This window comes from Mirounga angustirostris, unplaced genomic scaffold (genome assembly GCF_029215605.1).
Source record: "Mirounga angustirostris isolate CCGP_5_RB_7025 unplaced genomic scaffold, mMirAng1.0.hap1 SCAF_5, whole genome shotgun sequence".
Taxonomy (NCBI): domain Eukaryota; kingdom Metazoa; phylum Chordata; class Mammalia; order Carnivora; family Phocidae; genus Mirounga; species Mirounga angustirostris.
Genome location: NW_026991713.1, coordinates 60,329,087 through 60,553,854, shown reverse-complemented (window position 1 = coordinate 60,553,854; position 224,768 = coordinate 60,329,087). Strand labels below are relative to the sequence as shown.

The 224,768-nt window shown below is 50.9% G+C and overlaps 13 protein-coding genes across 36 annotated transcripts; 8 read left to right on the top strand and 5 right to left on the bottom strand.

The window, feature by feature from the left end:
* Positions 1–9,603: 9,603 nt before the first annotated feature.
* Positions 9,604–13,570, top strand: IGFBP6 (insulin like growth factor binding protein 6). The gene is made up of 4 exons (XM_045873370.3): positions 9,604–10,034; positions 12,246–12,385; positions 12,572–12,691; positions 13,224–13,570. Exons 1-4 carry the CDS (start codon positions 9,704–9,706, stop codon positions 13,344–13,346), a joined length of 714 nt encoding a protein of 237 aa, XP_045729326.1. The 5' UTR covers positions 9,604–9,703; the 3' UTR covers positions 13,347–13,570.
* Positions 13,571–13,710: 140 nt separating this feature from the next.
* On the top strand, positions 13,711–24,341 carry SOAT2 (sterol O-acyltransferase 2). The gene is made up of 15 exons (XM_045873369.2): positions 13,711–14,838; positions 15,289–15,344; positions 15,839–15,975; positions 16,318–16,377; positions 16,697–16,804; positions 18,491–18,767; positions 19,184–19,253; positions 19,854–19,938; positions 20,053–20,098; positions 20,308–20,437; positions 21,610–21,707; positions 22,115–22,213; positions 22,933–23,068; positions 23,551–23,696; positions 23,884–24,341. The coding sequence occupies exons 1-15, from the start codon at positions 14,763–14,765 to the stop codon at positions 23,932–23,934; spliced, it is 1,575 nt and encodes a 524-aa protein (XP_045729325.1). The 5' UTR covers positions 13,711–14,762; the 3' UTR covers positions 23,935–24,341.
* Positions 24,342–42,208: 17,867 nt separating this feature from the next.
* Positions 42,209–69,760, bottom strand: CSAD (cysteine sulfinic acid decarboxylase). 9 transcript variants are annotated; one of them, XM_054507042.2, is made up of 16 exons: positions 69,373–69,513; positions 54,527–54,715; positions 52,909–53,045; positions 52,521–52,647; positions 52,334–52,424; positions 51,874–51,980; positions 51,326–51,441; positions 50,754–50,833; positions 50,384–50,438; positions 45,606–45,722; positions 45,465–45,529; positions 45,086–45,167; positions 44,470–44,669; positions 44,223–44,274; positions 44,008–44,097; positions 42,209–42,896 (listed from the first exon to the last, which is right to left on the bottom strand). In XM_054507042.2, exons 3-16 carry the CDS (start codon positions 53,032–53,034, stop codon positions 42,723–42,725), a joined length of 1,482 nt encoding a protein of 493 aa, XP_054363017.2. In that variant the 5' UTR covers positions 53,035–53,045; positions 54,527–54,715; positions 69,373–69,513; the 3' UTR covers positions 42,209–42,722. The 9 variants fall into 9 exon arrangements, with proteins under 9 accessions (XP_054363017.2, XP_054363018.2, XP_064447270.1 ...); XM_054507043.2 differs by having other exon boundaries at positions 54,527–54,648; positions 69,373–69,501; XM_064591200.1 differs by lacking the exons at positions 54,527–54,715; positions 69,373–69,513 and adding an exon at positions 69,518–69,760.
* Positions 68,979–76,996, top strand: ZNF740 (zinc finger protein 740). 5 transcript variants are annotated; one of them, XM_045873367.3, is made up of 8 exons: positions 68,979–69,118; positions 69,984–70,291; positions 70,627–70,681; positions 72,677–72,826; positions 73,380–73,469; positions 73,928–74,051; positions 74,335–74,453; positions 75,640–76,996. In XM_045873367.3, the coding sequence occupies exons 4-8, from the start codon at positions 72,743–72,745 to the stop codon at positions 75,727–75,729; spliced, it is 507 nt and encodes a 168-aa protein (XP_045729323.1). In that variant the 5' UTR covers positions 68,979–69,118; positions 69,984–70,291; positions 70,627–70,681; positions 72,677–72,742; the 3' UTR covers positions 75,730–76,996. The 5 variants fall into 5 exon arrangements, with proteins under 5 accessions (XP_045729323.1, XP_045729321.1, XP_054363022.1 ...); XM_045873365.3 differs by lacking the exon at positions 70,627–70,681; XM_054507047.2 differs by lacking the exons at positions 68,979–69,118; positions 69,984–70,291 and adding an exon at positions 70,298–70,491.
* Positions 76,997–78,261: 1,265 nt separating this feature from the next.
* ITGB7 (integrin subunit beta 7) lies at positions 78,262–93,439 on the bottom strand. Of its 5 annotated transcripts, none has more exons than XM_064591195.1 (15): positions 93,360–93,439; positions 88,695–88,742; positions 87,947–88,150; positions 86,021–86,222; positions 85,767–85,937; positions 84,793–85,034; positions 84,301–84,459; positions 83,888–83,983; positions 83,632–83,721; positions 82,450–82,596; positions 81,757–81,950; positions 80,697–81,383; positions 80,350–80,558; positions 79,884–80,041; positions 78,262–79,631 (listed from the first exon to the last, which is right to left on the bottom strand). In XM_064591195.1, the coding sequence occupies exons 3-15, from the start codon at positions 88,145–88,147 to the stop codon at positions 79,551–79,553; spliced, it is 2,637 nt and encodes an 878-aa protein (XP_064447265.1). In that variant the 5' UTR covers positions 88,148–88,150; positions 88,695–88,742; positions 93,360–93,439; the 3' UTR covers positions 78,262–79,550. The 5 variants fall into 5 exon arrangements, with proteins under 5 accessions (XP_064447265.1, XP_064447266.1, XP_064447267.1 ...); XM_064591196.1 differs by having other exon boundaries at positions 88,666–88,742; positions 93,360–93,420; XM_064591197.1 differs by lacking the exons at positions 88,695–88,742; positions 93,360–93,439 and having other exon boundaries at positions 80,697–80,916; positions 81,160–81,383.
* Positions 93,440–95,595: 2,156 nt separating this feature from the next.
* Positions 95,596–116,234, bottom strand: RARG (retinoic acid receptor gamma). Of its 5 annotated transcripts, XM_045873352.3 has the most exons (10): positions 115,977–116,234; positions 115,155–115,221; positions 111,424–111,755; positions 100,449–100,597; positions 100,094–100,235; positions 99,245–99,405; positions 98,879–99,055; positions 98,287–98,491; positions 97,679–97,837; positions 95,596–96,910 (listed from the first exon to the last, which is right to left on the bottom strand). In XM_045873352.3, the coding sequence occupies exons 3-10, from the start codon at positions 111,605–111,607 to the stop codon at positions 96,711–96,713; spliced, it is 1,377 nt and encodes a 458-aa protein (XP_045729308.1). In that variant the 5' UTR covers positions 111,608–111,755; positions 115,155–115,221; positions 115,977–116,234; the 3' UTR covers positions 95,596–96,710. The 5 variants fall into 5 exon arrangements, with proteins under 5 accessions (XP_045729308.1, XP_064447262.1, XP_045729309.1 ...); XM_064591192.1 differs by lacking the exon at positions 115,155–115,221; XM_064591193.1 differs by lacking the exon at positions 111,424–111,755 and having other exon boundaries at positions 95,598–96,910; positions 115,977–116,231.
* Positions 116,235–124,090: 7,856 nt separating this feature from the next.
* On the top strand, positions 124,091–127,635 carry LOC123838808 (sperm mitochondrial-associated cysteine-rich protein). Its single transcript, XM_064591194.1, has one exon. It carries the CDS (start codon positions 124,942–124,944, stop codon positions 125,437–125,439), a length of 498 nt encoding a protein of 165 aa, XP_064447264.1. The 5' UTR covers positions 124,091–124,941; the 3' UTR covers positions 125,440–127,635.
* Positions 127,636–132,186: 4,551 nt separating this feature from the next.
* On the top strand, positions 132,187–134,535 carry MFSD5 (major facilitator superfamily domain containing 5). Its single transcript, XM_045873351.3, has 2 exons — positions 132,187–132,327; positions 132,924–134,535. Exon 2 carries the CDS (start codon positions 132,942–132,944, stop codon positions 134,292–134,294), a length of 1,353 nt encoding a protein of 450 aa, XP_045729307.1. The 5' UTR covers positions 132,187–132,327; positions 132,924–132,941; the 3' UTR covers positions 134,295–134,535.
* On the top strand, positions 132,192–162,026 carry ESPL1 (extra spindle pole bodies like 1, separase). 3 transcript variants are annotated; one of them, XM_045873349.3, is made up of 31 exons: positions 132,192–132,327; positions 140,645–140,737; positions 140,905–141,963; positions 142,252–142,356; positions 142,522–142,642; positions 145,086–145,222; positions 146,133–146,326; positions 146,608–146,847; positions 147,070–147,214; positions 147,320–147,458; positions 147,662–147,801; positions 149,594–149,728; positions 151,530–151,649; positions 152,157–152,328; positions 152,742–152,870; positions 153,000–153,156; positions 153,684–153,793; positions 154,768–155,753; positions 156,191–156,527; positions 156,723–156,872; positions 157,492–157,705; positions 157,806–157,996; positions 158,737–158,864; positions 158,995–159,117; positions 159,843–159,998; positions 160,075–160,245; positions 160,371–160,475; positions 160,641–160,756; positions 160,926–161,009; positions 161,178–161,342; positions 161,601–162,004. In XM_045873349.3, the coding sequence occupies exons 2-31, from the start codon at positions 140,657–140,659 to the stop codon at positions 161,800–161,802; spliced, it is 6,312 nt and encodes a 2,103-aa protein (XP_045729305.1). In that variant the 5' UTR covers positions 132,192–132,327; positions 140,645–140,656; the 3' UTR covers positions 161,803–162,004. The 3 variants fall into 3 exon arrangements, with proteins under 3 accessions (XP_045729305.1, XP_064447260.1, XP_045729306.1); XM_045873350.3 differs by lacking the exon at positions 132,192–132,327 and adding an exon at positions 139,727–140,139; XM_064591190.1 differs by lacking the exons at positions 132,192–132,327; positions 157,492–157,705; positions 157,806–157,996 and adding an exon at positions 139,726–140,139 and having other exon boundaries at positions 161,601–162,026.
* A 679-nt stretch (positions 162,027–162,705) lies between these two features.
* PFDN5 (prefoldin subunit 5) lies at positions 162,706–166,159 on the top strand. The gene is made up of 6 exons (XM_045873348.3): positions 162,706–162,863; positions 163,078–163,180; positions 163,473–163,504; positions 164,463–164,537; positions 164,654–164,759; positions 165,953–166,159. The coding sequence occupies exons 1-6, from the start codon at positions 162,792–162,794 to the stop codon at positions 166,027–166,029; spliced, it is 465 nt and encodes a 154-aa protein (XP_045729304.1). The 5' UTR covers positions 162,706–162,791; the 3' UTR covers positions 166,030–166,159.
* Positions 166,160–166,220: 61 nt separating this feature from the next.
* Positions 166,221–175,829, top strand: MYG1 (MYG1 exonuclease). Of its 2 annotated transcripts, XM_045873346.3 has the most exons (9): positions 166,221–166,661; positions 166,801–166,913; positions 169,944–170,103; positions 172,214–172,366; positions 172,505–172,627; positions 172,741–172,922; positions 173,080–173,131; positions 173,529–173,586; positions 175,692–175,829. In XM_045873346.3, exons 1-9 carry the CDS (start codon positions 166,221–166,223, stop codon positions 175,745–175,747), a joined length of 1,338 nt encoding a protein of 445 aa, XP_045729302.2. In that variant the 3' UTR covers positions 175,748–175,829. The 2 variants fall into 2 exon arrangements, with proteins under 2 accessions (XP_045729302.2, XP_045729301.2); XM_045873345.3 differs by lacking the exons at positions 173,529–173,586; positions 175,692–175,829 and having other exon boundaries at positions 173,080–173,304.
* Positions 173,571–187,189, bottom strand: AAAS (aladin WD repeat nucleoporin). Its single transcript, XM_045873342.3, has 16 exons — positions 186,924–187,189; positions 186,119–186,246; positions 182,306–182,361; positions 181,900–181,991; positions 181,656–181,702; positions 181,314–181,412; positions 180,852–180,995; positions 175,778–175,898; positions 175,317–175,441; positions 175,059–175,119; positions 174,828–174,918; positions 174,530–174,623; positions 174,380–174,447; positions 174,159–174,240; positions 173,957–174,041; positions 173,571–173,824 (listed from the first exon to the last, which is right to left on the bottom strand). The coding sequence occupies exons 1-16, from the start codon at positions 187,044–187,046 to the stop codon at positions 173,600–173,602; spliced, it is 1,641 nt and encodes a 546-aa protein (XP_045729298.1). The 5' UTR covers positions 187,047–187,189; the 3' UTR covers positions 173,571–173,599.
* SP7 (Sp7 transcription factor) lies at positions 186,118–199,640 on the bottom strand. Its single transcript, XM_064591191.1, has 4 exons — positions 199,390–199,640; positions 198,871–198,898; positions 191,037–194,139; positions 186,118–186,246 (listed from the first exon to the last, which is right to left on the bottom strand). The coding sequence occupies exons 2-3, from the start codon at positions 198,889–198,891 to the stop codon at positions 192,865–192,867; spliced, it is 1,296 nt and encodes a 431-aa protein (XP_064447261.1). The 5' UTR covers positions 198,892–198,898; positions 199,390–199,640; the 3' UTR covers positions 186,118–186,246; positions 191,037–192,864.
* Between the last annotated feature and the right edge of the window lie 25,128 nt (positions 199,641–224,768).

Here is a 224,768-nt window from a genome sequence, read left to right as displayed (position 1 = left end):
TGTAAAGTAGGTATTGCAACCTGCATTTTGCAGAGGGGAAATAGAGAATGTGGCCCCTATCCTAAAGCATTCATAAGCCAGTTAGAAGAAAGTAAGATATGGTATATGAAAAGCTGCTAGAGGGGCGCCTGGGTGGCTCAGTCGTTAAGCGTCTGCCTTCGGCTCAGGTCATGATCCCAGAGTCCTGGGATCGAGCCCCAAGTTGGGCTCCCTGCTCAGTGGGAGGCCTGCTTCTCCCTCTCCCACTCCCCCTGCTTATGTTCCCTCTCGCTGTGTCTCTCTCTGTCAAATAAATAAATAAAAGCTTAAAAAAAAAAAAAAGAAAAGAAAAGCTGCTAGAAATACAAGATAAACTATAAGGGATGTTAAGAGGAGACCCAAGATGAATAGCCACATGATTGGTAAAGACAGGTGCTGCTTCCACCGCATAGAAGTCTTCCCCTCGCGGCGCCTGGGTGGCTCAGTCGTTAAGTGTCTGCCTTCGGGTCAGGTCATGATCCCAGGGTCCTGGGATCGAGCCCCGCATCGGGCTCTCTGCTCGGCGGGGAGCCTGCTTCTCCCTCTCCCACTCTGCCTGCTTGTGTTCCCTCTCTCACTGTCTCTCTCTGTCAAATAAATAAATAAAATCTTAAAAAAAAAAAAAAGAAGTCTTCCCCTCAGTCCTTCCCTGTGAAATTTCTACTCCTTCAAGAATCAACGAAGCATCACCTCCCTGTGAAGCCTTCTCTGATTCTCCTAGGCAAACTTGGGTTCTTCTCCCTCTGTGTCACTTAGTCCTTGGTCCCTCCTATCCTTACATAGTGTCATTGTTGATATGCTTTTCTGTTTTCCCCAGAGAATGTGAACTTCTTGGGATCAGGCTGAACAGACTTAACTTCATCCAGAGCTTGATAATAAAAATTAGAGAAGACGGGAAAAGTTAGGAATGTGATTATGAATAAAAGCTCAGAAGTATGGGGCTCCTGGGTGGCTCAGTCTGTTATGCATCTGCCTTCGGCTCAGGTCATGATCCCAGGATCCTGGGATGGAATCTGGAGTCGGGCTCCCCACTCAGCCGGGAGCCTGCTTCTTCTGCGTGCCACTTCCTCTGCTTGTGCGCTCTCTCCCTCTCTCTCTCTCTCTTACTCTCTGTCAAATAAATAAATAAAATCTTAAAGAGCATATTTGGTCAAGGGGTGGGTGGTTCTTGTAAGGTAATAATAGGGGTTATAGAACAAGTGGATTAAGAACCAAGGATTTGGACTTGATCCTGGAGTTATTAGGGAGTCATTGAAGGTTTCTGAGCAGAGGAATTATATGCTCTATTTTCATTTCAGAAAGAATAGTCTGGGTACAGAGTAGGTAATGTCTGAAAACGGGGCATTCCAAAGGAAAATATTGGTATGGTCCAGGTGAAAGACAATGAGAACCCCAAACCATCAGGTTGCCCATAGAAATGGAAACACTTTAAGACCTGGTTGGGGAAGGGGGTGGTACCTGGGTGGCTCAATCCGTTAAGCATCTGACTCTTGATCTCAGCTCAGGTCTTGATCTCAGGGTCATGAGTTCAAGCCCCACTTTAGGCTCCATGCTGGACATGGAGCCTACTTAAAAAAAAAAGGGGGGGGGGAGGTTGCGGAAAAAAGACCAGATGGGAGAACCAACAGGAATAGGTAATTTCAGAAGAAAAAAGAGTGGAAGACAACTGGGAAATTGGGAAAGTGATGAGACTACTGGCAAAATAGGAAAGCTGAGGAATGGTTTGTGGGAGGAAGAATATTTATGGTCTTAGATGTGCTGGGCTTGAAACAGAGGCAGGTGGAAAATTCTATTAGGATCCTAGGTAATGTCTTCTGGTTTATTTCCCATATTCTTTCTTCTGATGCCTAATGTTCTGATAGCCATGTTGACCATGGCAACATATTAAAGGCTCAGAATTTAACCACAGATGCTCTGTGGAATGGCCCTTTTCCCAGTCCAAGTAATCATGTTTAAAGAGGACTTTTGGAGATGGATTTGCCCAGGAGATGGTTCTAAGCAAAGACCTCCAGCAACACTGTTGAAGATAAGTAGGAGGCTGGTAACAATGAGGCAGGTCACAGAGGGCTCAAGTGTGATCTGAGTTCAAACCCCTGTTCCATCACTTCTCTCTTTGAAGACTCAGTGTTTTCCTAAAGGAAGAACAATGGGAGTAATATCACCCACCTTATAAACTTACAGTAAGCATTAAATGTAAAGTGTTAGCACAGTTCTCAGCATATAGAAAGTATTAGATAACATAACTATTAGCATTATTATTATTAATTATTATCATTGTCATTGTCGGCAGTTCACATGGCCATCCTCTGTAGACTGTGATCTCCTTGGAAGCAGGGGCCATCTTACTTATTTCTGTATCCTCAGCTCAGGGCATGGGACATACAAAATTTTTATTTGTTTGTTTAGAAACTGAGATTAGGGACGCCTGGGTGGCTCAGTCAGTTAAGCGTCTATTTGCCAAAACCAAGAAACCAACATTGGTATATCACTATTAACTAAATTCCAGATTTTATTTGGATTTTTTAAAAATATTTTACTTTTGGGTGCCTGGGTGGCTCAGTTGGTTAAGCGACTGCCTTCGGCTCAGGTCATGATCCGGGAGTCCTGGGATCGGGTCCCGCATTGGACTCCCTGCTCAGCAGGGAGTCTGCTTCTCCCTCTGGTCCTCCCCCCTCTCATGCTCTCTCTCTCTGTCTCATTCTCTCTCTCAAATAAATAAATAAGATCTTTTAAAAAAATTTATTTTTGGGGTACCTGGGTGGCTCAGTCGTTAAGCGTCTGCCTTCGGCTCAGGTCATGATCCCGGGATCCTGGGATTGAGCCCCATGTTGGGCCCCCTGCTCTGCGGGAAGCCTGCTTCTCCCTCTCCCACTCCCCCTGCTTGTGTTCCCTCTCTCACTGTCTCTCTCTCTGTCAAATAAATAAATAAAATCTTTAAAAATATATATTTTATTTTTAAGTAATCTCTACACTCAACGTGGGGCTTGAACTCATGACCCCAAGATCAAGAGTTGCATGCTCTACAAACTGAGCCAGCCAGCCCCCCCTCCCCACCTTTTTAAAAAGCTTATTTGGATTTGATCATTTTTCCACTGATGTCCTCTTTCTGTTCTGAAATTCAATCCAGGGTACCACACTGCTTTCATTGTCATCTCTCCCCTGTCTCCCCTGGTCTGAGGCAGTTTCTCAGTCTTTGTTTTTCATAACCTTGACAGTCTTGAGGAAAACAGGCCAGGTATCCAGTAAAATGTCCCACAACCTGGATTTGTCTGATGTTTTTCTTATGGTTGGATTGGGTTATGGATTTGTGGAAAGAAATTCATAGAGGTGAAGTGCTTCCCGTGTCATCATATCAGGGGGCACATGAATACCCTCTTGACATCTCTGGTGAGGTTAACTTTGATCACATGGTTAGTGTTTGCCAGATATCTTCCCTACGAAGTCACTATTTTTCCTTCCTGTACTTTATTCTTTTTTTCCCCCCTCTCCCCCTTCTCCTGGAAAAACTACATCCTGGGGGCGCCTGGGTGGCTCAGTCATTAAGCATCTGCCTTTGGCTCAGGTCATGATCCCAAGGTCCTGGGATCGAGCCCCGCATCGGGCTCCCTGCTTGGCGGGAAGCCTCCTTCCCCCTCTCCTACTCCCCCTGCTTGTGTTCCCTCTCTCGTTTTGTCTCTCTCTGTGAAATAAATAAATAAAATCTTAAAAAAGAAAAACTGCATCCTGTACTCTATTCTTTAGAAGCATGGTCACCAATTCTAGCCCAAGGCAGGAGAAGTATTAAGCTCTGTCTTCTGGAGGGCAGAGTATCTACATACATTGGAAGTCTCCTGGAAGGAAAATTTGTCTCCTCATCCTTATTTATTTACTTATCTATCTATCTATCTATCTATCTATCTATCTATCTATCTATTTATTCATTCAACCACTCATTTATATCAGTGTTATGGACTGAATTGTGAATTAAAGAAGAGATGTTGAAGTCCTAAGCCCCGGTAATTCAGAGTGTGATCTTTGGAAATAAGGCCTTTGCAGATTTAACCAAGTTAAGATCATTAGGGCAGATGCCAATCCAGTATGACTGGTATTTTTATAAAAAGGGGAAATTTGGACAGATACACACAGAGGGAAGCCAACGTGAAGATGGCCATGTGATTACAGAAGCAGAGATTAGCCTGATGCATCTGCAAGCCAAGGGATGCCAAGGATTGATGGTTACCACGAGAAGCTAGGAAAAGGCAAGAAAGCGTTCTACCCAGAGTCTCAGAAAGAGCATGGCCCTGTTAGCACTTTGATTTTGTACTTCTAGCCTCCAGAACTGTGAAACCATAAATTTCTGTTGTTTTGAACCACCCAATCTATGGTACTTTGTTACAACAGCCTTAGCAAATGAATACAATCAGTATGCACTTATATATTTATTTTCTACCTTATTTAATCCAAAACTATATTATTTCTTTGTTGCACAAAATTTTTTCAGCTTCAACCTTTTAGAGTCCTTTCAGTTTGGTTCTTATGTCTCTTTGATATGCTCTCATCCTTTTGTGTTTTTTGAGCACTTCCTTACTTCCTGGTACTACAAAGTGTTCTAGCTCATCTTGTATTTCCTGTACCAGGCCTAGAATCAGCTATTTCTGGAAGGAGTTTTGCTTCCTTTTGCTGGAGAATGGTACTTAGAAACCAAGATCTGGGACACCTGGGTGGCTCAGTCGGTTAAGCGACTGCCTTTGGCTCAGGTCATGATCCTGGAGTCCCAGGACCGAGTCCCGCATCGGGCTCCCTGCTCGGCGGGGGGTCTGCTTCTCCCTTTGATCCTTCCCCCTCTCATGCTCTCTCTCTCTATCTCATTCTCTCTCTCAAATAAATAAATAAATAAATGAAATGAGGGGCGCCTGGGTGGCTCAGTCGGTTAGGTGACTGCCTTCAGCTCAGGTCATGATCCTGGAGTCCCGGGATCGAGTCCCGCATCGGGCTCCCTGCTCGGCAGGGAGTCTGCTTCTCCCTCTGACCCTCCTCCCTCTCCTGCTCTCTGTCTCTCATTCTCTCTCTCTCAAATAAATAAATAAAATCTTTAAAAAAAAAAAAGAAACCAAGATCTGGGTGCTCCCCACGCTCACTGCTATTGAGGTGCCATCGCTTCTAGGCCCTCTCAGATACTACGAATGCTAACCCATGTATATACACATATCTAGAGTTGCTTCCGTATTGCCCATCTGTATGGAGATTATGCTAAACCTGAGTTCATACTGAGATCTCTGATTCCTAACCAAGCACCACAGGATACATTCTAGCCTCTCCCCCTTACTTATCTGTGACTTCTCCCACCAACAATGAGCAACCTGGCTCCCAATATCCATGATTTACTTGTTCAACCCCAGTATACATGTAAAGCAGTTTCAAAAATTTGTAACCTATAAGCCCATGAGAAAATTTATCAACTAGAGCACAGTGTTTTTATGTAGATTATGCTGTGCCTTTTATCTTTAGCCTTATACTTTCCAGTCAAAACACTGTTGTGGTTTTTGTTTTAGATTTTATTTATTTACTTGAGAGAGCGCACAAGAGCGAGCGAGAGAGAGAGCACAGAGGGAGCAGAGGAGGGAGAAGCAGACTCTCCACTGAGCGGAGAGCCCTACATGGGGCTTTATCCCAGGACTCCAGGATCATGACCTGAGCCGAAGGCAGACGCTCAACTGACTGAGCCACCCAGGCACCCCCAAAACACTGTTTTCCAAAGTTGCTTAGGTCAACACCTTTTTGACCCTCACCCCCTTCAGTGTGTTTATGTCATAGATCTATAATACAGTTAGATTCATTTGCAACAGTCTACATTCTATCCCGAAATACTGTAGCATACTTGTTTTTTTAAGTGCTTGTCAAGTGTGTGTTGGATGGACAGATATAAATTCTAAGCTCTCCGAGAGCACAATTTCTCCCTATTTATGTCCACATAACCTATTTACATCCACATAAATAGATGCTCTATGAATCTATTGAATATACTTTAATTCATTTAAATGAAAGAAACAAATCTCGGACCCCCAGTTGCTGCTCCTTGTCCACTAATGATTCCCAGTTCCCGAACTGTCTGGCTGATTCCAGCCCAGTCTAGAAAAATGCCCTGCTGTCTTCCCATCTCTTCTCCCAAACTCTAGTATAAAGTCGTATTCTCCAGAAAGCCCTCTTTAATTTATTCTGGGGCCAGGTTTCCTTCTCCTCTTGCACCCTGACCACACTATGGGCCTCTTAGACTCTTTGACCTTTATTCTAAGAGCAAGGGGGAAAAGAGGAAAAAAGAGAGGAGGGCTGAAGAGGTGGGAGAGCCAGAACACCTCTTGGGGTGGGCTGGACTAGCGCAGAAGTTCAGGAGCGATGGTGGAGCCTCCAGAAGAGGTACAGTGTGACCCCATTGACCTCTCAGTGCCCTTTGCTCACACCAAAACCACCAACCTTTACTTGTATCAATTCCAAACTCCTTATATGGGAGCTGGGGGCCCAGAGATGAAGACGGTGTGGGGCCCCTGTTCTCAAAGTACTCGCTATCTAACCCATCATCTAACCAGAAAAGTAAGACACAGGAAAAGATAAACAAAAATTTAAGACAGCGACACAACAGTGTGGATGAATTCAAAGGAAGGCAGAGAGCTGGCCCAGTAGCCGAGGAACAGGTGATGGAATGTGATGTGTATTGAGGGGAAATGAGGGTTCTATCTCTGTGAGTTGAGAGCTTGGAGTCCAGAGGAAGAAATCGCCTCTGAGCCCCAGTTAGGCCACACATCCACTTCCCCTAACCTCTGTTCAGACCCAGAGATGGGAGACCGACAGGGGGTTTTGGGGAAGGTGATCCAACCAGCTGGCTGAACCAGCCTATGCTTTCAGGTTCACTGTCCACAGGGCCATGGATGGTAGATGGGAGCACAGGACTTATGCAGGTGGGAGGGAGGGGACATGGCACACCACCGGAGGCGTTTTGAGGAGGAGTCTCATGAGCAGGACTGTGTGCAGCAGGACCAACTGGAAGGCTGTGTGGGAGACAGACTGCAGGGACCGAAGGCCGGAGGCCAGCTGAGCTTATCACAACAGTTCTCATCCAGCCCACACCAGACTTGGGCCATGTCCTGATGTGGTCACTGATCCACAACCCCCGGTCTTTCTGTCTGTGAAATGGGCCACCACTTGTCTTTCCTCAGACTCAAAGCTCAAAGTCTCTAGGCAAGCCCTTTCCTTTACCCCTTGTTTTCAAAAGGAAGTCAGCACCTGGGGTGTCAGGGATTTGGACAGACAGGCTGTGTGTGTGAGAGACACAGAGCATAAGGGATCCAGAGAAGAGAGCGTCCTGTGCAAGAGAAGGAGGAGGCCCAGCAGAGTTTACTTCTGGAAAAGCCTGTTTTCACAGCCCTGGCAAAGCTTTCAGCTAACTCTTCATTCACAAGGAGGCCAGAGTCCCAAAGGTCTGCACCTTGGCCCGCACTCCATCCTGAGTACTCAGCATGTGCTGCAGTTCCCACTCTTTCCGGTGCTCTGGTAAAGGGCATCCCAAAGGGAGGAAAAGCCGAGTCCAAGAGTCTCAGTCTGCAAGGAAGAGACTGGTTAAACTCCAACACCCACACAGTGCAGCTCTGGACATCCACGCTGGAGGGGTGGGGGAAAGGTCAGTGTGGTGCCGGTGTGGTGGGGGTCCTGGACTGGGCGGCCCAGCTCATGCTGCAGGGAGGGAGAAGCTGGGCAGGTGGGAGCAGTAACCAGGGCAAATCTGTTGTAGGGGTGGTGGTGGTGTGGGAGGGGTACGGGGAGTTTGAGAAGGGAGGACTGAGAAGGAGTGGTGGATGGGAGAGGCGACCCAAATACCGGGCTTTCCTGTAATATAACCTACAACGGAGAAGCATGAACATTTACAAAGCCGCACTGGGATCCTGCAGGGAGCACGTCCATCTCTTCCTCATCCCCAACTTCCCTCGGCCTTCCTGTTTGATGCAGGAGCAACAAGCTGGAGCCCATGCACAGTGATAAGGGTTTGGGGACAGGACAGAGCTCTCCACCCTGGGGTCAGAGCTTGGAGCAGGAGGTCACAGAGTCTCCGCAGAGTGGAGGAGAGCTGCCCCCTCCCAGTCCCCCAACTCCCTTCCTCCCAGCCTGTCCAATCTGCCTCAGTGGGTCGCAAGACACTGCTCCCCAAATTCATGTTCGAGGGTCCCAGGGTAGCCAGGGCAGGGGGTGGAGCGGTGCTGGGAGTGAAGTTCTTTTTTTGTATTTACCTAAAAGTTCAGGAAGCCCTTGCTGACATTAGTGCTTGGGGGCCCAGAATTTAAACTTAGTCATTGCCCAGAGCCCTTGTTTTAGGAAAGAATGAGATGGCTCTTGTTGCGTAATCCTGAGCAGGGCCAGTGTGAGCTGCCAAGAGGAGCGGTCCTTCTTCCTGCCTCTTGCCTCTAGGAAGGCAGGCTCAGCTAGGAGGGCTGGGGATGGGTGGGGCACTGCCCTGGAGAGGGGAGGTGGGCGGTTGGGGGGGGGTGGTAGACAGACCAGTGCAGTGAAGGCTGCCCAGCTGGCAGAAATACCCAGACCCGTCCCAGTCCCAGTCTACCACCCTCTGGACAAAGCAAAACCCGATGAATCCAGACAACCCAATGGGTGATACCAGGAGTGAAGGGGCAGATTCTAAGACAGGAAAGGAATGGAGGCTAACCTGGATGAAGGACAGAAGGTGGGGGGGGAGGGTGGGGGGGGCGGTGGGGGGGGGTGTCTGTTCTCTGTCCACTGTTGCCAAGAGCACCCAGAGTATGGGTTCATCTAACTTTTGCCCCACCCCCCTCCACCTCCATAATTTCAACGGGCCAGTCCCTCACCACTACCCTGTCCCTACCTGCCAGGTGTTCAGCTATTCTCACCCTTGCACACAGGGGCCGTCTGGGATACTCCGGTGGCCCCACCACAATCCTAGGGGTAAAGCCTATACATTCAAGGTTCGCCTTCCCACCCTCTCCCCACCTCTCCCCCTGCTCCCCTCAACCCCTTCTTCCACCTTCACCCAGTCAGGCCCCCTGACCCCCGTTTTCCCACAGTAACATCTCAAAGCTTGCTCTTCCTCTCCTCTCCCTTGGGCTACTTTCTCCCATCAGCAGTGGGTTTTCCCAAATCCCCATTATCCAGCATCCCGGGCCTTTTCTCTTTCCCTTTGCATACATCTCTCTTGTGACTCCCACACCCCATCCCTCCCCCCTCCCTTTCAGACAGCAGGCCCCTCACTCCCCACGAGAGTCCCTGCGCCCCTTCATCCCCACACATACACATGGACGGGATTCCAGGTTTTTCGCTTCATCCCAACTCCCGTCCTCTCCTTCTTCCACCCCTCCCCACCCTCTAGTGCCTCCAGCCAGCTGTCCAGCTCCCAAATTCCAGCCGAGAGTCCCGGGAACAAAGCAAGAAAAATCAGAGTCATTTGGGAAGTAAACAGAAACTGGGAAGGGAGGGGGGAGAGAAAAGTGGGGAGGACCCAGGTGGGGGGGGGCCTCTCCAGTCCCACCCAGTTTAGGGAATGCCCCTGCCTTCTCCCCCACCCCCCTTCACCTGGCTCTTAAAGGGCCCGGCCCCCGACCGGCGGCTACTTAAGGCAGAGGGGCGGCGGCGGGCAGCAGCTGCGCTAAGACTGCTCTGGGAGGAGTGGACGGGACGAAAAATCCTGACCATGACCCCCTACGGGCTGCTGCGGCCCCTGCTGCTGCTAACCCTGCTGCTCGCTGCCCGCTCAGGAGCCGCCTTGGCACGGTGCCCAGGCTGCGGGCAGGGGGTGCAGGCGGGTTGTCCAGGGGCTTGCGTGGAGGAGGAGGATGGGGGGCCGCCGACCGAGGCCTGCACGGAAGCTGGGGGCTGCCTCAGGAGGGAGGGGCAGCAGTGCGGGGTCTACACCCCCAACTGCCTCCCAGGACTGCAGTGCCACCCGCCCGAGGAAGACGAGGCGCCTTTGCGGGCGCTGCTGCTGGGCCGCGGCCGCTGCCGCCGGGCGCGGGGGCCCCCGGGTGAGTCCGCGCCCCGCCCCTGCCCCGCCCACGCGAGTCCCGCACAGCAGCGGGCGGGGTCCTGGAGAGCAGGGTCCCGCAGAGCCGGGCGCCCGCAGCCCTGCAAGCCTCTGGGTTCTGTCAGTGATGCTTCTTTTTCCTAACCCGGGGGGGGGGGGGCACGTTTGGAGGGTGAAGGGGCAAGGGCGGGAAGCAGCTAGAAGGTTGGGGTGCGGCTACAGGCCCTGGGGACAGCGCAGGGAAATGTCTGAGCTCTTAACCCATTTATTTTCTCTTGAAGGGAAAGGTGAGCATGGAGGGGTTTAGGGCCATGCCACAGCATCCCAGGTCCTTTCCTCCAACCCCCGGAGCTGGGGAAAGGACCCAGATGTTGTTCCCAGTTTCCACTGGGAGAAGGAGGGAAGGGAACCCGGACTCTCAAATCCTGCACACACTGAGAAATAGCCCCCCTTCTCCCCTTAATATCAGGGTGTCCAAAGCACCTGAACATGGGGTCTAAAACAGAAAACTCCCCAAACCCAGAATTGTTTCAGACTAGACTAGAGTCAGAGGGCAGGCTCTAGGGGCCTCAAGAGAAGGGGATAGAGGTGGGAAAAGAAGGAATCTGCCAAATCAGGGTTATGATTTAAAGCTGCTCAGAACCCTCCACCCACCTACCCCACCCTACCCCAGGGAGGAAAATAGAAGACTGAGTCATTGGGTGGGTGGGACAGAAGTGAGTCAGAATCCAAAAGATGGGGGGCAGCAAGGACATAAGGAGGGCAGGAAATGAAAGCAGTCCCCCCCCCACCCCGCCCCGCCCCGCCCCGGGCATCTGAGCTCCTGGTTTCTTCCATGGGAAGGGATGGGAAGTTAACTTGGAGTTTCTTTCAGTCCAAATGCCTGGGTCCGGGCTGCTAGGGGTCCTCATAGAAAGGGTTGTCTAGGTGGGTCAGAGGAGGTAGTGGGAGCATGGTTGTGGTAGGGTGCTAAATGGAGGGAATGAGGGGCATGTTCTGAGAAGGGTGGAGGAAGAAGGATCAGAGTCAGGATGGCAGAGGGAATGGCTCTTGGGTTGTGGGTAGTAGGCAGGTGGGAGAAACTGTTTAGGCTTGAGGACTGGGGACTTGAGCAGAGCTTGTCTTTGGGCATGAAAAGGAACAGATGATCCCTTTGGGGCCATAATATCTAATTTTACAGCTGGGGCAAATTCCAAGCAGTGCATACTCCCCTCCCTGCATTTTCCTTACCCTGACGTCCTGGTCCTGATTTATTTCCTCAGCCCCTCCCATCCTGAGCTTTCCCCAGGCCCCCTAGACACCATGTATGACACTTTCTCCAGAGCCAAGAACAGCCTGCAGGTTAGAAGCCCCTCATTCCCTGCATCTTTGCAACCTGCCCTCTGCCTGTCCCCGTAAAGGGCCGAATCATACTGTTCCTGGGACCACTGGGGTTGAGCTGGGCTGAACTATCGGAGACCAGAAGGGAAAAGCCCCCACTGCAGTGCCCCAGAAGTAACTATGTCTAAAGCCTGGGAGGGATGGGCTGAGTCGCAGCAGGGTCACACCGGGGACACACATTCCACTTGGGTCCCTGCTAACCCCGTCTCACATCCCTTGTTCTTCTGCCTCATCTCCCTGGCTTGGTGCACCCCCTTCTGGCATCTGGGGGAACAGCCAGGTCTTTTCACCCCCAAGCCCAAGGCCTCCCTATATATTTTTATTTGTCCTGGATGTTTCCTTTCTTTTTTTTTTTTTTTTTAAGATTTTATTTATTTATTTGACAGAGAGAGAGATAGCGAGAGCAGGAACACAAGCAGGGGGAGTGGGAGAGCGAGAAGCAGGCTTCCCGCCGAGCAGGGAGCCCGACGCAGGACTCGATCCCAGGACCCTGGGATCATGACCTGAGCCGAAGGCAGACACTTAACAACTGAGCCACCCAGGCGCCCCTGGATGTTTCCTTTCCAAAATGCTTCTGCCTTATAAGACTTAAGACTAGTCTGGAGATATTGTCAGGAAAGGTAATATCATTCTTTGTCAGAGAGAGAAACTGAGGCCAGAAGAAGGTACAGGAGGAAACAAGTTCTAACCATCCTCATTTCCACTACTTGGAAAGCTCTTCTCTTCCTCCCACTTCAGGGAGTCAGGTTGAGCAAGGCTCTCTTCCATTTGGTTCTGGTCTTTGACTTCTGATTTCTGGACTCTTCCTCCCCCATTCTTCTTGTGGCTGTAGGAGAGAATCCTAAGGAGAGCAAACCCCAAGCAGGAACCACTCGTCCACAGGACGTGAACCGCAGAGACCAACAGAGGAATCCAGGGGCCTCTACCACTCTGGGCCGACCCAATCCTGGGGGTGTCCAAGACACGGAGATGGTGCGTTCACGACTGGCAGAGAGCAGGAGGGGTGGGGAGCCCTGGACACTCCCATCTGAGGCCGTCCCCTTGGGCTTGGAGTGGTCTCCCACGTGCGCGTCCTGGGAGCCTGGCTGGGGGCACTGGGGGCTGGACAGTGGAGCTAGGCTGGGACGGTTCTGAGCTGCCTGCTCCCCCTTCTCCCAGGGCCCGTGCCGCAAACATCTGGACTCAGTGCTACAGCAACTACAGACCGAGGTGTATCGGGGGGCTCACACCCTCTATGTGCCTAATTGTGACTATCGGGGCTTCTACCGGAAGCGGCAGGTGAGGCCCCTCCTCTCCTCTCTTCCCCTTGGTCCTACCAGGGATGGGGTGAGCTTACAGAGGGCATAAAGAAGACACTGCCCCTGCCTTTAAGACCCCCCCACTTTAGAGCCCACACAAACCCAGAGAAGAGCCACATGCTGTAGTAGAGGAGTCAGACGGCCTAACCCAGGAACGCCTAACTCTGGGGCTTCCATCTGGGAGGTGGCTCACGGGTCACCAGGGGCTGTGAACACACAGGTGGCTGAGCCCTCCCCCCCCAGAGTCTGAGAATTTGCATTTCTAACGCAGTCCCTAGGGCTGCTGCCGTGGCTGGTTTGGGAACCACGCTTTGAGAACCATGGTTCAGGCCTGGAAGAACAGGCCCAGTTTAGTGGGTGGAGAAGAGAGGAGCAAGAGAAGGGAGCCCAGGGAGCCTCCGCGTCCTGAGAGCTCTCAGATGTTCCTGCATACTCAGACTCAGCCCCCTCGGGCCCTCAGGTCCCTCCTGCCCTCAGGGCAGCCCCTCTGATCCCTGTGCCTCTCTCCCTAGTGCCGCTCCTCCCAGGGGCAGCGCCGAGGTCCCTGCTGGTGTGTGGATCGGATGGGCCAGCCCCTGCCGGGGTCCCCCGATGGCGATGGAAGCTCTTCCTGCCCCACTGGGAGCAGTGGCTAAGCCTGGGGTCGGTGGGGGGGGGGGGCGCTGCTGGGCCACTGGAAGGAGCCTGGGGCTGTCATCTTGGGTCATTTGTTGAGTGGTGAGTAACTCAGGAGCCCTGAGCCCCACACTCCACCTTCAGGCGCTACCCCACTGTCCCCCTCGCCCCCTGGGACCCCACACATGGAGAGATTGTTAGTGTGGGCTTGGGATGTGAATAAAGCTGTGTTGGGGGTCTCTGACCTACGTCTCTGTGTCTCTAACTCTCACATTTATGGAGCCCTTCTCTCTCCCACCTTCTGTCTCCCACCTTCTGCCCCCCGCTCCCCCCCTGCAGCTCTCCTTTCCTGCACTGGGAATGCGGGAGACAGCCACTGGTAGAGGTTTCCAGCCCTCGAGCCTCACCCCACTACCCACCAGGGAGTGGGAGCAGGGGAGACGTGGGGGTCAAGGCCTTTGTCTCAGTTTGTGACCTTGTTTCTAACACTAATATTTGGACACAATGGGACAGGGGAGAGGAAGGATTAATAGTTAATCCCCAGGAGGAACCAATAAAGAGGAACTCTCAAATCACTTACCTTTCTGTTACATCCTACTAAAAAGGGAAGGAAAGGCCAGACCCTGGAGTATGTGCTTCTCTGTGGCCTACCTCATTTTGTGCTTACGATAACCTTGTGAGGTAGGGACTTTTGCCCCTCTTTTCCAGAGGAGGAAACTGTGGTTTAAAACATTTGGGTCACTTGCCTGAAGTTACACAGCTGGCTAATGAGGATTTAAATCTTGTTCTTCCAGCCGTGACAATGCCTGGCGTCCCCTAGGCCCGGAATAAGGGTTTGTTTAGCCTCCTTTCTGCCCACACGCTAACCCCAGCAGGTGTCAGGCAGAGCTGCGGCCCAGGGGCCCTGGCACCCAGCACTTCCTGGAGGGGCCACAGCACGGCCTTTGTCACAGACACCAACCCCATCAGAACACGACTCACATGCACACGACACACCTTATCGCATGGTCTAAGGGAGCTGAGTGCGCTGGTACCCGAAGATCCTTCAGGCTGCTGGGAAGGAGATGGCCAGGGGAGTTGTGCTAGGCAATAAGCCTCAGAGAAGCAAAGTCCTCCTCCCCACGACACACAGGGGTGCAGAGCCACTGTTCCTGTGGGAGGGGTGGCTCACTCAGCCGGACATCTGGGTGGTGGGTTGGGCCGTTGAGGGGGTGACAACCATCCCGGGGACAGCCAGCAGAGCCAGGCCTGTAGCTGAGAAGTGTTAGCCTCTGGACCAGATGACCTATTGTGCTCCTGGAGGTTCCCTCCTCCTGAGAGGACTTTAGTCTTTGGACCTGTCTAATGAGCTGAGTGAGATAAGAGCTGGGCAGGCGGCAAGGAGGGAAGGGAGGGAGCACTCCACAGCTGCCTGCTGCCCAGTCAGGACTCACACCATGGAGCCAAAGGCGGCCCGACTGCGGAGGGGAGAAGGGCCGAGAGGAGAGCAAGAAGAGCGACCCTCGGGAGAAGGTGAACCACCCTCTGGGGGCGCAGAGAGCTCAGCACGGGCTGGAGGTGGAGACGTGTTGTTGAGAGGGGGCTCCTGTTGTTTTGGGAAGTGAGGGAAGGTGGCCGCCACCTCTGCCCCTCACTGCCCAGCCGGCAGAGGGAAGTGGAAAGATATTCAGAGCTGGGGCCTTGCCCTATCTTGTGGACTCTTTCACCCCCGAGGGTGAATGGAGTAGCTTCCCGTTTCCCAGGCAATGTCATCAGGCTCCCGGTGGCCACTTCACCCCCTGAAAAAGTAACTTCCCCTTCTGATCGCCCCACCGTAATACCAGATACTGCACTGGCTGGGGGCGGGGAGGCTGCTGAGCTGACAGAAAGCACTTCCTGGACAGAGGATGCTTCTGGGTCTGTCCCAGGCCGCAGAACCTTAACTCCTCCCCCTTGGGTGTGCCCTTTGACCCCGCCTCCTAGGAAACACCAAGAAGGACGGAGACGTGGACTTGGTGCAATGGACCCGACATATGGAGGTGAGGGAGGTCAGAGGTCAAGATGGACAGGTCTTGGAGTGGAGGGCTGTAGGGACGAGGACATTGTAAAGACAATTTGTTCTTGGGCTCAAACCCCTCAGATCAGGTGAGAGCTAAGGGTGAAGATGGAGGGGTTTGAAATACAGGTCAGCAGGGCAGGGGCCAAAAGTCAGCCAGTGAACAGTCTTCTGTTGCTGGGACTAAAGGTCAGGAGAGGGAAGGCTGGGGAGAAGGAGAAGAGAGTAGGGTCAGAGATGACAAGGTGGTCGACATCCAGACCCTGGCCCTGCAAGTGGCTTTCCTTGGTCCTCACTGCTGCCCTGGGAAGCCAGAGAGAAATAAACTTGGGGGGAACCCCTGGGCCAGAGCCGTGCCTGATCCTGGCACCTAGCGATGGGCCCGACACACAGAGAAAGAAGCTCAGCAAATACATGGTGAATGAGAGGATGGCTGTCCGGATGGAGACAGCGGGCCTGACCTGCTTTGTCCTGTAGGCTGTGAAGACACAGCTTCTGGAACAAGCTCAGGGACCGCTGAGGGAGCTGCTGGATCGGGCCATGTGGGAGGCCGTACAATCCTACCCACCACAAGGTGGACCTGTGCCCTCCATTCCTCCAGATTCCTCGAGCAAGTGAGCGTCTGAGGAGCAGGGGGCTGGGCTCCTGTCGCAGGCTCCTCTACTGTGAGGGTTATGAGCCCTAAATATCATCTCATGCATCCTTTGCCGGTGTGGGCATGACCCCGACTTCAACCTTCTCTCTTTTCCCCTTATCGCCTCTGACCCTGACCTCCACCTCTGGGCCTTGTTCTGCCCTGGTCCTGACCTTCCACCTGGTCCTGCCCTCGGGCCCTCACCCTGACCTTCCTCTACTACTGCCCTTGGCTCCCAAGTATTCACCTTCTGCAAGGCTCTGCTCTCTGCCCAGTGCCTTCTTCCTTTGGGTCCTGACCCAGAACAACTGTCTTCATTCAGGGCCCGGGAGTCATCCCTGGGGAAACGGAAAATTTTCATCATCCGAAAGTCCCTGCTTGAGTAAGTCCACATCAAGGACAGGGGATGGGAGGAAAAGAAAGAGCTTTGGCTGGGGGGGTTCAGGACCCCTCATTTCTAATCCTTGGGTTCTAGGTGTTTGGAGGGAAGACTTGGAGAGGGTTTCTAAAGCTCATCTTCCCCATTTGCCCTGGGCATGATCGTGGAAGAAAGGCCACCAAGATAAGTCCCAGCCATGTCCCAGCCCTTAGCTGCAAGTTCCCAATCGCTAGTTCTCACCCCACATGTGTATCATGCCTGAGCTGGTCCCCATGAATTTGAGGACCCTCCCACACTGACCTTCGGGCCCCTGTCCCTGCAGCGAGCTGATGGAGGTGCAGCATTTCCGCACCATCTACCACATGTTCATCGCCGGCCTGTGTGTCTTCATCATCAGCACCCTGGCCATCGACTTCATTGATGAGGGCAGGTAGGCCCCCCTCCAGCCTGGGATAGGCACACAGATCAGACCCCCTAGGTCCCCAGTGTTCCATTTGCCATTGCACAGCTCCCCCCCAACTTTGATCCTTTGATTATTGGACACACATCACCATTGCTTCCAACAACCTTGCCACCTAAAACACACTCTTAGACTTCTTCTTTCCACAGCCTTGGATGGCCCTTGGTCTGACCTCCCAGGTCAGCCACTCTGGGGACACTCTCTCCTCCGCTCAAATACTCCTCAGTAGGAACCCTGCCCTGAGGCAGATACACGTGAGCACACAGGCACGCTTCACACCGCACCATTCGCTCACACTCCCTCCCAAGTCAGCACTGCTCAATCCAAGCAACCTCCATTGAGCACCTCCCAAGTACCCACCTTGGGGGCCAGAGATGAGGGCCAGGCCCCATCCCTGTCTGTGAGGCACTCCCAGTCTTGTGGGGAACCCAGACAAGCCCACAGGCATCCGCCCAGAGCACCCCTGACTCTGGAGATGAGTCTCAGAGGGCTATAGATCTTGCGGGGGGCGGGTCTGTATTTGCACCGCCCCTACCTCACCCTAAGTACGGCTTAGGAAGCAGTAAAAAGAGGACAAGGATCTGTGGGTTCAGCAACAGTATTTCCTTCTGGTAAAATTGTTGTTAATTATATGAGTAGTAGAAGGATCAAATGTCAGTAAAAAGTTCAAATACACGTAAAAGTGACAGTTCCTCCTGACCACTCCGCCAACCCCAGACCTCTATCAGAGGTAACAGTTTTAACAGTTTTGAGAGTTTCCCTCCAGAGCATGTTCCATGCGTTCGCATCCACATGTATATAAGAACAAAGAAAGTATCTGGGCGCCTGGGTGGCTCAGTTGGTTAGACGACTGCCTTCGGCTCAGGTCGTGATCCCAGGGTCCTGGGATCGAGCCCCGCATCGAGCTCCCTGCTCGGCGGGAAGCCTGCTTCTCCCTCTCCCACTCCCCCTGCTTGTGTTCCCTCTCACGCTGTGTCTCTCTCTGTCAAATGAATAAATAGAATCTTTAAAAAAAAAAAAAAAAGAACAAAGAAAGTATCTGTTGTGAGGCTTTACATAAATAAGATACTTACTGTACTTATTGTTCTGGTTTTACTCCTTGACAACTTCTCCTCCTATCTAAGAGATTTTTTCCATGTCAGCCCACTGTTCTTAACGACTGCAGTCGGGACATGCCAGCTTTTGGTCCTTTCCTCATGGACATTTAGGTGGTTTCCCATCTTTCCCCGTTACAAACCATACACTCTAAACATAAGCAAATAAAACAGCCCGTGACCTGCTTTCCACTAACTCCATGTACAGCTACAGCTACTCCAAAAGAACACAACGAACGGAAATCAAGGCTAAACTCTGAATACCTCATATTTTAATACCCGTGGCATACAAAGTTCTGAGCCCTCCTGCAACATCATAAGATTCAGAGGGCTCTAAAGGTCATCTGTAGGCAAACCCACCCCATGATTGAGTCTTTTCGGGCAACACCCTGTGCTAGAAGTTCGGGACAACAGAGGTGCCATCTTGAAAACCTTCAGCTATGGGGCCCTAGTAACCTTCACAAAATACCTCAGTTTATCTTCCAAGAGCTCTGACTGCCGAGGGAGCGGACAAGGATGGGCCACACATTTGTCTCCTTTGTTTCTCCCTCTCCACTCCAAGGCTGATGCTGGAGTTTGACCTACTGATCTTCAGCTTTGGACAGCTGCCCTTGGCGCTGATGACCTGGGTCCCCATGTTCCTGTCCACTCTGCTGGTGCCCTACCAGGCCCTGCGGCTGTGGGCGTGGCCCCGGGCTGGAGGGGCCTGGATGCTGGGGGTGGCCCTAGGCTGCGTGCTGCTGGTCGCCCACACCGCCGTCGTCTGCGTCCTCCCGGTCCACGTGGCCCTGAAGTATCAGCTCCCGCCCGCGTCGCGCAGTGTCCTAGTCTTCGAGCAGGTGATGGGCGAGACGAGGTGGGGGCGGGGCTCCTCTGGGGGAGGGCACTTGTACAACAGTATTGGTAGGGGCGGAGCTAGTTCCTAGGGGCGGAGTCCGGCGCCAAGGATTTGAGCGCACCAGCCGGCTCCAAGGAAATTTGCTGCTATGCAAATGTAATCGGACTTTGCAAGGAGTCACCGGGGTTGGCTGGCTGGAGGCCCCGCCCTGGCCTTTCCTGTACCCCTTTACCCTTGACTCATCCCAGCAGCTGCTTGTTAGGCTATAAGACAACCCGACAAAAAGATAAAGTATGGGCTTTGACCGTACACATTTTGCAATCTGCCTGCCTCTCTTCCGTAAAAGAGCGCACAGAGATGTTAAGTGATTTGCTCAAAGCCACACAGCAACTTAACCTCCTTTCCATTCCATCTCAGGTCAGGCTCCTGATGAAGAGCTACTCCTTCTTGAGAGAGGCTGTGCCTGGAACCCTTTGTGCCAGAGTAGGTGAGGCCTTGGGTCGGCCCTGCTGTGAACTTGGGCCTTTTGGCTATTTTGAGTGAAGTCAGCAGTTGCAGGATGCTTATAAAATCTGTGGCTTCCTGAGCCTGTGTTGCCCCCAGGGCAGAACTCTGGCCTCCAACTGGACTCTGTGGGCCTTAGTCATTAGGCATTCTCAGGTCCCACCTCTGAGATATGGCATCTCTGTTACCCAGGACTTCTGGTACTTTCCAATTTCCAGGCCTAGCCTGGAAAGACCCAGGGTATGAGAGCCTTATATTGGGAAGGCAGAACAGAAGGAGAGAGAGAATGTGTGGTGGAACTTGTGAGTGCCAAATGAAACGCTGACTAAGCAGGTCCTGTCCCAGAAAGTAGGGTGCCTGGAACGGAAGCAAAAGAAGGGTGTCAAAGAGCAGCTTCAGCTCCTTAGTAGTCTCACTTCCCCACCACACCTCCAGACCCAGTATCCAGCCCCTCACCCATCCCCCGAACCCCTGTCCTAGCCAGCCCTCCACCCACCAGTCCCAGCCCTTCCCCAGCGTCCACCCCTCCCCCGCCCTCTCTCCCATCCCCCTTCACTGATGGAGCCCTCTCCCTCCTCCCCAGGTGAGGGCACGCAGGCCCCCAGTTTCTCCAGCTACCTCTACTTCCTCTTCTGCCCCACGCTAATCTACAGGAAGACTTACCCCAGGTAAGACCCTGCACCTCTTTCTCAAATGCCCAGGCCCATCAGGGACCCTGCCATTTTATTTTCCTTTCTATTATTCCCATTATTTCCTTTCTATTATCCCCATTGCTGCTGCAGGACACCCAACGTCAGGTGGAATTATGTGGCCAAGAACTTTGCCCAGGTCAGAAGATGGGGTAGAAGGGCGGACTCGTGGTGGCCAAGGGGGCATTTCTGGGAGTGAGGTGGGGGAGGCCTGGGGAGGAGGTCAGAGGGTGGTGCTAAGGTAAGAGGAGGCAGGGGCTGGGCCAGAATCCAATTCCAGAGCCAGGGGGCAGCTGCTCGTGACCCCTCTCAAAGTGATGTGTCCCCCACCCCTCCCGCACCCCCCAGGCCCTGGGCTGCGTGCTGTATGCCTGTTTCATCCTGAGCCGCCTCTGCGTCCCTGTCTTTGCCAACATGAGCCGGGAGCCCTTCAGTAGCCGGGCTCTGGTGCTCTCTATCATGCATGCCACGTTGCCAGGTATGCCCACCGAAGGTAGGGCTGGAGGGGGCTGCACCCGGGGGAAGGTTGCCTAGTAGGGGACTCCTGCCTCCCCTCACTCTTTCCCTTCAGTCAGGTTCAACACCTCCTGCTCCGGAACCTCTCCCACATGCGGCCCCTCCCATCATTGCTCACTTCGGATGACCACTCCACTCTCTCTTTCCACATTGGCCTCCTCACCTGTCTCCTTACCCCTTCAATCTTTCCTCTCCTGCCTGCCCCTGACACTGCTGCCCAGACGAACGTCCCTGCTCCAGGCTAATCATTCCCCATCCTGCTTCAAAAACTCCAGTGACGGGCGCCTGGGTGGCTCAGTCGTTAAGCATCTGCCTTTGGCTCAGGTCATGATCCCAGGGTCCTGGGATCGAGCCCCACATTGGGCTGCCTGCTCGGCGAGAGGCCTCCTTCTCCCTCTCCCACCCCCCTGCTTGTGTTCCTGCTCTCGCAGTGGCTCTCTCTGTGTCAAGTAAATAAATAAAATCTTTAAAACAAAAAACAAAAAAACTCCAGAGACTCTGCATTGCTGGCCTCTCCAGATACGATTTGACCCCTTGGACTGGCATTCAAGGTCCCTTCCCAGGCAGCCCCTCCCATCTTCTCATCCTGCCACAAGCTCCGCCTGTCCCTTGAAAGACATGGCACTTTCATGCCTCCGGGCCTTTGCTTATACTGGTCCCTCAGCTTGGACTGCCCTTTCCCCATTTTCCAGCCGTGAAATCCTGTCCCTTTTTGGAGGCCTATGACTGAGATGCCTCCTCCTCTAGGAAGCCTTTCAGTTTTAGCCATCAATCACCATGACTCACCCCTTGCTCTGCACTCCCAAGCACATCAATGGCCATCATGCTGAGCTCCCAGCACATTTGACCTTGATGTGTGGTTGGACATGTCTCTGTCCCTCTCTCTGCTTCTGTCTGTCTCTCTCTTCTCTGTGAACTCCTGACGGTCAGGAGCTTTGAGATTCATCTGTGCATCCCCAACATCTGGCATGGGGTTCATGAGCAGATGGATGGGTTAATGAATGCATGAGTTAGTGAGTGACTAGTAAATGGTTGGTAGGAGTTGGGGCCCTAGTTGCTGATGAGGGCCCCTCAGAGCTTCCCAGGGGATCCAGGTGGGCCAGTCTGACCTGCAACCCTTGTCCCCACTCCCAGGCATCTTCATGCTGCTGCTCATCTTCTTTGCCTTCCTCCACTGCTGGCTCAACGCCTTCGCAGAGATGCTCCGATTTGGAGACAGAATGTTCTACCGGGTGGGGCTTGGACCTGGTCACTTGGGAGCTGGATGCAGGGAGGGCTGGGGAGTGATCTGGGGAGGATGGTGGCTCCATGGGGTGTCCCCTCCTCTGTACTGTCAGTCTCCCACATGAGAAACGTGCTCCACTGGGTGCCGTTCTAATGCCACCCCTCCACCTCCTGACTAGCCAGGGCTACCTGCTTTCGTGGGCATGGTACTTTGGAATCATCTTCTCCTGAGAGGGGGCGAAGGAGGGAGGGCAGAGCGCCAGGTCCTGAAGAGGCAGCTGGGAGAGTGCCTGCTGTCTTTCTTCGGCCAGGGGCCAGCCCCCTGTGGACCACTGGGCCAGGGTGCAGGAAGCAGGGAGGAGCAGCTGGGAGATGCTCATCTCCTTCCCCCAACCCTGACCCCACTCTTTCCCAGGACTGGTGGAACTCGACGTCCTTCTCCAACTACTACCGCACTTGGAACGTGGTGGTCCACGACTGGCTGTACAGTTACGTCTATCAAGATGGGCTGTGGGTACGGGCTTGGCAGACCCCCTCAGCTCCCACAGTTAATGGAGCCTCTCCAGGACATTCTCCTTCCCTCCGTCTGCACCATCCACCTTTTCCAGACCTAGGGGCCCCCTCGACTTCCATCTACCCCCTTCTACCCAACCCATTGGGCAGAAAATCCTCCTTAGGATCTAAGTTCCTTCCTTCCTTATCCTTTTTTTTTTTTAAGATTTTATTTATTTATTTATTTGAGAGAGAATGAGAGCACATGAGAGGGGGGAGGGTCAGAGGGAGAAGCAGACTCCCTGCCAAGCAGGGAGCCCAATGCGGGACTCGATCCCGGGACTCCAGGATCATGACCTGAGCCGAAGGCAGTCGCTTAACCAACTGAGCCACCCAGGTGCCCCCTTCCTTCCTTATCCTTAACTCCACCCCGCCACAGAGCATTTCTCCCCTCCTTAGCCTTCTAAGGAGTATGCATATAGCAACTCTCAGTTACCAAGACTTTTCACATACATAACCTGCACAGTAACCCTGAGAAGTAAGTATTATTATATCCCCTTTTAAAGATTGCATGTAAGAGCTAATAAAATGCTCTTAAATAAGATGTATCAGCCCTTCAGACCCCAAATCCCATATTCTTTCCATTGTATCATACACTCTCCTGGCTTCCTTAAGGAGGGGGCTCTTCGTGGAGGAGTCTTGGAGAGACTCATTCCACCCTCCTCCCCCCACCCTTGCCAGCTCCTTGGTGGCCGGGCCCGAGGGGCCGCCATGCTGGGTGTGTTCCTGGTTTCTGCTGTGGTCCATGAGTACATCTTCTGCTTTGTCCTGGGATTCTTCTACCCTGTCATGCTGATACTCTTCTTTGTAATTGGAGGTGAGCTGGGCCTCCGTGTGCCACGGGAGGGGGAGCCATCCAGAGGGAGGAGGCCTGGAGTCCTGCTCCTGGAGACTCCAGACTGACAGGGGAGGCCACACACCCTTCTGGGGGGAGGCATGAAAGTTGGGGTGGGAAGGAACTTGGGAACAGGGAGGGAGGAAGCAGGGGGCTTCTTGGGGGATCTAGAAGATTTCTGGCTGGAGAGGAGCATCTGAGCAGGGCACACATAGAGGGAGACAAAAGGGAGAAGTGGCATGAGGCTGGAAGGTTTAGTATAAGATCCAGGATATTGATGTATAAACTGAGGAATCCTGCTTTCACATGAGCCCCTTGAGACCTCTACGGTTGCTGGAGTTGGGTTCAAGATCTTGCCCAATGGTGCCTTCCTGTTCCATCTCTCCCCAGTGCCGTGGGATGGGAGGGCAGCCAGGGAGACGAGGTATCTGGAATTGGAGTAACAACCTTTCCTCCTGCATCAGGGCTGATGAACTTCATGATGCATGACCGGCACACAGGCCCAGCCTGGAATGTGCTAATGTGGACCATGCTCTTTCTGGGCCAAGGCATCCAGGTCAGCCTGTACTGCCAGGAATGGTATGCCCGGCGACACTGCCCCCTACCCCAGGTAAGGGACCGTGACCCTCACTCAGCTCCCCGTCCAGAAGGACACACCTCCCCTCCCCAACAGCCAGTCCTCTTTTGTCAGGGGGCCAGGTCAGGGGCCAGGGCCTGGTTTGGGGGCTTCCATGTCTTGGATGTGTAGGGTGGGCACAGGAGGGAACTCATGCACAGTTCACCTCTCTCTGGCACAGACAACCTTCTGGGAGCTGGTGACACCTCGATCTTGGTCCTGCCACACCTAGAGATTAGAGCACCCTCACTGCCCAGATGATACCACCAAGTTCTTCTCTGCCTGCAAAGCTCGGGACCAGGGTGCCTCTCCCTGCACTCCCAGATCTAGCTCCAAGTCAAGGGGGCCTGGCAGGCATGACCCCACCAGGGAACTCCAGGGACTGCGATCTATGGACCTGGAGGGCAGCTGAGCACAGACTCAGAATGGTGGTGGCTCTTGAGCCGCCAACCCCCTAGATTGGGCACAGAGCCCCCTCCTACCTCATGACTGTCCAGACTTGGGAAGACTTGAAGGATCTCATAGATCTGGTAATGCAGGGTGACCTAGAGAAGCTGAGGCTGCCAAGGTCTGAGAAGGGTTTGGCTCGCTCTTTGTACTGCTTCCAATACAATAATAAACTGTGTCTCTTTTTATTCATTCATTTGTTTATTCCTTCATTCATTGTGTGTTGAATGCCCACTTTTGACAGGCAGGCCTAAAGATCTGTGTCCTCAGAGGCGAGACTGTGTGGTGGGAGGGGCTGAGGGCCTTGGATGACATCCATTGCCTTTTTGATGCCGTCCCCTCCCCGAAACCCAACCTCACCTTCCCTTCCACCTCTATTCCTTCTTCAGCTCACATTTCCACACCCCTTAATCCTTCTGCTCCCAGCAACCCCTGGCACATTTGGGGAGGGCCCACAGCAGGCCTCCTCTCCCTCCACAGACCCAGGAGAGGAAATGCTTGTACAGACCTGAAGCAATTATCTTAACTTCCTGAGCCTCAGTTTCCACTGCTATAAAGTGGACCTTAAAATGAAGAGTGTCCTGATTGTACAGGTTCAGAAGGTCAAAATATTCGTGTTCAGCCCCATTCCAGAAACCAGACTGTGTGTCACTCTAAGGAGAGGATTGTTTCTGTCCTCCTTACACAGGTCCCCACCTCACCTGGTGCTGGGAAGACATCTAGATCAGTAAACTTTTAGGGAACTTAGCCCCGGGGGACAGAGGACCAAACAAACCAGCGTCCCTAAGAAAGGGATAGGTGCTTCTTTTTTTTATAAGAATCTTTTTAAAAATTATTTTGTTTATTTATTTTTGAGAGAGAGAGCGCGTGCACAACAGGGGGAGGGGCAGAGGGAGAAGCAGGCTCCCTGTTGAGCTGGGACGATGCAGGACTCAATCCCAGGACCCTGGGATCACGACCTGAGCCAAAGGCAGACGCTCAACCAACTGAGCAATCCAAGCACCCAGTAATTTTTTTTTTTACCTGTTAACAGTATGTATGGATATCTTTTTTTTTTTTTAAAGATTTTATTTATTTATTTGAGAGAGAGAGACTGAGAGAGAGAGAGCATGAGATGGGGGAGGGTTGGGAGGGTCAGAGGGAGAAGCAGACTCCCTGCCGAGCAGGGAGCCCGATGCGGGACTCCATCCAGGGACTCCAGGATCATGACCTGAGCCGAAGGCAGTCGCTTAACCAACTGAGCCACCCAGGCGCCCAATGTATGGATATCTTTTCATGTCAATAGTATAGATCTATTTCATCACTTTTAATTACTGCATGGTATTACATTGCATGTATATACTAGAATTTATTTAACTAATTACATACATTTCAATGGTTTCCAGTATTTTGTTCTTATAAACAATTCTATGATGAACTTCCTCGTGTATATATACACATCTTTGTGCATTTTCCTGTAGGAATTTTCTAGAAGCAGAATTACTGGAACATTGGGAGGTGTTACTCTAAATTTTGTATACATCGCCAAACTTCCCTCTGGAAGGTTTAAGTGAATTTAAATTGTATGATATCGCCCATTTCCCAACCCCCTTGCCCATACGGGGTTTTGTCAACTTATTTATTTTTGCCAATCTGATAAGCAGAAAATTATGTCTATTGTCTTCATTTTGCATTATGATCACTGCTTTAAAACTTGAATATATTTTCCTATATGTACCAACAATTTTTGTTTGTTTATTTTTAAGACCAGTTTTAGGTTCACAGCAAAAATGATCAAAGATACAGAGATTCTCCACATACCTCCTGCCCCCACACATGCATAGCCTCTCCCATTCTCAGCATCCCCCGCCAGAGTGGTATAATTGTTACAATTGATGAACCTACACTGACACATCGTTATCAGCCACAGTCAGTAGTTTAGTATTCCCTCTTGGTGTTGTACATTCTATGGATTTGGACAAACTTATTATTTTTGTTTTTCTAGTTTTTTCTAGCTTTATTAAGATATTATTAAAATATGTAGTTTAAGGCATACCATATGATGAGTTGATATATGTATATGTTGCAAAATAATTACCACAAAAAGTTGGTGAATACCTCCATCCTCTAACAGAATTATGTGTGTGTGTGTGTGTTGATAACATTTAAGATTTTCTCTCTTAATTTTCAAATATATAACACAGTATTAAGCATAGTCACATGCTGTACATTAGACCCCTAGAACACATTCCTCTTGTAGCTGGGAGTTTTTTGTTTTGTTTTTTTTTAAAGATTTTATTTATTTGAGAGAGAGACTGAGAGACAGAGTGAGAGGGAGGAGGATCAGAGGGGGAAGCAGACTCCCTGCCGAGCAGGGAGCCCGATGCGGGACTCGATCCCAGGACTCCAGGATCATGACCTGAGCCGAAGGCAGTCACTTAACCAACTGAGCCACCCAGGCGCCCCTTGTAGCTGGGAGTTTATACCCCTCGACCAACATCTTCCCATTTCCCTCCCCCTCAGCCCCTGGCAATCACCAATCTACTCTCTACTTCTATGATTTGGCTTTTTTAGATTCCATATGTAAGTGAAAACATTCAGTATCTTTCTCTATCTGATTAATTTCATTTATCATAAAGCCCTCAATGGATTTGGACAAATTTGTAATGACATGTATCCACCATTATAGAAGTTCTTTACCTAAAAATATTCTCAAATATATTGACATCTATTAAAGGAGTCTATATTAGATCCACTGATCAGTACCATAATGTTTAGTTACAGTCGCTTTAGAGGATGTTCGATAACTGGTTATGGTGAATCCCCCTTTGCTAATTTTCTTTTTCATATTTTTTCTTTGCTATTCTTGGGCATATGTTCTTCATATGAAGTTTAAGAGCCTTGATCCTTTTTTTATTTTTTAATAGCTGTTGGCCTCTTCCTTGTGGCCTTGAGAGAATAAAAGAGCAGGTGATCGCTGATGTTTATATCAACAAGCTTAAAGAGTTTGGATAACTTAGACCTCAGGATTGATGCTTGTCATGTAACAAGGGTGCATATTGATTATTTGCAAGATCATAGAGATAACTGTGATCATTCCTTTAGAAAATGGACTTGACAGGGGTGCCTGAATGGTGCAGTCAGTTAAGCATCTGACTCTTGGTTTCAGCTCATGTCATGATCTAAGGGTTGTGGGATCCAGCCCCGAGTTGGGCTCTGCGCTCAGCCGGGGGTCTGCTTTGGATTCTCTCTCTCCCTTTCCTTTTACCCCTCCCACTCGTGCTCTCTCTCTCTCCCTCCCTAAAATAAATAAATAAATCTCAAAAAACAAGAAAATGGACCTGACAATATAAGTTTATATATAACCTAGTTATTGAATAATAAATTTCATAGTTTTATTGATATATAATTGAAATATAAAAACTGCACATATTTAAAGTGTATATTTTGATAAGATTTGAATAGATATACACATGTAAAACCATCACCACAATCAATATAATGAATATATCAATCACCTCTAAAAGTTTCCTCATGTCCATTCCTAATCTCTCCCCTGTGTCCGTCCCCACCCCCATCCAACCATCCGCAGGCCATCACTGATCTACTTTTTGTCATGTTAGATTAGTTTGAGTTTCTAGAATTTTACACAAGCAGAATATATGGTATGTATTCTTTTCTCTCCAATTTCTTTCATTCAGCATAGTTACTTTTAGATTAATTCATGTTATTACATTTATTGCTTTTTATTACTGAGGAGTAGTCTGTTGTAACACAATTAGTTTATCTATTTACCTGTCCAGGAACAAATGTGTTGTTTTCAAATGAAGCCATTACAATGAAGCTGCTGGAACACTTAAGTAAAAGTCTGTGTGAATATGGGCTTTCATTTGGGGGGGGTAAATACCTAGGAGTAGAATGTCTGAATCACATGGTAGGTGTATCTAACTTTTCAAGGTGGTTGCACCATTATACATTCCTACCAGTGGTTTATGAAAGTTCCAGTTGTTCCTCATCCTTGTCAACACTTGGTATGGTCAGTCTTTTGCATTTTAGCCATAGTAGTATCTCACTTTGGTTTTCCTTTCTGTTTCTATAATGACTAATGAGGCTAAGTGTCTTTTCATGTGCTTATTTATCACCAGTATATATTCTTTGGCAAAGTGTCTGTTCAAACCTTTTGCTCCTTTTTAAATTGGGTGTTGGGTTTTTATTACTGCATTTTGAGAGTTCTTTATGTGTTCTGGATACAAGTCCTTTAACAGATAGGTGATTGATCTACGAATATTTTCTCCCAGTCTGTGGCTTGTCCTTTTTGTATCCTTAACAGTTTCTTTCACAGAGCAGAAGATTTTAATTTTAATTAAATCCAATTGATCAGGTTTTTTTTTTTTTCCTTTTCATAGTTTCAGTGTGGTATCTAAAAAATCTTCCTAACTTGAGGTCACAAAGATGTTCTTCTATGTTTTATTCTAGAAGTTTTATAGATTTTTGTTTTATATTCAGCTATGTGATTTATTTTGAGCTAAGTTTTGTATATAATGTGAAGTATATGTTAAGTTTCATTTGTGTGTGTGTATCCAACTGTTCTTGTACCATTTGTTGAAAAGGCTACCTTTTCTCCACTGAATTGTCTTTGCAACTGTAGACCTATTTCTGAACTTTCTTTCTGCTCCACTGATTTTTTGTTTTGGTCTTTCTTTATACCAACACCATACTGTCTTGATTACAGCAACTTTATAATAAGTCTTGAAACATGTAGTTTCAGTCTTCCAACCTTATTCTTTTTCAAAGTTGTTTTCGCTATTTGAGTTCTTTTGAACTGCCATATAAATTTCAGAACCAGCTTGTGAATTTCAAAAAAAAAAAAAAGAGAGAGAGAGAGAAGTCCGCTGGGATTTTGATTGGGGATTGCACCTTGAATCTGTACATCGATTTGTATTGAACTGACATCTTAAAATGGAGTCTTGGCACCCGTTAGCCTGTAAGTCTCTCCCCTTATTTAGGTCTTCTCTAGTTTATCACAGCAACATTTCATAGTTTTAAGCACGCAGAATTTGCACATCTTTTGTCAGATTTGTCTCTCAGTATTTCATGTTTTAATGCTATTGTTTTCTTAATTTCAATTTCTGATTGTTCATTGCTAACACTTTGAAATCAACTGATTTTTGTATATGCGAATCAACTGATTTTGTCTTCTTTTGAATTACTTATGATTCCCAAAATGGAATGAATGGCACATTTGGTTTCACTGTGTTATGTGTTGTATCTTACATTGTATGGTATGTGCTTTCATCACCCCAGAGCAAGTTGCTGCTATTCTCCATTTCCCCTACTCCCTTGTTGTTTTGGAAGTTCAATACACTCTTCCAATCCCTTGATAGTTACCTACCTTCCTTCCTATTGGATTATTGATAATCCAATACCTACTTCTTTACCATCATTTTTTTAAAAACCAATTATGGGGCGCCTCGGTGGCTCAGTTGGTTAAGCATCTGCTTTCAGCTCAGGTCTTGATCTCGGGGTCCTGGGATCGAGCCCTGTATTGAGCCCCGCATCGAGTCCCTCATTGGGCTCCCTGCTCGGTGGGGAGTCTGCTTCTCCCTCTGCTGCTCCCCCTGCTCCTGCTCTCCCTCTGTCTCTCAAATAAATAAAAACTTAAAAAAAAATAAATATACCAGGCGCCTGGGTGGCTCAGTTGGTTAGGCGACTGCCGTTGGCTCAGGTCATGATCCTGGAGTTCCGGGATCGAGTCCCGCATCGGGCTCCCTGCTCTGCGGGGAGTCTGCTTCTCCCTCTGACCCTGCCCCCCTCATGCTCTCTCTCTCTCATTCTCCTTCTCTCAAATAAATAAATAAAATCTTTTAAAAAAAAAAATATACCAATTATTTCTTCCATTAAGATGTTTTATTTTACTGCCACTTCTACCCCGGTAAGAGAGACCTTCAGAATACTTTGACTGATCTCTCCTACTCTGCGTCCCATCCCTGGGTGTGGCTGAGAGAGCACAGTACTTAGGGTCCTAAATATAATTAAGTGTCTGTCCAGCTCCATGAGCATTTAACAGCTTGATATTTGGCCAAGTGTCCCGCTCACTGCAGGTTTTTCCTCCCCCTTGTCTTCCTCTACCTTGACTTCTCTATTCCCTAGCCGAGTTTTCTCTTGAGTATTTTCCTCAGGTAAGATAGGAGCTTGAGATACTCTTTATAGCTCTAAATACCTTTCTTTTGCTCTGACAGGTGAAAGCTTTCCCAGCTGGGGATGAGGTCCCTGGGCAGCTGGTCCCTTTCTCTCACTGTCCCCACGTTTAGCTGCCAGTGCCGCAGATGAAGAGTCCTAGGTCAATTTGGTGCTTTTCCCTTTGTACAGAACTTGCTCTTTCTGTCTAGAAACTTGAAAATGTTTTTCTTTAATCTTGAAATTCAGAGTTTCATGCTGAGATGTCTGCCTTTTCTTTTCTTTCCTTTTTTTGTGTCTTCCTGTGCCCTTTCAGTTGGCAAGCTGAGATCTTTCTTTCAAGTCACTGAAGTATTCTTCTATTTTTAAATTATTACCTCTCTTCCATCTATGCCTTTTCGTTCTTTTGGAACTAATACATTTAAATGTTAGGACTACTGGATCTATTCTCCAAGTCTCATATTTGCCTCATTGTTTCCATCTCTTTGTATTCTTTGCTCCATGCTTTGAAATATGTTTTCCACTTGTTCTTCCAAGCCACTAATTTCAGTCTCAGCAGCGACCAGACTTTTCTCTTTCGATGCATATACTAATTTGTTGTTGTTGTTGTTGAAAAAACGTTTCTTTAGTTCCAGGAAGTATTTTTTGGTACACCACTTGAATCTCTTTAAGTGCTCCTAATATTTTCTTAAGTTGTCTTATAACTCTTCAGTGGTTCCTGTTGCTGTCTGGTATGCAGGAAAAACAGCTATAATGACCTCATCCCTGTAAAGCCAGGGTCATCTGAGTCATGTTCTTTCAGGATCCCCCATGGTCCTGACCTCTGCTCAGGGGCTCTCCAAAGCTGGTCTCCAAACTCCTACATGGTGAGAATAAGGAAGCTCCTCACCAGGTCTCCTCATTAGGCCTTGCCCTTACTAACTCCAAGTTCAAGCCCTCACTTGCACACCCAGCCCCTGGCTCCAGCAGCACTATGGTTAAGGAGAGGCAAGTGTTGGGAGTGGAAATTCCCTTAGAACAGTGACTGTCAAACTTGAGCACGCACTAGAATCACCTCCAGGGCTTGCTAGGAGCAGTTGAGCCCCACCCCGGGAGTTTCTGATTCATTACCTCTAGGGCGTGGCCTGAGAATTCCCAAGAAACGCTGATGCTGCTGGTCTAGCAACCACTGCATTAGTTGTTCTTCTTCTTCCTCAAAATTACAGCTTTTTTACAGTAAGGAAATTAATCCAATGTCAGGGAGGTATTATCTCCTCATTTTACCTTGGGTTCTTCAACTTATTCATAGTCTTGAGGCTCCATCCAGGCCTCCTCGTCCACCAAAGCCCTCTCAGGTGCTTCACCGCCCTGACCCCTGGTCTGAGAAGCAGGCAGTGGCCGAAGGCCAAACGTGCCCAGAGCAGAACACCTTCGGGCTGAACCAAAGTGGAGTAGAGGTGGGTCAGACCAGAAGGCCTCTCCTTTGCACAGGCTCAGGACCCTTCGTGGTACCTTGTTTTCCCCTGGTACCCAGAGGGTGGCAGCGGGGCCCCACCAGCTCTCCCTCCAGGACGTCAGTGGGGACGTAGCACCTGGAGTGGGGGTCTGCAGGTGAGGCAGGGAGGACTCTGGGCCATTGTCCCACCCAGCACGGCTCTCCTCCTGGGCTAGGAACCACCTTGTCTTCCTGTCTGGGGTCTCTTCGCTGCTGCCCCTCAAACTCTGTGCCCATCCTCTGCCTCAGACACCTTCCCTTCACCCCTTTGATTTGTCTGGTCTTTTCTCCAAATCTCCTTGCTTGTCCTGGGATCCCCATATAACACCCACTCCCCTCTTCTGTGGTCCCCTTCCTAATCTGTGCTGGCCCAGTGGTCTGCAGCCCTCATAACATCTCATACCCCACTAGTTGGGGTTTCTCCCTCCCATATTAGTCCCCCCCCTGCGCTGCTGTTTGGAGGACCCCCCCTATAACACACACTCCACACTTCTGAAGCACAGAACTCAAACGGGCATTTCAGCAATGTCCAATGATCCTATTCATCTGGAGGACTCCCTTCCCACTCTCCAAAAGAACAACTTCCTTTCTTTTTTTAAGATTTTATTTATTTGTTTGTCAGAAAGAGAGAGAGAGTGCGCGCACACACACAAGCAGGGGGAGGGACAAGCAGAGGGAGAAGCAGGCTCCTTGCTCCCCCAATGAGGGACTCAACCCCAGCGCCCTGGGATCGTGATCTGAGCTGAAAGGAGACACTTAACAGACAGAGCCACCCACATGTCCCGAAAAACTTCATTTCTTCTCTCTTTTCCCACCATCCATCTCCAACTCTATAGATCCACCCAAAACACACACTCTAGATTTCCCCCACTCCAAGTCCATCCCACTAGCTGCAGGCATAGGCCTTCCTCGCATCATGGGCAATTCTCTCCTGTCTCACCACCTCAAACACTACCAAACACAAACAATCCTTTTATGAGTTCCAGGCACCACCCCCTCCTTTCTCCTCTCTACCAGATGTTCCCATTAGCACGAGTCCCATCTCTAACTTTCCCCTCTCCACCCCACATTCTCATCAAGCTGTCCCACTTCTCAGCTTCCTGTCGTAGCCAAACTCCTGGAAAAAGTGTCCACTCACTGTGGCTGTTTTGTCACCTCCTTTCACTTTTGTGTTAATCATGTGTCTACAAAGGTGTCTCTTCATAGTTTAGTATGGGTTACCAGTGCCCATGCCTTCCTGTCGTCTTCTTTTTCACCTAGGGATCCACTCTAGTACATGACAGATCTATATGTATTCTTGAAAAATACAGTGTTGGACTTTACCTTTTTAATTTATATCATGTAATTTATGCTATAATTCTCATTCTATTTTATTCATCACTGTTTTAAGATATGTAAATGATGCAACATTTAAATATGTAAATTTATGCTGATACCTGTGTAGCACACACTTTTTTTTTTTTTTTAAGATTTATTTATTTTAGGGGCACCTGGGTGGCTCAGTTGGTTAGGTGTTTGCCTTTGGCTAGGGTCATGATCCCAGGGTCCTGGGATCCAGTCCCGCATCGGGCTCCCTGCTCAGTGGGAAGCCTGCTTCTCCTTCTCCCTCCGCCCCTCCCGCCCACTCATCTCTTTCTCTCTCTCAAATAAATGAATAAATAAAATCTTTTTTAAAAAAATATTTATTTTAGAGAGATAGAGAGAGCACACACCCGTGTGTGAGTGGGGGGAGGGGCAGAGGGAGAGAATCTTCAAGCAGACTCCCCACTGAGTGCGGAGCCCCTCATAGGGCTAGACCTGGGACTTGATCCCACAACTCTGAAATCATGACCTGAGCAGAAATCAAGAGTCAGATGCTTAACTGACCGAGCCACCCAGGTGCCCCCACATTTTTTCTTTTTTAAAGTTGTTTTTGGGGGGGCCTGGGTGGCTCAGTCAGTTAAGCGTCTGCCTTCGGCTCAGGTTGTGATCCCAGGGTCCTGGAATTGAGCCCTGCATCAGGCTCCCTGTTCAGCACGGAGCCTCCTCCCTCTCCTTCCACCCCTCCCCTATTTGTGCTTGCTCTCTCTTGAGCGTGCTCTCTCTCTCAAGTGGATTAATAAAATCTTTTAAAAAAAATAAAGTTGGTTTTGGCTATCCCAGATCACTTGCATTTCCACATGCATTTTAGAATCAACTGTAATTTCTACAAAAACCATGCTGGGATTTCTATTGAGATTACCCTGAATCTATAAATAAGTTTGGGAAGAATTAACGTCTCAGCAATACTAGGCTTTTCAGCAATAAACATTGTATATCTCTCCATTTAAGTCTTATTTAATTTCTCTTACCAATGTTTTTTAGTTTTCAGTGTATGGGATTTGCACATCTTTCATCAGAGTTGTCCTTACATAATTCTCTTCTTTTTTGATGATACTGTAAATGATATTGTCTTTTAATTTCCACTTCCAATAGTTTGTTACTGGTGTACAGAAATAAAATTAATTTTTGTATATTGATCTTGTATCTTGCAACCTTGCTAAACTAGTTCTAGTAGCATTTTCGTAGGCTCATTAGAATTTGCTACATAGATGATCATTTCACCTGCAAATAAAAACAATTTTACTTTTTCCTTTCTAATTTTTAGGTCTTTTTTTCCTTGCCTTATTACCTAGCTAGAACTTCAAGTACAGTGTTAAACAGAAGGAGTGAGTATGGACCTCTCTGTCTTGTTCCTGATCTTAGAAGGACAGATGTATACATACATAGTTTATCAGCTTTATTCAAAGATATATACTTCAGGATTATTCAAATATAATTCATATACCGTTCCATTCACCCACTTAAAGGGTACAAGTCAATGGTCTTAATATGTTCACAGATTTGTGTAACCATTACCACAATTCATTTTAGTACATTTTCATCACTGCCCCCCAAAACCTTGTACCCATTAGAAATCACTTTCCATTCCCCTCTAAACCTCCTGCTTTGGGCAGCCACAAATCTACTTTCTAATCTGGATATTTCAAATAAATGGAAACATACCCTATATGGTCTTCTGAGATTGGCTTCTTTTTTTTAGCATACAGTTTTCAAAGTTAAACCATTTTGTAGCATATAGCAGTTCATCATCCGTTTGTGTGGTCAAAGAACATTCCATTGTATGGATATCCCACATTCTATTTACTCATTCATCAGTTGATGAATATGATGGTTCATTTTATGTTCCAATCTGACTAGGCTAAGGGATACCCAGATAGGGGGTAGAACATTATTTCTGGGTGTGTCTGTGAGAGTGTTCTAGAAGAGATTAGCATTTGATTTGGTAGGCTGAGTAGAGAGATCCTCTCTCAGCAATGTGGGCAGGCATCAACCAATCTTTTAAGGGCCCAAATGGAACAGAAAGGCAAAGGAAGGGCAAATTCCCTTCTTGAGCTGGAATATGTCTTTTCCTGTCCTCAGACATCAGAGCTCCTGGTTCTTGGGCCTTTGACCTCTTGCTAGGAGTTATACCAGCGGCTCCCTGGTTCTCAGGCCTTTGGACTCAGAATGAGTTATACCAGGGCTTCCCTGGCCCTCCAGCTTGCAGATGGCAACCTTCATAACCAGGTGAACCAATTACTATAATAAAGCTCCTCTTATATATATCCATATATGCCCTCTTGGTTCTGTTTCTCTGGAGAACCCTGATCAATACAATGAACATTCGGATTGTTTCCGCTTTAGCGCTATTATGAATAATGCTGCCATGAACATTTGCACACATGTTTTTGTGCGGATGTATGTTTTCATTTCTCTTAGGTATATACCTGGGAATGGAATTCCTGGGTCATATGATGACTCTATATTTAACCTTTGAGGAACTGCCAGACTGTTTTCCAAAGTGGCTGCACAAGTTTACAGTTCCACCAGCAGTGTATGAGGGTTCCAATTTCTTTACATCCTTACCAACATGTGCTATTTCTCTTTTTTTTGTTATAACTATCTTAGTGGGTATGAAGTGGTATCTCATTGTGGTTTTGATTTGCATTTCCCTGATGACTAATGATGTTGGGCATCTTGTCATGTGCTTTTTGGCCATATGTATATCTTCTCTGGGGAAATGTCTACTCAGATCCCTTGTCCATTTTTGATTTGGATAATTTGTCTTTTATTATTAAGTTGTAAGAGGGCTTCAACTATTCCAGATATAAGTCCTTTATCAGATATATAATTTGCAAATATCTTCTTCCATTCTACACATTGTCTTTGCACATTCTTGATGGTGTCCTTTGAAGCACAAGTTTTAAGTTTTTTTTTAAGTTTTAATGTATTTATTTGACAGAGGGAGACACAGCGAGAGAAGGAACACAAGCAAGGGGAGTGGGAGAGGGAGAAGCAGGCTTCCTGCTGAGCAGGGAGCCCGATGCGGGGCTCGATCCCAGGACCCCGGGATCGTGACCTGAGCCGAAGGCAGACGCTTAACGACTGAGCCACCCAGGTGCCCCACAAGTTTTAAATTTTGATGAGGTCCAATTAATCTGTTTTTTCTTTGGTTGCTTGTGCTTTTGGTGTCATATGTAAGAAGACTTAGCCTAACCCAAGCTCACTAAGATATATTCCTCTATTTTCTTCCAAGAGCTTTCTAGTTTTTAGCTCTTAGGTTTAGTTCTATAATTCATATGAGTTAATTTTTGTGTATGATGTGATAAAGGGGTTCAACTTCATTCTTTTGCATATGGATATCCAGTTGTCCCAACACCATTTGTTGAAAAGACTATTCTTTTCCCAAAAATCAATTGGTTGTAAATGTGAGGGCTTATTTCTGGATTCTCAATCTATTTCTTTGGTCTGCATGTCTATATTGTAGACCACATTATGTTGATTACTACAGTTTTGTAGTAAGCAAAGCTTCCATTTTCCTCAGGACATGTTACTCTTTCAGCATCAGTGTGTGACAGGATGCACTGAATATTGCCAATCTGGAAAATTCACTTGGATAAAGTGAAGAGCAGAAATCAAGTAAGAAAAACAATTATGAAACTCAGCAATACCAAAGCTGGTTCTTTGAGAAGATCAATAAACAAGAAACCTCTAACTAAACTGAACAGAAAAAAAAAGAGAGAAGACACAAGTCATCAGTATCAGGAATGAGAGACAGGTAACAATACTACAGATTCTACAGATATTAAAGAGGTAATAAGGAAACAAGTTTATATCAATAAATCCTGAAACTTAGAGGAAAATAAACCATTTTTTTGAAAGGCAAAAATTACCAAACCTTACTCAAGAAGAAACAGCCCTCAACAGCCCTCATCTGTTAAAGAAATTGAATATGTAGTTTAAAATCTTCCCCCAAAGAAATCCCAGTATCAGTACCTGGTATATATAACCCTCCAGTCTATCTTCCTTGGCAGAAGGGAACAGCAGCAAAATACCTCCAGTTGACATTAAAAACACTTAAACCTCTCATCCAACTTTAAAATGTATGTGGTTATAAGAAAAAAAAACTAAAAATCACATGCTACAAACTAAGGAAATGTGCAAGCTAATTATGTTGGCACCAGAGAATTTGCTAAAAATGAACTTCAGGAATTTTTCAAAACTAGGTCATCAGACTACTGGATTCTTCTAACATGTGGAAACTGGATCTCAAGAAGTGACAAAATAGTCTAGAAAAGAAAGCACAGAATTGTTGTGTTTGGGGGGATAAAGTTGAAGAGATGGTGTCTTGTACAAACAAATGGTATTCCTCTTTAGAATAAACTACATCTTCTGCTTAAGAGACACTTTTGTGACTTTGTAAGAACCTTAGCTTTGCCCAGCCTCAGCTGCCTTATTTGTAAAATACAGGTTAAAAAATCTGCCTAAAGGCTAAGGTCGTATCAAGTGAGTACTTGGCAGGCCTTTCGACTCCATGACCTATTATTCTAGGAAACTTATAATGCCAACACTAAACCAGGGGTTGAGAGAATGTTGCCTTCTTTATACAAAGCCCGACCTTCAAGGTACTTCATTTAACATTTAAAAACCTCGGGGTGCCTGGGTGGCTCAGTCGTTGGGCGTCTGCCTTCGGCTCAGGTCATGATCCCGGGGTCCTGGGATCGAGCCCCGCATCGGGCTCCCTGCTCTGCGGGAGGCCTGTTTCTCCTTCTCCCACTCCCCCTGCTTGTGTTCCCTCTCTCGCTGTGTCTCTCTTTGTCAAATAAATAAAATCTTTAAAAAAAAAAAAATTTAAAAACCTCTCTTAAAAAAAAGAGAAGAATCAAGCACCCCAACTCACTACCTCACCCCCCACCTACCATCCTGGGTTATTAATCCATTTTCTCTACTGCCCCTGTGATATCTCCCAGGAGAACATCACTTCCCCCCTTTAAAGCTCTGGCCCTTTGTTTCCCTTAGCACAATTAAGATGGATTGGGAGATCCAAAAGGATGTTAGTTTAAAATTCAGAAGTCCATAAATCTATCCAGTAGCTATGAACATACCTGGTGCCTAGATCATGGTTTCTTTTTTTTTTTTTTTTAAGATTTTTACTTATTTATTTATTTATTTGAGAGAGAGAGAGAGAATGAGTGTGCGTGTGGGGGTGGGGAGGAGCAGAGGGAGAGGGATAAGCAGACTCTGTACTGAGCACATAGCACTTGATCCCACAACCCTGAGATCATGACCTGAGCCAAAATCAAGAGTCGGACGCTTAACTGACTGAACCACCCAGGCGCCCCAAGATGGCAGTCTCTAAATGCCATTCTCCACAAAAAGGAATCAGGTTTCCTTGAAGACATGGCTGATTCCAAGTGGAGCAGAGGAAGCATAAGATAAGCCTGGAACATTTTTGTTGTGCCAGGAACAGAGGCAGTGCTAAGAGAAAAAAAAAGTCAGGGTGAAAGGACCCGGGAGCCAGATTAAAGGGGTTTCTTATGGTCAAAAATGGTACAATTTGAGTATTAAAATAAGGATAGAAATGGATTATAACTTACTGGATAAAACAAAGGCCCATATTGATAGTAAATAGATGAATGAATGAGGAGAAAGGAGGGTTCTCCTTTGCAGTTAAATGCCAAATGATAAAAGTGGAGGGATTGATAGAGTTAGAAAATCACCATTTTGCAACCTTTATGGTGAAAGTTGGTTTGGGCAAGGATCACGCACGAGGGGATACTAAGTCTAGGCGGGGAATAAAGCGGAGCAGGATATATGTGTATTCTCAGAATGTCTCCTCATAGATTGTTTATTAGTTGCAAAGGGGAAAATAGTAACTATACTGTGGGGAAACCAGACAACCCCTTGATCAATTTTGACCTTGATCAAATTACATCACCAATAAGAAGCAGATGGACATTGTGGACCTTGGGGTTGACTTCCCTGAAAAGAACACACATGATTTACATCATATTCCAGCTCAGAATGCAGAACCTGAATCCAGTCAAGAGGAAACATCAGGAAAAACAAATAGATGAACATTCTATAGAGTGACTGGCCCGTATTCTTTAAAAATGTTAATGTCCTTAATGACAAAGAAGGCTGAAGAACTATTTCAGTTAAGTTTAGTTTACTTTAGTTTAAGGAAACAGAAATATGACAACAAAATGTGATACATGATCCTGGCCTGGGATCTCATATGAGAGGGAAAATGCCATAATGGGCACTATTGGGAAAACTGACAATTTTGGAATAACGGACTTTAAAGTATAGTGTCAATTTTAAACTTCCTGAATTTGATAATTGTGCCATGGTTATATTTAAGATAACATTCTTCTTATGTTGGCTAATTGAATTTAAATTAAAAAAATATTCTTCTTCTTAGGAAATATGCACGAGAGTATGAGAGATAAAGGGGCATATTGTATGAAACCAACTCTCAAACGGTTCAGAAAAAAACATGTTATAGTACATATATAAAAGAATAATAAAGAAAATTTGTCAAAGTGTGAAAAATTGACAAATTTAGGTAAAGAGTATATGGAAGTTCTCTGTAACTATTATATTATTATTATTTTGAAATAAGGAAAATATTTTTAAGGTACATAAACAGAAGAGAACTAGCCAAATGAGGACCTAAGGTGCATAAGAAAAATTCCAAGTGTTTAGGCAAATTCTGACCTTCCTGTAGCTTGCTCCCTTTCATCTACTTTCCTAAAAAGGCTCTTACCATCAACCTCAAGAGCTGCCATATCATAGGTGCCCCACCCAGCTTTTAGCTCCTCAGCCCATGGCCTGCCTGTGATGGTACCATTTTCCTTCCCCAGTCCTGTGGAATCTGGCCACTTGAATACACTGACCGCTCTAAACCAAAAACCAAAACCAAAACAAAACAAAACCTGTTCCAACACTGCAACCTACCCAGGTAGGTATTCCCAATATCCTCGTTTCCTGTTTGATGAAAACATGATTTCCCCAGGTCAAGGGCAAGATGGGTATCCGGACCTACGCATGGCTTCACCCTTCCTGCAAGCAGTAGATCCAGAGCATACAGATCATAAAACGGCCCTAACACTCACACACCTATGAATTATGTATGTGTGACAACAGAAGCAGGCTACGTCTGTGGTTAAGAGCCAGAGGAAGATGGCTGAAATTTGGCTTTGACTCCACCGAGTTATGTGACTGAGAGCCAGTCAACTACTACCTAGAGCTCATTAACAATTCACTCAACATTATCCAGCCAGTAAGTACCACATTCCATTTTAGGAAGCAGTGATACAAAATCTCTGCTCCCAGAACTTACATTCTAGTTGGGTGAGACAGAAAAAAAATTAAGTAAATATATTGATAGATGATAGATAGATAGATAGATAGATAGATAGATAGATAGATGATAAGAGACTGAAATATAGACTATGCCAGATACTTACACGTGCCATGGAGAAAAACAGGGCAGACAATAGAATAGCAAGGGCAAGAACCAAAGGTGAAAATGTAATTTTAGGGGCACCTGGGTGGCTCAGTCGTTAAGCGTCTGCCTTCGGCTCAGGTCGTGGTCCCAGGGTCCTGGGATCGAGCCCCACATTGGGCTCCCTGCTCTGCGGGAAGCCTGCTTCTCCCTCTCCCACTCCCCCTGCTTGTGTTCCCTCTCTCGCTGTGTCTCTCTCTGTCAAATAAATAAATAAAATCTTTAAAAAAAAAAAAAAAAAGAAGTACTACACGCACCTGGGCAACCTCTTCCACACCAACAAGCCTGTGTGCGAGGAGACGCCATTATTCCCACCAAGAAACTCTGCAACAAGAGAACAGCCTGTCACACGTCAGATGGAGCGGATTCAGAGAGGCCCAGTGAGAGGGGTTTCCACCAAGCTGCAGGAGGAGGAGAGAAAGGAGGGAGAATTCCATTCCTGAGGTCTCAGCCTGGGGGCAGGAGATCATGGAAGTGGATCCTGACACTAAGGAAATGTTGAAGGTCTTGGACTTTGGCAGTTTGCCCAAACTGCAGGTCACTCAGCCTAGAGTTGGGATGAATTTCAAAACACCTTGTGGAGCCATTTGAATCTTTCTGCTGTAATATCATCAATAAACCTTGGACAACAACAACAACAACAAAAAACAAAGCAAATAACTTGTGTAGCTAATTGCCTCTTTCCCAAAAATGACTGAAAAGCAACACCAGCCCAAGATGTAAGTGTAAAATGGATGTTTGGTTGCTGGGCTTTTTTTTTTTTTTTTTTTAAGGTTTTATTTATTTATTTGAAAGAGAGAGAGAGAACGAACTGGGTGAGGGGCAGAGGGAGAAGCTGAGCTCCATCTCGGGACTCCGGGATCATGACCTAAGCCAAAGGCAGACGCTTAACCAAGTGAGCCACCCAGGCGCCCCTTCTTTTTTTTTAAACTTGGTTTCTATTGTTTAAATTACAGAAGGAAAATCTGTTTTTTTAAATTTATATATGTATGTATATAAGTAAGTAAGAAATCTCTACACCCAACATGGGGCTAGAACTCACAACCCCAAGATCAAGAGTCATATGCTCTACTACTGAGGCAGGCAGGCACCCCTACAGAAGGCAAATTCCTCCTTGTGTGTGAGGATTTTTCAAGAGGGATAAGTGGACAAGGCTCTGGTCTCAACATATAATCAGTACCCATTTTGTTTTCAATGTCACTAAAGTACAGTTAATTGAGAACTACTCCACTTTTGGTCTTTCCTCTCCTGCTATAGATTTCTTAAGAAAAAAATTTCTTATTTTTAGCCTCTCTTACACCTCCCTTTTTAAAAAAATTGTTTTTTAAAGATTTTATTTATTTATTTGACAGAGAGAGACACAGCGAGAGAGGGAACACAAGCAGGGGGAGTGGGAGAGGGAGAAGCAGGCTTCCCACCAAGCAGGGAGCCCGATGCGGGGCTCGATCCCAGGACCCTGGGATCATGACCCGAGCCGAAGGCAGACGCTTAACAACTGAACCACCCAGGCGCCCCTTTAAAAAAAAATTTCACATTCTCTATTATTTGATAAAAGGTAAACTTCAAAACATTCCGAAATAATATAGTTGAAGGTTTAACTTTATTATTTCCCCATTATAAAAGTAATGCATATTAATTATGTAATAAAAGGGAAGAGCACAAAATGTATAAAAAATTAATTTTAAATTGCCTATAATCCCATCCCAGGGAAAATTATTAATATTTGACATATTTCATTTTATCAGTCTTCTATGTATGAACACCACTCAGATATTACTATATACAAAGTCTTGTATCCAGCTTTTTCAATATAGCATTATATTAAAATTATCTTTTCTCATAGCAATAAAAATCTTGTTTGTAAACATAATTCTAATGGCAGAGTACCATTCCATCATCTGGATATACTGTAGTTTATTTAAATATTCTCCTAGTAGCAAATATTTAATTAGAGAGTTAGTGGATCAAGGCACAGAAAGGTTGTTAAGTCAGTCTGTTCTTGAAAACACAGGAAGGGAATGCACAGAGACGGGGCGGCGGGGGGGCGGGGGGGGGTGGTCAGGGCCAGCAGCAAGGAGGAGGAGGAGGAGGCTCAGAGGTCCCGGCCTAGCCTTTCCAGCTCGTTGAGAAGGAAGTCCATATCAGCCCGGGTCAGCGCAGGGTTGGCCACAACCATGCGGAAAAAGTTGCCCCGGGTCCCATGGGGCTGGTAGCTGATCATCATGGAGCCCTCCTTCACCATGCGCTCCTTGAGTACTGGGGCCACCTGTGGAAGGGTTGGAGAGAACTTCCAGCTGCAGCCTCAGTGCACGCTCCCCTAGGTGCACTTCCCTCTCGCTCAGGTACCTTTCTGAGGGAGCACTCATCGCTCAGCTCCTGACCCTGGCCCCAGGTCACCTTTCCCACTACATCCTGCCTGCTTGGCCTTCTCCAGCTTCTTCTTCTTTTTTTTTTTTTTTAAGATTTTATTTATTTATTTGACAGAGACAGAGATAGCGAGAGCAGGAACACAAGCAGGGGGAATGGGAGAGGGAGAAGCAGGCTCCCCACTGAGCAGGAAGCCCGATGTGGGACTCGATCCCAGGACCCTGGGATCATGACCTGAGCCGAAGGCAGACGCTTAACGACTGAGCCACTCAGGCGCCCCCTTCTCCAGCTTCTGCATTATTTCCTATCTTACCTATATCTCCAAGTTGTCACACGGGCCATTTTCTGCCAAATCCTGACTGTTCCCTGACTCCCAGCACTGCTCTACTCTAACATCTAGCCTTTGTCATCCTTAACACCTTCTTCTCCCCTCTCTGAATTCCTGGAATATCTGTGATCTGTACCCTGTAATCTAACATGTAATTTACAAGATTGTCTTGAACATATTGGTTTCAGATAGGTAACTCTAGTTTTCTAAATAACCCCTTAAGGGCAAGAACATTCTTGTCCTTTCAGATCATCTGCAGCACCTAGCACCAATCTATCCTTAGGGACAGGACGTATCTCCTTGCCTCTAGAAGGCATGTCTGGACCGGCCTTATACAGTTATTCTGCCCCCAGCATCAGGGAATAAGGCTTCATACGGCTGTCCTGGGCCCGAGCTCCCAGCAGAACTCCCATGGACTACGTACTACACACTGGTGACTTCTCCTGTAACATCCCTCTCTGTCTTCTTTTCATTTTCCAGAAACATACCTTATTTCCTATTCCCACCCCCACAGAAATGAGGACCAGTTGGGGTTGTCTTCCAGTTCACAGCCCCACCTCAGGAGCAAGACTAGCAAAGGGACCTGCCATGCCACTCACAGCCAGCAGGGGGCAGAAACACACCAGAAGCATCACAGTTCCCTAAAGTGGGCTATAACCAGAGACCAGAAGAGAGAGCCTACCTTAGCCAGCCTTTCACTATAATCCGGGCTCTCCTGCTTCCCCCGCAGGCTGGGGGGCACAAACCAGAAACACACATTGACAAACTCCGGCTGGGAGGAATGAGGGAGGAGAAGGGGTGAGCTGTGGAAGGGGGATGATCCTCCCTTACTGCCCCTCTTCCCCCATCAGGGCTTTGCTGTGTGGGATAGCCTGGGGTGGGGAGGAGGATGCATACCTCCATAACCAACTCAAATCCTTCTCGCTTCTTCAATTCCTCCACCAGGTACCTGCGAACACAGAGAGAGAGAGAGAAAGAAATCACACATGGAGGAGGAAAAGCAGAGACACAGAAGCAGAAGAGACGCAGAGAATGAACCCAGAAACCCCAAGAACAAGAAAAATGGGAGGAGCAGAGCAGTGGGTGGGGGCAGGACGGACCAGACGGAACGCCAGGGGAGAGGTAGGAGCGCCCCCACTCCTACCAGGCAAGGGCAAAGGCCTGGTCGATGCGCCGCTCCAGCCCTTGCCCGCCCTGTGCCTTCCACATGAGCCACAGCTTCAGACAGTCCACGCGGCGGCCACACTGCACCACCTTATCTCCAGTGTCCAGAGCCACGTCATAGAACTTGTCTTGCTGGAAGAGGTAGCTGGCCTGGGACCCGTGGCAGCGCCTAAGCAGGTTCTGTTGGTTGGGGTGGGGGGGAGTGTGGGGAAGACTGTCAGACCCCCCACACACACACCGAGGCCTCCTCCAGAGCTGCACACGGGGATTTCTTAGCTCAGACCACCCATTCTTTCCCTGCCACTAGGCCCCTTTCTCTGGGTTTTCTCCCAATACCCAGAATTCTTCCCAGATTCAGCCTAGGATCCCTTCAATTACAACTGCAAGCTGGAAACCTCTTCCTTTGCTTGAAGACAGGCCACAGTGGGGGGGGGGGGGGGGGCAGTACAGGGGATGAGGCTGGTCACGGATACTGGGCTTCAGACGGGATGGTGAGGAGGACATAATAAGGCCAGGACCCTCTCGAAGGTGGGCCAGAGAAAAAAACAGAGATCCAGGGTGGGAGGTGGAGTGAGGAGAGGGCAGGGCCGACCCACCGAGGTATCCCGGAGAAGAAGAGCTGAGCACTGCAGGCCTGCTGTCAGAAGCTTGTGAGGATTCCAGGCCACCGAGTCAGCCCTGCAGGGGTAGGGGTCGGGGGGGCAGAGCAAAGCTGGATCAACTGGCTGCTCCTCAACCAGAGCCCCCCTCCTTTACCATATCTTCAGTGAAGGGGCTTGAGTCTCACCCCGGCCCAGCAGTCAGGAAGAATTCCCACGTCTGATGTCTGACTTCCCAGCCCCAGTCCACCATCTCTCCAGCGCCCCTCCCACCAACCTCCTTCCCTCCTTCTCATCGGAAGAGCCCTAGTCCAGGACTATTCTCTGGGTCAAGGAATTGAAGGGTGGGATTCAGGAAGTAGGTGGCCGTATGCACCTCTGGATCCCATCCAGGAGATGTCTATGTGTCTGTGACAACAGGACGCTCCCACCCCAGGCGGCCTGTGGAGCAAAAGGAATAACGTGGGCCTTGGCCTTGGCTGAGCCCACCCCCCCCTCAGGCCCAAGGCTCACTCACATCCACATGCAGCCACAGCCCGAGACGCTGGCACACGTCAGCAATCGCGTTCAAGGGGTCAAAGGCCCCCAGCACGGTTGTGCCAGACGTCGCACTGACCAGGAACGGCACGGCACCCTGTGGCAACAACGCAGGAGGAGACAGAGACTGTGAAGGGATCTAAAAAGCCACCCAGGTTCTAGGGCCGAGGCGTCTCTAACTCTTACTGCAGGCCTGGCCTGGGCCCTTTCAACCTTACAACATGCTACCGTCCCCCTTAGTTCGCAGGTGAGGACACTCAGATTCAGAGGTGTTAAGAAATTCACCCCCAAGCTGAAGCTCCGGAGATGGAATTCAATCCTAGGTCTGTCTGCTGGTCTATTTCCAAAGCTCACACACTTCCAAAAACTTTTAGTGTCTTGAAGATCAAAATGCTATTTAAAAAATTCTAATGGTACAAAAGTTCATGAAGAACTTGAATTTTTATCTTTAAAAACGACCACAAGGAAAAGCCCAGGCCCATATGGCTTTGCTGATGAATTCTATAATAATTTAAAAAAGAACTGATACCAGTTCTTCGCAAATATTCTAAAAAACAGAAGAGGAACACTTCTGAACTCATCCTATGAGGCAAGTATTACCCTGATACCAAAACTAGATGAAACATCACAAGAAAACCTCAGACAATATCTCTTTGAACATAGATATAAAAATCTACAAAACACTAGCAAACCAAAATCAGCAACATATAAAAAAATTGTGTTATGACAAAATAATTTGTCCCAGGAGCACAAGCTCAGTTTAGCATCCAAAAATCAATTAATGTAATACACTCTTTTTTTTTTTAAAGATTTTTTAAATTTATTTGACAGAAAGAGAGACAGTGAGAGAGGAACACAAGCAGGGGGAGTGGGAGAGGGAGAAGCAGGCTTCCCGCCGACCAGGGAGCCTGATGCAGGGCTCAATCCCAAGACCCCAGGATCATGACCTGAGCCGAAGGCAGACGCTTAACGACTGAGCCACCCAGGTGCCCCAATGTAATACACTCTTATCAACAGAATAAAGGGGAAAAAAACACATCTCAATAGACACAGAAAAACATTTGACAAAATCCAACACTCCTTCTTGATGAAAATACTCAACAAACTAAGAGTTGAAGGGAACATTCTCAACCTAATAAAGGGCAACTACAAAAAACCCACAGCTAATATCGTACTCAAAGCTGAAAGACTGAAGGCCTTCCCCCTAAGATCAGGAACATGACAAGGATGCCCACTCTCCCCACTTCTATTCAACATTATACTAAAGTTCTAGCAGGGCAATTAGGTAAGAAAATAAAATAAGGGGCATCCAGATTGGAAAGGAAAAAAGCAGAAGCCCCACATTGGGTGTAGAGATTACTTAAAAATCATAAACAAACAGGGGCGCCTGGGTGGCTCAGTCGTTAAGTGTCTGCCTTCGGCTCAGGTCATGGTCCCAGGGTCCCGGGATCAAGCCCCACAATCGGGCTCCCTGCTCGGCCTAGAGCCTGCTTCTCCCTCTCCCACTCCCCCTGCTTCTGTTTCCTCTTTCGCTGAGTCTCTCTCTGTCAAATAAATAAATAAAATCTTTTAAAAAAATAAAAATTAAAACAATCATAAACAAACAAATAAATAAATACAGAGGACCTGAATGGACATTTTTTCAAAGAAGACATACAGATGACCAACAGACACATGAAAAGATGCTCAACATGACTCATCATCAGGGAAATGCAAATCAAAACCACAATGAGATATTACCTCACACCTGTCAGAATGGCTAGAATTGAAAAGACAAGAAACAAGTGTCGGCAACAATGTGGAGAAAAGGGAGCCCCTGTGCCGTTGGTAGGAATGTAAACTGGTGCAGACACTGTTCCTCAAAAACTTAAAAATAGAATTACCGTATGATCCATAATTCCACTACTGAGTATTTACCCAAAGAAAATGAGAACACTAATTTGAAAAGATATATGTACCCCTATGTTTATTGCAGCATTATTTACAGTAGTCAAGATATGAAAGCAACCTAAGTGCCCATCAATAGATGAATAAAGAAGATGTAGTATACATATGTGTGTGTGTGTGTGTGAGCGTGCATGGAATATTACTCAGCCATAAAAAGAATGAGATCTTGCCATTTGCAACAACATGGATGCACCTAGAGAGTATAATACTAAGTGAAATAAGTCAGACAGAGAAAGACAAAAACCATATCATTTCACTTATATGTGGAATCTAAAAAACAAAACAAATGCACAGAGAAGGAAAGAAACAGACTCAAACACAAAAAACAAGCTGGTGGTTGCAGAGGGGAGGTTGGGGGAGACGGGTGAAATAGATAGAGTGGATTAGGAGGTACAACCTTTCAGTTATAAAATAAACAAGTCATGGGGATGAAAACACAGCATAGGGAGTCTAGTCAATAATACTGTAATAATGCATGGTGACAGATAATGAGTACACTTATCGTGGTGAGCACTGAGTACTGTATAAACAGAACTGTTGAATCAATAGGTGGTACACCTGAAACTAACTTCACACTTTATATTAATCATACTTCAATTGAAACAAACAAACAGACTAGGAAAAAAAGAAATAACAAGTGTTGGTGAGAATGTGGAGAAACTGGAACCCTCATCTGCTGCTGGTAGGGCTGGAAACTGGTACAGCCACTTTGAAAAAACAGGCTGGCAGCTCCTCAAAAGTTAAATACAGAATTACCAGATGAGTCAGCAATTCTGTCCCCAGGTATATAACCAAGAGAAATGAAAAACATACGTTCACACACACTTGTACACAAATGGTCAGAGGGGCGTTACTCAGAATTGCTAAAAAGTGGAAACCCAAATGTCCATCAACTGATGAGCAGATAAATGAAATGTGGTAGATCCAAAACAATGGAATATTATCCAGCAATGAAAGGAATGAAGTGCTGAGAGACTCTACAAGGACGAACCTCGAAGACAGTATGCTAAGTAAAAGAAGTTCATCACAAAAGACCATGCATGGTGTAAGTCCATTTATATGAAAAATCTACAATAGGCAGATCCATCGAGACACAAACTCGCTGAGTGTTGCCTAGTAGGAGGTTTGGGGAAAATTGGGGATTGATGGCTAAAGGGTGTGTGGTTTCTTTTTGGGGGTGATGAAAATGTTCTTTTTTTTTTTTTTAAAGATTTTATTTATTTATTTGACAGAGAGAGACACAGTGAGAGAGGGAACACAAGCAGGGGGAGTGGGAGAGGGAGAAGCAGGCTTCCCGCAGAGCAGGGAGCCCGATATGGGGCTCGATCCCATGACCCTGGGATCATGACCTGAGCCAAAGGCAGATGCTGAACGACTGAGCCACCCAGGCACCCCAAAATGTTCTAATATTTATTGTAGCGATGGTTACATAACTCTGTTAAAAACAACTGAATTAGGGGCACCTGGGTGGCTCAGTTGGTTAAGCGACTGCCTTCGGCTCGGGTCATGATCCTGGAGTCCCGGGATCGAGTCCCGCATCGGGCTCCCTGCTAGGCGGGGAGTCTGCTTCTCCCTCTGACCCTCCCCCCTCTCATGTGCTTTCTCTCTCTCATTCTCTCTCTCTCAAATAAATAAATAAAATCTTTAAAAAAAAAAAAACAACAACTGAATTGGACACTATAAGTGGGTGAATTGTACGGCATGTGAACGATATCTCAATACAGCAATTACCAAAAAAAAAAAAAAAAAAAGGATTTATTTGTACAATAAAAGTGGTACTCCACTATTCTAGTTGCTGCTCACACTGCTACTCAGAGGTAACATCAATATATCAATAAGTATACATTATTCTAAATAACCATAGGTTCTGGGGCGCCTGGGTGGCTCATATCTGCCTTCGGCTCAGGTCATGATCCCAGGGTCCTGGGATCGAGCCCGCATAGGGCTCCCTGCTCAGTGGGGAGCCTGCTTCTCCCTCTCCCTCTGCCCCTCCCAACCCCTGTGCACGCTCTCTCTCTCTCTCTCAAATAAATAAAATCTTTTTAAAAATTTTTAAAAAGTAAAAATAAATAACCATAGGTTCAAAGTGTTTATTCTGTACTGTAACATGCTATATATACTTTATATAGGTTTACTTAAATATATAGTGCAGGTATTTTCATGTTGGTATACATATACCCACCTTATTCTTTTAAATGGCTATGCAGTACTCCAATAATAACAATAAAAACAATAATGGGCAGTAGTATTTATATAGTCCTTCACTGTTCCAAGTGCATTTATACTAACTCATGTAATGTTTGCAAAAACCCTATGTGATAAGTTCTATATTATGCTCAGTGACTCAGGCTTGCTCCTGACTCTTGGGGTCTGGTCCTGCCCATGGGTCTCGGCAAAGTCCCCAAGAGCAGCATAGAGTGTCCTCATTCCTCAGGCTTCCCACTGATTACTTCAGCCCACAGGGGAGATGGGCACAGAGGTCAAGAAGAGGGATTGAGGGCGCCTGGGTGGCTCAGTCGTTAAGCGTCTGCCTTCGGCTTGGGTCATGATCCCAGGGTCCTGGGATCGAGCCCCACATCCGGCTCCCTGCTCTGCGGGAAGCCTGCTTCTCCCTCTCCCACTCCCCCTGCTTGTGTTTCCTGCTCTCGCTGTGTCTCTCTGTGTCAAATAAATAAATAAAATCTTTAAAAAAAAAAAAAAAGAAGAAGAAGAGGGATTGAGCAGCACCTTGAGTGGGGAGAGCCCAGGGAAGCCTCCAAGAAAAGACCAAGGGGTTCTGCTCCACTGTCTCAGCGCCCCTCACTCACTCACCTCAGCCTCGGCCAGACTGATCTGCCTCTCCAGATCCTCAGGAACCATTTTCCCTCTGGAAAAGAAAACTGATTGGGTAAAGAAGTAATTGGTTTTCTCAGCTAGGAGGCAGAACTGTTGAGAGCAGGGTAATGTGGGGTTAGCTACACAGAGGCCATAATGTTGATTTTTTCCTAAGAGGGGTAAGCGGACCTCAGGGGACAGGGCGAGAGACTCCAGCAGGCATTGACAGACAGAAGGGGCAACTGTGTAGGAACAGAGAGGGGAGAAAAGCCCACTTGGGGCATGGGCCTGAGGCCAGAGCTTCTAACAGCAGGAGGGCGTGCTGTGCCAGGCTGGGTCTGAGCCATGTGAACAGAAGGACCTTTACCTCTCATCTGTCTTGACTACTCGGACACTGTTGGTGCCAAGTCCCAGAAAAGCAGCTCCCTTCTTGATGGAGTAATGACACTATGGAGAAAGGCAGAGGGCAGATTAGGCTAGAGGCAAGAGGGCAGGGAGGATAGGGAGGAGAGAGACACTGGTAAATGTGTGAACTGCAACAGATAAGACTCTGAAGACCGAGGCTTCTCGAATGTTCGAATGTTCGTGTGCCTCCAAATCACTAGGATGTCTGGTTCAAATGCAGATTCATATTCAGCGTGTCTGGGGTGGGGCCTGCGAGTCTGCATTTCTGACAAGCTCCCAGGTAATACTGCTGCTACTAGTCCACAGACCACACTCTGAGTAGAAAGGGTGTGGACTATGTCTGTGGCACTCATTGTCCCTTTGCTACCTCCACTCAGAAGGCAAGGTGAACAGGAGCGTTTACTCGGCCCCTTGACTAGAAGGAAGCACTTCTGCCTGGAGGCAGGCTGGCCCTGCAGATGGGTCTGGGCAGGCAGACTCAGCTGGCTGGACATTAGCATCAGGAGCCCAGGGTAGGTCTATGCCTCTTCCCACCTCCTTTGATGTGAAGAGTGCCAGGGGTGGGAGCGCCCGGAGGCCCCTCTGCTTGCAATCCGGGTAGCGCTGATAGCGGGCCAGGTTCATGGCATACATGTTGGAGATGGAGCCACCTGTCGCAGGGAAGGTGGTAAGAGGGAGGAGCCGTGGGTCAAAACTGGAGCTTGCTCCCCCTGACCTCTCCACCCAGGAGAGCTGATCAAAGAAGCATGAGTGATAGGCTCCCAGGGATCTCCGAAGGGCCTGCTGATAACCCCAAACAGCCCCAGGATTCGCAGATCCCCCGGACTACTCCCCTCCATATCCTGGGCTGACCCAGGACAGGGCCTCCCCTCCCCAGAGCAGGCACTGGAGTGCTGATCCCAGGGACTGTTTGGCAAACATGAGGATACAGGGGACTGGGCAGCTTCTCTCAGGTTTGGCCCCAGCCCAGCTGGAGAGGAAACAAAGAGGAATCCCTCCCTGCCAGCATAGAGCAAGAAAATCGTGGGGGAGGAGGAACCCTCAAAAAGACCAAAGAGAGCCCCCCCCTCCTTCTCACATACCAGGGCAGAAGACCCCATCCCCAGAGCTCCAGCCCACCAGGGCCCGGAGTTTCTTCAACACCTCTTCTTCCATGAGCACAAACACGGGGGCGATTTCATAAGTGTACCTGCCAGGAGAGGGGGGGGATGAGAAGGGAAAAGAGGAAGGAAGGCTAGCCAGGTCCGACTCTCAGAGGAGTAGGGAAAGGAGGTGGGGACAATGAGGAAGGAAAGGTCCAAAGGGAGGAATGACCTGGTGACCAAGAGCCAGGGAAGCAAGAATGAGGAAGAACTGGGGGTCAGGAGGCATGAGAAAGCTGGGAGAAAGGGAGCCCAAAGGGTACAAGGAGAAAGATTGCCAGCAGAGATGCCAGGAAACGGGGGGGGGGTGCAAAACCATTCTCCTCCCTACCCCTGGGGTATGTCTCCAGCAAATCCAAGCCTTTGTGAGGTGGGGGTAAGGGGCCTCGGGTTGACTCACTGGCTGGTGTTGAGGCTCTCAGTGACAATGCGCCCTGCCAGAGCATGGGGATCCAACCCTGAGAAGAGCTGGTTGAAGAAGTGCGGGTGACCTGGAGAAGGCGGGGGGGGCAGGGAGCTCAGAGTGCAGCTGCGGACAGACAAACGGACAACTCCAGACCTTCCTCCCGCCACAGCCCAGGACCCACAGGTCTTCACACTATAGCGGATCACCTCCCGGCACCGTGCCAGGATCTGCTCCGACGCCTCGCCCTGGCTGCGCAGCTCCAGGTCCAGCAGCTGCTTCAGCTCCTCAGGCTCCTTCCACTCGCAGACCTGGCGGGAGAAGCAGGAGGTTCTGGGGGCCCATGGACACCCCCATTGATTGGCTTCCCAAACCACCTCTCAGCTTGCACATAAAACGAGTTAGGAATATTTCCAAAGCAACTCATGAACAAGGGTAAATATACACAGTATGACCCAGCATATAATCCCTGATGCATTCAGCAAGACTGATGAATTCTGGGCTGAAGCCTTGTGGGAGGAGGAAAGTTCTGAGCCAGGAATGATGGGCAGGAGGAGAGGGAAAGGACCCACCTTCTCGGAGGCACTGGTCCCTTTCCGAATGACCTCATCCACAACAATCCCAAACACATCCCGGAGCAAGGCTTCTGCAGCCATGGGGTCCCCATCAAGGGAGAAGAGTGGTTTAGAGTCAGCCATCAGGATAAAATCTGTGAGCAAAGCAGGAGTTACTCCCTAGTCAGCCCAGTGCATCCCACCTGGACCTAACCAGCAAGAACCGCAACCGCAGAGCAGGCCTCCGGCCCCTGTCCTGCAGCTGAGTCCCAGCCTTCACTGTACAGACAAGGGCAAGCAAGCGCCCAGGGAGAACGTCAGCAGCAACAGGTGGGGAAGAAAAAGGCAGTGAGTGCTGAGCAGGTGGAAACTTGCGGTCACTGCCTGCCTCAGGCAAAAACGACAGGCTTACCTTTCCACTCAGGTCTCTGTTCAGGTGCGCTGGAGGCAGGGCACGCGACTAGCTTTTGAGAGTGTTAGGACCAGGACAGCGGAGGGGGTGAGGTACAGGCAGCACTCACGTGACCATGAGATCACTCTCATGACCCTTGCCCTGAAGAGAACTTAGAGATTTGGGATAGGGACAACCGGTTGAGATAAGTCCCTGAATAATCATTAGCTGACACGAAGAAGGGGGAAATGCAATGAAAGGCAGAAGCATTAACACCAGGGTTGAGCGAGCAGCCAGGAAGAATCACTGTGAAGTGGAGAGCTGGAGAGGGGACTTAGTGGAGAATGTTTGGCAGGAACCTGCTGCCCCTGACCCTGAAGACAGAAGGGGAGGGAGCCTGAGATAGGTGGAGGTGAAATGCTTTATCTCTTTGCACCCCCACCCCCAAAGAACCAGCCTGATTTCTAAAGCCCTCTCCTAGAGCAGGAAGGAAAGGGGGTATGTTGAGGAAGGATTTTGTTAAACAAGTGTAATCCTGGGCTTTGCAGCCTGAGAGTGCTCAATACACAGAAAGCGGTTGTCTGAAGTGAGCACCAACTGTGTTCATGACAGGGTGCTCGGGACTGAGAAAGTCTCCCTGTCTGCTGGGAGGGCACAGATGCACGTGCAGCAGTCCCAGCCTGGGCTAGGCTGGACGCTGACCCCACGTGCTACTGAGGAAGAGAGATGGATGGAGGATGGCAGCTGAAGGCTGGGGAAGATCTGCAGCGGGGCTGGAGCTGAATCTTGAAAGAAGGCAGGAGAAATGAGATTAGCAAAAGGGAGAAAGAGAACATTTGGGGGTAGGGTGATGCCATGAGCTGACATGGGGAAGAAGTATGGCTTGAGGGAAGGTCAATGAAGGGCACCTGGCTGGCTGGAGGGAGGTCTGCAAGGATGATACTGGAGCAAAGGCGGGGTGGGCAGAGTTGTATCAGATTATGGGGAGCCCTGAGCCCCAGCCAGGCCCAGGGATCTAGATTTTATCCTGCAGAAAACAGGAACTCATTGGGGCACCTGGGTGGCTCCATCAGTTAAGTGTCTGCCTTCAGCTCAGGTCATGATCTCGGGGTCCTGGGATTGAGCCCCATGTGGGGCTTCCTGCTCAGCGGGGAGTCTGCTTCTACCCCTCCCCCTCCCACTCATGCTCAAGCTCTCTCTCCCTCTCTCAAATAAATAAAATCTAAAAAGAAAATAGGAACTCACTGAAAGACGAAAGACTTGGTGGCAAGGAATAATGTGATGAAACTGATGCTCAGACCAGTATACAGCACAGGATGTAGAATTCACAGGGTGTTGCTGTAAACCAGGCAAGAAGCGATCCACATCTGAATAAGGGTGGTGTGGGTAGGAAAGGACAGAGGAATGAGGAGGTCGGCCCAAAGCTCTGATGAGCTGTTAGAACAGAAAGCAGATTTGAGAATCAGGGTACAGCTGAAGCCTTGTGACGGGCTCCATTCCCCATGGGAGAAAATGTTCGGAGAGATGGCCAGGAGGAGGGGAAAACACTAAGGCCTAGGAACCCCCCAAATGAGTGGGCGAGAGGGTCAAGGGACTATGAAGAAGAAACTTCCTCAAAGTGGGTTGCTCTGATTTAATCCACTGTCAGCAGCCACTGGACCCCATACTAGTTGAAAACACAGGTTCAAGGAACCCTAGCGGTCCAACCCTTAAACTTTTCCTCAGTAGATTGGGTTTGGGGGACAGAGGGAGCTGGCCCAAACCCTGAGAATGAAAGAGCCAATCCTTTATCCGTGTCACTTTAGCTCCCCTGACAGGTGGCAGCAGGGGGGCGTTTGGGTGGAGAGGCTTGAGGGGGAGAAGCAAAGAAAGATAGGTACCAACGAAGCACTTACCACATGCCACACTCTGTATTTAATATGTATTATTATCACCTTTACAATTGTTCAGGTAAGTTTATTGCCCACATTTAAACTGAGATTCCAGAGATGCCATGTATGTAACTGGTTCAGATCACACAGCCAGCACCTGGCCATGCCGGGTCTGAACCCAGGCGTGGTGGGCTCTGAAGCCCCTGCCCCTAACCATCATGCTTGATTGCCTCTCTCGAGGTTCTCAGGCCCTGAGTTTGCTGTCCTGCAAAGACCACTGGGCCAGGAGTGAGGACACCTCAGGGCCTCCGTTTCTATAGAATAAGTTTTCAAGAGAGACCCTCCAAGGCATCTGCTGGCGTTCACAGGAACTCAGGCCAGGAGATATGACAAGCAGGCCAAGGGAGAATTTTCTGAGTAGGGGGCTAGAAAACAGGTTCCAAGAGGTTTGTAAGGAGGGAACAACTGGTTAACAAAGGGAGTCTCCTAGCAGGAGGAACGCTTTTCCCCAAGCTCCAAAGAATGGGTCTCTAGGGGAGACTCCATCCTCCCCTCCCAGGACCTTCTTTATCCTTTCCACCTCAGTCACAGCTCAGAAATGAAATCTGGAGGACTCTGAACACTCCCGGTTTCTTCCAGGGATAAACAAAGAAGTGAGACATTATCATCCTTGTTCCATATACAGAATCCTGCCCTGGGTACCTGAGAGAGGGAAGAGCCCCTGCCTGCAAAGAGTTTTTCTTTTCCTTTTTTTTTAATTTATTTATTTGAGAGAGAGAGAGCTCGCATGCGCGAGCGTGGGAATGGAAGGAGGGGCAGAGGGGGAAAGAGAGAATCTTCAAGCAGACTCCCCACTGAGCGCAGAGCCTGACTCAGGGCTTGACTCAGGGATCAATCCCACAACCCATGAGACCATGACCTGAGCCGAAACCAAGAGTTGATGCTCAACCAACTGAACCACCCCAAGAGTTTTTTTTTTCCTTTTATTTATTTAAAAATTTTTAAAAGATTTTATTTATTTGACACAGAGAGAGAGAGTGCAAGCAGAAGGAGCAGCAGGCAGAGGGAGAAGTAGGCTCCCTGTTGAGCAAGGAGCCCGATGTAGGGCTCGATCCCAGGACCCTGGGATCATGACCTGAGCCGAAGGCAGACACTTAACCGACTGAGCCACCCAGGCACCCAGAGTTTGTTTGTTTTTTTTTTTTTTTAAAGAAGAATGATGTTAACCTGCAAAATAGAATGATAAAGCAAAGAAACCTGAATGGAGTTAGGAACAGGGCTTCAGCCCCAGGCTGAGAAGATGCTGGTAGGACCAAGTAGGGTTTGTTAAAAAATTCACGTTTCTTCAGACTTCATGGGATCTCTAGTCCATCAACTCCTCTAACCATCAACTCCCTCATATCTTTCTTTCCTTCGCTTATGCAACCTAGATTGTATGTTTTGTTGTTTCAACCACTCTTTGTGCAAAATCCTCAACTCCTCGGCCCTTTGGTCCTTCCACCAAACCCACCTGGGGAAACTCCAATCCAACTGGCCAATCCTTCTCTTACCAAATCCACCAGGACTGCTGGATTCTGCTAGTAAAAGCCACTCAACCATTCAAATTGATATTGCTATACATTCATGGTCTCTGTGCTCATTCCAATTAAACACAGCAGATTAAACACCTACATTTACCACTATTCCTTCCTGAAACCCAACTAAAATTACATCAGTGGAATTTTAAATTCAGAAGAATAGGGGCGCCTGGGTGGCTCAGTTGTTAAGCATCTGCCTTCGGCTTGGGTCGTGATCTCAGGGTCCTGGGATCAAGCCCCACATCGGGCTCCCTGCTCTGCCGGGAGCCTGCTTCTCCCGCTCCCGCTCCCTCTGCTTGTGTTCCCTCTCTCTGTGTCAAATAAATAAATAAAATCTTTAAAAAAAATAAAAATAAAAAATAAATTCAGAAGAATAAAGCAAATGAGGAGAGATGAGAGATGTCAATAATCGCAGAAGATAGAAAGCAGATGAGAAGTGGTAACTGGTTTAGCACATGGCAGAAAGCCAAAACCAGTATGTCCTTGTAAGGCTATGCCAATGGGAAACAAGCTGGTTCTTGGGGCAGAAGCCCAGAAAGGCTCAGGAATTGGAAACATTAGCCATCTTGGAAGGCAGGAAGGATTTGTAGAAGTGTGTATAAGGAACAATTAGACCCTCACTCTCCTCCCCCTATCTATTCAGTCAGGCAACAACCCTCCTTTCCCCCTGCTTCCAAAGAAGCAAGAGATCTGTTTTCTAGAGCAACTGAAACAGGTAGGGTGGGACTTAGGGAGGCCAGGACTTAGAGACTTGAGGCACAGCAGGTGAGCATGAGGCACTGCCCCAAATACAGGAGGATTAGGAGGAAGTTACTATCAAATCAACTTCTTTCTCCTAACCAGCATTCAGAACCAGTGGCCAGGGGTAAACCCTCCAGGGCCAGCAGACTAGAGGATTCCTCTCCGGAGAAATTGACCCTCGATAGCCCTGGAGAAAAGACCTCCTGATGCTCTTATTTCAGTCCTCACCTGATCTCCTGGTCAGTGGTGCCCACAAGTCAATATGGCCTATCCATGCACTTCGGCCTTCCAATATGCCTTCATGCCTTCCTCTTCAATGTGAGCAACCAACTAGCCAGAGATTACCAGACACTACAGGAAAGCCCCTAACCTGAACCACAGAGGTAAAAACAGGCAAACTGAAAAAAGGCATTTGGTTGAAGAAAAGAAATGCAGGGAGAAGAAAGCCTCAAAATTTCCAGAAGATATTGCATTCATTAAAAAATAGGTCGCCCTCAAAAAGGAATACTCAGAGAACAGCAAGAAACTCTAGGATTTTAAAAATATGACAACTGAAATGAAAAATTAGAAATAAAACGATGCCAAGAAAATCACACAGAAAGATAAAAATATAAAGAGATGGACAAAGAAAAGAATTTTAGATCAATCCAAAAGGCCCAATAGTCAAGTAATAGAAATTTCAGAAAAGGAAGGAAAAAAGGGGAAAGAAATCAAAGAAAGCTTTATAGAACAGAAGGATAGATTAAAAGGATCCACTGAATGACCAATACAAAGATAGATTATAATATTGTCTTAGAACAGTGGAGGATCCAAAGACTTCCAAAGATAAAACAAAACAAATAAACCAAAACTGGGTCATAGACAAAAGACAGAGAATCAGACCAAATCGAACACCTCCAACACAGGAGAGAGGTGAAAGGAATCCAAAGGGCTGTAATGAAGGTAGTAACAATATTCAGAGGATAACAGCACTCAACTTTTTGTTATCTGCCTTCTGGACCGCCCCCTTCTCTTCCTCCCTTCCCTCTTTCAATTATTTGTTCAGTATCTAGTATTTGCCAAGCACTTTGGTGGCCACTAGAGATACAATGGAGAGCAAAAGACATAGACCCTGGGGTGCCTGGCTGGCTCAGTCAGCAAGTTCAAGTCCCATGTTGGGCACAGTGCTTACTTAATAAAATAAAAATTAAAAAAAAAAAAAAAAAAGAGGAAGAAAAGGCGATAGCCCTGTCCTCATGAAGCTCACAGTCTAAGCAAACTCACCGGTGAGCCAACTCTCAGGCACAGAGGTGGTTTTGTTTGGTTTGCATAGTATGTTGTTGTTTTTAAGTAATCTCTATGCCCAACATGGGGCTCAAACTCATGATCAAGAGTCACGTGCTCTATCAACTGAGCCAGCCAGGCACCCCTGTTTTAAAGCTTTAAAAATAATTGTCGGAGCGCCTGGGTGGCTCAGTCATTGGGCGTCTGCCTTCGGCTCAGGTCATGATCCCAGGGTCCTGGGATCGAGCCCTGCATCGGGCTCCATGCTCCGCGGGAAGCCTGCTTCTCCCTCTCCCACTCCCCCTGCTTGTGGTCCCTCTCTCGCTGTGTCTCTCTCTGTCAAATAAATAAATAAAATCGTTTTTAAAATAAATAAATAAATAAAAAATAAAAATAATTGTCAATACTGAAACTTCCAGCTTCTTAGGAAAAAAAAAACAAAAAACAGAAGGCCTAGCAACAGTAGGCCTAAATTACTAATTAGCAACAATTGCCTGTAGTTGCCCCTTTATTATTATTGTAGTTTTGCATTCGTTATGCTTTCTTTCCAATTTTTTTGTTCTTTTTTTTTAAAGATTTTATTTATTTATTTGACAGAGAGATAGTGAGAGTAGGAACACAAGCATGGGGAGTGGGAGAGGGAGAAGCAGGCTTCCCGCCGAGCAGGGAGAGCCCGATGCAGGGCTCAATCCCAGGACCCCAGGATCATGACGTGAGCTGAAGGCAGACGCTTAACGACTGAGCCACCCAGCCGCCCCATCCAATTTTTTTATTCTTGAGTAAGCAATACATTCAGGTAGCTCAAAAATCAAAATATATAAAAATATTAATGGTGAAAGTCCAATTCCCACCCCATTCCATGTGCCCCATTCCCACCTCCACCCCCACAGGTAACTTTTTTTTTTTTAAGATTTTATTTATTTATTCGAGAGAGAGAGAATGAGAGACAGAGAGCACAAGAGGGAAGAAGGCAGAGGGAGAAGCAGACCCCCTGCTGAGCAGGGAGCCCGATGTGGGACTCGATCCCGGGACTCCAGGATCATGACCTGAGCCGAAGGCAGTCGCTTAACCAACTGAGCCACCCAGGCGCCCCACAGGTAACCATTTTTAATAGTTTTTCAGAGTTTTTAATGCAAATACTAACAAATGTGGATATGTATTCTTATTTTCTCTTTTCACACAAATGATAGCATATAATCACTGATTTGAACCTTGCTTTCTTTCAGTTAATATATAGGTGATCCTTTATCAGTACATATAGAATTTCTATATTCTTTTTTTTAATCAAACAGCTTTATTGAGATGTAATTTACATACCATAAAACATAACCCTTTAAATTGTACATTTTCAGTGGTTTTTTGGATAGTAACAGAATTGCACAACAATCATCAGTAATTTCAGGACATTTTCATCACCCCCAAAAGAAACTCATTAGTGGTCACTCCTCATTCGCCATTTCCCATCCTTCCAGCCACCACTACCCTATTTTCTGCCCCTATAGATTTGCCTATTCTGGACATTTCATATCAACAGAAACATAGAATATATGATCTTCTTTTGAATATATGGCTTCTTTTACTGAACATAATGTTTTCAAGGTTCATCCATGTTGTAGCATATATCAGCACTTCATTCCCTTTTATAGCCAAATAATATTCCATAATATGGATACACTGCATTCTATTTAACCATTCACCAACCAATGGACATTTGGGTTCTGTCTATGTTTTGGCTACTGTGAACAGCGCTGCTATGAACATTAATGTACAAGTTTTTGTGTGGGTACATGTTTTTAAGTCTCCTGGGTACATATCTGATAGTGGAATCGCTGGGTCATACAGTAACTCTGTGTTTCAATTTTGAGGAACAGCCAAACTGTTTTCCAAAGTGCCAGTACCATTTTATATTCCCATCAGTAACGTATGAGCGTTCTAATTTCTCCACATCCTTGCCAGATTTATTATTATCTTTTTTATTACAGCCACCTGCATTTGTAATTTTGAGAAGGACTGCCAATATCCAGAGATTGTACCAGCATATGGAAGTGCTTGTGTTCTTAGACTCAGTAGCAGAGTATGCTGTCGAACTTCTGAATCTTTTTAGTTTGAGGACTCAGAAATGGTATCTTAGTATGGTTTTATTTTGGTAGAACACCTGCATCAGTCAGTTTTGCTGTGGTAACTAATGGTTTCAAAATCCCACTGGCTTGCAACAACAGAAGTTTATCTCTCTTTCCTGGTTTACACTGGTGGTGTGGTTGGCTACAGCTCTGATTCATGTGCCTTTATTCCAAGACCCAGGCTGAAGGAATAGCCCCTATCTGAGACACAATGTTCTCCTGGCAGGAGGAAAGGAGTAAAAGGCAGAGAAAACCATGCAACGACTCTTAAAACCTCTGCTTGTATCTGGCACAGGGCACATCTGCTCATACCCTGTTGACCATGGCAAACCCCAGGGCAGTGGGGTGAGGATGTATATTCCTCCCACAGGCAGGCGCTGGAAACATTAATGGCAATGGGTGAAGATGTAAACTCTCATCACAAGGTCATTGGACATAAGCCCTTAAAAGTTTGCATTCTGGGGGCGCCTGAGAGTCTCAGTTGGTTAAGCATCTGCCTTTGGCTCAGGTCATGATCCCAGGGTCCGGGGATCGAGCCCCGCATTGGGCTCCCTGCTTGGTGGGGAGTCTGTTTCTCCCTCTCCCTGCCGCTGCCCCTGCCCTTGTTCTCTCTCTCTGTGTCTCTCTCTGTCAAATAAATGAAATCTTTTAAAAAAATGTTTTTGCATTCTGTTTCGCCTCAGTCCACACCAGCCCACCTCACTCATTTGCATTACCTGCCTGGCCCCGTAGCTATCTGAGTTGGAACCACTGGCCTAACCACTGTCCTTTTCCCTCAGGGATTTCCTCCTGATTATCCCCTCATTTCTTCAACTCTCCTTCCTACTACCTCTTTCTCACAGCATTTTAAATTGTTTAAACCTCTCACATGTTCCCACTCTAGCCACCTCCTCATCACCACCAACCTTCTTTTTTTTTTTTTTTTTTTATTTATTCATGAGAGAGAGAGAGAGAGAGGCAGAGGGAGAAGCAGGCTCCCAAGGAGCAGGGAGCCCGATGCGGGACTCGATCCCAGGACCCTGGGATCATGACCTGAGCCGAAGGCAGACGCCCAACCATCTGAGCCACCCAGGTGCCCCACCACCAACCTTCTTAAAAGAGTCATCTCCACTCCATCTTTGCTTTCCCTCCTCTCACACTTTCCTCAGCCCACCAAGTCACCAAGAACTTCCAAATCCCATGGACACACATCACCTTTATCCTAGAAACATTTTATTTCCCTGGCTTCCATTGGATTACCACCAGCCCTTTCTTAGTTCCCTTTGCATTTTCACCTTCCTCTGGCCCTCCCTGAAATGCTAGAGTCCCTCGGGCCTTATCCCAGTGCATCTTTTATCTGTTGTATTCTGCACCACTCCCTGGGCAACTGATCTGTTCCTAGGGCTACCTGCCGGTAGTTCCTCCATTCCAAACCTCTCTCCTGAGTCCAGGTCCGTGAAGCCACCTTCCTAATTTAGAAGACTCATGGGCACTTCATACTCAGTAGGTCCAAAATTAAACTCAATATCAGCCCTCTCAAATCTGCTCTTCTTCTTAGGTTCCCTGGTTTGATGAATGCCATCATCTACTGTTTACTCAAACTTAGATTCTGACTGATTTCTTGCCTCCTCATCCTTGACTGATTTTTTTTTCCTTTTCATTTAATCTTCAAATATCGTTACATCTTTCTCTCTCTCTCTCATTCAAAAACATCAGCACAACAGCAAAACCGGAATAAAGCTTCACTTTTTTCCCCTTAGGGCTCTGTTGTAAAATTCTTTTCCTTAAAAACACTTTAAGAGGCACCTGGGTGGCTCAGTCATTAAGCATCTGCCTTCGGCTCGGGTCATGATCCCAGGGTCCTGGGATCGAGTCCTGCATCGGGCTCCTTGCTCAGCGGGAAGCCTGCTTCTCCCTCTCCCACTCCCCCTGCTTGTGTTCCCTCTCTAGCTGTCTCTCTCTCTGTCAAATAAATAAATAAAATCTTAAAAAAAAAAAAAACACTTTAAAGGGAAAAATGGTAACTTTATAGTGAAGAAACCTGGGGGACACCACCTTACCCAAGTGATCAAGGCAACATCACCAATAATGGGACAGACTGACATATGGCCCTCCTAATGTGAGGCATTGAGAAGCACGCAACATCACTCCTGTCACATTTCTGCCAAAAATGCATAACCCAAATTTAATTGTGAGGAAACAGATATATCTAAATTGAGGGTCATTCTACAAAACAACTAAACTGTTACTTTTCAAAAATGTAAATGTCATAAAACTCAAAGAAAGACTGAAGAACTATTCCAGAAACAGAGACATCACAATCAAAAGGAATGTGTGAACTTAAATCAGCTCCTGGATGAGGGAAAAAAAAAAAAAACTGCTATGAAGAACATTATTGGAACAACTGGTGGAAGCTGACTATGCACGGCATCATAAATATTAGTATTCTATCAGAGTTAAATTTCCTTAATTTGGTCATTGCATTGTGGTTATGTAAGAGAATGTTCTTATTCTGAGAAAACATACTGAAACATTTAGCAGAAAAGGAGTATGATATCTGCAACTTTCTCTCAGTTCAGAAAAAGACAACACTGTATGTATTTACAGGCATTTTTAGAAGAATAACAGCTTTATTGAGATATGATTCACATACCATAAAGTTCACCCTTTTAGAATGTACAATTCAGTGGGGTTTTTTTAGGATACTCACAAAGTTGTGCATCGTTCACACTATTTAATTCCAGAACATTTTCATCACCCCAAAGAGATACCTATTAGCAGTTGCTACCCATGCATTTTTTAAAAGACTGAAAAAGATGGAAAAAGCTTTCACAGTATTATTTATGGTTATTCCTGGCTGTCGAAATTATAAATTATTTTCATTTTCTTATTTATACACCTATACTTTTATAATTTTATATGATAACTTCATATTACTCATATAATTAAAGGTTATTTTTAACCAACAAGAAAAACTAAGGAGGTTAAGGAGCAATAAGAACTCCAAAATATACAAATCTCCAAGGCTCAAGAATGGCCCTAGTACATCACGTGGTTTCCCAACTCTTCAATCCACTATCATCAAAAAGATCTCACTGGTGACAAAGGTAGCCATATACTGCTCTTCCTATTATGCTGCCCCAATGGCTCTCAGAGAGAGGTACGGGTTCAGCTAGTTCAGCAAACACTGACTCAGTATCTATCCCTGGCACTGGCACTACCCGGGGGGGCGGGGGGGAGGATGTCTGCCCTGTGCGCTCCAGCTAACAGGCCAGTAGGGACGTGGGCAGACGCACTTGCCACAAAAGAGTGGAATGCTCACAAGGAAAGGCAGGGCTGGTTAATTCTGCTCAGTTGGCTCAGGGCAGCCTTCAAAGAGACAACATTCAGGACTTAAGCGATAGAGAGCTGGTACAGGAAAAGACTCATCCGTAATCATTACAGTACTATTTGAATAACTGATAGGGTGGGCCTGAGGGAAGGGCTGTGCCAAAGAAGTTAGGGAAGGTCACACAGGAGGAGGCCTGCCTGTAGACAAAAACGATCAGGGCAGTCGCTTTTTTTTTTTTTTTTTTTAAGATTTTATTTATTTGACAGAGAGAGACACAGCGAGAAAGGGAACACAAGCAGGGGGAGTGGGAGAGGGAGAAGCAGGCTTCCTGCCAAGCAGGGAGCCCGATGTGGGACTCGATCCCAGGACGCTGGGATCATGACTTGAGCCGAAGGCAGACACTTAATGACTGAGCCACCCAGGCGCCCCAAGGCAGTTGCTTCTTTAAAGCACTTTTGGCCAGGCTTATTGTTAGAAAATGACAACACTGACCTCCGTACTATCTACATGGTCACAAATCCCACAGACTCAATACCCACATCCATAAAGGCACCAATTCTCCTTATGTGTACAGTGTTTTCTCCCCTTTCTGATTGTAAATTCCTGCGGGTTAAAATCTTATCTTTAAGGAAAGCACTAAATACAAAAGAGGTACTCAAAAAAATGTTAGTTTTCATCCTCCCCACTCTCCTCTCCCTTCCCCCAAGGTCTTGCACAAAGGCACTCAATGAACATCTGGGTGAATCAACCAACTATTTCCAGGACTGAAAAATAATGCTGCATTCCACTTACATTTGATTGCATAGACCAAAAATCTGTATTAATGATATCTTAGAAGACTTGCAAAGGGTTTTTTCTTTCTCAAAACCTTCTCATCTATGACCTCATTTGATCCTCACATTGTGCTGGAAATTAGCCTGAAAGGTATTTATTTATTCACCCTGGTTTTCAAGATGAGGACTCTCAGTCCAGTTAATTTGTCCAAGATTACACAGGTGACATGAGAACAAGCCTAGATCTCTGATTTTCTGAATTCTAGGCTAGTTCCTCTCCCACTACGCTATTGGTTACTTTTAAGTCTGGCATTTCTCACTACCTCTCACCATACACAAAAATAAACTGCAGCTAAGATAAAGACATAACCAGAAAATATACAACTATAAGAATGTCAAAAGGAACTACAGGGGGGCGCCTGGGTGCTCAGTCCTTAAGCATCTGCCTTTGGCTCAGGTCATGATCCCAAGGTCCTGGGATCGAGCCCCATATCAGGTTCCCCGCTCAGCCGGGAGTCTGCTTCTCCCTCTCCCACTCCCCCTGTTTGTATTCCCTCTCTCCCTGTCTCTCTGTCAAATAAATAAATAAAATCTTAAAAAAAAAAAAAAAAGGAACTACAGGGAAATATTTTTATAATCTTGAGGTAGCGTCACAAAAACCCAAAAGCCACAGGCAGACTTGACTACGTAAAACTTTTAAAATTCTGTGTAAAGAAAGACACCATTAAAGTGGTTAAAAATAACTCATGGCTTTACCCCACCCCTTATTATTTTACCCACTCTGTGTTTTCCACAGTGATTTTTGCTCTCCTTGCAATTATTCTTTTCCGTAAAAATTTTATTTTATTCTAAATTTTTAAAGATTATTTATTTATTTATTTGAGAGAGAGCACATGCGGGGAGGAAGAGCGGAGGGAGAAGCAGACTCCCCGGTGAGCAAGGAACCTGACCAGACCAACCATGGGACTCGATCCAAGGACCCTGGGATCATGACCTAAGCCAAAGGCAGACGCTTAACTCACTGAGCCACACAAGCACCCTTTTCCATGAAAATTTTAAAATCAGGTTAAATTCCATGCAAAGTCCCGTTTTAATTAGAACTTACCTTAATCGATAGCAAAAACTTATGTCTCTACAAAATTAAGTCTTTCTATTCATGAACTTGCTAAAACTCCCCATTTAACCAAGACCTTTTTGTCTTTCACTAAAATAGTCTGATTTTCTTAATATATGACTTGCAGTTTCCTGTCAAATTTATTTCAAGAAGTATAATATTCTTATTGTGAGATTATTTATTTCATCACATTTTTACGGTTGGTGGTTCTTATATTTTATGTATACAATTTTTGTTTGTTAATCTCCCATCTGGCCATACTGCTGAACTCACTAGTTTTAGGATTTTGTCAGTCAATTCTCTTTCTTGATGAATGTATCATATGAAAATAGTGAGACTTTTCAATGGCCAGGAGCTCCAGTACAATGTTAGCTTTGATGGTAAACATTCCTGTCTTATTCCTATTTTTTTTAAGATTTTATTTATTTATTTGGCACAGAGAGAGAGATAGTGAGAGAGAGAGAGAGAGAGAGAGAGCACAAGCAGGGGGAGCAGCAGGGAAGCAGAGGGAGAGGGAGAAGCAGGCTCTCTGCTGAGCAAGGAGCCCGATGCAGGGCTCAATCCCAGGACCCTGAGATCATGACCTGAGCCAAAGGCAGACGCTTAACAGCCTGAGCCACCCAGGCACCCCTTATTCCTATTTTTGATAGGAATATTTCAAATAATTTCCTGTAAAGCATAAATTGCCCCCCCAAAAAAGGCTGTAAGATAAACGAAAAGCTAAGAGAAAGTACTTTAAATGCATATGACAAATAAAAAGTTAATATAACTTAGAGAAGACGCAACAGAAGTTGCTCAACTCTACTACCGGTGACATGCAAATTTAAACAATGAAATTACTATTTTTCGTCTATCAAATTGGCAACTGCACTAAAAATTCATAGTATCCAGTATCGCTATGTTATAGGAAATGGGGACATTGACACATGGTTCTGAGTGAGCATGTAAATTGTTACAAACTGAAATTCAATTTCACAGAATTGATTAAAATTTAAAATGCACAGGGGCGCCTGGGTGGCTCAGTCCATTGAAAGTTGGCCTTCACTCAGGTCAATTTCCCAGGGTCCTGGGATCAAGCCCCACATTGGGCTCCCTGCTCAGCTGGGAGCCTGCTTCTCCCTCTCCCTCTGCCACTCCCCCTGCTTGTGCTCTCTCTCTCTCAAATAAATAGAGAAAATCTTTTTAAAAAAAATTTTAGGGTGGCACCTGGGTGGCTCAGATGGTTAAGCGTCTGCCTTCGGCTCAGGTCGTGATCCCAGGGTCCTGGGGTCGAGCCCCTCATCGGGCTCCCTGCTAGGCGGGGAGCCTGCTTCTCTCCCTCTGCCTCTGCCTCTCTCTCTGACTTTCACAATAAATAAATTTTTAAAAAAATTAAAAAAAAAATTTTAGGGGCACCTCTCTCGCTGTGTCTCTGTCAAATAAATAAAATCTTAAAAAAATTTTTTTAATGCACATATTCTATCTATAAATAATCTATAAATGCAAAAGGATGACTAGAGGAAGATGTTCCTTATGGCATTGTTTATTTAAAAAAATAATGGAACTAACCTAAATGTTCATCAGGATGAGTCTAGACAAATCAAAGTACAAATATAAGTTAGAATATTATGTAACAATTGTTAAAATGTTAAAGAACTTAGATATCTACAATGTAACACTAGTGTCCAGCACTGTAGTTGCTCAATAAATATACTCTGGATGAAAAAAAAAATTGTATGAACATAGAAAAAAGTCTGGAAGTATATTTGCCAAACTGATAAAAGTGACTATCTTCAGGAGCATTGGATAGTAGAAAAAGGAAACTTAACACTTTCGCCTTTTATTCTTATGTATGTGCGGACTTGTCAAGATAAGTATGAGATAATTTTTTTTTAATTAAAGACTTATTTCTAATAACGTTTCTCTATTTTTATCTCAATTTTATCATGAGTCTAAGAGCACAAAGATTTGCTGTCAATGGCTCAAAACATAAAGTGCTCAGGGAAATGAAACCCGTGTACAAAGAGTAGTTGGGAATCCCTCTTTTCCATAAATAAGTATTTTTTTCTTTTGGCATCTCAATCCTCTTAAACTCACAACCTGACAGCACCTACAGCAGAAGCTGAGACATAAATGGACTGACATTTCCTTCCATTAAGAACACTTGGCATAATCCATCTTTAGCGGAACCTCTCCCTAATAGCTCAGATTGGGAGATTCTAAAGAAAAGTTCAAGTTTCCATTTTTTAACGCTGGACCCGGGGGCCACCCTACATCGCTAATGAAACTAGTCTTCTGCCGAGGGGAGTCCTATGGCTTTTTCCAGGCGAGAAGGCCAATGTCAGACGCTGGAAAGTCTGGAATGAAGGGGTAAGCGCTACAAGTTAACCAGACCGGCCTCGGGACGCGCCCGGATTGAGTGTACACGGAAGAAGCGTTTCAAGAAAGTTAACTCTTCTCCCAGCTGACTGGGCGGCCCCAGAATCTGCAGAGCTGGGCCTGATAGAAAACTTTCAGATAAAGAGGACCTCGGCTGAGTTACGTGAAAAGGCTGGGTACGAACTATTCAGGCTCTACTTGGGGCTGCAGGCTCAGATGCGACAGGGAGAACGTCCGCGAAGGGAGACTGATGGCGTTTTTTCAAGGAGCCTCAACCAGCCCACCTAGCAAAACCTAGCACCCAGCGCACGTCACTTCAGGGTCTTCGTTCCTGCCCTCAGCCAAGATGGCCGCCGGGGCGCGCCTGTACCACGGCGCACGCGTCGTACCGCCGGTCCGCCCCCTTCCCGTCCTTCCGCGCGCCGGCACCGCCCACTCACCAGCTGCACCCCCTCCCAGCGTCCTCAGCCTCACCCCCTTTCTGGCTGCTCTCGCCGGTCCAGGCTCCGAGCCCGGAAGTGGATATTGCTGCTCGGCTGAGAGGACGAGGGGAGGGGGAAGTGCTTCCGGGGAAACGGGCCCCGGGTTGGTGTTTGTAAACTTGCCTCGGTCCCGGCCGGGCAGCGGCGGCCACGGGGTTGGCACGGTGTGCTGGGGCCTGGAGGAGGCGCCGCGCGGTGGGGGAGACAGCGGGAGGCCGCGCCTGGCAGGTAGGAGCACGCCTCAGGGAACGCAGCGTCCTCCGGGCAGGCGGCAGCGCCTCAGCTGCTCGCAGGCCGTGGGGCGCCGCGCGGGAAGGGGGAGGGGAAGGGAGGAGGGGCGCGTGGCGAAGGGAGGGCGCTCGCCGGGGAGGGGAAGGGGCCGCGCGCGCGCGCGCGCACCGCCCCCCGCCCGCCAGTCCGGCCGCGTTATTAGTCGGGCGGAGGGGGGCTTGCTTGGCGGGGACGCGGGCGCGAGCACGCACCTCGCGCGCTCCTCGGTGCTCTCCTCCGGCTCCGTGCGGCGGGGCGCTGCGGCTGGCTGGCTGGCTGGCTGGCTGGCGGAGGAGGGAGGGAACGCGGAGCGCCGGCCTCCGCCTGCCCGCCTTCCTCCGCAGCGAGTTTCCGTACCTTCGGGCGGACTCGGAGAACGCGCACGTGTGGGCCGGCCCAGCGCACACTGCCAGTCCGGTTGCTGACTTGCTACTCAGGCGTCCAGCGATAGCCTCTGAGCTTTTCTCCACCCCAGTTCTGGCCTCCTTAATAGAGTGCTAGCTTCGCGGCCCGGCCCACTCGGCACAAAAGCCCGGGAGGGCCTCCGCCCCCTTCTTCTATTCGTAAGATGGCAAATCCGAGCAGTTGGCCTGTTGCAGTTATTCCATGAGAGGCCCCAGTTACTTTTACTCCCGTTGGCAGCTCCTCTTTGCCCTGGAGACCAGTTTCTTCTGACCTAGAAAGAAAACTCTGCTTAACTAATGCCCTCTTCCTGAGGTTCACAGAGAGCGCCCACCAAAAAAAAAAAAAAGTTCAGCCTACTGCAGGTCGAATGGCCTGAGAATGTTGCACCTAACAGCCCCATCTCCTTTCCTGGTTTCAGGTTTCTGAAACAGATCGTGAACTTCAACGAGAGGATTCGGTTGGAAAACGAACACCAGCAGACTTTTTCTTCAGATCATAGGCCAGGCAGAGTCCAGGGATTCTTGGAACATCTATCTTCCCTTTGGAGGACACTAAGATCTATTTGAAGACAAAGGCAGTTCAATATGGCAGCAGGACGGAAGGGACACAAAGGAGTTGTTACAGTGATTTGGTGACAGTTCTTCAAACAACAGTGTCTTAGGAAAGGTGGATCAAGAAACTCCTGAACTTTTGGGTTGCATTAAGTGAGAAATCAGCATGGCTCAGGTAAAAAGCTATAGAATCCTCCTCCTTCAAGATCACTGGGAAACGTGTTTGCAGTTTCACTCTTGAATGCTGCCTTAGTCAACATATTGACCAACCCAGTGAGCCAAGCTCTGTATTAAGCACCAGGGGGAGATCTAGAGGAAGGAAAGGAGACAGGCCACAGCCCCTGCCTTCAGGGAGCTTCCAGTCAAATGAAGGAGGTAGGCTATTCTGCATCACAGGCACTGATGGGACATTTGTGAAACAATTACTCAGTTTACACTTGGTACGTTAAGTGCTGAGGGGCATGAGGGAATGAACAGTCTGGTGAATGCTTCATTTTTTTTTTTCAACAGGAATTAATTGAGCTCCTGTTTCATGCAAGGCATTATGCTGGGGATACAAAGATGAGTAAGATTGTCCCCATCCCCAGCAAGCTTCCAGGATAGTTGGGTTGGGGTGGGGGGAAATGGAGAGACAGTCTATTATTTACCTTTATATTCACAATACCTTGCATAGTGGTTGATTAGCAGCAGAGACTCAATGAATCCGTTGATTGAAGGAACATGCAATAATAGAGGTATGTACACTGCAGAGGAGAGAGAAGGGTACCTCTGGATGGAAGAAAGCAGGTGAAGCTTGAAGAATGCATAGGATTTTGCTAGACAAACAAGCAGAACAGGACATTCAGACAAGGAGAAGAACTGCATGGGCAGAGGCTTAGAGGCATGGGAGAATGTGATGAGGTTAGGAGTACTGCAGACAGTTTGCTAGTTAAGGAGGAAGGGGCTTAAATGGGTTAGGGGGATAGGGTATGTAGTGATAGAGGGAAAAGTTTAGGGTGAGGGAGTTGTTTCCTGGAGAAGTTAAGAGTATAACCCAAGGGCCTTTTATGCCTTGCTAAGGAATTAGACTTTATTCTGAACGAATGGGAACTCTCTGAAGAATGTTAAGCAGCAGAGTGACATCAGATCAGTGTATTTAGAAGGTAATTGTCATTGTGAGGGGAGAGGATGGAATGGAGAGACAGGATGATCTGTTAGGTTGCTGTAAGTGTGGATAGCAAAGCCATGTGCGGGCATCCCCAGAGCTTCTCCCAGCTTTCTTGCAGGGACCCTCCTGTACCAGTCTCACCAGGATGGCAGCCTGATTAGAGTTTAATTGGCTTTCTTCCAGCTGCATGCATGGCTTCCTTCTTTCCTTGCAGATTAGGAGCCCTCGGTTTCTTCTTCCTTTGTTTGCAACCCACTTCACGGCATCATGTTCACTCTTGTTCTGAGAAACTGCCTCTCACTAATCACTAACTTTGTACTGGGCACTGCTAGGCATTTGTATCTTAGTTTTATTCTCATCAACCCTGTGAGAGTAGATACTCTCATAAACGTTTTGCATTTAAGGAAACTGAGGCCTGAAGAGGTGGAGTAATTTGCCCAAGATTATACAGTACAAACAGCAGAGCTAAGCTTTCCACCTCTAGACCTTTCTGTCCAAAGTCCTTGAAGGAGAAAGAAAAGAAGGAGTCCCAGGATATACTAAAAGGAATTTCTTTTTTTAAGAGAGTATTTTTAAAAGGAATTTTTTTAGTAAATCACTTGTGGAAGTTTGCTGATCAACTATTTCTTTAAAGTGTTTCTTCAAAAAAAAAAAAGTTTTTTCAGTAAGAAAAGTATATTTTCTAGTGCTGGCTAAACAAAGTCAGTTTGAAGAATGTAGCCATGAAAAGAGGACATTTTTTTAATCATTCCTTGTTTAAGTAATTTTTTTAAACTATGCATAGAGTAGAGAATATGTGAAATATATGGATTTGCACACAAATAAATGGCCTTGGAGGTCAAGAGAAAGTGATACTCAACCCTAAAATCCTTCCAAGTGACTTAATTTTTATATCTGTTAAAATTGCAACACCTAGGGAATTTAAAATCTAAAGGGAGAAATAACTTAGTTTTGCTGATAAACATGCTTTTGGGACCTGATAGAATATATATTTGGCACCAGTGATGTCTGCCAATCATAAGTGGCCTCTGAACCTGCTGGTGAGAGAGGAAGGAGGAAATTCTGCTAGAAATCTCCCATTTCAGTGCTCAGCAGGGCAGACCCTCCTGCCCATTCACGAGGCCAAGTACCTGGTAACAGGTCCTAGCACATTGCTAATGACAAAAGTGTCAATAATACTTGGTTATTCACTTGATTTGTATTTAAATGCTGATGTATAACAAGTAACTTGTTCCTGGTGAGGTGAGTTAGGGAGGACTCTTGAAGGAAGCAGAGTTTTGCAGTAGAGAGGGACACTCCCTAGAGAAGCAGTTTGTTTGTGGCTGGGTGTGAAAGGTAGTTCTCTAGAAGATGGCAGCCTGTTTTTGCCCTGCCCTGCCAGGTGACCTGACACCTCATCTCCTTTCAACTTAGGCAAGTCTCCTGGCTTGTGAAGGCCTAGCAGGTGTGAGTTTGGTTCCCACTGCAGCCAGCAAGAAGATGATGCTGAGCCAGATTGCCAGCAAGCAGGCCGAGAATGGAGAGCGGGCAGGTAGCCCTGATGTGCTGAGGTGCTCAAGTCAGGTACAGCGTTTGAGTCCGTTGTGGCACCTGGGGGTCGGGTGGCCCAAGCTCTCTGCCAGGAGATGCCAAGCTTTGATTCCTCAGTGCTTCTGTTTAGGGAAGTGGGGAAAAGGGATCCAGCTGGGGAATGAATGAATGTGGGTATTTTAGAGAGCTAAGGAAGGACTTTACCTATAACCCCTTAACACCATAGTACTTGGAGAGGAAATGGATGAGTACCTTCTCTAAACCTTTGGGGCAGGTGGTTACTGTCATTTAGAAGTTGTCTGCAGGGGGCGCCTGGGTGGCTCAGTTGGTTAAGCGACTGCCTTCGGCTCAGGTCATGATCCTGGAGTCCCGGGATCGAGTCCCGCATCGGGCTCCCTGCTCGGCGGGGAGTCTGCTTCTCCCGCTGACCCTCCCCCCTCTCATGCTCTCTCTATCTCATTCTCTCTCAAATAAATGAATAAAATCTTTAAAAAAAAAAAAAAAAAGAAGTCTGCAGCACAGCATTTGGTTTCCTGTCTTGTGTGGGGAAATAGACTGTGAGTTTAGCTTTGATTTATTTTTAAAGGGCCACCGAAAAGACAGCGATAAGTCCCGGAGTCGCAAAGATGATGACAGCTTGGCTGAGGCCTCTCATTCAAAGAAGACTGTTAAAAAGGCAGGTAATGGGGTAATCCCCAAACTGGTACCGTTTGGTAATGGGGTAATTCCTTTTCTTTCGTCTGTGGCTCAACCTGGAGTTTTCCCTAGATGTTTTGGTCACTCATAGCCAATGAGTGTGTCACTCTTATTTCCTCCATAGGCCACTTTGGTCTTTGATCTCTGCCCTCTCCAGAACATCCTTGGTAAAGGAAGGAGGGCCAGGGAAGCATGGGATCCTGTGGCAAAGGGGCAGGCAGACCTCAGGTCACATTCAGAGGTGTTGGGTTTGATGGGGCAGACAGTTTACCCATGCCCACCTCCTTCCTCAGAGGGTCTCTTAACTCTAGGGAATGGGGGAGATGACAACATCAGAAAGATTACTTTGTCCAGCAACTGGAAATTGACCCAGAGTAGAATGGGGACAAAAAGGTGGCTGAGGGATAGCCTTATGACATGCCTGATTGTTGCCCCTAGGTGGTGGTGGTGGAACAAAATGGTTCTTTTCAAGTAAAGATTCCCAAAAATTTTATTTGTGAACACTGCTTTGGAGCCTTTAGGAGCAGTTACCACCTCAAGAGGCACATCCTTATTCATACTGGTAAGTCTCTTGCTCATATTCAGTAGTCTGTAGTTGTGTGTGTGTAGCTCTTATTGGGTTTGTTTTAGGGGCCGAGTATCAGAAATAGAGGAAGAAGATAAGTGAATTAGCTAGAAAGATTTTGTGGCTCTGTATCTAGTGTCAGAGACCGACAGCTTTGGGGACCTTTCCTCATTAGGTGTCCGTACATTGCTAAAAATTAAAAATTTCTGGGAAAATACCTGGAATGAAGTCCCTACCTTGTGTACCTCCTGATACTAACTTCTCTCTCCACTTGGGCCAGGTGAGAAGCCATTTGAGTGTGATATATGTGATATGCGCTTCATCCAGAAGTACCACCTGGAGCGTCACAAGCGTGTGCACAGTGGCGAAAAGCCCTACCAGTGTGAACGGTGTCATCAGGTAAGCTCACGTGTCACCCGTCTACCCCACACAACAAACTTTTCCTTCACCAAGAACCAGGGCCAGCCCCATCCCCTTCCCAACAAGGGGCCACATCGAATTCCTGGCCATGGTAGAGTTAGTGCCTCGGGGTGAGGTGTTGCTCTCTGGCCTTATGCAGCTGTTTATGGGAGGGGCCATGAGAATAATTGTAGTAACAGTAGCATTTCTTGTGTACTTATTCTGTGCCAGGCACTGTGAGAGCATATTTAACATAGATTATCTTTTTAATTCTCATGTTAATTCCGTAAAGAGCTGTGTTGTCGTCATTTCACATTTGGGGAAATTGAGATTCAAAGAGGTTAAGTGTCCTAAGGACACAGCAGATGGAGGGCAGAGGCAGGATTCAGTCTAACTCAGAGCTGGTGCACCTGGAAGAAGAAAGACAATCTCTGCCCGGGGGGTCAGTGTCTGACTTGATGAGAATGTAAGAGCTAGACCAAAACAAGACGAGAACAAAAGACGAGAAATGATAACAACTAACATTTCCTGGATGCTTTGTTCCACCCGCTTACACTGAATCTCAAAACACTAGAATGAACGCTCCATGAGGCAGAGATTTTGCCCCTCTGGTTCTCCACTCTATCCTCAGCCCCAAGAACTGTACCTGCCTTGAGACAGACACTCAATAAATATTGGATGAATGACACAGCCCTTCTGTGAGTAGGTACTTTTAGCCCCGTTACAGATGAGTGTACAGATTGAGTGCTGTCAGATACCGTGTCCAAGGTTGCACAGCCACTGAGTGCTAGAGCCAGGACTCCCGACTTCAGAGCCTGCGCTCTTTTTTTTTTTTTCTTAAAGATTTTATTTATTTATTTGACACAGAGAGAGACACAGCGAGAGAGGGAACACAAGCAGGGGGAGTGGGAGAGGGAGAAGCAGGCTTCCCGCGGAGCAGGGAGCCCGATGCGGGGCTCGATCCCAGGACCCTGGGATCATGACCTGAGCCGAAGGCAGACGCTTAACGACTGAGCCACCCAGGCGCCCTGGAGCCTGCGCTCTTAACCACTGTGTGCTCCTGCCATCTGTGCACTTGCTGAGGGCATGTGGAACGGGATGTGTGCCTCCTGTGTGGGGAAGGCAGAGCTAGCCAACAGGTAGCTGAGGTTCTCCTCTCAACACTTAATCCTTCCTTTCTTCTCAGTGTTTCTCTCGGACAGATCGATTACTCAGACACAAACGGATGTGCCAAGGGTGCCAGTCCAAGACTTCCGACGGGCAGTTTTCTCTATAGGCGCAAGGGGCCCTGGGTGGTGGGAGTGATCAGAAGAATTTACCGAAGAGCGCACCCCCTCTGGTCTGATGGTCCCACCACCACCCCGTCTGTACCTGTCCCCCTCCTGGAGGAGTGGACCCAGGAGACCAGAAGAGTGCATCAGGGGACAGCGGCCTCAGAGCCTCAGCTCTGTAAATAATCTGAGACTATGAGTATCTCGGGGAAGTTCCTACAGCATTCCTGGGTAGGGAAGCTAGTCCCTGGACCCTTGGCTGAGGTTATAGGTGGGGACTGAAGGTACAGGACCAAGACTGGTGTGGCTCCCACAACCTTGGACTCCAGCTGGCAGCTGAAATGGAAAGGATTGGGGAGAGGGATTTGTTTGTTTGTTCTGTTCTTGTTTTTGTTTATTCAAAAGCAATTTTAGCAGCTACACTGTGGATACAGGTAATATGGAGGCATAGAGCCCTGGTTAAAGCAGGGACAATGGCTGGCCCAGCCCTCCCCAGAATTGAGTTTTTAGTTGCAGTTGATCCTCAGTGTTCCACAGCCCTGCACCTCACCTTCTGTTTGAAGGAGAGGAGGATCAGGGATGGCAACTGAGTTTACCTTGGTCTCCTTATACACTGTAGGGACAGAAGGAAGAATGGCGGGAGGAGCAGACAAGGGCTGGGTACAACTAGAGTGGGCAGGTACCTCTTCCTTCCTCCAGGGAAGAGCGAGAGCTGTGCCCACGGCTGTTGCAACGGCCCAGGCCACCCTGGTACCTGATGGGGTCAGCTCAAGTGCCTTGTGGAGGGAACTTGGGTGAGAGCGGCCCACGGAGCCCTTCCATGCCCTCTTTGGGCACTCCATCTTGGAGATAGCATGTGGCTACCTCGCTGCCGTTGACTCCTGAGCCAGACAGAGGTTTTGAGCAGGTAGTCATGGATACCAAAGGGGGTTCTCTCTCCTTGTGCCCTCTTAGGAACAACCCGAGACTAGTCCCAAGTTGAGCAACAACTGTTCAAGAAACAAAGGAGTTTGGTGTCCCCTGACATGACTGTTGAGCAGTGTGAGCTGCTCTCCCTGCCCAAGTCCTATCACTGTATTCAGGTAGGAGATAGGGGTGTGGCCTTTGGTCCCAAAGAATAAGATCTTCGCTTCCTTCTTAATGGCCATCCCTACCCAACAAAGAATTGGGGGGAGGGGGTGCTGCAGAGAAAGGACTGAGGAAGAAACCTATTGTAGGTTTTATTCTTAATCGTACTCTTTGCTCCTCTCTGCCCCAACACCACCACCCTATCCACCCCCAAAAAAGTGATCAGGGGTGTGTGTGTGTGCGTGTGTGTGCGTGTGTGTGTGTGTGTGCGTGCACACGCTTGAGTGTGTTCATTGAAATGTGTGCTTGTGTTTGTATGCTTGGAGATGGCACATTATTGAGCCAAACCCTTCTCTGGCCCTCAACTCAGGGGAGGATGAGCATGAAACAGCCCCCACCACCACCACCACCAAATCTGAGGGTGCTTGAGGTCCCAGCTGAGGAACTTGATTTAGGGGAGTGAAGGGCTTTGTTTTGGAGAGGTTTTTGGGGGGTTGATTCAGCAGGCTGGTTAGGGTGTTTAACTCAAGTCAAAGCTTGTAAACATGAATTTTCTAATGTGAAATAAAAAATCCTCTGCCTGCTGTGGAAGGTTCTGGGGTTTGGCCCCCACTGTGGCCTGCCCTGACCTGTAGAGGGGAGTAATCATGGAATAATCATGGAGGCTTGGTGAACCTGACCACGCTGTCAGTGGGGATCTAAGATGGCAGCTCCAGGCAGTGTAACTTCATTTCCTAGATGTAGGAACAGCAGCAGAAAGCTCCTGGCTGTCAGGTGTGCGGGAGGGGGGTGGGGGGCTCTGTACCTCTGAAATGTGAGGATTTCGGGGAAAGAAAGGTATGGCACCCTTCAGACTTGCTCCGATGGCTCCTGAGGTCCTTTGGCAGAGACACTGGGCAGTGTTTGCTGCCTGTGCTCCTATAGTTTTATGCTGGCACCTGCATTTGCTATGGTCCAGGGCCTAGACCTCAGTCCCTGAAGCTGCCCTGTGGTCCCTGCAAGCCGGGTATCTTCCCGTGTGTGAGCGAGCCCCTTGCCTGTTAGAGACCTCTGCTGGGGCTGGAATTTATCATTTACTTCTGGGAATATATTCCTGGAAGGAAGCTACATTTAGAAAACCTCTCCCACGAGCACTTTTGAAAATAGGAGGCTTCATTCCCTGCCACTTGCAGCTAATCTGTTTAGGATCGGAGTGTGTGTGGCGAGAATCCCCTGAGTGACCTATGCCCCTACGTGTGCGGATGTGTGCTTAGGTCACAGTGTGCCGTGGCCCCCCACAGCCTCAGCCTCCTGCCGGGGTGGGAGGGAGAGGGAATTTGTGAGCAGATGTGGAAAGAGCCATACTGGAAGCACCCCTGCCAAGGATTGGGTGTGGAGGCAACTCAGGAGCAGGTAGGTGCTTAGTTCAGTTGTCCAGGTGCTGAGGTTCTGGGGCCAAGGATGTGTGAGGAGAGAGGAGCAAAGAGGTGAAAGGAGTGATTCAGCCTCCCAGAGGGCCCAGAAGCCCCACTTATGCCCTAGGGAAACCACAGACGAAGAGCGCTGCAGAGGCTTCTGGGCCCAACGCCCCAGCCCTCCTCAGCTGGTGGGGTCTAGCACTGGACAGATGCCTCAGGTGCATTTGGAGTGAAGGGAAAGGGAGCTAGGGCAGGCTCTCAGAGACCAGGACGTGGAATTTGGGGACCTGGGAAAGAGCACCAGTTCTGGGGGGGCCCTTGTACGGGGCCCTACCAGCCCTGCCCTTCCCTGCACCCCAATTCTTCTCCGTCCGCCCCCCCAACAGCCTCTTTCATCACATAGCTACTGATTGTGCCCTATGGCTTGACATTGGAGGGTTAAATGAGATGTGGGGGGTCCCGCCACAACTTCTAACCCTCTCCCCAGACGCTCTTTGCCTCTGCTGCAGTCCTGGGGCTTTTATCTTAATCCCTTCCAACTCTTCCTCTCTGCCCTCTCCCTCCCTCTCTCTCTTTCTTTTTTTTTAATATACTTATTTTGCTATGGGGGGAGGGGAATATCAAATGAACAAGATCACTTTTAAATGGTAGTTTTTATAAGATGTTATAAACTTGTATCTTTTTACCATTAAAGTGCAGTGTATGTTCCTTCGTGATATATTTAGGATATTTAAATAAAAAGAAAATGGGGCTTTTCTACATACTATCTCTTTTTTTGGGAAAGCTGCTTCTTTGGGGCCAAAGCGGTTTTCCGTTTTCCCCCCAAATATAACCACCCCAAACGTCCAGCATCCTGGAAACCACCGTTTAAAACTCCCCTCCACAGAAGAGCAACAAGTGGAAGTAAAAACAGGATATCACTTCCGAATAAGAAAAACAAAACACGCACGCCAGAACAGAATGAGGTTAGGGTACCAGCGTGTGGCTCTGCAGCCCTTCTGCATCAGCAGAGCCTGGGGATTGAACAGCCCACCCCCAGCGGCCGCTTCCTGCGTGTCCTGCACGTCGGGTTAGAGCCAGCCTCCCACCCTCAGGTGCTGGGGGGAGGACCGAGGCCCAGGCTGCACAGGCTGCTCTGGCCGTGGGTAAAGCAAGATGACCGCTATGCTCTGAGGTAAGAGTCTTTATTGTATACGGGGGCGCAGGGGCTGACCGCCACTCGTGAGGTAGGGAAGCGAGGCTGCGGGGGTAGGCAGCCCTCGGGTGTCAGAATGAAGTAGGTGGTGACCATTCCTCAGTAGTCCCCTACCAGGCTGCTGAGAAGAAAGAAGAGCCCTGGGAGGAGTGTTCCTCCCCCCGCTTCAGAGAAGGGGACTCCTTGCCTCCTGAAAGTGGGGGTTGACCGTGGTCGTGATGGCACTTCTGTAGAGAGGATTGCTGTCCTGGGGGGCGAGGTTGGAAACGATGAGGAAAAGTCCCAGGTCTTCTTTACCTAACCCTGAGGCCAACCTCGAGCTTGAGCAGCGCCCCAAGAGCTGATGGACGTTAGCAGGGGGTGGGGCAGAGGAGGCACAGACAGAGGTGAGGGGGATAGCCTAGGTGGAAGGAGTCAGGGCTGAGGGTGGGATGGGAAGCAGAGCGCAAAGAGGTCCTACCCAGGGAGAGCCCAGTAGGGTACAAGGCAGTCTCCCCACCTGCTTCCAGTTGAGCTGCTGCCGCTCCTTCTCAAAGCGCCTGTATTCTCGGCGATCGTAGATTTCCACAGAAAGCCGGTAAGCCAGGACTATCCCCAGGCCCACTGCCACGATGCCCCCCATGCAGCCCAGCACAATGGCCTGGGTGTGATCTACTCCTACGGACAAGAAACAACACAGCGGGGCATGCGGATTGGTGGACAGTTGCCCACAGTGTGTCCAGCCTCCCCGTCCCTGCCTGTCATTGAAAACAAAGGGAACCCGGCAGTGGCCAAGGTTATCCTCAGTGGCCAAGTCTCCTCTAAGTCTCCCATCGCCTCCACTTTTGCCTGGACTCACTGCTCTACTTCAGCCCCTAGCCTGGCTTCCCATTCTCTCCACCTCCCCAGCCCCAGAGTTCTGAGGCCCTACCCGTCAAACTTCCAGGGCTCCCTTCGGCATGTCCACGGCATCCCTGCCCACTTACTCTCTTGGGGTCTCACTCTCAGCACGACCTTGTCTTCGGCTTCCTCCTCCACCAGGAAGAAGAACAGCTGGTTGTCCAGGGTCCTCTCTTTGCACCAGCCATCATCCAGAATAGGGGCCAAAGTCAGAGTCACGTTGGCAGAGGCACAAGCCCTGCTGCAGTTGAGGGCCAGGGGACCAGTCCCAAAGGCCCCACACTCCGCACAGTCCCTGTCCGGTGGACACCAAGAGGTTACCAGCTGGGCAGCTGTCACCCACGCTACCCGGCAGGAAGGAGTGGGCCGGTGGGAGTGGCTCAGCAAGCCCCGCTGCGCCCCTGCTCCCAGGCTGCCGGGCCCGAGGCCTCACCTGTATCTCTCGCAGGACGTCTCACAGCCTGGGCACTGCTCACAGAGGGCGCCGAAGTGGCCGTCCGAGCACTGGCAGCGGTTGCACTGGCAGCGTCCGTGCCCACTGCAGAGATTGCCGTCGGGACTGATACAGCGGTCCGTGTCCCCACTGCACTCGCACGCTCTGCCCGTGTGGTTGGCGTAACAGTGACACAATCCACATCGGCAGCGGCCAAAGCCTGGGGCAGAGCCACGCACGGGCTGACACCCGTACTCTTCACACACTGGCATCACGTGCCACCACGGGCTGCCTGGAGCTGGTCTGCTCCTGTGCATCCAGCTCCCTCCCAAGTGGGCCAGGCACCTGCAACTCCTACCCCAGAATCCTCGATACCTGCCCTTAGGGCCATGAAGTTCCCAGAGCCTAAATACCCATGGGAGCCACTCTGCGCCCCCACCCTTCTCCCAAAGTCTGCAGGTACCTCCGCAGAGGACGCCCTCGTGGCGCTCACAGCTAGCGTCGTCACACTCGCACAGACGCCCGGAGCTCTGTCCACTGCAGCTGCAGCGTCCACAGTGACACCGTCCCTTCCCGCTGCACAAGGGCCCCGTCCCGTTGGGGGCCCGGCACCCAGATTCCAGATCCGGGGAGGACAGCTCAGCCTCAGAGCATTCACAGAGTCGACCCAGGCGGCCGGGGGCACAGCTGGGAGGGGAAGGCGGAGGCCGAGTCAGGCAGAGCCAGGCAACGGGAAGGTGGGTCAGAGGGTTTGACCATCCCTTGACCTATCTTTCCCAGGATCCTCTAAACCTAAGCTCTCAAAAGAGTTGAAGAGAGATGAGTGGCTGGAGGGATGCTGGTGTATGGTTGAGCGCCAAGAAGAAGAGTGGAGGGGGTTCTGGTGGAGGGGAGGGTCTTGGCATATCTGGGAAGCTTCAGATGAAAATCGGGGTGGAGTCTTGGGATGGCTGGAAAAAGATGTCTAGAGACGCCAGTGGGAGGATAGAAGGGAGAAGAAGAACATCGGGCTCAGTCATGTGTGGGGAGCCACATGGGTGAAAGGAAGCTGGAGCCTCACCTGCATACCCCGCATTGTAGGAGCCCCTGGCCATCACTGCAGTGGGGAGCCTGGGGCTGGGTGTCCCCGCAGTTACAATCACACAGCGTGTGCAACTCCACAATCAGCTCTTCTGAGAAGCCAAGGGCTCGCAGCTTCAGAAGATGGGGCTCTGAGAAGCAGCGGGTAGCTTGGAGAGTAACCAAAAAATTCACCTGAGGACAATGTGGGCAGAAATCAGACTTAAGGTCCTGTGTCCACACACACACACTCACACACACACACACACACACACCAAAAAAAATTCACCTGAGGACAATGTGGGCAGAAATCAGACTTAAGGTCCTGTGTCCACACACACACACTCACACACACACCAAAAAAATTCACCTGAGGACAATGTGGGCAGAAATCAGACTTAAGGTCCTGTGTCCACACACACACACACACCCCAAAACACACACACACCCCAAACCTATTGATCCTCCAGAACCTATTCCTTAAGAAATTAAGGGATAGGATCATGCTAACACCCATCTCTTAGACACCCACTGGAGGAAGACACTCATTAAACCCTTTTAGAAAGGATGGATGGAGAACTACCCCATGCTTTTGCATTGTTCTCTGTGTCTGCCCCCCATCTTTTCCTGCCTGCTTCAATTTCCCTCCCCCACCCCCACTTCCTTCCTTCTGCCTATCTCGGCTGGCTCTCACCGTCTGGTTGGTTCGGACGTGGTTGCACTGGCCCCGGTCCCCAGCCTCACTCTCCCTCTTCTCAGGATCCCCACACTGAGATTCATATGAGATGTGGACCCCCGGAGGGAGTGGAGAGTGTTCGAGGGTCACCGTGGATGACAGGCTCTGTGGAAGGGAGACAGTGAGTAACCACGTGAAGGCAGGACTCCAACCCCACCTCGTGCCCTCTCCAGCCATTTCAAATTCCGCCATAACCTTGCCCTCGGCCCACCGTGGGGCCCCTTGCAACGTGCAGCGGCTGCTTCTCAAACCCCAAATCAGGATATATAATCTGTGCACGTAAAGGGCTCAAGGGCAGAGTCTTTCAATTGAATTTGCCCTGGGAAATTGGATACTGTCTCAGATTTTTCTCACCGTGGCTTTAGGATGTGATCCCTGTCATAAGAAGTCTACGGCATGGCTACAGAGCTAAGCCCAAGAAACACTTAAGGATCTTTATGGTTCCTTCTACCTGTAAAATTCTGTGGTTCCTGTGAAGAATGTCTCTGAATTATTTGTAAGCTCAGTGAAAGTAGGCTCCAGATGTTTCTTTATGTATGGATCGACTGGGGCATGAATGCCAGCCCTTCTGTCTATTATCTATTTTCAGCCTCCTGTGTCTATATCCCCATCTATAAAATGGGGATGCTAATCGTTAGCAAACAGGGGTTTAGTGGGGTAAATGAGATGGCAAACAGCACGTGCACTTAGGACAGTGCTTGGCACGAAATACCAACTCAATGAATGTTCCTTTCCTTCCTTGCCCAGAGCAGGGCTCCGTGCTCTGCGCAAGCCAGACACCAGATTTACAAATGTCAGACTGGGGGTGCCTGGGTGGCTCAGATGGTTAAGCGTCTGCCTTCAGCTCAGGTCATGATCCCAGGGTCCTGGGATTGAGCCCCGCATCTCTCCCACTCCCACTCCCCCTGCTTGTGCTCCCTCTCTCACTTTGTCTCTGTCAAATAAATAAATAAAATCTTAAAAAAAAAAAAAAGTCAGACTGGGTGAGTGAACGATGAATGACAGCCATAGGCAAACTGTAGGTAGGAGCTGTGGAGAGCTACACCAAACAGTGATCAGTCTGTCTTAGTTCTGCCACCTCCCCTGAGGGCCCCTTTCCGGTGCCCGCCCTCGCCATGCTGCCCAGTCCCAGCCCCTCACATTATAAGCGTCCATGATGAGCTGCACCACGTTGCTGGAATCCTCGCTCAACTCCCCCACTGCAGACTTAGGAATCAGCTTACTCAGCTCCTGGGTTATGAGGAGTCGAGAGAAATGGTGGGTCACAGTTAGAGGGAAGTGGGCTTCTGGGGGGTCTGGAAGGAGGGCGAGGGCGTACAGGAAGTTAGAGAATGGGTCTTTGAGGGAGTTGAGAAAGGCTCGTGGCGGGAAGGTCTGGCATTCAGCCAGTTCTCACCTGGTAGACAGGCAGCGTGGCACTGGTGACAGCAAAAATGGGCTGGATGTTTGCCGCAGACAGGGCCTGGGCTACCTGACCCACAGAGGGGTAGTCCTGGGCAGGGGAGCGGGGACAAGGTGAGCACCGCCGCTCTCCCCCACAACATCCAAGGTGCCCTCCGCCCAGGAAATCCGGGAACCAGGGTTCTACCAGCTAGAGGAACCCCGGAGGCTCAGCAAGGAGGAGGGAGGGGCTCGGAGTGGGGTGACACAGGTTTCTGTCTGAGCAGTGGGGGGACATGGAGAAGAGGAGCTGCTGGGGGAGAGAGCAGGGCGGACACTGGTAAGGAGAAGGAGGTAGGGGTGGGGGTCCTGGGCGTAGAGGAAGGGGGAGCTCAGCTAGGGAGGGGTGGGGCAAGGCTGGGGACTCACAAACTCTGGGCTGCGACTATAGAGGCCATTGCTGTCCAAGTGGCAGTGCCCGTCGCTGGGCATGAAAATGCCACCCAACTTCCCATCCCCAGCCGTGTGGAATGTGTCATCTGAAGTGAACACCAGCAGCCGGGACACATTTCTCCAGCCAATCCGCTCCTGGGGTTGGGGGTTGGACGTAGGCTGTGCCCCTGGGCTCCACGAGCCACGGATTTGCCAGCCTCATTCTGAGTCAGTTTGAGTATTCCCCTGTCTCCAGTATCCCCCCAAACAGGGTTGCTGCTAGCAGAGGCCTTCTTATGAATTAGAAAGCCATGCCTCTTCCTCAACATATTGGACTCCAATCCACCAGGTAATTGTTTAAAATGAATATGCAAACTACAGGAACTATGGTACAAAGGGCACCCCTAGAATTGGGCACTGCACGACCCTAGGGGGCAGTCTTGGCCCCAAACAGTGCCTCAGACTCAGATGCCCTCCCCGCCTCCTCACCTGGCAGAGTGCAGCCTGCAGAATGGCATCGAAGCCACCTTCGGGGGAGTCCAGGTTGCCAGACACGTTCTGGCGCCCCACCTCCCGCTCGAAGGCCTCCGCATCCCCGGTCAGGGACAGCACATGGTGAAAGCTGAAGGGGGGCTGGCAGCGCTCCAGCCGGGTGGGGCAGGGGTGGCGAAGTTTAGAGGGCACCGTGCTCACGAAGGGCAGCACCGTTTTGTCCACGAAGGAGCCAAAGCCTGGGAGGGGGGCATCATGAGGGCTGTGCCAGAAGTCACTGGCCGGCAGCCGGGTGGAAGGGCCGCTGCTGAGGACTCAGAAGGCAGAGGTCCATGGGAAGCAGTGGGGCGCGGTCAGGGGGACTGTCACAGAGGAGTAGAGAAGATAAGGAGAGCCAGTGCTCCTGGCGCGCAGGGACCGAGTACCTGGCCGGGGCAAAGGGGTTGGATCCCTGGCTCAGGGCAGTGGGGGCAGGAGGGGATCAAGCGGAGGACACAGTGGAGGTCAGGCAGGGTCTCCGGAGGAAGAAGGAGAGGGTGTAGGGTGTAGCGGGAGGCAAAGGAGGGCATCTTGAGCCAGGGAGATGCGAGCGCAGAACGCGCAGCCAGGGACAGTGGCCTTTAGCCCTTGTCCGAGAGACCCAGACAGGGCTGAGACGCAGGCGTCAGGGCAGTATCTGGGTTGGTAGATCCAGGGTGCACTGTCTGACCCCTGGGAGCTGTCTGAACCCCGTCTGGCCAGACTCTGGGACTCAGTCATGTCCCTCCTGTAGAATGAGTGCTCCTACTGGACAGTCTCCTAAATCCCCTCCAGCGCCGTCCTGGAAGAGGACCGTCTTGGGGAAGAGACGCCGACACGTGTGGCCTGGGCAGGTCTGTTAAAAACTGGGAGAGGGCGGGTAGGGCCCCGGGCTTCTGCAGGGGGGAGGCCGAGGGCCGGCGGGGCGCGGGGCGGGGCGGCGCGGCGCTCACCGATGCGCACCGAGTGCGTGACCTCCTGCAGCCGCAGCAGCAGGGCGTGCCCGAGCTGGCGCACGCGCTCCAGGTCGTCCTTCATGGAGTAGCTCAGGTCCATGAGGTAGTACAGGTCGACCGGGTAGCCCTCGGCCCGCAGGAAGCTCACGCGGAGCCGCTGCGGCTCCCCTGCGGGGCGGGCGGGCGGGCGTCAGCCCGGCCCCCCCACCCCCCGCCGCCCCCCCCACCCCCGCCCCGCCGGGGGGACTCACCGGGCCGCAGCGTGACCCGGAGCCGCTGCGGCGCCAGCTGCGTGGCCCCCTCGCCGCGGGTGCCCGGGCCCAGCGGCTGGTCCTGCAGCACCTCCAGCCGGCCGCGGGGCTCCTCCAGCTCCCCCGGGGGGCAGCCGCGGGCCAGCAGCTCCTGTCGCCGGCCGCAGCGCCGCTCCTCGGCCAGCCCCGACGCGGTGAAGTTCTGAGCCCAAGGGGAGGCGCGTCGGGACTCTGGTCCCCCAGGGAACCCCCCCCCCAGCCCCTGCGATCCAGGCCGCTCCCAACCACCCCCCCACAGGTCCCTGAGCCCCGCGGATGCCCTCCCCTCCCCGGCCCCCCCACAGCCCCCTCCAACCTGGTCCTGTCCTTCTGGTCAGAGCCCACTTCCTCTAGCACCCCACCTCCCCGCTGCTTATCTAGATAACCCCCTTGCCCTAGCCATCTACCTTCTCCTCCCCCCACCCTCACCCCCACCCCAGGGCCACAGACTTCCTGTTGAGATCTCAGGGACCTCACTACCACAAGAAAAGGAGGAGCCTGGCCTCCTAGTCCAACCTCTCCTGCATGCCCAGGCCAGAACGGGAAAGCGGGTCAGGCTAAGTAAGACCCAGGCTAAGTTCCCCGGGAAGGGGAAGGACAGGGACAGAAGGACGGGACAGAAGAGGAGACTCTCCCCCACACATCCCACCCCAGTGTGTCTGGTACCTCTGGGACTGGCTGGAAAGTGGCCCAGGAAGGAAATGGTTACAATGGCTTCTCAGCTGGCCCAGGTGCCTGCCTTAGGCCCAGAGATTGAAGGAGGCAGACACATATCTGCCTGTCTGCCTGGCACCTCCCTGCTCTCTGCCTGGTGCTGACTCGGAATCTCCTCTTCCGGTCCTCCCAGATTCACAACATGCCTTTCTCCTGGGCTGGCTCAGCCTCCGCTCAGCTTCTGTGGCTCTGCCTTCTAGCGAGGTTGCCCTCATCTCTGATCTAACTCTCCGTCTTCCTGTGGGAGAGACAGTTCTGCCCCCACCCCCAGCTCAGGTACCCACCATGCTCTGCCACTCCATGAGCCCTGTCTCTTTAAGGCACAAACAAAGAACCGCCTTGTTTGACCAGCCAGGGAAACACCCACTCCCCAGCATCCTCCTTGGCCACTTAGGTAGATCAAACCTGTCCTCCAAAGCCTACACACTTCTACCTCCTTCCCTTCTACTGTCCCAGCCACAGGAAGCTACATACCTTAGGAACGTTATGCACACGCATGCCCAACACAGACTCAGAAACCCAGTCACACACTTTCTGCTAGGGACTAGCCCTCAATGTGATGATGGCATGTGGAGATGGAGCCTCTGGGAAGAACTTAGGGTTAGCTGAGATCATGAAGGGAGAGCCCTCACGATGGGATTAATGCCCTTATAAGAGGAGGCACCAGAGCTTGTCTACAGCCCGACTGCAGGCCAGGACGAGGGCTCTCACGAGGAACCAAATGGGCTGGCACCTTGATCTTGGATTCCTAGCCTCCAGAACTGTGAGAAATGAATTCCTGTTGCTTAAGCCAAGCAGTCTGTGGTATGTTGTTATGCCGCCCAAGCTGACAAATACACTTTCTCGCATGTATACAAGTGCCGCAGCTCCTTCTACCTCTGCACAAGCGGGAGTTCCAGCGAGGACATAACTTCTCCAAATTTATGGTCACATGTCTTCTCCAAAGATACACAAATACACAGATACGTAAGCATACACACACAGGAACCTGGCAAGCATGTGTATGCACACACACACACAATCACACACAGGAGTCCTGTGTGCGCACATTCAGTCGCACACGGAACTGCAGAGTGCGCCCAGAAAACCACACATTTGCCCCCACAATCACACACGTAGCTCCGTTCTGCACGTACACATACGCAGGTTCAAAGGCCACAGGCTCATCTTTACCAGTTGCTTGCACCATGCACAACTTGGGTGTGAGAGGATGCATTCCTGGCAGGAGGAGGCAGGCTGGCAGGACCCCTGCAGGGATGGCTCGGGATCCCTCCATTCTGTGGCCTTCTTGGGGGATGAGATCTTGGCATCCAATTCACTCTCCCCTCTGCTCAGGACCAACAGGAAAACAAGGACCATGGACAAAGCCACCATGGCCTGCAATAGGATATAAAAGGGGACACGTGGGTCCTTAGGGAGGACCTCCAAGCTCTCAGTCCTCTAAACTTAGCCTGTGGTTGTCACTCTCAAAACTCTACCTCAGGGGAGCCTGCCTGGCTTAGTCGGTAAAGCATGCAACTCTTGATCTCAGGGTGATGAGTTTAAGCCCCACCTTGGGTGTAGAGCTTACTTAAGAAAACAAAACAAAACAAAAAAAAGCTTTACCCCAATTCTTTTTTTTTTTTTACCCCAATTCTTTATCTCCCCTGATAGTCTCCCTGTGGATTCAGCGGTTTCTTTAAAGTGTCAGGAAGAGGCAGCTACCACACCTGGGTAGGAGCCTCAGAGAAGCTCCGTCCCGCCTGTGTGCAGATTTTACTAGGCCAAGGTGGGCAAAATGGCCTAACAAGAGTCTGGAGGCTAGGCCCAGAAGCACTAAGGTCTACACCCACCCAGGTCTATTGACCAAGATTCAAAGCCACAGTGGAAACAGAACTGAACAGGAAACAGACCAGGTTCTGGTCCTGCTTCAGTGACTCACTGGCTGTATGGCAGGTCAGACTTTTTCTCTGGGCCTTAGTTTCCACATCTGTAAAGAGAGAGAGTTAAATAAATAATCTGACAGCCCTTGCAGCTTTCATAATCTTGGATTCTAAATGAAAGAACAGGGGCGCCTGGGTGGCTCAGTAGGTTGAGCGTCTGTCTTGGGCTCAGGTCATGATCTCAGAGTCCTGGAACTGAGCCCCATGTCAGGCTCCCTGCTCAACGGGGAGTCTGCTTCTCCCTCTCCCTCTGCCTCCTCCTCACTGCTCATGCTCTGTCTCTGTCTCTGTCTCTCTCTCTTTCAAATAAAGAAATGAAATCTTAAAAAAAAAAAGAGAGAGAAAAGAAAACATTAAAAAAATAAACAAATGAAGAGGATCAAGGGTTCTAAATTTAAGGGAGGAAAGTCAGGGAATAGGAATGAGAGGAAGGAAGGCTGAAGCTGATGAAGGAGTGTGTGAAAGAGGCAGGGAAGGTAGCTGACATGGTAGCAAAAGGAATAAAGATTAGACCATAAGAAAACTTTCTAAAGGTCTGGGATAATGGAGGAAGGCAAGCCACGGTTGGTAAAATTTTCTCTTTCTTGTACTTTGCAAATACAGATTGAAGAAAGAGCCTGAAGGCAGGGTAATTCCTGGAATGACCTCTAGGGAGAACTAGGCAAATGTCTGATTGTTAAAAACTTATTAATTAACAGTTTGAGTAAGCAAGCCATAACCAGGCTTCAAAAATCAAAAAGTTAAGGGAACTCCTGGATGGTGCAGTCGGTTAAGTGTCTGACTCTTGGTTTTCGGCTTGGGTCCTGATATCAGGGTCGTGAGATCAAGCTCCAAGTCCCTCCAGTTCTGTGCTCAGCACAGCGTCTGCTTGACACCCTCTCTCCCTCTGCCCCTCTCCCCTGCATGCGCATGTGCTCTCTCTCAAATAAATAAATAAATCTTTTTTAAAAATCAAAAAGTTAAATTGCAATGGCCTCTTTTTACAGAGATGGAAAAGCTGATCCTATACTTCCTATGGAATTGCATAGGACCCTGAACAGCCAAAACAATCTTGAAAAAGAATGAAGTTGGAGAACTCTCACTTCTCACTTGCAAAACTTACTAGAAAGTTACAGTAATCAAGACAATGGGGTACTGGCATAAGGGTTGGTATATAGATCGATGAAATAAAATCGAGAGTCCAGAAATAAATCCATCCATTTATGGCCGACTGATTTTCAACAAAGGTGCCAAACTATTCAATGGGGAGAGAACAGTCTTCAACAAATGGTGCGGAATGACTGGCTATCCACATGTGAAGGAAGGAAGCTGGACTCCTACCTCACAACATATACAAAAATTAACTGAAAATGGATCAAAGACCTAAATGTAAGTCCTTGAACTCTAAGTTCTTTGAAGAAAATGGAAGGGTACGGGGCGCCTGGGTGGCTCAGTCGTTAAGCGTCTGCCTTCGGCTCAGGTCATGATCCCAGGGTCCTGGGATCAAGCCCCCATCGGGCTCCCTGCTCCGCGGGAAGCCTGCTTCTCCCTCTCCCGCTCCCCCTGCTTGTGTTCCCTCTCTCGCTGTGTCTCTCTCTCTCAAATAAATAAATAAAAATCTTAAAAAAAAAAAAAAGAAAAGAAAATGGAAGGGTAAATCTTTGTGGCCTTGGACTTGACAATGGATTCTTAACGATGACATCAAAAACACAAGCAACAACAACAAAAAATAGGTCAATTGGACTTCGTAAAAATATAAATATATAAATACAAAACTTCTGTGCATCAAAAAGCACTATGGAGAGAATGAAAATACAGGCTATAGAAAGGGGGGAAATATTTGCAAATCATATATCTCGTAAGTATCCAGAATATATAAAGAACTCTTACAACAAAAAGGCAAACCACCCCATTTTTAAACGGCAAAGGACTTACGTAGACATTTCTTTGAAGAAGATAGACAGATGGCCAACAAGCACAGAAAAAGATGCACAACACCATTAGTCATCAGGGAAATACCACAGTGAGATACCACTTCACACCCAGTAAATGGCTATAATAAAATTTTTTTTAAATAGAAAAAGAGGATGTGGAGAATATGGAACCATCATACATTGCTGGTGGGAATGTAAAATGGTGCAACACAGTTTGATAAATCCTCAGTAAGTTAATTAAAACAAAAATTTGTGCATGAACGTTCATAGCAGTACCATTCACAATAGCCTCAAGGTAGAAACATATCCGCTGATGAAAGGATGAACAAAATGTGCTATAACCACACAATGGAATATTATTTGGCCATAGAAAGGGACGAAGTCCTGACACATGCTCTGATTCAATGAATCTTGCAAACGCAATGCTAAGGGGCGCCTGGGTGGCTCAGTCGTTAAGCGTCTGCCTTTGGCTCAGGTCATGATCCCGGGGGTCCTGGGGTTGAGCCCCGCATCGGGCTCCCTGCTCGGCGGGAAGCCTGCTTCTCCCTCTCCCACTCCCCCTGCTTGTGCTCTCTTTCTCGCTGTGTCTCTCTCTGTGTCAAATAAATAAATAAAATCTTAAAAAAAAAAAAAAAAACGCAATGCTAAGTGAACAAAACCAGTCACAAAAGACCACACATTGTATGACTCCGTTCATGTGAACTCTTCTGACTAGACAAATTCACAGAAACAGAAAATAGATGGTGGTTGCCAGGGGTTGAGGAAGAGGGGAGAATGAGGAATAACTGCTTGTTGGGCAGTTTCCTTTTGGAGTGAAGAAAAACTTCTAGAACTAGATAGTGGTGATGGTTGTACAACATTGTAAAAGTACTTAATGCCACTGAAATGCACACTTAAAAATGGCTAAAATGATAAATTTTAGGGGCACCTGGGTGGCTCAGTCGGTTAGGCATCTGCCTTTGGCTCGGGTTGTGGTCCCAGGGTCCTGGGATCCTGCCCCACTTCGGGCTCCCTGCTCAGCGGGGAGCCTGCTTCTCCCTCTGCCTGCTGCACCCTCTGCTTGTGCTCTCCCTCGATCTCTCTGGCAAATAAATAAATAACATATTTTTTTTAAAGTCCCTGGAAGAGGATTTGTGGGGTCACTAAATAGGTATCATTTGTAATGTTGGCGCATATTACTGACATAACCTCTTTAGCAAATGTATCGGTTTATATTCCCACCAGTGGTGTGTGTATGAGAAAGGCCAACTAAATCCTTGGCCTGACGCATCTGCATCCTCCCCCGCCTGGGTCTAGATTCAGACTGGTGCTCTCTCTGTACAGCATGGGGAAGGGGTGGGGTGCCAAGCTGTTGACCTCAGCTGTTCTGCTCCCCACTCCCCACCACTTGGGCCCTCAGGTGCAGTGTGTATATATATATATATATGTATGTATGTATGTATATGTCTCTGAGCCCCCTCCTGTGCGAGGCCGGCCCAGGGCTCAGCCTCTGTAACCTCAACCCTGCTTGCTCAGCAGGCCTGTGGTCGAGGAGGCAGGTGATGCTGCAGCACAAAGTCCCGTTTTGACTCATCTGTCAAGGTGGGGCCCCCAGGATTGGACAGAACCAGAGACCTCAAACCCACTCATCTCCCCTAAAAGGAGCCCCTGGGATTCCCTGCACAGGACTTCCCAACCCCCTTCTCCCAGTTTTCCCTCTTCTTGCTAACTTGGGGGTACACGACCTGCTACTTGTTTCTGTTAATGTCTCTCTCCCCCTCCCCCCCAGCTATTCAAAACTTTGGTGACATCTTTCTGCTGCTTTTCTCTTCTCCACTTCTTTACAGGTCTTTGTTTTACTTCCTTTTCCCTCTTATCCTAGCCATAGAGCAGCAGAGTTGTCTACTTCATCCCCCTCTTTTTACAAATGGAAACCTGAATCCCAGAGTGATAAGTGACTTGCCCACAGTCACACAGCGAATAGGGATTAAGACAGGTGAGGCTCGGTTTGTTTGCCACTTTCCTCCCCTCCAACCCCAGCACCATCATCATCAAAAGTTATGCCTTCCCCCAACCAGCTTCAGTGGGCTCCACCTGATCCCCTTTCTCTTCCCTTGCAGGGCTCTTCTTCTGTCTTCCCTTCTTTCCCTCTGTAATTGTCCCATTTTCCTGGACTCGATTCTGCCTCCAATACACACCCTAACATCCCCCTTCAGCACCTGAGAAACAGCATTTTCCCAACCCATCCAGATCTCCCAAATCAAGTGGAATCCTCTGCTGCCCATTCGGTGGCACGAGGAGGGAAGAGAACTGAGCCACTGGGCCACGGTCTTCCAGGGCTGTGGTATCCACAGCCAAGGTGCCACTGGCAGAGCTGAGCTGAGCACCGGGCACTGGGAGCAGGGCTATAGCAGCTGGGGACTCAGACTGGGAGAGCCCCACCTTGACATAATCCTTGGCACATGGCGGGCACTCAAATGATGTGATCAATCATACACCCCCTACCTTCTTTGCCTCCCTCCAGCCCCACTTTTGGGAAACCCATGCAGGAGAGATGGGTAGGGGTTGGGGGGGGCAGAGCTTGAGAAACTGGAGGAGGGAACTGGGAAGAGGATCTTAGGAATGCAGAAAGGAGTTCAGAGCCTTTCCCCAGTCTCAGCCGGATCCTGGGTGTCTTCAGGTCAGAGCCTGGAACCCTCTTCCCTGGGGGGGGGCTTGGGGGGGTTGGGCGGGTAAGGAGAGGAGGCAGAGGGCTGGTGCCCTGGTACTCACGGGCATGTGAAGAGCAGCCCTTCCTCTAGCAGCCGTTGTTGCCTTTGTGTACTGATCTGGGAGGCTGCAGAGGAGGAAGTGACACGCCCTGGGGTGGGGTGGAGGAGATTTCGGGGTGGTGGGGTAACTGACCTAGGAGAAGGTGGAGCCCCTAGGGGTGGAACTGAGCCGAGGGGGGTGATGATACAGGGATCTGGAAGGAAGCAAGGAAGCTTGTCTGACTACTGAGCACCTATTACATGCTGGGCGTACCACAATATTATAATTAACCCCTGACATAGTCACAGGTTAATATCCCCCCAGCCCCCAAATTTTACAGATGCAGAGGCTAAGAGGAAAGGTAGATGTTGCGACTCAGAGGTAAGAAATGAAAATCTTTGCCCAAGACCACATAGCTAGCAACTGGCTGGTGTGGGGTTTCCATCCTGGGCTGCCCACTTCCTAAATTGATGTGGCCGCTCCACTTCTTCATACAAGAACATGACAGGAAAGGCAGACATATGGAGGCAGTAAGTACTGGGAAGGGGGGATGTTAGGGACTATGGGCACTAATTTTGAAAACCCAGTGCCCACTCTATCATGCTGGCCGCTGAACTCCATAGGCTCTGGGGCCAAGCTGCCCGAGCTCCAGTCCTGGCTCTCTCATGACAGCAGTGGGAACTTAAGTAGTTACTTAGCCTTCCTGTGGCCTCATCTCACCGGTCCCGTGCAACTGAGGATTGCTGCGAGAATTAAATGAGATAATTCACATCAATGGCTTCCAAGAGACCCCGGGACAACCTAAGGGCTTGATAATAGGCTCCGTGGATGAGAAGGAGCTTGGTGAGAAGTGGAGAGGCTGAGAAATTCAAGGTCTGGACAGCTGGGAAGTTGGAGACAGACACAGGGCCAGGCTCAGAGAATGAGACTTGGGGGGGGGGCCCACTGTGCCAAGAAGGTGGCGGTGGAGGCTGGGAAAGGCGCAGAGGAGGCGAATGGGAGAAGCCGAGGGTAGGGGCATGGCCGCTGGAGCCGGGGCAAGGATGAAGCCTGGGACGGAGAAGGGGGTGTGAATACCCGCTCCCAGCCCACACCTGACCACAGGGAGCTTTGAGAAGGAGCTGGACTGGAGATCTGTGTTCACAGGTCTGCGGCAGGGACTGACATGTCACCACACCTAGACAAGTGTCTATCTCTATGGGTGTGCAGTGAGCAGCAGGTGGATGGTAGGAGTGCAGCTGCTGGGAGGAGCGCCTGGGGCAGGGGGGCTCCTTCCCCGGGGGGGGGGGGGCTTCTTCAGGTGGCCTCAGCCTACCGGACCTTGGACCTCGTACCCTTCCCCCCACAAGCAGGGGTTACCATGGAGATGACCCCTCCTTCCCCACAGGCTCTGTGGTTTCCTCCACAGCTTCTTTCACTTTCTTCTTCTGCTTTTCCTCACTCTTCTCTCCTCCCTGACTCCCACATCCCCAACCTCTCTCGCATATGCACAAGTCATCCGTGAAGAAAGCCAGGCATAAGGTAGGCAGGGCGCTGGTCCAGCAAGGAAGGTGGGCCACGGTGTGTGTGTTTTGGGGGGACCGTGGAGGGGGAGTCACAGAGGGTGAGGGGAAGAGCACAGGGCACCGTGGTAGAGGCCACAAGCAGTGGGCTGAGGGTGGGGGTGTTGCAGAGGTAAGGCATGTAGGGGCAAGGAGAGATATTAGGACAGAAGGTTAACAGTGGGGTCATGAGGTGAAGTGGGGTCAGAAGGGGCAGAGGGAGTGATTTCTAAGGTGATAGTGGGGTCACAGAGTGGGGGAGCTCATGAAGTAAAGAGAGGGTTGGTGTAAAACAGAAACACTGTAACTTAGATGCAGACTGTGGTTCTTTTCTTCTGGGGCCAGAGACCCTCATGAGAGCCAGTGCAGCTTCAATGAAGGCCCTCCCCAGAGACGGGCAGATATGCACATATTCATAACCGGGGCTGTGGGGACAGCTTAAAGATGTCTGGGCCCATTCACACCTTCCCAGAGGTCTACAGGGTCCAATCTAAGAACCCACACCTGGTGGCGGTGGGAGGCCCAGACACCCAAGGTAGGCCCCCTGTGGGCTCCCTTTCTCCCACCCTCCCACCACCCCCATCCAGGCGCATCTCATCCAATTCCCTTGGTTTCCCCAAGAAAGCTGCAAAATCCAGTAGATTAGGAGCTCACCTTCCTCATCCAGCCCCTCTCCAGGTCGGCTGGTCATTTCCCCTACCACCTCCCAGAGGGAGCCACATGCCATGAGTTTCCATCACTTTATTTTGCAAAAATAGAAAACTCAGCAATATGCGACACAGCGGGGTGGAGGGGAGATGTAAACAGAGGGGAGGGGACAGCACCCTGACCCCCCAGAAAAAAAGGGGAGCCAAGTGGGAATCTTATTTGGCAGCTAAATACAAACTGGGGATTGGAGGAAGAAGGGAGGGGTCACAGGGGCCCTGGGCTCCCCCTCCCAAGACCCCTGGAGGAAGGGGTCAAGTCCAGGGTGTAAACAAAAGCTAATAAATAAATAGAGGTTTCCTCTGGGTCAGGGAAGGATCAGCTAAGCAGCGCCCACCCCCCCTTCCCTGGGCCAAGCTGCTCTGGAGATCAAGGTAGGGGGAAGGCACTAGGGGGAGACGGATCCCCTGGTCCCTCTGTAGTGTAGGAGGGTCCCTGCCCCGGTGGCTGAGATGGGAGGCAGGGGAAGCCCAAGGCACGTGATGGGACCAGGGGAGGGGCTTGTAACGGAGGGCACAAGGTCAACTCTGGGCCCAAGCAAAGAGGTGCCGAATGGACCTGCATCTGTCCCTTTCACCCTCTGGCACCCACAGAAATGCAGGGCCCAGCCTGCCCCAACCTGACCTGGCACAAGGCCGGGGGACGGAGGGCAGCATGCACCCGGCAGGTGCGTTACGCAGCATGAGGCACCAAGGGCAGGGGCAAGAGGGTGGGCTCAGCCCTCCCCCCCATGCCCCCTTCTTGGTCTCTAGTGTTCCTGTTTGCTCCCAGAGGCCTAAGCACCTGGAAGAGGAAGGGGCTGAGGAGCTGGCAGGGTCTTCCTCCTGCCCTGGGGAGCCTGGGTCCCTGGTGTCTGAGGGGCAGTGCTGAGATTTGAGTCCAAACTGAGGCTCACCCCTCTGCCCTCTCTCCTGGTGGGAACAGGGCAGGCCCCCGAGACCGGAGAGGGAGCCAGTTAGAGCAGGAAGGGGATGAACACAGAGGCACCCCTGGAAACTTTGGCAAAAACAAGGAGCTCATTGGAAGGGGTGGAGAGAGGGCAGAGCAGGTCCTCCCCCAGTAACTGGCAGTGTCTGGGAGATGGTCAGTCTGCTGCCTGGAGCCCCAACCCCCACAGCAGGGGAAGTCAGGGGCCCTGGTCAGGCTGGGGGCTGCAGCCCCCTTTGCTCTGGCCCCGGGGAACCTCATCCTCGCTAGAAGCCTTGGGGTGGGGACCAGGCTGCGAGGAGTCGTCCTCAAACATTTCGGGGTTCTCCAGCATCTCTCGGATTAGGGGAGGCATCGGGCCTGGAATCTCCATCTTCAGGGTAATGGCCCTTTCTGCTCCTGCAACAGAGGGACAAAGAGGTTCAGGGGAGCAGAGGCCCACGCCCCCTGAGGCCACCTCCCTAACCTTTCCCTCCGGGGGCTCCCGGCACAAGCCCGCCACCTCTCTGTCCCAGCTCACCCTCTCCCTACTCCAGGGCTCCTGGGGGCCACTCCTCTGCCTGCAGCTCCTACCTGCCTTCTCTGCCGAGTCTGCTGCCCACTCATCCCATGCTTCAGGCTCAAAGATCACACCCAGCCCAACTGTCAGTCCCATTCTCCAAGCACTCCACTTTCCCAGGTCCACAGCTAGCCAACTGTGCCTAGGCCATTTCTTACCAAGCTTTATAATAATAGCTAATACTTATTGAACCCCTATCTGCCATGCATCCTTCTGAATCATCACCATCCAACAGAATCTTCTGTGATGATGGAACTATCTGCTTCGCCCAGTACGGTCCTCACTAGCTCCTGGGCACTTGAAATGGGGCTACAGCCACTGAGGAATTGGCATTTTTAATTCAGAGCAGTTCTAAGCCTGCTCTGTTAACTCGCTTAATCCTCACAATTACTGATAGGGTAAGTCTAAGGATAGCCCGGCTTTCAAACAGGAAAACAAGGTACAGTAAGTAAAGGAATTTGCCCGAAGTCTCCCCACCAGCCTGCAGCTGAGCTAGGATTCCAATGTAGACCGCCTGATTCTCTGTTCTGGTCTCTGCTTGTCTGCCCGCCTGACCCGAGACACCAGCAGGTCCAGGAGGAGACAGGAGAGGTTCCCTCATGACTGACCCTTGGTGCTGATGCCCCGGAGGTCGGTGATCTTCATGAGCATCCTTGGGAACATGTAGGGCTGGCTGGGCCGCCGCCGGCGGGCATAGAGCCTCAGGGCCTCCAGCAGTGGCTCCTGCAGCTTGTCTACTTTCTCGGGTTCCTCCAGGTCCATGCGGTCTACAGGAATAAGCACAGCGCAGTGAGAGAGGAAGAGATGGGAGAGACAGTGACAGGTGGCCCATCCCCAACTGGCCCTGCCCTACGGCCTCCCAGGCCCCCCCACTCTGTCCCATCAGCCCTTTGCCTATTGTTCCTGAGCCTACCCAGACCACCTGCCCTGCTCTGAGCCCCGTACCTTCTCCCCTCTGGTAAATCATTCTTGCCCACAACCCCTATCTCAGCACCAGTTATCTGGGATCTCCTCAGCTCTCTCTCTGGCTCTGCTCTCCTTTCTGTCCTGTGCCCCAGGGCTGCTGGGGAGCCTGTACTGGACCTGAGAAGTCTGTGCATGGGGCAGGTGCAACAGTGCCCCAGGGGAGGGACCAAGGTCTCCTGCCTGGTCAGACAGCAGGTATGGGGTGCGGTGGGACAGGAGTCCGAGTAAACACCAGGGGGCGCCCCCGCACCTCCGCAGATGAGGCAGATGGCACTGAGCAGGCCTGTCTCTGTGTCATCCATCTCCAGGGGCAGGAGCTGCCCAGCAAAGGCAAAGACGAGGTCTGTGAGGGGCCCAAAGCCGGCGTTGTGCATCTGGGTCCGGTTCAGGGTCAGCCCATCGGAGAAGGTCATGGTGTCCTGCTCTGGGGTGTACCTTGTACAGATCCGCAGCATCTGGAGGTGGGCAAGGGGATGGCTTAGTGCTGTGTCTGGGGAGGAGCCCATCTCAGGTGGGGAGAAGAGGCGATGAGGTGCACACGGAACAGGAGGGGGTTAGATGCAGAAGGAGGGCAACCTGCAGCAGGCAGGGGGAGGGAGGCAGAGGTGAAGAATCTAACGCTGGGGAGGGAAGAGAGGTCAGAAGGAGGCAGGGCGTCCAGAAGTGTAGGATCGGGTCTTGGGGCAGGGGTAAGACCAAAAAAGCTTGGGTTTAGAGGAGATCTGGGGAGTCCCAGATTGGAGAGGGGTGGGGAAGATATTGAGATCTTTGTGTGGACCAACTCCTTGGCCTCACGTGAGGGTCAGACTGTGGGGAGAGACAGGCCACCGAGCTTAACTCACCAGGATGTCCAGGCAGGCGGCCTTGAGCAGAGTGATCTGGTCAGCAATGCTGAGCCCTGTAAAGCCAGGCAGCCGCTTGGCAAACTCCACGATCTTGATGATGCACTTGGTGGCCAGCTCACTGAACTTGTCCCAGAGCCCCAGATCCAGCTGCACCCGGTGGTCTGCACTGGAGTTCTACAGGGAGGGCAGGTGGGAATGCAAGCTAAGGCCCGCCCTGGGGGCTGTCTTCTTTTGGCCAAAACCCCAAGCTCTCCCCTCTGCATTCTGTTGCCCTTCCTTGTCCTCAGCACCAGACCGTGACCTCAATACAACCCTGACCTAGTCCCCAAAGCAAATGGTCCCCTGCCCTCACTGGAGACTCACCGTGGTATATTTGCCCAGCTGGCAGAGTGAGGGGAAGGTCTCCTGATGAGCTTTGCTGACCTTGGTGATGAGCTCTTCTAACTGAGGGCTCAGCTCATAGCTGTCAAGCGACCCCTCTTCCTTCACCTCTTTCTTCTTCTTATTCCGGTCATTCCGCACGGCTTGGGGTGAAGGCACACGGAGAGGATCAGGACCCTCAGAACCTCCCTCTGGGTATCTATCCCCTCTCACCCCAATTATCATGTACTCAGTCCTTATCATGAACATCTGTTCCCTGGGACCCTAATCGCTGCCTCAGTTTCCCTAGCTCCTACACTAGCTCCCATTACCAGGCTGGCTCTCTCCAGCCCCACCCAGGGCCTGCAGCCCCTGCTCCCTCTCCAAGCCATTCGGCTCCATCCTGCCCTTCCTGTCACCCTGCAGGAGCTGAAGGGGGGGAGCAGGATATGCAGGCAGCAGGATATCCACTTATAGCCTTGGCAGCACAATGGTGCAGGGGAGGGGGGGCACCCCAGATCCACCTCAGGCTCAGTCTTGGGAGCAGGGGAGAGGACTGGCAAGCACCCCCCCAACTACTTCCCCATGAAACAGGGCAAAGTGAGCCAGTAACCCCCATTCACTCACTCAGAGGGAGGATTAAGTTCTTCGAGGAGAAAATGGCAAGGGGTGGGCCCTCCTGGGTGAACGGGCACTAATCAAATAGGACTGGCCAGGGAGGAGGCAGCACCCCAGGGCAGGCCAGGTCTCAGAGGTCAAGGAAGCGGCGGCAGGGCAGCGAGTGGGAAGAGGGTAGCAATGACAGCGTAGGGCAGGAGGGCTCCTGCTCAGGCCAGGGCCAGGGGCCCATACCTTCTTTGGACATGCCCACTTCAAAGCACTTCTGTAGCCGGCAGTACTGACAGCGATTCCGGGTCACCTTGTTGATGATACAGTTTTTGTCACGGTGACACGTGTACACCATGTTCTTCTGGATGCTGCGGCGGAAGAAGCCCTGGAGTTGGGGGTGGGGGTGGGCAGTGAAGCAGGATGCTGGGAGTACCAGCCTCTCGCGGGCCTTGCGGGGGGGCCCCAGGCCCGAGCCAGTCTCTGAGCCAAGTCTGTGCAAAGCAGCCCCGCCCGCTCCACAGCCAGAGCCCTAACACACGGTGTCTGCCCCTCTGGTCTGGAGCCGGACTCAGCACACCCACCCCCACCACTCACACACCTTGCAGCCTTCACAGGAGCTGACCCCATAGTGGTAGCCAGAGGACTTGTCATTGCACACGAAGCACGGCTTGTAGACCCGAGGCGGTGGAGGGGGCGAGGGCGAGCTGGGCACCATCTCCTCTGAGCTAGTGCTCTGCGTCTCCACCGCTGGGGGGAAAGCAGTGACATGAGGGTCGGGGAGCAGGGCCCCTCAGATCTCCAGGCACCCTCACTATACACGCACACCCCATTCCCACTTCTCCCTCCAGCTCAGCGGTGACACCACCATCCTCGCCACAGTGACTTAAAGTCCCAAGGACCATGTACAGCCCCAGAGCACACACTTCCAGAAAACCACTCTGAGTGCACCTCCTGCAGTCTGGCCATCTCCCTGCACCATGGTGTCAGCCCGAGCCCTCGTGACACTGCTCAGTTCCCCAAATTCCAGGCCAAGGCCATCCTGCAAGTTAACTTCCCTGGGCCTCAGTTTCCCCAGCTATAAAGTGGGCAGGTGGAGGGGTAATGGGCTGTGGCTCTGCACTCTTTAGTCCCGGTCTGTCACGTCAGTCCACCGCGTCAGGTAGTCTACCTCCCACCATCCTCCCCCTCCCGAGGCAAGAGATCTGGGGCCCAGGAGGCAAGTGCCCACCACCTGTGGCTAGCGCCTGGCGAAATGACCTGCTGGGGTACTCAGTAGGTCAAAGAGGACCTCATTTTCTCTCAAGTAGTCCAGGGTGGATAATCCTCCCACTTTCCCCTCTCATACCGACCCCCCCCACACCCGCCACCGGCAAATAACTGCCCGTTTCTGTTTCCCCAGAAACCACTGAGGCAGTGGAGCAAATGGGACACAGGTATCAAGAAAACAGGTTAGAAGATACGCAGTAGCCTTATTTTACACCTGAAGGAACTGAGGCCAAGAGAGGGAAGTAGCCAACCCAGTGCCACACTACCAGTTGATGGTGGAGCCAAGACTGCAGGTCCTCTGACTAGATCTACGTGGCCTGGCAGGGACTCAAGAGAAGTTGGGGAAGGAGAGACTGAGGTATTTGCTCAGATTCTCAGGTCCCAAAGCGGTTGGGGGTGTAGCAAAGCAGGAAAAGTCAGGTGACAGTAGGTAAACAGGGCTCATGGGGGATGGGAGCTATCTCTGGACCCTCTCTGAGCCTGTGTCTTCACTCCTCAACTTCCCGCACAAATACCCAATCGCAGCTCAAAGGGGTCTCAGCCCAGGCCACACAGAGTGCGTGTGGCCAGGAGGACACCCTCTGTTCAGGAGGCTACTCAATAGACCTTTTTTGATTTTGCGGGGTTTTGGGGTCTGTAGTTGATCTTCAGAGGCTGGAAAAATCTATAAACTATTCAACCTGTAGGACCTGTTGCCCAAACCTAAAGGGCCCAAGTTAATGCAAGAAAACACTGAGACCCTCGTCCCACGCACCCACCTCATGAGCACCTTCTGGCTTCTAACCCGCCGCAGCCCACCTGGTCAAAAGTCTGCCCCATGCCGCCAGCAGGGCAGAAGGAAAGCCCAGGATGCTGGGGTTCCGGGCTAGCTCCACCCACCCCACAGGAGGGAAGCCCTCCCCACCCCCCAACACACAGACACCATTAGCATAAGAATCCTGCTGGAGTGAGATTCCCCAATGGAAAAGGACAGAGAAGAGGGGAGGAAAGAAGGTGCCTCGCGTCTATTCAGGACCGGGGGCGGGAGCCTCCAGGAGGGGCTGGTGCTGAGAGATGTGGGGCGGGCTGGAATGCCTTTCAGGACCCCTCCTGGTGTCCTAGGAGGGCACAAGTGCGGCCCAGAGGCCAGTGCGTGGAGTGGTACTCACTCGGGTGCTGATGCCCTCCCTGCCCGCAGAACGCTGCCTCATTTCCTCTCTTGCGAAAGGGCCTGGGTGCGGTCAGACCGGCATGGGGCAGTGCCAGGCAATTACAGGACTGGGGGCCGCAGGGAGACAGGCCTGGGGACAGCTTTTCCTGTCACCCCTTCTGGGCACCCCTCTGGCACAAGCCTGCCCCCTGAACCCTAGAGTGCAGCCCAACGGCTCTGGACAATCTGGGGGCGAAGGGCACAAGAAGGCTAATTGGCTCAAGGCTGCTCAGATTCCCTTCTCAGCCCTGAGCCGAGACACCAGCATCGGGATACTGCTCCCAGGCTAGGCAGGGGCCCCTGCTGGGGAGGAGGGGGGTGGGCTCTAGGTTTTTCTCCTTTTAAAGCCCAAATTGCTGAAATTGAGGAAATTCCTGGCCAGGCTGAGCGGAGCTTCAAACAAACTCTTTATAACCGGCTGTAAACGCTCCCAGCTGCGAGGCACAGGGCCGAGAAGCCCAGACTCACAATCTGACACACACTTCTTTGGAGACACTCTCACAGCGACACCACGCAGGGCACAAAAGCGGACATACTACCAATGGGCCCCTATACCCCAACCGGCCCCGGGGCACCGAAGAACACACAGGCGGGCCTGAAAGCATACCCGCTCCAGCCACACGGCAGAGGTGGACTTACGAGTCATGAAGCTGCCACACAACATCCAGCTTCACATTTGCAAGAGAGCAGCTCAGCGACCACACACCCCGGCCTGCCAGCGCAGCACCAGAACACCCGCAAACACCCACAAACACACCATGTGGCCCTCTCCTAAAGGGACCTCTTTCCTTCCCCGATGTAGACACAGGTCTAAACTACTTTCTCTCTGAAAGTGTGCGGAGCAGGCCTGAAGCCCACCAAGACCCTAGAGGCCAAAATTATTGGTCCAAACTGAAATGCAAAAAACATACTGCCAGCCAAGTCCCTGAGACTGCCAAGCCCCCCAAAAAAGGACCCAGCCCCCACAAAAACTCCTCCTGGGAAAGTCTCCACCTCAGCACCCCTCCCAACATACCCCGATGCCCCTTCCTATTGGGCAGTGAAAGGAAGGTTAAGAATTCCCCAGGATTTGGTACAAAGTAATAACAGTTCCATGCTTTCTCCACTCTATAAATGCCACACTTTTAATTCTTGCCCCACTCCACCCCAAAGTACGGTCTCCTGTTTGCCACCTCCCTCCTCCCATCTGAGCGGCATTGCCCTGGAACCAAGAGACCGCCCCCCCCCAAAAAAAAAGAAGAGAAAAAGAAAAAAGAAAAACTAAAAAAGGAAAAAGAACAGTAAAGAAAAAAGAAAAAGCCGAACTCTCGTAAACAGCGCTGCCGAGTGCCAAGGAGCGAGGCGCGTTGGCGGGGGCTCGGTGACCCCTCGCGCGCACTCCCCCAGCGCCCTGGGCCCCGCCCGCCGCCCGCCCCTTCCCAGCTGCCCCCAAGGCCCTCGCCCGGGCGTCCGCACCGGGCTACCAGCGCGCTCCCAGCCCCGGGTAAATTCGGGGGGTGTTCGAGGCTCCCCTCCCGGCTCCTCCCCACACCCCACCCCACCCCACCCCCGCCAGGCACTTCGGCCCAGGCTTCAAAGCCGCTTCTCATCTGGACTTCATTTTTACTGCCTCTCAGTCCCCAGCTTTTTATTACCGCTCTGGAAAGGGGTTCCAGGGCCCCAGGCCTGGCATCTCCCATTTCACAGAGAGGGGAAGATGGGTATTTGGGGACCCAGTAGTCCTACTCTCCCCGCCGCTGCCTCCTCCAGGCCACCCCCCACCATAAACAGACTTGGCTGTAAACTTTTCGCTTCCTACTGAAGTTGTGTGTGTCGGAGCCATAGGAAAAAGTCATCTCTCTGCATACAACCCTGTACACATTTCCAAACGTTGCTTTTTAAGATGGGGGAGGGGCGCCAGAGCCCAGCCTTCTCCCTGTTGTGTGCACAAGCCCGTCCACCCCGCACGAAGAACACACAGGATGCACGCTCGAACACCGCACTTTCCAAAACCGCCCCCGCAGCCACGCTGGGGCACACGCCTTCCCGGCCTCACGCCACAAACATCCCCACACAAGGGCCGTGCGGACCTGCCAACTGTCCGAGGGCGACGCGGCGTGGAGAGACCCCCTACACTCACAGCCACACCGCCTACGTAAGGCGCTGCACCCTCCAGGGATTCACACGCTCTGCAAATATTTTTTACGCTCCCAACTCCCCACATGGACTCTATAAACGCCACCCACGGTCCTGGGTGCCATATCCCTCCGGGGCCACGGACCTGCGGGCACAAGCTACCAGTAACACCTCGGTCTCTCCCTATCCCCAGAAATTCTGGAGTGGCATCAACCGCAGCTCCTAGCTAAACACGCACCATAAAAACCACACACACTCCAAACACTACGGCACACACCCAAAGGAGTCGCTGAGGTCCCCACGTTTAAAGGGCCAGTACCTCTCTTTCCTACACACAGCCGCCCCTCACATAGAGAGGGTGAGAATCTCCGCTTGCACCCCAGTTCCACCTTTTACACACGGAAAGGGTGAGCCGCTGCCTCTCCTGCGCCCCGCACCCCACCCCTGAGCTCTGGTACCTACATTGCAGACTGGCGGGTTGAGGCCAGGCAAAAGACTCAAATCCGGCGAAACAGGAGCTGCCCGTGGCTCTGCGCAGCAAGCCGGCCCCGGGCCCGGACGCCCCGTACAGCCGTCGCGGACCCGGGGCAAACGCTTCCATGCAGTCGTACATCGCGACCCGGCTTGGAGGGAAGCTGGGTGCTAGGAACACCAAGGACCCGCAGCCGATTCCCCCTCCTCCCCCGGCGGCGCCCCGCTCCTGGAGGGGGGGAGGGGGAGGGCTAGCATAGGGCGCCAGGCTGCATGGGGGGTAAGGGGTGGGCGGGGAAGAGGGGGATCCCCAGCAGGGGAAAGGGACTGGGCGGGGCGCAAAGCCGGGGCTGCCGCATCGGCCGCGGTCCGGCTCACTCTGGGCGCCTCGGCGGCTAACACTGGGGAGACCTTTTGTAAAAGCGAAGCCCGGAGGGGTGGGGGGTGGGGCTTGGAGAGCGAAGGGGGCCGGGCACTAAGACGAGCAGAGCTGGGAGTGGAGCGCACACTTACACACACTCGCACCCGGCGCGCGCGCTTGCTTAGACACATATCCGTGCATGCATTTATCTAGGCAGGCACCACGTATTTGCAAATATGCAATCGTGCGCATTCATATATCTGCACGCACATAAAATGATAGATGCACAAACGCCTGTGCAAGCACATCTAGCTCGGGAGAATGCTGTTAGGCATTCTGTCTCCACAGCCCCGAGGCTTTGCACGCATTTGCACTTCGGCGCGTGCCCCGGTCGGGAATGGGGGAAGGAGTGGAGGAACCAAGCACACGCATTTCCTTTTGAGTTTCCCCCCTCCCCTCGCCAACACTCTTTGCACACAAGTCGATACAGGCAGGGGTGTCAAGGAAGACGGGGGAGAGGGGAACATGGAGGTTCCCTGCGCGCGGCAGTTCTCGGGAGCTCGGGGACCTGCACTACCTCCACCCCCTCATTCCCAGGCCTGGCTCCTCCCTCTCCCTCCGCGCGCGCGCTTCGGGGCCGAACCATACATTCCTACGGCTCGGCGCGCGCGGCCTCCTCCTTCCTTCCCGTTCTCCCCACCCCCGGTCGAAGGGCCGGAGCGCGCTCCCGCCGTGAACTCTTCGGGAACCCCCCTCGGGGCGGGTGGCCGGGCGCGCTCACCTCCTCCTGACCCGGCCCCGCCCCACCCCGCCCAGGCCGTCGCCAGCGCCGCCGCGGAGTCCCCCGCCCCCTCCTGCGCAGCCGGGAGTCCACCCCTCCCAGCCCGAGCTGTCCTCCCTTCGCCGCGTCCCGGGCTGCCTCCCTCCAAGTTCCCTTAGCCCCGTCGCGCGACTGACGCTCCCCAGCCGCTCCACTGCCCCTCTCGATGCCCCTTCCTCAAGCCTGACTTCACTTTCAGAGCACAAAACTCCCACCCCAAACTGTCCCTACGGTGCCAACCGCGCCTCCGATGAAGTTGCCCTGCTGAGTGCCAGCTCCCCTCCCCCAGACTTTCTACCGTGCCAGTTGCCCCAAAGTGCCAAGGGCCCCTCTCGGCTGTAACTGCGGGTCCGGTCGTCAACTGTTCTCAGAGCCATGACATATCCCCCCCCATTGGCAATAACGCCCTTCTCCCCTTCCGTGCCACACTGAGTGCCCTTCAGATCTCCGAGGGCCGCCTCGCTGTCCCCTCGGTAGCCCCTTCCGGGCACTGAGCGCCCTCGCCCGGCGGAGAAGGGGGTGAGGGGGGCGGGGGTTTGGCCACGTCAAGAGTTTGCCCTCGCCGCCCGGCCGAATCGGGGACCCTGGCCCCAGGACAGCGCCAGCGGCGGCGACTCCCGGAAACCGCCCCCTCCCCCGCGCCCCGCCCGCCGCCCGCCCGCCCGGCCGCCCGGCGGGCAGGCCCAGCCGGCTCTGTCAGCGCCGCTCACACGGGGAGCGCCGGGGGAGCGGGAGCGGCGCCCGGCCGGCCCCTTCCCCCGCCTGGCGGCTGTGGCTGGGCCAGGGCGGGGCGCGCTTTTCTAAGAATCTGTTGTACCGGGTGGGGGGCGCACTGGGGGTGCTGCAGGAGTGGGGCGCCAGTTTGGAAGAATAAAGAGCAGGAAGGGGTGCCAGAGTAGGCAGGGAAAGGAAGGCGGGCGCGGAGGAGGGGCCGGGGTGGTGGCCGGGGACGCGGGGGGCGGCGGGGGGCAGGGCTGGGAAGGAGGGCCAGACTTGTGGAAGCGGGGGGGGGGGGGGTAAGGATGGGGGTGCGGGCGCGGGGTGGCAGGGCTGACTGGGGGGCTTGAAGTAGGGATGAAGTGGGAAGGCCGTGTTCTTTCCAAACCAGGGTGAGCTCCCGGCTCTTGCCCCCAACCTCAAATACCCCATTTCTGAATCCAGCCCCCCACACAAAAAAACGGAGGGGGATGATAGATTTCTGAATCAGAATCTGGGCAGTGGTAGAAAAAATCAATTAAGTATAAAATGGGAAGTACCCCCAAAACCAGGGGGAAAAGAGCCCTGATTAGTCAATTCCAGGCTGTCAGTCCGCCCCCCTCCCCCCCCCCCCCCCCCCGCCCTTCCTCCTCCGAAATCTGAAAGGTCCCAATTAAGTCAGGCCTGCCTGGTTGGTAATTAGAACCAGAAGTGGCCAGGCCACAGGGAGGGGGGTTGGGAGTGGGGCACAGGAGGGGGATGGAGGGCTCCAGGAAGTCATGAGTCCTCAACAGCCCCCCTTTCTCTTCACCAGATGCACCCCACTCCTCATCACCCCATCTGTGTGTGCTTCCCAGGCATTGCAGGGAGAGGGGGGCTTATAAGGGACAAGGCATTAGAGTGCCAGGCCCACCCTTCCCGTCAACCCCAATCCCCCCCCCCATTCTAGACAGTCTTAGCACAGCCTTGAAGAGAAGGTAAGAGGATGGGGGAATCTAGTGCCCCCTCTTATCCCCAAAGTCCCCCCAGCCCTTACTGCAGCAATTAGACCCATTAGCCTTCTAGCATTTCATGGGAACCAGATGTTCTCCACCAGCCTGGTGGGAGTATGACGGGGGGCTGCTGCCTGACTCACCCCCCTCCCCATCTATGATCCCCACCACCACCACGGTTCACCCCTCCCAGCTAGAGTCCCACAAAGGCAAGACCCCAGAGGCAGAGAAGTGCACCCCTCCCCCACTAACAAGGTCATTAGCACTCAGAGTCTTGCATGGTCACCCCTCAGAGCCTCTACCACCCTGGCAAGGATGAGTTTGGCCAACAAGGGACTGTGGAGGAAGGAACAGCTAACTCCTATGCACCCCTCCTTTCCCCCCCCCCTCCTGCCACCTTCTGGATGGGGCTGGAGAATAAGTGGCTCTGAATTCCTGCTAAATTCTCCTTTTCTTCCAAAACCTTCCCTCAAAAAGGTGAAGAGGGGGCATTTCAAAGCAAGAAGCCACACCCCGAGGCTAAGTCCTAACTTAGGAGTCCCACCTGAAGGGCGATGGGGAGGGGTCTCTGAAGGAGGGGGCAGCAGGAAAGAGAAGGGAGGTGTGAATGAGGGATGGGGCCCAAAGCTGGGGTGTAAGGAAGGAGCTGGGCAGGATGGGGGCTGGGACCGGGTAGGGGGCCAGGAGAGGGGGGTGCAGCCTGGGCCCCAGCGGCGGCGGCTTGCCCAGCTCCCCCCGCCGGAGAGGTTTCCTGTTGCAATCAAAGCCCCGTTTGTGTAGGCCTGGAGCTGGAGCCCGAGCCTGAGCTGCGGAGACCGGGGAGGGGAGGGGAAGGAGGCAGTCGGCTGGGGTTTTTTCCTGGACGAGGCCTCCCTGCTGCCTGCTCGCCACCCTTACCCGCCTGCTCTCCCAGCAGCTGGGTTCTCTCTGGGTCTTTGCCTTTTGGCCTGTGTAGTTCTCTGTCACCTCGCTTAGGTCTCTGAGTCTGTCTTTTTCAGTTTCTTTTAAGTAGAACTCTTTTTCTTCCTGTGCCAGCTTGCCCTCAGTTTCTCCATGTGACTTAGTGAGGTGCAGCCTGGGCTCCTTGCCCCAGGGACACAGTCACCAGGTTCAGAGGATAAACAGGGCTAGGTCAACACCGCAGACATCTCCTCAAGAGGGGAAAGAAGGCAAGGCTTCCCTTCCCTCCCATCCAACTCTGTTCCCTGTAGTCTTGACAAAGCAAAAAGAACACACCAGTGTTCATAAACACAGAGAGACACAGACCCCAGGGTTTTATGCACATGTGTGAGCACACACACACACACACCCTCTGCTCTCCCATGCACACAGGCCTGTGCTTGCCTCCACAGCACATGCCCTCCTCCCCTCCCCCTCCCTTCCTCCACCACACGGTTCTAAGATGCCTGCCTTACCCACTCAGGCCCCTGGAGAACCCCAAGAGGTGGAGCAAGATTTCCCTTCTCAACGTGGATGTCTCCAAGGCGCTAGGGACCCAGCAGTAGGATCCAGGAGGCAGCCTCAGGGAGAAGTTCCAGACTCCTTCATGGACCACCCTCCCTCCCAGAGACTAAGAGAAAGAGGGTGTAGAGAGAGACACAGACTCAAGGTGAGTGTGGCTTTGGCATCAGACTTAGGCCTCCAATCCCTCTCCATTGGGTGGCCCCAGGCAAAAAGGGACAACAGGGCAGAGAAATGAGAGACTATCAGACTCCAGGATCCCTTCCTCTCCCCTCTGCCTCCCTCTCATTTACCACTGTGTGCTACATGCCCCACTCCCATGCAGGCTGTCTGGACCCAAACCTTCCCCTCCTCCCCACCCCACCAGCACCTCTCTGCCCAGGCCTGTCCCCCCTGCCCCCCCCCCCAGCCAGCCACACCCTCCCCAGCTACCTGCCCTGGCTCTGGCTCCTCCCTTGGATTTCCCCTTTCAGTCCCCCCTCCCCACCCCACCCCCACCCCACTGCAGGATAGAGCCCAGTGTGACCCCTTCCCCTACCTTGACCTTACTTTGATCCCTGACCTTGATCTCAGTGTGTCCAGGACACAGGAGAACTTCCCTGGGGACTTGGCCACTGGCTCTCAGCATTCCCCCACCATCACTCTTTTTCTCCTCTCCCTCCTTACTCATAGAACCTGGGAAAACTAAGTCCCAAGGGACTGAGTTGTATGGTTCTCTGCAAGAAGTACATTCACGGAGAAGGGTGGTTTCTTCCTCCCTCCTCAGGCCCTGGGACAGATTCATGGGGTATAAATGAGGTAGGGGAAGCCCAGCTGAGGTTTCCAAAAAGGGGGGCTTTGTGCTCTCTTGTTCACCTGCATGCCACACAAATATCCCCTGTTGGTCTAAGACAGGCCACCAGCAGGTCTCACCAAACACCAGACACACCGTCAGCAGCCCTATTAAATATCGCCTCCTCACACTGACTCTTCGTTGCACACTCTGGAATTTTGCATATAAGCAGAGAGTCTCAAGGACATGCTGTACATACGCAACTGCATATGGTCTACATGCACGTGCACACGCGCGCGCACACACACACGTGCACGCCTTCTCCAGATGAGCACACTCTTTCCACTAGAGCTGCCAGCCCATCTAGTCACCCCTTCACACATACACACAACCCTCCGGGTGCCCCTCCTAAAGGCAGGGCCCCTCTTCTCCTACCTCTCTCTCCCTGAGCTTATGGAGCTATAAAGGATGTCTTAATCTTTCTTTTTTTCCCCCTCTCTGTCTCTATGCCTCTGGTTTTCTGCCCTTCTCTGTGCCTCTCCTTCCATCACCTCCCCTTCTTTCCAGGAGAGGATTCGCTACACCTGCTCACACGCTGCCCCTTTACCCCACAGAACCTAGCAGCCCAGCGCTCCAGCTCCTGGGCACCCACGCCTGTAATGGCTTGGTCAAGAAGACCAACTACGAAGTGGGAGGAAAGAGGATCCAGAGGGAAGAGGCGAGGCCGTCAGCACTCAAAGGCTCAACCCAAAGAGGGCAGGCCTGAGGGACAAGTAGGGATCTGCACAGCCTGTGGGCACCATGCCAGACCCAGAGGGAGGGGAGGAGACCAGAACCCACATGGCTGGAGGAGAGGATGCTTCTGGAACACCCCCTCACCTCCCCGGATTACTTAGGGTGCAAGAGCCACCTTCTTTGTAGCTGTCTCCACCCTCCCCAGCACTGACAGGAGCGTTCCCTGACCCCACACGTCTTTGGGCCCCTGGCACTATTTCATTTCCTTTCTGTGCTGCCTGCCTCTGACTCACCAATTTCACCTCTCGATCACAGTCAGCTGATCGGCCTTGCGGACCCCTCTACTCCCCAGGCTGCTTCCCCCGTACCCACCACTGCATATAGGCAAAAGCCTCAGACTTCACCAGACTCACCCTTGGCTGCCCATACAAAGTGTTCTCCCCTGCCAGTTGACTCAGGAGGCAACTGTGGACCCCAACATCCCAGGCATTTGGGGCAGGAGCGTCGTCATTGCAAACAATGCCATTTGCTCCACGTCCAAACCCCCTCCTACAACCCCTGCCCCCTACTCTGTTAGATCCAACCCCCAACCCTGCCCGCCTTGCTAACTAGGGTGCCAATTTTCTCTAACACCCACCCTCAAAATTTCCTCCTGCTTCCCCCTGCCCTCATCCCCCAAGGTCCCTGAGACTCACACAGAGAGGCCATCTCCTTGGGAAGGTCAGGCTGGCCCAGGCCCCGGAAGCTAGGACTCAGCATCTCGAAAGGTGGAGACCCCCTGAGAGCCCCTGGGAAGGCAAAGGGGAAGCCAGCCCCTGGGTAGCCAGATCCAGGCCCCAGGGCACCAGCTGCAAAGAGTCGTTCCTTATTGGTGGCCATGGCAGCTGCGGTGAGGGAGGCTGAATTCCCTGGGGTCTGCAGTGGGCGGGGGAGGTCTTCAGCCACAGCCCCCGCCCATGCCCACTGCCCCAGCCTGGGAGGCTCCGTGCCCGCCCTTCCTGGCCTGCCCACTGGGTCTCCAAGAGTCCTAGGGAGAAAGAGAGGAAAGGGAGGGATAAGAGAAGGATCACCCGAAGGTTCCAAGCCCCGTGGCCCTCTCTCACTTGGAGCCTTTTCCCTCCACGCTTCTAAGGTTTGTACTGCCCTGACTCAGGACCCTCTACCACAGGTAGGAAGCAGGGCAGGAGCTTACGCGGGTTGAGGGAAAAAAATTCTCCAGGGAAGGGTAAACTAGTTCAGGTCTTAGGACTCCTGGCAGAGAGGACCCCTAAGCTGAGAAGGGACCATTAAGCACAAGTACACTAACCACTTGATTTAACCTTCACATCAATCCTGTGAAGTAGGAATTATGATTCCCATTTCACAGAGGAGGAACCTGAAGTTGAGTGACTGGCTTAAGATCATGGTGGAGCCAGGATTCAAACTCTTGGGCTGTAAGTTCAAGCTTACTTAACTTAAAAAAAAAAAAAAAAAAAAGACTATTTAAACTCTCTACCACTCTGGGGAAAGCAAACATATCTCTGTTGTAACTTTGGGGCCCTACATCTCTCTGGAAAGGAGTTGTGGTCCAGTGATTAGGAACACTGACTGTGAAGCTGGGCTACCTGAATCCATCCCCACCACTCACTAGCTGGACCTTGGGTGTGTTACTTAATCTCCCTTTGCTGAATTTAGTTTCCTCATTTGTCAGTTAGGAATAATAGGGCCTAAAAAAAAAAAAAAAAAGGAATAATAGGGCCTACTTCATAAGGCTGTTGTAAGGATTAAATGGCTTCACATATGTAAAGTGTTTAGAATAATTTAGGCACATATTAAATGCTATGTGTGTCTCATGTTATTTCTCTTTGTACCTTCTCTTCCTCCATACCTCTCTTGTAATTAGCATTGCCTTCAGTCTCTACCTTCCTCAATACTCCCTCTTCCAGTTCCCCCTCCCAGTTCTATCTCTGTCTCCAATTATCCCTCACTCCCAAACCTGTCTTGCATACTCTCCTTCAAATCCACAGATGTTGATGGAAGCCCCACTGTGTGCCAGGTATGATTCCAGGGAGCAGCTCCTCTCCTTGTCCTCACCTTACTTTACTTCCCCATCTCCTTTTCTCTGTCTTCTCTGAGCCCCCTGCTTCCAGGAGGCCCTCTCTACAACCTCCCCTCCCTCAAGTGTAGCCTGCCCCAGGATGTTTAACCTGAGCCCAGGAAGGGAGAGAGGAAGGAGGGAGAGAGGAAATGGGAATCCTGGGGCTGGGCAGGTAGTTTCTTTCCTGATGCTCTGACAAGGGAAAGTTTGACTTTCCCAGGAGCCCCAGAACCGCCCACTCTAGGGAAGTTAGGGGGGAGGAGAGTCACCCCAGCCTGGGTACCTCCTCTACCAGCCAGAACCATAATGGACTGAGGTGCAGAGGACAGAGAAGGACTGAGAGTGAAACACATATAGACTATGGGGTGGGCAGGTCCAGAGGTAGGTGATAGGCATTTCTGCATCTCTTTTCATCAGTCTTTGCTTCTAGGACCAGTATCTCTCCATCTTTGTACCTCTGCTTTCCTTCCTTCTTTCCTTCATTCCTTCGTTCGTTCGTTCGTTCCTTCCTTCCTTCCCTTCTTTCTTTTCTATCTCTCATCTACCTTGGCCTTCAAACTCCTGAGGGTAAACTGTCATGGAAGTTACAGAAACTCAGACCCCAGCACCACCACCCTCCACTCAGCCCTGATGCATGACAACCCTTGCTCTTCAGGAGCCATCACCCATATCCCCAGTACCCTCAGACTCCTCAGCCCAATGTCTCCCCAGGCCTAAAAGGCTGAGCCCCAAGCCCCCAGGGTCCTTCTCCTTTTTCTTCCCCTATTCCCTCAAGTCCTCATCCCTGGTTAAGCCCAGGTGGAGCCAGGAGTCCGGGCCCCAGAGGCCCCTGGGCCATAGCTCAACAGGCTGGGCCACATTCCAGGTGGATTAACCCCTCCGATGCCAAGGGTGAGAAGCTACTAGAGGCCCCCCCATCTTCTTCAGACTGCCTTCAACTGGGCCCCAGGCTCCAGCTCCAGCACTCACTGTCTTTGCTTCTCACTTACAGATGGGAAACAGAGACCTGAGTGTGGGGCAGGAGGACTTCCGGTGTCCCAGAGAGGGATGCTCAGACTCCTGGTCCTTACTGAGGAATGAAGCTATAATGAGTGAAGGGCAGCCCAGCTCTCCTTGGGCTTCCTCCTATTTTGCCTCAGAGAAGGGACCTGAGAGTTGAATGTAGAGGGGAAGGCGACAGAGAGTCACCCATTTCTGAGCCCTGGTTCCTCTGCCCTGGCTGGGAAGAGAAGGGGAGGGTCTTAGATCCAGGGTGGAGGAAGGGACCAAGGGATTGAAGACAGTGGTACAGAGAGTAAAAGGAAATCCTGCACTAGGGACCCAGATGCCTTGGTTCTTTGGGGAACCTGTGGAAGGAAGAGAACCCTTCTCTCCTCCCAAGATGCCACCTCAGATGGAGGTGGGGCTGACTAGGAGAAAGGGGCCCTTACAAAGCTGCTTCTCTTAGGGCTGAGGTAGAGTTGAGGGAGGGCATGGATGAAGGGGGCTGCCGGATGGGGGGGGCCACGTCTCCCTGCTGCCCTGCCCGCTCTAGAGCACGGAACAAAGCTGCTCTTGTCGGCTGCTCTCCACCCGCTGCCCCCCTCCCCTCTGTATAAACACGACCACCTTTTTCCATGACCCCATCCCCAGCCTGGGCGGAGAACCCAGGCATCCTCTGCTCTAGCCTGGGCCCCAGCCTGCTCCCCAGGAGGCAGCGGTGGCCTGGGTTTCCCTGGCCTTGTGCCACCCTTGGGGGAGTCCAGACCCTTAAGTCTCCACCTCTCATCCCCAAGTGCCCTCCCTCCACCCCACTGGCCCCAGGGAGGGGCAGTGCCCAGGAGGCAGGCAGGCAGGCAGGCAATGCCAGTGGAATGTGTGTGGGCAATGGAGGGCACGGGCAGGGTGGGGCAGAGGGGGGAACTGGAGGTGCCAGTTAGGTGGCTTTCTGAGCCAGGGGTGGGGGTGTGCCGGGGTGGGGGTGTGTGCCCTGTACTGCCTACCAGGCTTTAAGCTACAGTGTGCATGCGCGTGTGTATGTGTGCATGTGTGTGGGGTGTGCGTGCATGTGTGTGTGTGTGTGTCTATGTCTATTTGGGACACCCAAGCTCCAGGCACCCTGCACGTACTGCCTCCTGCCCCCCACCCCCTTCCTCTCTCTTCTTGACTCAAGGATATGGGACACTGCCTTTGGTCCTCAACCCACACTCAGCATCTGAGGAGTGATAGTCAGGGCAGGAGCCTCAGACCTGAGGTCTGGGATTGCACCTACCCTGGACATGGGCCCTGAAGGGGCACAGTCATTTCAGCTTCTCAGCCTACAGACCCCTCCTCAGGCTCCCCTGTCCCCCCAACCATGCATACTCTTACCCTCTGGCCACCTGCAGAGATTCCCTCCTACATACTGGGGCAGGTTGAGGGGACTGGGCTGTAACTCCTGAAGACAGAGAGGCATGTTAGTGTGGCTCCTAGACTAGGACTCCTGGGTCCCTGCCCCAGTCTTCCTGCTCTTCCTTTGTTCCCTTCGGGCTCCCCTCATGAATACTCCTGAGGAGCCCCCATCCTTGGCTGGAGGGAGCCAAGACTCACACCCTGCTTGGGGGTAAGTGAGAGGGAATACAGAACTGCAGTTTAAGGGACCTTCACAGACCACTCTCCTATCCACTTGTCTCTGCAAACTCCAGGACCCGGATGGCTGGGAGCACTTGCCTCTGGATGTCTCTTGCCCTTTTGATGTCCAAGCCGGGCCATTCCACTGGGGAAGGAGGAACTTGGACCAGTTTGGACCAGAAGTTCACCCCTCAGACTCCCCTGGGGAAGCCAGATGGAGGGCTAGCGGAGGTCCTTCCACACAGGAGGGAACCCTGTCTTCCCTCACACTCCAAAGCACAAAAGTAGGCTAGAAACCCCCTGGCTGAAGACTCTTCCCCAAGTGCTCTCCCCACTATTCACCGAAATGAAGCCTTGCTGAAGCCCAGCCTAGCCCCAGCCTGTCTAAATCTTCCCCATTCCCTCCCGCATCGGGGCTGACCCCCAAGTCCGGCAGGAAGCCCCTCCAGCCCTGCGGACCACGCGAGCAGCCGCGGCACGGACTGAGCGGCGTCCCTCCGCCGCGCCGCCGCCCCCAGCCCACCTCGGCCGGGACCCAGGCGTCCGCGGGCGGCGGCGAGCCTGCTTCCCCGCCTGACTCACCTGGAGGGGAGGGAGGGGGAAGGGAAGCCGCGGAGCCCCGAGGTCCCGGCGTCGGGCGGTCGCGGGGATGCGGCGTCGCAGTGTCAGGGGCTCGCGGCAATGGGGGGCTCTGGGGGGGGGGCACGGGCTCTAGGCTGGGACTGTCCCGGGGCCTCTCTGAGCCCGCCCGCCCACGTGACCGCCCCAAAATATCCGACACATTTTCTCCCAAACCGCACACTGACTCTGCAGGCGGGGACACGGAAAATATTTTCTTTCTTTTTCTTCCCTCCCCACCCCCCCACCTCCCTCCCAGCCCGGCTCCCTCCTCCCCCTCCCGCCCTCGCTCCTCCCTCCCCTGCCTCCTGCCCCTGCCCGGCTCCCTCCTCGGTGCCCAGGGGCTGGGGGGCGGGGGTGGGGGGGTGGGGGGAGGGCGGGGCGGGGCGGCCCAGGACGCCTGGGTCTCTGCCCCTCCCATTTGCTGGGCTTCCGTGGCTCCATCCCCAGGAGGCCGGGCAAGGCTGGCAGAAGAGGTCAGTGTCCTGGGCCCATGATGCCACCCTTTCTCTCCGGCACTTCTCCCCTTCCTGCCATTTAGGGGGACTGCTTGGATTCTCTGGCCAGGCTGTGTGGTTCAGTGAAGCCAGTCTCTGCTACCTCCTCAGGGGAGGCAATGGGAGCTGTATCTTCATCATCCCAGGGGTGGAGTGATGGCGCTGGGGTAGGAAGCAAAGGCCACTGTCTTTACCCTTTGCTTAGCCTTCACCTGCAGGTCAAGGTAGTCTCTACTTCCCCTAGCCTATCCCAGGTGGTCTTTTGGTGCCAGGAGCAAACTGGTTTAATTAGTGGGATTTGGGGGGTGCTGAGGCCCAGGGGCTGGAAGACCTCCTCCTCTCACCCTGCCTTTTTTTTTTTTTTAAGATTTTATTTATTTATTTATTTGACAGAGAGAGACACAGTGAGAGAGGGAACACAAGCAGGGGGAGTGGGAGAGGGAGAAGCAGGCTTCTCGCCCAGCAGGAGCCCGATGTGGGGCTCGATGTGGGGCTTGATCACAGGACCCTGGGATCATGACCTGAGCTGAAGGCGGACGCTTAACGACTAAGCCACCCAGGCGCCCCTCACCCTGCCTTGAATAAACTCGGGATTTAGGGAGGCTGGGTCCCTGGCTGCCAATGTTGTCCCCACCTTTGGGCTTGGATCTGGAGGGGGAGAGACTGGTGAGGGCAGAAGGAACTGTAGCTGGGAGTGGGAGGAGCCTTGGGCTGGGTGTGAGGGAGAAAGCCCAAGCAGAGGGTGTGTGTCTGCCTTAACCAGAGCCTGCTTGCCTGGTAGATGCACCACGAATGTTGTTGACTGTGTGTGTGTGTGTGTGTGTGTGTACGCGCACATGTGCGCGCATGCCCAGGGTCAGTGTCAGTGTCTGATGGGGACACTCTCTGACTTCAACATGACCACAAAGACTCTCAGCCCAAGAGTGGGAACCCAGAGGTTTGTCCCCATTCTACTAAAGACAGAGTGAGAGAAAAGAAGGGGTCTGAAGTCCAGGCTCTGTGCATGGACCCCAGACACTCCCACAGAGATGAAGGGTGGGAGTGAGAAAGGAGAGAAGGGGAGCAGTAATAGGGGCTGAACTGGGCTGGAGAGATGCACCCAAAGGACCTTCCCCCAGCAACAATCCCAGGGTGACCAGCACTGGGGCCTTGGGCTCCTGATCACATCATCACATTTTCTGTGCAGAAATTACTCTGCTCTGTCCTCACTGCCACCCTAGGGGGCCAGGTGTCCTCCCTCCTAGGAAAGGGCTCTTTTGGTAGCCAGAGTCAGGTGATGGAAAGGGGGAAAGAAGGGGCATGCTGTGACTATCTCAGGAGAACAGGAGACGTCAATGGGGGTGCAGACAAGGCCCTCCCTTTCACTCCAGGGGTGGAAAGAGCTGGGAATAGGTACTCCAGGGTCCTGTCCCCAGGTGGCCTGGCTGCTGTTGACTTTGCTTGGTTACCCTGGGAGCAGCACTCAGCAGGGTGGGAGGGGCAAGTGTCAGGGAGTTGGACCCAAGCATCCAGTCTGGGGTGGGATGGCGTCTGGCCCATGTGGCAGGGATCCTGCCAGGAGGCTGCAAAGTTAACCCCTCCTGCCCTGATGCTGGGGGCTGGCGGAAGAAGGGCGGGCCCAACTGTGGTTTGTGAATGTGGCTCTAATTCCCCCTCCCCATCCCAGCACATCTGTACTTCGTTTACAGTGAATGAGTCTCCTGTCCTCATGACCATCCGAGGGCACCACTCCCTCCCTGGCCCTTGGCCGGGCATCCTGACACAGAACCAGGCACCACCCCCGTGACACTTTTCCTGCTGGGAATCTCCTCTCTCAACTCTTCCCCCCCCCCTCCTTCTTAAAGGGGCTCAGAGGCTGTTCCCCGAGGCCAAGAGCTAGGGTTCTAGGACTGTGTAGCTCGGGTAGCAGATGGGGGCAGGGAAGCTAACAGGGGAGGCGGGGGGCATGGGGACCAAACACTTGTGGTAGCCTGGGAAGAGTCAGCAGGTCTAAAATTCCATCTGTCTCTGCCCTTCTCTTTGTTTTGGTTTGTCTGTCTGTCTGCCTCTGTCTTTGTCTCTGGTGGGTGTTTGTCCATCCATCCGTCTTTGGTAACTGTGGTTCCTCCCTTCTGGTGGCCTGCTCCGTCCCCAGCCAAGGACAGCAGCCAGGGGGCGATGCCCAGGAAGACCCGCCCTGTGCCGGGCGTCCCCTGGGGATTGCCGCGCCTCCGCCCCCGCCCCTCCCTGGGACCCAATGACGGGGGTCTGTTTGGAAGTCAAAACAAAAAACAAGCAGACTGGGGATCAGGGAAGTGGAGCATTGTGAGGGGTTCGGATTCTTCTTCTCTCCCTCTTGCAATGGAACCGGTGTTCCATGCAGGGATTCCAGGAGGAGACTTGGGAAGAGGGCCTCCTATTCTGGAAGCTGGTTGGAGAACTCTTCTGTCATCCTTAGTTCTAGCCTTTACTCTGTGCTTGTTTCACCGGGTCACCCTGGCAACTTGGAGAAATGATTTCTTGGGGGCCGTAGGACCAGGCTTCCTTTGCTTCCCTCATCACAAAGACCAAAAGGAGAGATGGTGACAACAGAACATCTGACCCACCTGCCCTGACTGTGCTTCTTTGCCCCACCCCTCATTGTCACCCTGCCCTCTCTCCAGGAACATGAGGACATGGACTGGGTAATTACCCCGTGCCCACTCTGGAGCTGGGGAGGACATCCTATGCCTTGCTCAGAGGTGGCTGGCAGATGTCTGTGGGAGGTGGGGGAGCTGCGTTACAGCCCCCAAGGACATCATTAAGGCACGGAAGTGCCATCGGAGCTTGGAGGCCAGGGCACCCAGGGAGAGTGTGATGAAAACATGTTTTGTACAACACGTGTCTTCTCTTTTCCCCTCCTCCCCTCCTTTCCCACCTCCTCCCCCTAGGCCTGCCCCATGCCAAGGCCGGTGCCAGCCCTGCCCTGGGTGCTTGCTCAATTCCACCCCTTTGACCAGGCCTCTTCTCCCACTTGCCAGTTTGTTGGCTTTCCTGGTGAATGAATTTGTGTGTGGAAGGCCCCTTACTGGCCTCAGTGCCACCCAGATCCCCACATAGAATAAGGCCTTGATTTTGGAACGCAGGATTTGAGGACTACCCTAAACAATTCTAGGGGTCTCTTCCCTGAATGTGCGCCCTTCATTAATTCAACAGATCTCCTCTAAGTATCCACTGTGTACCACACACTGTACTAGACCCTGGGAATACCGCCTCAGGCTCATAATCTGCTGGAGAAGTCAGATGTTTACTGGATAATCCACACAATTGCAAGTGATAACTGGTGTGCAGAGGCATAAGGTACAATGAGAGTGGAAATGGAGGGATGTCCCCCCAGCCCAGGAGATCAGGAAAGGCTTCCGGGAAAAGCTGAGGAGGAGAGTAGAGAGAAAGGAAGGCAACAAAAGAATATGGGCAATGGGCCTGGAACAGGGTCCTGGCTCCCAGCCACCCTGCTCCCCCCAGAAAGAAGAGGGTCCCTCCATTCCTGTTCCCCACGTGGATTTTGATATGCTACAAGGGAGAGATGATAAGCACCTCCTAAAGGCCAAAGCGGGGGTCCCGGGACACCTGGTGACCCCGCCCTGGAGTGATTCCCCCCCCACTCCTTCATTTCCTCCTCCGGAAAGGGAAATAGAGGCACAGATAGGGAAGAGGAAACCACAGGCTTAGGCCTCAGATTATACACAGAAAACAAGGCCCCACATTGTTGGCAAATCCCCCGGAGTGAGGGATTCCTGTGTTTGCCTAGCTGGAGCCTCACCAGAGAGAAAAGCCTTCTCCTCCAAGCTGTTCTGCCATGCGCCCTTCCCCTTCCCTGATCCAGCCCTGACCTGGCCCACTCCCTGGAACTGGGAGCAGGGCTAGTTGCCTGGAGTATGTGTGAGGTGAGAGCTCCAGGTGTCTGCCAGTCATCACGTGGGCGGGTGTAGCAGTGCTTTGTACAGAACCTCAATCCAGGGGTTAGAGGGTTATCTCTCCTCTGTCCACTGGGGGGCTTCCAGTTCCTCTTGCCTAGACACCAAGGTGCCAAGTCTTTCTTTCTGAGGAAAAGGAATGGAAGGCCCTTTGGAGGAGGGAACAGGCTTCTTTGTGGCCCTGCGGCCTCTGGAGCTGGCAAAGAGGTCTTGGGACCAATGGGGTTAAATTCCAGCCCTGCTCTGACCCACTTTCCTCCCTGTGCCCACATCCCCTGGAGCCAGGGTGTTGGGTGGGGCTGGCCTGGCATCCCTGCACCCACACCTGGGACTTCCCCGAGATGGAAACTCCCAGAGCCCTGGTGTCCTATCTCCCCTGCCAACTCCCACTGACTTCCTGGGATCAGTTCAGCTTCAGTTGGATCTCCCTGTCTGCCAGCTCTCTACCAGACTACAGATTCACCTTAGCTTCAGGGGCCTCCCCCAAAGATGTTGTCCCACTTTCTGGGGCCATCTTTGGTATCTGGTTGCTCCAACTAGTAGATTCCTTTGAAGAAAAGATGTGGGGCTGGGGCCAGGGGGATTGGGAAGCTATCCTTTGTTGAGCCCCTACTGTGTTCCAGGCATTATGCTAGGCATTCACCTTAATCCACACAGCAGTCCAGAGAGTTAGCAGTTATCATCCCCATTTCACGGAAGAGGGAGCTAAGAATCAGAAGTTAAGCAACTTGCCCAAATCACATAGCTAGGAAGTGGCAGAGCTAAGGTGGGAACCCAGGTCTTGGTGATCCTGAGCGCTCTTCACCACCAAAGGCTTCCTCCTCTTCCTCAACTGCCCCTCTCTCCATGGGATGAGAGATTTGGGAAATTCAATGCAATCTAATTCAGCAAACATTTATTACCTGCCTCATGCCAGGCATGGATAGGTGCCAAAAAAACAAGGAAGGCCGCTGTCCTTGAGATCTGGTGGGAAAGATAGGTATATGGACTAGGAAGTATCTAACTTCAGCATCACTATCTGAACAAGGTGGCATGGACCAGAGAAAAAAAATGATACCTTATTTTCTCTTTCTGGACAGAATATATAAATACATTATGAAAGGGGTACAAATAAACTGAAACAAACAGAGTACCTACTTAACTGCCATCCAAGTCAAGAAATAGTATTTCCTGTGCTCCAGAAGCTCCCATGTGTTCTTCCCATAATTCCTTCCCTCCCCTAAGAAGTAACCACCATCCTGACTTTTGTGATAATTATTTCCTTGGATTTTTTAAAGATCTTATTTATTTATTTGAGAGAGAGAGAGAGCACGAGCAGGGGAAGGGCAGAGGGACAAGCAGACTCTCCATTGAGCAGGGAGGCCAGCATGGGGGCATGGGGCTTGATCCCAGGACCCTGAGACCATGACCCCAGCTGAAGTCAGACACCTAATCAACTGAGCCACCCAGGTGCCCCTTCCTTTTCTTTTTTTTTTTTTAAAGATTTATTTATTTATTTGAGAGAGCGAGAATGAGAGAGAGAGAGAGTACATGAGAGGGGGGAGGGTTAGAGGGAGAAGCAGGCTCCTCGCCGAGCAGGGAGCCCGATACAGGACTCGATCCAGGGACTCCAGGATCATGACCTGAGCCGAAGGCAGTCGCTCAACCAACTGAGCCACTCAGGCGCCCCCTTTTTTTTCTTTTTTTAAAGATTTTATTTATTTATTTGAGAGCGAGTGAGAGAGAGAATGAGAGAGAGAACATGAGAGGGGGTAGGGTCAGAGGGAGAAGCAGACTCCCCGCTGAGCAGGGAGCCTGATGTGGGACTCGATCCAGGGACTCCAGGATCATGACCTGAGCCGAAGGCAGTCGCTTAACCAACTGAGCCACCCAGGCGCCCCCCTTGTTTTTCTTTATAGTTTTAGCACCTATGCATGCATCCCTAAAAATATTGCTTAATCTTGCCTGTTTTTGAGGTTTATGTAAATGAAATGATACTGTATTATTCTTTTGTGTCTTCTTTTGTTCAACTTCCTGTTTGTAAGACGTATCCAAGTGGTTGCACATAACTGTCTTTTTATTGTTGCATAGTACTCAGTCACATGAATACATCACAATTTATGTTTTTATCCTACTGTTGGTAGAGGTTTGAGTTGTGTTCAGTATGCCTATCATGAACAATGCTGCTAAGAACATTCTTGGACACGTTTCCCAGGACATACATGCAAGAGTTCTTCCAGGCTATAAAACTAAGAGTCATGGGGCACCTGGCTGGCTCAGTCAATAGAGCATGCTGACTCTTGATCTCAGGGTCATGAGTTCAAGCCCCACACTGGGGCTTTTAAGCTTACTTAAAAAACCAAACCAAACCTAAGAGTCGAAGTGTTCCTATAGGCAATCTCAGTTATCAGATAATGCCCAACTGTTTTCCAAAGTGGTTACACCAATTACATAGAAAGCAGAACTTTCGGGCGCCTGGGTGGCTCAGTTGGTTAAGCGACTGCCTTCGGCTCAGGTCATGATCCTGGAGTCCTGGGATCGAGTCCCACATCGGGCTCCCTGCTCAGCGGGGAGTCTGCTTCTCCCTCTGACCCTCCCCACTCTCATGCTCTATCTCATTCTGTCTCTCAAAAAAATAAATAAAAATCTTTAAAAAATAAAATTAAAAAAAAAGCAGAACTTTCTAACCAGGGGTCAGGCATGAGACCAAGAAGACCCATAGGCTTTCTTGCCTAAAACCCTCTGCAGTTTTCCCTTTTACCAGACTAAGATCCAAGCCCCTGTGGGGGTTCCCAGGGCCTTGCATGTTGGGGCCCCTGCCTTGATCTCTATCTGTGCCATTAGGACTCTCGCCTTTGCCCCCAGTCCCATCGAGTGTTGCCACCTCTGCCCCACCCCCACCCCCAATCTTCTGCTGAATGTTCTTTCACTAGATCTTTCCATGGCTCTCTCCCTCATTTCCTTCAGGTCTTTGCTAAAATACCGCTTCTCAGTGACACTTTCCTTGACCACTTAATCTAATTTTATTTTTTTAAAGCTTTTATTTATTTGAGGGGCGCCTGGATGGCTCAGTCGTTAAGTGTCTGCCTTTGGCTCAGGTCATGGTCCCGGGGTCCTGGGATTGAGCCCCACATCGGGCTCCCCGCTCATGAGCTGAAGGCAGATGCCCAATGACTGAGCCACCCAGGCACCCCTAATAAATAAAATCTTTAAAAAAAAAAGATTTTATTTATTTGAGAGAGAGAGAGCGCCTGAGAGAGAGAGATCACAAGCAGGGGGAAGGGTAGAGGGAGAAGCAGACTCCCCGCTGAGCGGGGAGTCAATCCCAGGACCCTGGGATCATGACCTGAGCCAAAGGCAGACGCTTAACTGACTGAGCCACCCAGGCACCCAGACCACCAAATTTGATATTGCAACCTCCCACATTGCTTATCCGCTCCTCAGCTTTGTTTTTCTGCACAGCCCAGCCACCTGGGATGCATTCAGCCTCAGGCACCTCTCCCCTGGTCTGCTGGGGCTTGACAGACTGTATCTCGCCCCAAACCTTTAAGCGCTGTCATACCTGACAGTTTGGGGTCTGACTAGCTGCCCCTGCTGATGGGCCCACCTCTCTGAGCCACTTGTCATCAGGGCACTCTGGGTTTCCCACAGCCATTCTCATGCTCTGAAATAAGCTTATGTATTTGTTTATTTACTTGTTTGGTTTTGGTCCTCACCCTGCCCCACCCCTCACTTTTATGGGCACTCTATAAAAGAGGAAACTTAGCTGCTTTATTCACTCCCTTTTACACGATAAGTCCTCAAATAATAATTGTCCAGGCTGGTTGTCAGTCTTCCAGAGACAGCTGAGCACCCCCACCCCAACACCTGGGATTTGCCCTGGCTGGAAATCCCCAGAACCTAAGCATCCTCCCTCCACTGCCAGTTCCCTCCAACATCCCTGGCTCAGTGTCTCAGACAGCTCTGGGGTGGCGGCTGGGGCTGCTTCCCTAAACGCCCTCGGGGAACAGTCTGGGAGCTAGAGGCAGCCAGGGCAGGTCCGGTGGTGGCCGGCCTGGCCGTCAGGGCCAGGGCGCGCTGAGCAGGGGTCCTTCCTTACCCAGGCAGGTGTCAGGTGCCCGGAGCTCAAGAAAAAACATTTTGATCGAATAAAGGGGAAGACTTCAGAGATGAGAGAACCTCACCAGGCAGCGAAAAGAAAAAGAGCATTGGGAGCAGAGCAGAAGGAACGGTGGAAACAAAGGACTGGAGGCATGAAAGCGTCACATTTGAGGAATGGGTTCTGCTGTGGTGCAGAGAATTTTCAGTGGAGAGTAGCATTCCAGGAGAGCATCGCTGGGCAGGCCTGGAAGGGGAGGGCTGGCTGCGGAGGTCTGAGCTCCCAGCAGGATCAGCAAAGGCTCAGCTGTGTCTTAAGTTTAATCCTGCCCCTACCCCTGCCTCTCTCAGTCCGCCCCTCCTACTTCACCCCTGCCCTTCCCTTCACCCAACCCCCAGCCTGGCCGCTCCTGCAGCTGAATGGACTTCTCTCTCGGCCTACGCTTGGGGCCTCGGAACAAGAAGGCTACCCACCAACAGCCCCCTCCACCCTCCGGGCACGGCCCACCAGCTGCCTCTCCTTGTCTGTCCTGTCCCCCCTCCGCCTGTTTTTGCCCCTGCCCTAGCTGTCCTCCTCCCACCTGCTCCTGCACTGCGTATCCCTCTTATGCAGCCACCTGCCCCTCCTGTCCCGGCCTCCCTGGCCCACCCTGTACCTGCCCCTGCCCTCCCTGCCCTGCCTGCCCGCCCTTGACTTGTCCCCACAGCTGCTGCATCCCATGCACTGGTCCACACTTGACCTGCTGCCATCCCTCATCTTGCCCGATTTCCCCTTGCTCCAAAGGCCGAGCTGCCTGTCCAAGTTCCTGCTTGGACTGCAGCGACAGCTGTGGCTGTGGCCGAGGGGCTCCTCCAGGCTCCACTGGCCGCTGCTTCAGGGGACAACGCCCCTCTCAGAGGCACTGTCTGATAGTCTAGCTGGGCTGTTGCTCCCCTGAGAGACTGTCAGTCTCCTGGAGCACTTCTGCTAGCTGCTTCCTCTGCGGGGGAGACAGAAGCTCTGGAGTGAGGAGAGGGATCAGCTAGACCCCTCGCCCAGACAGGCAGAGGCAGAAGGCTGCTCAGAGCCCCGGCCTCCCCCTCAGTCCCTGAGAGCGGAGCATCTGCTTTGATGTTAGTTTCTGGACATGCTCCTGCTGGGTCCAGAACCTCCTCTTCTGCAACTTCTGGAATGGAAAGCGTGTTTCTCAGAGCCTCCCTCATGGCTGCTGAAGGTGAGCAAGTTGGCCATTTTCTTCCTCTAGTCAGCCTCTGCTGGAGATCCTTCTTGGCTCATCGTCTCTGTAGTTTGCCTGGATAAGGTGCATTCCTCCTCTAGAGGCAGGAGGGGATTCTTTGTTAAGGGGCTACGTCTTGCCTCTTGGACATCCACCCATCTCCCTGACTGACCCAAGAGTCTCTGGACCCCTTACCTCTCATCTTGAGTCAGGCAAAGAAGGTCAGTGGCTCTTGGATCAGAAGAGAAAGTTGAGCAGAGGGTTCCTGGCTCTTCCCTCCCCTTGGATATCATGACATCCTTCATGGTCCTTTGCTTCTAGGAACCTGGCATTCTCTGCCTGGATATCTTGTCTTTCAAATCTCTGAGTGCTCACGCAGTCTCATGACCTCAATCTTCCAGCAATAATCCCACCTGCTACATTCATGCTCATCTGGCATGGGGATAAGGGAAGCTGGGAACCCTGGACTCAGGGTCCCAGTGATCCCATCCACATAGCTAGTCAGAATCCCCTGTCCCTGGGGGTGGAGCTGGGGGTTTGGAGAAGCGACCAATAGGAAGCTGGAAGTAAAAGCCCGGGTATCTGCCCAGGACTGGGCCTTAAGCCGAGAGCCCCTAAGTACCCCTCTACATTCCTCAAGTCCTTTCAGTGTTCTCTTTCTCAGCCTCCTTCTGTGGGTCCCTTTGTTCTTTCCTTTCTATCTCTGTGTAGCTTTCTGTTTACCCTTCCTTCTGTCTGTCTACATCACTCTCTCCAGTTCTACTTCCTTCTTTCCATCACTGGGACATTCTGCCTTCACCTAACTTTATCTCTACATCAGTTTTCCCCGTTCTCTATCCCTCTATTTCTCTCTCCATTTCCCCATCTAATTAATTTAATTAATTGTAAATATTTTATTTATTTGACAGAGAGAGAGCACAAGCAGGGGAAGTGGCAGGCAGAGGGAGAGGGAGAAGCAGACTCCCCGCTGAGCAAGGAGCCTGATGTGGGTCTTGATCCCAGGACCCTGGGATCATGACCTGAGCTGAAGGCAGACGCTTAACCAACGAAGCCATCCAGGCACCCCTCCGCATCTAATTTAAAGTCTACCTAACATAGATGTCTTTTTCTTTCCCCCTTCCCTGTGTCAGTTTGTGTCTTCATTTCTATTTGCTTTCTTGGTCTTTCGATCCACCTTACACATCTCTCTCTTTTTTTAAAGGAAGTTCTATGCCCAACATGGGGCTCGAACTCAGGACCCTGAAGTCAAGAGTCGCACGCTCCACCGACTGAGCCAGCCAGGCGGCCCCCCCCCCCCTCTGTTTTTCTATCCTGTTCGGCTTCTGGTGCATTTCATTCTCCATCTCTTTCATTTCTATTTCCCTTTCTGTCCTTGTCTCCCTCCCTGTCTTCTGGGTCTAGTTGTTTTTTTCACTTCCTATTTCTTTCTGCCTCTCCATATTTGTCTTTCTCTCTCCCTGGGTCCTACAGGTACCTGCACACCATGCCTGCGTCATGCCTATCTCATTGCTGTCCAAGGTCCAGGACAGTGAGTCCTCCAATGTCTGTCTATCCCACACATGCCCCAAGTACTGGTGTTTGCAAGGGCTGGACACAGCTACCAGAAGAGTCCTTCCTTTCCTCACCCATGATCCAGGCAATTCGTCCCTACTCAGCTCTAAGCTCAAACTTTTTAAAAATGATGCTTCTTCCAACTTCTTTATTCTGAAAATAAGCAATTAAAAAGAATTGGGGCACCTGGCTGGCTCAGTCTGTGGAGTGAGCAAGTCTTGATCTTGAGGTTATAGGTTCAAGCCCCACATTGGGTGTAGAGATTAGTTTAAAAAAAATCTTCGGAAAAAAAAAAAAGAATTAAGCATTTATGTTGCCTGTCCTATATAAACTATATTTCAGGGTAACCAAATAGCTCTAAGTGGTGGAGAAAACTTCTCATTTACAGAAGAATTCCAGCTAATGTGGAAGGAATATGGAATTAGAAAAATCATTTTGCAACTCTTAATGAAATAATTGATCAAAGCAAGAATCATGAATGGATGAAACCAAAGACGATGGTTGATGGGGAACTTTACAATGGAGGAATCAAGCTGTCACCACCTGACCCCACTGATGAATCTTACCATCACTAAAAAGGGCACAACCACCTACTGTGTACCTCCTGATGTGATGTAATCTGAAGCCCTCAGCACCACCCATGAAAGACTCTTGCCAAACAAAGGAACAAACACACACAAAAACTGAATGTGATTCAAATCAAACCTCTAGAACTAACCTCCACTTAACAGGAAATATCAGGGATGGAGGAACAATTTAAATGACCCAGCAAGGAGGCGAGAAGACACATCCAGAATGTGGAAACTTTTCAAGGAAATCTGACCCAATTTCTTCATCTAGTGAATGGCTGGGGGAGGAGGGAAATAATAATAATAATAATAATGATAATAAAAGGACAACTATTATATGGAGCATGTGGACCTTGTTTGGTTCTTGATTTGGACAACCCAATTGTAAAAAGACAGTTTTAGACAGTTGGAGCCTTTTATTTTTATTTTTTTTTTAAGATTTTATTTATTTGACAGAGAGACACAGCGAGAGAGGGAACACAAGCAGGGGGAGTGGGAGAGGGAGAAGCAGGCTTCCCGCCGAGCAGGGAGCCCAGTGCGGGGCTCGATGTGGGGCTCAATGCAGGGCTCGATGCGGGGCTCGATGTGGGGCTCGATCCCAGGACCCTGGGATCATGACCTGAGCTGAAGGCAGATGCTCAATGACTGAGCCACCTAGGGGCCCCAGTTGGAGCCTTTTAATTATGGATTGGGTATTTACATTGCCAAGGAATCAGTACTGATTTTGTTAGATGTAAAATGGCTTTGGGGTTATGTAAGCAAAGGGCCTTATTTCCTAGAGATGTTGAAGTATGGAGTGAAGTGACATACTTACTTTTAGATATTTTGGCCAACAAAAAAGGACAGAAAGCAGGGAGTAGAAGGAACAAAGTGACAAAATTAATATTATTATTAATATTAACTATATAAGGGTTCATAGAACTATACTCTCTACCTTTGTGTATGTTTGAACATTTTCATATTTAAAGTTTTAAACAATGTTCCTCTGATGAGTAAGGTTCCTAGTTATTCCCAGAGCATCCTCCCACCTTCCCTGAAAACGAGGACTTCCCCTGTGACTCTGCAATACATAGACCTCAGGCCTCCTTGCCCTTTACTAGAAGCATGTCCTAGAGATGGGCTGTGCTCACAGGCTGCCTTTTATCTCTTCCAGTCCTCTGCTAGCACATTTCTCATGTTAGGACCTTTCCTAGCTGTGCTTCTCAGTTCTGAAGGGACAGGGGAGCCTTACGACTAAACATATTTTTAATAGATCCCACAATAGGCAAAAATAATCTAAAATAATGTGATCTTGCTGTAAGTCTCTCTCTGCCAGGTGCTTTTGAGCAAAATGTAGCTCAACAATGGGAGAAAACTGGCCTCCCTCCTGGAAAACAGAAGGCCAGAATGTAAGGCCATCCTGTCCCACTCCTGCCTTCATTCAGGATGACCTCCACCCCCAAAAGAAACAAGGGTCATGAGTTCAAGGAGCTTCAGTCCAGGACTGGGATGGAGAGTATTTGGTTCACTCACTGAACAACCTTGGGGAAATCTTGGTTTTTGAGTCTTTGTGTTTCTAGATGAATGCATGGGAGCCACTACTCTGTAGGGGTTTGCCAGTTAGGTATAAAGGCACTCTGGAACTTGTAGGATATAAATTTTAGCTGTTTACTTTATCATAAGAAAGTATTTCTCGGGGTGCCTAAGTGGCTCAGTCTGTTAAGCATCGGACTCTTGGGGCGCCTGGGTGGCTCAGTCGTTGGGCATCTGCCTTCTGTTCAGGTCGTGATCCCAGGGTCCTGGGATCGAGCCCCACATCGGGCTCCCTGCTCGGTGGGAAGCCTGCTTCTCCCTCTCCCACTCCCCCTACTTGTGTTTCCTCTCTTGCTCTCTGTCAAATAAATAAATAAAATCTTAAAAAAAAAAAAAAGGATCGGACTCTTGATCTCAGCTCAGGTCTTGATCTCAGGGTCATGAGTTCAAGCCCCGTGTTGGAGCATACTTTAAAAAAAAAAAGATTTCTCAAGGTGTAATCCCAGACTCTCCCACCCCCTACCCTCCAAGCCTTAGTGTAAAGGAAACCAACATTTACTAATCACCTGTGCAAATGAGTGAACTCATTTCATCTTCTCAGAAACCACATGAGTGTGGAACTGGAAAGATCTGAGTCCCAGTTCTTTTTTTTTTTAACATTTTTTTTTAAAGATTTTATTTATTTATCGGACAGGGAGATAGCACAAGTAGGCAGAGCGGCAGGCAGAGAGAGAGGGAGAAGCAGGCTCCCAGCCTGATGCAGGGCTCAATCCCAGGACCCTAAGATCATGACCTGAGCCGAAGGCAGATGCTTAACTGACTGAGCCACCCAGGCGCCCCTGGGTCCCAGTTCTAACTCTTTCTCTTACCATGAGATTCTGGGCATATTATCTAAGCTTTCCAACTACCAAGGATAATAATAGTACCTACCTTATGGGTTGTTGTGACACGACAGAATTCATATACTGCAGATGGCCCAGGAATTCCTTTTTTTTAGATTTTATTTATTTATTTGAGACAGAGAGAGAGAGCACATGAGAGGGGGAGGGTCAGAGGGAGAAGCAGACTCCCTGCTCAGCAGGGAGCCCGATGCGGGACTCGATCCAGGGACTCCAGGATCATGACCTGAGCTGAAGGCAGTCGCTTAACCAACTGAGCAACCCAGGCGCCCAGCCCAGGAATTCTTAAAACAGAGTTTAGATGCATATAGATAACTATTTGATGAGTGTTACCAGCTAATATGGGCCAGCACTTTCTAGGCTATTTTATCTGAATTAACTTATTCATTTATTCATCAAATATTTACTGACTGCTTTTTACTTACCAATAACTGTTTTTTTTAACTTTATTTCTTTTTTTTATTAATCTCTACACCCATCATGGGGCTAGAATCCCCCACACACACCCCTGATCAAGAGTCACATGCTCTTCTGACTAAGCCAGCTTGGTGCCCCCCAATAACTGTTTTAAGTACTGGGAATACAAGTGAACAAATAGATAAAAATCTGTAGGGAGGGGGTGCCTGGGGTGGCTCAGTTGGTTAAGCGACTGCCTTCGGCTCAGGTCATGATCCTGGAGTCCTGGGATCAAGTCCCGCATCGGGCTCCCTGCTTGGCAGGGAGTTTGCTTCTCCCTCTGACCCTCCTCCCTCTCATGCTCTCTGTCTCTCATTCTCTCTCTCTCTCTCAAATAAATAAATAAAATCTTAAAAAAAAAATCTGTAGGGAGAAGAGATAGTAAATAAGTAAAATACATAGTGTGCCAGATGGTGTTAAGTGCTATGGAGAAAATGCAGTGAAGGGGAAGAGGCTGGAAGGACAGCAGGTAGACTACTAGTGGAGGTGGTGGTGATGCTGTTTTAAACAGGATGGCCCAGGAAGGCCTCTCTGAGAAGGTGACATTTGAACAGAGAACTGGAGGGGCTGGAGGGAACCAGGTGGGTATTTGGGAGAAGAACCAAAACCTTTCAGGGCACAGTATGCAAAGGCCCAGGAGGTAGCCAGTACAGATGGAGTAGAAAGAGTTTGGAGGGAGAATTGTAGATGACGTCAGAGAAGTAGTGGAGGAACAGGGGATAGAGGGTTTTATAGGTCATTATAAAGATTTTGGCTTTTAGGCTGAGTGAGGTGGGAAGCCATCGGAGATACACTAAGGCTCAGTATAAGGAAAATAACCTTTCCAAGGTAACACAGCTTGTTAAGTGGCAGAAGGCGGGCATTCAGCAACAGGGCTGAACTTTAGCCTTTTTTACTTGGGCACTGCTCTCCTTTGACTGCAGACAAAGGAACTGGACACTAAGAAGTAATGTGCCTTGCCCAAGGCCACGCAGTGGTAAGCGACAGGGGTGGGATTTGAGCCTTAGCCCGGCTTCATGCGGGAGTCCAAGCCCTTAACACCACACTGCCTCCCTCAGGTGTCGGGGCCATACTGACGTCGGGCCCGGAGGTCACCAAGGTGAGAGAGGAGGAAAACCTGAGAGCCGCCTCGGCTTAGGGCAGCCGTGTTCCTTCGGATGCTCCAGCGCACGAGTCTGCGGGACTGCAGGCATTCTCCATGTTACGGAGGGAGAGAGAGAAAATGGGTCTTTATTTCGGGCGGCCCCGCAGGTACCCGGGAGTCGAAGGAGCGGGTGTCAAGGGAAGGCAGCGGCGGGGGCCAGAGCGAGAGCCGCAGCCCTGACCGCCTCTACTCTTCGCCGCGGGCTTCGGAAGTTGGGCGCCAGTGTGGGGACAGGAAGGCGGGGCAGGGGCGGGGCTTGAACGCCTCACCCCGTCACGTGATGGGGCCATCATGGCGGCGGCGGCCAGAGGCCCACCCGGCTCCCGGAAGCAGGCTGTGAGGGGCGGGCGCGCTGCTGGAACCCAAACCCGAGCCCAAGCCGGAGGTAGAGCGGGCAGGGCGGCCGGGCGGCCCGGAGCCGGACGTGTCCGGGGCGTCCCCGCAGACCGGGGCAGCAGGTGAGACGGGGTCTGGGCGAGGTGCGAGCAGGTGTGGCGGCGCTAGGGCGCTGGGCTGGGGCTAGGGGGCGCAGGGGGGTGCCTATGACCTGGAGGAGCGGGAATCCGAAATGCACGCGCGTGACCCTGAAGCAACTCCGGAGGCCCGCGCGGGCGGGAGGGATGCCCTCGACAGATGGAAAGACTTTGAGGGCAAAAACGAGCTTCTCAGAGAGAATGGGAGGTGATACAAGTATGCAGAAGCTGTAGTGGAAGAGGACAGCACCCCTTTAACTTGTGGGGCTGGGATTATTGTATTAAAGGGACTCTCTCTTTGCTATGCCGGGCAAGGGTGGGGCGAATGCTCAATCTTCCCCCTTCTCCTCTTACCCCTCCCTGCCCCACAGTGTCCTAGGAGACCTGCTCTGGCGGTCCACTCCACCCACCCACCCAACTGGTCCCTCCAGTCTGAGCTCTAGGGGAGTGGAGTTGAGGGGTGGGGAAATGCAGTTGGCAGGGGGGAAGTTGGGTGGAGCTGTCTTCTGCTTCCACACCCAGCCCCTTGACAGTGCTACCTGGGCAATGGATGTGATTCCGAACCCCCCTTCCTTCCCTAGGTCGTCCGGGGGCCCGCCATGCTGGTGACTGCCTATCTTGTTTTTGTGGTCCTCCTGGTCTCCTGCCTGGGGTTGGAACTGTCAAGATGCCGGGCTAAGCCCCCTGGAAGGGCCTGCAGCAACCCCTCCTTTGTTCGGTTTCAGCTGGACTTCTATCAGGTCTACTTCCTGGCCCTGGCAGCTGACTGGCTCCAGGCCCCCTACCTCTATAAACTCTATCAGCATTACCACTTCCTGGAGGGTCAGATTGCCATTCTCTATGTCTGTGGCCTTGCCTCCACAGTCCTTTTTGGATTGGTGGCCTCCTCCCTTGTGGATTGGCTGGGTCGCAAGAAGTCTTGTGTCCTCTTCTCCCTCACTTACTCTCTATGCTGCTTAACCAAACTCTCTTGGGATTACTTTGTGCTGCTGGTGGGCCGAGCACTTGGCGGGCTGTCCACGGCCCTGCTGTTCTCGGCCTTCGAGGCCTGGTATGTCCATGAACATGTGGAGCGTCATGACTTCCCTGCTGAGTGGATCCCAGCTACCTTTGCCCGAGCTGCCTTCTGGAACCACGTGCTGGCTGTAGCGGCAGGTGTGGCAGCTGAAGCTGTGGCCTGCTGGATGGGGCTGGGGCCTGTAGCGCCCTTTGTGGCCGCCATCCCTCTCTTGGCTCTGGCTGGGGCCTTGGCCCTTCATAACTGGGGAGAGAACTACGATCGGCAGCGTGCCTTTTCAAGGACTTGTGCTGGAGGCCTGCGCTGCCTCCTGTCGGACCGCCGCGTGCTGTTGCTAGGCACCATACAAGCCCTGTTTGAGAGCGTCATCTTCATCTTTGTCTTCCTCTGGACGCCTGTGCTGGACCCACATGGGGCTCCACTGGGCATTGTCTTCTCCAGTTTCATGGCCGCCAGCCTGCTTGGCTCTTCCCTGTACCGCATCGCTACCTCCAAGAGGTACCACCTCCAGCCCATGCACCTACTCTCCCTTGCTGTCCTCATCGTTGTCTTCTCCCTTTTTATGTTGACTTTCTCCACCAGCCCAGGCCAGGAGAGTCCAGTGGAGTCCTTCATAGCCTTTCTACTTATCGAATTGGCCTGTGGGCTATACTTTCCCAGCATGAGCTTCCTGCGGAGAAAGGTGATCCCTGAGACAGAGCAAGCTGGTGTACTCAACTGGTTCCGGGTGCCCCTGCACTTACTGGCCTGCCTGGGGCTCCTAGTTCTCCATGACAGTGATCACAAAACGGGCACTCGGAACATGTTCAGCATCTGCTCTGCCGTCATGGTGTTGGCTCTGCTAGCGGTGGTGGGGCTCTTCACCGTGGTCAGGCACAATGCTGAGCTGCGGGTGCCCTCACCCACGGGGGAGCCCCATGCCCCTGAGCTCTAACCCTGTTCCAGGACAAAGGGCCTGGGAAGGACTCTTGAATCCCACCTCCCCAGGGTTGTACAGATCTCTCCATGACTGACTTTGCAACTGTCTGGGCCCTCAGCCTGTCCTGGGGCCCCTCCTGCCAGGGCTCTGGGTTGGGGAGCACATGGGGGTGATGGCTGGGAAAGAAGATGCCAAACGTTGCCTCTGTGTTACTCCCTCTCCCCTTTCCATTTAAAAATAAACACTTGTAATCGATCGTTGATGTGATTTGCTCATCCTCACTTGCACCCACCTCGGTAGTTTCTGATGAGTGGGCACCTGGAGAGTTGGAGGATAGAGGTGGGCTCATCAGCAGAAGCCACTTGTATTTCTAGCCTCTCGAAGACTGTCTCCAGCTTAAACTGAGAGCTGTAGCATTGCCTCTTAGCAGAAATGGGTGGGAAATGCCTAGGTCTTCTATATCTTGTCACCCTGGGGACAGGTACCCTCTCTAGTTGCCCAGCAAGACCCTTGCTCCACATCCAGGGTGAGAGAATCTCTGGAGCATGTGGGGTGAATGCCACTGAACAGAGATTCCAGGGGCTCGAGTTGCTTCTGTGACCACCCTGTGGGGCAAATCTGGGAACTTCCTGCAGAAACAAGCTTGCAGCTCAGCACATGTATGCTACCTGCCTTCTGCCCCTGTGGCAGAATGCTCCATTTGTCCAGCACCACCTGGGTCCACCCGGGCCTGTGTCCCGTATCCTTGCACGAAACCTAAGTGAAGGGCTGCCAGGAGGAGAAAACAGTGACTGGCTGAGGGACTGGGACACCTTGTCTGTACCTGACTCTTCCCCGCCCAGCCTCAGTGAGGGTGAGGAAGCCATCAGGGCAGGAAACTGTACCAGTGGGAACACCAGTTCTGTGGGCCCCTCCCTGCCTCACATGATTTTATCTCCCTTTCCTCCTCCCACCAAAACTCGGGCTTCTCAGGGGAAGCAGAGCCAGCCTTAAGAAAGGGGGGGTAGGGTAGATGAAGGGAGGGTAGGCTCGGGGGTATGTCCTGGAATTTGCTTGAGCTGGAGATGGGGGATCCACCCATTTTGGAAAGGATTGACGCTATTTCCCTGGGTCCCAGTCTACTTTCCAGACAGGAAGATGCAAGGTGTACCAGGACCTGCAAGTTCTGACCTGTGTGGAGAGATAACATCAGCTGGTGCTGCAGGAATGTAGTGTGGATGCGCTTCTGCAGGGGGAAACTGAGGGGGAGGGATGGATGGGGGTCTCAGGTCCCTCTTCAGTGAGGAAAAATAAAAGGTCCCCCACCCAGACTGTGGGGAATAGAGGTTGAGGTTAAGTACAGAAAAACAGATACCTTTTCCTTCCCCCATCTTGAGGCTAAGAGAGAGTCTTCTTGCAAAATTCCACTTCCTCTTTCTGCCCCGTTGAGCTGGACCTAGCTATATTTTATAGTTATTTGTAGACTTTCCGTCTCTCTCTACCATAGTGTGGTCTCCTTGTGGAGAGGAGCAAGTTGTGTTTTATTTGCCTTTGTCTCCTCCATATATACACACAGTGGGTGCTCTGCCTGTGGCTGGCTCAGTAAATATCTGGTGAGGAGACAGGCTAGCTCACACCTGGCTTTTCAAGTGCTGCCCATTTGGGAAGTCTGTTAGACTGGAGTCCAGAGCCTAGTTAGTGATTTGTTGTTTGGGACGACAGTAATTATTTACTAATGGAAGCATGAGGGGGCCCCACATTCCTAAGTGATAAGGAAATAGGAAGAAGAGACAGACTAATGAGGCTCCTTTAGTTTTGTCCCTGCTGAGCTCTCTCCAAAGGGGCTGGATAGAGTGGGGAGGGCTCTGTCTCCTCAGATGCACAGGGCGTTAAGAGCTCCAAGGCATCTTAGACACTGTCCATTCAGCCTTAAATATATTTTCATTAGGCATCCACTGTATGCCATGCAGTGTATTACTAGGTGCTGGCAAATTTCTTTTACAAAGAGCATGTAGCAAGTGAATGGCAAAGCCAAAGCTAAACTGTGCTTCTTGCTGCCTGCCTAGTGCCCCTTCTATGACAGGTACTGCCTGTGTCCCCTGGGTCTTTGCTGATCTGCCTTTTCCCCCTCTAGCCTTGCTCCTTCATCCCAAGCCCGGTCCTGGGAGAAGGGCAAGAGACTGGGAGTGTTTGGCCTCAGCCATCTGGTCCACTTTTCGGTATCAGCCCATAGGGGTCAAAGGAGAGATGGATTCTCCTGCCTGCAAAATACTGCTTATAATGCTCTGCGGAGAGGCCGTATAGGCAACTGGTTAAGAGCATGGAACTGGAGCCCAACTACCTGGGTTCAAATGTGTGCCTTAGTTTCCTCATCTGTAAAATAGGAATGATAATACAGTCTCTGCCCCCATAGGGCTCTTTGGAGGATTAAAAGCATTGTTGTATTTAAGTGCTTAGAACAGCACTTGGCCCACAGCGTAAGCACCACATAAGTGTTTGCTTTTATATTTTATTTAAAAATTTTTTCAATCCAGCTGAGCCTAACCAGATCTGGATGGAGCTATCATGGGGTATAGAACTTTCCAACGCATCCCAGTGGCTGGGTGATTCCCAGAAGTGTTTATCTTTGGTCCTGGCCCAGATAGAAGTATCAAGCTATTTGAGAGGCCCTCTACTCTGATGTATATGAGCAGCTGAGTAGGGTGTCAGTATGTTCCACTTGAACTCATTTCCTCTTCCTCAAGTGGGAAGGTCAGCTTGGTGTCAGACTTGATACACACCACTATCTTTCACTAAGAGGCTCCTGATTTTCTGACTTCCCATCCAGCTGGACACATGATTATTTGATTTGGAACTTCTAAGTGATCCTGAGGAGAGCAGAAACATCCCAAGGAACCAGGATCCAATGGACGAGAAGGCAGGAGGATTGGGTCATGAGGACAGCACTGGGTTCTGAGGCCTGGAGGACTGTCTCTTCCTGGAAATTCAGTCCCTGCTCAGGAAGAGGAGGGGCTTTTCCCAGCTAATGGCCATGGCCCCTTGGCTAGTTCTAGGTTCTATTCCCCATCACTGTTCCCCTAATCCCAACCCTGTGGTTCTCTCTGTCCCTTTTGTTATATTTTGCCACCACTTCCTCACAGAACCACAGAATAGAATTATAAAACAAAAATTTGTCATGCTTGGGATTAGATCTAATGTTACAAAATTACTTCGTGGGGTGCCTAGGTGGCTCAGTTGGTTAAGCGACTGCCTGCGGCTCAGCTCATGATCCTGGGGTCCTGGAATCAAGTCCGTGTCGGGCTCCCCGCTCAGCAGGGAGTCTGCTTCTCCCTCTCCCTCTGCCACTCCCCCTGCTTGTGCTCTGCCTCGCTCTGTCAAATAAATAAAAATAAAATCTTATAAAAAAATACTTCTCATTTGCTTTAAAGTTTTTTTTACAGTAAAGTTTATGAACTCACTGTAAAATGATCAAATGCAAATACAGAAATATATGTTTAATATAAACAACGTATATGATTTATATATAAAATGTAAAAAAACGACAGGCTCCCTTAATCTCACTCTTCGTATAGGCTCCCACTATTAAATGTTTGGAGTCTAATCCACAGACTTAATATTAGGGATTTTTTTTTTTGTTTTGTTAGTTTTGTTTTGTTTTAAGTAGACTCTATGTCCAACGTGGGGCTCAAACTCATGATCCCAAGATCAAGAGTCCCATGCTATACCTACTGAGCCAGCCAGATGCCCAGTTGGTTGTTTTGTTTTTGTTTTTAAATAAAAATTCAATCAGGGGCACCTGGGTGGTGCAGTCGGTCAAGTGTCTGACTCTTGGTTTCAGCTCAGGTCGTGATCTCAGGGTCATGAGATCAAGTCCTATGTTGGGCTCCACTCTCAGTGCTGAGTCTGCTTAAGACTCTACCTCTCCCTGGCCCCTCCCCACCATGTGCGCACTCTCTCTCTAAATCAATCTTTTTTAAAAAATTGAATCAAAGTGTTGAATCGTGCTCTTCTGCAACTTTTTACATAACAGTATATCTCATTTTTTCTCTTTAAAACAGCTGAAATTCTCAGAAAGACTATACAGTCTTCATGTATCTCTGACATCTTTATATGTCAATACATACAAGACATGCTTTTTAATGGCTGCAAAGCATTGTTAGAGCCTTTGGAAAGCTTTTCAAGGCTATTCTATTTGAGGCCGGCAGAACCCCTGGGAAGTAGTGAGGCTTGATGTTACTATCCCCATTTCACAGATAAATAATACATGGAACTGGGGCTAGAATCCAGTTCCTCTGTTCAGGTTCAAATTCAGAGTTCTTTCCACTATCCTGTGCTGTCTCTTTATAAGCTTGGGCTTCAGGTGAGGGATTGAATTTTGTGACTCAGGTTCATACTGGTCAGCATTTATTAATCTCTTAATATTTAAGGAACTTCCTACTTCTTCTAAGAAGTAGAAGATGAATAAAAAAGGATGCATTCTCTGCCCTTAAGAAGTTTAGAATCAAGTAGATGTAATACATAGGAAAAAGTCCTAGAACACTTGCTACACAACATGTAAATAAATAAGCACTTATTGCTAAGGTGTAAGCAAGAGGAAATGAGTAGTGTGAAAACTGATGTATTCATTGATCATTTAAGAAGACCTCTGTTGGGTCCCTTATGCTACAAGAGATATGTATATAACATACAAATGTATGTCTATAACATACATTTTGCGCCGATATTAGTATTACCATTCCAACACCAAGATTCTTTGGTAATGTTCTTGTTCTTGTCTTTGTTTTTTTAAAATAGTCTTCTCTGCTAGATTCTGTGCTCCTAAAAGAGGTTGATGATAATGAAGAAAGACGATGATTGGGGCTCCTGGCTGGCTCAGCCAGAAGAGCATGCCACTCTTGATATTGGTGTCCTGAGCTCTAGACCACGTTGGGTGTAGAGATTACTTAAATAAATAAAATTTTAAAGAAAGAAAGAAAGACGGTGATAGATAAGGATGAGTTATCCAATAGAATTCATCAGGAAAAAGTGAACTGGAAGACCAGAGTTTTGAACTGAATTCTTTGGCAGAGGAAGGAAAGAGAAACAGAGCCAACCGAATTTGCACGTTTGGGGAAGTAGTTAGTACTTACAAACGTAAGCCATTAAAGACTGAAATATCCCAGTGAATGAGTTTTCCCGGTTCTTCCCTTAACCCTCCCCTCTACCCTCCATCCTCCATCAAGGAGCACTAGATCTCTGTCTTCCTCATACAATCCAGTTGATGGAGTTGATTTAAAGAGCAAGGCTGGAAGGCAGAGAGAGAGCTGGAAGTCGCCATGGTACTCCTGTCAGTGCCCTCAGAAATTTATATTTTTAAAGAATTCCAGGAAAGGCTACGCCCTATTTTCCCAGTAACCCAAACCGCGTGAATTTCCAAGTAAGTTCTTTTTGTTGTCTAGCCTACTTCTCTCCTCTTGAAATTTAAACTTTCTTAGCTCTGAAGATAAAGAAGAGAAGAGGGCAGAGTTCTGGCCCTCCCGATAGCTACTAAGCGACGGATAGGTGAGGATCTCTGCCTTGACCAGAAAAAGTGGGGAAACCCGCGCCCCCAAGAGGCCTTAACGCCCACAGCAGCACGACACCACCCCCGGCGTCACGTGACGGGGCAGCGCAGCGGATAAACTACAACCCCCACAGCGCCGCGCGGCACGCCGGCGTTACAAAGCTCTCTCTGATTGGTCACTGGGGATATTTGAAAGGGGGGGCTGGCGCGGAAAACGAAGGTTGCGTCTTGGATTCTTGCGGAGTGCTCTTTCGGGCGAGTAAGTCCTGGACTTGGGTAGGAGGTGACGTCTGGGGCAATAAGGCCTGGAGGGACTCGTGAGCGTGTGTATGTGCCAAGGTAAGGTGGGGTCCCCGGCGCTGACTTGAGGGAGAGGCGGGGGCGACTCTGCGAGGAAAAGTTGGGAGACCTCAGGACGTCTTGGTGGGCGCGGAACTCGGTGGAGGCCTCCGGTGTGGGGCGTTGGGGTGGTGGGATGGGTAGTGAGACCGGGATTAACCCGGAGGAGGGAAAAGCGGAAGCGTCGGTTTATAACGGGAGCCCACTGTCCTGGCATGGTGTTTTTTACCCCGATAGGATTTCTTTTCTTTTCTTTTCTTTTCTTTTCTTCTTTCTTTCTTTTTTTTTTTAAGTAACCTCTACACCCATGGTGGGACTCGAAGTCACGACCCCCGAGATAAAGAATCATATGTTCCACCAACTGAGAAGCCAGGCGCCCCTCCCGATAGGATTTCTGATGGGATTCTTTGGCCCCCTTCTTCCGCAGCCTTCAGGCCCTTCTCCTGTCCTCCATTTCGCTCCATTTCGATTTTTCTTCACCTTCTCTAATCCTCCTTTTCTCTAGCCCTCCAACGCCATGAGGAACTTCAAAGGAATCAACTTTGGGACCTTACTAAGCAACCCGAAAGAGGCTGAAGAATTGCTGCCCGACTTGAAGGTAGGGGTGCTGTCTAGTTCTGGATACACCTGACTTCTCAAGATGAGCTCTTTTGTTTTTGTCTTATTTAAGAGACAGTTTAATTGGAGATCCTCTCCTGAGCAACCCTATTTCTAGTTCTCTTTCCCTACCTTGGCTATCCCAATCACATCTTCCTCTCCTCTTAGGAGTTCCTGTCCAAGCTTCCAGCTGGTTCACCCAGCTGCCGATCTGATGCTGAGAGGAGACAAGCTTGTGATGCCATCTTGAGGGCTTGCAACCAGCAGCTGATGGCCAAGCTGGCTTGCCCTAGGCACCTGGGGAACCTGCTGGAACTGGCAGAGCTGGCTTGCAATGGCTACTTGGTATTCACCCCCCAGCGCTCACCCCTTTACCTGGAACGAATTCTCTTCATCTTTCTGCGGAACATTGCCACACAAGGAATCCCAGAGGCCACACTCCGGTTCGCTCAGCCCCTCCATGCCTGTTTGATGCAGTGCTCCCGCCAAGCTGCTCCCCAGGACTATGAGGCTGTGGCTCGCGGCAGCTTTTCTCTGCTTTGGAAGGTGGCAGAAGCCCTGGAGGAGCGGCGAGCTGCACTCTCGGCTCGGCTGAAGGCCTTGAGCTTTCTAGTGCTCTTGGAGGATGAAAGTACCCCTTGTGAGGTTCCCCACTTTGCTTCTCCAACAGCCTGTCGAGTGGTAGGTGCCCATCAGCTATTTGATGCCACCGGGCACAGTCTGAATGAAGCAGATGCTGATTTCCTAGATGACCTGCTCTCCAGGCATGTGATCAAAGCCTTGGTGGGCGAGGGAGGGGGTTCTCCTGGTCCTCTTTCTCCCCAGAGGGCCCTCTGTCTCTTGGAACTCACCCTGGAACACTGCCGTCGCCTCTGCTGGAGCTGCCACCATGCCAAGGCCACCAGGGTAGTGGAGAAGGCCCATGATTACCTAAGGAACACCGATCTGGCCCCCAGCCTCCAGTTATGCCGGCTTGGGGTTGAACTGCTACAGATTGGGGAGGGAGGACCTCAAGCACTGGCCAAGCTTCTGATTAAGGCATCAGCTCTCCTGAACACCAGTGTGGAGGCACCATCACCCCCGCTGCGGGCGTTGTGTGACTGCTGCCAGTTCTTCCTCTCAGGCCTGGAACGAGGCATCAAGAGGCGCTATGGACCTGATGCTGTTCTGGGCCTCTTCGCTTTTCTTGGCGGGTACTTCTCTCTCCTCCGGCAGCTGCAGGATGGTGTGAGTTAAAGACCTAGAGGTAGGGTGGGAACGTGGTTCTGCAGACTGTCGGGCTAAGGTCTTTGGTAAGATCTGAAAGCCCTGGCTCCCTCCGTGGTAAGCCACTCTCTGGATTATGCCTAGCCCACCCGCCAGCAAACCTAGTCTACGCTGGGAGGGCAATGGCCCCTTCTCATGTCCTCCTTCCTACTCCCTGGGCTGGGTCCGCTCTCCAGGACGCTGGGCCAGGCTTCAGCTTGGAGCTCCCACTTCATCTCGGCCCCTCAAACCAACCCCTTCCTTCCTCAGGTCTGTGGGGATTCCTCCAAGCAGCAGCAGGCTTTAGTTCAGATGCACTTCCAGGGACTTCATCTCTACACTGCGGTGGTTTATGACTTTGCACAAGGCTGTCAGGTACAGTCTGGGAATCAAAACACCTGGACAAGTCCTCGGTCTGGGGTTGCTCCACTGCCCTGGTAGAGCGTTGGGATGGCCTTGGCTTTGGGCTCCGGGTGGGGTAGATGTCACCTTGGACCTAGTATGTCTCCTCTCACCCTCAAGCCCTTGTTGTCCCTTTAGGTAGCTGATGTGGCTGACCTGGCCCAGCTAATGGAAAGTTGCAGATCTACTGTGGTCTGGATGCTGGAGGCCTTACAGAGCCTGTCAGGCCAAGAGCTGACTGACTATCTGGGCATGACTGGTTAGTACCTTGGGGCCCAGAGGTGGGGGGATGGTCATCACTCACTAGGCAGACAAATAGCACTTGCTGGATGGTTCTGACTACTCTGGGGACTCCTTATGGCTTAAGGAAGAGTGAAAAAAATGTAAGTGCAAGTGACGCTACGTTTAACAGCAGTAGAGAAGTAATGAGGCTAACTTATAATAGCAGATGTAAGTTTTTCCCCATTGACTTTGAAATATGATTTGGTGTTTCTTTCATGAAAATGTTTATACCTGATATGCAACTTTATGACCTTTCTATATGTTTACATTTTCAAGAACATTTGTAACTTAAGTTTTTTTAAGAACCACATAAAAATGCTTTAAAAATCAAATTGCATGAAAGGGCATGTAGTTGGAAGTGACTCACTCCTAATCCTGGTTACCAAGTTCCCCTCTGCAGAGGCAACTAATATCAATTTTTTAGGTATCGTTCTAGGGCTATACCAGGTATATATAAACCAACTTGCATATGTACTTCTCCCCACCCTTTTAATTGAAATGTATAGACAGAAAAGTACTAAGATCATAAGTGTATGGTTTGCTGGATTTTTTACAAAGTGAACATACTTTGTAACCAACATCTAGGTCAAGTAAGAGCATGACTTAGACCCCGGGAAATCCATCCTTCTGTCCGCCCTTTTTGTGACCAGCCTCCCCAACAGCATAGATTAGTTTTGTCTATTTTTGTTTTTGTTTTTGTTTTTAAAGATTTTATTTATTTGACAGAGAGAGACAGCGAGAGAGGGAACACAAGCAGGGGGAGTGGGAGAGGGAGAAGCAGGCTTCCCGCCGAGCAGGGAGCCAGATGCGGGGCTCCATCCCAGGACTCCAGGATCATGACTCGAGCTGAAGGCAGATGCTCAACTGACTGAGCTACCCAGTTGCCCCTATTTTTGTATTTTATAATAAGTTTTCCCCTCATTTTACAAAAAGCATGGCCCATTAGTTTAAATTACACAAACCCAATCAGTTCAGTCATTGGGAGGTTTTGGAGAACTTTTCACATTCATATAGTCGATGGTTGAACCTTCCCATTGAGATGAAAATATGATTAGGAGTCACAAAAATTACTAGCATGCAAATTCTTCCCAGAATATTGAAGACTGAATTTTTCCCCAACCATCTACATTGATAGCCAAATGCTATATAAACTCGAATTTAGGAAAATGTTATTCATTCAACAAATACCTGTTGAGTACCTACCATGTGCTAAGCACTGTCCTGAGTACTTGGGTGTATCAGTAAACAAAACAAAGATTCCTGTCCTCACGGAGCCACATTCCAGTTGGGGGAGAATGATAATAAGCAATAGGATAATTATCAATATGTTAGAAAATGATAAGAAATATGGGGGGGAAGGAATACTAGAGCAGGATAAGAAAGGAAATTAGGAGTTCAGTGTGGGTGAGGGACAAGTTACCATTTAAAATAGGTTGGTCGGGCGCCTGGGTGGCTCAGATGGTTAAACGTCTGCTTTCGGCTCAGGTCATGATCCCCGGGGTCCTGGGATCGAGTCCCGCATTGGGCTCCCTGCTCGGCGGGGAGCCTGCTTCTCTCTGCCTCTGCATCTCTCTCTCTCTCCCTGTCTCTCATGAATAAGTAAATAAAATCTTTAAAAAATAAATAAATAAATAAATAAAATAGGGTGGTCTCGGGGCACCTGGGTGGCACAGTGGGTTAAGCATCCAACTCTTGGTTTCAGCTCAGGTCCTGATCTCAGGGTCATGAGACTGAGCCCCACATTGGGCTTCACGCTCAGTGAGGTCTGCTTGAGATTCTCTCTCCTCCTGCTGCCCCTCCTGCTCATGCTCTCTCTGTCTCTCAAATAAATAAATATTTTTTAAAAAATAAAATAGGGTGGTCAGGATAGGCCTCATTGAGAGAGTGACATGAGCAAAACTTGGAGGATGTGATGAAGTTGGCCATGTAGACACCCGGAAAAGGACATCCCTGGCAGAAGAAATAGCCAGTGCCAAAGCCCTAAGGCAGGAATTGGTCTGGTGTGTGCAAGGAATAGCAAGGAGGCTACTAGGGTGGCTTCCATGGAATGAGGGAAGGAGAAGGAGGTATGGGACAGGCCAGAGTGTCTCCCCAAAATTGCTGCCCTTTGGAGCAAGATGAAGACGAAAATTGGTATGTGAGGTGAGATGGGCCCTGTGTGGGGATGAGGACTCAGCTCTTATAAAACAAGCGCCAAGGGGCTGGCTGGTGTGGGTTTGCCTTACCGGAGTGGACCTCATGGGCCGCCTTGGAGCAAGAAGGGGAGAGCCGCCCCTCTCTTATCCCCTAGCAAGAGGCATTGCTGTCTGATCTAGAAGCTGCTGAACCGACCACAGGTTGAGCTCCTCTCTACCGCCTCTCCCAACGGGAGAGGCAGTGGGAACTCTTCTGCTGGCAACCATTCTCTCTCTCACCTGCAGCCTCTTACACCAGTAACTTGGCCTACAGCTTCTATAGTCACAAGCTCTACGCTGAGGCCTGTGCCCTCTCTGCGCCCCTCTGTCAGCACCTGGGCTTGGCGAAGCCGGGCACCTCTCCTAAGGTGCCTCCTGAGAAGGTACAAGGGCAGGAAGGGAGGTTGGGTTGGTGGCCTGAGCAGCATGAAAGAGGCTGGCCAGGGCCCTGCCTTGGAGTAGGGACCAGGACTTGCGGCAGCGTTTCCCACACCTCACTTGCACTGTTACTCATTTCTTTTTATTGTCTCACTTTTTATATTTAGCCATGTCCCAAGCTGGTGGTTCTCAAGCTGGTCGCACATTAGAATCACCTGAAAATCTCTGGTGCTAGACCCCAGGTGGCTGGATATTTTCCGAGTTCCCCCTAGGAGGTCCTTTCAGTAGCCAGAGTGGGAGCCGCTACCAGGATACCCATGAAAGGATGGGTTGGCTGGGATTGGCGGCCGCGACGGGTTGTAGAGGGCCTGGGATTTCATCCTGAGTGAGCTTGATGAGCCTCTCGAGGATTTAAGGGAAAGCATGATACCAGATTGGCATTTGGGGTTTCTCTGGCATCACTGTGGTGAATGAACAGAGCGCAGGGACAACGCTGGGCGCCGGCACTGCTCTAGGAGCCTAGACGGGAGAGGTGGGTGTCTGAGGCAGCTTCCCGAGGGCTGGGGAGACGTGAACGGGTTCACCAAGGCCAGGATTAATCTGGTAAGTGACTGGCTGTGAGGGAGGGAGAAAAGTCAACGATGGCCTGGCATTTCTGACTGAGGAGAAGGCGCTGACTTGCTGGGAGAGGGGTTACAGGAGAAGGAGCAGGTCTTCAGGGCTGTGGGGTGGATTGAAGCTTCCGGCTGGGAGCCCCGGGGTATTTAGTGCTTAGGCGTCTTCTGCCTCCGGGGCAGGGGTTGGGGCCCGAGGCCCACCCTGTGGTGTGTGTACCCGTGCGGGCACGGACTCACCCATTGTTACAGACTCATTGGTTCCTCTCTGCAGTTTGGTCTGTTCGCTTTCTCTGGTCAGTTGCACAGGTTCTTCCGGCTACATGGAGAGAGTTTGAAGAAACTGGGTAAACAGGCCCAGGGCTGCAAGATGGTGAGTTTGTGGCTGGCAGCCCTGCGGCCCTGCAGCCCCCAACACATGGCTGAGCCAGTCACCTTCTGGGTTCGGGTCAAGATGGATGCAGCCAAAGCAGGAGACAAGGAGCTACAGCTGAGGTGAGTTGGTGGGGAGAGAGAGAACCATGTTTGCTCCCTGGCTAGAGCTGGCTTTGGTACTCGTGGTCTCGGTCATCCTTCCAGCTGAAAAAGGCACTGATTCCTGCCTTCACTGTTACTCGTCAGGCGCCTGCTATAGGCCAGCCGCTGTGCTAGGTACTAGGGGAGCAGTGGCGATGGGCAATGCTCTTGCTTTCACAAGGCTGGGCCTCCTTGGCATGGGGCGGAGGCTCCATGCTTCACGGGCTCCCTGACCTGGTGCTGGGCCTGCCTTCTCTCAGGACTCTGCGAAACAGCCTGAGCGGCTGGGACCCAGAGACCCTGGTCTTCCTGCTGAGGGAGGAGCTGCAGGCCTATAAGGCCGTGCGAGCGGACACGGGGCAGGAGCGGTTCAACGTCATCTGTGACCTGTTGGAACTGAGCCCTGAGGAGACACCGGCTGGGGCCTGGGTTCGAGCCACCCATCTGGTGGAACTGGCTCAGGTGCTCTGCTACCACGACTTTGCCCAGCAGACCAACTGGTGAGGAGGCTAACTGAGGATGCCACTCTTGCTTCTTGCTCTGGGTGCTCTGACCCTCTTCAGAGGCTGTTTCCCTTTCCATGTCCCTGAGCATCCCCTGCAGTTTGTGGCCGCAGGAGCTCATTCAGAGGGTGGGGCTGGCTGTCCTGCAGAAGGCCCTTCCCAGGATGCTGTGGCAGGTACCCGCATTGGGCCCAGCTTCAGCGCCCCCTTTCCCTCCAGCTCGGCCCTGGATGCTGTCCAGGAAGCCCTGCAGCTTCTGGAGTCTGTGAGGCCCGCGCCCCAGGCCGAGGATCAGCTTCTGGATGATAAAGCACAGGCCCTGCTATGGCTCTACATCTGTACTCTGGAGGCCAAGATGCAGGAAGTAAGTGTGGCTGCTGTACCGCGCAACTCGGGGCGGGGATTATTTTCCCCAGGCCCACAGTGAGCTGACGCCTGCCCCCTTTTTTATCCTGATCTCCCCATCCAGGGTATCGAGCGGGATCGGAGAGCCCAGGCCCCTAATAACCTGGAGGAATTTGAAGTCAATGACCTGAACTATGAAGATAAACTGCAGGAAGATCGCTTCCTATACAGTAACATTGCCTTCAACCTCGCGGCAGATGCTGGTGAGGGCTGTGAATGTAGTGTGGTGGATAAGGTCTCCTCTGTGGCTTCCTCGGAGCAGAATGGGGACCCTGGGTATGGGAGAGGTGGGCCTGTAGGGTGGGAGGTGGGCACAGAAGGGAGAGGGTGTTCTGGAGAAGGCTGCGTTCTCCCCAGATAACCCACGCTCCGAGAGAATGGCTGGTCCCTTTCTTCTGACTTCTAGCTCAGTCCAAATGCCTGGACCAAGCCCTGGCCCTTTGGAAGGAGGTGCTTACAAAGACGCAGGCGCCCGCCGTCCGGAGTCTCCAGCAGACAGTGGCCTCGCTGCAGACCCTAGCAGCCCTCTATCAGCTGGCGGCCAAGGTAACAGGGCAGGGTGCTAACACAGCCCAGAAGCCCAGCTCCTTCCCCTTCTTTGACCTGCGAATTTGCTGAGAGGCCATGTAACCCCGTGTGGGCTCTACCACCAGCGTCCCTAAGTCGAAATCCAAGCTCCATCCTTTATTAGTAACTCGCCTTGGCAAGTGACTTAACTTCCTAAGCCCAGTTTCCTTATCTCTACAATGAGGACAATAATAGTACTGTGTCGTCGTGTCGTCAGCGCTTAGTGAGAGAACATGTCTGGGCTGGGCCTAAGCATAATATTCAAGTGTCAGCAAACTATTATTAATTCTTGGATAGTTTGAGACCTGTATACTCAGAAACATACAGAGATACCTAAAGGCCCAATTTTACCTTTTACACGCAATGTCAGGCCGTCTCACAGACTCCCTGAAGCTCCTCCCTGGCCACCACGTTAGGAACCTCCGAAAAAGAACATGGCACATCCACGACCTTTGTTACTGCAGCCAATTGGCCATATTTCTAGCATGAGGACTGGGGGAAGCTGCCTCAGCCCTGGACCCGAGTCTTGGCTCTACCACATACCTGTAATGTAAACTTAGACAAGCAGCTGAGCCTGTGTCAGTCATAGTATCTTCGGCTATGGTCGTCTATAAAATTCAGGTTAGAGTCACTATGAAGATTAAATGAGTTGATGCACATGAACCTCTTTTTTTTGGACAATTCGGGGTTTTTGGTGTTTTATTTTTGAAGATTTTATTTATTTGACAGAGAGAGAGAGCATAAGTAGGCAGAGCGGCAGGCAGAGGGAGAAACAGACTCCCTGCTGAGCGGGGAGCCCGATGCGGGACTCGATCCCAGGACCCTGGGATCATGACTTGAGCTGAAGGCAGATGCTTAACTGACTGAGCCACTCAGGCGCCCCGAAAACTCGATATTTTTATTATGACTTTACTTTTGAAGCTTCATTTTTTTTTTCAAGTTTGTTTATTTTTTTGTAATCGCTATACCCAACGTGGGGCTCAAACTCAGGACCCCAAGATCAAGAGTCCCATGTTATTTCAACTGAGCCAGCTAGACGTTCCTTCAAGTTTTTTATTTTTTAAAATTTTTAAAATTTAAACTCAATTAACGTATAGTGTATTATTAGTTTCAGAAGTAGAGTTTGGTGATTCATCAGTTGCATATAACACCCAGTGCTCATTACATCGTGTGCATCACCCGGTTACCCCATCCCCCCATGCCCCACCCCTCCAGCAACCCTCAGTTTGTTTCCCTATAGTAAGAGTCTCTTACGATTTGTCTCCCTCTCTGATTTCGTCTTATCAAACTTTTTTTTTAATTGAAGTATGATCGACATACAATACTATATTAGTTTCAGGTGCACAGGACAGCGATTTGGCAATTCCACACATTACCCGGTGCTCACCACGATAAGCCATACTTTTCATCCCCATGACTTACTTATTTTATAACTGGAAGTTTGTACCTCTTGATCCCCTTCACCTATCTTGCCCCCCGCCCATCCATGTAAACCTCTCAGCACAGTGCCTGGCCCATAGTAAGCTCCCAGTAAATCCCGGCTGTTGATGCTGACTGGCACCTAAGCTTTCAAACAGGAGGGTCGATGGTGGTCGTCTCCCTCACTGCTCCCCTCTCAGGCTCCTTGAGGGTGACTGACAGTTGCTCTGTCTGTAGCCACACTCCATCCAGGCTCTGAGGTCAGACCGAGGTCTCCAAGGGCTGGGGAGCCGAGGGTAGAAGTGGAGGTTCCAGCAGGAGCTGGGTAAATTTCCCGCTTTTGGCTGACCAGCCCCTGCAGGCTCTGGAGGTCCTCCTGCTTGTACGGATCGTCTCCCAGAGATTGGAGGACCACGCGAAGGCAGCTGGCTCCTCCTGCCATGCCGCCCAGCTGCTCCTGACACTCGGCTGTCCCAGCTATGCCCAGGTGAGTGCCCAGCCAGCCAAGCCTGGAGCTACAGGGGGGACCCGGCCTTAGCAATGCATCTTTTCTCTAAGTAGATAAGATACCGAAGGGGCATCTTCCCTGCCTCCGATCGCCACATCCTGCTGGAGGATCGTAAAGTGTGGAGTGGTTGGGAGGCAGCTGTGGGAAGAGGAAGCGTCTTTCCTTCTCACCGCAAAACCATTGTTCGCTAAGTCTTACAGATCCTGCCCCAGGAATAGGCCGCTAATCCTGTATTTCCCCACCATTTGCCCCGGTCGCCGTTTCTCCACTCGCTTAGGACTGTGCTGACACCGCCTAGCTGGTGTCCCTGCCCGTGGCTTCTCCCTTCTGCACTTTGTCTTCTAACTACCGCTAACATGATCTTTTTAGATGTGGTCTTGTCTTTTTTCCTGCTGACAGGATTTCATTGGTTCCTCCATTACCTGAAGGATGCTGTCTAGATGCTTTGCTTGGTATCGCAAACCTTCTATATTCTGGCTCACTGGTCCTCGCCACTCCGTGCCCCCCCCCCCCCCCCCCCCGCTCTGGAACTTATGTCCATCCATACGAGTTGCTTTACAGCCTTGTACATGCCGCCTCTCTTTGGTTGTGTTAGCCCCTCCACCCTAAATGCACCTCCCCCACCCCCCTTTTTTTTATTCAGCCGACTTCTACTTTCTTTTCAATTGCTCTTTCATGAAGTATTTTATACGTCCTCTTCTTCAAGGGCAGAATCCCCTACTTTCCCTGGGTCCCCATACCACTAATGGTATTGTGTCTTGATTACAAAGGCATGCCTGCATCCCTACTGCACTGCAAGCTATTGGATGGAAAGTCCTACTTACTTCCTTTTTTTAAAATATTTTTTCTAGGGGTGCCTGGGTGGCTCAGTCGTTAGGCGTCTGCCTTCGGCTCAGGTCATGATCCCAGGGTCCTGGGATCGAGCCCCACATCGGGCTCCCTGCTGGGCGGGAAGCCTGCTTCTCCCTCTCCCACTCCCCCTGCTTGTGTTCCCTCTCTCGCTGTGCCTCTCTCTGTCAAATAAATAAATAAAATCTTTAAAATATATATTTTTTTTTTCTAATTTTTAGTTTTTTTAGTGGGGGGCAGGGCAGAGGGAGAGAGAGAGAATCTTAAGCAGGCTCCACACCCAGTGAGGGACCCAAAGTGGGGCTTGATCTCAAGACCCTGAGATCATGATCTGAGCTGAAAGCAAGAGTAGAATGTTTAATTGACTGAGTCACCCAGGTGCGCTGTTAATATTTTATTTTTAATTTCTCGTGGGGCTCGAACTCACAACCCCTAGATCAAGAGTCATACACTCCACCAACTGAGCCAGCCAAGCACCCCAAATCCTGCTTATTTCTTATTCAACTATGTCTTTCTAGCGTAGTGGTCAACCAAAAGATACTAACTGAACATTTTAGTGAGTGAATGAATAACTCTTTTTTTTTTTTTTTAGATTTTATTTATTTATTTGAGAGAGAGAATGAGAGAGAGCATGAGAGGGAGGAGGGTCAGAGGGAGAAGCAGACTCCCTGCTGAGCAGGGAGCCCGACGCGGGACTCGATCCCGGGACTCCAGGATCATGACCTGAGCCGAAGGCAGTCGCTTAACCAACTGAGCCACCCAGGCGCCCGAATGAATAACTCTTATGTAGATTATAATATTTGAAATAATTTCATATTCAGTTGCATGTGTTCTGCATCTCACTTGCAAGTGCTTTAATCCACTTTAATTTGAAAAGTCTGGCTGCCTCTCCTTATCAGCATGCTCACGCATCCCATGATTGTTTCCTTAGATACACCTCGAAGAGGCAGACTCAAGCCTGAAACTTCTGGATCACACTACAGACACGTACCTGCTCCTTTCACTGACCTGTGACCTACTTCGAAGTCAACTCTACTGTGTTCACCAGAAGGTATTTCTCACTTTCTTAATCCCCAAAGTTCCCAGGTATTGGAAGGATTTTAGGATTTTCAGGGTATTTGTGTGGCTTCTGAGATTTCCCTGAAATTAGGAAGAATATTCCTGACCTTGAGAAGCAGTGCTGTTTCCTCGCCTTGCCCTCTCCGATGAAATGTCACCAGCACTCCTCTAGGAGAGGCACAGTCCTTCCCATTCTTTCTCAGTCTCCTCAGTCACACTGTCTAGTCCTGTGATTAGAAACTGGGATGACAATGATCTTGGGAAGGCACTGGAGCCCTAGAGTAGAAATCAAATGGGATGCAGAAGACCTGAGTTTTCTCACAAACCAACTGTGTGAACTTAGCTGAGTCATATGTCCTGTCAGGCTACAGTTTTCCCCACAGCTCTTATCATTCCCCAAAGCCAGGGCTGGGCCAGAGGATCTCCAGGGGCATTTTAAGTTCCGAATCGCTGATCTGACTTCACTCACTACTCTCCTCCGGCCCTCCCTGTCTCCCAGGTGACGGAGGGCGCCTCTCTGTTGCTGTCTGTGCTTCGGGACCCTGCCCTTCAGAAGTCATCCAAGGCCTGGTATTTGCTGCGTGTCCAGGCCCTGCAGCTGGTAGCATTCTACCTTAGCCTCTCATCGGACAGCCTCTCAGCCTCCCTGCGGGAGCAGCTCTGTGCCCAAGGTGAAAAAATAGGGGGGTTGATGGCCCTTCGTGGTCAGATTGTGTGGTTTGTCCGCTCTCGGCTCTTCTCAAGCCCTTGTCCCCTCTGCTGTCCCAACTGTGTGGATTAGCCTACCTGGAGGCTGCCCAGAGTAGGCCTGGGGTAGCATATGAGTTTCTGTTTGCCTGTTCCCTAACTGACCACTTAGTATTTGGCTAGAATGCTCTTCTGACAAGGATTCTCAGGCCCCGTGTGGTCTGAGGGAAAGAGTTCTGTGGTTGAGTCCCTCTGCCTTAGGCACAGCAGGAGAAGAGCACAGCATGCTTGGCCTTTGCTCCCTTAGTAGGTGAAGGTGGTGGCAGTGGCGGCTGCATCATCTCCCTTCTTGTCCCGCCCCCCGCCCCCCCCCGCCCCCCCCCCCCGCCACACACAGGCTGGCAGACGCCTGAGATCGCCCTCATCGACTCCCATAAGCTCCTCCGAAGCATTATCCTCCTGCTCATGGGCAGTGATGTGCTCTCGATTCAGAAGGCAGCTGTGGAGACACCATTTCTGGATTCTGGTGAGTCTGAGGAAGAGAGCAAGGCCCTGTGGGCGGGAACAGGCTCCATGGTGGGGCCACCAGTTTTGCCTCCAGAGGATCCAGGCGGTGACTGAGGAATGACGGTCCTGTCTCTCTCCTTTGCTACAGGTGAAAATCTGGTACAAAAGTGGCAGGTTCTGACCCAGGTGCTGAGCTGCTCGGAGAAGCTGGTCTCCCGCCTGGGCTGTCTGGGCAGTGTGAGCGAAGCCAAGGCCTTTTGCTTGGAGGCCCTGAAACTCACGACGAAGCTGCAGATGCCACGCCAGTGAGTGCCGGGCGGGAGGAGGCCGAGTCCAGAACCCGGGTGCCCACATGCTGGACCGCGGGTTCCCAGACTCTTCCACAGCTTCCACAGGTTAACCTGTTCTGTTTGGACGGGTGGGGAGAGTACGTTCCGTGGCAAAGTAAGTGGGACATGCCAAGTTACCAAGGTTAGACATCCTTATTTCCTCTAGGACTTCTCACGTCCTTCAATAATGCTCATACACATTGTAACTCTCCAAAAGGGAGACCCAGTGTACAGTGTTTCCCTAAATCCCTTTGCCCACAGAATCCTTTTTTTTTTTTTTTGAGGAATGTCATTTGGGAAATCTGTCCTCATATGCAAGGCTGACTTGGGGTGAGAAAGCAGTGTAGAGGGTTTTTCCCGGGGAGCCTGGAAGTCAGCTGGAGGCTGTGAAGGCCTTTCAGAGGCTAGGAGACTGCCCCCACTCTGCCTGTGAGAGGGGCCAAAAGACAGAGTCTGGGAAAACAAAGGCTTGCACACTGGCAGTCGTCTCCTCTCCCGACAAGGTGCGCCCTGTTCCTGGTGCTGAAGGCGGAACTGGAGCTGGTGCGCAGCGACATCGACCTCTGTCAGTCGGACCTGCAGCAGGTTCTGTTCTTGCTCGAGTCTTGCACCGGTGAGCAGCTGGGGGGCCCTCCGCACCCGCAGGCGGTGGCAGGAGGGGCCCACGCACTGCAACACACCTGTGTATGTGAAAGTGTGGTGCCCTTCGAGATCAGTCTGACTTCCGGTCCCCCGGGCAAAGCTCCTTCTACTTCGGTCAGACCACTGGTCTCCCTCCTTCAGATGGTTAATCCGTGACTAACCCTACCTGGCTCTAGTTTTCAGCACTAATACATTTTGGCTATTTATATTTATTTTCTAGTTTTTTAATTTTTTAATTTTTTACTTTTAAGTAGGCTCCACACCCAATATGGGGCTCAAACTCACAACCCCGAGATCAAGAGTGGCATGCTCCTCTGACTGAGCCAGCCAGGCACCACTGCCTATTTGAATTTAATTTAAATCAAATTTAAAATTCATTTCCCCAGTCACTTGCCGCATTTCATGTGCTCGTAGCCACATGGGGCTGGTGGCGATTCTCTTGGACAGCACAGACGTTGTGTCCTCAGGAGGGCTTAAGTTAGTAATAAAATAGCTTATGATACATTTTTTGCTTGTAACCACTTTTATCTCTAGTATTTCACTGGAGCCACACAAAACCCTGGAAAGTCAGGTAGACCCATAGATTCTTTTTTTTTCATTTGTAAAATGACGAGGTTGAGAAATTCAGCATTTGGGGCCAGGATCATGGGCCTAGTGGGGGGAAGGAGCCAGGATTGAGACGGGGGCCTCCCGGTGCCGGCCTGCTACCCTGAGCCATGCAGCCATCTCAGCTGCAGCTCTGGGGGCTTTGTGGGTTGTGTTAATCCACTGTGGAATGGGAAGAAAACACTAAGGATTTTATTGAAAAAATAACAAGCCATATTAACATTTCGTATGTCTGTACAGTAAATGGTACAAGTAGTAAGTCAATAACACCAATATGAGGGAATTGGGCCCTGGAGTAGCTCAGGAAGCACTTGGTAATTCTGGTTTCACTCTCGCCAGAGTTTGGTGGACTAGCCCAGGACCTGGACTCTGTGAAGAAGGTCCACCTGCAGAAGGGCAAGCAGCAGGCCCAGGCCCATCGTCCTCTGGAGCTTCCAGAAGAGGAGCCCTTCCTAAGAGGCCCTGCTCTGGAGCTGGTGGCCACTGTGGCCAAGGCGCCTGGTCCTGTAGCACCTTCTACTAATTCTTCCCCTGTCCTGAAAATGAAGCCCCAGCCCAGCCCTGGCTTCCTGACGCACCTGCCCACGTGTGACTGCTCGCTCTGTGCCAGTCCTGTCCTCTCGGCAGTCTGTCTGCGCTGGGCATTGGTCACAGCGGGGGTGAGGCTGGCCACGGGCCATCAGGCCCAGGGTCTGGATCTGCTGCAGGTCGTGCTGAAGGGTTGCCCTGCAGCCACTGAGCGCCTCACCCAAGCTCTGCAAACTTCCCTGAATCACACAGCACCGCCCTCCCCTGCCCCAAGGCTCCTGGATGAGCTCTTAGCTCAGGCCTACACACAGCTGGCACTGGAGGGGCTGAGCCAGCCATCAGACAAGAGCCTGGGGAAGGTCCTGGAGTCAGGGCTGAAGTTTGTGGCAGCGCGGGTTCCCAACCTGGAGCCCTGGCGAGCCAGCCTGCTCTTGACTCGGGCCCTTGCAAAGCTGGCAGGCCTCAGCTGCTGCGCTGGCCAACTTTTTGCCAGCTCCTGGGGCTGGCAGCCACCACCCGTAAAACCATCCCCAGGCTCAGAGCCCTCTAAGCCTCGGAGCCAAAAACATTCTGGAAGAGGGCGTCATCGGGCGGCCTCTTCTACCCCGTCCCTCCATAATACCTCTCTGAAAGGTCTGGAAGGTGGACTGCCCTGTACACCTAAGCCCCCAGGCCAGGTCAGGCAAGCAGGCCGTCGCGTCCCTTTCACTGTGTTTGAGGAAGTCCTCTCTACAAAGAGCAAGCCTGAGGTTCCCAAGGCCCCGAGGGTACAACAGAGGGTCCAGACGCGCCTCAAGGTGAGGCGGGACTGTGGCTAGGTGGTGGGGGTGGTGTCAGGTGGGGTGGTTCTGGAGAACTGTGCAGAGTGGGTGTCTCTGTGGAATAGTTTCCCAGGCCTGCTGGGACCTTTAGCTCTACTGTTATCGGCAGGATCCCAACATCTTCCACAGAAAGACAGTTCTACCTTGGTTTCAGACAGAAGGTGCTTTCCTTAACTCTCTGGTTCCTTTCCCTTTTCATCCTTCCTCCTTACCTTTTGTTCCCTCCTTCTCTCCCTCCTTCCACACCCAGGAGTCCCTGCCCTTGGCTGAGTGTGGTGGGTGTCTGTATGGTGGAGAGGTTCATTCCTAATCTTCCCCAAGACCTCTGGGACTGTGCCTCCGCAGTGCCACCTGCTGGCGGATGTCTTGTCACTGAAGGCCCCCGGGCCCTTCTCCCTTTCCACCCATCCCAGGTGAACTTCAGTGATGACAGTGACTTGGAAGACCCTGTCTCAGCTGAGGCACGGCTTGCAGAGGAGCCCAAGAGACGGGGCACTGCCTCCCGGGGCCGGGGCCGGGCCAGGAAGGGCTTGGGCTTGAAGACTGCTTCGGTGGCAGCCCCAGATAGTGGCCCCGGGCGACCTGGGCTCGGTGGCAGGAGCCGGAGGGCCAAGAAGGTGACATCAGGACATTGTGAGGAGCTGGGCTCTGAGATCATGAGGACCATCCCCGAGGAGGAAATGACTGACAACCAGATGGAAATGAGCTTTGAGATCCTCAGGGGCTCTGATGGGGAAGACTCCACCTCCGGTATGATGGTAATGGTGGGAGGGAGAAGGTGCATACATTTTTGGGGGGTTGCCCCGGGACCAAAGCCCAAGAAATAATTGGTGCCAAAGACAGTACAGAAATAAAGCTTTTTTCCTGGCTCTGGGACTGGATCCTAGAAAGAACAAAGGGAATGGCAGGAGGAAGGAACTACAGAAAGTCATGTTCTCTCCCCAGGTGGGAAGGCACCCACTCTAGGACCTGATACCGCCATAGGAGAATGTGAGGTGTTGAGACGTGATTCCAGCAAAGAGGAGCTGCCCATCCCATGCCCAGACAAGGATCTCGGTCCTCGGCTCCGACTCCCCTCAGCCCCTGCAGCCATTGGTGAATATGCTGACCTCTGGGGTCTGGTCACTAGGAGAGAGCGAGGCTTTAGGTGTCTGTCTCTCTCTCTTTTTTTTTTTTTTAATAAAGATTTTATTTATTTGAGAGAGGGAGCAAGAGAGAGCACAAGTAGAGAGGAGGGGCAGAGGGAGAAGGAGAAGCAGACTCCCTGCTGAGCAGAGAGCCCGATGTGGGGCCCCATCCCAGGACCCTGAGATTATGACCTGAGCCAAAGGCAGATGCCCAACCTACTGAGCCGCCCAGGCGACCAGCCTCTAGGTCTCTTGATCCTGATGCTCTTCTAGCCTGTCCATGGTTCTATCTTTGGATCCCCATCTAGAGCTGGTCACCTTTGAAGCAGGGTTCAGGGAATTGACCAGCACTCTCTCCACTAACTGTGCAAGTCAGCCTCTCTCAGCTTCTATTATCAATAAAATGGGGTTTGGGAGTTGATGTAAGCTGCGTAGCATCCCGCTTGGCACACTGCTCTTCGTAAATGATAGCTTTTATTTTTTAAGTGGGAGAGGAGGTAGGGCCTTGGAAACCTGGAACTTTCATGCAAAATTATACCAGCTAGGAGGTACGGGACTCATCTATAGCAAGTATATTCACCTTCTAGGTCTGTCTACCTTGAATTCCATCTGTGACTTACTGACCATTGCTTTCCGTGGGGTTAGTCACTGCCCTCCTAGTGGGCTCTATGCTCACCTCTGCCGCTTTCTGGCTTTGTGCTTGGGCCACCGGGATCCCTATGCCACTGCCTGCCTCGTCACCGAGTCTGTGTCCATCACCTGTCGCCACCAGCTGCTCACCCACCTCCACAGGCAACTCAGGTGAGTGGCCACAGTCCCCGAGGCCCATGCTGGGGCAGACTGGAGGGAGGGTCCAGATTTTGAAGGAGGGACAACTCACCCCTACTTGCGTTGTCCACAGCAAGGCCCAGAAGCACCGGGGATCACTCGAAATGGCAGACCAGATGCAGAGACTGAGCCTGGAGGAGAGGCCTGGGGATGTCCCCCTGGCCCGCATCCAGCACCTCTTTTCCTTCAGGGCTTCAGGATCTGGTCAATTCCCTGAGCCCGAGAAGGAGAGTTTCCAGGAGCGCCTGGCTCTGATCCCCAGTGGTACGGTAGTAGGCTGCAGCTGGCTCTTCTGTCCTTGTTTGCATCTTCTTACTAAGGAGTTAGGTGGAGGACTTTAAGGCATTGGTTAACATAGATTTATGACCTTTATGGAAGGACATGTCATATCTTTTCATTGATTAGTCATTTTGTTACTCTCACCAAAGAGAACTACCCTAAATCTGAAAGTCTTTTTTTTTTTTAAGATTTTATTTATTTATTTATTAGAGAGAGAAAGTCAGAGATAATGACAGAGAGCATGAGTGGGGAGAGGTGGGAGAAGCTCCCCACTGAGCAGGGAGCCCGATGTGGGACTTGATCCCAGGACCCTGGGATTGTGTGACCTGAGCTGAAAGCAGACGCTTAACCAACTGAGCCACCCAGGTATGCCCCTCCACCAACTTTAACTTTGAGTTACTAGCAGGTTCAGTGTCTTTCCGCAGGGGTGAGTTCAGGCGTGCAGAGGCTTCCTATGCTAACATGAAATCCGTTACCAGATGATTTGAGTGCCTCCCTCTGTGCAGGAACTTCTGTTTCTGTGAGGGACACAAAGAAGTACAAGATGTGGTCTCTGTCCACAGGCGGCTGTTAGGGCAAGGGAGAGCACCTTGAACTAGTGACAAGGGAAGATTTCTTGGAGTTGTTGGAGTTGTCTTGAGTGATAAATGGGGATTGAGTGCAGAAGACGGAGAAGGGGATTCCTTGTAAGAGCTGAAATGATCCTGGTATGCTCTCTGTGGCAGGGGTGACCGTGTGTGTGTTGGCTCTGGCCACGCTCCAGCCTGGAACTGTGGGCGACACCCTCCTGCTGACCCGGCTAGAAAAAGACAGTCCCCCAGTCACTGTGCAGATCCCAACTGCCCAGAACAAGGTAGGTTTCCTGGGCCAGTAAGTTGGGCTGGGGTAGGCTTCTGGTGAAGCTGCTCCCATTCTGTGGCTGGGGGACGGAGAGATGGTGATCGTGTGGACCAGCAGAAAGCTCACAGCCCCATCTCTCAAAGTTTCCTCTGAGTTCAGCCCTGAAAGAGTTTGACGCCATCCAGAAGGAGCAGAAAGAGAACAGCAGCTGTACTGACAAGCGAGAGTGGTGGACAGGGCGGCTAGAACTGGACCATAGGATGGAGGTGTGTGTCTGCAAGGTGGGGTGGGGTCAGGCCTGCCCTGGGAGTGACCCCGGGGGTGTCAGTGTCTTCTCTCTCAGGGGTCCCAGGCCAGTGCTGAGTTACCTCAGGTCCTTTCTGGAAGCATCGGCCTAAATTTTAAAAAATGATGTTACCTGGCAAAGACTTTAAACAAGAGCCAAAAACCTGAAGGTGTTATGGCAACAGAATGTTTAAAGATACATACAAGAAAAGGGATTTAATTTACGCCCAAGTATCAGCTTCCTGGGTTTAGTTTTCATCGCCCGCCTATTTGTATTTGTCAAAACATAGTGATATGTAATAAATCATCTTATCTGTACTCCCCTAGTCTCAGCAAATGAAAAATGTTTCTAGCTTCTTGCCTTTTTTTTTTTTTTTTTAAGAGGGGGAGAGAGAGAGGAGGCGGGAGGGGCAGAGGGAGAGGGAGAGAGAGAATCTGAAGAAGGCTCCACGCCGAGCGTGGAGCCCGACACGGGGCTCCATCTCACGACCCTGAGATCACTACCTGAGCCAAAATCAAGAGTCAGACGCTTAACTGACTGAGCCACCCAGGTGCCCCTCTAGCTTCTTGCCTTTTTAACTGGCAGGAAGATATGTAAGACAAATATGCTGGAAAACCCATTTCATCATGTCCAGAATGTTGGTGACTGTGGGATAAGAAACTCAGCTCCTCTCTGGGACTAAAGGTTCTATTCCTCCTCATTCAGGTTCTCATCACTTCCCTAGAGAAGCATGTGTTGGGCTGCTGGAGGGGACTGTTGCTGCCATCCAGTGAGGACCCTGGCCCTGCCCAGGAGGCCTCCCGCCTACAAAAGTTGCTGCAGGAATGTGGCTGGAAATATCCTGACCCCACTCTGCTGAAAGTGAGTTGAGAAATCAGGGAAAGGGGAAGAAGCTAGACTTAATAATTCTTTCTCACTGACCACTGTTCCCTTGCAGGCCATGCTCAGTGGTGCCAGTACCCTCACTCCTCAGGACGTTCAGACCCTGGCCTCTGGGCTGTGCCCAGTGCGGCCGGAACGAGCCCAAGAGCTTCTGAGTGAGGCAGTAGGACGCCTGCAGGGTCAGACAGTCCCAAGCGACAGGCACCTTGTCCTAGTGCTAGACAAGGTAAGGAGCTAGGGGCTGGAGGGGCAGTGTCTGGTGGACAGTGGGCACCAACTCACCCCCATGCCCCTTCCGACACTTGTGTGAGCCTGCCTGGAGATAGTCATCCCCGTGTGCTTTTACCCCAGGACCTGCAAAAGCTGCCGTGGGAGAACATGCCCAGCCTCCGGGCACTGCCTGTCACTCGGCTGCCCTCCTTCCGCTTCCTGCTCAGCTACTCCATCATCAAAGAGGTGGGGTTCAGGGAGTGGGGAATGACTGGTGATTGACAGAGATCTGGGAAGACAGGAGAGGGTCTCGGGGACCGATGGCTCATTCGTGGAAAGGAGTTTGGAGTTTGTGGAAGCTTGGGCCCTCTGGCCAGACCAGGGTCCTGATCATCAGTATCTTCTCCTCAGTCTGGGGCCTCATCAGTGCTAAGCCAAGGGGTGGATCCACGCAATACCTTCTATGTTCTGAACCCTCACAATAACCTGTCAAGCACAGAGGAGCAATTTCGAGCCCATTTTAGCAGGTCAGTGGGATAAGAGTAAGAAAGGGGGTGGGGGAGAGCAGAGACCACATAGAGGGGCTCATATACTTTCCTGCAGAATCAAGTGGTACAGCCCACCTTCTCCCTAGTATTCCCTCTGCCCTCTTTGCCAACTGACCCCAATTCTTACTCCTACCTTTTCCCCCCGCAGTGAAGCTGGCTGGAGAGGGGTGGTTGGGGAAGTGCCAAGCCCAGAGCAAGTGCAGGTGGCCTTGACGGAGCATGACTTATATATGTGAGTGCCTAAGGCAGGGAGGTGGGGAGAGGGGCAGGCCCTGGAGGAGGGCGTCACCAGAGTTTTCTTTGGGGCTTTGAAGTCACTGGCTGACTCAGGGCGCCCTTGGAAACATGGCCGAGGCCGGGTATTGCTAGGTCAGACTTGTCTCACGTCCCTCTGCCTTAGCTACGCAGGGCACGGGGCTGGCGCCCGCTTCCTGGATGGACAGGCCATCCTCCGGCTGAGCTGCCGGGCGGTGGCCCTGCTCTTTGGCTGCAGCAGTGCGGCCCTGGCTGTGCACGGGAGGCTGGAGGGGGCTGGCATCGTGCTCAAGTATATCATGGCTGGCTGGTGAGTCCTGAGGGCCCTTCCTAGCTCCCAGCCAGGCTCTTTCCCCGGCCTGAACCCTAAATCTTCTCTTGTGCCCCCCCCCCGTTCTAGTTCCCTGGCATGCCTGGGCCTTTAATCTTTGCCCTCTTCTGCCCCCCCTCCTGGAACTAGGGCACTTCTCATTGGCTCACTCCTCTTTCCTCACCCACCACCGCCAGTCGTGTCTGCCTATGTATTTTGTTTTAGAGCCCTCACTTTGTAGTTCTTCTCTTTTCCCAGTCCCCTGTTTCTGGGTAACCTCTGGGATGTGACTGACCGTGACATCGACCGCTACACGGAGGCTCTGCTGCAGGGCTGGCTTGGAGCAGGCCCAGGAGCCCCCCTTCTCTACTATGTCAGCCAGGCCCGCCAGGCTCCCCGACTCAAGTATCTTATCGGGGCTGCACCTGTGGCATATGGTTTGCCTGTCTGCTTGCGATGACCCCTTGGAGCTGTCCTAGTGCCAGGCCGGTGGAAGCCATGTGACTTTTCTACCTCCCATTAGACTTAACCCTTAGGACAAATATTTTAAGTGATTTTTCCCAGTATTTTATATGAAACCTTTCCCTTTGATTTAACCTTAATATAATAAAGATGAAGTACTTGAACCTGTTTTGTGTGGTTCATTGGAGAACATTTGTAGACACAATTATTGGCCCCGCCCACTATGTGGTACTATAAAGAGGTGAGAACAGCTTGCAGTGGAAGTGCGCGCTCTCTCTCGCTGACAAATAAAATCTTAAAAAAAAAAAAAAAAAAAAGAGGCCACCGTCCTCTCCCCACATATGCCTTCTCAGGCCATGAACTTTAGCAGCAGATTCCGTGGGATTTTCGTATGGTTTTTCTCTCCCCAACCAGATTGTTAAATGCCTCGGAAGCACGTTATCTTACAATCCCGTGTATCCCTCACATCTAACACATGGTAAAACATCGTTTTGATTACTAAACCTTGTGCTGTGCTTGCTGGTTGACAACGTGACTCCTTGTGGTTCTCTCCCCCACCAGACCTTTCCACCGTGTGAGCCCAAAGGACCACTCACGATGCTGCTTGACCCGCGAATTTCACAGGCTTCTTTCTTGCCTGTGGTTCGTTAGGTTTAGAGCACCCACACGGAGTAGCATACGTTACTTCGCAATGTTGTGGTGATGAACCGGGTATTTTTAAGCTTTTTAAGCTCCCTGAGGGAAGTAGTCCTGTTTGCTCCACCTTTACTCTGGTAGGCGTCGGAGGTTTTGTGAAAACAAGGCGCAGCTTTCGCCAAACCAATGTAAGTCCCCGAAAGGCTCCGGCCCGCCCTTCCCCGCCCCGACGAAGGACCATAGAGATGCCCGGCAAGCGAGGCCTCCTGGCGCAGCCATCGAGATGCGCAGCGGGCGGCTAGAGCGTTGCTGGTCGAGCCGGCTTCCGCTCCGTTAGTCCTCCTTCCCAACATGGCGCAGTCAGTTAACATCACCGAGCTGAGCCTGCCGCAGCTAGAAATGCTCAAGAACCAGCTGGACCAGGTGGGGACGGGCGGCAGAGACACCCCATTCCCGCTTCACGTGCCTCCTGCCCACGCGTCCTCCCTCGCCCCCCATTCCTCCCCTCTTTGGGAGGCTTCCCTTCCCCTGGGAAACCCCCACCCCACCCCACCCCATCCCAGGATCGGCCTCCTCTCCGGCAGTGCCCCCTCTCTCTCCAGCCCCCCACAATGATCCTATTTCCCGTCCTCTGTAGGAAGTGGAGTTCCTGTCCACGTCCATTGCCCAGCTCAAGGTGGTACAGACCAAGTATGTGGAAGCCAAGGACTGTCTGAACGTGCTGAACAAGAACAACGAGGGTATGGGGTAGGCGCGTGAAGGCAACCTGGGGGATGTGGTGAGCCGGCTACTCTCGTCCCGCCTTCTAATCCCGTTGTCCTTACCTGAGATGAGAAAGCAATCCTTTACGTACTGTAGAGCGCTACAGGAGCCCTTTCATGTTGCCTATCTAGAGTTGAAATGTACAGGACATTCCTCTGCTGTTGTCCCTGTTTCCGTTCTTGTCTTAAGATCTCTCATTCTCTCTGCCATCTTGGAACTCTCTTTAACGTCTTAACCTTCCCCAGATGTTTGTCTTAATTGCTTTCACAGGGAAAGAATTACTCGTCCCACTGACGAGTTCTGTATCCTTTCCACAGAAACTGCTACCCTGCTCTTTCCTTTTCTCTCTCACCCCTCGCCCGAAAAAAAAGAAAAAAAAAAAGATGGGATTAGTTTTGATTACTCTAGAGAGTCCCCATGATTCTGAGAACGCTCTTATTATGCATTCTTTGTACCTCTCCTACCTAACCTGGGGCCAACATCCAGCTAATGCCTTGTGAGCACCAGGGCATATGTAGAATTGAGATGTGATTATTTCCCTTTGCTGTTTGAGAATATCCTCTAATAGGAAGACAAAACAGGTGGGTTTAGACTTTTACTAATAACTTAGAAGAGATAAACGATGGAAGAATAACAGGATATAGAAACAAGGGGGTTGGCTGTGTTTATGAATCCTGTTTTGGCTTACCTATGGCTCTTATTTCTAAACTGTTGTTACCAAGAAACCTGGATTGTGGCTACCCGTTCAGTGTTTTACTTGAATGAGTTAAGTTATGACAGTAGAGCATCTGTAAGCTGTAGTCTGAGAACTGACAGGCTGAAAAAGAAATACAGAAGCAGTGTGGTAGGGGTTGGCTAAATAGTGAGCATTAAATCCACTAGGAATTAGCTAGTGATTTCATGACTGGGGCTGTTGATGGAAAGTGAAGCCGGCTTTTCACTTTACTACTCTCCAGCAGTAGGAAAATATCATTGTATCTAGTCCTTCTGGGGGGGCTAGTGGAAAAAACTGTAAGAACTGCTTGTAGGATGGGAGATGGGATCAGGGCAAGAGAGTGTTCTAGCATATGCCATTTTCTCCATAAGGAGCCAACTTCTCTGTCCCTTCCCATTTGGAGTGTATGGGTACAGTTCTAAGGCCTCCAGATTCTTCAGTCCTTGTGGCTTGTAGCTTTTTAGAAAAGAAGGCCAAGCAGGCTGGCTGACAGGGAATCATGACACTCCTGCTGGGCTAGTTTTCCCTTAATCCTTGCTTCTCAGATGTATGTCCCTGGGAAGCTACATGATGTGGAACATGTACTCATCGATGTGGGAACAGGCTACTATGTAGAAAAGGTGAGTGGAAGTAACCACCTGGATGCCCCTCTGAGCAGGGAAAGGAAGTTTAGGGGAAGACCTAGAATGCAGCATAGGGTCTCCTCTTAGCCCTTCATTCACCTCTGACCTTGCAGACAGCTGAGGATGCCAAGGACTTTTTCAAGAGGAAGATAGACTTCCTTACCAAGCAAATGGAGAAAATCCAGCCAGCTCTGCAGGAGAAGCATGCCATGAAACAGGGTAAGATTGGCCTGGGGCACCTCTTCACCCTTTCTACTTCCATGGTAAAGAGCATGGATTCCAGTATGAACTGGGGGTGTCCCCTTGGCTAGATTAAAACCATGTCTTTCTCTTTGGTGTCTAGATGTATTCTCTAGATTCTGTGCATTACATATCCACTATTTGTAGATTGCTGTGTTGGGTGCTTGCGAAATTTAGAGGAAGGAAATCATCCTTGTTCTTGGGGTGTTCTATTTAATGGGGATGGAATTGAGGAGATGATATGTGTAAATGAACACACAGGAAAGAAATAACAGCCCTAACTAAGTACTAGCCATTGCAACCCTGGCTACACATGAGAATAACCCAGGATGTTTAAAGAGGAAGCCTGAGTCCAAGCCAAACCAATTAAATCAACCTGGGGGTGGGGGGACTCTAGGGGGTCAGTGTTTTTCTAAAAACTGCCCAGGAAGGGGCGCCTGGGTGGCTCAGTTGGTTAAGCGACTGCTTTCGGCTCAGGTCATGATCCTGGAGTCCCAGGATCGAGTCCCACATCAGGCTCCCTGCTCAGCAGGCTCCCTGCTGACCCTCCTCTCTCTCATGCTCTCTGTCTCTCATTCTCTCTCTCGCAAATAAATAAAATCTTAAAAAAAATAAAAAAATAAAAATTCCCCAGGTAATTCTGTTACACGGTCAGGATTGAGAATCACTGTTCTAAAGGTGAAAATCTTATCCACAGTTATGTTTGACTCGTTTAATAATGTGTTTTGTTCATTTTTATGTCTCAGTGGTTATCATATATTTACTGACACATTGTAGACTGTAAATTTGTGTATGCATGTAAATGTGTCCCACAGTGGATCAGTGTTAAAAGCTTTGGGGTTGTTTTGTTTTGTTTTGTTTTTAATTATTTGAGAGAGTGCGCGAGCAGGGTGGGGGGAAGAGCGGGGGGAGAGACTCTCAAGCGGACTCCATGCTGAGCTAGGAGCCGGAAGTGGAGCTCCATCTCAAGACCCTGAGATCAGGATCTGAGCCGAAACCAAGAGTCCCACGCTTAACCAACACCACCACCCAGGCGCCCCTCACTGTGTTATAAGTTTTATTAACGGTACTTGGTTGTCTACCTGTCTTTAAATTTTTTCCTCGCGTTTCCTGAACTCTGGGTTCTCCCCTCAAGCTCCAGACCAGGATCTGACGCTTCTTTTTTCCCGCAGCTGTCATGGAGATGATGAGCCAGAAGATTCAGCAGCTCACAGCCCTGGGGGCACCTCAGGCTACTGCCAAGGCCTGAGAGCTTGTTTCGGATCTGGGGCAGAGGGACTCTGCCTCAGGAGCTTGGGACTTTGTGGGCGTGGCTTCCTGGGGTCCAGGAAGAGAACGATCTTGTGTTTGATGCTAATAAATGTGCCAGCTGGGCAGAATGTTGGTCTTTTCTTGCATGAAGCAAAGGACTGGTGATGACATGGGAGGGCGGTGACGGGCATGCTGTGCCCCTCCCCAGAGCCTGCTCAGTTAGTGGGGGATGCAGTGCTTATCTCGGAGGCTCCACCCTGGGCCTTTGGAGGAGTCCGGCAGAAATTCTGCGAGGCGCCGCTCTCTGCGGGCCGGTTGCCGTGGGAACGGCCGTCCGGCGGAAATGGAGCTGCGCGTGCGCTTCCTCTTCCGGGTCGACGACCCCCCCCCCCCCCCCCCCCGACCCGAGGCTGCATGGGCTGCCGCTTCCCGCGCGGTCTCCTACATCTGCTGCGGCCGCCGCCAGCCTCGCGACCCCGGCCCCGTGGGCTCAGCCTGGAGTCCGTCCCGCCGTCCAAGCGACCCCGCGACAGCCTCATGGCGCCACCCCGAATCGGCACGCACAACGGCACTTTCCACTGCGATGAAGCCCTGGCGTGCGCACTGCTGCGCCTCCTGCCCGAGTACCGGGTACGATCCGCGGAAACTGACCCCGGGACCCCTGAGGGCTTCCGGGGCGGGCTGCGCCTGAGCACCCCCTCCTTCCCCGAACATTCATTCTCTCTCTGCACGACCCTGGCCGTCCCCTCACCTCCTGTGTCCGCTGCAGGATGCAGAGATTGTGCGGACCCGGGACCCCGAAAAACTGGCTTCTTGTGACATCGTGGTAGATGTGGGTGGCGAGTACGACCCTCAGAGACACCGATATGACCATCACCAGAGGTGAGTGCCCAGATTGCATTTCTTTAGCGTCCTTGACTTCAGCTTTGTTCTGGGCCCCAAGGCAGCCATCCGCTGCGGTGGTCCGTGCCCGCGAAGGGAACCGCCTCATCCTGGAAAGCCAGCTGCTGAGTGCCACGGGACTACAGCCTGCCGGCTCGCCCCCTGCTTTGCGACCATCCCCCGGCCTTGGGCCTCCCTGGCTTCCAGGCGGTCCTCACGCCCCTCCCCGCCGGCCGCCTTCCTTGGCCCAGTCAGGATTTTCTCCCACTAGCACCATCCTCACCCCAGTTAATACCCCAGTTCAGATTGGTCCTTTCACGTGCCCTTGCTGCCCCACTTCAGACTGCTGGGCCCACACGGCAGCGGTGGTGGTGACAGCTCAGATGTATGTGGTCCTCTACTTCATTTATACTCGTACATTGGGAAATCTTTCTTTTCCAAGGCTGACCCATTATCCATGGTACCATTTCAGTCCTCTTCCTCTCAGGCCCCTACCTCCTCAAACTCCCTCAGTGAGTGACCCTGCCACCTCCTTTTCAAAGGAAATTGAGCCTTTCCTGCATGCGCATCCGCAGATTCCCGTTCCCAAGCATCCTCCGCTCCCTCTTTCCAGTTCAGGAAACATTGTTCCCTTCTGTTTGCCCCTTTTGTGATCTATTACTTTCTCCTCGGGGGGCTCACACCACCGTTCTCCCCAGTGTTTGTTTGTTTCTCTTTTAAGATTTTATTTACTTATTTGAGAGAGTGAGAGAGCATGAGCAGTTGGAGGGGCAGAGCTTCAAGAGGGAGAAGCAGGCTCCACTCGGGGCTCCATCCCAGGACCCTGGGATCATGACCTGAGCCGAAGGCAGGCACTTAACCCACTGAGCCACCCAGGCGCCCCCTCCCCCAGCCTAAAACTCTGCCCAAGCGTCTCCATTTGGAAATCAAGAGTAAATAATAAACCCAACCCTCCCTCATATACCCCACACTGCTTAAAGTGGGGATCTCTGACAGAGTATGAGGATATTTTATTGTAATTTTAAGTATTTTTCTCCCTTTCCCTTTTTTTTTTTTTTTTAAGTGTACGTATTACATCCATAAATGATGTGGTGGGGGAACCCTCCTGCTGTTTATAGCCTCATCTCTTACCCTCCCTTCTCAGCCTCTCATCAATGAAAGAGCTGGCCCTGGTTCCACATCCCTTCCAGTTCATTCCGTTCATTCTTTCTGCTGGTCCTCTCCCAATCTCTCCACTGGAAATGTTCATGGAAAGGGCCCCTCAACACCGAACTCAGGTTGCTGGTGGAGGGTCTCACCTTAACAGACCTCTTTGTAGCACTCGACAATATTGAGTAATTCCTTTTTCCTAATGATTTTATATATATATTTTTTAACTATGCAGTATTTGATACATAAAACGATGTATTTAGAACTTTTGGAATATAAAACACGTAACAAACACCCATGGACTGATCTCCCAACCTCAGAACTAGAAGACTACCATTACCTTTGCATCTGGGCACCAGTACTTCTTTGCTGTCCCAGTCCCCTGCCTCCCCAGAAGCAAGCGGTGTCCTTAATTCCGTGTTCATCATACCCCTGTTCTGTGTAGTTTAGCGCGTATGTCTGTTTCCATCAACAATTTCGTTTAGCTTCTTTTTGGACTTTTATCTGGGGGCTTACTATGCATTAATCTTTATACCTTGTGAACATTTTATAAATATTTTTGTATTTACTCAATAATAAAAAACAGTAAAGCAAAAAATAAGCTCTCTAGCTGATTCTGACAGACTGGTATTAGAAATTACAGCAGTAGTTTCTACTTCCCTCAGGACTGTCATACCATTTCCCTATTCTCTGTGCCACTGAGAATTCAGATTTCTGCTTTCCTCACTCCCCTGCACCTGCGGGTGACCTTGCATTTGTTCTGCATGCTGGCTGGCACAGTGCTCTCACATGAACTTGTCCACTGAAAATTTCTCAGTGGCTCCCCACTACCTACAGATAAAGTCCAAAATCCAAACTATGGTGGACGAGGCCTGCCATGATCTGGCCCTTGCTTACCCTCTAGCTTTATTTTTTTTGCCACTCCTCATACCCAAGCTGCCTTTCTTGCAGTTCCATATAGAGACCTGTCTTAGCCATTGTAAGAGATGTTGTTCCATCTACCTGGAATGCCTTTTCTCCTTGACCTTTTGTCTGGCTGGCGAACACCTAATTCCTCTTTTAAGAATGACCTGAGGGCGCCTGGGTGGCTCAGTTGGTTAAGCGACTGCCTTCGGCTCAGGTCATGATCCTGGAGTCCTGGGATCGAGTCCCGCATCAGGCTCCCTGCTCAGCGGGGAGCCTGCTTCTCCCTCTGACCCTCCCCCCTCTCATGTGCTCTCTCATTCTCTCTCTCTCAAATAAATAAATAAAATCTTAAAAAAAAAAAGAATGACCTGAAATCTCTCTTCCCCTCTTTCCTTTGTTTATAACCTAGCTAGAGCATTCGCTTGGTTGTTTGTGGGCTTGTCTGCCTGTAGTAGATGAACTTGAAGGAAGGGACATTGTCTTAGGGTTTTGGTTTTGTTGGGTTTTTTGTTGTTGTTTTTTAAGATTTTTTTAAATTTATTTGTCAGAGGGAGAGCACAAGCAGGGGGAGCGGCAAGCAGAGGGAGAAGCAGGCTCCCCACTGAGCAGGGAGCCCAAGGCGGGGCTCCATCCCAGGACCCTGGGATCGTGACCTGTCAAGGCAGACACTTTACCAACTGAGCTACCCAGGCGCCCTTGTCTTAGGGGTTTTTTTTTACCCCTGATGTCTAAAACGCAAAGCCTGGCATGTAGTAAGCATTGAATTAACCATCGTCAAATGAAAGCGTGAATGGAGACTCCAAGCTGAGGTCCATGTTGAACCCCAAGGAAAAGCTAAAGCCCCACAGCTGGGCACCCTCCTCCCAACTCCTGAGTGTTCTCCAGCCTCCACCCCCTCGAGCCTGCACATGCAGGCACATGCTGTGGGCTAACTGGGGCAGCTCTGCCTCAGTCCTACCTCCCTGTGCTCCTCAGATCTTTCACAGAGACCATGAGCTCCCTGTCTCCTGGGAAGCCTTGGCAGACCAAGCTGAGCAGTGCGGGACTCATCTATTTGCACTTCGGGCACAAGCTGCTGGCCCAGTTGCTGGGCACCAGCGAAGAGGACAGCATGGTGGGCACCATCTATGACAAGGTGGGGACCCAAGGACAGAGATGACCCATAAATGTGTCTCCACCAACTGGGAATGGCACTCATGCAGGACTGGGCCTCAGGACTCCTGGCCTACAGTTGGCTCAGCACCTTCTCCCTCGGTCAGGCTCATCTTCTCACAGGGGATGGCTCATCTCTCTCACCTCTATCCCGGGGTGGTTGTGAGAAGTGGGTGAGGTAGTGTTCGGGGAAGGGCTTTGAAAACCATAAAGCAGTGTTTCCTGATCTTTTTCTTGACCTGACATGCATAAAAAATGATTGTTCAACAACTTGGTAATAGAAGAGGCTGCTTGTGTTGGGAAGCACATGGCTTAGAGGTTCTGGCTGCCCTGAAGGTGGAGGGAAGCGTATCTGGGACACGAATTGGGACGTTCAGCTGGGAAGGGTTGGATTATGAAAGTATCTTCAGGTTCCACCAGCATCCCCTGCGAGCAGCTCAGCACGTTCCTGCTTCGGGGAAGGAATGGGGGTACACCTGTCAGATCAGTGATTCTGAGGACACCTGCTTGACCCCCCACGCCTGTGACATTCACTAGTCAAGCTGCAGATTCCGTCAACTCTGGTTTTTGCAGAAGCCATGGAGTTCGGTTCTGTCATGACACAGCGTTAGTACAACCCAAAGAAGTGAAGAAATATGAATGGTTGAATTGGAGCTTTGGGAATACTAAGGTTTTTAGATTGCCTGAGTCCATTTTCCCTTCTGCTGAGGGGCTTCTAATTTTTTTTTTTTTTTAAGATTTCCTTTATTTATTTGAGAGAGAATAAAAGAAAGAGTGCACAAGTGGGGGGGGGGCTGAGCAAGGAGCCTGATGTGTGGCTTGATCCCAAGACCTTAGGATCATGACCTGAGCTGAAGGTACACGCTTAACCAACTGAGCCACCCATGCCCCCTGCTGAGGGGCTTCTAAGCAACTGAAGTAGATTATACCAAGTTTCAGTTGAGCATCAGGTTGGGGTCCAGAGCAAGAGAGGCTGGGCAAAAGGGAGTTTCTTTTTCAGCTCTCCCCGAGGGGAGCACTTTGCTGCATACCACGGACATGTTGATGTTGTAAGCCTATGTGCAGAGCAATTTTGCTGTAAGCGTTCATATCCCATGTCGTTTCTACCCCCAGACTTTTTTTTTTTTTTTTAAGATTTTGTCAGAGAGGGGCGCCTGGGTGGCTCAGTTGGTTAAGCGACTGCCTTCGGCTCAGGTCATGATCCTGGAGTCCTGGGATCGAGTCCCACATCAGGCTCCCTGCTCAGCGGGGAGTCTGCTTCTCCCTCTGACCCTCCTCCCTCTCATGCTCTCTGTCTCTCATTCTCTCTCTCTCAAATAAATAAAATCTTTAAAAAAAAAAAATTTAAAAAAAAAGATTTTGTCAGAGAGAGAAAGTTCGTGCACGCACAGGCAGGGGGAGTGGCAGGCAGAAGCAGGTTCCCCACAGAGCCAGGAGCCCAATGCAGGACTCGATCCCAGAACCCCAGGATCATGACCTGAGCCAAAGGCAGATGCCCAGCCGCCGACTGAACCACGCAGGTGTCCCTGCCCCCAGACTCTTGCAGCACTACCCTACCCTTTCTTTGGCCTCAGGGTTGCAGTACCTGTTCCCACCACGTGACACGTCATGGGCTTCCCTGGGACCACATCCCAGCTCCCATGTCTGGTCCAGCACTCAACCCTCCCACCTGACTCGTGTTTGGCCAGACCCTCATGTACCTCAGTTACCAGGTCACTGAATAGCCTACTCAGCCCACCTGGAGATTTGTCCTATCTCAGCCACCGGGATCCACTCCCAGAGCCCCTCATGGGAACTCGAGCCCTTCCTTATTCTGAAGTCAGCAGCCCCCCCTTCACCCATGCTGGCCTTGACTCAGGCTTTGTGCGGTACCGGAGGGAACGCTGGATTACAAGTCAGGTGATCGGAATTCCAGCCCCAGCACGATTAGATCCCACCTGAAGCCACCGAACTCCCCAGTTCCCCCTTTCTTCATCCAGTGAATGTTGAGACACCCTCAGGGGGCTGTTGTGGAGATTAAATGAGTGAAATCTGTAAAACGTGATGCAAATGGTAGGAATCCCCAAGAGCATTTACTCCTGCTACCGCCTTAGATGTATGAGAACTTTGTGGAGGAGGTGGACGCAGTGGACAATGGGATCTCCCAGTGGGAAGAGGGAGAGCCTAGATACGTGCTGACTACCACACTGAGTGCCCGGGTTGCCCGACTGAATCCTGCCTGGAACCAGCCCAACCAAGACACCGAGGTAAGGAGAGCCCCAAAGGAAGAGACCAGGAGGCCTGTAAGCACTTTGGGGGAGGACAGGAGAGTGGCTGCCTCCTCCAGTCCTAGCAAAGTCAAAAGCTGGGGCCAGCACCGCGGTTCTCATTCCCACGATCCCCAGGCCGGGTTCAAGCGTGCAATGGCCCTAGTCCGAGAGGAGTTCCTGCAGAGACTGGACTTCTACCAGCACAGCTGGCTGCCAGCTCGGGGCTTGGTGGAAGCAGCCCTGGCCCAGCGATTCCAGGTACAGGCCCGGGAGGAGGCACCGTGGTTCGCGGCTTAGTGACTGTTGGCAGGCTGCTGGCCGGCAGGGGCTCCTGCTTCCACCCTCGTCTCCCAGCCCGGCCTCCCTTTCAGGTGGACCCAAGTGGGGAGATAATAGAACTGGCGAACGGTGGATGCCCCTGGAAAGAGCACCTCTACCACCTGGAATCTGGGCTGTCCCCACCGGGGACCATCGCCTTCGTTATCTACACTGACCAGGCCGGACAGTGGCGGGTGCAGTGTGTGCCCAAGGAGCCCCATTCATTCCAGAGCCGGTAAGGCCCTAGAGGACCACCCTGCGGCCCTTGACCTTCAGGCCTGTTTCAGCCCTATCAGAGGGACCACGAACCTTGGCCTCTTCTGTGCTCCCTCTCTCTGCTCCTCCAGGCCTCCACCTGCTCCCACTGACTTCCTCTTTCTGTTCACTTGTAGGCTGCCCCTGCCAGAGCCATGGCGAGGTCTTCGGGATGAGGCCCTGGACCAGGTCAGTGGGATTCCTGGCTGCATCTTTGTCCACACCAGCGGCTTCATTGGTGGGCACCACACCAGAGAGGGTGCCCTGAGCATGGCCTCTGCCACCCTGGCCCAGCGCCCGGTACCTAAGCCTCCCACAAACTCCCTAGTCCAATAAAACGTCATCTACTGCATACTGATCAAGTCCTTGCCCCATTATTGCCTGCACCATTCTGGGAACTTGCCTGAAACTTGGGAAAAGTGAAAGTCTATTACATGCCAAAGCCTATGGTAGGTCTTTTCTTAGCTCTGCTTTCCAAATCACCTGAGAACCACCCAGTTCCTAGGGTTAAATAAGTTGGCCAAATTCATAAAAAGTAACAGCCATCTTAACCCAAAGTCCACACCTTTTTTTTTTTCTTCACTAGACCCCAGTGCAACTCCCTGGAAAAAAAAGTCTCATAACGGAGTGGAAAACAACAAAGGGTATTGTTTATTATTAGAAGTGCGAGTGAGGGGAGTGGGACTGGGCAGGTAGTGGCCCTGGGAGAGGGTCCCACGGGGCAGAGGTTGGGGATGTCTCAGTAAAGAGGGGTAGATCATGAGTAGAGCCTCCACCCCCAGCTGGGGGCTCCTGGGTTCGGCCAAGCACTGGGCTAAAACGTGGAAACTGGGCATTAACAAAGTACAGAGGGATGTGGGCAATTCGGCCTGTGGACCAGCACTGCAGAGAGGGACAAGAAAAATCAGTCAGAGCCTAGGCCCAAAGAAGGCCACATGGCAGGGCCACGCAGCAGGCACAGCCCTCAGTTCCTCCACTCTGCTCCCCAAATGCCCAGCAGCCTGGCCTACTCACCACACTGAGCAGAGCCCCTTTGTTGAAGGATGGATGGAAAGTGATGAGCTGCGCCTGGGCCCCCGGCTCCCCCTGGATAATGCCGCTAGGGGGAGAAGGTGAGCAGGCAGTTGGAGACAGGGGTGAAGCAGGATGTGGGTTCCGAGTGGGGTGTGGGAAGGTGGGTAGGGAGTTCAGACCTGATGGCCTACCTGGCACTTACCAAGGAAGCAGCTCAAACACGGGGCTGTTTCGAGTGCGAAAAAGGAGGATGACTGGTTTCCCATCCTGGACCCGTGGATTTCCTATGAGAAATGGATGCACTAGGAAGGCACCCTGGAGGCAGAATCCCAGCGCAGGGCAGAGGACGGCAGCCCGGGCCCGGACACCCCCCACTAATGGGAAGACGGCCGTGGCCCAAGCAAAGTCCTTCCCAACTCTTACCTTTCATGAGCACAGCCAGACGCTCCCCACTGGGGTCCCAGACCATGGAGTGGGCTTCTCCCCCAAATCTGAGTTACAAGAGTCAGTTGGGAGGGCTCAGCATGGTCCCGCCCACCTTTTCACTGCCCCTCCCTCAGCCATTCAGCTCACCTTTCCTCTCCATCTGGTGTCTGTACTGTCGTCTCAGACAGATCCGCCACAATGGTGGCTGACTTGGCACCTCCAACGCGCCCCTTCCCCTCCCCTGCAAGAAGGGCGGAGGCTCTGAAGTACAGCAAGCGGGCCTCTCACTGGTCCTCTGCCTCACATCCGTTGTAAGCATCAACACCTCTCAAGTCTCCCAAGCTTTACTTCCCTTTATCCTTCAGAGTAGCGTCTTCCAGAGGATTCCTGCCTCCCTCTGACTACCCCAGATATTCTGCATCCTGAGCTGTTTCCCCTGACTCACCGCAACGTTCTGGGAATGACAAGGAGTAAATGAGTGGTTCCCCCAATACAGTGAACAGCAGTCGGTTTCCATCTGGGCTCCAGCAGCCAGTCTGGGGTCAGGGAGCAAAAGGCCGGGGAACATCGGTCGGCAGGGGAATGCAGGAAGAAAAGTAGAGGGTGAGGGGAGACACGCTTGGGGCACCGGGGACCCGCCTCCTCCCCAGCTCTCTGAATCACGGTCCCCTCTCACCTGACACCGCCCTGACAGAGTAGGCCATCTCTCGCAAGTCCACATCTGGGCCTCCCAGACTCTGTGCCGGAGAGAGGCAGGTCACAACTCAGGACCTCTAGGTTCCAAAACCTGGACTGCCCTCCCCCTGCCAGTCCCAGGGCCAGGTCAGAGAATGCGAACAGAACAGAAGGTTCTGCTGCTGGAAGTTCCAGGAGCCAAGTGCCTTTCTCTAGGTCATCCTTGCCCTCCCCCTCCCTCTGGCCTCCTCCCACTCACCGAAAGACAGCTGAAGGAGTGGTAGCCAGGACTTTGCTGCCATCCGGGGACCAGAGCAGATTGGTAACCCCGCCTCCCCGAAACCAGGGAAGGGGAACACAGGTCTCTGTTGAGACATCCCATACCTAGGCCAGAGGGGTCGGGATGAGAGAGGAAACTCCAGCATCCCTATCCTGTGACAGGGGCTGCCCTTACTCAAGGTACAAAGACACAGAAAGGAGATGAAGCAGGAGAGGGACTGTAGAACAGGAGGGAATAGGTTGATATGTGCAGGGACAGCAAGCAGAATTGTACATCTGAGGAGTGTGAATGGTACCGCTCCTTCCCTGGGTAAGTTTAACACTGAATGGACAATTATTTCTCTCCTCCCCATAGGCTATCTTCCACCCCCAGGCAAAGAATGCTCTTGCCTCAAGTCTGAGGGGGGCTGAAATGACCGCAAGCAGGGGGGACCAACTCACCAGGATAGCAGCATCCACAGGTGAAGCTGAGAGCAGCCGCCCCCCACTGGGCGCCCAGGCCAAGCTGGTGACAGGTGTGTGTCCAGGGTGAGAGAGCACTTGGGCACAACCGGAAGAGGGTCTGCAGAGGGGAAACAGGGTATGAAATCAGAAGGAGACAAGGACACCCCATGACTATTTCCTTACCTCCTGACAAAACTTCCACATCCCAATGGTCCCTCAAATCCAGGTTAGGGGAAATGAGTAAGGGTCATGGAAGTTAAAGGAAGAAAAAAAAAAAAAGGGCAAAATCACCACCATTAGGTCCACAGATGAAAACGAGTGAAAGGGAGTAAGCTTTCACTGTAGGCGTCCAGGAGACACACACTTCGACCAGCAAGGCTAGATGGTGCCGAGCCCGGGAGAGGTCACGCTCCGCCCCAGACCAGAGCCCTCTCCCCATGGGGCCATCCAGCCTGGAGCCCCGGATCATCTGTGATGTTACCTCAAGGTTCCAGTCTCCTCTCCAGAGTTATCTGCTGCTCCCCAGAACTCATCCTGTGCTGCAAAGCCTGTCCCTCCCCTCTTTCCTTGTCAGAATTACTCTCCCTCTGTGCTCCTGCATGGTTTTCTGCTTGTCACAAAGGTGCAGCAGGGGGGGTCGTCCTCCACCACCGGGCTGGGGGCTGCCTCGTACTTCCTGAGCCGCGTACTCGGCCTGACAGGTGCAGGCTACTACCTGAACGCGGCCCTCTCCTCCACCACCAAACGGTAACCACCTCTAGCGCCAGTGGGATCTTAGGTTGCCGACCTACAACTGTTTCTTGAACTTTACAATAAACCCTAGTTCTCTTTTCAGGTCCGTTCATAGAGATCCATCTCATTCTTTTCAGTGGCTCCGCTGTCTCCACTCCCCTGAATCAAGAAACTAGAACTGATTCGGTCATACCTCCAAAAATGGACATTACAACTGTTTGTAGTGTTTTATCATTTCCAACAATGCTGCAAAAATTATTCTCTATATCTATATCCTTATGTACTCGTGTTACTATGTGTTCATAATTTGGGAGTAAAAAAGGCTTGCACTTTTATTTTTTTATTTTTTAAAGATTTTATTTTATTTATTTGTGAGAGAGAGAGCGTGAGCGCACAAACATGGGGAGTGGCAGGCTATGTCAAATAAATAAATAAAATCTTTTAAAAAATAAATAAAAAATAAATAAATAAATATGCCAACAAATTATTTTCTGAAAAGTTTGTACCACAATATAGTCTTCTCACCAAGAAAAAAAGTACCCATTTTCCTGGTCTTGCTAGTACTGGATATTACCAAACATTATAATTTTAATAATACCATTCTGAATGAGTGAAAAATGTATTTTTAAAAAAAAAATTCTGTATTTTCTTCCAATCCTTTTATTTTTACACTTAGTTCTTTTCTCTGCTTGGAATTTATTTGTATAGAAAAAGTATAGAATTTTTTTTTTTTTAAAGATTTTATTTATTTATTTGACAGAGAGAGAGATAGCGAGAGCAGGAACACAAGCAGGGGGAGTGGGAGAGGGAGAAGCAGGCTTCCCGCCGAGCAGGAAGCCCGATGCGGGGCTCAATCCCAGGACCCTGGGATGATGACCTGAGCCAAAAGCAGATGCTCAATGACTGAGCCACCCAGGCGCCCCTGTATAGAAAAAGTATAAAGCCAGGACTACCTTTATTATTTCCTAAATGGAGAGCCAATTAGCCCAACACTAAAATAAAAAAATCTAAACTTCATTGCAATGAAAAGCCACATTTCTCATATATTCTTAGATCTATTCCTGAATGTTACACAATTATGCTGATCTGTTTGCCTATCCTCATGCCAATAAATTCCCATTACTGTAACTTCATAAGATATTTAATACTTGGTAGGGCAAGTCTCCCCTCCACATTCTTCCTTTTCAAACTTCTCTTGGCAACTCTTCCATATTTATTCTTTAATAAAAACTCTGAATATCATTTTGCCCAGTTCAGAAAAACCAAACCCAGCAGAATTCTGATTGCAAGTCCACTTAATTTGACATTTCTATGATGACACATTCCTGTCCAGGCGTACAGTGTGTCTCTCCGTTTAGTCAGCTCTTGCTTTATGTTCTTTCACAACTTTCTCCAGATGTCTAGTAGATTAAATAAATGTAACAATTCATTCCCAGTGATTTTGGTAACTGCACATGTTGTAAGTAGAATATTTTTTCCATTTCAATTTCTCAATGATGATTGTAGGTATAAAAGGAAACTATTACACTTTTGGTCTCCTGGATCCAGTCACCTTTCTACATTTAAATTTCTTATTAGCTCAAAAAGGTTTTTTTAGCTGAGTCGCTTGTTTTATCTAGGTATGAAATCGTATCTTCAAAGAAGAATAATTTTCCCTTTGTTTTCAAGACTTCACCTTTTTTCTTCTCTTACTGCACTCACTAGAATCTCCAAATATAATGTTGATTAATAACAGTGATAATGAGGGACACCTGGCTAGCTCAGTAGGTAAAGCATGTGACTCTTGATCTCGGGGTTGTGAGTTCAAGCCCCACACTTGGTGTAGAGATTACTTAAAAAAATAAAATCTTAAATAAAAATAACAGTGATAATATATCTCTGTCTTGATCTTGACATTACTGAAAGAAATACCTTTAATATTTTATATTCACTAATATGGTAGCCACTGATTCTGAGTAAATACTTTTTTTTTCTCAGTAAATACTTTGTTTTCTCCTTTAATTTGCTAATTTTTTTTATTAGTCTTTTTTTTTATTCTTATGTTAATCCCCATACATTACATCATTAGTTTTGATGTAGTGTTCCATGATTCATTGTTTGTGCATAACACCCAGTGCTCCATGCAGAATGTGCCCTCCTCAATACCTATCACCAGGCTAACCCATCCTCCCACCCTAATTTGCTAATTTAATAAATCATGTTAATAGATTTCCTGATGACAGTCTAATTTCTGAAAAATCCTACTTGGTTAAGATTTTTTTTAAAATATGCTTTTGGACTCTATTTGCTAATATTTTCTTTAGGAGTTTTAAATCTATGCTAAAATATTGTCTTTCTTATACTACTTATTGTCAGGCTTAGGTTTTAGGTTTGAGCTTTATAAAAATAAACCAGGATGGATTCTGGGACAGAAGGAGGACATCAATGGAAACACTGGTGAAATTTGAAGAAAGTCTGAGTTTAGTTAATAACATATAAACGTCAGTTTCTTAGTTTTGACAAATGTCACATGGTAACAAGATGTTAACAATGGGTGAAACAGGGATGCCTGGGTAGCTGGTTGGTTAGGCGTCTGCCTTTGGCTCAGGTCATGATCCCAGGGTCCTGGGATCAAGTCCCGCATCAGGCTCCGGGCTCAGCAGGAGTCTGCTTCTCCCTCTCCCTCTGCCCCTGGGTTCATGCGCTTGTGTGCTCTCTCTCTCTCGTTCACTCTCTCTCAAATGAATAAATTTTAAAAAATCTAAAAAAAACAATGGGTGAAACTGGGTGATGGATATTCAAAACTCTCTGTACTATCTTTGCAGCTGTTCTAAAAATCTAAAATTAGAGGCACCTGGGTGGCTCAGTCGTTAAGCATCTGCCTTCGGCTCAGGTCATGATCGCAGGGTCCTGGGATCGGGCCCCACATCCGGCTCCCTGCTCCGTGGGAAGCCTGCTTCTCCCTCTCCCACTCCCTCTGATTGTGTTCCCCTCTCTCGCTATGTCTCTGTCAAATAAATAAATAAAATCTTTTGGGGCGCCTGGGTGGCTCAGTTGGTTGAGTGACTGCCTTCGGCTCGGGTCATGATCCTGGAGTCCCTGGATTGAGTCCCGCGTCGGGCTCCCTGCTCAGCAGGGAGTCTGCTTCTCCCTCTGACCCTCCCCTGTCTCATGTGCTCTCTCTCTCAAATAAATAAATAAAATCTTTTTAAAAAATTAAAAATAAATAAAAATCTAAAATTATGCCAAAATAAAGTTTATTAAAAGAAAAAATCAGGAGCCTGATTTCCAAAAATTTCCCAATTTTTCTGTGATCTGGTCTAATTCAAATAACATGGAGGGGAGCCTGGCTGGCTCAGTCGGTAGAGCATGTGACTGTAATCACAGGGTCATGAGTTCAAGCCCCACTATGTGCTGGGCGTGGAGCCTACTTTAAAAACAAACAAGGACACCTGGGTGGCTCAGTCGATTAAGCGTCCACCTTTGGCTCAAATCATAATCCCAGGGTCCTGGGATCGAGCCCTGCATCGGGCTCCCTGCTCAGCGGGGAGCCTGTTTCTCCCTCTGTCTGCCGCTCCCCCTGCCTGTGCATGCACTCTCTCTCTCTCACAAATAAATAAATAAAATCTTAAAAAAATAAAATAAAAAATACAAACAAAAACACGGAGATTATCTTTTCTTTGAAATTAGACCTCTCGTAAAGCCATGTCTGCGTGGCAATTTTTTTAGTGGTAGAGCTCATCTGTTTTAATTTCTTTTACACAATCCACTTTGGTTACAGATGTTGGTAGAGAATCAAATATTTCCTTTAGATTTTCAATGTGTTGGTCTAAACTTATACATGATATTCTGTAATAATTCTTCTATTTTCTTCCATATCTGCACTTATCTCTTCTTTCCCACTCTGAAAAATACTGTACTTTGATTTTCTCTTTTACCCTAATAAGGCTGGCCACAAAGTTTTCTTCTTTATTCATAATTTAAAGGACGAGTTTCTGATGTTATATTTACTTAGTTCTCATGGGGATTCTTTTTCCAATTTCCTTGATTTCAACTTATGTCTATATGAATCCCCTCCCCCACTGCCTTTAACCCTACATCTGACAGTCCTCTGGAAAAGTCAGTCTTTCTACTCCATGATCCATGTATACACACTGCCCACAATTTCAGAAGCTCCTAGTTCTGTCCCTTTCTCTAGATTACAGCATTCTCAGCAGCTCGACATTGACCTTAGGTCTGCTCCTCCCAGCCCTGGGAAGTGCTGTGAAGATAAAGAACTTCCAGACCTCCTGGCCACCCACCACCACTAACACGGCCACAAGCCTCCGGCCAAGGGAAGACAGAGGCTACTGGGACTCACCGGGTAGACAGAGAGGTGGGGTCCAGGGTCCAGATGAGAATGCAGGTCTGGCAGGCCACAGCCAAGACAGAGGCACTGAGGGGCTTCCAGGCCAGAGCCGCCACATTTCGCTGCAGCCGGTGCTTCAGGGAGGGGACTATAGTGCTGTGGTGAACATTAAGGGACTCAGTCAAAGCAGGGACACTATAGCTCAGGGGACCGGAATTCAGTTGAGGAGGGAAAGGCAAGAGAAGAAAGCTGATCACCCAGGGCCTAGGGGTATTGTGGGATAGGACAGGATAAAGGTTAGATCTGGAAATGGGACACATCTAGTTGTAGAGACTCCCTGACCCTAGTTCTGGAAGGGGTCCTGTGGCCCAGGCCCAGGAACCTACAGGAGCCCTGGAACCAAGGCTGATGAGGAAAGAAGACTGACTTAGGGAGACCGAAGAGTCGGAGCCTGCCCAGTAGGTGTCCACATACCTGTTGGCATTATACACCCGGATTGAGTCATCTAGCAGGGCCACTGCAAACTTGTTGGTGTGGGGGTGCCAGGCAAAGACCCGCAAGCAGCAGCTGGACCTGGGGCCAGAGTGAGCATGAGGGGCCTGAACCCATCCCCCAACCCAGAGGCTCAGATTCCCTTTCACGTGAGGGCATTATTGCTTTTCACTTTTTCTTTTATTTCTTTTTTTGGGAGTGAGAATGTGGGTAACAGTCAGGAAAGGGGTGAGAGGGGTCTCTGCCTTGACTTCCCTCTCCCCCAGAGAAGTTCCAAGGTTCAGGACTTCCTTCCCACAAAAGCCTCAGGGCTTGTACACTCACCAGTTTGTGACTTGGGCAAATTCAGCAATCAGATCTTCGCTCCTGAGCTGTGAGAACAAAGCGGATAGAGGATGCACTGGGACAAAGGGAGCTTATCCCCCCAACTTCCCACAGGGGAACTGGACCACTCCCACCCTCTGCAGCCTTTCTTCCCACCCCACCCTGACCCTAAGGGATGGGAAGTGGAAGAGGGCAGGAGTGAGGGAGTAGCAGCCAAAGGGCCAGGGGAGGAAGCCAAACTTACAGACAGATGGGGGAACAGGGACCCATGGAGGGAGGAGGCCCATCGACAGAGTGCCAGGGCCCAGCTGGATGCCGTCTTCACCCACTCAAACACTGTGGGGATGAGGAAGCAGCTCTGATTAAACCATTCACAGGGCTGTCACTGGGTACCCTTGGATAAGGAATGAACAAGGAAAGGACAAGCATTCCCCAGGGCCTTCCGCCCAACCCATACTCAAGATACCCACTCTGGGGTATGTGAGATAGGCAGAGGAGAAAAGAAGATGGCAGCACAAAGACAACTAGGACAGGAAAACAAGGCTAAAGGGAAGGGAGCTGGGCCCAGAGGTATTGGGATGAGTTAGGAAAAATATGGAGGGGAGATGCCAACCACAAAACTAGAGAAGGTTGTAGGGAAAAGTACTTACCCTCCTCCTCTGAGTTCGCAATTTCATTCAGCACCCCAAAAAGGCCCATATCACGCCTGAGGAGAGGAAGCTGGGAGTCAGATTACTCTGATCCCTTTGGTCTCCCTCTACAAGTTATACTCATTTAGTAAATGTGTACTAAAAATAAAAGCACTCAGGGGCGCCTGGGTGGCATAGTAGGTGGAATGTGTGACTTTTTTTTTAGAGATTTTATTTATTTATTTGCAAGAGAGAATGAGAGACAGCACGAGAGGGAGGAGGGTCAGAGGGAGAAGCAGACTCCCCGCTGAGCAGGGAGCCCGATGCGGGACTCGATCCTGGGACTCCAGGATCATGACCTGAGCCAAAGGCAGTCGCTTAAACCGACTGAGCCACCCAGGCGCCCCAGGAATGTGTGACTCTTAATCTCCGGGTTTTGAGTTCAGGCCCCACAATGGATGTAGAGATCACTTAAAAATAAAATCTTTGCAGGGCACCTCGGTGGCTCAGTTGGTTGGGCGACTGCCTTCGGCTCAGGTCATGATTCCAGAGTCCTGGGATCAAGTCCCACGTCGGGCTCCGGGCTCAGCGGGAAGCCTGTTTCTCCCTCTGACCCTCTCCCCTCTCATGATGTTTCTCACTCTCTCTCTCTCTCTCTCAAATAAACGAATAAAATCTTTTTTTTTTTTTAAAGATTTTATTTATTTATTTGAGAGAGAGAGAATACCTGAGAGGGGATAGGGTCAGAGGACAAAGCAGACTCCCTGCCGAGCAGGAAGCCCGATGCGGGACTCGATCCAGGGACTCCAGGATCATGACCTGAGCCGAAGGCAGTCGCTCAACCAACTGAGCCACCCAGGCGCCCCTAAACGAATAAAATCTTTAAAAAATAAATAAAATAAAATCTCTGGGATGCCTGGGTGGCTCAGTCAGTTAAGTGTTTGACTCTTGATTTCAGCTCAGGTCTTGATCTCAGGGTCGTGAGTTCAAGCCCCGCAACGGGCTCCATGCTGGGTATGGAGCCTACTTAAAATAAAATAACACAACACAAAATCTTAAAAAAAAAAAAAAAGGAGCATTCACATTTAATGAGTTCCAAGTATGTGCCAGGCACTTTATATATTATCCTTTCATTTAATTATCACACTAATCTGAATGGCATTCTGCTCATACAACAAGGCAACTAAGGCTCAGAAGTCTTTCAGGGCTTTGTGAGCAGGTCAGGGGATCAAGGCCCACCCTAAGCCTGTGAATGGAAAGCCATGGAAAGATTTTTTTTTTGTTTTTTAAGTAATCTCTACACCCAACATGGGTTCAAACTCATGACCCTGAGATCAACAGTCATGCTCTACTGACTGAGCAAGCCAGGTGCCCCACCTTTGAAGGATTTTAACCAGAGGAATAAACTGATCACACCAGCATTTTAAAGATTTATTTATTTGAGAGAGAGAGCGAGCGAGCGCAGGCATATGTGCGCACCAGTTGGGGGAGGGGCAGAAGGAGAGAACCTTCAAGCAGACTTTCCACTGAGCATGGAGCCTGGAGCAGGCCCCATCTCACGACCTGAGCAGAAACCAAGAGTCGGATGCCCAACCAACTAAGCCACCCAGGCACCACCCCCCCAAACTGGCATTTTAGAAAGATCAGTCTGGCTACAAATTAGAGGGACGGCGCAAAAATGGAGAGGAGGGGATGAGTTAAGAGGCTACTTCAGGAATCTGGAAAAAAGGCCAAAGTGCTCTGAACCAACAGGGTTGGAGAAAAGCAGATAGATTTGAGAGGTTGAAGAAGTAGAATGAACAGAACTTGAGGGCTAACTAGACATTAGTAGGAGTAACATCAAACGAAACACCTATGTAATAATCGCAGTAGCTAATACTGCGCACCGTACGCCAAGGCTGGGCTAGATGCTCTGCATGCATTATCTAATTCAGTCACTATCACAACCCTTCAACATAGGTATTGTTACATCTGCATTTGTAGATGAGAGAACAGAGGCATGAAGAGGTTGATATTGTCAATGTGACCTCGATAGGACATAGCAGCATCAGGATTCAACCTATCTGCCTCAGAGCCTACACTCAAAAATCACTTGCTCCTGGGGCACCTGGGGGGCTCAGTCGTTAAGCATCTGCCTTCGGCTCAGGTCATGATCCCAGGGTCCTGGGATTGAGCCCCACATCGGGCTCCCTGCTCAGTGGGGAGCCTGCTTCTCCCTCTCCCACTCCCCCTGCTTGTGTTCCCTCTCTCGCTGCATCTGTCAAATAAATAAATAAAATCTAAAAAAAAAAAAACCACTTGCTCCTGAATGAGCAGTGAGGCCATTCCTTGAGATGAAAAACATGAGATAGAAACAGGTTTGGAGGGTGCCTGGGTGGCTCAGTTGGTTAAGCGACTGCCTTCGGCTCAGGTCATGATCCTGGAGTCCCAGGATCGAGTCCCGCATCGGGCTCCCTGCTCGGCAGGGAGTCTGCTTCTCCCTCTGACCCTCCCCCCTCTCATGTGCTCTCTCATTCTCTCTCTCTCAAATAAATAAATAAATAATCTTAAAAAAAAAAAAAGCAGGTTTGGAAAGGAAAATGAAGAGATCGGCTTTGAACACGCGGAGTGTGTAAAAGCCTGCAGAAGGGCGCCTGGATGGCTCAGTCGTTAAGCGTCTGCCTTCGGCTCAGGTCATGATCCCAGGGTCCTGGGATCGAGCCCCGCATCGGGCTCCCTGCTCTGCGGGAAGCCTGCTTCTCCCTCTCCCACTCCCCCTGCTTGTGTTCCCTCTCTCGCTGTGTCTCTGTCAAATAAATAAATAAAATCTTAAAAAAAAAAAAAAAAAGCCTGCGGAAGAGCCAACTGAGGGTGTCTGGTAGACAAGGGAACACCCAGGTATGAAGTCTCAATTCCGAGTCCAGCCCAGGACACCAGCATTTCAGGGACATCGGAAAGAGGAGGCACAGAAAAGGCAGAGAAGCAGCAGCTGAAGAGGTAGGCAGTGAGAAAGAATGACTTATCAGACAATGAATGGCTGTTTAACTTCACTCACACAAAGATGCGCAAATTAAATGGTACTCTGATAACAAATATCTCGATCTGGCGGCACGTGTGTTGGGGAGCGGGCACTTTCATACGCTGCTGGTGGGACTGTAAATATGTACAAGTTCAGTGGAGGGCCATCTGGCAGCAGCTCACAAAGTTACAAATGAACATACCCTTTGAAGCCACCAACTAGATTTGTAGGGATTTATCCTACACACGACAGTGATAATAACTAATCCTTGAAGGTTTTTTTTTTTTTTAACCCTTGAAGGTATTAATATGTATGTGCCAGGCACTGTTCTCTAAGTGCTTTACATCCATTAATTCATTTCATCGTCACTACACCTTGTAAAATCGGTCCCCTTTTACAGATGAGGAAAGTGAGGGACCAAGTGATTAAGTAACTTGCCCAAGATCACACAGCTAAAGAGTGACCAAGCCAGGACCTGAACCCAGGCAGCATGGCTCCACTCCTAAATGTACTAAATGAATGACCTAAATATGAGATTATTCACTGCAACACTATCCCTAACCTTGCTGAGCTTCAGGTAAGGGCTCAGAAAGTGGTAATGATACAAAGAGCAGGTAGGGAGCAGGCTCACTTAAACCAGAAAGCAAGGCAAGTCACTGGAGATGAAATGAACTACTGTCGACTTAGGTTTCCCAATAAGGACTACTAATTTGTTATGATGAATGATATCCGGCACTGAGCTAAAGAGAGCCTGGCAGCCCAAGGCAGAGGGATGTTGACCCCATCTTCTCTGGGATCTGCAGACATGATCCGGGAGACCCTTTGCGACATCTCACCATATGTTGATGCATCTCTTCCACACTTGCTCCCGGTGATGGATGAAGGCAGTTCTTGTGCCATGGTCCAGCCTCCCAGGGGTCTTCAGGGGATCCTTGGTGAGGTTCAGGACAGGAAGATTGATCCACTATAGGCCAGAAGTGAGAGGTGTGAGAGGTGTGACGGTGAGTCAGTCTCTTTCCCAGATCTCTGCTGAACTCCCTGCCATCTCCAAACTATGGCTGGGCTAAGAGTAAGAGGCTCTGGAAACCTGTTTCCCATTCCCATAAACTTAATCCTTGTGGGAAAGTGAAACAGCTTAACTCCCTTATCTGTAAAACTAGCGTATTTCATAGGGTTGCTGTGATTATTGGATCTTAGAACATCTGTGAGGCACACCTGATTCAGTCTCTTTCTTACATAGCAAACGCTCAATAAATCAGCAGTTTCTCTCCCTTTTCTTTCCCAGGAACTCCATGGGGGAGAAAAAAAAACAAAACAAAACTCCAGGTTGTGCCTTCCCAGCTCTCACAGATACTGTCTTCAACTTTTCAACAGTTCTCCTGGACCCTCACATCCCCTAAATTCTCCCTCATTCTCTCCATTCCCTCCAGGCCCGCCCCACAGCTCCTCAACATCCCTCATCCTCCAGTCCCAGCCCTAAAATACATTCCAGCCCTTCTAGTCTCGAGTCTGGGCCAGGCTGCTTCCAGTCGACCAGGCCGAGGACCACGACCGCTGGCCCCGCTACGGGGCCTCAGGTCCCCTAGTCTCCCGGGCCCCGCCCCCATGCCGGTAGATCCCCTCCCTCCTCGCTCCGACCACCTGGCCCCGGAAGTCGGGAGGCGGACTCTCATAGCTATTGCCTGTCGTCAACTCGTTATTGTGCTCGTAGAGGGTGACTTGACCCCTAGGCGGCGGCGGAGGGAACAGTCCCAGGGAACACATCTTGCCGGGCCCGAGGACGTCTGGAATCGGTAAGCTCACGGATCCCGCTTCCCTAACCCTCTTAGTTCCCGGGCTAGATTCGGATCCGTACGGGTAGCCGTCTGGGACAAACGGCAGTGCCCAAATTCAACGGAAGTTAGGGGAAGAGAAACGCAGAACACGAACGCGTGCGCAGTCCCGGGACAGACTGCCAGAGCTTCCTCGCGCGCCGCCTGGCGGCCGGAGGGGGAGCGACGCCGGCATGTCCGCAGGGTCAGCCCCTAGTTAAGGGTCAGAGTGGGGGGGGGGGGGTTGTTTGTTTTCTGTGAGACTGCCTTTTTCCCCCAGTTCCGAAGTCCGCAACACAGTTTCCCACTCACCTCTCAGCGCTCGGAAAGCCCAAGATAAGCCACGTTCAGGGAAGTATCTAATTAAACCCTCCCAGGACCGTGGATCGTCCAGAGGAAAATGCGGACCTTCTTGGGCAGCTGACTGGAAAGCTGAGGGGAAAGCCTCCGGGAGGAGTAAAGTCAGGAGAGACCTTGGGAGGGAGAGGGATGCGCCAGCCAAAACCTCAGGCCCCCGGGGTTAGGGGTGGAGGGCGAGTGAGTTGGAAAACAGTGACGTTTCCTGAGTGTGTATTATACAGTAACGTGCTTATATAATTTTTGTTTAAAGATTTTATTTATTTACTCATGAGAGACAGAGAGAGAGAGGCAGAGGGAGAAGCAGGCTCGCTTTTGAGCAAGGAGCTGGATACGGGGCTCCATCCCAGGGCCCTGGGATCAAGACCTAAGCCCAAGGCAGATGCTTAACCAACTGAGCCACTCAGGTGCCCCAAGTGCTTGTATAATCTTTACAACAACCCCATGAGGTGAAGGCATGAGGAAAGTGAGGCACAGAGAGGTTGTACCAAAGCCAGCATTCTGATTTAAGAATAAAAGTGGGATTGGGGCGCTTGGCTGGGCCAGTCGGTGGAGCCTGCGACTCTTAATCTCAGAGTGGTGAGTTCGGGCCAGTTCTACATGTTGGGTGTAGAGTTTACTTAAAAAATAAATAAGGGGCGCCTGGGTGGCTCAGTCATTAAGCGTCTGCCTTCGGCTCAGGTCATGATCCCAGAGTCCTGGAATCAATCCCCGCATCGGGCTCCCTGCTTGGCGGGAAGCCTGCTTCTCCCTCTCCCACTCCCCCTGCTTGTGTTCCCTCTCTCGCTGTGTCGCTCTCTCTGTCAAATTAATTAATTAATTAATTAATTTTTAAAAAAGAAGAAGAGGTGTGCCTGGGTGGCTCAGTCAGTTAAGTGTCTGCCTTCAGCTCAGGTCATGATCCCAGGGTCTTGGGATCAAGCCCCGCATCCGGCTCCCTGCTCAGCAGGGAGCCTGCTTGTCCCTCTCCCTCTGCCCCCACCCCTGGCTTTTGTTCGTGCTCTCTCTCTCTCTCTCTCTCTCCCCCCCTCCCCCGTGCGTGCTCTCTCTTTTAAATATCAAAGAAGAAAAGTGAGATTGATTTTATTTTGATTCCAAAGGATGGAACTAGAATGCAGAATGGAGGCCCCTCTTCTTAAAGCTGTGTGATTTTGGGAAAGTCTGAATTCTTTGGGCCTCAACTTCCTCACTTTTGCAGTGTCCTAATTATTTCCCATGGTTGCTTCCCATACGAAATAATGGAAATGAAGCCATTTAATAAATTTTAAGTACTAGGGGCGCCTGGGTGGCTCAATCGTTAAGCGTCTGCCTTCGGTTCAGGTCATGATCCCAGCATCCTGGGATCGAGCCCCGCATCAGGCTCCCTGCTTGGCGGGAAGCCTGCTTCTCCCTCTCCCACTCCCCGCTTGTGTTCCCTCTCTTGCTGTGTCTCTCTCTGTCAAATAAATAAATAAAATCTTTAAAAAAATTTTTTTAAGTACTAAACACTTGATTAGCCATAACTTTGCCATGAACTCGGTGACCTTGGGCTTTGGTTTGTTCATTTAATAAGGGTTAATGGGCAATTCCAATGACCATGCTCTGGGGACAAAGAAATATATAAAGCCTAGTCCCCATTCCCAAGAGTTGCCCTAGTTGGAGAATCTAGGGGGCATTCTAAGTTTAGCGATCCCCGGCTCTGTCTGCTCTTCCTTTTTACATGTAAAGTTGCCACCAAAAAGAGTTATTCCAGAGTCAGAAAACAGGAAGGCTCCAGAAGGCTTCTCTGAAAATGCCCTTACCACAGAGAAAGCCATGGGTCTCCTCTACTCTAGTACTTCCCAAATGTTAGTGAACATAGACACACTGGAGGATCTTGCTAAAATGCAGATTCTGGGGTGGAGCTCTTAAGCTGTATTTCCAAAACGCTCCCCACGTGATACTGCACAGACCAAATTTTGAGTAGCCCCAGTTTAATTTTCTAGGTTAGTGCACAGTCACCTGGAAAGTCACGGAAAGCTTAAAGAGCATAGAGTAAAAACAGGGTAGTTTGGGGAAACTTGCTGAGAAAGCTCTCCTTGAAAGAGGGAAGCAGTGCAGGCTTTGAAGGAAGACAGGGAGCCCTGACTCTGACAGATTAGTGAAGAGCACCGAGAACCTACCCACAAAGTTTTTGTTTGTACTCAATCATGCCACCCTCCAACCCCAGAGACACCCCCCCCCCCGCAAAGAAATCACTGCGGACTGGGCCTGCAACTTGCACGTCCCTTCGGTGAAGCCTGATTCCTACTAACAGGTTGTGTTGTAATTACCGAGTTAGGTGCCTGCCTCTCACCCTGTAATATGAACTGGGGAGGAGGAACAGTGCGCTGTGCATTCTTGTTCGGCCCCCGCCTCCCCCATACTTACTTAACGTTTGTTCAGTGTTTTTCAGGGTTTGCGGATTCTTGGGAGGCCCACGTCCAGGCCTAGCGCACTCCCCACTCACTTCACCAGGGGGCGCGGCGGCCCCAGCGACACAGCGACGGTGACCCACCGCCCCACCGACTCAGAGCGCTCAGCGGGCGGTCTCCAGGGCCGGGAGTGGGGGGAGCACCCTACCACCTGGGCGGGAAACCGAGGCAGCGCCGGGCCACTGCCCAAGTTTTCTAAAGGGGTCCCCGACTTAGGGAGGCGGGAGGCGCCGCCGGAGCCTGGGTGCCCGGAGCTCGGCCCGCCGCCGCCCGGCGCCCCGGCTCAGGGCCGGTAACCAGGCGCACATGGCCCGCCCGGCCCTGTTTGTCCTGGCAGCGCGCCGCCGCTATTTGAGGCGGTTTTTATCTCCCAGAAACCAGCAAAACCCCAAGCGGAGTCTAGGGAAGATGAAAGGGGCCGAGGGGCCGGGAGGGGAGGACCGCGAGGCCGCGGCGGGCGGGGGCTGGCACCGGGCAGGCGGGGACCGGGAGGCGAGGGGGCCAGGCCCTGGGGGGTCCCGAGGAGCCTGCCCGGCGGGGCGGGGGCGGGAGCCGGGACCCCCGCCCCTCGGTCGCGCCCGCAGAGCGCGTCTCTTCCGCCGCTGCCCCCGACCCCCGCCCGCGGGAGGAGCCCCGGAACGCGGCCCTCTTCGGAGCGCCTCCGAAGCGGCGCGCCCCGCCTCAGGGCAGGAGGCTTCGCACCTGGCCGCGGCGGCCGCGGCGGCAGGCTGAGGAGGGGGCTGGCCGCCCGAGCCCGCCCGCAGCGCCTCCCGAGCCGGGGGGGGGGGGGGGATGGTCGCCGGGGGCGCCGCCCGTGCGCCCCCTCAGCCCCGCGGGGGAGCCCGGGGGCGGGGGCCGCACAAAGCCCTATTGTGGCTGCGGGCTGGCCGCCACAGAGTGGCTTTTGTTCGTCCGCTAACTCGGCGGCGGGCACGGCTGATTGCAGGCCGGGGGCAGGGGGCGGTTACGTGCCAGGCCGGGGCCGCCCGCCGGGACCCCGCTCGGGGCCGCGCAGTAGTCCGCGCCGCGACCGCGACCGCGACCGCGGGGCCCTGCCCCGGCCGGGGTCGGGAGGCCGAGGCCGGGACACAGCCGGGGAAGAAACCTCCCGCCTTCCCAGCTCGACGGAGAGCTCTGGCCGCTCAAAAACTGACCTCAGCCCGAGGGCCTGGCCGACGGAGCGTTCTGCCGCGGGCACACTGTGCCAATGTGCACGATAGGATGCCCGTGGGGAGTCTCCAGTTTGCCAGGGAAAAATCCTGTGGCTCACTCTTCTTCCTTCCTCTTTCTCTTTTCTCACCAGGACAAAATTTAAAATCGAACTTTTTATTAAATTAAAAAAAAAAAAAAAGACTCCATGAGGGCATGATCCTTTCCCTTCCACAATATTACCCTCTCCCCAAGCTCCAGCGGCTTTAACCCTTTAACTTGGGGCCTTGAGGGAGCAGGAGATAGGAAAGGAGGATCCAAAGTCACAGGAAAGGCATTCAAAGGCACGAAGCGGCTTTAAAAGTCACCAGAGGTGGAGCTGGGGGCATTGGAAGTCCCTGGTTGGGGGCCTGGGGATGCAACCCCAAATCAGCTCGGGGACCTCTGTCCTCCTAGCTCTATAAATTCCTCTTTCTCATGGCTTCTAGGCACCAGCCTAGCAGTGCCTTGTACAGAATAGGCACTCAATAAATACTTGATTTATTTGAATCTGATCCCAGAGAAAGCCTCCCCCACCTATTCTTCAGGAGAGGCACCTCCAAAGCAGTGTGCTCCTCCTGTTAGGTGGGCTTCCCCAAAGAGCATGTCCGGGATGGCAGCTGCAAGCTCTCCATAACCATGGCAACAAGGGATTAGCCTGATGGGGTCATGGTGTCAGGGGAGGGGCAGTGGAAGAACCGTTTGCTCTGGGGTCAAGGGAGCTGGGGTACATTCCAGTCCTCCCCTCCATAGGACTTGAGGTTTCACAGCTTCAGGCTGGGGCTGGGAATATTAGGGATTCCCTAATTTAGAGACACCCCATCAACTCTTTAACAGAGATCTAGCTAACCAACCCTATTAGCAGAGATTCCATTAAAAGAGAAACCCCATTAACTGAGACCCTGATGATAGAAATTCTATTAACAAGATCTCCACTAACACTTTTTCTATACAGAGACACACTTAGCTAAAATTTCCATAGCAGAAATGGATCTCCTTCCCTCCCCAGCTCACTCTACCTGACCTGTCATCATAACTTAGATAAATAGAATTATTATTATTACTAGTATTCATTTCTCTTGGAACATAGGGGTTAAATATACAGGCCTGGGGGCAGCGTCCCTGACCCTGGGGTCACCCCATCTTTGGGATCAGATCCCCACTGGTCTGCCCCCCTCTTGGCACCCTGCTCCCTGCCAGGTCACTAACCCCAAGCCCCCTAACTCTGGTCCCTAATGAAGAGGCCACCAGGGGGCAATAAATTATCATCATCATCATCATCATCATTATCATTATGTTTGTAAAAACAAAAACAAAAATGCTCTGGAGCATGGAAAGCAAGTGGAAGAAGAAGCTGGGAAGACTGGAGCCTGGAAGCTAAGCAATAGTGGTAAATAAGCTTGGGAAGCAGAAAGGATGCTTGTCAAGGAGTTAGTGAGCTGGAGAAAGAAAGTGTTGGGAGCCCAGATGGAAGGAAAATGAGTTGGGTTGTAAGAGCAGAGGAGAGGGAAGCTGTGAGCAGGGGCAAGGGAAGATCTTAGGAAGCCAGAGTGCAGAAATCAGGCACAAGGTGAGGGCCTGAGATGAGAGTCTGCGGAACAGGCTCACAGCAAAGGGAGGGGTGAGCTAAGGAGGCATGCTGGGAGACACCCAGGCCCAGAACGGCCAGGGGAGAGATGGCAAGAGCCCCAAGGGCAGCATGCATAGGGCAAAGGGGGTGAGGGGCAAGCAGTGGTCCACGAAGCGGGGGGAGGCTGGCAAGGCAGCCCTGGGACTGGAGACCCTCCACGCCGCTCAGATCTCCAGCAGGTTGCTCTGCTCTGGGCTGCCTTCAGGGGCTTTCTCTGGGGGTGCTGGGGACGCTGAAGGTCGGGGCGTCTGACTGGCCTCCTCTTCCCCTGCACTGCGGCCCTCCCCCAGTTCCTTGGGGCCGCTGGGAGGGGGCCCTGGGCCTGGCTCGCCGTGGGTACGTTGGTGTTTGCTCAGGTGGTCACTTCGGGTAAAGCGCTTGGAGCAGAGCAGGCAGGTGAACTTCTTCTCCCGGGTGTGGGTGCGCACGTGGCGCTCCAGCTCGTCCGAACGGGTGAACCTCTTGCCGCAGAAGAGCCAGTTGCAGACGAAGGGCCGCTCGCCCGTGTGCCAGCGCAAGTGGGCCTTCAGGTGCGAGGCCTTGCCGTACACCTTGCCGCAGCCCGGGATGTGGCAGCTGTGGATGGGCTTCTTCCGCAGCCCAGCTGCTGCCGCCCCCAGGCGCTCTAGCTCCTGGCAGTTGGGGCAGTCGCAGGAGGAACGCCCCGCTCCACCGCCTCCGTATCCACCACTGCCCCCGGAGCCGGCCCCCCGAGGGGGTTTGGCCCCACCGCTCCCCTCCAGCTGCCCGCTATTGCTCACTGCCTTGGGTTTATAGACGTCTTGGGGCAAGACATGCTGGGGCCCTGGTTGCAGGAGGTGAGGAGCTGGGTAGGGAGCTGGATTAAGGGGGGCAAAGTCGGACGGGTAGGTGGGCAGCTGGGGGTTCAGTGGAGGCTGAGCAGGGCCTGTGGGCAGTGTCCCCTGCAGCCCATCACCCTGGCCCTGCCCACCACCTAGCCAGTTGCCCCCGGGGTGCACGTCCCACCAAGGAGTAGGAGCGTTGCCTGGGCCCGGTGAGATGCCCGCGTGGATGCCTGCCTTGTACCAGGAGCCATAGGGGTGCGCCATGTCCAGAGAGGTGTAGACACTGGGCAGGCAGTCAGAAGAGCTGTGGCCTTTGGACACTAGTAGCCCAGGGTCCTGGGTGCCTGTGGGCCCAGGGAATGAGTGGGAAAAAGGAGGGTAGTCATTGGCATAGCCCGAGGTGGGTGCAGGAGGACTGCCTGCAGGTGAGAGGAGCCCATTGGTGCTTGAAAAGGGGGCTGGGTAGGCATCCCCCATGGTTTTGGGGGCTGAAAGGTCACTGCCCACAGAGTATGGCTTCTTGGCGCCTGCTTTGCCCAGTGTCGCTGAGTCCCGCAGAGGGCTGGTGCCACCAAATTTGCTGCACGCTGCCGTCAGCATGGCCAGGGGACTGGAGCCATAGTGAGCTTCCTCCTGTGGACAGAGGGAAGCACGGCTTAGGGGGAGAGGAGGACAAGTGCAGAAGGAAGGGCAAAACTCTAGAGATGTGGAGAGCAGAACGAAGGGGTCCAGGAAGAGTTGAGGAGGATGGGAGGTAGAGGTGGAGGGGCCAGTGAACACGAGGCCCCAGGGCAGAGCTCAGATGGAGTCGTGGGGAGGAGAGCCAGGTCCAGACTGCACCCTAACAACCTGATCCAGGAGGCAGGAGGCAGAGCTCACTGTGGAGTTGCTGGGGTTCCGGGGCGCCTCAGAGGAACAGGAGACACTGCTTAAATAGCCACGAGAAGAGCCGAGGATGGATGCAGGACCTAGGTGAGGTGTGAATTAGGGGTCCTACCCCTGGAAGTGGGTTCAGAGCAAGGGCCATGGTCAGAGACTTGGAGAGGAAAGATGAGGCTCAAAGAGTAACACAGGGAGAAAATGAAGTATTAGAGGACTACAGTTGCCCCCACTCCAGATTTGCTCAGCTTTACCCCATATTTCACTTCCTGTCTCTGCCTCAGCTCTTGACTACGGCAGTGAGTGGCCTGGTCTCCCTGAGGCCGCAGCCTCATGTCCTTGGTAAGGAATCTCTTGGCAGGGATTCTAGGGCTGGGGTGCAAGAGGAAGCGACGCGGAGACACTGGGACATTGAGAGGGAACAGGGCTGTGGCCAAGCCAGGACTGTGGCTGAGGCAAGAATGTCTTTCAAGCGGGCAGTGGACACCTCCTGCTTTGTGGAGCCAGCTGGTACCCCTTTGGGAAGGCCGGAGGAGCCCAAAGTCCTCACACCCCTCCAGGACCGGGAATTGGGATGGCTAAGATATGGGCTCACAGCCACACCCCTCCATGACCAGTGTCCCCTACCATGTAGCCTACACACGTAGCTGGTCTCTCTTCACCCTTGCAGCACCGTGAGTGAAGGAAGATACGTAGATGTGGGGCATGGGGCTCTTTGAGAAACACAAAATGCCCTTAATGCTCATCATGTTGCTGCTACCAGGCCAAACCACCCTGAGATGCCCACCCGTCAGGAGCTCATGGTACCCCTCCCTGGGTCAGCCTCAGGACGTGCCGGGAGGAGATACCCTCCAGAATCCGGGGCTGGTACAGACATCCATTTCTGAGAATCCCACCCAAAAAGATGCCCTCAAAAGCTGACCTTGTACAGTTCCCTGACTGCGGCCCTCAAAAGCTGATGGATCTGGTACCTTCCCAGCTGAAAAAGAACCCAGGCGTCCAAGACCCGCCTGGTCCCTCTGAGCATGCAGCATGTGTGCGTGCGTGACACCAATCCTACAGCTACGTTTGGGGTTTTAAGGTTGCGGCGAGGGGTCTATGCCCTCATCACGCCCACACTGCTCCCCAAGTGCAGACCTGCCACTCCCCTGCCCAGTCACCTCTTTCTGAGGTCCTGTCGACCCCACAGACTCCCCAGATTTGAGCCACCAAAACCTTCCTGAAATCCGGCTATGGGAAAAGCCCTGGGTCCTCCCTAGCCAAAGTTTCCCTAGAGCCCCTGGTCTCCCAAGCAGAGGGTAAGCTGAGGCAAGGGTAGCTGGTGGGGCAGGACTCAAAGCCTAGCAGAAAGGTAAAACCACGGAGTGCGAAGGAGAGAGGCAGAGACCCAGAACCAGGAGGAGCGACAGACCCTGCCCAGGGTGAGGCACAGACGAAGAAGCCACCGGGGGTGGGGGAGGGGGAGCAGAGGGGAAAACTGGCAGTAAGGGGCAGAAATGGGCAGAGACCCAAAAGAGCAGAAAGGTGAAAAGACAAAGGGCAGGGAGAGAGAGGGAAGCAGAATAAACAAAGAAGTGATGGAGAGAGCCTGGGCTAGGAAGGCGGAGGAGAACAGAGAGGGAGAGAGAGAAGGAAGAAAACAGAAAGGGGGGAAGGGGAGAAGACAGATCTCCTACCTAAGAGAAAACCACCACGATGCTGGGCCCCAGAAAACCCCCAGACCAGGCCACTCCTCCCTCCTTCTCCCCCTGACCGCTTCTCCCCCTTGGCCCAGCCCGGCTCCGTTGGTTTCCCTGCGGTCGGTTTATTTTTAAAAACGCCGACGCCGTCCCCCCACCCCCGCCCGGCCCTCACACTGTGGCCACAGGGGCCTCCGCCAAGCCCAGGGACCCCACCCAGCTGGGGAGAGGGAAGGAGGGGTGAAAGAAGGCAAGCAGCCCCAGGCCAACAGGAGACCCCGGCCCTGGAGCAGAGGCCCCCAGGGCCCTGAGAGCAGGGAAGTGGGAGCAAGGCACCAGTCCCACTCGGATGGGTTCTGGAGGCCAAGAACTGGGCACCTGGCTAGCTTCACCGCGCCTCAGTTTCCTTCTCCAGCTGCCTGCGCGCTCCTGAGAGGGTCCTACACATGCGCCCCCATACCTGATCACATGTATTCCTTTCCCAGGGGCCCAGGAGTCCCACCTTCCAGTTGTTTTTTCTCCTACCTCCACCCAACCTTCCGCTAAAACAATAAAAGCAGGCTGAAAGTACTGGCAAGGAGTCTCCAGAGAAAGAACAAGGAGCTGTCCCAGCTCTCTCACTCATAGGCGCAGCCCAGCTGGGGAAAGTGGGAGCCTTTCTCCCGGGAGCTCACAGTGCCCCGCTGACCTCCTGCGGAAGCTCACTCTACATCTGAGGGCCAGCTGGCCATCCACGCTGAGCACCCAAGTTCCCGGGTGCCGTTCTCCACTTTCCGCCTCTGCCCACGTTGTTCGGTCCTCCCCACTTCCAATTCTCCATCCCCACCTGGCCCTCACCCCCATTTCTCCCTCCTGCCTCTTCCCCTGCAGCTCACTCGTCCCAGGTGAGCCTCTCATCGGGCAGCAGCTGCTTCCCTCTCGGAACCCCCAAGTTCTTTGCACCGCCAGAGAGCCCACCCATACAAGGCAGAGGGTTTCCTGGGCAGGGAAGAGGGGCCGTTGAGGGCCCGGGTGCCCCAAAAGTAGGAGAAACAGGCAGAGGGACTGGAATGCCTTTGTGTTGGGGGCGCATCTCCAGCTCACCAGCAGTGAGGGACATGAAGGCCTGGATGCCTGGACACACTCCTCTTGCCAAGTGCTATCCCAATCCTGTGCCTTTCCTGCAGGCCTCAGGGCCAGCCCCTCCCCCAGGCACCAGTGCCACGCTGGCGACTCTGGCATGGTGCCCACGCCCACTGGTACTGCCCCTGCCCTGGATGGCCCCAGGATTTCCACGCACCTTGGTCCTGAAGCTTCCTCAAGACCAACCGCAGGGTTTCAGTGATGGCTCAATATAGAGTCTGGTGCGGGGACAGCAGGGCGAGCAATCTGCCCTCAGTGCAGTAGAGCATCATGCCTGGGGACCCCTGACTGCATACAGAACAGTGACGAGGGGCGTCGTGCTCCCCCACTGGCTTGCATGCCATTCCTTCAGACTCAGTCTCAAATTCGCCATTCCCAGACTTCCACACACACCAGTCCTCACTTGGACCAGCAGATGCTCGGATGGCCCAGCTGCCACTCATACACACACCCCTGCGCTCTCACAAAGCCAGCCGTGCGTGCAGGCACGCTGCTTTACATCCTGACACTTACGCCCAGGCCAATGAACACAGGTGCCGAAAGATTCCCGCTCCATCTCACACACACACCTCTCCTACAGGCTGAATGAGTCGGCTTCCCGTTTGGCCCATGACCCCTGGGACTTGAGCTAGGGCACTGGGAGCAGAGATGGGTGCTTCTGAGGGGCGACTGAAGGTGGGTGACCTGAAGGGAGGACTCTCTGGCTCCAAATTCCTGTGGAGGGACCCAGAAAGCAGGACAGAGATGATGACAGAGAAACAGAGTCAGACTCAGAAGCAAGGAGAACTCAGGACGTTCTAAGTGGCTCTGAGTCCTTCCCTTCCAACTATGCACCTGGGGTCCCCCAGAACCCCTGGTAGAGTCAGTGATTTCTCAAAACCCCCAAATCTGACCTCCACGGTACCCTAGTTCCCTCCATCCCCAGTGCCAAAGGCAAGGGATGCTGGGGTCCCAGCCCCTAGGGGAAGTGGCCCAGGCCGCCCTGGAGCCTCCCACTCCCAAAATAGAGCTGAGTTTGTCTTTGGCTGAAAACTAAATATTTGTGAGCCGGGCAGGCGGCCTCAGACCCTGGCCCTCCTCCTTGGTTCCCTCTCAGGCCCAGGCCCAGTTCCTCTGGTCAGCCCCCCCACATGCACAGGACTGCCCTTCTCCCCTCTCCCATAGCTCACCTCTTCCTCTACACACACTGGCCCGGAGGCCCAGTCCCTGCCCACTACAAACCAGACCAGCTGCAGCTCAGGCTCAGGCTAGGAGCTCCCGGAGACGGGACCCCCAAGGCACCCCAGTTGCTGCCTGGTGCCCACTCCACCAGCCCGCTCACTCTCTCCCCCCGTCTGCCAGGCTGACCTACCTCCCACCCCTCCTCTTCCTCCTCTCTCCATCCCTGACCACTCCTCAGGGTTGGCGTGCAGGGCGGACCTCAGAGGTCCATGCCTTCTTCTGACCTGGCCCCTCTCATCTTCCTTTGACTGCTCTCTGACCCCTGGCCCCACTCTCTCCAACCCTTCCTCCTGCCCTCCCCTCCCACCCACCCTGAGCCCCGTCCTCTCTCCTCATCAGGGGGACCCTGGAAGTGACAAGCACCACAGCCACTGTCTGTGTGAGTTGGGAGGGGGGGGTGCGGGCAGGGATTAGGGCCATTAGGACTGTCGCTGGTGTCCTGGGGGGAGGAGGGGGCAGTTACCTCAAGCAGGGAGGATGCCATCCTGAGGCTGGGGAACAGGTCCCAAGGAGCCAGGCAGATGGAGAGAGCCAGCCGAGCCGGAGAGAGAGGGAGAGGGAGAGGGAGGGAGAATGGGAGAATGGGAGAGAAGAGATCTAAAGTTAGAAGGGACTGGGGGGTGGGGGGCGGGGGGGGGCTGCTCTCTGTCTGTAGGGATCCACCCTCTAATTACAGCTTTCCCAGCGGAGAAGGCTCCGGATCCAATGAGCAGGGCGAGAGAGGGAGGCAGAGGGTCCAAATTTCCTGCTCCATTTGCTGAGCTCCCCAAAGAAGGGATCTGGGCGGGAGAGGAGAAACAGGGCTCCAGGGAAGGGGGTGGAAGCAGGAGGAGGGTAGGGCCATGGGCAAGTTGTCAGGGTGTCCTGGGAGGTGCTGGGGGGGAATCAAAGGGACGGTGGGCCCAGGTGTCCCTCACCCCGCCCCCAGCAATCCCATAGGCATCTGTGGGCACCCCTCCCAGGGCTCCCCAGTATCATGTACCTGGGGGCTCTGGGGCTGGGTGTCCGGGGGTCTCTCCTCCCTGGAGGTCTGGCAGTGGGAGTGCGGGCAAGGGGTGACCTCAGGGCCCCGGGAGGGCTCTGCTCCTCTCCCAGGCCAGCTGCACTCCTGTTCCCACTCGGGCTGCGATCCTACAGTCCTACTCTGACTCCAGAGTCCTGGCTGCCGCCGCCGCCGCCGCTGCTCTCCTACTGCCGCTGAGGGAAGGAACAGGAGGGAAAAGGAACAAACCCCAAACCACTAATTAGAGATCCAGGGGGGGGATGGGGGGTTGGGGACGACACTCACACAGAGAGACTGGAACACACTGACAGACACACTCATGGACAAACACAGGATGATACGTGCACACGTCCGCACACATGGTGCTGCCCACACGGCCACCGCCGCTGTCATGAACGGACACAGACAAACACACACACGAACGGGCACAGTGACATGGCTGGGGGTGCACCCCCCCCCAGCTGACCACAGAGACGCTTGCTTCCCCCGTCACACGCACCCCTAGATCAGGAGAACAGTGTGTATGTGCATGTGTACACACACACGTGTGCGTGTGCGTGTGTGTGCGTGTGTGTGTGTGTGTGTGGTGAGAGACAGGAGGGAGGCCGTGCTCTGGGTGGAGGCTTCAGCTGCCTAAACTTTTAGGGTCACTGAGGTAGGTTAGAGAGCAAGGCCGGGAGGAGGGGCGGAGAGTGAGAGGAGGGCTTGGCACAGGCTCAGGGGCTCCCCAATCTTCTTCCCAATGCCTCAGTTTCACTCCTTGAAAGTAGCACCTAGGCCTACCTCCCTTTGTGGGGCAGAACCTGGATCTTTTGATTCTAAGAAAATTGAAGGTGGGCAGGAGTGAGGGTGGAGGTGGAAGGTCATTGGGTCAACTCATCTGTGCCTGAGCCTAGCCCCTCTGGATTCACTCCCAAAAAAGATAAGCCTTGGCCTTCGTTATTCCTTGCCAGTTACCATCCCCCGGCTCCTCTTGGCCATACATCAAATTTCCATCCTTTGCTGGATAGTTCTGAGTGGTCATGCTTTCCTGGGAGGGAGCTCCCCGTTCCCTTTGTCATTGTCATGCATCAGTGCCCTCTTGCAGCAGGCAGAATTGAAGTTAGAGCTACAGCAGGACTTCCCAACGGTGACTTCTCATCAAAATGGGGAAGAAAAGAAGGCAGGTCAATTAGGTTGGGAGAAGGAAACCCAAAAAGTCTATGGCCTGAAATCTGGGCCCTCAGGTAAGTTTCTGGGAAAGAGGGGACCGGGTCACCAGTGGGTAGCATCTCTCCCACAGAGGGGCCCAGCCAGCCACTGTTGCTTTGCAAGTTATTCCCCAACATAACCCTCAGTCCCTCCTAGCCTCAGTCCATCAGAGGAAAGGAGACATGTCCTTCCCCACTCCCCTCACTTCCCAACACAGTTCCCTTACTTTCTCCCCTTGTGTGCCCACTTCCCTGCTCCTTTTGCTCTCACTGATGAAAAGGTGGGGAGGAGGGAGCACCCTGGAGGTCCAGGGAGAGTTAAGTGCAGTTTAACCAGCAGGCAGGATCAAAATTCAGGACCAGGCATTTGGATTCCAGCCCCATGATGTGAATTCCCCAAGGAACCCTGTGGGCCCAGCATTTAGGGAAAGGGTTAGGGAATCAGGGTGTCTGGCTGACAAACGGAAAAGGAAGCAAAAAAAAAGAAAGAAAGAGCAGAAAGACCCAGAGATACACAGAACAAATAAAACAATCAAGAGAGGGGCGCCTGGGTGGCTCAGTCATTAAGCGTCTGCCTTCGGCTCAGGCCATGATCCCAGGGTCCCGGGATCGAGTCCCACGTTGGGCTCCCTGCTCGGCGGGAAGCCTGCTTCTCTCTCTCCCACTCCCCCTGCTTGTGTTCCCTCTCTCGCTGTGTCTCTCTCTGTCAAATAAATAAACAAAATCTTAAAAAAAAACAAAAAAAAAACAATCAAGAGAACCAGAAGAGACACTGTGGGACATAAAAGAGAAAGAGACAAGAGGGCAACAGAAGACCAGGTGCTGCTTAGCTTTAAGAAAGCAGGGGGGGGTGGGGGGAGGAAAAGGAAAAGAAACGGGCCCAGAAGAACAAAGATAGAAACAATGGCTTGGAAGGGCAGAACAGAGAAAATAGCCGGAGGCATGGCCAGGTCTGGAGGAGGCAGAGGGTTAAGCGGCTGGGCAGGTGGGGGGCGGGGATGGAGTATAAATAGCGCATAATTGTGTCCGATGATTACACGGGCCACCCCACCCGTCTGCCCGAGAGGAAGTGCCCGTGGTGGGGTGTCCCTGTGACCTCCCAGTCTCCCCCTGGTGGGGGCATCTGAGGCTGAGGTGCCAGATGGATTTCTGGGGCCCCCCACTCCAAAGCTAGGATGAAGGGGAAGCTTTGGGGAAATTACTGCACAGCCAGCAAAAAAGCCTGAGACCAGTTGCATCAGGCAGGCAACTGAGGCAGAGGAGAAAAGTCTAGACTCCAGAATAGAGAAGAGGTGGCAGGTGAGAGAAGGGGTTGGAGCTCAGCCTAGATTGGGAAAGAAAGGAAGAGACTGAATGGAAAACAAAGCAGGATGAATGGAGGTGCAGGGCTGGGGAGAGGAGGTGGGGAGGCAGAGTTCAACCTTTTCCACTTCCCTTGGGGGCCTTATCCCTTATCCTACCTGGGAAGGGGCAGGAGTGCTGGGGGAGGAAAAGGAAGGAGCAAGGTTCCCAGAAATACGTGTGCCAAGGGTCCCTGATGTGTTACCCCCAGTAGGATAGTGCCTGGACACAGAGCCCCCTCCCAAAGGTCAGTGCCAAAGCCAGGCAGAGAGGTTGCTTGAAGGCCCCAGCTGCCTCCCTTGGGACCCTGGGCTCTGACTTCTTCTACACCCTTTTTTTTAGTGTTGAATTTTATTTATTTTTTTTTAAAGATTTTATTTATTTATTTGACAGAGAGAGAGAGAGAGACAGTGAGAGAGGGAACATAAGCAGGGGGAGTGGGAGAGGGAGAAGCAGGCTTCCCGCTGAGCAAGGAGCCCGAATTGGGGCTCGATCCCAGGACCCTGGAATCATGACCTGAGCCGAAGGCAGACGCTTAACGACTGAGCCACCCAGGAGCCCCATCTTCCGCGCCCTTTTTAAAGATAGTCCTACTGCCCAGCTGAGACCCTGGTATTCCTGGGTTCAGACCCCTACCCCCCCTTCCCGGTGCCCCCAGGGGCTAGGGCAGCAACTGGGAGCCCTGACCAAGGACCTGCCTCCACCCTTACAGGCCTCCCTCAGCCCAGCCTCCCAGGGGGTGGGGCAGCCCAGGCAGAGGCGCCATGTGGCAGGGGCGGGTAGAGGCTGCGGCTCTGGTCCTTCCAGTATAAACCCCCTAGGCATCTGGTTTCTATCCACCGCCCCCCACCACCCTGGGGGCCCCTCAGCCTCCGCCCATGGCCACCCAGATGCTGAGCTCTGAGATGGACGCCTCTGAAGGAAGGGGTGGGATGGTGCCTTTCTGATCTCTCAACCCCAGGACTGGGCTGAACCACAGGGACCGCTCCCTTCCCTCGCTCCCCTAGAAGTATCAGGGTGGGATTTCTAGGTTAGAGGGGTTGAATCTGGAACCTGCCTCAGTTCTCTCTAATGGTTGGGGATCCTTTGGAAAGTTTGGTGGGGGGTGGGAATGGGTGAGGTGGAGAGACAGTGAAACCTGGCCAGAGTGGAAGATTCTATCCCCCTACTCCTCAGGGAAGCTGCCTCCTTCCACACCCACTGTCCTCTGCCCACCCTCCTAGGCCGGGCTCCCGCTGACAGCCCTACACCAAAGGGACTCCTAACCCTTTCCTGTTGTTGTTATAGAAGGTTTGGCTACCCTAGAATCACCAGTGAACAGCCAATAGAGGCCCTGAAATAGAGTTGGACACACACTCTAAATACATACCTAACGAGTGACACCCTTTCAGATACACACTTGCACACACGCTGAATTAGGAAAATATGTTGACCCTTGAGTAACTCAAGGGTTAGGGGCACCAACCCCCTGACAGTCGGAGATCAGCATATAACTTTTGATCCCTTGCAAATGTAACTACTAATAGCCTACCGTTGACCTGGAGCCTTACTGATAACATAGTTGGTTAACACGTATTTTGTACATTCTATTATATACTGTATTCTTACAATAAAGTAAGCTAGAGAAAATATAATGTTATTAAGAAAATCATCAGAAAGAGGACGCCTGGGTGGCTCAGTTGGTTAAGCGACTGCCTTCGGCTCAGGTCATGATCCTGGAGTCCCGGGATCGAGTCCCGCATCGGGCTCCCCGCTCGGCAGGGAGTCTGCTTCTCCCTCTGACCCTCCTCCCTCTCCTGCTCTCTGTCTCTCATTCTCTCTCTCTCAAATAAATAAATAAAATCTTTAAAAAAAAAAAAAAAAGAGAAAATCATCAGAAAGAGAAAATACGTTTTTGTACTGTACTGTAAAAAAAAAAAAAGGGGGGGTGTATACGTGGGCCCACACAGTTCAAACCCATGTTGCTCAAGGGTCAACTGAATCCTCTGCAGGTACCCACACTGATACACACTGATTATATATATATATCTCTTATGGAAAAGATGTTTATACCAAGGTACTTAGCCTAACCCCCAATCACAAGAATGCACACGGCAGTATGCATACACGCAGACAGACTCACAGTCCCCTCGATTACCCGCCCAACCAGGGACACACACAGACTCCCCTCAGTACACACGTTTACATATATGGCAGACGTCGCACACATACACACGGGCCTAGTATCACAACCGACCGTACAGCTCTAAAGGTCCCTGAAGTCTCCCAGAGGGGATTTACGAACCCCTCTTCCCCCAGGAATCTGGGGAAAAGGGTGATGTGGAGAGCACTGCCAGTCCTACAAACAGCCGCCTGCAACTCCTACTAGTGTAGCAACCTCTAGTGTACATTTGGGGGACTCAAAGATCCTTTACGCCCCGTATCCTCCAGAGTTGAGACCCGGATGCGCCAGCGAACTCCCTGGCCCTGGGGAGCCCTGGCATCCCCACCCCCACCCAGACCCCCCCTGCTCTGCGGCCCGCTGACTCATCCCTCCCTCTGTGGAGCTCCCCAACCACAGGGGCCTGGAAGAGAAGCTTGGAAAGTTGCGCTCATGTCCCAGGCCCCTGGTCTGGCCACTACCCGCACCCCCCTCAATGCACCCAGGCCCCGCCCTTGTCTCCAGGAGAGACACCAGTGACAGAGAACACAGAGGGGACAAGAAAGAAGAAGGCACCCAGAGACAGGGAAACAGGAAGACAAAAGGAGAGACATGGGGTGGGCTGGGGGGGGTGAACAGAGAGATGGTGGGGAGGGAGATAAGAGGCCCTGGGGGAGAGTTGCTGATCTGGTAGGGCCCTCCAAAAGCAATGGAGCTGGTGACCAGGGAAACTTGCTCCTTGGGTTGGGGGAAGACCCACCCAAGATTTCGGGATGTGGCCACTGCCCTGGGCATTGACAGAGCATTCTGAGCCTAGGCTCAGGGCCCTTGGGGAAAAGGATCCAATTCTGGGAGGCAAAGCTGAGAACACAGGGCAAAAGGGAAGCTTTCAAGAGGCCAGCAACCTCTGTATAGAAGAGCTTGGAAGCGGGGCTCCCCTCCCCAACACATTTACATGTTACACGCCTACCCCAACTCCCTCATTCTCTGCTGGGAGGCACATTTCCCTTATTTTCTCCGATCTGCTCCTATTCTTCTTGGAAGCACAGTTTTTTGAGATGTAGACTGGACCTGAGGAACATTCTTTCATTCAACAAATGCTCAGCGAGCTAGGCTCAGGCACACAACTATGAACAATAGACCTAGCCCTTTGCCTCACAAACCAGCAACTAACATAAAGAGTGGGAAGTATCTGGAGACAGTAATTACTAGATGTTACTGGAGACCAAAGAGTGAATCTAATCCAGTGTTTGGGGAATCAAGGAAGGCTTCCTGGAAGAACCAGTGACTAGGTAAAAAAACTGAAGTTAGCCAGGTGAAGAGAGGAAGAGTGTTCATAGGCAGGGAGAAGTGTGTATGCAAAGGCCCAGAGATGTGAGAGAATAATGACACTTTTGAAATGCTCAAAGTTGAGTGTGACTGAGCCAAGTGGAGACTGGTGGAGAAGGTCTAATCAGTTATGCAAAGGATCTGAACCTGATCCTAAGGGCAACATATGGGACTATTCCTATTAGAAAGACAGCCCCGGCAGCACAGAGTAGGTGGGAATAGGGGCTTAGAGCCAGGCAGTTCTGGGTAAATCAGTCGTTTACTATGGTGTAAGCTTGGCCAGGTGATACAACCTTTGATGCCTTAGATTCTTCTTTAGAATGGAGAAACATAATACAGCAACCTCCAGGGTTGTTGCAAGGAGTAGGAATAATACATGTGGAACTCTTACCACAGTGTCTGGCACTTAGTCGTTGTTGCATGAATGGTGCCTATTGGTATTGTCACCGTCTGGAGGAGGGCAACATTAGAGGCAAGGAGAGCAGCAGTCCAAGCAAGAGGCGAGATGTGGCCTGGGGCGGCAGAGGGGATGCCTAGAAGTAAAGGGAAAGGTGATACGGAGATGTGAGGAGTTTGGGAGTGTGTGGGGGCAGTCAAGAATGACTTCCCTTGATATGTGGGTTTGTGTGTGCCTACGCACACGGGACGCGCAGGCATTTTGGACGTACACATTCTGTTCTGAGAGTGGCCCTTGACAGCCACTGGATCCGGTCAACAGAGTGAAGGCACCATGCTGTGTCTGAGGACCTGGCCTCCAGCCTCGCAGGAGGACTCCCTCGGCGCCCCCCCGCTGCCCTAATCCTTCCTTGACTATTTCCTTTCCCCTCTTACACCCATTCCTGCCTCTCCCCACCGGCCCTCCTCCTCCCCTACGAAGGAACTCTCTGTAAATTCAGAGTCTGCTTAGGCCACCCTTCCCCATCCTTCCTTTTTCCACGGCCCGGGTTAAGGAGAGTCCTTGGGACTCAGCCACTACCTCCTCCCCACACGCCCTCAGTCGGACGCAGGCTCTGGATCTCAAAGCACTGCTCCATTCGACCCTTTCGGCGTGGAGGTTTGAGGCCAGCTGAGCGGTTAAGCGAAGGGCCGGACTGGGGGAAGGGGGTCTCGGCCCCCAGCTCCAGCTGCTGCGGGGATAGGTGCCCCCCGACGGACGGAGCGTGAGGTCTGGGGACGCGGGGAGAGGGCTCTCCCGCCTCGGCCGGACTCGGGGCCGCCGACGCCGTCGCGGCCCTGGCGTGCCTCAGTGTCCCCGAGCGGCCGGGAGGCGGAGGGGCGGGCCGGCCGGGGGGGGGCGGGGGCGGGGTCGGCCGGGCCGGGCGCCCGGGCAGGAGGCAGCTGCATATCTGCGGTCCCGACCACAATTGCTGGGAGTCGCGTCCCGGAGACTGGCGGCGCTGACTCTGCCCGCTGCGGCCGCCGCGCCGATTAGAGCCCGAGAGGGAGCGCCAACCGGGGGGAGGGGGAGAAGGCGGCGGCGGCGGCGCTCCGTGTGCCCCTGTCCCCTCCGCCCCAGCCAGCGCCCCCAGCTGCCCCGCCCAGTCCTTTCTCTGCGGCCTGAACCCACGGTGGGAGTCCTGCCTCCCCAGCCCTGGCTTTCTCGAGACCTGGATCCCGGGCGTCCTCCTCTGGACCCTGCAGTCCCCGAGGTCCGGACGGCGCTAACGTGCCGTCGACCCTAGGCTGCCAGCCTCTCTTCCTCAGCCCCACCTCCACGCAAAGAGGAGTCTGAATCTCGGGGCTCCCCTTCTCTTTATCCCCGGCTCCCTACAGCACTCTTTAGGCAAAAGGAGTTCGCAGCGAAGAAGGGGTCAGACTCGACAGGACAGGCATCCGGGGGCCAGAGCACCCCCTGCTGGCTGGCCCGAAGCCCCTGCCCCTCCCCCTCCAGCTGTGACCTCCAGCTGTGGTGGTTGGGAAGAGCTGGCCTCTTTGATCTGGGAGCGTGGCCACCCCCTCCAGGCGCCCCATTAACATCCATTATCCCAATTAGGCAGCCCTCCCAGTCCTGCATGCAAGCTTCAAAGCCCCCTCACAGGGGAGAAGAGGGGGCTGAATCCTATGCCTCCCCCGTCCCCAAGCCACACCGTTTTCAGACAAGACCCAGGTGTCCTGGTCCCCAGCTTGGGTACATGTTAGCAGGGTTGGAAAAGGAACCCAAGGGCCACCCAGATCCCAATCCTTAAACTTCACTAGAAAGAGAACCAGATAAGAAAAGGAACCAATTTTCCTGCACTAAATGATTTAGGTAGGGGCGCCTGGGTGGCTCAGTCGTTAAGCGTCTGCCTTCAGCTCAGGTCACAATCCCAGGGCCATGGGATCGAGCCCTGCATCGGACTCCCTGCTTGGTGGGGAGCCTGCTTCTCCCTCTCCCACTCCCCCTGCTTGTGTTCCCTCTCTCACTGTCTCTCCCTCTAATAAATAAATAAAATCTTAAAAAAAAAAAAAGGAAAGAATCTTAATGAATAAATAAATAAAATGATTTAGGTAGCAATATCCAGGTTCCTGGCTGACCTGAGCTTCCCATCAGCTTTTCCTGCTTTATCCCATGGAGAGGGGAGCCAAGAGCCACCCCCCCCCAATCCTATCTCAACACTCCCTTCCCCCTCCCTCCTGGAACAATTTCCGCTGGGGGAGCCGGAGCAGGGCCTGCACAGTGGCCGCTTCCTGGAACATTTTCCTGCATCCGAAACCGCGACTCTCTCCCCAGGGACCGGCTGATCAAGGCCAGATGGGAGCAGGGATGGGGGAGGAGGAGAGGGAGCCAGGCTCTCACCATCACCCCCTCCCAAACCATGCACACCACAGGGAGCCCCTGCCCTGACACACAAAGGCACACACCACATGCCACAGTAACACACCCATGGGCATTCATGGCGACACTTCATGAACCACAGGGGCCAGGTCTTAGAGGGAGACATGCAAAGTCATATAAATACATTCCAGAAACACCTAGGTGATCCCTCTCTCTCTACATAGTCCCTTACCCCTCTAAAGTCTCCTAGGGCACTGGGTTTTCCTTGCCAGCTAAGGAGACCTTAGGAATCCAAGAATATGGGGGTAGGACAGCAGGGAGACTTTAGCTAACAGAGGGTAAGGGGGCAGACACACCTAAGGCTGCCTGTGCCCTGCCAGACAACACCTACCACTCCGTTCCACTTCTGGATGGTTCTGAGGCCTGACCCCTTTCTCCCGGAACCTGGAACCACAGTAGAGGAAATCTGGGATGCTCTCCCTTAGTGCTGGCCTCAGAGTACTTTCTAGTTGCTTCCAAATTATTCTTAGAGAAAAAGCATATGGTGTCCAGTGGGTTCATTCATGGCAGCCAAAGGACAAAGAGAGGGCAAGAATAGGCAGCTCCAGGGAGCTCTGGCAACCTGGGGACCTGTGGTCTCACTGGTGACAGCCCACCCTCCACTGCTCCCCCAGATCCCTTCTATCTTAGAAGGGTGGTGAAAAGAATGTGGGTATCGTGCCTCCTGCTCAGCCCATTCTTTGGCCTTATCCTCTTCTGCCCACTGCCTTTCCAGTACAGGGACCTAATTCTTTTCTTTTCTTTTTCTTTCTTTCTTTTTTTTTTTCAGGGATCTATTCTTAAATCTGGAAATCTGGAATGTTTGTCTTTTGCTGGGAAGGGTACAGATTTGGGCATGGATACGATATGGGACAGAGCATTGGAAAAGCTGAAGGTGGGGTAGTCTGCTCTTTTTCTGGAACATCTCACTGGTTTAGGAGAAAAATTTGGTTATTTTTATGTATTTATGTATTTATTTTTAAGTAGGCTCCACACCCAATGTGGGGCTCAAACTCATGACCCCGAGATCAAGAGTCTCATGCTCTACTGCTGAGCCAGCCAGATGCCCCGAGAAGAAATATTTGAAATTGTAAAGTTCTGGAGAATCTAGGATACAAGGTCACCATAGAGCGATAAGGAAATAAGACAATAATCGTAAGAAGAACCAAAACTAATCAGCCTGACCAAAAGTCACTGTGTTCTTTCCTTGGTCTTTTCGCCTAGTCAGAAGGCATAGGCTTCCCCCTCCCCCTCCCCCCCCCCAAAAAAAGAAAGCATAGGCTCCACTTTCTCAAGCTCACCTGGTAAGGAAAGGGGATGACTCAAGCCACCTTCACTCATCTGCTTGATGATTTCCTTCTCTACCTGGAAGTGCTTTATTTATTTTTTTTTAAGATTTTATTTATTTGTCAGAGAGAGAGAGAGAGCACAAGCAGGGGGAGCGGCAGGCAGAGGAAGAAGCAGGCTCCCCTGCTGAGCAAGGAGCCCGATGCGGGGCTCCATCCTAGGACCCTGGGATCATGACCTGTGCCAAAGGCAGATGCTTAACTGACTGAGCCACCCAGGCATCCCATGGAAGTCCTTTATTCAGTGTAACCATCGTCTCCCATCTTTCTATTTAGCCTTCGACTTCTTGCTGTAGTTCCAGTAGAAAAGCCTATTTTTTTAAAAAAGATTTTATTTTATTTGTTTAGAAGATTTTTTATTTATTCATTTGAGAGAGAGAGAGCAAGAGCAGTGGGGAGGGGCAGAGGGAGAGGGAGAAGCAGAGTCCTCACTGAGTGGGGAGCCCTGACAGGGGGCTCCATCCCAGGACCCCAGGATCATGACGGGAGCCCAGGGCAGATGCTCAACCAACTGTGCCACCCAGGGGCCCTTAAAGATTTTATTTTTAAGTAATCTCTACACCCAATGTGGGGCTCGAATTCACAGCCCCTAAGATCCAGAGTCGCATGTTTCACCTACTGAGCCAGCCAGGTGCACTGAAAGGCTAACTCTTATAAAATAACAACAACCCTTGCCCTCAAGTAGCCCATAGGCTGAAGTTAGGAAGATTCTCTCTTCCAAAATAGGGTCCATGGTGTGCTACCCAACAGTACCCTAGTACTTAGTGCATGGCACAGCAAAGCAGGGGCACTGAAACAAACAGAAATTTAGAGGCAAATAATTTGTATTTCATATTTTAAAAAATAAAAGCATTAAAGTAGTCATCGTAAGAGAAATCAGAATTTTGTGGTACATCCTTACTTGTACTTATTTTACTTTTGGTATTGTTTCTGTCTTGAAGTCCTTATGGTGGAGGTATACACCACAATCTTTTGGGACCTTAGGCTCTTCAAGGGTCTTAACTTCATCCAGCTCAGTTCCGTGTGTTGGAATAGCAGGAATGTTGATGTGTGCTGGGAATGGGAAGGGATTCCAGAAAAAGCAAAACCCCTGGAGGGAAGGGCAGTGTGCAAAACAGACTTTTTCAGGCAAGACCTTTCTTAGATCTGCAAAGAAAATTGAGCAAGGCTCCTTGATACCACCAGGTGGCAGGAGTGAGCTGCTCAGCAACTCCACCTATTGCCCTTCCTGGGCTTGTTGGGGGCAGAAGGTTGGCACATTTTTGCTGAAGGCGATGGCCCAGCTATCAGCGCTGAGTGGGAAGTCTCAGGAGCTTCTGGTACTGATTCTGCCCCTTCCCCCGGTCTTGGCTCAAGAGAGGACAAGGCACTTGTCAAAGGTCCTAGGGTGTCTTGACTCCTAGGCCTGCATCCAGCCAGCGAGGGTCTATTTCCGGCCCCACCTACCTGCCTGCCTTCCTTGAGAGCTTGTTTGGAGGTTCTAGCAGGGGAGTGCAGCTACTCGTATACCCTTGACCGAAGAACGGTCCTCCTCTTCGACCGAGCGCGCAGCTTCGGGAGGGACGCACATGGAGCGGTTAGGGAGGAAGGGGACACCCGCCTAGCCAGCCAGATCAGCTGAATCAACCCTGGCGATCAATGGGGTGACAGATGTCGCAGCCAGATCGCCTTCACATCCCTGCCTACCTTCCTTTCACAGTATTTCCTAAGCATCTATTGTGCACCAGGTGTATGCTAGGGGTGTCCCAGGTGGCATTTAACAAGTGCGCAATCTAATACAAGAGAACCAGGTAAACAGCTATGCTCCCATGACACTGGGAGGCAGTTTGATTAGTGATTAAGCGCACTCTCTTGGAAGTCAGACAGACTAGGGTGTGAATTCAAGCTCCACCACTTGCTAGTTGTGCAAACTCCCTGAGCCTCAGTCTCCTTGTCTATAAAATGCGAGTATATGACCCTTGTGGAAGACCAACATGATGATGTATAAAATTCATGCCTAAAAACACTTATTTATTATTTTTTAAAATTTATTTGACAGAGCCAGAGAAGGAACACAAGCAGGGGAGTGGGAGAGGGAGAAGCAGGCTTCCCGCTGAGCAGGGAGCCCGATGCGGGGCTTGATCCCAGGACCCAGGGACCATGACCTGAGCCAAAGGCAGATGCTTAACGACTGAACCACCCAGGTGCCCCATAAAAACATTTTTTAAAAATAAAATAAATAAAATTAATTGCCTGCTGTGTAGGTGGTGTAAGTGCTGAATGCTAGGGGAGCAGCACCCAGCTCAGACTTGAGGAGACTTCCTAGAGAAAGTTGCCACTGTTGTAGAAATTTGAAGGATAAGTAGAAGATACTTAGGAGAAGGAGGGAGAGGTGGTTAAGTGCGGGGGGGTTGGAGGAAGGTGGACAGGGAGGAGTAGACAGACAACTCTGGGGAGCATGGATGCGCACCCTTGGTTCACCAGCAACAGGGACAAGGACGAAGCTAGCTTCCCACATTTGAGGCTGGCATTGTCCAGATTTTCTCCACCAATCAACATATATTTATTTATTTATTTATTTATTTTTAAGATTTTATTTATTTATTTGAGAGAGAGAATGAGAGAGAGAGCAGGAGAGGGGGGAGGGTCAGAGGGAGAAGCAGACTCCCCGCCGAGCAGGGAGCCTGATGTGGGACTCGATCCCGGGACTCCAGGATCATGACCTGAGCCGAAGGCAGTCGCTTAACCAACTGAGCCACCCAGGCGCCCCATCAATCAACATATATTTAGTGAGCACCTACTATGAGGCTCTTTCAGAGGTTGTAAGAGATAACGAAGATAAATGAAAAATATAAAGCCCTGATCTTTGGGGTGCCTGGCTGGCTCAGTTGGTAGAGCATGTGACTTTTGATCTCGGGATTGTGAGTTGAAACCCACGCTGGGTGTAGAGATTACTTACAAATAAAATCTTGAAGAAAAAAAAAAGCCTGATCTTTATTCTCAGATGCCCACAGAAATTGGGAACAAGAAAGGGTAAGGGCCCAAGCCCCCTACTCTGAGCCTCACTAGCCTGATCTCCTTGCCTCCAGCCTTCTCACTAGTGGTCGCTCTTCCCTCACTGCATTAACACCCATAGGGGTGCTGTCCAGTGAGTGGGCTGCCCAATCCCTACCACCCACATTTTTACACCACTCAAGAATGGCTAAAATAAACATGAAGCCTACCTCTGAGGGGAAGAAATATATGAAGGACAATCTATTAATAAAACCAACATTTCTATGGTTCTTTACAAGCTACAGCAGCACTTCCCCTGTGTCAACTTTTTTTTTTTTTTTAAGATTTTATTTATTTATTTGACAGAGAGAGACACAGTGAGAGAAGGAACACAAGCAGGGGTGAGGGAGAAGCAGGCCTCCCGCGGAGCAGGGAGCCCGATGTGGGGCTCGATCCCAGGACCCTGGGATCATGACCTGAGCGGAAGGCAGACGCCTAATGCAGACGCCTAATGCAGACGCCTAACTGAGCCACCCAGGCATTCCAACTCATTTGGTCTTTGCAAGTGCCTAATGGACTAGGCAGTATCATAGGTCTTCTTATGAAGGAAAAAGACATATAGAGATGTAAAATTTCTAGACTCCTTTGTCACCCTAAGAAGTTTGTGCTTTATCTTAAGGAAATGGGAGTTATTGAAGCCTGTGGAACAGGGAAGTGAAATGGCCAGATTTTTATTTAAAAACAAAAAAAATCCTCTAAAACAAAGCGGGGGCGGGGGGAAGGCCTGGGTGGCTCAGTTGGTTAAGTGCCTGCCTTTAGGTCATGATCTTGGAGTCTCAGGATTGAGCCCCATGTAGGGGCTCCGGAGCAGGGGAGTCTGCTTCTCCCTCTGCCCCTCACCCCGCTCGTGCTCACTCTCTTGCTCTCTCTCTCAAATAAATAAAATCTAAAAAAAAAAAAAAAATTAAATTTAAATTTAAAAAATCCTTAGGTAGGTTAAGAATCGTGATTTCCTACTCGGTTCAGATGTTCGCAGGCTGGACTAGGGTCCCTTTATGAATTCACTCTATCACTGCAATTTCTATTTTCAAATTATCTAAACAGTTCATCACAGTCTAGTGGGATTGAGACCTTTGTATCTCACTCTTCTGCTTCCAATCTTTTAGCGGTTTCCTTTACCCCAAGATAAAGTCCAGAGTTCTTTTTTTTTTTAAGATTTATTTATTTATTTGAGAGAGAGTGGGTGGGGGCAGAGGGAGATCTTCAAGCAGACTCCCCTCTGAACACAGAACCCCATGCGGGACTCAATCCCCCAACCCTGAGATCCTGACCCTGAGATCACAATCTGAGCCAAAGCCAAGAGTCAGATGCTTAACCTACTGTGCCATCCAGGGACCCCTGAAGTCAAGTACTTAATGAATCCTACAATTCCTCCTGGTCCTGGCTTACCTTTAATTCATTCATCCATTCAAACTTTATCAAGTGTCTATTATGAGCCAGGCACTCTAGCAGTCAGTGGAAACTAAGAGGCAAATAAGAGCAGCAGTCTTTGCTCCTGAGGAGCTTACGATCTTTGGGGGAAACAAAAGTTGAATGAGTAATTACAGGGTTATATGGGACCTAAGGCTCTTTCAGGAGTTGGAGAAGGAAAGACTCCCTGAGGAGATGAGAGTTAAACTGAGTCCAGAAAGATGAGTGGAAGTTAGGTGGGGGTGGAGGGAGACAGGGGGGGTTCCAGGCGAAAGGACCCTGGCTTGAGGAAGATCATGGCACATTGGAAGAACATGTATAGACAGGGAGGAGGAGACTGTGGCCAAACTTGAAGACCAGATGACTCAGAGCTTTGCAGGCCAAGTTAAGGTTGGAGCACTTTATTCCCAGGGTTCTGGAAAGCCTTGAAAAGATTTAAACAGGAGAGTGTTATACAAACAGATGAGAGTTTTAATACTTTTTTTTTTTAAGTGATCTCTACACCAAATGGGGGCTCAAACTCGTGACCCTGAGATCAAGAGTGCGTGCTCTTTTGACTGAGTCAGCCAGGCACCAAAACAGATGAGAGGTTTTTTTGTTTTTTTTTTTTAAAGATTTTATTTATTTGACAGAGAGAGACACAGCGAGAGAGGGAACACAAGCAGAGGGAGTGGGAGAGGGAGAAGCAGGCTCCCCGCAGAGCAGGGAGCCCGATGCAGGACTCGATCCCAGGACTCTGGGATCATGACCTGAGCTGAAGGCAGTCGCTTAACCAACTGAGCCACCCAGGCGCCCCCAGATGAGAGGTGTTTTTTTTTTTTTTTAAGATTTTATTTATTTGAGAGAGAGAATGAGCGAGAGAGAGAGAGCACATGAGAGGGGGGAGGGTCAGAGGGAGAAGCAGGCTCCCTGCCGAGCAGGGAGCCCGATACGGGACTCGATCCCGGGACTCCAGGATCATGACCTGAGCCAAAGGCAGTCGCTTAACCGACTGAGCCACCCAGGCGCCCCCAGATGAGAGTTTTTAAGAAGGATCTGGTAGGTGTACTGTGGAGCACAGATTGGATTTGGGTGTTTCCCAAATCTCATCAGCATCTCCTTTGCAGAGTATACCTTGGGGTCTTTTACTGATGATAAATCTATCACCCGTGACTTGTTTGTATTAGCTAAATGATCGGAATGTGACCCTGTTTACAAATTTCTAGGGATAGCAGAATTTCTCACTGGTGTTGGGTCATTCAATAAACACTTATTGGGGGGCTATTTTTTGCCCAGTATAGGTCCGGGTGCCGGGGATATGAAGATAAATGAGACCTAACTCAATGTACAAAAAAGGAAAAAGATTTGATCCATAAAAAAAGTTTTACTGCATAGATAACAACAAAGTCAAAAGGCAACCGACAAGGAGAAAATATTTCCAATTTTTTAAAAGATTAGTATATTGTATTTATGTATATTTAAAAGTAAAATAATACAGCAGCTTTGGAAAACAATTTGGCAGTTTCTTACAAAGTTAAACATACATTTACCACAAGACCCAGCCATTCCAATCCTAGGTATTTACCCAAGAGAAATAAAAACATATCTACACAGACACTTACAGGGGATTCATAGAAGTTTTATTCATAAAATCAAAATATTGGAAATACACCAAACATCCATCAAAACGTGAGTGGATGAAGGGCAACTGCCTGGCTCAGTCCCTGGAGCCTGCAACTCTTATCTCCGGTATTGTAAATTTGAGCCCCACGCTGGGCGTAGGGATTATTTATTTATTTATCTATTTAAAGATTTTTATTTATTTCAGAGAGAGAGCTAGTGTTAGCATGAGTATAGAGAGGGGCAGAGGAAGAGGGAGACACCCCGCTGAGCAGGGAGCCCGATGTGGGGCTTGAGACCAGGAAGCCCGGATCATGACCTGAGCCGAAGGCAACCACTTAACCAACTGAGCCACCCTAGGCACCCCATAAATAAATCTTTTTTTTTTTATTTGACAGAGAAAGACACAGCAAGAGAGGGAACACATGCAGGGGGAGTGGGAGAGGGAGAAGCAGGCTTCCCAACGAGCAGGGAGCCCGACTTGGGGCTCGATCCCAGGACTCTGGGATCATGACCTGAGCCGAAGGCAGGCACTTAACCAACTGAGCCACCCAGGTGTCCCTTTTCACTTTTTTTTAAAAGATTTATTTAGGGGCACCTGGGTGGCTCAGTCGTTAAGTGTCTGCCTTCGGCTCAGGTCATGATCCCGGGGTCCTGGGATGGAGTACCGCATTGGGCTCCTTGCTTGGCAGGAAGCCTGCTTCTCCCTCTGCCTGTCACTCCCCGCCGCTCATGCTCTCTCTCTCTTTCTCTGACAGACAGACAGACAAATAAATAAATCTTAAATAAAATTTTAAAAATTTAAAAAGGTGAATGGATGAACAAATTGTGATATATTCATAGAATGTAATACTATGAAGCAATACTAGGGAACAAGCTATTCATATACCCAACAATATGTAAGAATCTCAAAACCATTATGTTGAGTGAAAGAAGCTAGAGCAAAAAAAGAAAGTACATACTGTACAAGTCTATTTCTGTGAAACTAGAAAAGACAAATCTAATTTTTTTCTAGAATCAAATCTAGAATGACATCTAATCAGAAGGCACATCATTGGCTGTGTGTGGATTGAGGTGGGAGAGGGTTAGCAGGGACTGGGACATTAGGGCACAGGGAAACTTTCAGGGCAATGTTCTATATCCTGATTATTGTGATGATTACACGTGTATTATCATCAGTCTAAACTTACCAAAATATACATTTCAAATGGGTGCACTTTATTGTATAAAAATTATACCTCACTGAAATTGATTTTATCTCAAAAACCAAAATAGAACAAAAGACAGTTGACAGGGAAAAAATATTTGACATTTTAACAACGAATTTTTCTGGCTTCTTAAGTTTTTAATTCCTTCGTTAACACACAGCGTTATATTAGTTTCAGGTGTACAATATAGTGATTCAATTCCATATATCACCTGGTGCTCATTATAGCAAGTGCTCTCCTTAATCCCCATCCCCTATTTCACCCACCCCCCCACCCAACTCCCTCCCCTCTGGTAACCATGTTTGTTCTCTATAATTAAGAGTCTGTGTTTTTTTTAAATATTTTTTTAAAATTTTATTTATTTATTCATGAGAGACAGAGAGAGAGAGAGGCAGAGGGAGAAGCAGGCTCCCAAGGAGCAGGGAGCCCGATGCGGGACTCGATCCCAGGACCCTGAGATCATGACCTGAGCCGAAGGCAGACGCTTAACCATCTGAGCCACCCAGGCGCCCAAGAGTCTGTTTCTTGATTTCTCTTTTTTTCCCCTCCCCTTTGCTCATTTGTTTTGTTTCTTAAATTCCACCTATGAATGAAATCATATGGTATTTGTCTTTCTCGGACTTATTCCACGTAGCATTATGCTCTCTAGCTCCATCCAAGTCCTTGCAAATGGATTTTTTTTCAAAGATTTTATTTTTTGGGGTGCCTGGGTGGTTCAGTCGGTTAAGCATCTGCCTTCAGCTCAGGTCATGATCCCAGGGTGCTGGGATCGAGCCCCGCATCGGGCTCCTTGCTCGGAAGGGAGCCTGCTTCTCCCTCTCCCTCTGCCTGCCTGCCTGTCTGCCTACTTGTGATCTTTCTCTCTCTCTCTCTCTCTCTCTGTGTCCAATAAATAAATAAAATCTTTAAAAAAAAGATTTTATTTTTTTAGGGGCGCCTGGGTGGCTCAGTCGTTAAGTGTCTGCCTTCAGCTCAGGTCATGAACCCAGGGTTCTGGGATTGATTTCCGCATCAAGCTCCCTGCTCAGTGGGGGGTCTGCTTCTCTCTCCTCCTCTGCTGCCACTCCTCCTGCTCATGCTCTGTCTCTGACAAATAAAAAAAAAAGACTTATGTAATCTTTTTACTCACTGTGGTGCTCGAACTTACAACCCCAAGACCAAGAGTCACATACTCTACCAACTGAGTGAGCCAGGTGCCCCAACTAATTGGAATTTAAATTAAAAATTTAAAAAAAAATTCTTTTCCACACCCACACACAAATCCAAACAGATTAAAACAACAATAACAACCACAATGAAGGCAAAAATGGCTTGCCACATTTTCATTTATTTCTCTTCAACCCTTCCAGATAAGTAATAGTATCCTCACTTTATAGATGAGGCAACTAAGGCTCAGACAGGTTAAGTAACTTGCCTCATGTTGCCTAGTTATTAAGCCTGGATGTGAACTCTGACCTGTAGCTTCACTACCCAGGTTGACTTCACTCCCTATGTTTATAAATGTACAAACAAGTAAGTGCAATAAAATGTGGAAGGCTGCAAGAGGGAAGACAGCAGAGGTTGTAATGGGGGCACGTGGGGAAGCATGGCCAATTCTAGGGAGAGAAGGGCTATTTCTGGAAAGGGTTCCAGAGATGAAGTTTTGATTTCAGACTTGAAAGGTGAGTTCCTGAATTACTGTGGGGGAAGAGCACTCCAGGCACATACCTGTGTATGCATCAGCGAGATGTCACAGGGGAAACCACTTGGCCTATTTTGTGAAGGGTAAATAGTTGAGTGGACATGGCTGGAGCTTCACTTACATCTCCAGATGAAAGGTAGGGCCTAGAGGGGTGCCTGCGTAGCTCAGTCGGTTAAGCGTCTGTCTTTGGTTAGGGTCATGACCCTGGGGTCCTGGGATTGAGCCCCAGAGTCTAGGGCTCCCTGCTCAGCAGGGAGTCCGCTTCTCCCTCTGCCCCTCCCCCCCCACAAATAAATAAATAAATAAATAATAAAGAAAGGTATCTGGGAAGATTTGATTTCACTTGCACCAGATGATGAGCTCTCTCTTAATAAGACTCCTTGGGGGCCGTGGAGCCTATTTTGAAGATCAACCTGGAGAAAAGGAATCCATTCTCTACAGTAACCACCTGAAGTAGGCAATGGGTGGGGACGCCTAACAAGGCAGTGATAATAATAAGGCAGTGACTAGGGATATGGAAAGAGAGGATGGGATGAATTTGACAGGTATTTTTAGACAGGATTGGCGCGGTTGATGGCTGATTACTGCTGTGAGGGGAATGGGCAGGAGTCCAAAGACAGAAGTTTGTTGGGGAGAAAACTGGGCACCAGGCCCTTTAAAAAGGGATCCTTCATTGCACTAACACTATATTATACATTAAACATTATAATAACAATATTATAATTAGCTGTGTATGAGTTGGCTTCCTCTACTAAGCCACAAGTTCCTTGAGGGAGGACCATGTCTTGTTCATCTCATCTCCTGCAGAGTCTAGCCCCATCTCTTGCATGGAGAATGTTCGACACTGAATGAAAGAGCACAGGGGAGAGATTGGCCTTGGTCTGGGGTGGGTGGGGGGAGATGGAATGGTGGGAGATTAAAAAAAAAAAATCACACAGGTTGCGAGGCAGGAAATTCCCCAGCCTACCACCTCCCTCCTCAGCCTTGGTCAGAAGCCTGCCCCAGGGGAGATTGCCCAATTTTCCCTGAGTCCTTTCCTGGCTGGCTGAGAAATGGGTGCCTTCAGTGGTGGGCGAGAGTGTCTCCCCCCAAGTTGGCTACCACCACCCAGAAACTGATTCTAAAAAGACACTGTGAAGGAAGCCTCAGAGTTCTACTTCTGTCCTCTAAACCACCAAATCTTGAGCTGTGTGGCAAGAGGTGGCATGTCTTTGGCACTGTGCCATAAACTGATGTGGCAAGGGGAAGAGAGAGAATAGGCGAGAAGACGTGTACTCCAGCAGAAAGAAAAGGAGGCCATGGGCCTGATACTGGAGATGTAAAAGGAGAGAGAACTCGATGGGTATTTTAACTATTATGAGTATATAATTTAAAAATGTTAACCATTTGTATTATTAAAAAATGATTTAAATCAGAATAGAGGAGAGAAAATGAATCTGATAGAACTATTATCTGGACTTAACGATTTTCAATATTTGCCACGTTTAGGTCAGTTATTCCTTTATTATTATTTGCTTCCCTACCCTGAAGCTGCTTCCCTCCCCCCGACCAGTTATTCCTTTTTATTTTATTTTATTATTTTTTTAAGATTTTATTTATTTATTTGACAGAGAGAGACACAGCGAGAGAGGGAACACAAGCAGGGGGAGTGGGAGAGGGAGAAGCAGGCTTCCCGCGGAACAGGGAGCCTGATGTGGGGCTTGATCCCAGGACCCTGGGATCATGACCTGAGCCAAAGGCAGACGCTTAACAACTGAGACACCCAGGTGCCCCCCCCGTTATTTCTTTTTAAAAGTATTCTAAGAGCCCGCATGGGGGGCTTATTATAAAATATTATATAATTATATTATAAAATACAAAAATACTAAAATACAAAAAAAACTTATAAAATACAAAAACAGGGGCAACTGGGTGGCTCAGTCGGTTGAGCATCTGCCTTCAGCTCGAGTCATGATCCTGGAGTCCTGGGATGGAGCCCCGCATCTGGCTCCCTGCTCTGCGGGAAGCCTGCTTCTCCCTTTCCCACTCCCCCTGCTTGTGTTCCCTCTCTCACTGTGTCTCTCTCTGTCAAATAAATAAATAAAATCTTTTAAAAAAATAAATATAAGTATCCTAAGATATAGACATGAGGGGCGCTTGGCTGGCTCAGTCAGTAGAGCATGTGACTTGAACTCGGGGTCGTTGAGTTTGAGCCCCACGTGGGGAGTAGAGTTTACTTAAATAAATTTTTTTTTTAATTTTTTTAAAAGATTTTATTTATTTATTTGACAGAGAGAGACATAGCGAGAGAGGGAACACAAGCAGTGGGAGTGGGAGAGGGAGAAGCAGGCCTCCCGCTGAGCAGGGAGCCCGATGTGGGGCTCGATCCCAGGACCTGGAATCATGACCTGAGCCAAAGGCAGACGCTTAACGACTGAGCCACCCAGGCGCCCCTAAATAAAATTTTTTAAAATAATTTATAGACATGACAGTAAACCTTTAAATATTTCAATATGCATTGCTAATAAAAACATGTCCTTATATAATCCCAATACTATTATCATGCCCCTCAAATTAACAATCATTCCTTAATATCATGTAATACCCAGTCCTTATTCAAATTTTCCCAACTGTCCCCGGAGTGTCTTTTAACAAGTGATTGTTCAAAATAGGATCATATTGCATGTGATTGTTTTGCCTCTTGAGTGTCTTTTAAGCAAGAACAGCCCTTCCTCCTCTTTTTCCATGCCACTGACTTGTTGAATAAACAGTCAATTGCCCTGTATAATGTCCTACCTTTGGGATTTTTCTTATTTGTTTCTTTGTGTTTCTACTTACCTTGTTCCGCCGGCCCCCATATTTTCTGCAAGCCAGCGATTACATCTAAAGACTCCTTTAGATTCAGGTTCCATATTTTTGGAAAGAATACTTGGTAGGTGATGCAGTTTTCCTATTACATTACATCAGGGACACCTAATGCACGTGTCTGGTGGTCTGACTCTGTTTTTGAAGCTGAGAGGAGGCTAAGCCTCAGGGGACCTAGGCAGTCAACCCCCTATGGACGGGGAAGCTGAGCTCCAACTGAGCCCCAACCTCCATGGCTGCGGGTGTGTACAGGCAAAGAGTGGGTTGAGGTCTGGGAGGAGGCACTGAGAGAAGCATCAGCTTGAGGTTGGCAGCTTGGACTGGCTGTCCTTGAGCAGGACTGAGCAGAGTTCTGCGACAGACACTACACAGGTAGCAGTGCCTCCCTTCAGGCCCGCGTGCATCCGGCAGGAATGAGGAGACTAACCAGGCAAAATCCCCCAGGATTGGGGGTGGAACCATTCCAGGACCTGTTTACGCTGTCCTGCACTCTCCACTGCAGGGAGCAAGAAACCTTCCTCTTCAGCTCTGGGCCCTTTGATGGTAGGCCTGGTGATACTGTGGCTGCGGCTCAAGAAAATTCCTGACTCTACTAGCTCAGTGTTTCTTGTTCTCTGGCTTCCAGTTCCTGCCTTATAGTACTCTTTAATTGCTTTTATTTATTTATTTTATTTTATATTTTTTAAAGATTTTATTTATTTATTTGACAGAGAGAGACACAGCGAGAGAGGGAACACAAGCAGGGGGAGTGGGAGAGGGAGAAGCAGGCTTCCCGCGGAGCAGGGAGCCTGACACGGGGCTCGATCCCAGGACCCTGGGATCACGACCTGAGCCGAAGGCAGAGGCTTAAGGACTGAGCCACCCAGGCGCCCCTCTTTAATTGCTTTTAAACTTTAGAATGGAAGGAAGCTTGTGTACCATCTAAGCTAGCCAGTCACTTAAGAATTTCCATTCTTCCTTAGAAATAGCCGCATGTTAGATGGTGAAACCAGAATGTACAGTTTATTTCCCCAGACCTTCAATCATTCCCACTCCACCTGCATAATTTTTAACATTATCAGGCTCCCCTTGTTCCATAGTATACCATTTTTTCTTTATCATAACAACACCCCCTCTGAAATGATAGGTTTGGTATGTAGTTCAATTTCTTTCTAAAATTAATTACAAGAGGGGCGCCTGGGTGGCTCAGTCAGTTAAGCGCCTGCCTTCAGCTCAGGTCGTGATCCCAGTCCTGGGACTGAACCCCACATTGGGCTCCTGCTCAGTGGGGAGTCTGTTTCTCCCTCTACCCCTCCCCCCTTGTGCTCTCTCTCAAATAATAAAATCTTTAAAAAAAATAAAATTACAAGAATACATAAAGAAATGTTCACATTCCACCAGTAGTTAAGGGCATCATCATACTTCTGGAAATGCCAGAGAAGTAGAATTGTTGTCAGAGAGTTTCATTCTGCCATGGGACCTTGGTTGGGCACATTTCTCAAGTCCTGAATGTACTTCCTAATCAGTAAGGAGATAACTATACTATCTACAGGTGTTAGTCACTAGTTTTGTTGTGACTGAAGAGGGAGGCTTCCTGGGAGGCTCCCAGGGACCTTTGTCCAGGCACGTCTGAGCACCTGCGGTGGTGGGGGATGGGAGAGCAGAAAGAAGGCAGGCCTTGGTAAAGATTACCTCTAAACTGGGCATCAGCAACAGCGCAGTGGTGGGAAAACCCCTCTTGGAGGCAAAAGTCTGTGAAGCTCCCTCCCCCTCCCACCTTTCCCTCTCCACCGTCTTCCCGGCCACTTCAGGAAGGAATGAACATGGTGTTCCAGGGCCTTCTCCCCACAGGAACCACCCACTAGTCCTGGGGACAGTGCAAACTTCCGGAAAAAGAGACGAGAAGTTAGGTGTCACGCCTCTGCCTGCACGAACTTCAGCTGGCTTCTCGGCCCAAGGGAGGGAGGGCAAAGCAGGAAGGAGGGGTTTGCGGTTGGGGGGAGCCAGAGGGCCCACCCCTCTCCGGAAACTGGGGGTGGAGAGGCCCAGCCCAGCTCACACCAGACTTCCAGCTCCAGGCTGGGCCCGAGAGGCCGGCAAACCCCACCCCATTCCTCTGGGCACCTCGTGGCCCAGGCGGGTTTGTTTATGAATCCAGCTCCCTCCTCCCCCAGCCCGGCCCTCCGCCCGCCCTTAGGGTGGCCCCAGTTCCGTGGGAGGGGGAAACCGGGCCGGCCCCCCTCCCTTCTCCTCCCCTTCCTTCCTCCGGCCTGTGGGAGGCCAGGTCCTTTTTCCAGTCCTGACGCGCCTGTCGTGTTGGGGCCATTTTCCTTTCTGGGAATGGAAAGCTGGGAGTGGTGTAACTCAGCTCTGGACTCTGGAGGGGACTCAGGACTATTTGTCCCAGGAGAGGAAACTGTTTCATTTTTGGTTAAAAGAGGAACTTTACTCTTCTTAGAATGCTAAACTGCCAGGCAGGACCGCAGTCACCCCTGGGGTGCAGAGGTCTGGGTAGGGGTGACTGGTGGGTACATTGGCATTAAGCACTGGCATGCTTCCAGGTCTGGTGAGCTAAGGATCCCTGAAGAATCTGAAGGGTTTGGATATTTTAGGGGAGGAAAATGTTTTGATTATGCGTTTGTTTCAAGCCGGAGTCCATAGGGGGCAGATTTAAATGTTCAGATAAGCTGTCCGCTTGCTCAGTTTGGGGTCTAGGCTCCTCTCTGAGCCTTCCTGGTGCCTGAGCCTGCCTCTCTAGCTCTCTAGAATGCAGATGGGTTGTGGAATTTAGTTTCAGATCTTCCTCTTCTCTTTCCCACCACCTCAAACCACCTCTGCTTTTGTTTGCCAGTGTCTTCAAGCTCTAGAGACCATCAGCTGGGTTTAAAGTCAGGCCTGTCATCTTGCAACCCTCAGAAAAGAATATTTGAGAAGTTTGGGCCAGGGTTCAGCTCCAACAATAACTAAGTTGTGTTGTTAACCATGCCTCCCAACTCTCAAAAACTCTCATTTCCCCTCCCAACCCCCAAGCCCTTCTTCCCCCTCCAGGCCTTCAAGATCGCCAGAGCCACCAAGAGGTTGCCAGACTGAACAGAGGCCTTTCCAAGTACAAGGTACAGAATAGACAGGGATGAACCACAATGGTTCTAAAATAAGGAAATAAAGACATAGCAAAGGTACATTTCCTTATAAAGAATGAATCCTTTTAAATAATGATAATAATAATATCTGTAATAATAATAATATCTGTACTCAGTCCTGGATTTCTCATCAACAGGTTCTGGGCTTCCCAAACAGAAACCAGATTTGTTACAGTCCTTTTCTTAGTTTTTTGCCTTTTCAGGGCCCTGAAAAGACTGAGGGATGTGTGTGATGATCCATCCAGCTTCTCCAGTCACCATTGCACTTCAGATGACCCTAGATAGCATGATGTGAAAACTCTAGGCTTGTTTTCTTGCTCAGAG

Bases quoted from the DNA above. Each gene is read 5' to 3' on its own strand.
- PFDN5 (XM_045873348.3), top strand. From the start codon at position 162,792: ATGGCGCAGTCAGTTAACATCACCGAGCTGAGCCTGCCGCAGCTAGAA. The intron at 163,181-163,472 runs GTATGGGGTAGG...TTGCTTTCACAG, and splicing joins GCTGAACAAGAACAACGAGG to GGAAAGAATTACTCGTCCCA. The intron at 164,760-165,952 runs GTAAGATTGGCC...TTTTTCCCGCAG, and splicing joins GAAGCATGCCATGAAACAGG to CTGTCATGGAGATGATGAGC.
- LOC123838808 (XM_064591194.1), top strand. From the start codon at position 124,942: ATGGACTTCTCTCTCGGCCTACGCTTGGGGCCTCGGAACAAGAAGGCT.
- ZNF740 (XM_045873365.3), top strand. The intron at 72,827-73,379 runs GTACAGCGTTTG...TTATTTTTAAAG, and splicing joins TGCTGAGGTGCTCAAGTCAG to GGCCACCGAAAAGACAGCGA. The intron at 74,454-75,639 runs GTAAGCTCACGT...CTTTCTTCTCAG, and splicing joins AGTGTGAACGGTGTCATCAG to TGTTTCTCTCGGACAGATCG.
- SOAT2 (XM_045873369.2), top strand. From the start codon at position 14,763: ATGGAGCCAAAGGCGGCCCGACTGCGGAGGGGAGAAGGGCCGAGAGGA. The intron at 16,378-16,696 runs GTAAGTCCACAT...CTGTCCCTGCAG, and splicing joins ATCCGAAAGTCCCTGCTTGA to CGAGCTGATGGAGGTGCAGC. The intron at 16,805-18,490 runs GTAGGCCCCCCT...CTCCACTCCAAG, and splicing joins GACTTCATTGATGAGGGCAG to GCTGATGCTGGAGTTTGACC.
- ESPL1 (XM_045873349.3), top strand. From the start codon at position 140,657: ATGAGGAACTTCAAAGGAATCAACTTTGGGACCTTACTAAGCAACCCG. The intron at 146,327-146,607 runs GTGAGTTGGTGG...GCCTTCTCTCAG, and splicing joins GACAAGGAGCTACAGCTGAG to GACTCTGCGAAACAGCCTGA. The intron at 149,729-151,529 runs GTGAGTGCCCAG...TTGTTTCCTTAG, and splicing joins GCTGTCCCAGCTATGCCCAG to ATACACCTCGAAGAGGCAGA.
- MFSD5 (XM_045873351.3), top strand. From the start codon at position 132,942: ATGCTGGTGACTGCCTATCTTGTTTTTGTGGTCCTCCTGGTCTCCTGC.
- CSAD (XM_064591200.1), bottom strand. From the start codon at position 53,034: ATGGCTGACTCTAAACCACTCTTCTCCCTTGATGGGGACCCCATGGCT. The intron at 50,439-50,753 runs GTAAAGGTCCTT...TTTCTTTTCCAG, and splicing joins GTAGTCAAGACAGATGAGAG to AGGGAAAATGGTTCCTGAGG. The intron at 44,670-45,085 runs GTGGGTCGGCCC...CCCAACCAACAG, and splicing joins TTCTTCTCCGGGATACCTCG to AACCTGCTTAGGCGCTGCCA.
- MYG1 (XM_045873345.3), top strand. From the start codon at position 166,221: ATGCTGTGCCCCTCCCCAGAGCCTGCTCAGTTAGTGGGGGATGCAGTG. The intron at 170,104-172,213 runs GTGGGGACCCAA...CTACCGCCTTAG, and splicing joins TGGGCACCATCTATGACAAG to ATGTATGAGAACTTTGTGGA. The intron at 172,628-172,740 runs GTACAGGCCCGG...CCTCCCTTTCAG, and splicing joins CCCTGGCCCAGCGATTCCAG to GTGGACCCAAGTGGGGAGAT.
- RARG (XM_045873352.3), bottom strand. From the start codon at position 111,607: ATGGCCACCAATAAGGAACGACTCTTTGCAGCTGGTGCCCTGGGGCCT. The intron at 99,056-99,244 runs GTGAGTCTCCAG...CCCTCCCTGTAG, and splicing joins AGCTGGGCAAATATACCACG to AACTCCAGTGCAGACCACCG. The intron at 98,492-98,878 runs GTGAGTTAAGCT...GCCCACCTCCAG, and splicing joins CCGCCTGCCTGGACATCCTG to ATGCTGCGGATCTGTACAAG.
- ITGB7 (XM_064591195.1), bottom strand. From the start codon at position 88,147: ATGGTGGCTTTGTCCATGGTCCTTGTTTTCCTGTTGGTCCTGAGCAGA. The intron at 85,938-86,020 runs GTGAGTCCCCCC...CCCGCCCCGCAG, and splicing joins CCGGGTCACGCTGCGGCCCG to GGGAGCCGCAGCGGCTCCGC. The intron at 83,984-84,300 runs GTGAGTCCCCAG...TCCCCTGCCCAG, and splicing joins ATAGTCGCAGCCCAGAGTTT to GACTACCCCTCTGTGGGTCA.
- AAAS (XM_045873342.3), bottom strand. From the start codon at position 187,046: ATGTGTTCCCTGGGACTGTTCCCTCCGCCGCCGCCTAGGGGTCAAGTC. The intron at 181,703-181,899 runs GTAAGTTTGGCT...TTGTTCTCACAG, and splicing joins CCCTGTTCCCCCATCTGTCT to CTCAGGAGCGAAGATCTGAT. The intron at 181,413-181,655 runs GTGAGTGTACAA...CTCTGGCCCCAG, and splicing joins TTTGCCCAAGTCACAAACTG to GTCCAGCTGCTGCTTGCGGG.
- IGFBP6 (XM_045873370.3), top strand. From the start codon at position 9,704: ATGACCCCCTACGGGCTGCTGCGGCCCCTGCTGCTGCTAACCCTGCTG. The intron at 10,035-12,245 runs GTGAGTCCGCGC...TTGTGGCTGTAG, and splicing joins CCGGGCGCGGGGGCCCCCGG to GAGAGAATCCTAAGGAGAGC. The intron at 12,386-12,571 runs GTGCGTTCACGA...CCCTTCTCCCAG, and splicing joins GTGTCCAAGACACGGAGATG to GGCCCGTGCCGCAAACATCT.
- SP7 (XM_064591191.1), bottom strand. From the start codon at position 198,891: ATGGCATCCTCCCTGCTTGAG. The intron at 194,140-198,870 runs GTAACTGCCCCC...CTCTGTCCACAG, and splicing joins TGGCATCCTCCCTGCTTGAG to GAGGAAGCTCACTATGGCTC.